The 246,193-nt window shown below is 45.5% G+C and overlaps 2 protein-coding genes and 1 long non-coding RNA gene across 16 annotated transcripts; 2 read left to right on the forward strand and 1 right to left on the reverse strand.

The window, feature by feature from the left end:
* Window positions 1-4,410: 4,410 nt before the first annotated feature.
* PEAK1 (pseudopodium enriched atypical kinase 1) lies at window positions 4,411-99,742 on the reverse strand. 10 transcript variants are annotated; one of them, XM_048956543.1, is made up of 9 exons: window positions 99,659-99,684; window positions 97,302-97,387; window positions 87,821-87,975; window positions 65,194-65,313; window positions 35,466-38,724; window positions 28,720-28,836; window positions 26,643-26,839; window positions 19,000-19,748; window positions 4,411-11,623 (listed from the first exon to the last, which is right to left on the reverse strand). In XM_048956543.1, exons 5-9 carry the CDS (start codon window positions 38,612-38,614, stop codon window positions 10,472-10,474), a joined length of 5,364 nt encoding a protein of 1,787 aa, XP_048812500.1. In that variant the 5' UTR covers window positions 38,615-38,724; window positions 65,194-65,313; window positions 87,821-87,975; window positions 97,302-97,387; window positions 99,659-99,684; the 3' UTR covers window positions 4,411-10,471. The 10 variants fall into 10 exon arrangements, with proteins under 10 accessions (XP_048812500.1, XP_048812499.1, XP_048812494.1 ...); XM_048956542.1 differs by lacking the exon at window positions 65,194-65,313 and adding an exon at window positions 82,982-83,315; XM_048956537.1 differs by lacking the exon at window positions 65,194-65,313.
* Window positions 99,743-99,910: 168 nt separating this feature from the next.
* HMG20A (high mobility group 20A) lies at window positions 99,911-137,725 on the forward strand. 4 transcript variants are annotated; one of them, XM_048956556.1, is made up of 11 exons: window positions 99,911-100,013; window positions 100,856-100,966; window positions 120,443-120,535; window positions 122,415-122,562; window positions 123,896-124,111; window positions 127,186-127,318; window positions 127,655-127,686; window positions 130,186-130,261; window positions 131,071-131,286; window positions 131,920-132,063; window positions 134,974-137,725. In XM_048956556.1, exons 3-10 carry the CDS (start codon window positions 120,447-120,449, stop codon window positions 132,054-132,056), a joined length of 1,047 nt encoding a protein of 348 aa, XP_048812513.1. In that variant the 5' UTR covers window positions 99,911-100,013; window positions 100,856-100,966; window positions 120,443-120,446; the 3' UTR covers window positions 132,057-132,063; window positions 134,974-137,725. The 4 variants fall into 4 exon arrangements, with proteins under 4 accessions (XP_048812513.1, XP_048812514.1, XP_048812511.1 ...); XM_048956557.1 differs by lacking the exon at window positions 99,911-100,013 and adding an exon at window positions 100,046-100,179 and having other exon boundaries at window positions 100,856-101,023; XM_048956554.1 differs by lacking the exon at window positions 99,911-100,013 and adding an exon at window positions 100,047-100,179.
* Window positions 137,726-226,360: 88,635 nt separating this feature from the next.
* On the forward strand, window positions 226,361-232,038 carry LOC125698346 (uncharacterized). Of its 2 annotated transcripts, none has more exons than XR_007379162.1 (5): window positions 226,361-226,437; window positions 226,769-226,850; window positions 227,415-227,508; window positions 228,306-228,480; window positions 229,321-232,038. It is a non-coding gene; the product is annotated as an uncharacterized LOC125698346 (long non-coding RNA). The 2 variants fall into 2 exon arrangements; XR_007379161.1 differs by having other exon boundaries at window positions 226,373-226,443.
* The last annotated feature ends 14,155 nt before the right edge of the window (window positions 232,039-246,193 follow it).

A 246,193-nucleotide genomic window follows, 5' to 3' on the forward strand; every position in this document is an offset into this window, starting at 1 on the left:
CAAGTACAAATCCTTTAGAGAAGACAGACAACTGTGTCCAAAACTAGTCTAAGTAAAATGTTTCCAATTCTGTTTTGCAGGAAGAAGTGATTAATCACAAAGTGAGATATTTCCAAGACAAGCACAAATAGCAGGAGATTGTAAAAGACTCCAGATGGACTTGAATTATTTGGGAAAATGGACAGAAACAGCAAAGGAGATGTTGAGTTGAATAAACACAGACTAATCCCTAAAAAATAAATTACACTGTCTAATGTGAACATCTAGAGTTTTCAAAAGCCAAGGCTGTAGGCTTAGAAATGTCTACCCAGGGCAAGCAAATAGGGTGCTGATGTACTAGAGGTAAGACGTGTTCTGATGGTAGTACAGAATGCCCACATCCTTACTCCTGTTCCCTCATTTTGTGCCACATCAGCTGAAAAACACACAGACCAAAACCATCTCACAGCTGTGAGGAGGGTAGGACTGAATGCTGAGGTTTTTGTGGAGAGAGATGAGAAAAGTCTTCAAAGTGATCTGCATGGAGGGAAGTGCTTCACACCACAGGGAAATGATTGGAATGATTCATCACTGCAAAAACGGCAGGAATGGTGAAGCTCTGGGTTTTATGGACCAGTGGATTATAACATCTATAACTACTACAATAGAAAAACTGTCATGTGGTATCCCAGAACACCATCTGATACCTTGTTCCTTTTCTCAAGCCTAAGCAAACCTTTGTGATAGCCGCGTCAGCAATAGCATCCGCACAAACACAAATGTGTGACCTTGAGTCATGCAGTGCATAAACCTCATTTCAGTAATAAAATGGAGAAAGCCTGGTAGGAAACTTGCTCTCCTGGACAGCAGAAGCTGCATAACTAGCTCCACAGGTTACAGGGCGTTCTGCAGATGGCTGAGGTAGTGGCTGTATGTGGGCAGACTACTGGCCCATCTCCAGATATAAATTTAGTGCCTGTGTAGGAACTCAGATGGTTTTATTATCTTGATGTAATTCGCCATTTTCTTTAGAAGAACTCTGATGTCCTTTTGCATTTTGGTTTACATTTTGCAAAGCTAATAGTTTGCTTCTTATAGATAAACTACTGGGAAAAAAAAAACTTTATTTTTTTTTTAAGTTAATCTTCTGCTGTTCATTGCAGTTAATCTAGATCATTAAGAGTCCAATGAAACCACAAAAAAAATAACAAACAGGATCTGATATTAATACCTATAACTAGGTTGCCCCTGGGGCATTTGTCTTTAAATGGCAGCATGCTGCTAAGCAGAGGAGTATGGGCTCTCCCCAGCCCCAAGGTGGCAAGTCAAGTGCCTCAGAATACAGCAGAACAGATCACAGTACAGTAGAACAGAATAATAATTCAGTTGTAATGGACCTTCAGAGATCACCCAGTCCCACTGACAGACCAATTCAAGGCAAACCAAAAGTTAAAGCATATTATTAAGGGCATTATCCAAATGCTTCTTGAACACTCTCCACCACGGAGAATCAACCACTTTGCTAGGAAGCCAGTTCCAGTGTTCAATCACCTTTATGGTACATTTTTTTCTGACCCCTTCTGTAAAGCTCCCCTGGCCCAGCTCTGCTCCATTCCCACAAGTCCTCTCCTTGGTTACCAGGAAGAATAGACTGCTGCCCTCTCCGCTCCCCCTCCTCAGGAAGCTGTAGAGAACAAAGCTCTTGGCCTCCTTTTCTCTACACTAAGGCAATCCAAGTGCCCTCAGCCTCTCCTCACAGAACATCCCTTGCTACCATCTTTGTTGTCTCCCTCTGGACACTTTCAGGACCTCTTTGTATTGTGGAGCCCAGATCTGCCCACAGTAGTGAAGGTGAGGCCACACCAATGTGGGAAATCACCTTTTTTGACTGGCTGTGCTGTCTGATGCACCCCAATATGGTTTGTCTTCTCGGCTGCCAGGGAACTCTGCTGGCTCATACTGAGCCTGCTGTCGACCAGCCCCAGATTCCTCTCTGCTGAGCTGCTCTGCAGTCTCTCATCTCCCAGTCTGTACCTGTGCCTGGCATTACTCCATTCCAGGTGCAGAACCTGGCACTTACCTTTGTTGAACTTCATGCCGCTGATGATTGTGCAGTGCTCAGATCTATCTGGATCCCTCTGCCTCAGGTGATGCCAGTGGCATGGCACATCTATAAAACACCATGCACTGCTTAAGACAGCAGCTTCACATTTGTTGAACAAGGACTATGGTTAAGTCTGGCTAGTACTGGAAAAACAACGAGACAGTGGTACATACCTTTGCAACGAGCTCCTCGTTCCCATTCCTCACCTTTTTGGAGTATAAAATCTAGTAAAGGGTTGTGTGGCTTAACCTTAAATAACTGTCAGTTTCTTCCAGTAACTGTATGTCCTGATTCTGCCTGCTGCAGTGTGACAAAGTAACACCCTGATGACAGTAAAACAAACAGGTCCTGTGTGTGTGATGCAACAGTTAAGATGCTGACAGATAACGTTCAATGGCCATGATTTTGTTCCCTGATTTAATACTCCTAAATCTGCTCCATAGCCCTCCAGCTGCTCTCCCAGTGGCTCACCAATGTCTTGTTTTCCAGACAACAAACACCACTCCTCACTTTGCTTGTGTTCTCATCTGAAAAAGATGAACTGATAGCAAGAATCCCACCTCCAAGCAAACCTGGCTCCAAGCAGCCAGGCTAAGCAGCAGGCTGTAGCATTGCCTTCTGAGATGCCAACTAAAGGTCAGTAGGTTTGAGGGCCCAACTTGGTGATTTAATGCACATCTTCATCCACAGAACTGTAAGTCTTGGCTCACAATTGAATCGAAACCACATCCTTTCTCTGCAGTATGGATTGCAACAAGTATTTAACTTTGCTAGCGTGCCTCGTGAGCTGGCTGTGCCTTTGTAATACCAGTTAAAACTGCTGGTAACGAGGAGGTTGGCATGATTCACATGTAGCAGCACAGATGCTTACAAAGTTGGGCAAAAAAGGAACCCTGCAGAGCATGAAGATTTTCTGGAACACAAAGACAAGTTTGCTGTACATGGAAACTAAGTCCTTAGTGACTTAGTCTACCATTAAAGTGAATTTCCGAGCTGGTGAAAAAACAGAAAGAAATATTCTTGCATCAGCCTAAACCAAGTGTCTGTTAGCTTCCCTTCTGTGCGTGCCTGGAACAAGCTGAAACGAGAATGCCAGTCTGTGACCACTTACAGACATCTACCAGAGCTTGGATTGATTTAAGTTCAAATGGATCTTGACAAGTAACTTTTTAAGTATCTTTTCCCTCCAGAGTGGTGATCGCCACTGCAAATAGTATAATCTGTTTGGCTGAGTCCATGGCACTTGGTTCAGGTGAATGGGGATTACTCTGGCAAAGCCAAAATCGGTCGGGCTGTTAAACAGGTTGCGTATTTACTCACATCTCTGGAATCTGTCAGCTTTGTATTTTTAAAAAGCATAAGGACTCTAGCTTCTGCTGGTTTGGAAAGGCTTTGGAACAGTGTCTGAGGAATGGTTGTGAAAGGCACGTAGCAGTTACAGAAGACTGATTCTGATCCCACCAAAATCGATGACATTACCTGTACAAAGCCACTGGAGCTCCAGCAAGAATTGAGCCCTCAGGATGTTGGTTTTTTTTAATACTTATGAGCAGTGCAATTGTCATGCAGAACCACAGCATTGCTCCAATGTATACGGTGTCATCTGTGCTATGCTAATAAATTAGCATCTGCAGCTACCATTGCTGCTATCAGGTCCGGGTACCAAATTGAGCTGTTTCATCTCACTGCTGCTGATGTGTGTCTGCATGAGCATGGAAGATGCATACGATCCCATCTGTTTTTCACAGACCCTCCATCAGGCTGTATGCTTCAAGGTAACAGATCAGACACAAAATGAATTCCACTGCAGACAAGTGCCTTGAAGGCATCCCACACGGTCACAGCATACAAAAATTTCCTTGAGAGCCATTTTACTCCTCATCAGATCAGCTGAGCCCTGTCCACACCGGGGAAACTGCTAACTTTGGCTCAGTGTCCCCTGTCATTAACGTGCCAGGTCACCTCCCTCCAGGAGGGCCTTCCAAGTGGTTTGATCAGCAGCAGCTGCTGGCAGGGCTTTCTTGTGAGCTGCTGCTGCTGCCACTTGTCCGGATGGAGCTGCGCTCAGGCTGCTGGGGCACAGAGCAGCACAGGCTGCAAGCAGCATGGTGGCTGTGCTGGGAGCAGGGACCCCAGCCCCACTGCAGCACAGCCCAAGGCACCGGGCGTTGCTCATCAGTTGAAGCTGCACCACCAGCACTCACACCCATCTGCTGCTGCCCACCAGACAGCTTTGCTTGGAGCACAATCTTTTCCTCAACTTGCCATGTGCATTTTCCTCAGAGATGTGAATTCTAAGCTAACTACCTAGAAGAAAAATGAGAGAAGGTGATGTTTGCTGGAGTGTAATAAAACTAGTTTATTTACACAGTAACATGAATGCCACAGAGTACACAGCAAAGTACCACAGCAAACCAGAGTGTAACTGCCCCTGATCACAAAGGAAGGCTTGAAGTTTATATGCTTATATAAAAATGTGTACATGTTGATATGAAGCACCAGATAAAGCAATGCAACCAGGAATTCCAAATACAAATTACCCACAAGAATGGAGTTCAAATTCAAGAAAAACAAATCCCTCAGTCAAGGGATTTTAAAGAAATCTCGCTTATAAAAGATCATCCGTTTTGTAACCCCTAATTTAAAAATAATTTCTCCCCTTCTATTAAAGACAAGAACATATTGTTAGATGCTCAGCATAATTAAGTTTTAAAAGAAAAAAACCCAAGGATTTCAACTGCAAAACTTTCCAATACCAACAAGCCAAATGATAAATAGAGGCCCGAGCCATTTTTGAAGAGGTGTTCCTTATGAAATGACTGTATTCAAACTTACACAATCTTAAATATATATTACATATACGATATATAATATATATATTTTCAGATTAAAGGGGTCAAAGAATACTTTTGGGATACAAAAATTCATATACATACATAGGTACATATAAATGTGCCTGCACACACTCGTATGTATTTATGTATATATGTGAACATACATTTCTTCCACATTAAAAAATAAACAAATTCCAGCATCTCGTAAATCCCTGAAATTTTCCCCTTGGGTTTATGGAAAAGGAAATCTTCATAATCTGAAGTACAATCCAAATCCTCACATTCTATTGAGTGGGAATATGCTTCTGTACAGGTATGCTGAGTGTTTCATTTCTGACTGGCCACTCTGCTTGATCTGAAAGCATTCTGTGGTTTCCAACTAAATGCTGAGTGGAGCACCAATAAGGAGGCTTACAGGGAATTATTTAAATTACATTCTACGTCTGTTCAAAACCACCATCCTTCAAATACTGCATCCAGGTGAATAGTAAAATCCATAGGAACGTCTGCCAGAATTTCTTCTGAAAAGCATTTTCTTTGTATTCCTTTAGTATGTTTGGAATCCAGATGATAGTCCACAGAATATCTCCACAGGCCTATTATTACAGGCATTAAAAACTCTAACTCTGCCCTTCTTTGATGTTACGTTACCACGTCACCACATCACCATCTCACCTCTGTGCCGTGCACTGAAGGCTCTCTGTGCTGTAGGTTTTACAGGAGCTGTAGCAGAACCAAGGCCATCTTTGCAAAACCACAGCTGAGCACACGCTCACGCACTGAGAAATGGTCGTGCACTGCTTGCACAGAGGAGCATGCTTTAGCTCTTGTTTGGAGTAAAGAGGAAAGGAGATTGCATTAAACAGTTTGATTCAGTTACCATCGTATCCCTTAGAAAAGTTGCAACTGATTTAAATAAAACCAGAACTATTTAATTTATATTTCCACATGAATTTGTTATTACAAACAAAATATATTAACTTAAGTGGGGCTTCTCAGCACCAGAGAAACAGATACATCTTACTTCAGCAGCAAATACTACTTTTATATGCTAAAGTTACGGCCCTACGGTGCAAAGCTGCTGAATCAATTCTCTAAGTGGCCGATCACTAACACACATCTGATTTATTTAAATAATATCTTTTCCTAAAATGTTGGAACTCCTCTGTGTTGAAATGTCAAAATGATTCATTCATACCTTGTGGGGGCTGCCGGGATGCGCGGAGCACACCAGATTTAAGGTGGAATGTTTGAGTAAATGCTGTGTGTTCCTGTCTGCGGGCCAGCAGCAAAGCATCCTAGCTTGTGCTGTTGGTTTCATAATGTCTGAATACTGAAGAGAGATCAGGCCTCTGCACTGAACCTTGCTGAGGCTCCGAAATCAGATTCTGGATACTCTCATTCCTGAACATTTCTAGGTAAGGTTTTGCTGATAGATTCTCTTCATATTCACCTGGTTATGCATATTGACCGTATCGGATCTGAGGAATAAGTAAGAAAGACAGAACAAACCCATCCTCCATAACATCTCAAGGGGTTGGTTATTCAGAACCTCTCTTTTACCAGAGGCATACATTCCATCCACAGAGCACGGTGTGCAGCACATCCACTACTGCCCTTGGGATCAGCACACCTTACCTTCACTGCTCCTTCCAAACTAAAGCAGCTCCTCGTCTCCTAGAGCTGAGATTGTCAATGCATTAGGCTTGTTTTGATGCGGCCGTCAGTCTAACCAATTGACTCGTCCTGTTCTCCCTGTGCAGATGCAGTTCCAGACCTGAAAGCCCACAGTTTTGGTTGTTAATCAGGTTTAATGCTGTACAACAAGCAACTGAGAAGAACCTGTTCACCTAACTGCAACTTCAGAAACAGATCTTATAGGATAGGTCAACTCAGTATCGTACAAAATACAGCATTTACTTTATTAATTTATTTTGTCTGCATCTTAACGTGGGCAGTATTATTTATAGGGCTACTACAAGAAGAATAAGATTTCCACCAACTGACCGGCTTCGTTTGAGTTTCTGGACAAGGCACTACATGTTGTGAATCCAATCACTGTGTCCTCTCTGTAACATCAGAGAGGGTTTTAATGGCTCTAATGAGATCAGAAACCACTCATGATAGTTCTTCAAGCAAGCACGTGATTTCCCAGAAGTTAGTTCCACTGGAAAACTCTTTAGAGTTCATGATAAAAATATCTGAATGACAGCTTTTATTAATAGAAAAATATATATTTACAATCAATACTGCTATCTTAGATTTGCAGCTCTTCCTATTTCTTGAGCTCAACTGAAAGTGCGACTGCTAAAAAATTCAAGGTCTGTGCACGTATCCATGTGAGTTCAAACATGCACAGCTGGGGGTTTTGTTCCTGCTGTACTCAGGATCTCAGCTGCAAACAGAAGGGGATTTTTTCCTTTTGCTTCGCAATTATGCTGTAGCATTCTTAGGATCTGTTTACAATCAATTTAATGCATACATTCTCGGATATTTACGTGGCAATATCTGTTGCCAGGATGAAGGACCATCACAAACATTACCATCACCAGCATCAGAGTTATGGGCACACCTGCAAAGTCAGCCTCAAGCTCCCCGAAGGAATACCTCAGGCCAGGATGTGTTTGACTTCTCTAAAGAAAAACACACACAACATTACAAATTGCTAAAGTTTACCCAGTGCTGCACAAGAAGGGATGGGTAGTGAACATCTATCCATGCTTGCTTATACTGCAGAGTTAAAATGAGTATTGGTTCATCATAAAAAATACAAACAGAAATTAGATAGCTAGAGATACAAAGGCTTCGGACCCGCTGCATTAAATACATATGGTTGTAAAACGTTCAAAATTCCACTTTGCATGTGTGTGTTGACATGCAAGTGAATCTGAAAACACGGAAGCCCACTGGCTTCAAGGAACGAGCCCCCTGCAATGACAAGTGGTCCAAGAACTGCTCCAACAGCCTACATGAGTTGGGTGAGAAGTTATGTGCACGCAGGCACTATGAAACAAACACAAACCAGACCACAGAGAACACGAAGCCCTACTCTCAGCTCAGCACTGCGACTAACAGCTAGCAGATAGGATGCATGTGGCTTGTCATGCTCGGTGTATGTAAGCCGTGAGGGCACTGCCCTCCTGTCTCCAGGTAAAGCAGGGCTGCACCCAACGTGTGTGTGATTCTTTGTCAAGGTTCTACAAGCTGCTCGGCAGTAGTATAGAAACTTTCTTTCCTGATGCAGCGAAGCATCTCAACTACATACATTGCACTTGGGCTTTTAAAGCACAGTCTTTTTTTTCCCCCGTCAATGCTGCCATCCTTGCCTTCTTGCCAAGAAAAGAAAGAAAAAATCTCATGTGAAAATATATTACCCTTATCCTTGCCTGATCCTTCACTGATACAGGTGAATCAAACACAAGAATAATAATCAGAAGTTTCAGAAAGTCTTGAGAAAGGTCACAGAGACTGTCTACATACTACAGCACAATCTACGTAGGCTTACACAGTACTCAGCTTAGCTCTGAGAGATGCCAGAGAAGAATAACACAGAAATTTCAACCCCTCCAAATGAATGGTGTGGATCCAGAGCTAGTTTTGCTGACCTTAAGCCTGCAGGACTGTTTGTTCTGTTTCCATGCATCTGGTCCAAGCATGCATACGCTGTATAAAGTGGCTATTTGTTTCAAGGCTGAAGTGAATTGATTCCTCACAGTTTTAACAATTAGAATGAAACATCCATCCATAAAAGGAACACATGGATAGCTGCATTTATGTGCCAGGAAAGTAAAGGAAGGGGCTGCAGATCTAGCATCCGGTAAAGGCTGGTGTGTAAAGTGAACATTGTAACATACAGCTTTAAAAAATACATACAAGAATTGCACATAGATCCATAGAAGAGAAGCACAGGCTCATAACTAGGGCTGTCTGCTTTCCATCACCTGGGTTAGAATATTCAGCATCACTTGCTCCTCTACATCCGAATGAGTTCTTCAGAGCGACTCAGAGAGCAATTCAGAGCCTAGCAATACTGAGCAAACACACCGTCTGTTCAACTGCAGAGGTTCTGGAGGAAACAGCCACTGGGTCAGGGAAGGAAGTCAGCAGATGTCTCTAAAAATGCAAAGCTCCTTCAGGTTGAATTTTTTCAAATTTTGCTTCTTATTCTCAGTAATTCCCGCTCTCGTCCCAAACCCCGTCTGCAATCTTTGATCTTTGAGCTATTCTGACAACGTGCCATTTTCAGGGTGTTGTCTACAGCAACATGAGCATGCACTGGTTACAGCAGACAAGAGAAGTGCAGCCAAACACCGCTGTGGGAAAAACGGATCACGATGCTGTTAGTTGTGGCTGCCAAACTTAACAGCTCCCTTGATAATTAAACAACTCTGTTTTTGCCCCTTGTTTTTACCCTTCAGAGAACTGTGTCTGCAGTAAAAGTGTCTCCATTTGGCCTGTTAGCTACATGCAGACGAGCTCCAAACACTCCTATCTCCTGCCAACATGCCAGCAGAGCCAATTTCAGTCCCACTTTGCAATATGGCACAAGTGACAAGAGCAAACCAAAATAAAACAGAAGAGGTGGCTGTTATTTTCGACCCCAATTCATAGCAGTGATTGTCAGAGAAGATTATACATGGCCTGTCCGTTTCAAGTCAGGCTTTAGTGCCTTTTACGATGGAAGGGGAATTTCAATTGCCCACCATGTGTTGTATTTTTATGGTATAAATGTGGTTATAGCTACAGTACATCAGCTGTCCAGACTGGTGAGCGTCAAGTAGGGGAAACAGGATAGACTAAGTGTGCATATTCTGCTTTTTAATGCAGAGGTCTCAAGCCAAGGATAACAGTCCAATTAAGGCAACATTGCTGAAATCAAGGATGAGATTAGAAAGGATGTGGGTAGGCAGTGTGTCAGACGGAGAGGAGGGAAGAGAACAAAGCACAAATGCTTATTGCCTGCTGACAGGGGTGCAATCAGCAGGACAACCACATCTGCAAGGAAAAAAGAAGGCATAAAATGTAAGAGAGAGAGGAGAATCCACTTGGTTGAGCCCAAAGGAAAGAAGAGTCCAGCCCAGCTGTGGGGGACCAAGAAATTTCGCATGGGATGTGGAATGAAAGCAGTGGGGCAATGTGGGTCATCCATCTCCCATTTACAACTAATTCATCTCTGCTATTCACTACCAATGCTACATACAGAATTGGCAGAAACTACCCAGAAGAGGAGGGCAATTTGTTTACTGTAGTTATAGAAATAGTGGTATCGAAGTTTGCTCTCCTTTTCATCCAGATATTTATCTAGCTACAAAGTGTCTGATCCAAATGCAGTCATATGTATAAAACGAATCCCTAAGAGGCCTGGCAAAAAAGCAAAGTTCTGTCATACTGGGTACAGGAGGCAATCTCTCCAATTAGAACCTATTTGCTCAGAGTTGCTGGCTTTGACATCTAGGCCTTTTTTTTAAACACTTGTTCAAAGTGTGAGCCCTAGGGCAGGCTGGAGCGAGGGCTGGGCTGGAGGTGCTTCATAAAAAGCAGCAGGCCTTATAAACTAGTGCCGCTGCATGATTCTCACAATGCGATGAAGGGAGTCTACAGTCGCAAAAGCCAGATATTGACAACACAGCCAGTCTTCCAGAATCACTCCGCAGTCCCTGTCAAAGGACTTCTCCGCAAACTTTATCATCAGCAGCGTCCTTTTGATGTCCAGCCAGTTCTGAAGTACAGCATCTTTCCGGGCTGGGTTGGAAGATGTTCTTAGAGCGTGGAACAAGTCCTCACGTGGACCCCAAAGCAAACACTGAAGGATTCCCTTGGCTTCTGATATCAGGATCCTCTCAGAGGGGTTGGGATTCAGCAAGCAGCTGGCAAGTTGTTGAAGCCCTTGAGAGTAGAGGGAGCGGCAAGGGATCTTGGGGAGATCAGCATGAGTGTATTCCTTCTCCTTGAGCTCTGGATTCTCATCAAAGGGATTGGGTAAGTGCAGCATTTCGTAGATAAGGATGCCAGTCTGAAATTCATCACACTTTTTGTACTGCGTCGCAGTGATGATTTCTGGAGCCAGGCGGGACTGATCCCGTAGGACCTCAGGATCTACCATATGACTCTTCTGCTTGGCCTGTGAGAAATTGCTCACTATTAACCTGGCTGGGCACGCAGTGTTGGGACTGGGCTCCACGGACTCAGAGCTCAGAGGGCTGCCTCCTGGTCTGGAATGAACCAGCAGCAGGTTCTCTAGCCGCAGATCACAGTGGGTGATGTGATAGGGTTTCAGGTGCTCCAGGCCCAAACACAGCTGTAAAAGGAGAAGACAGACCTGCCTCTCATATAAATCCGGGCTTTTGGCATGGCGAGGAGCAGACTCTCGCACAAAATCTGCCACTGTTAAGTACGGCACCTCTCGTGTGATGACCACAACACGGCTGCGTGGCTTGCTGATGGTCCCCTGGTTACCTGAGCTGTCCTTCTGCGAAGCCTCTGTGTTGGAAGGAGCGCCTCCGTTCTTGTGCTCAGGTTCTTGCTCTTCTTCTTGCTCTTCTTCCACCTCCGGTGCATCAGTATCTTCCCATGGAAGGAGGCGAACTGGCACTTCAGCAAGGAAATGGCCACAGTCCTGCTGGATGTTAAAGTTGATCGCCAGACTCTGCCGGATAGACAGGCTGTGATAATACTGCTGGGACTCCTTAGCTTTGCTCTTACAAATCTGGGGGAAGAAAATAAACACAACAGATATAACATAATGATTCATTTGTAAATTCTATATCCTTTTTGTAATGCGTCTACAGTCTAGCACTATAATAATACCAGCACTGAAACACTTTGTGCTGAACTGACCTTGGCACATGAATGTGTTGCATTGGATCTGTAGCTGCAGATCAGTATGTGCAAGCAGCACCCCGTGCCTGTACATTACATACCCCGTGCATGTAATACTGCCTGGAAAATACAATTCAGGCACGTTGTGCTTCCAGTCAGAATAGCAGCTGATACACGGTAACTTTGCAGTGAAACCTACAATACAGTCACTTGTTTATCCATACAATTTTATTTCCTGTTTTTCCCTCAGGTTTGTATGAAGCTTGAGCAACAACAACAAAATAATAGCAATATTTATAAATAAATATGCACAGAATATCTGAACATCAGACGATTGCATGACTCAGAGTGGCATAACAAGTTACCACCTATCAGCTGAGCTAAATAACTGGATACATGCTCCTTGCCCACTGTAATTGAAAACTGAAATCCTACACACTAACACATCATTTCTTCAGTCAGGTGTGTGTGTGGGGATGGAGAGATTTGCTCTGGCTCAGCAAACTCATTAGAAAATGGTACCTTAACTGCTTTCAATCATTAGTCAGCATCCTAAGCACACACTGACATTTTCCTCTATTAAGCCATATCTCATTGCTGCCCAGAAAGATCTTGATATGTACATGATCACCATAATTATCCTTATTAATTGCGTGCACTGTCATAACAACTTGAAGCCCCAATCTCCTTATGACAGCCACTGGACCACCTCTGTTGGGTCTCTGTTCTAAGGCATTTACTCATCAAAACTGCAGTCCCACAGAGACTCATCTGTGTTGACTGCTGCATGTTAACCACACTTCTGCTAACTTCACCGAGACCATTCAGAGCCTCTAAGTGCATGTTTTAACCTTTCCAAGGTTAGAGCTGTATGTTGCCAGCTGGATCATCCCTATGAAATGCCTTCCCAGCCTACTTACGGCACCCTGGAAGGGAGGTGTCCTCTATCTCCTCTCATTTTTTTCCCCTGCTTTTCAGTTCTATTTTACTTTCAATCAATCTGATTCTCCTATCCCAACTGATACTAAAAATGATTGATTTCCACCGTTTAACATTGCACTTTCACACTCAGGAAAATGTAACTGTTCTGCATTTGGAAAACAGCCAGCCCTCATTACTCTTAGCATTACTCCTAACCCTGTGCTTCTTGTTGCTCTTTTCTGGGTTCTCTTTCATTTAAGACTTCTCCAGCACCAAGGAGAACAGAACCTTATATATAATAATCACTGTTATCCCTCCCAGGGTGAAAAACTCACTGATTCCACTGTTACTGTTGTGCAAAAATCCTTCACATCACTGTCAATTATACAGTCAGAATCCACAGCACAGCCAAATGTCCCCCAGCACCAGCTCTTAAATAAGAGATTTTGTTTCAGACTCCATCAAAAATGGAGATGCTAATTCCATTCCTACTGCAGGGACTTTTAGAGGTCATCTTTGTATCAACAGAACAGCAATTAGAAGACCAAATGGTATCTTGATTAAAATCAATACTGAAGTGACTGCTTTTATGAAAACAGTTTTCCCATCCTTATCCTGTTGTTAAAGAAGATAATAAAAACAAACTGTAATCACACAAATGCCCTACAACGACAGCTTATGGACACTTCTCTCATTTCCCTTGTTTAATACATGCAAGTATATGGGCACACGAACAAGCACACCGTATCTACTGAAACAAGAAAGCTGAAATCTGATTAGAGATGTATTTCCTGCCTCTTGCTTTTTGTTTACAAACAACACGATGTGAGAAGTGGAAAAGGCAGCTGCTTTATTTAAGGCTGATTAAATTGGTGACTCCACAAACACTGAAGTTTGTACACTAAATGTTCTGTAATTGACAAACAGGAATGGAAAGCTAAACTGCCTGGAAACAGCAGCTACAGACTGTGGTATGAATCAGACACCTGTCTGAATTCATAAAACAGTGAATGAAAGAAGGACCAGCAGCAATGTGATGAGCTTTTAAGTGTCTGATTACTCTTCATTCTCCTGCTGAAATACAGATGCAGTCCAGGTAAGCACTGGGCCTTCAGACTGCAGAATTCAGACTCTCACTGTATTAATACCTTACTAGAATGGGGGAAATGTGCTGCAAGCACTGGAGACACACAATTATTTTCCTACTGATCGGTTCTAAGCTGATAGAATGAAATTTCTTTCACTGACTTTCACTAGATAAATGGAATCAGAAAAAATAAGGGCTGAGAAACTTTTTGTGCTACTTTGTTATTTTCTGTGTTGCACTCCATACTCTGAACTTCAGCTTCTGAATTTGAAACAGAGCAGCGAATGCTGGCCTTTAATACCATTAATGTTTAATAACACAAGGCTTTGCATTTTGTATTGGAACAACCCCACCATCATCTACAACTATAATCTGAATGACTGAGATTCAAAATTTGCAAAGTAAATTAAGCAAAGTAAGTTAGTAAGCAAAGTCTATATTTACCTTTGAAAACATTTAGGGGCCAGGTTGTGAAATCTGATGGACTCATTAACAAGTATTAACAACTCATTAACAAGACTGTGATGAATTGCAAAAGAAGCTGATGCAGAGCTTTTCTGTTGGGGATGGTTAATGCTATCTCAAAAGTGTGAGTTAATATCCAACCCAGTTTCCTTTGTGTGATTTGTCTGTTCCAGTCACCTATTGTTAAAAAAATGTATGCAGAAATCCTGTTGCTTTTTCTAAGCTATGAAGAAAGAGGCTGACCTGAGTTTGGCAAGCCTTCTTTCTAATGCTGATAATGGGCTGGTTGTTCAAAAGGTGAAGCAATGTCAGTAAAAAGCCCTTCCTTGTGATGCAAGAAGGCAGTGAGATGAAAGAAGAGAGATATGAGTATGAAGGAATGGGAATTTTCCACCTCCCTTTTTGCTGGTACCAAGGAATCACAGAATGGCTTCGGTTGGAAGGGACCTCAAGGATCTTCAAGTTCCGATCCTCCCTGCTGCAGCCTGGGCTACCAACAGCTAGATCAAGTATTAGATACATCAGGTTGCCCAGAGGGCCCCATCCAACCTGGCCTTGAACATCTCCAGGCATGGGTCATGCACAGCCCCTCTGGGCAGCCTGTTCCTGCACCTCACCACTCTGTCAGTGAAAACCTTACCCTGACATCTAATCTAAATCTTCCCAACTGGACGTCGAGCCATTGACCACAACCCTCTGGCTGCGACCTTCCAACCAACTTCTTATCCACTGAATGATCTTCCCTTCAAATCCACCTTCCCCCAGTTCAGAGATAAGGATGTGGTGGGAAACCATGACAAAGGCCTTGCAGAAGTCCACACCAGTTGCTTTCCCTGTGTCCTCCGATGGTGTCACTCCTTCACAGAAGGCCATCAGATTGGTCAGGCACGATCTGCCCTGGGTAAAGCCATGCTGGCGTCTCAGATCACCCGCTCATCCCTCACGTGCCTTGATATGTCTTCCAGGTGAATCTGTTCCACCATCTTTCCAAGTACAGACATGAGGCTCACCAGTCTGTAGTTGCCCAGCTCCTCATCTCTCCCTTTCTTATAAATGGCAGTGATGGTTCCCCTTTTTCAGTCATGGGGGATTTCACCTGACAGCTTCAGCTTTTCAAATATGATGGAAAGCAGCTCAGTAACCACATAAGGCAGCTCCCTTAGGAGCCAGGGATGTACGTGGTCTGGCCCTACAGACTTGTCTCACAAGGTGATCTCAGACTTGGTATGTGTTGGTCTTCTCTTCAGTACATCCACAGCAACCAAACTTTGGTCATGTTTATTTGGACAGGACAAAATTCTCTATATCCTGCCAGTTCAATATTCTTCTTGTTTTTGGTTTTTCTCCTTCACAAAGAAGCAACATTTTAATGTTTCAGAGTTTTTAAAACTTGTTCTGCATTAGCTTTTATTTTTCCATTACGGATCCTGTAGCCTACTGCGCCATAGGCTGGCTTCCATTTCACCAGCAGGGAATCTCATTTCCACTCTGTCCTGTGCATTTTACAGGGCATCGGTGAATTTAAAGTAAGATGAATATTGTGGGAAATGAATTTACAAGTGCTGAAAATGAGAAACACAGAAGATCACAAAGGCTGCACCATCTGTGCTGCTCTGTTGTATTACACACAGGGACAACTGCAAATGAAATTCTGTGTAGAATGAAAGCTCGCTAATCCCAAATTGATAGCTTGTTCTTGGCACAGTGTTTTCTTTCCGAGGAGGCCAGTTTGATCTCTGATTGACCTCATTTTCTTGATCTGGCTTCGAAACAGAGCTTTGACTTTTTAATGATGTGCCAGAACGCAGAATTCTGCACTATTAGAACTGATCTTGGAAGGGGCTGAAGTTTAATGTGGGTGGCTTTATTTTGATCTGCAGCATGATGTTCTGGGGTGACATTTGAGAAAAGTTCTGCAGGCTCCGCTAGGAAACCGCCTCGACAAAAAAACCCACCAAATCTCAGCACACCAAGTGACAAACTAAATATAACTGGAATATAATTGCCAGTGCAACTAGGAAGCTGTCAGCCAATACTATTTATTTCTGCACTGCTCCACTTTACACATGGAACGAGAACCTTAGCAGAAATGTTTCACTCACAGAGAAATTCTGCCACCCTGAAGCAATCAGAACAATATATATTTAATTGCTTGTTTGGAGCTGTTTGTACCTTTGCAAGTCCTGTTATCCTACCTGACCCGCACTGCAGCACATGCCAGACCACGTGTGGTGAAGGCCATAAGCTCAGCTCTTTGATTTCCTTACATTTACATGGACTCTGAACCATAATTACTATGTGTGCCTATTATATTGCACTATCATTTCCTTGAGAGTTTGATATCGAAAGTAGAAGTTGTTTCCTTCCACTGCACTGGCACAGTAATTCACGTTGTCTAACCATTATTCATTCACGTAATTGCATTATTACTGTTTTTTTAAGGTCCCTGGGACATTGCTGCCATATTAAGTCTGCTTAGGGACTGTAAGAACTGGACTTGTCCAGTGCACTTTGTAGAGGAAACTGGTTCTCAATCCTGCCTTTATTTCTGTTTTGGGGCAAGAGGGTTAAAATGACAGAAACATGCATTTATTTGAGGCAGATGATGACATCATTTGACTCATACCAAAAATACTCATGATAGTAAATCTGGAACATCTGTTGAAACTGAATTCAAACAATCCCTGTGATACAGGAGCAACCTGTTAGGAGATTTTATAAAAAATCAAAGCTGAACTCAGCAACAAATGTTAAAACAATGTTGAAATGTACTGAAGCTCATCATAAGGGGAGAAATCCACTAGCTGTAGTTTAAAGTTGGCAATGCAATTCAGTGTATTAGCACAGAGAATGCAATAATAAAAACAACTACCAAAGAAGTGTAGAACTAAAGAGAGCCTGATCTGAAAGAGAAAATGAAAATACAACAGTAATCCTGTATGTGGGCCTTGCTTGGCTTGTGGAGAAATCAGAGGGTGTCTGTAGTGAGACTATCTTCCAATAGCACATCAACTGCAGGGCAGGGCAATTCCCAGAATAACTTCTCATCTTCACATGACAGCAAACGGCTCTCTGTGACCTCCAGCTGAATGATGCTGTGATGGATACGTCACTCATGCTTGTCACATCTAGGATGCTATGACACAATTTTGTAGTCCAAGAACTACAAAAAGTGTGGAAAAAATATAGCACTTATAATATATGGTATTTGAGTGCATGACATTGCCATGCTCTGGTCTTACTGGCTTTGTACAAGGTGCCTGTCCTCTGCCTAAACGTTTAAAGTAAAAGCACAGGTCCTGCCTGTCAGGCTGTACTTTCAAGGCACACACACACTGTGCGAAGAGGAATTGTAGTGGAGCTAACCCAAATCTGCCCATGTAGAAAATTACAACTTTGGGTCCCAGAAGCAATGTTGTTTGTATCACTGTGCTGAAAGCAGACTGACAAGAACCTGAGTAACACCAAACTCGATTCTGCAACCAGACCAGATTGGCAGATAAATTCACCATCTTATTCATGATCTTTTCTCGGCTGCTTTGCACCACTGGGCATGGCATCCACACAGCATCCATATCTAACTTCAAATCTTTCCCAGAAGAGAGCCTTGGTTACTAAAGAAATGCAAACGACTGTGCCCACAAATTTGCCTTGAAAAAATGCCCTTTCAGATGAAGGTGTCAACTGCAACAACCTTACCTTTCTGTTATTCACTTATCTTTCCTGTAAGCAGTCATGCAGGAGTGAAAGCAATGTTTTGCTCCTTTAAAACAGCACCTTTCCGAGAATGCCAACGTGCTCTATGAGGAATAATGACTTATGTCTCACACCTGTGCTGGGTAATAACTGCTTTATCTCAGTTTCAACGAGGAGGAGGCAGGAGTTCAGTGATTTGCTCAAGGACATGCAGGAAGTCTGACAGACCCATGACTCTCAGCTGCCTTTCTCACTGTCCTCCTACCCCATAAACACTGAGAACTGGAGAGAGGCAGAGCTCAGAAAAAATAACCAATATAAAACCTGTGAAGTATCAACACCTAGCGAGACAGCTGCCAACTATTCATTAATACAGAGCAGTAAGTCCAGTAAATCTCACTTCTTTTATGGACTTGCTGAACAACCACCTCATCATAAATCAATTGTTTCTTTAGCAAAAGGCAACAAAGTCAAAACGGACAAGCTCAGCTTTCTTATCATTTTCATGCTATAGTTCATAGGGCAACACTGATGGCCAGACAGATTTTGAAAGGCTGGTCATGACATGGTGACAATTTAAGAACCAGTATGGCAACAGAAAAACATACAGCTCTGGAGTTTACATTTAAAACTACACGGCTCTAAAAGTGGAAAAAATTTTAGGTCTTCTATAATTAAGAGTGCTGATTTATTATCATCTGATTTAGTATTTCAACACAGGTTAATCTGCGTGCAGGTGAATTTTTAGTACTACAAGTTCCCAGAAAAGTGCTGACCAGTCTTAAAATAATACAGCTTTCTCTTCAATATTTCACTGAACAACGATCATGCCAAAGACTGAATTGCACTGATCTTCTTTTAATAATTTTGGAGTTGCAATAAAAAGAGACGAAACTTCAACAGCAGGTACAAATTCCACGGCTCTTGACAGAAGGAAAAGCCTTTGTCCCTTTGTCTTGGGATTCTTTTTTTTCATGCACCACTACAAGTAATACTGTAGGACCAACCACACCTGGGGGCAGTGCAATTATGGCTACTGTCGCTACAATCTGTCGCTGATGTCTAAGGTCACCACTATTCAAAACCCCTCTTACCTTGACTGCATAATTGTTGAGAGGATCTTTTGCATAAGAAGCCGGGTAGTAAACTGCATCACCTGCCTCACAACACGGCTTGTCACTGGTGAGCCTGAAATCCGACCAGCTGTCTACTCCAAATCGCAGCTGGTCTTTTTGTCCGGCCATGAACAAGTCTTCACATTTAAGTGCCAGCTTCTTCAGCGAATCGGTGTGAAGGTTTCGGATTTTACCTACCACTTCTTCTCGATTTTCAATTCCCCGATAAAGTGCTTGCCTCTGTGGCTTCTGGACACCTCTGCTCTGCTTAGACTGCGAGACACGTCTCCCCGTCAGAGACTCCATGCTATTGGAACAGCGGTCCTTAATACTGATAGTGGTTAGGCTGGAAACACTGTTAGTTGCTGAGGTGGTTGTCCTTAACTTTTCTGTAGGCCTGTCCAAGGAATCTCCCGACTCGTTGTCCAGTGCCTTGAGCTCCAAGCTGACCGAGGAGCAGGCGCTGCTCGCTTCCCAGTTGGTGTCAATGTCATAGGTGGGGTTGGCCACAATGCACAGATTGTTCTCAAGAGCTTGCTTCTGGAGATCTCTGGGACTGGGCTCTGTGTTAGCTCTCAAAATTGTCTTTTTCGGCAGTGGAGGCGGTGTTGGCTGTAAGTTGTTCAATGTCTCCTGCTCTACTATTCCTCCAAAGGCAATGGCATCGTCCAAAGCTCCCTTCGGCTGCCTCGGCTGTTTCGGAGGTATCATGGCTGCTCTGGACTGTCCTGTAGGGTAAGAAAACAACAGTAACTCAAGATTAAAGTACTTCGCATCTGCTGCTCATATTTGCACTTTGCAAACAAATTTAAGAAGGGAAAAGAAAGAAGCTGACTAGAACCCCCTCCTCCCATTTGGAGAATAGGTGAATACATACCTGAAATGATGAACTAATGAGAAAGCAAAATGACTAAGTCAGCACCGTGCATCTATTATCACACAGAGCCAGTCTTTATTTGACCTTGGTACAGGTATTAAAATCAGTTCCAGTGCTGACAGTGCTTGCATTTTATATCACATAGCACTAATTACAAAATGTGCAAGCAAAACCCAAAAATGAGTTTTGGCACTCCGGTCAATTTCAGTTTCAGTAATTATGCTCAGCCTCCCTTGGTTCCGTCTGCAGCCAAACATCTGTAATGGGATCCTTTACTTCCTATTCCGATGGACTGAAGCGCTGGGTGGGTGCTGCTAAGTGGCTTTGTGTACTATTTCTGTGAAGGTACATCTCTCTAGAAAGTGAAGTCATCTTTTTTATGTATCCTCATAACAGTTTCTAAGGAATTCGATCGCTTTGATTTGAAATGTGCTAAAGGGGCTGAAAGCATTGTTTCACAAGGTAGAACAGAACAATTCCCAGGCAAACACTGTAATTTAACAGCTTCAGCAGATGCGTCAGAAAGGTAAGATTGCTCTAGCAGATGCATTAGTTGAAAACAAGGAAGTTGCACCTACTTTCACAGAGGTTGACTAGCATGCTGCTACTGGCTTCAGAGAGAGTAGGATCATAGTTTGATATTACAAAAACATCAATATCTTCTACCCACCAATTTTTTACACCCATCCCCACCCGTAGCGTTCTCAAAGAGTTCCTTTCCTGACTGGCCACAGGCACCCTTGCTGGCAATACTGAGTTCACAGACACCCTGACAGAGATTCAGTTGAGAGATTCCACACAGCAGGTTTCATGTACAAACGCATGGGATTTCCTCAGAGACCAGTTAGCTTTCAAGGTGTGTGCTTCTAGAGAAGATACACTGCTGCTGATGTGTTTTGGATGCATTTTGGAGTGGATGATTATGTTTAATAACTGCCAGAGTTCTTGGAAATAAAGAATAACTGACACCAATGTAAGAGAAGTAAAAACAAAACCTACCAACCAACCAACAACCCAACAAACAGACCAATAAATGGCCAGCTTGCTGCTGTTTGGGACAATTAAACAGTTGTCACTCAGACCAGAACGAGACTTTTCCCCTCTTCATACTCAACTGTTGTTTTCAGAAGAATTATTCCGTCCATTTTCTCCTGCTGCTATAAGGATCACTGGCAATCACAGTAAGGTGGGGAGCTGATACCGACAGCTGTAGCACAGCAGCCACGAAACACAATTATGCACTGCAGAATCTCAGCTGAGCATCTTTACCAAGAAGGGAACAGCCCATGGAAACATGCCACAGCCGTCTGACTGTCCTGGTAAGATGTGGTACGTGCTGAATCCTTAAAGAGAGAACCATACCCACAAACAGAACAGTCCTGAGCCTTCAATTTCTAACAATCATTCTCTTTTCAGTCATTCCAAGGAGACATCAGAAGCGACAGTCATATCTCTATCTTTTGTTTAAGCTCAAGAATCCCCCAGAAAAGCCAGATGGATTTTGTGATAAGCCTGGATATTCCAATGTTTACAAACTGCATCTTGAGCAGGAAATTCTGTTAACTTGGTATTTGCATTGGCTGTGGATCTTTTCAGCCTGACTGTCAGGTAAAATTGCACAGGGCTGCTCCCATGGGTCACCGCTTTTTAGCTCACATATAATAAAAATGCTTAAAGGTTGGAAAGACTGGAGAATCCCTGTGTATGTCTCTCAAACCATCATGAAGGTCACTTAAATAAACAAGTAACCCTGGGGATCCTCTGCTGCTCCTTTCTGACCTTTATTCTGCAGTGAGTGTGCTCTACAGAGCTTCCCTCACCCTCCTCAGCTCCTAACACTGCAGCCAGCTGAGCAGGAATGAAACTGCATCAGATTGCAGGTGTGAGGAGTGCCACGATTCACAGGCAGAAGCAGAGCCGATATCTGCGTGCCAGAATCACACATCCAAACGCACAACATGAGACAAGTTCACTTCTACTTCGGATGCATTTTTCTTGCTGATCCAAACACGCCGTCTCATCCAGCAGTTCTCTGCTCTTACAGAATCCCTGCCCTCTGTCCTCCTCCCAGCGACATTCTGTATCACAGATCACTTCTCTGTTTTATCACCGTTACCCTCTACCCCACTATGCCAAAATAGACTAGTGGGTGGGTTTGGACAAAGGCTATTCTTTCAGGAGGCAGCTTCCTAATTTGCCTTGTCCGCGTGACTCCTAAGCTTGCACCAGTGAGAAAACAAATCAGAGTGGCAGCAGCTGAAACCCTCTCCAAGAAAGGTAAGATTTATAAGTGTTTCTTCCTGACTCTGTATTTCCTGCCTGCTTTAATGGCCCTGTCCTCCAAAAGCCATTCATACAGAGGAGTGCTGCTACTGCAACCACTGACTTTCACTGCTTGTAGCTTTTGTATAGCTTTTGGAGCTGACATAAAAACATAACCAGAGGAGCTTTTATAACCAGAAATAAGCCTTTCAGATGTCTGGTAGGGTATCAGGATCCAGAGAACTGCAAGAACAAGTCATTATGTAGTTTCTTTTTCAAGTATTCCCAACTCAGGCAAATGAGCTTGTAAAGCTGCCGTGTTTCACTGCAGCTCCTCACCACAAGAACCAGTTTTCCATACCAAAAGCTATCCATGCAGGTTAAGTGCTTGACAAACACTATCTGGCCTGCTTTTATGCTGACTTCTTAATACAGGGCATTACTTTCATGCCCAGATGACCAGGCCTTCCAGCTCAGCCTTTCCCAAGCATGGCATGGATACAGCATGCACATTCTTTACATCATTGCCTGGGAAGAAAAAGTTTGTCTTCAGTTTTGTTCCTGCTTGAAGGCACAAGAACATTCTTTTGCACACAAGTACTGGCAAAGCATTTGCTGTTTTTCTTGCCTACCACTTCGTTCTCCCTTGAACACTCAGCTTCCTCAACTACTGCACAGACTCTCCAACCTTACAACCCTGCAAGATGAAAGGAGGAACAGGCACAATATCAAGCTACCACTTAAAGATCTTTCAAGTGGCTTCTAGATTGTTCAGAGACTGAAAAAAAATTAACTCTATAAAGACAGCAGCTTTATGGAGAGCTTTAAGTAATTCTACAGAACAAAATCTTCCACTGTAGAATCTTACTACACAATTAATGCAAATTCATAAGTTACAAATTCAATATTAATTAATAGTCTCTGGACACCATGCAGAGATATGAAATTCTAAATCAGCCCTAAAACAGATTTTATTTTATTTCTCTGGGTAACTGATTTATCATTTTTACACAATTTTCACATGTTGCATGGCCAAGAAAAGCCAACGTGAATAATCATACACATACAACGTGGGTAACCAACCTTCCAAGACAGCATGTAGCAAAATCCCAGCAGAACTAAAGTGAGATCCATGGATTCTGTACTCTAGAGACCAGAGAGGGAGAGGAATTTTTGCGTGGCTCCTTATGTGCCTGCAGGGAAGCTGAGATAGGGCTGGGCAGACCACATGGCTGTATCCTAACATCAGTAGTTTGAGACAGTAGTTTGCACAGAACAATTCTGCAGTGAGAAGGGCTTGGCTACTGTCATGGCAGCTGAGGGTTAAAAATGAGACACACATAACCTCTCTACTCCTATTGATAGACCCAGCAACACCCTGAGCTCTTTTATACCATCACTATGGTGGGATCTTTTATTTCCTAAAAAATCCCAAGTCTGTTATGTTGTATCCAATTCCCAGAAGAGAATCCCTTATCTTGCAAGGCTTTCCTGCATTGTTTTAATTCCTAGATGTATGCATTTACACGTCAGATGAAGTAACAGCTACAACTTGCATTTTATTTTGCTTTTATGGCTTGTATAGCTCTGGCTTGTATTTTATAAATGAGCTTTCTCAAGCTTTGCATCTGCAGTTTGGTACCTGGCAGATAATTGCTTGCAGGCAGGACTGCAAACTGCTGATGGGACAACTGCTGTGAGAGAAGTGGAGGGCCAGAACCATTACTGTAAACTACGACCCCACTTAATCTTACTGTTATTTCTGTTCCTAACATTTCATGTAATGTGTCACAACAGAAGACGAGACACTTATCAAAGTAAGGATGTGATATTGTTTGCTTTTCCATAAAAAAAGAAAGAGCGTGTATTAGAATAGTATTTAAAAGGGCAACCTTGTGCATTATGCTGCAAATTGCCATGTTCATTGCTATAGCAAATTGCTGTATGTTTTCCAAACTCCGTCACAGACTGCAGTACGTAACCATAAAAAGGTAACTGTAGATACAACTGCAGCTGAAACAAAAGCAAGCATAGTTTAACTCAATTATCTTACCTATTTCCTTATTATCCTATCTCTCATTTCCACACGTTGGTATTTGTTAACTCCACAAAATATATGATTTTGCTGCTGGGGTGGTGGAAGAGTGCAAATAAGTAGGAGTTGCTCTGTGCCCTCACTACTCATCTCATGACAGCCATCTGAATTCTGGTGAAGCTGCTCAAATAAACCAGGAAGAAGTTTGAACTGCAGCCAGAGAACGCAGTGCCATTTAGGGTAGCATTGCTTTTAACAACTAGCAGAAAGCTTGCCAAGCCAGGCTAAGTCAAGCCTACAAGTTACTTTAACTCCTTCATATCTAAAATGTACCCTGATGACTGTGAAGCTGGATGTGAGCTGAGGGTGAGGATAAGATTTGGAACGAAATGCTCGTCTCCTTCCTTCTCAGACACCCCCTGAACCTGGTGGGTTTTGTGTATGTCCACAGATGAATGTTCCACAGTTTCTCTGGGTAACCTGTTCCAGAGTTTCACGATGCTTTATGATTACATTTGACATGAGTTTACTGCTCTCACTTTGTGGGAAGAAAAGAGGTCTACAAACAAAAGCACTTCTAGCTGCCACCAGGCCTAACAGCTTGCAGAAGTGAACTCAACTGAGTAAAGATTTAAATACAAGAATCACAATGACACTGCTTTGGATGTGAAATGCAAGCAATCTTTTGACTGTAGGAACACTATGGCTACAAAACAGTGACTCCTCATGAGCAGTGATATGTCATGCATTAAATGTTACAGTAGGCTTCATCCTTTTTACGTTAGTCTGGTTAGGATTATGGGCTAACCAGACATCAGCAGTTTTATGTAGCTAGATTTATTGTCTGGATCATATCTATAATGTATTTATGTCCTAAATATGGAAGACATATTGATGCTGACCTATCCGTATATCTCAATGAATGGAAAATAATTAATTAGGTCTTTGGATAATTCCACCATAAAAATCTACATTTTAGTTGTTCCTGAATTGCAGTTTCTTGGTAGATATTGATATCATTCTTTGGCAAGGTATTTTCCTCTTTACATTTCATAAACAGTAAATCTGAATTTAATTATGCTTTATTATAAGAACAGGCAATCTCAGCCCCAAATTCACATTTCAGCAAAAAATATGCAACAGTATTGGTAAATATTTAAGAAATGTATGCACCTGATGGTTCAAAACTTTGGTCCCCAGTCCCTCAAACGTGTATGGACATGCCAAAGTCTTATATGTCTGAGCCACCTCAATGCAGTCAGTTTATTCTTGTATTTACATATTCCTAAAAATGAACAAATGAGGGATTTTTGCTCTTCTACAAAGCTGGCTGCGGGTCCTCCCAAATTAACAGCACTCCAAACCAAAACACTTTGGAAAACAAGGTGCATCACATTGTTAGTGTGCTTTGGAGGATGCTTATTTGCCTTCCACAGAAGCCCTGTGTACATGCAGTTTTTCATATGACTCAGGAACTCAGTGGTAGCTGAGCCAACGGTGCAGTCTGTTCAGGATATTCCTACTTTACATTTATACAAAAGAAGAGAGGTAAACTCTCAAACTAGGATAAGAAAGGCTTCAGGCAACAAAAGATGACTGCAGATGTTTCAGCAGTTAGCGATACTGTAAAATAAAGGGCCCTCTCTTCTGCTAAAGCTTGGAAATACACTGAAACCTAATTATTGTTTTCAAAACATTGATAATTTAAGCTGTATATTAAGGCTCTCTGATAAAATTCCTCCAAATAGATCATAGGATCATAGAATGGCCTGGGTTGAAAAGGAGCACAGTGCTCATCCAGTTCCAACCCCCTGCTGTGTGCAGGTCACCAACCAGCAGCCCAGGCTGCCCAGAGCCACATCCAGCCTGGCCTTGAATGCCTGCAGGGATGGGGCATCCACAGCCTCCTTGGGCAGCCTGTTCCAGTGCCTCACCACCCTCTGTGTGAAAAACTTCCTCCTCATATCCAACCTAAACCTCCCCTGTCTCAGTTTAAGACCATTCCCCCTTGTCCCATCACCATCCACCCTCACAAACAGCCATTCCCCCCTCCTGTTTATACACTCCCTTCAAATATTGGAAGGCCACAGTCAGGTCTCCCAGAAGCCTTCTCTTCTCCAAGCCAAAACAATGTGTCTTTGAAAAGCATCTCTGAGGCATTCTTAGAGCCTCTCTGACACCTTTGCCCCCCCTCCAGCCCCCCCCACAACACCCCATAGATCCCTCCCGCCCCCCCTACACCCCAAGCCTTTGTGCTTGTTCCATCTTTACTTTCCCGGTTGTATCCCTCAGAACGAGGCAAGATAATTTATCCTTCTGTAAATAGAAATTACAAGCATATCTTTAGGAACCAGCTTTATGAAAGCGCAGTAAGTAGCTTGAAAGACAAGGTTCTTCACAAACACGCTCGGATCTAACTCTTATTCTCCTCTGTAAGTATGCATTTACCTAAATTGCTGTACGTAGCACTGCAAGGATTCAAGTCAGAGGGATGTGGAGCTTCTTCTTTGTCTTCCTCCCCCTGAGGGGTGCGGACAGCAGACACTGGTATGACCGAGGCACTGCCACCATTGTCCTGCTTCACAAACACGGCTCTTGGGACGCGGGGGGACAAGTCCTCCAGCGTGGTATCATCGGGCACTTGACTGAAAGAAACAGCACAAAATCATTTGGAGACCAGGGCTGGACCCTAACGGCAAAACACCAGAACGTGCACGACATACAGAGGGAAGGAAATTAAGAAATAAGCTCCTTTTGCCCACCTCTTCTTTGAAGAATAACCTTCTAAAACACTTATTGTTTTCCTACTAAGGTGAAACAACTTTTGACTCAAACAGTAAAAATAATTCCTACCTTTCACACAAAAGAGATAATGAAATGTTTTACAGCTGACTACAATCAGCACGTGTATGCAGGAATGACTCTGCATAAAAGATGTGGACTCATACAACAGCAGCAGAGGTTAAAGTGCCTTTTACCAGTTAGAATAATTTTACCTAAATCAAAAATACTGGGGTACAGCGAGGGGACTGTAAGTGTTAATAAATGCATACAACTTTAATAATGCATTTTCATATACTGGTAGGATTTTGGGAACAGACTTTGGGAAACCTCGCTGTCAATTTCCCATTGACATTCTCCAGGATTAGCATCCATCTTCTTGTGTATCAGGTCAGTCACAAAGGCCAGGAAAACATTCCTCTGCTCTTAGCTATGAGCTTCTAATCAAACTATGATTACTTATGGCACAGAACTACAAACTGATGGCTTCAATCAGCTTTCATGGATACGTTTGCAGCAATAGGACTTAAAAATTAGACATAATATATCAAAAAAGCACTGTGTTCAGGTTTATTAAACGAACAAACAGTGCTGCTGAAAATGTAGCAGCAGGTATCAATAACGTGCCAGATAAAACACTCTGGAGATGGACCAAAATACTTCTGTATTTTATGCTCCCTCACTCACAGAAACAGATACTGATGATAGCCAACTCTTCAGAGCGTCTGTCCTACCCATCAGTTCTCATTATTCCATCCTGATCAAATCAAACAGGAGGAATTTTAAATACTCGTGCCCTCCATAAGGGTGAGGGGTGAGCACCTCCTCCAAAAGACGATCACCACATCATGTAAAAAGGTGTTTAATTTTTATGCCAAAGACTTAAAACAATGCAACTTCTGATGAGCAGCAACAAAAAATCTGCTTTTTGAAACAGGCAGAGCAGCTGAGTTTCCACGGCACAAATCCTTACAGTGGGAAGGCAGGCCGAACCCTCAAAGAGTTAACATAAGTGATAAGCACAGGTCTTTCCATTCTAATCCCAAGCCAAAATACTGAACATCATGATACACAACCTTCTAGCAATCCCAACCCGGCTGCAAAGATTAAAACATGCCAACAGTTTGCACAACACAAGGCCCCACGTATGGCGCAGCACACACATGCTGTTCTGCCCTCAGCCTCACGAGCTGTATCTGCAGGCGGTTGCAAACAAAACTCATTAGAACTTGTTAGTAAAGAAGGAAATGGCACCACTTCAAATAGCTGCAGCCTTTAATCAGCATTAAAAATTCTGTTCATTTTTAGTACCGTGCATAGCAATGGTGTGAAGAACATTCCACGTGCCCTGAACAGATCCACATGAAAGAGTTAACCTACGGTAACACCCGAGTAGAGCGCATATGAGATTAAAGCAGTGAAAAGGCTCTTCAGACGATGAGAATTAAACTAAAGACCTGCTCAGGTCGCTGCTGTGAATTACAGACATACCCGCATTGCTCAGTAAGGAAGTTTTCTTTCAGAAGGAAGAGTTTCTAACAGCTCTGCAGCTCTGCCATGGCCGTCCAGCAAGACTAGCATGGCTCCAAGCCATGGCTTAGTATTGACTGGTGTGCTACAGAGCAGACTCATCCTCCATACCAGACACATGCAAGCACATACGCTAAACCTAAGCTCAAAAGCATTCTGCCAAACAACGTAAACCAACAGCGCCAAGGAAGAAAGAAAAAAAAAACCAACTCACCCACTGTACTCACTCACACAATTCCCCATTAAAGGAAATTCTTTCAGGGCCTTCTTGAGTCTTTTAATCATGTCTTGAAACTCTGGCGAGCCATTGATTCCACAGTGTTCTGATGCGCTACAAGTTGTGCAAGCTGTGAGCAACAGGCTGAACTCTGCACAGAGTGATACACCTACTGCACCTTCATGTTTACCTTCGGGGGTTGGCCCAGGGACTTGCCAGAGCGCCCCAGGAGAGCACTGAGTTACAGCCCTGCCTTCTTAACTCTTCCACTGCTTCCGTGCATGGAAAACAGGTCACAAGCTACTGCATCAGGGTTTTGGTATGACAGCAATGGTCTTAGTCATGTTAATTAGCTAAGGAAAAGCAGGTTCAGATTTCACTGCTAAAAGTAAGCGAATCTTGAGCTGGTATTCCAACCCATTTTAGTGTCCGAACCTAATACAGACTGAATTGCAGCAAGATGTCAAGCCATGAAATGTTAGGAAATGGTTCCCTGTAACTTAACAGTGATGAGAGAGAGATCCTGAGAGATGAAGCATACGTACGCTGACTCAATGAGCAAAAAGCCAGCCTGTAATCATCTCTGTCATCACACAGGGGGAACAAAAGGGGAAAACCTCCTCGCTCATTAAACTACAAGAACCAAAGGCACGATTGCTTTTGCTTCGTGCAGTCGTCTAAACAGTTAAAAATATGTTAGTGTCCAAGAAAAGTAGAGCAGAGTGTCTGATAAACAAACTGTTCTTTAAGATCAGAACCATTAAAGCCTGATAAATTCATATATTCTTGTTGACTGCAAGTGATACTGAAAGCTATCCCCTTATTTGGGGATATTTATAGATATTTTGCCAGGATGGATTCTTTGATGCCTTGCGTAAGAGCACATATTTAGCTTCTGCCATAGAGGGTGCAGCCTCCCCTGTCCGAGCCTTTTACTGCTCCCTGCTTTATTTCAGAAACAAACTTCACAGGAAATGAATTACTTCCCTTAAGGAGCTCTGCTCCTCAGGCACACAGGGCACAAACCACACCATTCTGCTCATGGAGGGAGGAGCCCTCCATACACAGCCAGCACGTGTTTCCTCAACAAGCTGAAATTACGCATGGCAAAAAAGCTTGACATAGCAATGACTGTCCTTCAGACATTACTGAAAGCACACACCTGAGATTTGCACGTGTACAAGCTCAAAATTGTTCTGAAAGCAGCTTCCTGCAAGGTCAAATGCCTCCGCTTCTTCCCTCAGCTTATCCTGCTCTACAGTTTCTGTAAGATGATGTGGTTCGACCTGCCTCAATCTCCTGAGAACAGGAAATGTGTTATGTTTTTTTGTAAGGACGGTGGCACCGCAGCTACTGTGTGACCCACATTTTGCTCTGCTCAGTGCATGCCTTCTCCATCAGTGATTAATAAACAGCAATGAATGCGAGGCAGAAAAAGAAGCGAGTGGTTCTGGAAGTGTCCTCATGGGCCTGGGTCAGATCTAGAGGTCAAGCTGAGGGACAGCAGTCCTTGTGGCAGGCCTTGTGTCCAAGAAGCAGAAATCAGTGACAGAAGCACAGCAAAGACTTGACATGGCCCTACGCTCAGCTGAGACTCCAATTATTTTGATGTCCACTCCTCGCCAGTGGATATTAGCAGGGCAATAATCAACAGTACTCACACAGGTTGAGATGAGAAGCCTGACAAAAAAGATGACTTAATTTTACACAAAAAGCCTGAGAACTTGTAGATACATTTAGTTTCAAGGAGATCCTTGGGAGACTCCCTCAGACCTTAGCAGTTTTCAGCTAACTAAGCTAAACCAAATCCTAAATGCACTGATTAATGCTTGAGGAAAAATGCAGAGAGGTTCATGGTTTGGGGGTGGTCAAAGGCCAACCCAAACCTCCATCCTGAGCACATACCACTTCATCTCTGCAGATCACAGTACTCTGTGGGTACAGAAAATCCCTTCCAATGCCTCGTGCACTTCAGTTTTCATCACTGCCACGTGGCAGCCACAGTCACTTCAGAGGAAGGCGAAAGAAGCTTTACAACTGGCAATCCGCGATAGCTGAGCCATAAAGTTTATTCCCAGTTGCTGTTATTTACAAGTTAGCTTATTCCTGAAGCATGAGAATTGGTACTTCTTTATTATTGTTTTTAAAAGTCTTTGTAATGCAATGTTTGCATGGATAATGGGAATGCATTTCCTAATCCAGCAGAGACGTCCTGCTAAGCTCTTTAGTGTCAGTGAAACTCAATGGCAATGAGTTCCAGATTAACTATGCATTATGAAAATCACTTTTCTTTGGCCATTCTTACGTCTTCAGTCTTTCCATTTTACAGACTGCATTAGAGGAGTTCAGAATTTTCCATTTATTAATCAAAATTTGCAAAATAATGAATGGTAATCATAGAGTGGGACCTTAAAGATCACCCAGCAGCACCCCCCTTGCCATTGGCAGGGTTGCCAACTACTAGACCAGGCTGCCCAGGATCCCACCCAACCTGGCTCCAGAGATGGGGCACCCAGAGCACTCTTGGCAACCTGATCCAGTGCCTCACCGTCGTCTGAATAAAATATTTCTTCCTAACATCTAACCTAAATCTATCCTCTTTTAGCTCAAAGCAATCCCCTCTTATCCTATCACCATCAGACCATGTAAAAAGTTGGTCTCCTTGCTGCTTGTAAGCTCCCTTGAAGTACTGGAAGGCCTCAATGAGGTCTCCCTGGAGCCTTCTCTTTTCCAATCTGTTACATTTCCTGGCTCCTGATCCACTAAATCAAGTGAGTCTATGTGTAAGCTCTATTCCTATGCTGTTCAGCTTCACAAAGTCCAGGCCACGGGTGATACATGCTATGGCACAGCCTACCACCCCAGTTACTGCTATTTTTTTCCTTACTTAACAGTGATGTAACAAAAGCAGCTAAAAATCTATGGAAGAGCAAACCCATACAGTGCCCTTTAAGTCCTGGTGATCTACATCACCTCATCAGAGTGTCTTTCTCAACTACCTAAATGTGGAAATTTGATTCCTAATTCAGGTTGTTGGTGTAACTTTGGCTTACTGTAATTTACAATAAACAGTTTGAACAGAATTCAGCAACTTCAAGACAATCAACACATCAAAAAGCATCTAAGGATCATTCATTGTCCTCTGATACCTATAGAACTCATTAAAATGCCCAGTAAAATTCCCACAGGCTATTTTTTTGACAAAAATAGCCTTAAAGAAACCCAAATTGTTGACGTAGAATTATGCTTTTTAAGGGAAACGTTGAAAACAAATCTTCAAAACATACACAACCATGGACACAATGGGCATTTCACTCATTTCGAAAGGTGTAACAACAGCAGGGCTCTTCTGTAGCTGTGGGCCAAGAAAATTCATGTCTGTTGATCGTTAACCTAGTTCCAAATCCTTTTGACCATCATCTTAGGGGTGAGGTTAGTAATCCCAGCTTTAGCTATGAAGAAATGCTTTCTTACCTAAACCAGAATGGAAAGAATACACAGACCTCCCTGCTTGAAATATTCCACTAAACATACAGTTCTATCTTCAGTTTATCCAACTCTGGCCCATACAGACCATAAAAGAAAGTCAGGAGTGACTTGTGGCTGTAGAAGGAAACTACTCAGCTTAACACAGAACTGGAATGGAAATGGCTGCACACAATTCACCTGCACCTTGATTTACAAGATGCTGCGATCTACAAACAGGGCTGAACGATTTTAGTTCAGTTCTGATGTGGTTTATGAAGATGGGAAAGGAAGAATCAGAAGGCAGAGCTGCAGTTTTCTTTCAGGAAATGGCTCAATCCATAAAGCTGCTACTGGGGTGTAAGCAATGATCTCTCAATGAGAGAAGAAACTTTATCTTGGGAAACCCCCACAGCAAGGTGCTGATCCATTAGATAACCAAGCCTTTGAAGAAGCAGAAAGATGACTTTGTTTCGCTTTTTAAACTTCTGTGTGGATTCCACCTCCGTCGCTTACGATGGCTTAGGCCACAGACGTTGTCCTGTTCTCCTTTTCGAGGTCAGCATTAGCTTTTGCCTGAGAGCATCTGCTGCACACACACACAAAAGCCCTGCAAGAGGTCTGAGAACACCTGGTTTCCATCCCATTACAATGTGGCTGATGTGATTGCTGATTTCCAGCAAAATCTAATCCACCTATAATTTTTTGGCATAAGCATTACATTAGCATTTGCCTTCTCCTTTGGAACCACCCTGAATGCAGCCTGGCTTGAAACAGAAAAACCACCACAAGGATAAAATCATACCAAGCTCTTTCATATAGCTTTCCCAAACAACTGTGTATTTTGCCAATGCTGTTCAAAGGATGAAATGACTTCTTGGTGATAACTTTAAGTACCTCCAGACAGCCCTGCTTTGTGGTTATCTTATCAATCTCTACCAGCTTTGTAATCCATTGAAAAGTAAGGAAACATTGTGCATTTATTTAATTTAATAAATTAACTTATTATTAAATTGGCAGTATTAGGTTTCTCTGTCTGTAACAGTATTAAAAATGCATGCAGCTAACAAAAAAATGACTGAAAATAAAGACATCCACTGTTCTAACCATTGCAGCATTTCAGTGCATTTCCCTTTTGAAACCACAGAACAGAATCATTAGAAAGAAGACATTTCAATTCTAATGTTAGGAAAATTCTGACTGCCACCAGGGAAAATTGCTTTTTGCCTGTATCATCATGGCTTGCAGGAAAACGAAAAGCAATAATACTACTGGAATAAGATATGGATGGAACGACCACCTGCCTTCAGTAGTATGGGTCCAAGGGACTCCAGTGAGTGCAAAAGCACAAAACAAGAGAACAGCACCATCTCTAGGGTAGTCTAAGAACAAGTGCCAGCAGTGCGTGCAGCCTGCAGTCTTTCAGGGCAGGTTACCCCCACATAAGCAGTGTTCTCCTTGGATCATCTCCCCTGTCTGCTCACCAGAAGCGACAAGCAAACTGTTTTGGTGGCACATGGAAGGCAGTGAAGCTCCTGATGGCAACGTATTTGGCAATGCTGCTGACGTGATACTGACACACAGCCACTTCCTCCAGAAGACAAAGGAAAATATGGGTTCCTCTACAGGGAACAAACCTCTCTGATGCCACGGGTTCTCTAAAGCTGCTTATTTCTCCCTATTTAATTGAAAGTAGATTAGACTCCCATGAAGAGTTATTCAGCCTGGGTACGTTCCCCACTGTCTTCAGCCTTAGGCTACAGCATGCACTGCATTTGGGGCAACTGCTTCAAATTTAAATCTACCAAATCCAGCCCTGTATCACACTATGCTAAACTTTATCATCACCTTACATTACAGACCCCAAAGCTTTCCAGGTCTGACAAAAGGCAAGCAACCTGAAAAGCAGTGCTGCCTTCCATGAGAACACCATACAGCTCTTCCCAACTGTGATCTAAAAAGATTTAACTCCGCTTGATGCGATGGTCACTCCTGGTCAGTGAAGACTTATTTCACTTCAAGGCAGACAACAAACAGCTTACAGCAAGCTGTATGCTCACACAGGGACTTCTGTTAGCTTAAGTCAATTCACAAACCATCTTAAATCTAAAATGACTGTAATTTTCTTTAACGGATAAGGCAGTAAAGGAGGAAAAACCACAAAAAGGCGCTGCCATTACGCAGCTATTTTGTGAGGCTCACACGTGTAAGTCACCAAGTTTACAGAACGACCCATTTCCTACCATCAGGTTATTGCTTCAATGAATAATGCAAACGTGAAGTTATTTTGGAACTGATTTGTATAATCAGTAACTTTGGAAGGCTTGGTCTGATACATCCATGGCTGCGTTCTGCACTCAGTGAAATGCAAACTACATCCCCACGATGGACTGCAGCAAACATGTCAAGCGTGGCAAAGAAATCTGTGATGTGTTGAAAACAATGAGTATCTGGAAATGTTCTGACCTGTGTCTGTTCTGATCATGTTCTGACACAGCCAAAGCAGCATGTGTGTCCTTGATAGGGGAATAAACCACAGCCTGAGCCATTCGAGTACCAGGAATTTATAGGAGTAAAATACATAACCTGGTCAAATATGCTCAAACAAAACAAAACAGGATTTTAGTAAATAATGATTAAGAAAAATTCAAGAAGAGATCATTCAACAATATTGCTGGGCAAAATGAAGCAGCGGGCTCTGCTGAATGCAACACAGCTTGGGGGCAAAGTATATTACCTGCTGAAGGCCTTGTGGAAGGTAGATTGCTTATTTATAGATAATTTCCTTCTATGATTACTTTTCACATGGCTTATTTCTGGAGCATGGCAGAGATGCTGCAATGTCGTATCAAGTTAATTAGCACCTCTTGTTATCGCGTCTATGTGAGATAAAGTTAGCACACCACCTTTTATGTCTCACAGAGCTTTTATCTCTGATTTTCAATTGCTGTCATCTATTTCTGCAGAGGAATTCTTTACCTTTTCTACAACGTAAGAACTATTTCTTCAACTAGAAATTCAGGGAAATGTATCAGATCCAATGTAACATGGCAATTACAATGTATTAGCAGACCTGCAAACACACACCCCAAACAGGTACCTGGTAATTTTTTTCTTACTGATAACTGATATCATGAAAACATTTTTAGAATACGCTTTAAGATCCTTAAAATGAATATGTGTTGAGAAATGTACACATGTAATAAAACCCCTCATTTCTTCCCTTTTTGCTAGCATACACAGTGCAGTTTACACTGCAAAAAAGTAAGGAAGGTTACCTGGGGATTTTCTTCAGGATCTGAGGTGGTGATGGATGGCTCGTTATTTTCTGCTCAGAGCTCTCTGGAGACTTCTCCTGTGTCTCCCCTTTGTCTTTTGCAAGCACATCTGCGATAGCAGACTCCACTCCACTCTTGTACTGATGGTCAACCTGTGGTTCGGTTTGTGTCGGTTCACATCTATACATGAAAACAATCGATGGCTTCTCACTGGAGTCTGACTTTGCCTCGCTGAACCAGTGATGCCGTTGGACCGGAGGAGGGGGGAGCATGTGAATCACAGTTCCATCCAGACCCACCAGTTTCCCTTTCTCTCTTTCTTTCTCTCTGTCTTCCTCGTCATCGGTTTTTCTGCGGCGGAAGAAGCTCTTAAACGATATCCAGCGTTTGGGTTTAGCATCAGCAGCTCGCCGGACCTCGGAGTGCAGGATGGACTCCGCCTCTGTCGACCTGGTGGGACTATTGGGTTTGGCCCAGTTGCTAAAATGCCTTTGCAGCAGATTACTCGCGTGGTAGGGTGAAGATGTGGATCGAGGAGGAGGGAATGGTGGTGCTTGTTCTGTCTTGGGACTTGCGGTATTCGGGGTGCCTCTCACTGGCTTTGGGGAATTGGTGGCAACTGGCTGTGAAGCTGTGTCTTTCTGCATTTTAACGGCAGTGCTTTCCGTGGTCTTGGATGACTCTACTTCAGACTGTGATGTAAACAGGGATTTAGGTCGTACGAGGGTGTTCTTAGCAGCATCGGCGTCAGGAGGTAAGGAATACAGCTCTTCTGCACTGCAAGACTTGGGCCCAGCCTGCGGAGTTTCTGGAGGAGACTGCGGAGGCTGGATGGAAGCCACAATCTGTGAAAGCACCGTGCTTGCATTCTCTCTGCTGCTGCTGCCGGTAGGAGCAGAAGCCTCTGGGGTCACATCTGCAGGTTCTTGTGCTGCCTTCTGAATTCTCGGTGGGGAGCTGTGGTCAGAGCTATGACTTCTCTGTGGTGATATCTGACTTTTACCGAGACAGCTGTTAAACTCTTGCACCTTCTGAGCCACAGAACCGAGTCTACATTCAGTGCTATTCGTCACCCCCTTTGCTTCAGTGGGTTTGCCTCCTATGGCTTCAGTCATTTTGCTTTCTGTCTCTATTTCTTCGTAAGTGTGACTAATTACACTGGTAGTTTTATCTTTCACAGACAGCTCTCCGCTGGTCCCTAGAAAACTTTTGTAGATAGCCAGGTTATCATACGCGTTTGGATTGATGACAATTGGAACTTTAATGGCATTTTTGGAACTCTTAGCATAAGTGGGCTCGTCATGAATGATAATGGGAAAAGGTGGCATGCCAGCATTATTATAGCTGTTGAATTTTATCTCAGATAAATTGGGAGACTTAACTGGGATGGTTTTAGAAGAAAGGTTTGTAGCTGTAGGCGAAGTAGGAGCTGACTTGTGGCTTGTCTTCCTGGGAGGAACAGAAGGTCCAGAGCTGTTAGCAACTAACTCCACCTTCGGTATCTTCTGTCTTGGACTAGTGCTAGAAGTCCACACTTCCTGATACCTGATTGCACTGGATTTTTTCAGATTGGCATTGACTCGTGCAGGCGATGCTGCAGAGGATTTAATAGGTGTGCCTGGGGTTACTGGCGAACTTGGGTTAGATGATGTATTTTTGGCTTCTGAGGTTTCAGTCTGACTCTCCTTACATTCATTCGTCATGGCTGCTGATACATCCACTACGGTATATGGCTTGCAAACTGGCTGTTCCATATTCACCACTCTGTAAGGTTTAGCTTGCTCTTCCACAGGCACCAAATTTATAGTTACTGCCTGACCGCTAACATCCGAAGAACTTTTATTCTCTTGTTTATCAGTCTGCACAGCAATTTTGCCATCCTTCTCTTCCAGCCGAAGAGCAAGGACGGCCTTGTGGGTTTCGAGACTCTTTGGAACGTTCCTGGAAGCTTTTGACACATCCTTCACTTGTAAACTATCACAGAGACTCTCATATTCTGGTTCAATCAATTTGATGTCCTGGGGAGTACTAGGAGATAATCCTCCATTACAGAGCTTCTGTGAAGAGCTGCTGGCTGTTCCAGAACGAGACTCTTCTGTCAAAGAAGAATCGGGAGATGTAGAATCAGAAGATACCATGCTCTGCATGCTCTCTTGCCCATACAGAATCACAGTCTCTTCCCCATAACCGTTTAAAATTTCGTCGTAACTGTCGTCGTAATCTACAGCACAGATCCGCTGCAGAGACTTGTTTCTCAGAGGCACGGTATTCCATTTTTTGTCAACACAGAACTGAACAGGAGACAGAGTGTTAGCTCTAAAATTAGCAAAGCGAGGTTGGCCCCTCATCCGAATTTCCATTGCTAGCAATTCTTCATCACTTTCATCCCAGCTTTCATGCTCTTCCTGCATGCTGCCAAAAAACGCGTCATCCTCACTCTCATCTCCGCTGGAGAATTCTGGGTAACAGAAACGTCCGCCTTCATTACTTATGACCTCCGTGCTTCCACTCAGAATAACGTGCTTGCCGTGAGAATCCTTCATCCCACCCATCATGCAGCTTGGAGGAATCTTTCTTTCTAACGATCGTTTATAACAATTATTTATCCTTCCCAAGAAGGTTTCTCTCGAGTTCATTTCACTTCCAGTCAGCTGAGGTGCGGTATCCAAACCTGCGATCTCCTTCAAGACTTCTGTCAGTCCATTATTATTATTATTTGGTATCTTCCCTACCCCATCACTGTTGCCGTAAGGCCTAGGAACGTGGCTGTAGCCCTCAATTTCATCTTCATTATTATTGTTCAGTGGTTTTTTGTGCAAGACAGCTTTGTTTCGGTTCCAACCCGCGGGCACCGATTTATTCTCACAATGATCCGGAGCGCCGATTTCGCCACACACGCCCTGCCCATCTGCTACCATCATGGTGGGCTTCACAGCTATCGTGGGTTTCTTTGCCACAGGCGGTCGGAAACTCCCCGTGTTCCTGCCACGCTGGCTGTTGCTTTGGTTTGCATTGGTTTTCAGATTGTCATGCGAGAGGGTTTTTTTTTCAGACACCGGGGGCAACTGATGCAAGCTTTTTGGCTTAAAGCAGTTCTTACATTCACCAGGTTTCCAGACGTGCTCAGTGAAGGTGTTGCAAGCAGACATTTTCCCAGCACTCTGCGCGTGACGCCGTGCTGTTCAGTGCATGGTAAGAACCTCGTCTGTGTGCTTCCTCTCTTCACCTGGTACGGCTACTGTTGTGAGCAGCGACCATTCTGAAACACCAAAGAGAACGGGGACAAGAATGGGTAAAACGGGTCAGTGAGCAACAACTCAGAATAACCCACTGACCTTTCCACAGAATCATAAGGTTGGAAAGGACCTACAAGGTCATCCAGTCCAACTGTCCTCCCATCACCCTGGTTATCACAAAACCATATCTCGTAACTCCTCATCCAGAGGCCATTTTGCTGATCTCAGCTCTTTTTACTTAAATTTACAAACCTGCTAAATGAAATGCAAAAAAACCCAAATAGTTGCAATTATCATTCTTCTCAGACATGAAGAATTAAAACTTTGGCAGCTAAGATCAGCATTACACAGAGCAGAGAAAGGGAGAAATGGCAATGACTGAGACACGGAGTAATTCTCTTGACAAGTTCGGGACCATTGACCTTTATTTTTCACACAATAAATCAAATGCTGGGAAGAGGATATAAAATCAAGGATTAGTGCAAATTGCCTCCAACATAACCGTTTAAATATGGCACAAGAAAGTAATAGTATGCTTTACACTCAAATGCAATTTAGATTGTTTTAGCTTCAAATGTGAATGAGCTCAACTTAAGTGGCAAAATATGTCTGAGCAATTCCAAACTCAGCCATTTTAGCACTTTTTCTCAGCAGAGTTGAATTATAACTGGACAGATGCTTTGTTTGACAAGACAGGCTGGAGTGCTGGGCTGGAAAATCAGATAAAAAAAATGCTAGGGCAATCTTTGTGGAAAGTCACTGCTTATTCTCCTTTAGCTTGCAACGCTGGCAATAAGATATTCCTACATCCTGCAAACAAAGCTGTGGATTTTCAGTCTCCAACTTGTTTTGCATGTCGCTTCTCCACCTAACGCCCATCCCTGCCCTCTCCGAAGTAACAACTGAAATACAATTATACACTCATTTCCAAGTGAGTTCTCCTCTTTCTCTGATTTCCTGACACCATTTCCTGACACTCGGCCTTGGGGGAAAACTGAACACAACTGTTCTATTTTACAGCCACTGGAGCATCCTGGCTGTGAGAGTTTATGAATTAATGCCTGAAGACTTGAAGCCAAAGCCAAAGCCACAAGTCTGGTCCCCCCCTCATTGTAGCATGACTCAAACACGATCGGAGACATTTTACTGAGGTGAAAGAACGCAGCTCTCTCCACAGCTGGTGGCTTTTCAGCAGGCAGCAGGACAGCCGTGCTGCACCCTCCATGGCCACAACTGGTTTCCATCAGTGCAGCAAACAATCAGAGCCATGTGTCACACTGACACCGGCACGACTTTGTCAGTCTCCTCACGTCACACTGTGATTTGGCACAGGGCTGCCCTGCGCTGCGGAGCTGCAGGAGCAGTGCTGTTCCAACGGCAGATGGGGCTGCAGTCTAACTGTATTCCAGCACAGTGCCCTCAGACACATGCTACCACAGCCATCCTTTCTCATACGTCGACTAAATATGTTTCCAGACACAGTTTTTGCCCGGAAAGTCAGTGCCAAAAGCTTCCTCTGCATGACCTAACACAGAAAGCCCGCCAGACAGAGCTCTGCCCAGCCTTCAGCCCCTGTTTTATCTATGTGCTGACTCTGTACTGCTCTGCTTCTTGGTTCAACACCTTGCAAGCCTGCGCCCCACAACCAGAAAAACTGCATTAGGAAGTAATTCTGCTACAACACGAGAGAGTACTGGAATTTCATACCCTAGTTAACTCCTTCCTTTTGTGTGTTTAACAAATATAAGGAGAAAAGTTGCACTAATTGGAACATTTTCTTGGAAAATGTACTTCTCCATTACAGAAAATCTCCAAGCAGACCATTTACACAAAAAGATTAGTGCGGGTGAGGATGGTTTTTTTTACCATTTAACTGGGTAATATTATTTCTCAGAAATGGCACGAATTGCACTCGCTCTGCAATCCTATCACAACACAGGCAGTTTTATGGCCTGCTAGGCAATGCTTTTCCTGCTAATAACACTGGGTAAAATGAGAAAGCACTGTAGTATTGCACACCCTCATGGACATTTGTCTCATGTTTTCCTGCTGGCCGCACTCACTCCCCTTTGCTCAGATGCACTGATATGGATCAGCTTTCCTGTCATGTGCTGTGTAGGTGTGCATGTGAACTACATGTGTGTCAGTGCAGACATGTCACGAGCACACAGCAGTTACATAAGCCACGTTAGAACTTTCAGATCTCTTGCCCTTCAGCACCAAATGGGAATGGACTGAACACAGCCACATGCTCTAATGGGACTCCTGACACAGGCAGGAGCTGCTGCCTGCTCCACGAGGGCTTCCAGGATGAGCGGTTCCTGTGAGCTGCTCTGCCACTGCCTGCAGCTGTAGCAAAGAGGAAATGTGTGCCTTCAGACAAGAGGAAATGTCTGCTAAGCAAAAAAACCCAACCAAATAGCCAACAAACAAAAGAATTCCAACACTGAGCTCTTTCCATACTTTGAAACCAGAAGTGCTCCTATGCTATTACAGATGATGTTCACATTGACCTTTATAGGTGTAAAGTGGTATTGTGCTCTCAAAAAAATTCAGACAGCTTCTTCACTGACGTACAACTGCAGTCATCTTTTTCTGGTGCTTTCCTTCCCCTTTAAAGACAGCCAATGCATTTCTATTCCAACTACAGAACCACTACCATGAGTGATAATGACGATGCGAGTGATGATGAGTGAAATGAATGAGATCTTCTTTCAGCACAAATAAAACCTGTAACATTCTTCACACGTCCAGGATATGGATCCCATGGCTGCTAACAGCTGCAGCTGGACAGGGGGCAGCAGAGCCTGCTGAAGGTAATGAGAACACACACAAAATGCATGAGAAACATTGCTCTGCTGTGACAACCCGACATGGTTCGTCTCTGCCCTACTCCTCAGAACTAAGAAGGCCACGAGGAGAACCAGGCAGTCCCTCGTGAGATCTCCTGAGCTCCATGGTGCTCCTGGTATCTCTGCTGTTGCAATGACAGCCCTTCCCATGGCTGAGGGATGGGAATGTGCACATTGCAGAGCTGCAGGCTGTTCTGAAACGTGTTGTCTGGGGGACAGAACTCACAAGGAGACGCTCAGTCTCAGGAAAACGAAAGCAAAAAAAGCCCTCAGATGTTCAATACGAAACAGCATTAGGTTTCTAAAGTGTTCACAGGACATATGCAGTACTGCTGCACATGTCATCCTGCACACCGAAGCTTTTTATGTAAGCTGATAAATACAGATACTTGCAACTTTTACCCAGAAACAGCAGCACGATGACGTTCAGCAGCAAACATTCACCAAGCCACAGTGCCAGGAACGAGCACAGACAGACAGACAGTTCAGCTGTAGTATCATGGCACTTCCTTCATCAGGTGCTTGGGTCAGCACTGAGAGGCTTAAAGGCTAAATCACTGTGTGTATGAATGAGAAACAACACCGCTTGTTTCGGTGGCTGCACACAGGAGAGCTCAGCGTGGCCCTGTTCAGTTGATATAAAACAAAGAGCAGTGCCGAAGCGTATTTCACTTTCACATCAGGTTCAGGTTTGGAGCTGCAGTGCAGAAATGGAGCAGCCCCAGCTCAGGTGTCCTCCCATCAGGAATGGAACCTTGCACACAAATGCAGTGGTATTTCTGTGGCTCTCATCTGTTGACATCACCTTTGCTGAGTGCACATAGCTAGCAATAAACATGCATTTCCAGCATTTTCCCTTTGTTCTACGTAATTTCAGGCTAGCAGCTCTCCCTTAGATGCGTGCCGGCTGAATCACGATGAAGGCCTTCTCCAGTAATACTTTACACTAACATAATCCAATTAAAAGGAACTTAATTGGTGTGCAACATTCCCTACAATTTCAACATTTTAAAAATGAATAGTCTCAGTAAGTACCAGATGGTGACATGCACTAATTAATCAGGCCTGCTCCATGAATGAGCGTATTAAAATGAAGGCACCTATTAGACATGTGTTTTCAATGCTGTATGCTGCAAAACCTCCCCTTAAATGAATGCCTACCACATTACTGAGCGATACGTACACACGTGCATTTCATCATTTGGTCTCCAATCAGGGGATATCTGATCTAGCTTTCCTTTCTTGCTGTTTCTTTAACTTCAGGCCACTCATGAGAACGGGCCCAGGGTTTTTTTTGCCACACAATAAATCACACTGACAAACCTCTGTAAGAGGCAGCAGCCCATTGTACTGCTGGCAAACGACCCACTAAGCTCTCACCACTGACAGGCATGTCCTCAATCTGAAAAATAAGTGAGGGAATCCTGCCTGGGCTTCCTCTGCATGAGTGCACCACGAAACCACCACGGCTTTGTGGTTGTGCCTGAAGTGCTTGCAGGGATCTGGACGGCCACTGATCATCACACACAGCCCTGTATGTTAAACTTAAGACTGAAATCATTGTTGTTCTTCTCAGAGTCTGAGATACGTATCTATACATCCACATGCAATAAAAAACATTTTAAGGAACTTCAGGGAAAAGCCCCAAATGTTCCAACTTCGTGCCCCATCTCCGGCCTGGTGGCTGCAGGCTTGGGCAGCCAGCACAGATAACTGGCACTGCAGCCATCTGCATGCTTTCTCCATGCCGACAAAACAAAGCACACCAAAAAAATCAACCCCAAACCAAAGAACTTTCTCTAATTTTACATCCTTTGTTCAACTTCAAAGGAAAACAGATTCCAAGTGAAGCTAACGGCAACATCTGTTCTGTGCTGGGATTGCAGCACGGAGAGCCTGGCAGACAGAAGTCAGGGTCCCCAGCTTACAGGCAGTGCCCAGAAGCACTGCGCTCTGAATGACCTTGCAGCACTTATTAATGGAATTCAGATTAAGCAAAAACTATATAATAAGATGCTGTACAGCATCGCAGTGGAGTTTGGATATAAAGGCTAACATATCAGCACTTAAAGACATGAGAAGTGCACAGGACCTGACAAAAATGAACGAGAATTGAACACTGTAGACTTTATAGCCAGGAACAGTGACTCAAAGTCTTATTCAAAGTCTGGTAGCATATAAAAAAATAAGATCCAAATGTTGTGACTCTGATGTGTGACACCACGTTCAGCCACAGCACACAGTTTGCAGCAGGGACACCGGGAAAGCATGTGAATGAAGCAACGACATGAGGGACTATCATAGTTTTATCCCCAACAGTGGGCTAATAATTCAGTGACTATCTGATCACTGGTGTAGGAAGCCAGAAGTGAGCTCTGGCAGGTTCTACAGGATGCAGATTCCAAGGAATGCTATGTGTGGTCATCAGTTCTGGTAAGAAAGTTTGTTTCAGGTAATATTTTCTTTTGGTCAGAACTGGTATCTGCTCAAGGCTATAAAATGACAGATCTGCAGAAAACAACGGATCTCTCTGGATATTAAAGAGGTGATGACCTTAATTTTAGGCCAACATAAACCTCGAGGGATACTCCAGAAGTGATGCCTCCTGTTTTCATTATTTTGTCCTGCAGTGTCAGAGCTGGATGTTGCTGGTGTGGCAGTGGAGGTTGATATGCACAGCTAATGGTGGTGACTGTGCTGAAAAATCGTGTGTCCCAGCTGAGAATTTGTTCTATCAGGTAGTGCTATTTGTATTCCATGGAAACAAAACAGGCAGCGTTTCTTTTGGAGCAGCCTATGTGTAAAACTGCCAACTTACTTCAGATCAATAGCAGCACGGAGGGCATGCCATGGAGGGAGAGTAAAACAGAGTCAATGCTGAACAAAGTTCTGTAAAAGAATAGTTGCAAAATTGCTGTGAGAATAGTATGAAACAATCAGGAAAACCACTGGGAGCTTTTCTTTTCTAAGCTCCCATTCTGTACTATCTCTCAGTTAAGAAGAGCTTAAATGACATTAATATTTCACAAAAGCAAGTGAGTGAAGGAAACCCTTGAATGTTTTTTTCCACCTAAAACCTGTAAGAAAAGAAACATGATAGAAATAACCAACGAACTGCAGCAGAAACCTGCCCTTGGCTACACAATCTGCGATGCTTCAGAAGAGAACAGGCATTTCTTCACAATTTACCTAACCCAAAGAGATAATGCCACAGAGCAGCGAAGAGGCAAGAAATATCCTCAGGATCTGCGCAGGTAATGTGATTAGATTCTGCATCATCACATTTACAACAGAAAAAAACAGCAAGGACAAGCTCTCACAGTTGGTTTTCAGGCCCAGGAGACCAGCCAAGGCATGTATCTGAATGCAATCTTCTAAATTCTGACAGGAACAGATTTTTACCTTGTAAAAACTGTTAATAAAATATTTTTCCTTTCGGAAAAATCATCTTTTTTCATTAATATACCCTAAGTTTCTAATGACCAGCTATCATTCAGACAGCACTGCTGAGCATATTCTTTTGGGACACTTCCCACCTGCACAGGAAATTAGCTTTCCTTTTCCTTCCTCCCCACGCCCCAATAAGCCAACCCTATAAACACTGTTTACTGGGATGCCTAAAGGTGGCTGCGTACAACATTCCGAGATCTAGCAGCAAATGAAGGGCAAGCACAGAAGCACATCTGCTGAGATGAACTAGCAAAACAATACTTGAAAAATGCATCCTCAAGTTCAAGGCATTTAAGTCTGCCTCAAATCTGTTCAAGAAAAGCTGTGAGGATTAAGTGTAGCATTCAGAGAGTGCACTGTATGACTACACCTTCACCAGCTTACTTCATACTCTGCTACTATGCTACTATTTCTACTTACTGATCCACGTCCTCTTCCCAGGCTCGCTTGAAATCCTGCCCATCGCCTATTTCTCCAGCTGCACATGAAAACAGCTGCCACAGTAAACTTTACAGAACTGTTAAACTTCTTGTGTTCCCAATAAACAGCGATGAACTACCCAAAAAACACTGCACTGCTTCTGTAGCTACAAAAGCAGGTAATGGTTGTGGTTAACCTTCTGCTGAGCACTGCTTGAAAACAAACCCGTCTGCGTTATTCCTGTGTTATTGAATCCATCCATTCTGCAACTCCAATTTACCTGAAAATCTCTTTCATGTACTGCTGCAACTTACGGCTCCAAACTTCCCCGCAAAACCCCTGATGCAGCAAAACATGAAATGCTATTGCCAAGCATGCATCAGAGTAAATGCGGGGCAGCAAAATACAAAACAGGACTGAAAACAACATTCAGGGTCTCAGAAAGAAGTAGCCGAAGACAAAACACTGTAATATCAGAAGCAGATAAATAACATTGTTATTGGTGGACCGCAGCCATACTGTAAGAGGTTGGCTGGAATAAATGAGATAAAATGCACTGCAGAAAAGCCACATGGTTACTTGCCATCAGTCACAACCCCCTACCCAAGAGGCTTTTGATTTAACAAATACTTGAGAGAATTGTTTAGAAATAAAACCCTATCAAGTATTATTAAAACAAAAACAATGGAGATATTGAAAGGATTTGATAAATTAAGGGCAACAGCTCAGTGGGGCAGGACAGTGTGAAGCCAGCAAGTAGAGAAAGCTGAGAACCCAGGGGCTGAACTACAAAAGGGCTACATGGCCCCTTACCAGAGCTGTGCATCAGTGCAGCAATGGGCAAACCCAGCATGAGAGGGGCCAATGGGCAAAAACAGTATGAGAGGGACTTCTCAATTTAAGACTTCCATGATGAAACCTTGCTCTTCTTCCTACCTGACCATGGGATAATGGGCAAAAGAGAAACAATTCTTTTAATAAGCTCTTAAAAACCACTTGACTGCAGGACGTGCCAATGGTGCCACAGAATGCACGCAGCAAGCAGCTTTCACAGATTACATGCTTTCAGTGCAAGAAAATCAATGACATGATCCTCTGAATACTTTGCTCAATTCTATTTATCACATCTCAGGAAGAAATACAGCACTGAAATAAACACATGAAGATGTTTTTCAGAGAAGAGAGGCCCTTCCTATTAAGTGAAACAAAAAGATTGGGATAGTTCAGAATTGAGACAAAAAAATAACAGTTGATCAGTGATCATCAGGTAAGGAAGGCAGACTGGCTGTTCTCATTTGGTCTTTCAGGGAACAAGGGCAACAAGCCCAGGAGGCTGTGCATTGCATCTGCAGAAAGACAACTACTCTACATAAAATGCTTCCTGAAACAAGATGGCACTGAGATCAAGAGGTCAGCTGGACTCAGAAAAGGATCAGATCATAGAATCACCAAGGTTGGAAAAGACCTCCAAGATCATCCAGTCCAACCATTGGATGCTTATAAATACGAGATGTTCATACAGACATTGAGATACCGACACCATATTGGGGGGGAAATTCAGTTTCTGTGTACAAGTTGCCCGCCCCATGAAATCTCACAGCGACTGTCAGTCTATTCACACTCATACATCCAGTTCTCCCACTTCTTTGCAGCAGATCTGATGCACAGAACCACAGGATACCAGATGTCATATGAAAAATTCCTGTGCTGCTCATCGTGTCTGTTCTACATATGTTTCCATCTTTGTATGGCATGTTCCTTTTGTTTGGGACTTCACCTATGAAAGCTTTCTTTTGGCAGGCTGTTCTCAAAATCAGCCTCTTCGGTAGCAGCATCATTCTGTCTTTTCTTTTTATCAAATCCCACTGTTTATTTTGCTATATTAAACTGTTTTGAGAATACCAATATCCCATTGGTAAGATCTTTTACAAGCATTATAAGATTTTAAGTATCCCAGCGGTAAGATCTCTTCCTTCAGGCTGGATATGAGGAGAAATTTCTGCTCATAAAGAGCAGTTGGACACAGGCTGCCCAGGGAGGGGTGCAGTCACCAACCCTGGAGGAGCCCAAGGAAAGGGTGGACGCAGCACTGAGGGACATGGCTGGTGGGCACAGTGGGATGGTTTGGGGTTGGACTTGATGATTCTAGAGGTCTTTTCCAGCATCAATGATTCTATGATTTCCCCCTCCTTGTTTTGTAACTCATAATTCAGGCTTGTATCTGGAAACAGTTTTTCATTCATTTTTTTCTGACAGCATTCTCACATTTGACCATGGAAAACAGAGGCCTCAGTCTATACGACTTGGGTCAGATAACTTTATGCTACTCCAGCATACCTTTTGCAGATCCACGGCAGCAGTAATTGCAAGGGTAAGGAAAACAGATGAAAGTCTTAAAAAAGATGAGTGCTCTTTGAATGCTGCCATACTGCAGGACAGAAATGATATGAAAGGGATTTCTCTCCACAACTAATCTAAGCAATTTAATTTTTGAAACAAAATATGCATTACTTGGAAATGCAGATAAATATAAAGCACATACTGATATACCTCATTCACTGCTCGGTGCAGCAGGTGGCTACAAAGGCCTTGCATCTTCATAAAAATTCCTTCAGTTTTCCATCCCAGAGCAACCACCTCCTCCATTGCCTTCTACTTGCTGCACTCATTTTGTTTTGTTCTTTGCATCTATGATCAAAGAGAAACACTCTAATTTGAGTATTTCTTTGATAATCTTGAGAACCTAGCTACAGGTAATTTTCTGGTCATCAAAGATAGTTCAAGCAGCTCATTCTCACTTAGACTACTGCTCTAATCAGTGTGTCATTTATTCATACCAATAAACTATTTTACCAGACATGAAGAGTGCAATAAATTGTCATCTGCAGCCATAAGCCACAGCAGTGAGATGAGTGATGAGCTCTAAGTGAGAAGATCAAACATCACTGCTAATGTTGGTGTTAAAAAGAACAACAGTGGCACTCTAAGATGGATTTTCCTTTCCATCCATAGATATCCTTTGCCTAGAATCCATCCCTCTAAAATGGGAAGCAACTGTTGATGAGAATGTTACTAGGGATAAAAGCACCATCGCAGGTGAAATTTTATTCAGAAAAAGAACTGGCAGATACCAAGATGGTGTGCTCTTTAGCATCTGTAATAAACAAGAACCAGTTTTTTAATATCTGATTAAACGTTGTGTCCAAATGTACTACAGTACTTCTCCTCCTTCCCAGCACAGCACTGCAGGGCAGCAATACCAGCATTCAGTTTGCTGCAGTTTCTCTGTGCATCACTCTTGCCAGCTTCCCCCATGCAGTCCAAGCAGTGTCAGAGGTGAGAAGAGATGCTGCTCCCTAACTGCATTCGCAATGGTATCACCAGCCCCTGGAAAATCTGAAGTCCACACTGCACAAGTGTTCTAGGCATTGCAGGAGGGGCTCTGCCATGCAGCTGTATCCCTTTAGAGTGAGGGAATTCTAACACTGACAGACCAGAGCTGAAAGCCACAGAGATAAGTGCACCCTCAGATCAGCATGCTATGCTCCTCTCTGTCCCTGCCACAGCTCCCCCCAGGCTCCGCTACCCCTGCACTGTCCCTTCCATGGATGGGCAGGATTGCTGGCAGAGCTCTCTGATCCTAATTAAGGGGCTGCTGACCGTGCTTGAAAACCACAGGCTTGAAGCCGAGCCAGTGTTCGCTCCTTGGGTTGAGCCACGTCTGAAACAACAGAACCAAAGCATTGCAAACAAGTGTTATCAAAGGAAAAAGAAAGAAAACCAACAGCAATGACTTTGGAATTCTCTCTTTAGTTCTTTTTTAAACATATAAAAGTTTCCTAAAGGAGCTGTTAGCCAAATGTTCATTTTGCCATTTGTGCTTGACAGAGTTTTTAGAATTCAAAGCTTTTTCTGTCCAGAAAAACCACAGTGTGGATTTTCCAGCCTTGCACTACTAAGATGACTCAATGCTAACCTACAGGGGCCTGAAGATAAAAGCTGAATGACATTCACCCGCGCTCTTTACCTTTCAAACAAGGCTTCCTGACAGCATTCTTCACTCCCACACAAGACCGCTGCGATCCACCGCAGTGCAGGGATGGCTGTCCCAGCAAATACGCCGAGCCCTGGGCATTACCTTCCATCATCACTACCAACCCAGTGGAAGGCTGCTGCTCCCAGCTCTCAGAGGGAGCTCCTATTCCTGCAGCACTATGCTATTTGTACTCACCTGTTAACAATAAGGACTGATCTAACGTGGACTGGGAGATGCAGAGATTGACACCAATGCCTCTGTGCAGGAAAGAGGCACAAAGTCTTTCCACTGCTCTCTACAGAGATCCTGGGCTCAGGCCGTGCAGCAGCACACGAGTCAACATCAGGACTCCATCAGATCACAGAAATCCAAGTCACACTGCCCTGTTAGCACTTCAGAGCCATTACACACAAGAGGGTGATGTGTGCCAGCTCCAAAATGCAATGCACGGAAGAGACAACATGCTCTCTGTAGTCCTTAGCCCTGCCATTTGTTCAGAGAAATCTCTACTGCACTCTTTAAGGTTGTGAGCTCCAATTTGCCTTAATAACACATGTTGGCAGTGGGAAATTAATGACATAAACAGTGCACGGGATCCCAACTGTTAGGTGAATTGCGATGGTAATTGCCACAACTATGCAGACAGTGTTACTCGTTTCTTTTGCTCCTATACTTAAGAAGTGCTATTGGTTTCTACCTTTTTACATTAAAAAAAAAAACAAAACAAAACAAAAAGCAAATTGAGCACTTGAGCCCTCTCAGTAAAACATGCTGTTCCAGCCTTTAATCCCTAATGACTTTGTGCTTTGTTATTAACACTCCTAGCCTGCTGCTCGCCAGAAGACGATGAGGCGTTCCTGGAGCTTCACAGCGGTGGTGAGCAGAGTGCAAGGGAGCCCTTCCAGCCCTGCAAACGGATTCCTCTGCACACCAAGACAAGGAGCTGCCCTTTTAGGCCCAGACTCCTGAAAGTGCTCAAAAACCCTGCTCAATTTTAGCATGAGGATCAGTAACACACCGTTACATAGCAAGCTGAACACAGCCTCGTGCTTCAGCCCTACCAGCTGGCCAGGCCTCGCTCGCACAACATACACCACACTTCTATCATTTCACTTCCTTATGAACAACACATTTGGAATGTAAGTTTTGCCTTCTGCATAGTTGCTAACAGAATACATCCATTCACAGCTCACTAATCATACTCAGTGTCAGGGAAGATGATGTACGGAGGAAGAAAGATGCTTGGTTTTGCCAAGCCAAGGAACCAGGCTTTGACTTTCAAAACTGTTTTAAAAGAAACAAACTTCTTGTTGCTAACTTGGCAGCTCTTTCACAACAATATCAGGCAGTTATTCAGCAGAAAAAACAGCAATTTGCATAAAGATTCAGAAATTTCTGAGGTTTCTTCATAGATCTGCAGGAAGATGTTATCATTTTTTGTTTTATTTATTCTTTACATACCCCGAGAGTTAACCCTTACAACCATCACTGTCTTTGGCTGTGTTAATTACCCTGTCTTCAAATCATCACTCACATCACCACTACTCAAGAAAGCTCTAAGAAGCCTGTATGTTCACAGTGCTTCCAATGCCTGCATTTTGATAGAAATTGCAATATGTGCTTTTGTTCCAGCAGAGAATTCCTCCAAGCCTGATATAATTCAACGTGATTAACAAAAGGACAGTTTCATAACGCTAATTAGCATTGTGTAGTCAGAAGATAGACTGTGGGCCTGTATCTCTAACGCCCCATGTTAAATTTGTTCTCTAGACATAAAAAGATTGGTACATCAAGCATATCTTCTTTTCACAATCCGCCTTTCAAAGCAGCCCAGATGAATCGTAATGCACACAGATAGACTGAAATGCTCAGCAGATGATTTTGCTTGAATCTCAAGTGCGACAAATTAAACGAGATCTTCACTCACTGCCTTGGGAGGAGATGGCAATGTATTACATTTTACAAGCAACAGCAGTTGGAAATCCAGTTTTGGCTGATGTACATTTCTAATTGCATGCTAAAACTTGAAGACCCAAGAACTGGAAAGGAAAAGAGCAGGAGAGAGACTTCAGCAAGACAACGAGAGGGCTGCTTACTGAAACTAGGGAACATCACCATTAAGGCCTGCAGGGTTGAGCTAAAGAGGGAAAAAAGCAGATTACTTGTTCTGCACAATGCACTGCCTGAGAGAAATGGAGTTCTGTATGAACTTATTTTAATTCCCGAAGCCGTAGCAACATGACAACTTGAGTGAGAGTTTGCATTTTACACAGCATGATGGAAGAATTGCATCAAATCTAAGTAATGAGATAAATCCTGCCTCCAAACTCCATGAGCCCTTAGTAAGCCCCGATCCACAGACAAGACAAATGAAATTCTCAGGCCCTTCCCAGAATCCCACTGCTTGATAGAGCTGTTCATCTCCTGGTGCACACTTCATTTTCACACTTAAAAAATGAAGCTTAAAAAGAGAAATCAGTAAGAAATCTCAAACATCTTTTGAAAGTCAGATTTCAAACTTAGGAAAATGCAATTCAAACACTCAGTCCACTGGCTGCATTTTTTTAAAAGCTGTTTTGATAAATTTGATGTGTTATTCCACAATAATGTAGACAAATCCTCTGTTTTCTTGCATGTACATCACTATTACTCTACCTATACTGAAACAGACCCTACAGCAGTATGATTGTTACAGATCAATGTCCGGGTAGAGGATGGTGGTGAGTGGTGCCCCATGGGGGACCTTCATGAACATAGACAGCAGGGACAGGGAGGTGATTGTCCCCCTATGCTCTGCCCTTTTAAGGCCCCATCTGGAGTTCTGTGTCCAGGTCTGGGACCACAGTGCAGGAGGGATGTGGAGCTGTTGGAGCAGGTCCAGAGGAGGGCTACAGAGATGATCAGGGGGCTGGAGCACCTCTCCTGTGAGGAAGGGTTGAGGGAGCTGAGCTTGTTTAGCTTGAAAAAGAGAAGGCTCCAGAGATACCAGTACTTGAAGGGAGAAAGGCTGACTTTTTACATCATCTTACAGTGATAGGACAAGGAGGAATGGCTTCAAATTAAACAAGGGGAGATTTAGGTGAGATGTGAGGAGATTCTTTACGCAGAGGGCAGTGAGGTGCTGGCACTGCTGCCCAGAGCTGTGGGTGCCCCATCCTTGGAGCTGCCCAAGGCCACGGATGGGCTCTGGGCAGCCTGAGCTGGGGGGCACCCAACCTGCAGCAGTGTTAGAGCTGGATGATCTTAAAGATCACCTCCAACCTGAGCCATTCTATGATTTAAAACTTATCTTGACAGAAACAAGTCACAGAAACAATACGGCTAGCAATGGTACACTAAAACCTAGCCAGATTTTCCAGATACCTATTGTAGCCAACTTCACGAGATTACATGGCTTTGCCAACAGTCAGTTTTAGGGATGCTTCTCAGTGTTGCCTTAGCAGTAGGAGCGCTGTACCAAGCTGTTCCAAGCAGAGTTTTAGCACGTGGTGAATGTAAGCAGTGACGACTGTCTACTGCAGCACTCTGGCCACTAAGGGCAGCCAAAGGGCTTCTTTCATGCAATAGCATTTATCAGAACACACGCACTCACCAACAGTGTCACCACCAGTGAAGTTCCAAAAAGTAACATCCAGGTGCAGAAAATGCAGTCCAGCTTTAAAATAAACTCTGTAAATACTCATGTTACACATTCTGTGGGCCCGTTATATTTCGAGGCCCAGTAGGCACTATGAGGCATTCACAGAATGCAGGGAAAGAACTGAGACTAAAACTTCCTTTGTATTAACAGGGAGATCCCTCAACTGGTTGGCAGTGTTCTACAGTGTTAATGCTTCAGGCAGATGACATTTAACTGTTTCTTCTACGACGCAAATACAAACACAGCAAATCAACTATTTATCCAGTGCAGATAACAGATTTCTACCCAGTAATTTTCTACTTCTTAAATGTAAATGTCACATGAAAAATTTATTCTTGCTAAATGTTGAACACAAATGTTAACTGAGAAGTAGGAAACGTGGCAATGATCTTTGCGTTTTGTCATCACCAACTACTGCAGCCCATCCGCCCCGAAGCGCCTACAGTTCCAATCAATCTGCCTTCAGATTTGAAAGGAGCAAGCGTAGCTTCAGAGAAATGATGGGTACTTTGTTATGTGCATTCAGAAAAAACCTGCCACGAAGCATTGCCCCGCTGAATGTTATCAAAGTTCTCATAAATATTCATGTGCAGCATTTGTACTCTAAGCATTTAATCATCGCTTTAAAAAAGAAAGGAATGGGGGAAGAGAAAGGAAGAAATTACTGCTTCCCTCTGTTCCAACCCAAGGAGTTCAAGGCAACAAAAAATATGCACTTGTGCACAAATGTTCTCAAAATTAAACAGTACTCAAACCAGAAACTTAGAGAAAAGGGACAACAAAGCAAAGGAGCTTGAAAAATAAAATTATAAACCTAACATAAAGGTTGAAGATTTAAAGTAATGTGAATTTGTCAGAAATCACATAAGCAATGGAGATAGCAGCTAGGAAAAGAGCTTGGACTACCAGCAATTGTGATTTTGCCATTTAGCCACACCAAGACAACGCTCTGCTTTTTGCATTCTTTTATCCACTGCTGTGTACCAGAATCATCATTTTTTTAAGAAATAAATGTAGTCACACTGCAGTTCATGGTATGCATCTTTTTGGATACTGCACTCTCGACATACCTCGCCATTCAAGATAGTTGCAGGACAAGATGTCATACAGTGAACTCCGCTGCACACAGTACTACAAGCGTGCCTACTGTTGGCTGAACAGAATGTAAGCAATAATGCTGTAAGAGGAGAAAGTGAGGCTTACTGCTGCGGAATTTGGGTTCCCTTGCCTGCCAGTTCTGTCGGATCGCTGCCATACGTGCCAGTCTGCTCTCAGGTGTATTCAACAAACCTTAAGGGAGATATTTTGGACATACACCAGCTTAGAAATGGAAAACAAAACAAAGCACATTGATGTCTTCTACATTCCTCACGAAAACAGTCTCTTGTGAATGGTTTTTGTCATTTTCATTGTATCTTGCTTGATTTGCTTTACCATCTTGACTGGAACAATAGCTAAGACATGAAAACAGAACCTTTTCCACCGCCTGATTCTAATTGCATTAAATCTCAGCTGAGATAGGCCATTTAAATAAGAAACAACTGCAGAAGAGCCTGAGATAACAGCACTCCGAGCTAGTATAGGACGATGCATTAAACATTAGCATGCTCCCATCACATGCCAGCACAAGAGCCATTCCTCCTGTGGCACGGCACGGCAGGAAGGCCAGCAGGTACTGCAGCCAGCACAGAGCTCTGAGTCTGAAATGTTAGTGCTCACGCTGAGGTGCCAGGGCTTTCTGTGCCAAGAGCAGCAGGATGCACAGTTCAGCTTCTCAGCAATGGGAGGCAGGCAGCAATGTGAGCTCACTACGGGATTCATTTCTTCATGGACCACAAGGTAATGCCAAGGGAGTTTTTTAAGAGTTTCTGGATTTGGTAGAAAGTTGTATCTTTAACATTCTGTCACGATAACTGAGTTCTCTTTTAGTGCTCTTGGAAAACATACCATCTTTGGGTTGCTGAGAGCACCAATATAAACATGCAGAATGGAGCCTGCAAATACGTGGTCTATAAAAACAGTAAAAGCTGTTGAAACTCCACAGCTTGTGTGTTTGATGTTACAAACCACAGCTCAGCTGCACCTCCAGGGCCTGTGCAAATAGGAGTCCACACCCAGCTCCCCTGCAGGGAACCAAAAGGGAGGAAAGAGGAAGAGGCTGAGAGGAGGGAAGGAACTGCATCACCTCCCTGAACCCCACCTTTTCCCTGGGCTGGGCAGAGGCACAGCTGCAGGGAAGCAGAAAGGCTGGCCTATGGAAAGAGGGGAGGAGGGCAGTTATCATCTCCCTTTGATCACAGCCAGTTACCAGGCTGACTCAACCAGCCCCAAACCACACGTAGGCAATTCTACAGCGTGATTTACCAGTGTATGGCTAGAGCTGAACCAGCTATGCACGTACAGAGCCGCGGATCAGCTCCAGAAACCTGTCAGCTCTTTGTCCAAAGTCATCACAGTACAATTTCAAGGGAACTGTCTAGATACCCCGAGGATTAACAGACTTATTTTCAGTCAATAAACAGGATCCGTGATTATAAATTCTGTGCTTAGAGAATATAAACTTTCACAACAGTTCAGTAAATAAAACATTCTTGTCTAAATACCAAAACATACATTGATGCCCTATTAGAAAGGTAATCAAGTACACACAAGGAAATTGGAAAAGTTAATTGCCAAGCACAAAATAAAATTTACCTTCTCGTGTGTACATTCTGCACCTATGATTTGCAACACTGTTAGTGCACTTATGCACTAATTAGCTATGTTTGTCTAGCAAACAGTGCCACAGCACCAAGGAATGCCTCCATGCAGAAAGTTGAGCAGTAACAGTTAAGAGACCACACTGCAAGAACATTTTCTAAGTGGAGCTCAGAGGTACCTGCACAGCCACTGCTGGAGATGCCTGTCTGAATTAAATCTGAAAAGAAAATGCATGAAGGTAATCAGAATAAGATGGGCAAATATGAAAATATTTCGCATGTAATAAGCAAAGAAGAAGGAATCTAACTTGTACCTCTTTATCAACCCTTGAGTTTGTCTAGCAGTAAGTTTCTTGAGGCTCTTATGCTTATCAGACATTTGTGAGCTACAATTAGATGGAAATGCTCACCTCCTTCTACCCTTATCACACTACTCATACTGGCTCTGCTCTTCTCCTGACATCTCCAAAACAACTCAGCTTTGGAACATCAGCACAGTAACCTGTGGATGGGGAGGAACAGCAGTTTTCTCCCAGTCTAGCAAGTTGAACAGGCTTGTGAAGATAAGAAATAACCATTCAGCCACAGAGAGATGACACTGCATGGCTCAGCACAGCAGTGAAGCTGTTACAGCTCTGCTGCCCTCTGCACCCGAGAAGCAAGCAGTGCCCAGGAGAGAACTTCCAGCAGCAAGTTTTATGCAGGCATTATCATAGAGTCATAGAATGGCCTGAGTCGAAAAGGACCACAGTGATCATCTAACTTCAATCATCTTGCCATACACAACGTTGCCAACCACCAGACCAGGCTGCCCAGAGCCATATCCAGCCTGGCCTTGAATGCCTCCAGGCATTATGGTAGGACAGAGACCATTCTGAAGCTCTAGGCCTCGCTCAAGTTGCATTAAAACTTCCAGTCCTTCTCAAGCATCTGTTACAGAGAAGCCCTCAGTCACTCACAATGACTGGGACAGTCTGTCCTAAGCTCTGCAGCCAGGGACCAGCAGACTCCCCAGGGCCAAACACTGCTCACACCATGAGCAGCTCAGGGACATTGCCAACAACACACCTTGTTCTACCAACTCTCAAAAAACAGGCTAATGTGGCTATGGGCTGGCATTACCTACTTACAGATGGTAATTACCTTTATCATATTAATTACCTTTAGTTTTACAAGAAAATTAAACAAGGAGCTATTTCTTCCCCAAAGAGAGGAATAATTTGAAAACCTGCTCTTCTTGATCATGAGTTGCAATAAAGGCTGAAAACACCAGGGGCTGCACAGAGCACAGGTCATGATGACCTGAGTCGCAAAGAGAAAGCACGCTAAGCAGTGCCTCCTGAAAAGCAGGGCATCCATAAAAGCACATGCCCGTATCACAGTTGCAGTAATACAGCAGCAAAAACAGAGGGAGGCTCATTTCACCAAAGCAGGTCTAACAGATCACCCCTGGCCCCGCTGTAACTGAGTTACCTGCCTGCATTGACTGCTCCAGGTGACGTGCACTCCTGGTTTGCTATCCAAGTTTTGTCATACACAGGTGGTGGTCTCTAATACCAAGCTTTACAGAGCAGTGACCTCAGATATTAGAGAACCCACCGTGCTTTCTACAGATCCACATGGTCTCCCAATCAGCTGAAATAATGTTTTTTAGCTAAAAGTCCTCCTTTTGTTTGAGACTTGAATTGCTTATTGCCCGGGTAGATACCTAAGGATGCTGGTAAGAATTAGGTGCACAGTGTCACCCGTTCCTTGCCCTTCCTTGAGATACAAGTACTCCTACGTTGCAGGAAACGAGGGCAGCAGAAAGCTGTGGATCCCGTGAATATAAAAATCATCTTCAAGTCATGGAACAACCCAGCCTGAATTACAGCCAGCTGGAGACTGATCTCTTTGCAGCAATACTAAGGCAATTAACCCAGCACTGACTGATGCCAGACTCGAGGACGCCGCTGCCGTTCAAGCAGCCAAGGTAAGCGCCGGTATCCATCCCTGAAACCAACCTCACTGGGTACCAAAGTCTTTAGAATTGCTCAGGGACACACAGTTGGGGAAATATTACTTCCTCTTGGTTTGGTGCTCTCTTTCTTTAGATGCAGAAAAAATGCCTTGTCCATTTAAAAGACAAATTCATACATGTTGATTAATTTAACGTCTCTCTCGTAACACCAATTTTTAGACAAGTTCAGTTCCTCTGGCTTCCAGTTTTTGTTCTGTAGCCAATTAGACTTACACTGAGCAGGAGAAAACACTTCTGTTGCTTTTTGTTACAGAGCAGTACCTGCCAAAGCTTTTATTTCTAGTCACTAATGCAAGAAATAAGAAATCTGCAATAGTTTAATTTGGGGAAACAAAAATGGTGCGAGACTTAGAACAGAAAGACACCACAGAAACCAATGATAAAAACACAGTGCAATAAGAAAAAGTAAAAACACAGGCAGTCAGCCATCGTTAGACCCCACATGGGTTTACAAAGAAGAACAACCTTGTGCATCCATCCCAGTAGCACACTTGGAGTGTTTTTAAAAATCCGGGTGGGGAGGTAAGAATGTGAAGAATTCCAGAGAGGGACTCTTTCATTCTGCATTTTGTTTTTCCCTCATCTTCCTATCAAGCGCTGAACAAACACAGCACTCCAGCTGTGTGTGAGCACAGCCCCTCCACAGGACAGTGAAGAAGAAAGGAGGAAGGGCTGTGTGCCCCTGGGTGCCTCTTGCTGCCTCTCAGGTGCATTTCAGACACGCTGCTTTCTGTTCTCATCCCCTCACTCTGCTCTCAGACAGACCAGAAGTATTTACATAGCTGCCTATATGCCATTTCCTAATTGGGAGAATATAGAGCTAATGGAACTGCTTTGATTTACAGTTGCAAAAAATAGCACCGATACCATAGGCTGCAACTCTTCAACATCTGAACAGCACACTAAAAAATTATTTTTCTATTGGCAGCTACCTAAGAAATCTATTCTTAATCACACGTGATTGTTTGCAGGAGATTTACATGTGGAGATTATCTGAAGCTGATCCTTCTGTTAATTAGCAGAATCTGAAATGTGTTCAGTGCTTTTTCTTCCTCGTAAGAAGAATGGGAATGCATTTCTTGCCAATGCTGTGTCATACAATATGAAACTAGATAAGAATAAAAGGACCCAGTATGAAAAACACAATCTAATAATCACCAGCTCAACAGCTCATGAATCAAAATCACAAAATGCAGAACACTAGCTTCACATGATGGAAACTAACAGGGGCTGAATTGGTTACAAATATTGAGGAAATGAAGATGGGAGGCTTTGCTGTAAAGAAAAGGCTCCTTATCTGCCAGCCTCTGGAAATGCACAGCTCCCACAGCCAGCAATCCCATCGCCTACAGAGCTAAAAGCCGGCAGCTGAGTCGATTCATGTGAAACACAGGAGCTTGTTGAAAATGATGAGCTGTATTGGTTTGGAGCTCCACAAAGTCTATGAGATGATTTTTCCATTTTGCCTGACCTGCTCAGTAAAGTTTCCAGGGACAACCACCGCAGCACACAGCCATCAGTCTCCTTTTGTCAGACAAACCATCAAGGGCGACCATTCGAACAGAGCTGCCATGGCACTGATCTCACAGGTGTCAGTGAAAATGACGACTAAAGCAAGCTGGTGAAAAAAATCACAATTGCTCTTTGGAAAGAATTGCATATAGGGACATTAAACAAATACTTTTATGTTGCCGTTGCTTCCTGTGTTGATGTTTCCATCCTGAATCATTATATTCAGTCATTTAAACGTCAGCTGAAAAAGTATGGTTGAGCCTAAAAAGTAGCATGCCAGGACTCAGGGAAGGACAGTCTATTCTTAACCCCCCAAGCCAAGCACATCTTGAGTTTCCTATCTCTACCTGAGCCCCAAGCCTTCACTGTGAACCCTGCCTTGATTGTTTGGCAACCCTTTCCACAGAGGCTGGAAATAGAAGAACGCTGAGGTCCCTTCCAACTCAAGCAATTCTGTCATTCCATGGTTTACACCTGGGCAAAGCTTAATGTCTATTGTGTAGCAAGGTAATCCTGTGGCTCCTCACGCCAGCAGAAAGGCGGCCAGCCGGAAACACAGCTCTGCCCAGAATGCCTTTCCAATCATAAGTAGAGGGCAATTGATATAGCAGGTGAAGTTAGGCAAATGGTTCAGGAATGCACAAAGGAAATGCTAATGTAAAAGCATTAAAGGAGTCTTTTCATGGTTATCTTCTTAAAAGCACATTTAAGCCAATAACCCTACCTCCCCTTATGTAGGTACTTAGTTATATCTATAGCACACACCAGCATGCCAGGCTGCCTCGGTGCCAGTACCTTATCCTCCTTCCTTGCACTATGTGCCAAATCAAAGAGAAGGAACAAAAGCTGGTGTTATTTCTGGGAAGAAGTGTGTTCCATAGGAAGGAGCGAGCTGTTCCCTTTCATGCACACAACCTATGTGAAGGAGCAGCCTAGGGGCATCTGTCTGCAGACCACACCAGAGGCAGTACAGGGCTCACTCCCTTGGAAGGCAGAAGGCAGCTGGTGGCTGTGGGGCAGCAGTGAGCTCTCTGCCTGCCATGGACAGGGTGGTGATTTCCTCTGCACTGCATCTTCCCCCTTAGTTTGCTCTTCCCTTCCTGATGATAAATGTGCTTTTTATTATTCTAACTGATTCAACAGTAATTTTAGAAATTTTATCGCTTACTGAGATTTCACTCAGTGAGTCAAGTGGAAAAAATGCGTTCCAGAGCCGGGATTGAACCCTCCCAGCTGAATTCCCTGAGCCAAGAGCTCCTCCCATGCAACGCCCTCCAGCTGCTCTGGGAGACAGAAGGAATCCGTCGGTGTGGCACCCTCAGGGCTGAATTCTGCACTGACGATGGGAAACTGCCATGGGCTGGAGCCCTGAGCCTGACAGATTTACAGCTGGTGCTATTTCGGTATTTCGGTGCTCTGCTAGGCAGCAGCATATAAAGGAACAAACAAAACACGTCCTTCCAGTTCTCTAAGAAACTTCCCCTTAAAAGAAGGTGGTTGTAAGCAACCTGTAGCTACTGAATAAGACATACCAAGGTGGAACAAGCTCCCTCCCTACCAAGAACAAATGAGAGTTTGCATTGCTTCTCAATTTGTCCTGTCAATATTTCTAGGCCCATAAGTGTCTTCTAGAAATCCAAGATCTCCAGTGCCCCAGTTCACAGCTTTGCACACTGTCTTGTCATCTCGTTCTCATCAGGCATCCAGCAAAGCAGAGACCTGTGAGCACACGTACACGTTCATAGAGGGAGGGCCACAGAGAGAGGGAGAGAGAGGAACAGAGAAGGAATGCTGTAAGAACACAGTAAACTTATAAACCTGAAAAAACAAAAGCATCTCTTATCATTCCCCTGAGTTTCGTTCGTCACCGCTGCAGATGGACAGAATCTGCAAGCCCTACTCTTCTCCCATACACCAGCTAGGAGAAATAAATACAACACTCAAGCAGCTGTCAGGGAACTCCAAGATGGGAAACCAGTTGGGGAGAACTCCCACCGGTCTACTGACCCACGGATGGGCCAAAGCAGTCTGCTTAGGGCTGGGAGCCTGCTAAGTACCAGCCTGTACTTGCATAGCAGACTTCGGGTACCTGAATGTGGCTTTCAGATCTGCCTTTGACCTTGAGAGAAGCTCTGCCATCCCAGGGCACTAACTGGTCTCCCACCCAAGTGCTCACTCAGCACAACGTACACGGGTGGGCTAGGTGAGGGAAACAGCTAACCTTGCAGGGTTGAGAAACGTAGAACACGTTTTTCTACCAAAAATTACATATTAGGCAATGACAGACCTGTTCTTTTGCCTTCTCGACAACAAAGAGGGGGTGAAGGTCTTGTAGGTCCTTTCCAACCTTGTGATTCTTATGATTCTATGAAAGAAGGAACCATAGAGTTTGAAGCTCTAGGTAACAAGAACACATACATACAGACATACAGATACAGATATCCTATGAAGCCTACAGTGTGTTTATCATCGATACAAGGCACTCTAAACATCATCATCCTGCACGAAGCAGAGACAGGAATCCCAGTGTTGCTGCACTGTGCTCATATTGCTGGTTTGTGCCCTCAGGATCACTTCAGCTCTGTTTCTACATCTTACATTGCTGAGATGAACAGCCAAACAGCCATGAAAAGCTAAGACATACGACAGTAAGAAGCCCAACACTGTATGCCTTAAATCACAGTAAAAGGAGGTTTTAAATATTAGAAGTTCTAATTTTTTGTATTGTAACTGGTAACTTAGAGAAGATGGAGTATGCCTGTTCCCACTTTAAAAAAGCATGGCATTTCTATATTCCACATCCTTTCTGGCACACAGATGTGGGAAGGATACAATACAGCCCTGCAATACAAGTTAATGTATTCTGAGTGGTTTGTACCCAATTACGAGTAGATGGAGGGCAGAGAATAAGAAAAGCAAGTGAAAACAGCAGAAAAGAAAAAGGAAATGCTATGGAAATGTTGTTCATCATTAGCAGAAACCGACCTACACAGTGCACTGTGTCAATGTGTATACTTTGGAGTCTGCAGGAGTCAGCTGCCAGATGAATGGCAATCATTACAGAGATGGTTCCACAATGCCTCCTGAAGTGCAGTTTTGCTGGACCTGGGGAAGGGAGAGTCAATGACACAGCAAAAACCAAACCTGCTGTTGCTTTTCAGCAATGGAGATGAGATGAACCCTGGGGAACAGATTCCTCTAAATTACCAAGCAATCCATCAGACAAAAATATTCCAATTTCTCACTAATAAATGAAACTCACAACATTTAAGGCTCACCCATTGTTAGACTTGGAATATTACTCAGTTTGACATATAGCAGTAAGAAACAGTAACCTCTATAATCCGTCCAAACGATCTTACAAAGCTGTAATAAGGAAATAAGAAATCTTATTACCACTCAAGTTGGAGGTGCTTCACACATCCTAGTACCCACGATCCGTGTCGCAAGGCCTCCAGCAGGCAATGAGCTCGCTGCACATCTCAGCACCCGCTGCTTCAGCCCTTCTCCCACGGCCCCAGGTCAGGGCAGCACCACATTCCGAAAGCTGCATCTATTTGTTGATAGGTTTTCCAGTGTCTGGATCATCAAAGGCCACAGGAACCAGATGCATGCCTCTACTTAAGCCCATTTGTCTGGGACACGGTGCTCAGCAGGCCAGAAGGCGCAAGCAGCTTGGGGCCACCTGTGCCATCTGCCCGAGCCCCAGCCTGGGGTGGAAGGGCACAGTAACAGTGAGCCCATCTTTCTAAATGCCACCATAACAATTATGACAGGCAACCTAAAGAGGCAAAACAGAAGCAACATATACAAAAGCCATGATCTAGGGGATGATTTTCCTTCTGCTGGCTACAAGTACACCCTCCAAGGGCCATGCAAGGCTGCTTAGACCGTATCTTTCTGCACATCGCTGCCTTTTGTGCTCTGAGAGCTGCTCCTTGATTTCAAGTGACCGTCAGACAGTGAGAATCCAACACCACCAGTGCTAATCCACATATCAGCAGGTGGGTATCTTGGGTACAAAAACCTGTGAAAACACATCACCCTAAGCATGCGTGTTATCACTTCTGCATCAAAGCGTAAAGCCGGGGGAAAGCAGCACTTCCAAACTGCCCATCCCAGGAGCACAGCACAGCAGCACAGCTCAGTAGACCCCCCACTAGCACTTCACAGCCCACAAGCTCGTGTCCGTGCCAGCCCTGACCAAGGGGCTGCAGGAGCTGTGCAGACCCCAGGGCTAGGACGTGGTTGGCACCTACAGGCTCTCCTGAAAATTACCTGCCTCCTACACTCAGAAATGATGGCATTTTGAAGGGGCATCACCCCACTGCCGATCAGGTGGTAAAGGAAAGAGATGCACCCTGCTTTCAGAGGGCTGTAATGATTTTGCTTCAGAATGGTCTCCTTGTGCTGTAGACAGAGCGCACACACTGGTTGAAAGGAAAGGAATGAACCTGTGCAGGGAGTGTGCCTTCTTTCCTGCATATATTTATGTTGTTAATATACACTCACAGATGTGCCGGAGATTTGGAGAACGAGAGTTTATAAGTCAAAACGTTTTTTCTGTTTGCTTTTAAAAATACAAAGTTCGGAATGAATACACTGTTTAAAATAGAACAGACACACGCAGAGAAAGGCAGCAGTTAGTGGCTGCCTCACACTTAAGGGCTCTCAAAAGCAAGTATCTGCTATTCGTGCATTGAAGGACTTGCTCCTCCTGAGCTACTGTTTTGAAAAGCTTCTGCCTCTGCAAGATGAAGACATCCCAAGGGCTGCTGCGTAGGCTGAAATTCCATGTACTATCAGAACACTACTCCTTCACTTGAAGAAAAGAAAGATCAGCCAGGGCAGCGTGTTTCTGCGTTAGCTGCTCTGGTACTAATAACAAGGTCAAAATAAGTCTGCCTAGAGAAGAAGCGAGCTGGCCACGTAGCCAGATGATACAAACCAAGCCCCAAACACATACCTGCCCACTGTGCTGATCTCCCCAGCAACACAACGTGCCCCATCTAACAGCTGTGGCAGCCATCCTGAAAGGTTACAAAACCTTGACCTGTCAATTGCACGTGGAGGTGATAACATTGCCAGCTTCAGCAGTGTGCAGCTCTGAGAGGAAGGAGCAGCACCTGTCAGTACACCCACAGAAGTCACTATATCTTTCTTACTGTTGTTTTCTACAACAGACAGTCTCTCTTACGTCAACAGCTACTGAAAATGTATGCTTTTGGTACTATTCCACACTGACAAAAGCTTCCTGAGTATCCAAACATAGCCTGATACAGGAAGCCTGTTGGCAAAGCAAGGGAAGGCCCAGGTGGCAATAAATATGGATATGAGGACAGAGGGAGAAAGAGGAATCATCAGTACTGCAGCAGCAGGGAAAATCAAAAGCAACAATGCAAAAACCCACTCAACCCAAAACCTCAGATGGCTGTTTGTGCAACTCTGCCACAGCCTAAACCCAGGACTTGCTCTGGGATTATGGTCTGAGTTCCAATCCATTCCCCACCCACCACCACACTCCTTCACTACTCGCAGAGCTGCACTGGAGCCATCTGTGTAACCCTCCCCTTCCCCACATCTGTTCTTCTGGCAGCTGCACTCCATCATCCCCTTAAAAACCTCTTTTCAAAGTTCTTGAGGCAGAAGGCCTTTTGCAGGCTAAGAGTTATCTCTAAAGTCAACAAGGAAACCACAGTGTGTGCTGTGCTTTACAGATTAAAGAGGAAGGACTGAAGTTGGAGAATATTTATTTCTAATGGGAAAATAATTGAAGGTTTTAGGGATCAAGAGGTTTTGTTTTTTGTTGTTTTTTTTTTTTTTTTTAACCAAAACCATGTATCTGACAATAAACAGGACTTACTGAAATACTGCATGTTGCTGCTGGAGGAGAGTTTCAAGATCACAGGTCAGCAGAAGCAAAAGAAATGCAGAGTGTTTCCTGACAGCACCGCTGGTTGGCAAGGTGAAGGCCAGGGGAGCACTGTGGGAAAGAGGTACTAATGTCTATGAAGTCCAGTAGCAGAGTTCAAGTGCTTGCCGTTATACGAGATAAAATTATTGCAGATTTTTGAGCACAGAAGTCATGGACTTTCTTCATCTTTTATTTAATGAATGTCTGAAAGTAGTTGTCGTCACAGTATCCTGTCCTCATCTAGCCACAAGTCCCAGATGACTTACTCAGTTTGTGCATGGTTGTGTTCACACACACTGTGCACACGGAGCCGTCTTTCTCCAGGGCTCTTCACAGTGGATAAATGCAGAGGTGCTGTTAGCACACCTAGCAGACACCTCAGGCAAGTGGCCTCCATCAGGAAGAACAGGAGTAGAGAATCATAGAACCACCAAGGTTGGAAAAGACCTCCGAGATCATCCAGTCCAACCATCCACCTACCACCAATATTTTCCCACTAAACCTCATTAAACATCTCAACGTTTCTTGAACACCTCCAGGGATGGTGACTCCACCACCTCCCTGGGCAGCCTGTGCCACTGCCTGACCACTCTTCTGGAGAAGAAACTTTTCCTGATGTCCAACTTGTCCGTCCCCTGGCACAGCTTGAGGCCATCACCTCTCATCCTATCGCTGTTACCTGGAGCAGAGGCCGACCCCCACCTCACCACAACCTCCTGTCAGGGAGTTGGAGAGGGCAGTCAGGTTTGCGCTGAGCCTCCTCTTCTCCACACTGACCCATTCCAGCTCCCTCAGCAGCTCCCCATAACACTTGTGCTCCAGACCCCTTACAGCTCTGCTGCCCATCTCTGGACACGCTGCAGGGCCCCAGTGTCTTTCTGGCAGTGAGGGGCCCAGCTCTGAACACAGCACTCCAGGTGCAGCCTCACCAGAGCTGAGCACAGAGGGATGATCGCTTCCCTGCTCCTGCTGGCTGCACCATTGCTGGCACAAGCCAGGATGCCACTGGCCTTCTTGGCCACCTGAGCACACTGCTGGCTCGTGTTCAGCCAGCATTAACCAATATTCCCAGGTCCATTTCCTCTACACAAACTTCCAGCCATTCTGCCCCAAGCCTGTAGCTCTGCCTGGGTTGCTGTGGCCAAAGTGCAGGACCTGGCCCTTGGTCTTGTTTAATTTCATCCCACTGGCCTCAGTGCAGTGCTCCCAGCACTGGGTGCTCCTCCTCTGAATAATCTTAAAACTCTATTTGCCTTCCCTGATCAAATTTTTAATTCCTCATTTAAATGAACATCATTTAAAGTTGCCCAAGCACTCACATTTAGTACTTCTACAGCTTCATACACAGGGATTTGCCATTTTACCTCCAATCTTCCTTTTCTGTCACAACATAGTTTTTTAAATTTTGAAATAAGTGCATTAGGTGGCATTCCAAAGTTGCAGTGAGCAACGAGATGTCTTATTTTCTCCCTTGAACGTCACCAGAAGGCAGCAGACAAAGCAGAGATCTTCTCTTTGCACGGGCTTTACAAAATGATGGGGTCAGCCTCCAGCGACACTGGCTTGTGCTTACAGCTGACATCCCACGTGGATCATCCATGCAGAGATGGGATGACATCCCGTCTCTGATGATCCCATATGGGCCTCCGACTCGACCACAGGCAAGCAGGAGCATCAGCTGTGATATATTTTGACTGACCCTTAGAACAGGCGTAAGCAGAACATTCGCTTATTAATTATAATTGCCGTACAAAAACTGGCAGATGGCAACACGAGAACGAGCAACAATTTGCACAGTAGTAAAAAAAACAACAAAGAGAAGAAAGGAAAAGCTTTTGTAGATATTGGACTGCAAGTAATGTGCGATTTGTGGCAGACTGAGAAAGTGGAAAAGGAACAACACTAGGAGAGAAATATTTTTAGGAACGGCCTTGATAGCTGTGGCAGAAGGGATTTTGGGTGTTCAGGTAGAAGGCCCCAGCGACTGCCCCAGAAGCAGTGCACCCACAGCAGGCCGGAGGGCATACACCAGGTGCAGGAGTTCTGCTGGCAGTGGGAACTACGTTGGGCAACTCTGCACCCTGCTCTGCCCACAGCTACCAGAGGCACCACATCCCAGAAGGAAGCAGCAGGGGAACAGCTTCGCTCCTCCTTCCCACCATAACCAGAAACTCAATCTTTACTCAAATGTTAAGCCACATACGTGGGCCATTAGTCAAAACTGCTTTTCTTTTAAATAGCCTTACCAGCTATGACATTTCATGATATTATTTTTACCCTGCTCTGTTCCAGAATTCACACTGATCTTTAGAAAAATTATTTCCAAAATAAATCCTAAAGCATCTTCTATATATTGCTGTTATATGTCATCATTTTACATAAAAGCAGATAGTAAGATAAATGGAAATGATCAGAAAGTGGAGTACTTCCAAGAAAATAACTGATGCTTAAGCTCTGCCAGCTACCAACCATCACCTTTTGACATCTCGGTGTGGTACCACTCAACCTTGAGTGAGAAAGGCAAGAATAAAATACTACGTTTATCTCAAGCAAGAAAGTGCAATAGAAGCCAACTTGCAGTGGTCAGAAGAGCCAGAATGCAAATAAATGCAACACAACGCTGCTAGCACTGCATCAGGCAGCTCTGCCAGCCCAGAAGCAGCATCAGGAGCACGGCTAACCAGGCTCAGTCCCCACAACAGCAAGGCAAAAAGTTGGGTCAGGGCTTGCAGTGCTCGGTGACTGGGAAACCACGCTGAGTGCTGCAGCACAAGAGCTATTACTGGAGTGATGCCTTTAGAGAAGAGAGCACTTGAGTGGGAGCATGGCACTCCAGCAGTGGTCTGCAGGCATCATCGAGGGCTGTGCTCCTTCTCCCTGCTCACAAGTTGCTGTATTAACACAGATGTGCAACTATCAGAATTAAGCATGATGCTGAGCTTCAGTATCACTCTTAGCTAATGGCAAGCTGGAGGAGAGCCCTGCTGGCTGCATATTGTCTGCTGCCCTTGGCTGCTTCCGTACTGCACAGTACGCTTTGTTTCCAGCTTGCAGCTGGTTTGCACAGCTCCAATTGTATGGCTGCCAAAAACACTTAAACTCCAACCTGCGTTTAGTGAGAGAGAGCTTTAAGAGATCATTTTTTCTTTCTGCATTTTTGTTTTTGAGAGATGGAGGTGAGGCAGGTTACAGACTTTCCTCTCGTGTTCAATTCACATGCTGTGGAGTACTGGCCAAGTGGATGCTTTTAGCCACGGCAGCGCTACACTGCAAAGACATAAGAAGACAGGGCAGGTCAATGTCAGATAATTCTGGGGAAAAAGCTGTGGAATGCTTTCTGAATTTTTATGTCATTTAAATACTCCTCTAGAAAATGGTTTTATGAGATGTTGGGTCAGAATGCAACTCCAAACCACAAAGTCAGGGACAGAGTAGGTGATTGCCATGGAAGAGTGATTCATCTGTGCAGAATAAAGTATTAACTTCAAGTATTAACTAAATATAACAGACTTCATCTAAGAAGGGATGATGCGGTTCAGCTGATGAGATTCAAAATAACAGCTGCCAATCAAGCAAAACTGCCAGCTACCAAAGATGGTGCACAAAAGATCAGAAGGATTATAAATACAAGGAAAGCCTCAGAGGGGACAAAAATGGTGTAAAACACAACAGCAACCCAGCAGAGCGGACCAGAAATCCCATGCATCCTTCACGTGCTTCTGGCAGCATCCCAGACACCGAGGGCACATCCAGCACTTTCTCCAGACCCTCAAGCCCAGCACCGTGCAGCTCAGAGACTTCCTGAAAAGGCAACGGCGTCTTTGTACTCGACAGCCTTGTATGGAATTTTCCTTCATCCATTTACCCAGTTACCTTTTGAACTCATGTAAAATTTAGTATCCACAACATCCTGGGGAAGGACATTCCGTAGCTGAAGTACCTTGCTGTGTGTCTGAGCTGCCAGGCGCTGGTGCAGAAGGAAAGAAAACAGATGAGAAGCTAACTCTTGCATATCACCTCCATTCACTGTTCCCTAAGCCATTCTGACTCTGATTTCTATTACACAGTCATCCAACCATCCACCTTCATGACGGCCAGACTCTCAAAAATGACTTAAAATTTAAAACCCCCTTCAGATTTGCAGTTGAAATCAAATGATTCTGTTCTGCCTCTGTCAAGGTTTACAGAGCCCAACTGATCTGGGGGCTTCCCTCTGTCCATCCAATTGCATTTGCCTGCGCTCTGTACCTTTCTGCTCTATCCACACAGACAAAGAACCGTGCTGCAGGCAGAATACTAATGAGAGATTTCATGTTATAATTGCATTTATATTCAAGAATAAAGAAATCACAGCAGTAAAACAAACAGCAAGTAGATGGGCAGAGGGAGGTGGCACAGGAGGATGAAGAATGACTGTGTGATCTTACAGATAAAGAGCATAAGTACTGACTGTGAACTGCAGCGTAGTGAGGGGAGGTCACGAGAAGTGCAACCCCCTTCGAGTAAACATCTGATGTCAAAAAATGCTTCAAAACAGACCCACAGTGGGCTCTGCACGCACACATTCGGAATCTTCCTCTTTTGTAAGCTGCTGTGCAAGGTCAAGTGTGAGTGCAAGAGCTGCGGTGTTCCTAGAGACTGCTAATGCTCATTTGCTGCTACAAAACGAATCCTGTTAAGCTTTTAGAGAAACGACTCTCTTCTAGCCTCCAGTATCTCAAACACCAAAGAACCTATTAGAAAATGAGGGAACAAGACACAGGACACACATGCACGCAAGGTATTCTATGTGATAGCATAGCTTATATTTCTTCAGATCGAAAATGCGATTATAAATTCTCTATGTTGAATTAAAAATGATACCTTGCATTATTCAGTATTAACTACTGCAAGTGCCATTCATTAGAATATTTAGATTCCTGTAGCCTGCCCAACACTTGTTACAAGCTCCTATTTTCACTCACTCCCACTGCTGCCCAGATGCAGCTATTCAACCTGAGGGCCCCCCCCGCCCAATAAACTGCAGCAAATATACCTCACGTGTTCCCCAGGGTAAGACAGGGGAGGTTAAAATAAATACATCAATAAAAATCCCAGTGGTGCCGTGTCACAGCCGAGCTCTCTGGCTTAGCAATTCAGTTATAATTGAATTTTGGTGGCTGCAAGTTTTTTGCTGCGCTGATAAAATCCCTGCAAGTAGGTAAAATTATGATGTTCTTAAAAAAAAAATAATCTCTATTTCTACAGCCTTATAGGACTGCACAAGGCACTGATAAAATGCAGTATTTATCCATCATGTTTCAGGACTCTTGGAACCGGGCAGAGGTAGTAGACCTCCAATAAAGCAGAACAAAGCCAGAAGGAAATACCTGCACTTGAAAATAGGCACATAAATGGGAGAAAACACTCATATTTACACACTGTGTAACACACTTCTCGTAGGCAGACATAAAAGTTTCCAACGTGAGGCTTCCTAACGTAACACTGCCATAAGCAGCCGCAGTGCATTAGCAGTTAGTGGGAATAAAATGAGTGCCTTACACCGGGGCCCTGCTAAGTTTGCTGTGGGGAATTCTTCATCTCTCTCTGCTGCCCACTCTGCATAAATGCATCCAAAGCAGAGCTGCTGCTCTGGCACGATTTTCCTGTAATCTGATGGCTATTATTCTCTCAAATCCCATTTGCAGGTCATTTCTGTATGAACTGAGCTGCTTGAAACCCTTCCTGCTTTTCTCTTTTAAATCAAGGGGAAATTCGAACAGCCCAGCACCAACTGACGGGAATTCACTCGAACCATTTATTTAAATACTAATGTTTTCATGTTGCTGCAGCTTAACAGCTCGGGTTGGTTTCATGCCGACTTCCTTCGCCCCCTCTCCTTGAGATAAATGCATTAGTTTGCTCAGTGCTGAGAAGTGTGGCTGAAAGAATAATGCCCATTATTCTCTTTTATGCTCAGACTCGTTTCCACGTAGAATTTGGAGCATTACACAGAATTTATACAGGCAGGAAAGCGCACACCATTGTGAAAATAACTACTTCAGGTTTGTAAACGTTTTTGCTTGTTTACTAAGGTAACCGTAAATCCTCTCTCCCCGTGTAATTGAACAAATTTGGATGCGATTTCCCTTATGCCAAGGAAGCAAAGTGATTTTTCACCCACCTTTGAGGAAGGCAGTTAAAAATCTGTCTATGCAGATCAGGCTGAAGTTCTTTTATCTCTCTATGTACCAGACAGCACTGTGAATCAAAGCATCACACTTGTCAGCATCTTCTTCTGTGCCAGAGGGCTGAGAGGGAACTTGACCTGAATAGGAGAGTTTCCTCAACTTTTTGTTTTGAAAACTGTGACAGACCACTTTGGTGCAGACAGCCTCGCTTACTCAAACTTGACGTCTCAAAAGCAGCTTAATGCCATTTTCACTGATTACTGCTGGAGAACTCCCTTGTAGCAAACCAACGGACTAAAAACCAACAGGAAATTTGTTGGCTGTAGCAGGGCTTGCGAGTAATGAAGTTTAATACAGCTTGGATCTCTGTCCAAGAAAGGCAGAAATCATGATAGCTGATGCTACCACAGCAGTCCTCCATAAACGTGCAGGAGCAGAGACAAAGCCTCCTGCCCAAATGCATCCTCCTCGTCTTCGCTGCCCATTGCAAATTCTGACTTTGAGAAGGTAAGCCTCAACTAATGGCTTCTGCTTCATAGTCAAAACTGCCAAAAGCATCAAGGATGGTGCATTAGTCCTTCCCCCTTTCAGCAAAAAGTCCCTGAGCTCTTGCTTTGTACACTGCTAATGCCTGGAGACCACTGCAGCACATAACAGTCCAAGCTGCAAATACAATGGAGAAAGATGTGCCATGAATATTCAGAGTTTCGCTTTGTTTGAATGGAGATTTAAAGCCCAAAGCAGTTCTAGCATCTGGAAGCTCTCAGCCACCAGAGCCCTGAGCCCCAAGCAGCCCCCCGAGCTGAGGAAAAGGGCACAGCACCCAGCTGCTGCCTGCCAGCGGCACCCCTGCAGCTCCGCAGCATCCTGCTCTCCTCTCACAGCACAGGACAGTTCCCAGAAGGTTTCTTCTTCTCTCAAGCTAAAGCAGCTTGTTTAAACAGTAGGTTGCATTACCTGGCACACAGAACGATGGCAAAAGAAATATTCTGTAAGAATCACTGCGGCTGCTTCTACCCTGTTACTTAAAAGGAATTCAAATGGAGCATCTTCATTTTTGGACTCGCTGGGTATGTGAAGCCTGGGGAGTTCTCTGACACAGAAGTACCTATCTCAGCCTGCCTTCTTGCTTCACTGACTGCAACACTCATGGGATTCCTCTTTAGCATAACATGCATTTTCCCTAATTCTTACCATTAGTTATAATACAAAAATCACCTAATTACAGTAATTTTAGGGCTCTAATGGAGACTTAGCTTTGATTGAGTGTTACAGGTGACACAATGAGAAGGCAACCTTTGCAACAGAAGGTCTATGGTTACATACCTTACACATACACAGTGTTAATGGTATAAGCAATGCTACCTTTATTGAAAGTGACATTGCTCAACACAGTTACAGATGAAAGATGGATCAAAGAAGATTCACTCACTTCCTTGCCTTTGCTGTCAGCCTCGTGGTTCTGCTTCCTCTTCTGTGCTCAGCACCCCGCTAGCACAGCAGGCAGCTCTTTGCTTCTGCCAGGTTCATTTTCTGCCTAGTTAGTGAGTTAAATCAGCTGACAAAGCTCAGAGGTGCTAGCACCAACCCAGCTGGGGAAGGAAGGGAAGGGCAGAGCAGAGCATGCAGAACTTCCTCAGCAACGGCAAGTTGCTAGGTTGGATTACACCCTCATAGATAACTTCACATTGAGAGTAATTCTCAGGTTGTCACATCAATCTTAACCCTATCGCTATTATCTGCAAGGCACACACTACCTCACTGTGGGGTTGCAGTTTGTCTCCAGCATTAGAGAAAAATCCAATAGAACTGGAAAGGCTGATGGTAAATATTTCAAGTGTAAGCAACCCTTGTCCTCTTCCTCATCTGCCCCGGTTGACCCAAAGCTGTGTCACTGCTCAAAAATACGAGCACTGAAAACCTGGTGGAACACTTCAGCCGAGCAACCACAGCATGCATGAAGTTCAGCATCATTCAGCACTGGTATTTCACATTGACTTCCACAGTGCTCCTGAAAAAGGAGCTGCACATCTACTGGCTTTCAGGAACTGCATCTGAAAACCTTGTTTCACTGAGGGAAGCCTGAGCAAGCAAAAAGGCTGCCTACACCTCATCAGCATCCCTGCCATGAGCATGCTTTGTTTACTCAATACTTTATTGCTTTAATTTAACTAAGTAAGCAACTGACCTGGGCTAAATCAACACATAGATTTCAAATAAACTCAAGAAAATGAACTAGGAAGTAGCAAATACTTTTAATTCAACTTGTTCATGTACCTCTTCCTCAAATTTCCCATCTCTCTCACTTTCAGGCAAAGCCTCAGTTTCTAGACCTTGGCTCCATTATTTCTTGTTCAGCAGAAGAAAAAACTTCAGCACTCCTACCCCTCTTCTGCCAGCCCTTTGCTCCTATGCCAGCCTAGCCAAGCCAACAGCAGGCAGCTGGTCATTTTTGGCAGGGCTGTCCTCCTCCTGCTGCATCACTTCCCGACTCGGTTCACCACGAGGCTGCACAAACACACGGGTCAGCACTGAAGTGGAAATGAGTGACCAGCAGGGCCAGGAAGGTGAGCCGTACCCAACTGCACTGCCACCATCCATACAGTCCTAGCTGTGACCTGCTTTGCTCTTACACAAGATAATCTACAGAAACATTAAGAGATGGGAAAGCGAGGACAAATTAAAAATGAGGGAGGTGTGGAGCAGACTGAGCATGGAAGTATTTAAGCAACCAAATATCAAAGTGATTGCTTTCATGCACCCCTTAAATCACACAAGTCCTAAGTTCTGGAGGAAATTTTAACACGTATTAAATAGCATATTTGCATTGCCTAAATGAAATCAAAACCTACAGAACGGGGCCACATAAAGTCACCCAAACCTCTTAGCACTGCTCACAGAGCAGCTTTCCCAGACAGTCTGTTAAATTCCAAGTCCACAGCGTTACCTCAATCAAGAGCAAAGTCCTTTTTGTGAGTAATGCCACTGCCCAACCTCTAAAGAAACAGCAACAAAGTTAAATGCAAGAGGTTTAAGAAAATGCCTCAGTGTAGAACTGCAAGCGTTTTTGGAAGAGGAAGACGGATGCAGTTCAGCATTTCACTCCTGCTTTGGTTTCTAATTACGTTTTCAAAGATGCCCAAGTGCCTGCTTGATGAGTTACAGGAGAACTAAGCAACATTCTGGCAGCTGCTGCAGGAACTGCAGAATTTGTCCCTTGATGCCAGTGGGTGTCAAGTTCTATGAATGGAAGGGTCTTCCAAGTTTCCAGCAGTCCACCAGGCCCAGCAGGGACAGCTAGGTAGTAGAAGCCAAGCCAAGAAAACCCTTTTTGATCCCTGAAAACAAGTTCTGAGCATTCAGTTGGCTTGGAAGGCTGAAATTTCCAAAGAACCCTTCTGAGATGGTCCACATGGGGCTAACTGCCATGGAGCTCTGCATGCTGACTGATGGCAGCACGAGGCAGGGGAGGCTTCCATACACTGCTAACTTCTACACTAATATGCAGGGCTATTCTTTTTTTGCATTTTTTTTAATGCCTCGCACATTTGTTTATGTAGCAAAACATCTAAGCAGCGTGGTTAGAAACACTGGTTATAAACTACCAATTTTTGCCCTAACAGTAGGATTCGATGACCGCACTGTTTCTTTTACCCAATAAACAAACTACAATGGACACAGGAGCACACTGGGAACTACAGTTTTTCTTTTACCTAATCCCCAGGATTTCAGCAGTCAGCGGTGGAAGTTTCCATGCTTATGACTCACGCTACAGTTTTTCCTCTCTCCTATTGTTTTGCAAATACTTGGCTTAATTTAAAATCCATTTCAACCAGAAGCTTCCAGTCGCAGCGGAAACTTAACAATCATATACTGCAGATGAGTAATGCTTCACGGGTGTGCCTCTGCAACATCTTCAAATGGTCTTCCTCCATTTGGGCTGCCACGGCTCTACCCTCATCACTGCTCCTGAGCTCCTGGCCCTGGCTGATTGTGTGCCCAGGTGCTGGCATGAGCCCAGAGGGGCAGCTGAGAGCTGGTGGGGCTGATGCAGGGAGCTGGAGGGACAGGACCTGCCTGTAAGAACCGTGTGAAGGCAGCAAGGCAAGACTCAAGCTGCTTCTATCAGTAATGACACACAGGGTAACAAACACCCCAAAAAATAAATGCACAGCATGCACAACATTCTAACATCACGTCTCCATGCAAACTACTTCCATCAGCTACCATCCTTCCTCAGACAGGGAAATTCCCGCTAAGGCATCAATAATAAATGCATTCAGCTATCAGTTTACCTGCTAATGAGTAGCTTTTAGCTCAAAGAGCCCACTCAGGTCTGGTCTGGAACACGAGAGCATGCTCAATAATTCAGAAGACTCAATTTTATCCCAAAAGATAAGCAAACAATTTGATGTCTGCTCAGATTTCCAGACCAAACGGAGGTACGGCATTACAGAAGACATTAGTCAATAAACTATTCTCAACATGTTCTTCTGGGGAATGGGTTATCCACCTTTAAAAGACTATCTTATTAGAAACTAAGCATCAGGGACCTTAGGAAACTTGTTGTCTTGAAGATTATAACAAAAGATTTGAAAATTGTTCAGTACTGCAGATGCTGAAGATCTTTTCAACTTGACATACTACATGGACAACGCGTAGGTCTGTTCTGGTTGCACACAGTATGAAATATAAACATCCTACACATGTTAAGGCAAAATTCACACTGAGCACAGAATGCTCTGACAGTACAATGCAGAGTGATAGGAAATAACGGGTGATAGGAAATAACAGCACATAGACTTTCACTGGGACTAAACACACACCAGACCAAACAGACTGCCTCCAATTCTGTGCCTGGCCACAGGGGTGATCCCTGAGCCAACCACAACCAGCAACACAGCAAATGGTGAGAGTATTTGGGCAAGTTATTGTGCCACACATGGGTATAACCCCCCACCTACCCCAGCTATGGCCAGAACTGGGGCCCAAAAAAACCAAGGGCCCCCAGCCACTGCTCATACAACCTGTCCTCCAGACCACTGGCCATCCACATCGCCTTCCTTTGGATGTTAACAGTGCTTTCCTTCATTAGCTACCCATCTCTCATTACTTTAACATGAAGGATAAAAATACTTTGAACACAGATGTGCTTCAGAGCCCACGCCTGCTCCACTGCTACAAAAATCACCATTTTGGTGTAGATTGCTCTGAAACAACAGCAACTAAAGAGCATACAATTTCCTTAACTACAATTCCCTTTTTATGAAAGGCCCCCTTTAAACAAATCCCTTCATATTACACACAGTGAAATGTAGAACAATGCTGCCTTTCTGGAGACAAATGGAGCTGACATTTGTTCTGTCCTCTTACCATTCTAATATTTGCCTTCTACAGAAGCCTTACAAACAGCACAAGCAGAATCTGACTGCTATGGTTATCTGAAACCATTTGGGGGCTGCAAGTGTGTGTGTGTGGGGGGGGGGGGGGGGATGGCACTTAATGATCATGAAACAGAAAAGGCATCAAATAAAACAAGAAGGGATAATTAGAAATCCCTTACCACAGTTCATGCTCACTCTTCAAGACCACCAAAAGAACGGTGATCACAGAGGGGTTTCAGTGTGTTTTGTTTGCTTGTTTTTGTTTGACCTTTTTTTTTAATTATTTTTTTTGCCACCATTCCATTGCTAAAACAACCTTTTAAAGCCTCCACTGATTGAAATGTTGGTCAGCAAAATGGCAGAATAAAGCCCTGGGGACCCAGGCAGCTTTCTGTTCTCTGCCACAGGCAGCACATAGCATCAGAGAGGAAGAACAACTTGCATAGCATGGTTTTGTGGAAAGGTGTGAGTTTAAAGCAAGATAATTACTATATAGAAACAGTGCAGTCTGGTAGCTTATCTCCAGTCTTTCTCATTTTGAACTCCTAGAAGAAAAGGATCTCATCTGGAATGGCTACACAGCTTTGTAAAGCCCCTACTAGAATACAGCAGCACAGCCAAAAAATAGGAGCTCCAGAACACACGTTGCTCCTTAACACAGCAAAAAATCAGATGCTTTAGTGCCAAAGTACATCACAGCATGTATGTACAGAAATATTTTAATCCTTGTATGCACTGTATCAAAAATTCAATACAGCTAGCCCAAGAAACTCACAGTACAATTGCAGCACCTCTACATTATACGAGTAGTGCATGGGGCACGAGTAGTGTAGCGTGTAACTGCATTTTTGCACTGCATACTGTCTTCCAGCAGGACAGGAGGAATCAGCAATAGGCTGCATCTTCTCACATCTTCTTTTTTAACCAAAAAGTATCCACTTTAACCTACCTGAATCAGGCCAACTAACAGCAAGCACCCCAGAGTCAGGATTTGCCAGGGTCAAAGCCAGCCCTCTATCACATCATTTATCTGAACAAGCACTCAGCTCACAGCACACTTCTGCCTCAACACACAAATGCTTTTTCCACACAGAAACACTTTTTCTAGCTGTCAGAAGTAATATGATTTTTGAAAGCTGTTCCATCTCCAACGAGAGCATTACGATCAGCTGTTCTAACAGAAATCCCCATCTTCTCTAGCAGCTCCAGCTCCTGCAAAGCAACCAAACCATCCAGAGTTTCTACCGACCCCACCTGCCAAAGGAAACATACACACACTTCTAAATGGGAACAGTAGAAAATGAAGTATTATTTAGTAACAATGAAGCTCAAGTGGGTGAAAAATATTCTTGCTCTTCTTGGAGTGCCAGTTCCCAAATGCCCTTATTAGTTAGCTTCCTTACCCAAGCAGTATTTACCTGGTTGGTTTTATTCCCACAGATTTTTATCTTCAAATATCTGTTATGTAGATTCCAGCAAGTTACAGATGATCTACAGTAACACTTCAAAGGCTCATACTTGAGTAAAAAATACTTGATGTAAAAATTACATCACGAGTATGTTATTCTGAATTTCCCAGAGCAGTATTTCCTACACTTTTACTGACCTCAAAATTACACATGCACACTGGTTTGTTTTTGCACACTGGTTTGTTTTTGCACACTGGTTTGACAAAACTTCCCATGTAAAATCTTACAATGTGGACCTATTGGGCACTTCCTAGCACAAAGTAATGGGCTGCATATGCTAACCCTTTTGTGCCATATGCAAGCAGTGAATAAACACACCAGATACACTTAAACAGAGGAGCACACAGGCACACAGCAGGGCACTCAATGTGTCACCTTCCTGGCTTGCACTGATCAGAATGCATGTCTGCAAAGTGGCTTGGAGCGTTCTGCCATACAAGTTTTCAGGTGGTTTAAATGCTACATTTCATCAGCTAGCTCCTTTATTCAGTCTCCAACAACCCTCATCTGGATCTTTTACACTGAGACTTCATGTGGTATTTTGCAATGCAGTTTGTGGCTCCAAGCATACAAAACCTCAATGTTTTCTACTTTTTCTGATGCTAAGTTACTGTACACAGCACTAGAAGTCATTAAATACGTATTATCTTTTAAGTTCTGTGATTTTAACTTAAAACATAATGTAAACTGCAGACGTCAGAGCCTTTCCATCTGTACAGAAACACTTGGTGCTGCTTCCGCTTCTGAAGGCAGAGCTGGAATCAGGTAGGAACTGCTGAGGCACAACTGCTGAGGTGCTCCCAAGGGACAGCTACAGTTTCATTGCTTAATCACTGCATCTTTCCATTTTGTTAATCATGTAGCTGAATAAGAATGATCTGATAGTACTTGTGCATTCATTGTAATGAGTCCCTGGAAAGAAATGTCAGGAGTCAAGCATGCCCAGATCTCCTGAACGAGCGGAAGAAACTTCTGCACAAAGAATAAAAGCATCTTCAGTCTACATACACCAACGCTTTCCTTCTGATCCCGAATCCCTGTTCTGTTCCTAAGGAAGAAATGAAAAACTTTCGCAGCAAGTTGCTCAACAGAGTACAACGAGCAGTGCCTGAGCTAACAGACCTCCCAGCCCAGCTTCCCTTCCAGGCCATCGCATATCCATCTCCTTTCTTCCAGCTGCTCCAAGCCTTGCGTAACAATGCCATTTCCTGAATTCAGACCTCTACAAATAAACCTTGAGGCTGACTAATACTTTCTTCCCTTCAGCAAGGCATCCTTATAAAACTGAGGTCTTCACGTTAACCCCAGTGAAAAACACCCAATGAGAGAGATCTCATCAAGAGAACAAGATAGTGTTTTCATAGAACCATCATAGAATCACAGAACCATGGAATGGCCTGGGTCGCAAAGGCCCACAGTGCTCATCCAGTTCCAATCCCCTGCTATGTGCAGGTCACCAACCAGCAGACCAGGCTGCCCAGAGCCACATCCAGCCTGGCCTCGAATGCCTGCAGGGATGGGGCATCCACAATGGTTTTGCACACCACAGCTGTATAAGGTTAATTTTGCAGAGAACAGTAAGGACTTGAACAAGGAACAAAAGGATACAATCTTTAATGTCCCTATCTGTTTCAGTAGCAACTTTTTATGAGCACACAGCAAAATGCATATTAGTCTGTCCCCAAAACATCCTGCTTAGTCACTGGAGCAAGTGCTCAGTGCACACACAGTCTGAATTATTTAGTGCAGCAAAAGAATGCTGGGACCTCAGTAGCCCACGGCAAGATGAAATGCCAATTAGCACAGACAGAAGAGCCAAAAGCACACTGTGCCAATCCAGCCAAAGCAGCACTTCCATAAGGAATGAGGGACAGAAGGCAAAGCAACGTGAGAACACTTCTTTAAGGTGTAGATTTGCCACCTACGTAAGAAGCTTGAAACCAGTCCTTTTGGTGGAAGGGAGCATCCCTCTGAGTCTTCACCTCTTGTGGGGAAAAGTAGCTCAGGAAATGAATGCTTCCTAATGAATCATTTTGGTCACAGAACCAACATTTAGCACTGCAAAAGCTTCTGTCCACCTTTTCCAAATACAAACAGACAGACTTGTATCCCCACCCAATTCTTATCTTTCCAACCCAACATTTAACATTTCCCAGTGGCCTAAGCACCTCCATTTCCCCACAAGTCCATAAACAAAACTCTACATCATGAAAGTTTTACCTAAGTAGACACCAGATCCATTTCTGTGTCATCTATTGGATAACTGGTCTGATTTTATGGAAGATTATTTACATTTGTGTGTGGATATCAAACACAATCAGTTATGCTGTTGGTCTAAGCACACATTCCTGTGAGCGCTGCTCTAAGCTAAGGAAGATGGGTATGCTTTGAATCATCCCAGCTTATTTACCATGTAATGCACCTGAAGAACATTTGTTCCATTCACAGACCACATACCCGACAGCAGGTTGTCCCTTGTACACACATTAAGAAGTTGTCTCTCCTTTCCTTTCTTTCCCTGGTACCCCTGATCTGTTTAACTAGAACGACTGGAGTGTGAGTTTGCAATGAGTCAAGAGGAAAACAAATTCACCAAGTCCATCTCTGCTCAGCTGGACTGGCGTGCAAATGGAAAACAGCTGGATGTAAATTGGACAACCCCTTCTTATTGCACACATGTACAACAACCCAGGAAGGAAACAAGAAAAATGCAAAGTTACCAACACACTGTTGTTGCAGTGCATTGCATCAAGACATATTTGTCATCCGAGCCTAATTTGCTTGGTTAACATGATATTGGGCATATCAAAATAAAGCACCTTGGCAAGGTTATTTAGCTGTTTCACAGACAAAACCTGTGAGAATCTGAGGGTAAGCAGACAGGCTTTTATTCTGATTCTCCTTGCTAATGCAAAACCTGAGAGACGATCCATCCACTGCAACAAGTCACTACTTCCCTTGTGGAAAAGGAACCTCTCCAAATACCACAAAGGTGATTAAAATCTGAAAGACAGGGCAGCTAGGAGAGAGACAGCTTTTGCAGACAGATGACAACCAGTTTATTTGACAAGATTTGGGTTTCTTTTGTACAGTGGATAAATAGAAAAGAGCAAAAAAGGTACAGCACCAAGTGTTTTGCCAACGCTTCGCCCTACTGCTGCACAAAGTTCCCAACATTCTGAATAGCACAGATCACTGTTTCAATCCTCCAAAACCCACACCAAAACGAGTTTCCCAAAGCTGGGGCACCACCTGCAATACACACAGATAACAAACTCTGCCTGTGTTTTTTTCCAGCATTAAAAAGCAGATGTTTTTCCTCGCATTAACACCGTGTGGATGAGAAATGATCAATGCAACCTCTGTGCAAAGAAGGGAGAGAACATAACGCCTCCCTAAAGGCACAGCCTCAAGGCAGGAGTATCAGCTCAATTTCTTTCCCAAAATGCTGCAGAGAAAGACGAGAACAACCCAGCTTCCAGTTGTCGTGCTCCTCATCTGCCTCGTCTACACATGGCTTCCCTCCAGGCTCCTCTGATGTGCTCTCACAGCACAGCCCTCTGCTGTCCTTCCGACACGCAGCTGCAATCTGTGTGGTCTGCTTGGGCGAGTGCAGGGGAAGCTTGTTGGGTTTCAAATTATTTTTTCTTTACAAGCCAGGATAGCAAAAGAAGGTCATTTCTCTTAAAGAGCCCACAGGAATCTCATAGCATTTCAAATATTTGCATTTGCGTGTGAAGATGGACATTTGTGCGGGATGTGGTGGGGAAGCTTGGGGTTGTATATTGGTTTATTTTGGGCAAGGGAAGATTGCTCGCTTCCTACCGGTGTTTTTGCTAGACTATTTTGCAAAACTGCCTACAGGATTGATTGCCTGCTACAATTTGAAAAGATTTAACTTGTGGAGTTCGTGGAGCAGAAATAAGTCGTGACTTTAATTAGTCAACAGTAAAAATTACCTAAGGGGGAAACAAATCCGAGTCATCTGGAGGTGGGAGGAAAAACAAATGAGTACCAGTGAAATATTTCAATGGAAGAGAGGCAAATAGACTGCATTCAAGTACATTGGGAATGAGGGGGAAAACAGGAAGAGGTGTAAATAAGGGGCAGAGGAATGAACAGAATGAAGAGCGATTGGGAAACAGTGCTGAGGCAAAGTGGGCCATCTCAGGGAGATCTGATCTTGCATGCTACGAATTCTTAGCACAGGACAGACAACAGCAGCACACAGCTTCACATTCAAAGCACGCCGTTTCACTGAGCATCACTGCTGGAAATAACTCTGCTTTAACCACATCCTACTTTTGTCACAAAAGCCACAGTAAGCCTACAAATGTTTAGTTGTCCTTTTAAACAACAGATTACTGACTTCATGTCTCCAACGTTTTGCTGACCTGCATAAAAGCAGAGACACACCAGCACAGCCCAACAGGTAAATAATGCTTTCTTTCGTGACACACTTAATTAGACTGCTGCTGTCTCTCCACCCAACCCTCCAAATGCTCTGCAGGTTTGCTCCCCAGGGTCTGATGACAGGATGAGCAGTGAAACCAGCCCTTACAGCCCCACACCCCAAGCACACAACATTCAATGTCTGCTCTCCTCTGTAGCCCCATGAATTCATTTCTGCACAAATGAGGGGGCAAGGAATCGTGTGACCCTGATGAGAACATAGAGCTGATGGCTCAGGAGACAAAGGCAACATACTGCTTACCTTTCTCACCGCCTCTTGGCCACCTCGGTGATGCTGACAGTCCTCTGCATGGTTAAGTTCACTAGGGCAAGCAGTCACTCAGCTAACAAAGCACCACCAACACATTCCCAGCTTTCCTGAGGTCCATTTCTTGACAGCTGTATGTATGCTGTGTCCCTCCTTTGTGCTGGTATCGATGCTTGTGAGCAGGACTCCTCAACAAGCCAGTCAGGACTGCACACTTACTGCCAAAATCTTTGTCCTTCCCTGGGTTTAATTCTTGCTGCTCAAGCACACTGAGTTTAGAGGAGGGCCCACAGGTGCTGGTGAGAAGGGAAGCAGCAGAAGCACACAGCTGGAGAGAGGAGGGAAGATGGAAGGATGAAGGAGGCTTCTATTTTGGGATTAATTTAGGTGCTGTCTCATGACACAGCTGAGAAGAGGAAAGGAAATAGGATCTATGAAGAGAAAAGTACTCCTGCAGGGTAATTAAGACCTAGGAGTAAACATGCCAAATGGTGTTTGCCACACGACAACAAACAAATGTGAATCAGAACATGAATCAGTGCTTGAGCAGAGGAAGGAATGTTTTTTCTGCTATTCAGGAAGCACTTCAATTGTTTGGAAAAGGTGTGAGTCATTAACTCCAGCATGTACAAGTGAGACATCCAAAGCTATAAATACCTGACATACTTGAAGGGCTCTTTGGAATGGAACAATGGAAATCTATATGTACTTTTTCAAAACTGTAGAAGCATGAAGCCACAAATCGCTTCACAGGCTTTGATTTGTTGTGTGTAGGCTCTTCTGAATTGCATTACCCGAGCAGGAAGAGCTATAACCTTGAAAGGTCCAGTTTTTTTGCTTCTGACATTTAGGATAGCTAAACAGCTATTTAGGGGATAGAAGTTGTGAGACACAAAGGCATGTTGGCAGTATGCTAATTCAATGCAACACTTTCCATCTCACAATCTGTAGCTTAGCACAGCCATCAAGGAAAATTACCTTTCTGATGGCAACCATGAATCCCACGTGCAGCAATGTGTCATGAATTAAAAAAGTCCTCCTCCGCATTGATTTCATACCTGCTTGCTGGAGCTCAGCACCAAGGCACTAAGGAAGCTTCACTGCAATCTCACAACATCCATTTTTATGACAACTACAGGATTATTTGGGCTATAATATACTCAAGCTTTTCTTGATCTGTTTGTAACTCCTACTAGATTTTATTCCTTTTTAATGCTGGTAAAACGTTGGTCTGACTTTAACATCAGTTGTTTTCATTCCCAGCTTAAAGCCACAGCCATACCACACAGTATCAGTGCATTATGGTTATCACAACCTGCAAAGGACTTGGTTGCAGGCCCACATGCAGCCAGTCTGGCTGCTTAGAGCCAAATACATCATAAAGTATAGACCTAACTCCTTCAGATATTCAGCTTTAACATTTTCCTCTAAGAAAGTCATCTAGTTCAGATTCTATAGGACTCCTATGCAATCTTTCTAGAAAAAAATATGTTCTCTCCACATAGTTTTTCAAATTAATTGGGTGGTCAGCAGGGACAGGGAGGTGATTGTCCCTCTCTACTCTGCCCTTGTGAGGCCCCATCTGCAGTGCTGTGTCCAGGTCTGGAGCCCCCAGTACAAGAAAGGCAGAGAGCTGTTGGAGAGGGTCAGAGGAGCCACAAAGATGATCAGGGGACTGAGCACCTCCCCTATGAAGACAGGCTGAGGAGCTGGGCTTGTTCAGCCTGGAGAAAAGAAGGCTGCAGGTGACCACAGGAGGGGAGTCAACTCTTTGGAAGGGTAGATAACAGCAGGACAAGGAGAAATAGTTTTAAGTTGAGGGAGGGAAGATTTAGGTTGGCTGTCAGGGAGAAGTTCTTTACTACGAGAGTGGGAGGTGCTGGAACAGCTGCCCAGAGAGGCTGTGATGCCCCGTCCATCCCTGGAGGTGTTCAAGGCCAGGTTGGATGGGGCCATGAGCATCCCGGACTGGTATTAAATGGGGAGGTTGGCAGCCCTGCATGTGGCAGGGGGTTGGAGATTCGTGGTCCTTGAGGTCCCTTCCAAACCGGGTCATTCTGTGATTCTGTAATCGCTGTGATGACTTCTATCTTGTATTAGGACTGCAAAGAACTACATATGATGATGCCACAGGCATCTTGCAGAGAGGGATAAATAACATCTCACCAGACTGATGTTGCTTTTAAAACACCGTAGTCAGCACACACAACTTCATTAGCCAGGAAAGCAGTAGAATACAAGGAAATATCCCTTCCTTTGCTAACAAGTTGCATTAAATGCTGTCACCGCTGATGGCAGGCTGTGAGCTGCTGCACGCTGCCCTACAGTGTTCTCAGAAACTGAGCAGCTCTCTACATGCCTGATACAGAACCAAAGCTGCTTTAAAAGCCTAGCAACCTGAAAAAAAAATATTCAGACGTATTGCTTCAGAGCAAATAAATCAAGCCACACTACAAAGCTCATCACTGAAAGTTTCTGCATGCCTGAGCTGCTCAGACTGCTCTGTGATAACAGAACACACTGCAACTACAGCTGGGTTATCCAGTAATATCTGTACACAGTCGCCAGGCTAAAGCTAACAATTTGTTCAAGTAAAAAATGCTTGGAGAGCATTTAACTGGCATGATCTCTGTCATTTATACATCTGATCCCACTCACCACCCCTGGAAGCAGAAGCAAACTGCTGCTGTGCTGAGAACTGATACAGTTGTCTTTGTGAAGCATCTGAAGGACAGTGAGGCTTAAATAACTGCTGCAAAGTCACACGCTGAACCTGTGGCACATCTCACACAGCAGCTCTCTACGTGGCAGCAATAAGAAGAGTGTTAAGTTTGCTTCACTTGCAAGCAATCCAGGGTAACAGCAGAGCTCCTCGCACTGGAATCACAAATCACTTAACACTGTGCAATTTAGAAAGAAGTGAGAGGACATGGGATTTCCTCAGCAGGGCCCCATCAGGCTGCTGGGCCACTGAGCCATCTCCTGTCATCTCCCAGAGCACACAGAGTCTTGAGCTAAAATGCATGAACTGCAGAAGTTAAATAGGCAACAACACACATAAACAAAGCAACTCAGCCATACGTCTATGAGAAACGCCCCTGAAGAAGCCTCATTCCAATGATGTCCCCTTAACTCCAGGAATGCTCAGAACAACTCCAGATACCTATCACAGTGCATCCCACCTGCCTCCCTCCGTGGGGCTGAATTCAGCAAGGCATCTGCCAACTTCTACAGACAGAAGAGAATCTGTTTACCAGCTCAGAAGCATGAATGAGACACACATCCAACTCAAGTAAACGCATTTGGCAAATGCTGCAGGTTTCCCTGCCACCTCTTGTATTTTATTAAGTCAGCTTCACATTTTCTTACAATTAAGAAATGGCCTACCTTACTCCAACACGTCTCCACATCTCCAAGCACATTTTCCTGTTTTTCAAGTATTTTTGAAAGATCCCTTCAACCAGAACAAGTTTAATCCTTACGCAGTGCATGCTTGTTAATCCAGTCTGTTGTTTCACAAGAAAATACTGAAGTCTTTGAAGCTCACCGGACAAATCATTCCAAACCAGTATTATGTTATAATCACAAATGTTAAAGAAATCACAGAATGGCCAGGGTTGGAAGGGACCTCAAGGATCATGAATCTCCAACCCCCCTGCCACATGCAGGGCCACCAAACTCCACAGGTGGATAAAAACAGTAAATTAAAACTTACGTAGATCAAGAACATGTCTACTGAATCTCAATGCATGAGCATTCCACTGGAGAGAAAATAAATTTGAAATTAATTCCACATTTATGTACTTGATTTTGCTACCAATGGTGCTTTAACTGGCTTCAGTGTATTTGAGATACAGGTGCCACCACCTCCAGGGCCCATGTTCCAACATCCAACCATCTTCACAGCCAAGAATTTCCCCTTCACAGCTCATAAAAACTTCTTGTTTGCAGTGTGTTCTTCTCATCCTCTCACTCCTGAGATGTTACACTTCACCTTCTCCACAGCCCCTCAAAAGAACAGCTGTGACATCTCCCCCCTCCCCTTCCCAAGCCTCCCGAAGCATCTCATGGACACCACGTGCCCTCAGACACTTTGCTAGGCAGCCTGTGCTGAGCTCTGGCAGCTCCCACCCTGCTGAGAACCTGCTGGATTGCAGGTGTGCCCACGATCCCACAGCCAAGTGCCAAACAGGAGGCCAAACATGCTGTTAAACTGCTGGCTCCCTACTGCTACCAGAGAACAGCCATAAATGCAGTCTCCTCGAGCGTAGCTGTACTGAAGATGGTTATTCAGAGCAATTTATAGCTCTGTGGTTGAAGTACTAGAAACACAAACTGTAGGGCCAGTCAGCCATGCCTTTCAAACCTAGCTTTGCACCCTAGAGGTGGCTGGGTATACACTGTGGGTACTACCACAAGACTCTATCCAATATTTTTCACTCAGAGGGTGGTGAGGCACTGGAACAGGTTGCCCAAGGAGGCTGTGGATGCCCCATCCCTGCAGGCATTCAAGGCCAGGCTGGATGTGGCTCTGGGCAGCCTGGGCTGCTGGTTGGTGATCTGCACACAGCAGGGGGTTGGAACTAGATGAGCATTGTGGTCCTTTTCAACCCAGGCCATTGTATGATACTGTGATCTAGCTCAGCCCAGACAGCTGCAGTTTCCATATAAACAAATCCAGACAATCATTCCATAGGTTCTGATGTACTTTATATATCCCAGTTATGCTCCCATTTGCGTGGCACTGCTCTTGGCAGCACTGACACTGCTGTCCGGGCTGGCAGCACGGAAGCAAGTGCCTGGGACAGCCCAAAGCAAGAGGCAGCAATGTACCTGGCAGCTGGGTGTGTGCAGGACGGGCACGGTGCTGAGCGGTGGTGGCACAGCCGGCTGCTCTTTGCTCAGTGCTGCAGCTCCTGCCTTCAAGAAGCGGGTTCATAGATTTTCCCAGTGCACCCACGATGCGTGTTGTCTCACATCGCAGTCACCTGAAGAACGGGAAGCACACAGCATTCAGGAGCTGGCGGAATGCACTGTGCAAGAAGTGAAAACGTGCTCATGTCAAGTTGAGCATTTAACTGAGCTGCTGTGTTAAGGTTGGACATCAGGAAAGACTTCTCTGAAACAGCAGTGATGCACTGGCATGGGCTGCACAGAGCAGTGGTGGGGTCACCACCCCAGGAGGTGCTCAGGAACCACAGGGACGTGGCACGGAGGGACATGGTCAGTGCACACACAGTGCTGGTGGGTTGGATGAGATGATCTTGAAGGTTTTACCAACCTCAATGGCTCCATAAGCCTTGACAAATCTTATTTTCAGGTTGTAAACGGCCTCATTTTCAGTAATAGAAGCAGTAACAACAGACACTACGGTCAGCAAGAGTCACCACAGACAAGACAGACTGTTGGGAACACATCAGTGCCTCAGGCTCATAGCTTTGCCCCGTTCCATTTTTCTTTCATCTTGGTAAATTATTCATCTTATTAGTTCAAGTTTTATCTTTTGATCAAGCTTTTGTAATAGAGAATTTGGAAACAAGTTTCTTAGAGGGACAAGAGCTGTCAGATGGTAACCCGTATCAGATCAAACCCAACAAAGTGGTTTTTAGGACAAGTCGGAGCCAAAGCTGGAACTTCAGAGTGTACGTGCAAAGTATTATTCTCTAAAAACCACAGTGTTGACATTACAAGGGAAGAAAACTGAGGAGAGATCGTATCTTCAGAGCCCTCGATCAAATTACTTTGTAATTCACCCACTAACCCATCCTCTGCTTCCCCGAAGAGACAGCAGTCTGGGACAGCAGCAGCTTGTGGATTTCAGAGCACTAAGGGAGAAACGGGAAGTAAAGACAGCACTGCAACCACATCCCCAGGGGACACAGAAACATTCCGAGGTATTTTAAATAACGCAGTAACTTCACAGATTTTTTTCAGATATAAAATAGGGGTCAGTGTGGAATTATCTGCAATCTGTACCAAACACTTGGAGCACAGAGCTATGCAGTGCTGGCAGTACCCCGTGCTTTCCCTCAGCAAACTTTTCTCAAAGTAATTGTCAGATATTAGATTCCAGTATTTCCGAGATGGTATCTGGTAGTTCTTAATTTACCCCAGCTTCTCGTCTTTGAAGCAATCCAGTTACTATCCCGGTGCCTAATTTCCATTTTACACATCCTATAATTGCATTTGTCCTTCTGTCCTTGCAAGCCGACTTTTGAAAGATTCCCATCATTAACACATCTACAAAGAACAAACCAAATCGCTCCCTTTCCAGGTCCTTCAGCTGAGAGAAAATTATTAAGATAATCATTTTCCTTACATGCTTTGGAAAGTTGGAAGTTGCCTTTGCTGGCTCTTGTTGGAGAAGCCAAGGGCTTGGGCACATGTGCTGGGAGGGAGGGATGCTCAGCAGAGGCTTCAGACCCTCCACCTGCAAGTCCTCGCTTGTGTGACTTGCTGTTCTCTTCACCAGCTGTCTGTTCTTGGCCGTATTTTAATTGCTAGAATCTCCCTTTACGTATTTGGGAACTATTCCCAAAGAAATCCTGCCGAGCTGAGCCGTGCCTATTTCATCATGCAGACTCTCCTGTCCACAGAGGTATAAATAGTGCCCACAGCTGTGCACTGTCCTCGGCCATTCACCGCCTCGCCAGTCTCACAGCCACCACCACCAAGATGCAGGCTGTGCTGACAGCACACACACTAAGTGAAACTGAAAAGAGAGCCGTGCATTGCGTCTTATCTCCATTTTTACAATTAGCAACTTTCCCAACCCCTCCGTCTCTCCGTTTCCAAGGTTACAAGTGAGGCACGACAAAGGCAGGAAGAAAACCCAGGCATTTTTTGGCTCCCAACTTTGCTCCTTTTGCTGTTCAGCCATCTTCCCTTCCTACACTGCCGGCTTCATTCTCACAGCAATTCACTTCAACAACTCCGTGCAGCCTGTTGTTTTTTTTGCCGATTCCTATCAGTTTTGCCAACCTGGGTTTGTTCACTCCTTGCTACTGGGAAATCAGGAGGGAAAACATACCCTGACCGGTTCTAGCTGAGGAAAGGACACACACCTATAAAAGAAAGTTAACTAGTCCTAAATGTATGGTGAGAGGAGACAGGAAACCACATGTGAAGCGCAAACCAAACCCATTGTTTTGGGCTCCTTTCTGAAAAAATCACTGGAAAACGCCTCCCCACCCCCTGACCCTCTTTGTTCCCCACAGAAGGAACCAGGCAGAGCCCAGTGCTGTCTCCCTTCTGCAGAGCAGCGCTGACGTCTCCCTGCCCTCCTCCTTCCAGCAGGATCGCAGCTTGCCAGCCTTGGCAGCCAGAGCCATATTGGAAATAGAACTGAATCCCAAAATGTGATTTGGCAGCAGCTGCTGAGGCGCTCAGTAAGTCTGCTTCTCCTCTTTTCCACTTCCTTTCTCCCATTCTAATCTCGGGCAGAAAAGCTCTCGGACCTCTTGCAGCAGACAAAGAGCCCCGAGCGTGCCAGCTTGCACTCACCATGGCAGATGAGGGCACGAACCCGGCACCGCTGGCAGCTGCTCTCACCCTCACGTGCTGCAGGGCCTGAAGGCAGCACCCTGCATGCTTCCCAGCCCTGGGGGATGCTCCAAGGAGACCTCGCTGCGGCCTTCCAGCACTCGGGGGGCTTACGAGCAGGAGCCCCCCAAGTGGACAGGAGAGCCTGCATGATGACTTTTTATGTGGTCTAATAGTAATAGGACAAGGGGGAACAGCTTCTAACTAAACGAGGGGAGACTGAGGTAAGATATGAGGAGGAAATCATTTACCCAGAAGGCAATGAGGTGCTGGCACTGCTGCCCAGAGCTGCGGGTGTCCCATCCCCGGAGGTGACAAGGGCACTGATGGGCAGCCTGAGCTGCTGGGGGGCACCCAGCCTGCAGCAGGGGGTGGAACTCAGTGAGCTTTAAGGTCTGTTCCGACCCAATCCCCTCCATGATTCCATATTTTACAGATATTTACAGAGACAACACAGCGCTGTGCAGAAGGAAGCTCAAGCTTTTAACAAGTGCTTCCACATCAGGTGAGATGAGTGGACACGTGGGATCTCTGCATCTCTGACAGCCCCAACTTCTCGCTAGGAAGCACCGTGCACAAATTAAACCACCCGAAACACTCACCACGTGAAAGCGGAGATGGAAATATTCCCCTTGTTCAGAGAGCAGAGGGACTTTCCAAGCACTTGTAGCTCACACCTCCTCCCTCCTCCCCTCTGCATTAAGCTCCAGAGTTTCTATAGGGCAGCCTTGGCCGTCAGCACCAGGAGGCCCATCTCACAGACCCACAGTGCCCATAAGCCACTCAGCCCAAACCAAGAGAGCGGCTGGCGGCTCCTGCTCAGGGAAAAGCCCTATGATCAGGGAGCCGAGGCCTGTCAGCTTTTCCTGAAAGACCTTTAAAGCCCTCAGTGAGTCACATTGGCCCACGCAGCAATCCGGCACGTTGCTCCCATCTGCCCTCCTCAAAGTGTTTGGTGCTCAGTACAATACCACTGTACAAACAGCTATGGACAGGCCAAAAGTCTGTGAGCAAATTGCAGCACTACTTCTCTGCATGCTTTTCAACCCAACGAGACCTAAATCAGGCTGCTACGAGACAGCCAGGACTGCAAAATCCGCTTCCCTGCTGCAGGATAAGCTGACAGTTTGTGGGGCCTGGATGGGAACTGCTGCACTGAAGTTACAAAAGCATCCACTGATAGCACCGAGCTCTTTTAACGCAGATCACTGCTGCTGACAACACTTTGCCTTTTTTGCTGTTATTCGCATCTCATTCAGCTCCACAAGCGAGAATGCGTGCATTGTCCAAGCATTTGTCACAGTCAGCATTCTGTTTGGTATGAGAACATCATGCCCTACTTTATACGTTCAGTACGTTTTACAGAAGGCTTCAGAAAGCCTATGCTTTGAGGAGGACTGTTTTCTGTCACTCGTTCTCATCTTCTCTGTAGCCGTGAACACCAGAAGACCTGAGAGCATCTCTGCAGTCTGCCTCATCCCCTATCAAAACAATGAAAACGTGATCTTGAGGCCTGTGATGAAACTTTGCACGGTGAGGCTTCCTTACCCAAAAACTATGACTTGGAAACAAGGCAAAGAAAAAAGCCACATTTACTCTAGGCATTCTCCTCCTATCTTAAAATGGAAACTCCTGATCAAATCTGAAAAATAAGCACCAAACTAAGCATTGCCTCTGCTTCCAGGACTTCCCTGTTGCTGAACAATACAGAATTTAATGCCAAACATGACTCCCAACTCACATGCTAGCTTTAAGCACTCAGACATGAGCAAAGTAAATACTAATCAGCAGGTCTGGCTGCAAGCTTCTGCAGCTCTTCCAGCCAAGGCAGAAATATGTAACCAGCAAAACCCATTGCAGCTCAGAGCAGAGCCCACCACATGACCAGCACGTGTTTTAACAGCAAGTAAAACAAAAAAGATGATGATACCAAAACCACAAAGGCCAAACCTAGCAGGCCAGGATATGTCTCTAGAAATACTTTACATAAGAGCATAAAGCTTCACTATTGGAACTAAAGACTCAAACCTCTCACAACAGGAGTAGTAGCAGCCCAGCTGCTGGGATCAAAATACATTTCCCACTCTGTATTATGGCAACTAAAACAACACTGCAGTCTGCTGCCGGGCAGCAAAGTGAACAAGACCATGGCAGTGTTTTGGGTCTAATTTTAAACTGAATACCTGACTCCAGGCCAGCTTTTCATTCTCTTCTTTGTTAATTCAGGGACTGATGGAGTAGTTGTTTGATTGGAGATGTCTTCAGCTGATTTCTAAAGCCATTTCCTCCAGTTGTCCATCTGCTTGCAGACAGCTGGGATGCTCATGGGGTGGCTCCTAAACCAGGAGAACATCTTTGAGCAGACCCACCTCAGGGTTTCTCTTCTCCTTTCATAGAATGGCTTGGGTTGGAAAGGACCCCTGCTGCAGTCAGGGCTGCCAACCTCCACATTTCATAGCAGCCCAGGCTGCCCAGGGCTCCATCCAACCTGGCCTTGAACACCTCCAGGGATGGACGGGGCATCACAGCCTCTCTGGGCAGCTGTTCCAGCACCTCCCACTCTCATAGTAAAGAACTTCCCTCTGATATCCAACCTAAAATCTTCTCTCCTTCAATTCAAAACCATTTCCCCTTCCAAATCCAGAGACTCCTTCACCCCACGCTCGCTCCGTCCACCAGCCTCTCCTCCTTTGAAGAGGAGGAAGAAATAAAGCAGAGAGTAATTTGAAGAGAAGCTCCAAAAACTAACAGCCTCCACCATCGGTGCCAATATTTTTTCAGGAAGTCGTAACTTTACACAGAGAAAATTCCAAAGATTTAGAAACCTGGAAATACTACAGAAGGCAGTTTGCTACTCAGACTCCATCCAAGCTGCAGGGACTGCAGGCCTGCAGAGCTGGAGACAGGAGAACTGCGGGGTCTGACAGGGCTACAGGCAACAAATACTTCACTAAAACCCAAATAAAAGCTGAGGTCACGCTCCGAACTTTAAAAACAAAGATTAGGTAATAAAGAGCACAAAGCTCAAGAAAGCTGCTCATCTGAAAAATATGCAAAACAACTACATAAAAGTGATTAATTCCAACATTTTAAAGAGGCAGAAGAGAAAAAAGCTGCCTCTGTTGCTGCTGAGTACAGCTTTCCCAGGAGGAGCCACCCATGGCCTGCAGCTGCGCTCAGTCAGAGCGCTCCCATTGGGGCTGCACCAAGCAGCAGGGCTGGGCAACACCAAAGCCTCACCTCTGCCTCCTATACAGACATATCTCAATCTATTTCTTACAACAAAAGCTGGGCTGTAAAATTGAGTGATACCTGAAATATCAATCGTATCCCTTTGGCTCCCCTCTTCTGGAATGGCATCCAAGGACACCAAAGCTAACGTGCGCTCCTCATCAGCCTGCAAGAGGCACCTTGTGAAAGAGGACTGCCTCTTCTCCTCGTGCTTCTTTAAGCCCTCAGAATACAAATGGAGGTTTGGCTCATCCCGCAAACCCACGAGCACAGTTTCCTTTCTGTGGTGTGATGGCTCTCCTTTCTTAACTTGCTCAGAAAACTACTGCCAAGAACAAACCAGCACCTCCAAGAACTGTCAGAGTTCTGAGATAAAAGCTTGGCAGGCTGATGAGTGCACACACATCTCTCAGCCCTGCACTGGTTGGCCCCAGCAGGATATGGGAGCTGCTGGGGCTTGTGATGGCATGCACAAAGGGCTGCTGCCTCACTGTGCATCATCCAACCAACAGAAATGTCACAGGAACATCTTCCATCTTCTTGGCAGAACACTGACATTGCTGGGAGAGCTCATGGAAAAACAGGGACAGAAAAGAAACCTTGAAGCACTGAGCAAAATCATCCAAGCTGCAGGTGTCAGGTACCTAAATTACAGATACATTTGCAGGAGAGAACCAAATAAGCATTACAGTAAATTACAGCTATTGCCTCACGTGCACCACAAGGTAAAAAAATGAGTTGTTAGATGACAGGATAACTGCTCCCATTTCATTGAGATGCAAGTTGGAATGGATAAACACCTCCCTCATGAAACCCAATGGGGACAAACCCAAGAAGTCTGCATTATTATGCAGAGAGAACTACTTCGGTATGAGGCTGTGCTGATGAATGCTCCTCTCTAATATATACACCAAAAACATGGGAAAAGAACAGCTCTCGAGGCCAGCACCACCTACAAACATGCAGCATACAACCCATATAACACAACATGAAGGACTACTGGCTGACACAATAAGCACTGCCCAGGAAGCAGCACCCGCCACTGAAGAGAACACTGCATTACATGGATTCACACTTCATTCTCCATTCTACATGCTGCATTTTGTTTGGATGCTGATAATGTCCACACAAAGGCCTCCAAGTCAGCTTTGCATGGAGGTGATACAGGCTGGGATGACAGACAGACATAACACACAGAGGATTGCTAGTCATCTCTAGAAAACAACAGCAACTTAAGTAATATCTGAAAGCTTAAGAAATCTCAAGTCCCTTCCACAGAGAGCCCTGGCAGTTGCTCTGGAACCTTTTAGAAAGCAGTAACACAGCCCTTTTCCATCATCTCATCCACAGGGGCTGAGCAGAGCCCTCCCCGATAACCCACGCAGGTTATCTTTCCCAACATGTTTCTGTACAACGCAGTTTCTCAGGCAGAGTGTAGCTTCAGAAGGAATGTCACTGCTATCTCCATTGCTCAGGAACAGCGCTGTTGATTTACATTGATAAACAAAGATAACACACAGCCATGAGCAATGAAGTCTGTCTGCAAAGGACAAGAAAAGCCTGCAGTGTTAATGCTGTTCTGTGCTACAAAGAGAAACAGCAAGCCTATCAAGAACTAAGGGTGAGCAGCAGACTTTTTTTTGTTTGTTTGCTTTTTAAATGCAGCACTTCTTGCTATTTATACGATGCAACTTACAATGACTTGCAATACTGAGTGTAAGAGCATTACTTACTGAACGCCGATACCAATCAGAGAGGAACCTGCAGCTGCTCTCTGAAAACAACTGCACAGCCAGGCGAAGCAATCCAACACCTCTCCCATTCCAGCAGGCAGAGCCACGGTGCTAACGGCCCAGACACAGGAGAACACACTGCGACTGAGGCTCCAGCACTGCTGTGGGATCTCGCACAGCCCCACTGCCTCACCTTGTACCTGCTGAGCTGCTGCTGGAGGCTTCTCATGGCAACTGTTACTAACAGTGTACAGCTCCTGCTGCAAGGGGGTCCCTCCTATCCCCAGCATTCCTGATGCACAGCACTGCAGGAGGCCGCTTGGGAAGAGCTTTGCTCCCACTCACGGAAGTGCTGCAGCAGAGCAGCACTATGGGGTGGCTCAGAGGGCAGGGTGAGCAGCCCCACAGTGGATACAGCTGCAGGTCTGCCTGCCTTGGTGGTAGAAAAAACTCTGAATGGGTGAACCCGTGGGCATAAGAGCACTTCAGGTCATGGCAAGCCTTGTCCTAACATGCCTCTGCTTTCCAAGCTGCCCAAGCAACCTTCCCAAGCCAGAGGTGGTGACCTTGAAACACCCTTTTGCTCATTCCAAGAAGGCCTGCCCTACCACCAGTACAATTATTGCAATCAAAAGACGTGTCACCGAGAGCACCTTCAACAGCCCAGCAAGTCTGAGGCTTTCTTGCAAACAACCTGATACTGCACCCCTTGAAACCAATAACAACAACAATCACAAACAGCCACAATATAAAAACACAGTGTTACAGAAGAGAAGCTCTAAGATGGTCAAACTTGATGCCTTGGACGTGCACTCAGTTCTCAGCACAGCGAGCTGCCCCTGCTGACCTGCAAGGCCAGCACGCAGCTCCAGCCAGCTGCACAGACAGTGCCTGTGCCCCCTGCATGCTGTGCATCTTTGCTCCCCATCAGCTCTCTCCCTGCCTCTGAAAACAGAACTTCTACAGTTTACAGTACAAAAGTCATGGAAATAAACTACCTCCTCCAAGCATCATTCCAAACAGCACGACTCACGCTCCTTAACCGTATAGTTACAGACCGACTGACACCGGAGAGCATTGTGCAATCTGTTTTTAAGTAAAAATACCCAGTTCAGCGTAGGGAAGCACAGAGCAAACGGAAAACCAATTACACATGAATTATTCCTCTGCAGAAAAACTTCTGCGCTAGTATTTATTCTGAGATTCGCGTTAAACTTTGAAGTATCTTAAAGGAAGAGCCTTCACAGAGAGGAGCGGTGATTTGCTGGGCATCCCCACCAGCCCAAAGGTTTCTCTGCAGCCAACAGGAGGAAGAGAGAAAGGACAAATCTGCCCAGGGAAAAAAAAGCAGCCAGAAAACCAATAACCACACCAGGACGCTTCCAGCTCCAGAGCTGTAAGATGCTCAAGTGTTTCCATTATTTCAGAAGGGCCTGTTTTGGAATTTACTGGCTGGTAATGAGGATTATATATTTCCCCTTTTTTAAGCTGCTCTTCTTGCTGTGTTGAAAACCACAGCCATGAAAACCACCAGAAAGAGCACTGATGGACCAAGAAGCAAAGTGACAACTCTGCTTGACAGCCTGTTTGGCAGCTGAGGAGACAGCAAGAGCATCAGTGATGCGTGCAGAAACTTCTCTCAGGAGCCAACAGCTCTGAAGTCAACACAGAAGGATGTCTGAATTTGATCACACTAACAGCAAAACAGTGCCTTCTAAATGAATACGAAGGTTTTTTGACAGGAAGAGCCTTGGAGCTGGATGACTGCACCTCAATCTGCACACACAGCATTCCATGCCATGTCCCACCTGGCTCCTGGGATGGGCTCGGTACGGCGGTCGGATAAATACAGGCATCCACTCAGGAAAGGACTCGCTAAGGCTCAGAACCACACCTGTTAAAAGGATTTATGGAAACATTTAAAGTGCAACCACGAATCTCTCACTGAGGTGCGCTTCTATACAGCCTCTGTCAAGCACTGCAGCAACCCAGATCTGCCCCAGCATCGAGGAATTGGCCTTTATCTGCCGAATGCTGTGCTTGTCACTGCTCTTCCTATAATAGCAGCAGCTTTATAAAGGAAGGATGTCACCCTTTAGCACCATGCTGACCTGCTGCCTCACACAAGGTGTTACCAAAACAAGCACTGCAGAAGCCCACAGTGTGAGGCCTGGCATCACTTTTATCTGTCTGTTTGCTGTGATTCCAAGAGCCTCACTACGTGCACCTCCTGAAATCAACAGTGAGGGCAGCAGGATGGCTTTTCTTACACTGCTACTGCTACTGGAACTGCTGCAAAAGCACTGCTGTTAAGGCCCACACATGATGGGCACAGTGCATTTCTACGTATCTGTGTACCTGGCACCACAATCTGCCATCCCAGTACCACTGCTCACAGAATGGTTTGGGTTGGAAGGGACCTTTAAGATCACCCAGTTCAACCCCCTGCTCTAGGCAGAGCCCAGGTTGCTCACAGCCCCATCCAGCCTGGCCTTAAGTGCTTCCAGGGAGCAGCATCCACAGCCTCACTGGGCAACCTGTTCCAGTGTCTCACTGCCCTCACAGCAAAGAATTTCTTCCTAATATCTACTCTAAATCTACCCTCTTCCAGTTTAAACACCCACAGCGCAGTCGCCTGTATCCACACCTCTCAGCCATCGGGCAATCTCAAATCCGCTCAGTCCACTTGCAGAGATACGGGGAAAGAGATTGCTTCAGTGACTCAGCCACTAATCTTCGGCAAAAGGAAGACTGACATTTTTCTCACACGGTCCATAATATCTGCTTATGACATGCAGAAACCAAAAGGAAACACGCAGGCTACCACGCTAAACCACAGTTTATTGGAACAGCAGCTTGAGGTGTCGGACAACTGATTGGCACTGCTAGCACGTAAAACCAAGCACTTCGTCCTTGTCACCGACCCTTCACAAACAGCAGAGCTCTCGCCTCCTTCTCCACTGTAACAGCCAACGAGCAAAGCCTGGTTCTGCTTCGCAGCCTCTATTTTTCCACTCTAAACTTCAAATGATGGTAACAGCAACCCCACATTGTTGTGCTGCTACCGTATGAAATAGCAGAATGTAGATCTCAGTGCTGTGCCAGGCACGTGGGGACACGCATCTCTCCTTCCCACGTTACCTGATGGGGCTGGGAGTCAATGTGGCCGCACTCACAGTTCATGGCTGCTGCTGTCAGCCATGGGATGCCACATGTGGCTTGCAGTCAACTCAACATTATTTCTTTGAACTTCATTTCAACTAATAAACCAGCTCTTGGTTTACTGATTACCAGTGTTGTATCATAAGGAGGTTAAAAACACCCGGATCTATCTGGGTATTCCATCTACACCGACAGCAGCACGGTACCAGTCTTGTTTCCAGTTTCCCTGGTCAAGCATTCTTTTTGCCATCTCCTTCCACACCGCACATCTTCAGGATGTCCATGGCAGCACAGCAGCTCACACCTCTATACCGCACATGGGGCTGTGACCTGGCTGCAGTGCCGGGATGCAGGGATGGAAAGGCAGGTGGCAACAGCCAGAGGGAACCTCTGGGCCATCCCTGCAGCCCCGGGCTGCCGATCCCAGGCCTGGGGAGAGGCAGGTCTGACAGGCACACGCTGTAAAAGGGAAACGACTGCTGGGGCGAAGCCACCCCAAAGCCGGGTTCGTGTCAGACGTCAGTAGGAGCAAGAAAGCAACGACCACGAGGAGGAAAACCGTCGTTTTGTTCTGACTGTAGGGAAAAGGGACACTCAACAGGAAAAAGGAAAAGGAAAGGAGAAAGCCAGGAGCGTTAACCCAGGAACGAGGCAGGGGAGGCACGCTCCAACTCGTTCGTCCGCCAGACAGGACCGCCCCGGGACGGCCGCAGAGCAGCGCCCGCCGGTGCGTGGTCCCGGCGCAGAGGAGCGCAGCCGGGCGCCGTCCGCACACAGCCCACCGCAGCCGAACAAAGGCGCCGCCCGGACGCAACTTCGCTCCGAGCGCGGGGCGCACGGCCGGCCGCCGCCTCCCGGCCCGCGCCGCTCTCCGCCCGCGGACGGAGCGCCTCTGCCGGCGCCGCTCGCCCGCACCTCCCGCCTCCCCCCGCGCGGCCGCGCTCGGGGCCCCGCCGAGGAAACCCGACCCCGCGGCGCCCGAGGGTCGGCCCCCGCGCCTCACCTGACGGGGACTCCCGGCCCCGCGGCGCGCTCCCGGGTGCGGCGGCTGCGCGGAGGCTCGCTGAGGGCGGCCGGCCGCCGGGCCGCGCTGCGCCGAGTCCCGGGACGGGCTGCGAGCGCCGCGCCCGCGCGCACCACCAACTCCGGCCGCCGCCGGCCGCGGCACGGCCTCGCCCCCCTCGCGCACGGAGGGGCGGGGCGTTCCCGCCCGCCGCGGCAGCCCATTGGCCAGGGAGAGGCGATGGGGCGGGGCGCGGCCGCGGGCGCGCTCCGGTCCCGCTGCAGGGGAATACTACACGTCCCAGCATGCACCGCGCGCGGCCCCAGCTTCAAAGCAGAGAATCTCCGTGCGAAAGGTAACGGTATTCTTCCGCCCGCGCGAAAAAAGTAGTCCCGGCGTGTAGTTTGGCCTCCCGCCCGAGGCAGTGGAAAGGGGAAAGGAAAGGCAAGAAAGCGCTGCTGGGGTCGGCCCGCGCGCTTCCAGCCCGGGTTCTCTTTGGGGCTTCTCCTGACGGCGCTATGGTGAGGGGCGGAGAGATCCGCGCGGGTGGAGGCGCGGTGATGCGGCTCTGTGAGGGACGCGGCGGCGGCGGCGCGGGGCGGAGGGGACGCGCAGTGCCGGGCCGAGCCCCGCAGGTCAGTGCGGCGGGCCGTGGGGCTGCTCGGCTCTCTCACCGCCTAGGGCGGCCCGGAGAGCAGCGCAGTGCCGAGCTGGGGGCGGCGTGCTGGGACCGGCCCGCCCGGCCTGCCAGGGGCTTCGGGCCTGCGGAGCGGAGCGTGGGGCTGAGCGCACGGCGCGTGTCCGCTGCGTCCTCATCGCCTTCGCGTCCCGTCGGCAATAAAAGACGGCGGTTCCCCGTTCTCCTTAGCCGTTACGTTATTACGTCCCCTCAGTAGTCCTTTAAGGAGCCTTCCTGCCCTTCAGCTCGGTCAAAATAGAGAACCTGCGGTGTGCGACTGAGTCCCGCTGTTCCCTGTGTTAATTTAATCTTTTCGTTCTTCCTGCTTATGGTGATGGTGCGTAGAGAGCAGCCCGGCAGGTGCCCGTTCCGTGAGAATAGAGTGAGCCCCGTTCCCAGAGCAATGCTTTAGCAACAGAGCGGGGTTCAGCCGTGTTTGTGTCACTGTCAGAAGGTGACTAAACGCAAGCTGCTGTGCTTCGCAGTTCCTAAACGTCTTCCATCTTCTGTTTCTGCAGGCCACGTTCCCTCAGCAGGCATGGGCCGTGTCTGATGGCGAAGGCTGCCCAGATTGCTGAGGTGTGCTGAGCTGCCCTGTGCTCAAGGACTGCTGGGTGGAAGCAGTGAGGGTGAGCTGAGCTGTTGCTCCGTACACACCTGGCGGAGTTATTCCTTCTTGTCCCACTGTAAGCTGATGCAAGTTGCTGAACTTTCCCTGCCCGTTCCCAGGCTGTGGCAGGAGGAGCTTTACTCCCCCCACCTGAAGTATGCGTGGAACCGTGCTGGTTTTTGTAGCATTGAGACATGTGTTATGGGGCACACACCAGTGCTGAAACAGCACGGGTGGAAGAAGCTGTGCTTAACAGCCATGGAGGTGCTCCTGTGATCATCACAGATCCACAGAATGGCCAGGCTTGGAAGGGACCTCAAAGACCACGAATCTCCAACCCCCTGCCACATGCAGGGCCACCAACCTCCCCGTTTAATACCAGACCAGGCTGCCCAGGGTCCCATCCAACCCAGCCTTGAACACCTCCAGCATCTCTGGGCAGCTGTTCCAGCAGCTCACCACTCTCGTAGTAAAGAACTTCCCTCTGACATCCAACCTCAATCTCCCTTCTCTGAACTCAAAACCATTTCCCCTTGTCCTGCAGTTATCTCCCCTTTCAAAGAGTTGATTCCCCTCCTACTTGTAGGCTCCCTCTGCATCACCTCTGAGGGGAAGGGTAACACAGGTGAACACCCATGTGCGTGCTTGAGGAGAGTAGGTGAATTAAGCTTTTTCTGTTGGGTTAGTTCTTGTATCCTAATGAAATGCCCTTTCAACTTCCAATTGGATTGGCTTTGGAGATCTTCCAGAACTAGTTCCTTTAAGCTTTTTTTGTTGTACTTCCATGATTTCCTCTAGAAACAGAAGGGTATTATTTCCTGTGTTGATGGAAACCATTGAACTTTTTAAGAGCTGACTGGTGGCTGATAAAAGCACTGTGGCTCTAAGTGCTTGCTTGGTATGAATTTCCTAAGAACAATTTGTTTTCAGAAATGTTTTTTTTTCTTTAATTTTTAAAGCCAGTGGAATTGTGGAAACAGTGAAGGCTGTCTGATAACTTGGTCCTGGTTTTTGAGGGCAAAGCATCTGGAACTTATTTATACATTGTCATGGATTGTCAGTGTTGCTACCTGTGAGATAAGTTTGGTGGTGAAAAACTGCAAGCAGACCAGCCCTGTACCAATCTCTTCTGTAATGATGTGATTGGGGGGGTGTGCCTGTCTGTTAATGGCCTTTTTTAAGGATTAATGTGCATATCCGAAAAGAGTTGCAGAGTTAATACCTGACTTGTAGGGACAACCCTGAGGTTGGATGTTCTGCTTCTGAAGGCTGCTTATGAAATGTTTGATGCCAACAGCCTTTGGGTAACTGCAGTTGCAGCTGGACTGGCATGGCTTTGTGTGAAGCCTTCACTCAGACTATGAGATGGGAGCAGTTGGGGGTTAGGAGAGGGCAAATGGAGTTGAATGACTGAATGCTGGGTTCTGGATGTTATTAGGAAATCTTCGTTATTCCTTGACCTTACTTCCCCGAATGCTGATGCACTTTAAACAGAGCTTGTCTTTTACAAATGATGGTAAGAATGTTCCCATTAAAGAAACTTAATCAGTGGAAATGTTAAATGGAAGCAGTGTTATCTTCAAAAAGGCTTATTAAAGGTTTTCATCACAGAAGGAGATGATTCTGCTCTCCTTTGCAGGAGGCCATGGCAGTAGCTGACTTTGGCTGAGCAATTTCAGGTTTTTGAGCCCGGCAGACTGCGTGGCTTAAAATAAAAACCAAAAAGAAATGCTGTTATACTTCACTGTTTCTGAGATTCTTGTGGGTTGTTTTTCAGTACATGGGAACCTGAGGCGTGGGGATGTTCTGTTCTGAAGGCTGTGGTGAGCGATGAGGTGGACAGCTGACACCCTTAACCTGCAGTTTACCAATTGCCATTGCATGAAAATCAGAGGAGCTGCTCCAGTGGAAAGGCTGAGTGACGTGAAGTTGTGTTACCATTGGCAACAATGTGTGAAGTTCATCCTCGAGAGAACGAGGATAGTGAAAGTGTCAGTTATTAACTGGATTCAAGTGGTGTAGAACTGATGGAATTTGTTTCTGACTTGTTCTGTTTTTTGTCCCTCTGGTGTTGAATACAGAAGAGTTGTTGGCAGTTTAGTGTGTTCCTGGGTAAAGGTCTGCTCTCGTTGCATTGATGTGTTTAACTCTGAAAAGTTCATGTCTTTAATTATTCTGTGGTATCTGAAGGATTGTTTGTGGCCAAAAGAGACTTGTGACAAAGTATTATTAATCACCTTCGAAATAAGTGATCTACAATATTTGCTAGGACTGGAAATAGGTGTTGGTGTCTGGTTTGGGCTTTGTGATGTTCCGTAGGAGCCGGAGCCAGCGAGTCTTAGCTGCTGGTAATCTCTAGTGCCAGTGCTCCTGACAAGCTACTTCAAACAGCTGATGAGATGAAAGTGTTGTTATGTGGGTGCTGAACTAGTTAAGGGATTTGTTCAAGCTGGAAACCAAACATTTGCACGAACACAGAGCTGAGTGCAGCTAGGAGTGAGGTGGAGCAGTAAGGCAGGGCTTGGTAAGGCCCGAGGTGTAACTGGCATCAAGCTGCTGGAGGTACTGGGTGGGAGGGAGTACTGCACCTCAGGTCAATACTGATAGGATAAACAGTTACTAAAAGTCCAGCTGAGTTATCCTGATGTTTATCTGACTGTGCAGCAGATGGGGGGATTTCACTGTCAGGAAAGAATTCATCCACTTAATGGCATTGAGTTGCTGTCTCTTTGGCTCCTTCAAGCAGCACGCTGCACATCGTGCACCACTTCTGGTTGGAGAGATACAGGACAGTCCTCCTTGGTGCTGCTAGCTGTGATGTGAAGTTGAACTGCATGGGGATAATTGGCTACTGAATGAATCAGTTTCCCAGCTTGTCCCCTGCACGTGGTAGCTGTCCCAGCACGTGCTGGGTGTGAGGGATATGTATGTATAGACACAAGGTTAAGGATGATCAGTGAGTATCTCTTAATTTTATGGTGAGATCTAAATATGTATGTAAACTTGCAGTGTAGTTACTTGCTGTAGTTGGATGGGTTCTCAGTGTGAAGTAGATGGTGGTCACTAGAGAAGAATTAGCTGAATTCAGATCCGTCCCATGGGATTAACTAGTGTTTTTGTGGGTTTTTGTTTGTTGCTCAGAAAAGAAATGTTATTGTTTAGCTTGGAATTTCCTTGGTTACTGTTTCAAAGCTGTGGGGATGAGATGGCATGATGATTCTTCATCCTGGTGCAGTGTTTGACGAAAACAAGGCATGTCAGTGGATGTTCTGTGAGAATCTGGTTGTTCCATTTGTGTCAGAAGAGGTGAAGTAACCATCTCACGGCTGTGACTCTGGGGCCGTCGTTGTTTGTCGATCCAAAGTGAATTTCTGATGAAGTGAAATCAAGGCATCCCACGCTGGTGCTCAGAAGACGTGGTGTCTGGCATCGTGATTGGGAAACTCAAGTGTCAGTCTCCATTGCTGGAACAGCAGGGGAGAGTGCTGTGACAAAACAAGCTCTGGTAATACTATGAGAATATACAACAGAAAAACAGATCAGCATCAAGCCAAGTATTGGAAACTGTAAACTGTGAATCTTCTTTCACACTTTAACTCTGGAGTTTGCTAACATTGCATTTCTGCTGTGAAGGCGGGTGGGGGAAGTGTTCCCAGTATGGGATAAATGGTGCACCGGGGTAGGAGGAAGTCTGTGTGTTAAGTATGCTTTAGTGGTGTGTTTTAATAATACTGCGCACCTTTTTCCTTGGTACAGTGGTTCTTTTCTACTTCTCCACAGCTTACTTTTCTTTAAGAACACACATCATCTTCCTTGGATTTGTCTGCACATATCCAGGGCGTTGACAAAGACACCTTCTACCTAAAGGATGAAAATTCAGAATTCAGGAGTTAATGTAGGAAGATATTTCAAGTAAAGCTACCACTGCATCGAATACACAAGTGTCTTCCTAGAGTATCTCAAGTCACACTATATAGGATTTCTAGATGTGGATGAACACATCTTTGGAGTCTTGAGCTAAGCAGGCATTTTTAAATGCTCTTCAGTTCTCCTTTAGGGTGTGTGTTGTAATGAGCGAGTTCTGCATTGGTGCTTGCTGCTTGGATCTCAGTGTTTGTCATCACTGCAGCAAAGGAGGGCTCTTACACAGGATCTGAAGGTTTGTGATTCCAAACAGTTCACCTAGGAATAACTTGGCAGGCTTAGTGGAGGTGGTGGAGCACAGCATGGAACCATGTGCTCGCACTTTCTGTTGGAGTTCAAACTTTGCCAGGGCAAGATCAAATAATAGTAATAATAATAGAAATGAGGATGTTGACCTGTGCCTGGCCAGCAGTATAGTTATCTGACAGTGTGACACAGTGGGCTCTCGTCAGCCCTGGCATCCAGTTTCTTTCTGTGGCAGGTAACCATATGAAAGGCTTTAGGAGCAGACTGCTGGCTCAGGCTGTGTTACTGCAGTGCTGCAGCTGGAATTGTGCATCTTCTGCTACGGCTGAAATGGAGTGGAGACAACCAGCGTTTGCCTTAGTCCTCACTGTGTCACTGCTTGGGAATGAATTTGTCTTTAACTGTTCTTCTGCTCAGTTTAATTGAGGTAGAGAGGTAAATAATCTGCAATTCATATAAGATATGAAGAAGCAATGTCATAAATATCCCTTGTTAGAAAAATAATCAGAATCTGTGGATTTAGAGTTCTGTTTCCAGAGTCATGGGAAAGAATCTCATCTTTCATTAACAGAATAAATGTTTAGCTTTACATTGGATGGAAAAAAACCTGAAGATGTCAAGTCAGCTTATGAGATAATCCTAATTTTTTTCTGGTATTCATATTTCCTCCCACTTATGACTATTTTAGCTCTCAGTTACTGGAATCTTTTCCAGTGTTCTTCATTTTTGACATCACTTGAGTTGTAGGGGGATAAAAGCTGAATCTCAGGCCGTGGAGCTACAGAAATGTAGGTCAGTATTGGCTGTGCTACTTGCATCCTGCTTTCCCCTGCCAGCTGCTGCGCTCACTTCATGCTTTGCTGAACCATTTCACCTGGTGTCAACTAAAAACACATCAATGCAATGCCATTGTTTCTTCAGCATGCTCATGCACAGACCTTGTCTCGTGAGCAGAGCTCTGCAGGCCGGAAGGTGCTGTGATTGAAGTAGCTGGTAGTTAAATAGGTTTAGGCTGATCTCACCTGTGGCAATGGAGGACTGTTGTTTGTTCCTTCTAGGCTTGGTTGTCTTGGGCAGGTGATTTCAAAGCTCTGAATGGCAGGCTGCTAGCAGAAAGAGTCCAGCTAGCAAGAACTGTTGGTGTCTGGGGGTGGGTCATGTAAGTTTGTATGAGTGTTCACCGTCGGTAGAAGTGGGAAATTCCATATGCATTCTTTCCTTTTTATTTTTGTAAGCTGTGGTGTTTGAGCTCTGTCTTTTCAAGTACGTAGCTGAGATGGTGGGAGACACCCAGCTTCTGTTCTTTCCTGTTAGAAAAACTCAATCAAAAGCCCAGGCATGGCCACAGGCAGGTGAGAAAGGAGCAAGCCTCTGCAGTTCAGCAGTCTTGTAGCCTGCCCTTAGGTCTCGTTTGTATCCAAATACATGAAGGTTCAGAACGAGACCTGACATTTTTGTGTTCTGCTGAAACTAAATGTGGAAGAAAAATCATATATTTTAAGCTCAGAATATGGGAAAAATGAAAGGGAAAAGAAAAGCTTCTTTCATTTGTTTGTGATTCCTGAATTTTTAATGCTAGTTTGGAGTCCCACATAGATCCTGATTTATTCTGCTTTCTGAAATGCAATGCTTTTGGACAAAATGGTACCAATTTGAAGCTTGTTGATTACTCTGACTTCCTGTCACTGTTTTCTGAGAACTTAGCTGAAGGTCTGTGTTCAGTCTGGAAGGGATTGCAGGAGCTGCATTGTTTAATGTCTCAAAAAGATAAGTTTATCACATCGCAGCCTGATCAGCATTTATTGATAAGCATTCTTAGAGCGTGGGTTGTAGCACACAAAAGCAGAACAAAACCCAGCTGGCTGTGCAATGGGAAGCTGTAAAGGTCGCAGTGTTACAGTCAGTCCTTACAGCAGGTCTCAGTAACCATTATGTAACTTTTCTTTTAAGGTAAGTTACTTGGTGATCTCGTTCCCAGTTAAGAGCAACTTGCTTTCTGTCCCAAAGCCATTCCTCAGGAAGATTACTGAAAAGACCTGTATCAGAAGTGTGTGGGAAACAGCTGCTTACAAGAAACTTCCCAGCGTTTTCCTGAGGGTTGGTCCTATTCTGTTGTTATTTGGATGAGTATTGTGTGCATTGATATGCAAATAGTGCACAGAAAGGGGTTACATCTTCATACTGATAAGTGGGAAGACAGAAGAGATTGGAAATTTCTTGCATTGTCTATGCATTCCAAAAGACAACATTTCAGCTTTTATCACAGCGCCTTTTTATAGTCTTCTGAGAACTCTGCATGCAGAACCTTTTTCTCTTCATGGATGTGAAAGCGGCTCATCTCTGCTCTGAGGTCAGTAACGTTAGTCAGATAACTGTCTGTAATTGAGTTCTCATAGAGACATTTAATTAATGCCTTTTAAAATGTAGCCATGCAGCACTCCATGGCTGCGTCGCATTGTTCTTTCCTCCCAGCTCCTGTGGCTGCTGAGAGAGCACAGCACAGCGCAGAGCTGAGCAGCAGGACTGTAGCACAGCCTTGCAGCAGCGCGTTGCCTGAGGCTGCTGTGGGAAAGGTACACAGCTTCTTGCAGGCACAGAGGTCCTACTTAGCGAGCTGGGATTTATAGTAGGAAATGAATCAGTCATACCTATGGTTTTGACACTTGGGATTTAAGTGGCTGCTTCTCAACTTGCTTAGAAGCATCTCAGTAGCTCAGCTGCATTTGTATAACGTTATAATTGAAAATATAGAAATGTGAGGAATTAAAGGCTTTTGCAAATCACAATAATGAGTTTTCTGGCATTTACTTGTGTTTCTACTGCTAAATAGCTTGGTGTTTAAAAGATAAATGAAGCACCGAGTAATCATCCCAAATAAACCAGACAGTACATCAGCAAAAGCTGACAAGAAATTAGGCAATTGATCTTTGAGGAAGCAAAGAGGGAATGATAGATCAGATCAGCAAAACAGTTGACAGATCAGTTGCTTTTTGGACGGTGAGTGTAGAGGAGTGTTGCCACTGTTGTGTTCAGTGCAGTGGCAAACCATGATTTGTAACTAGTTTTGGCCAGGAATTCAGAGATGATGGGAGGTTTGTGGAAGCCCACAAGGAGGTGATGCCACGTGGAACAGAGGTGGTAGAGCTGAAAAGTTGTATAGAAGAGAGGAAGCAGAATGGCTAACAGGGTCTGATTTTATTTATTTTTTTTAAAGCCATAGGGAGAAATTAAGGCATCAGGTGGTGGTTCTTGTTGCAAAAATGAGTTTATCTGATTGTTGCTGTCTCTCAGTCACTGGCTGAAGCATTTCATTATTAAATTACCTCTTTGAGGCTATGGTGTGGCCAGGCTGGTCATTCCTGAAAGAACTGAGAAAGATGAAGATTCCATGGGTTCTTTCTCCCAATGAGTTCTCACTGCCCTCCGTCTCTGGTCTGTGCAGTGTTTCCTTGGTGCAGGTAGGCATACCTCAAGCACGCAAGCCCACTTCACTCATGTCAGCAGCTGCTCTTGGTCTGCACACTGCGTTTGTTCAGAGGAAATAGCAGTTATTCACACAGGGCCTGCACCCTGCTCTGAAGGTGGTTGCGTGCTGCCGGTGGCATGAGCTTTAGTTTGTGAGCTTGATTCAGCTTTGGCCCAGAATGTCCCTTTAATTCTTGATCCAGCAGAGACTCACAGAATTGCAGGGGTTGGAAGGGCCCTCAAGAGATCGTTGAGTCCAACCCCCTGCTAAAGCAGCTCCCTGCAATGGGTCACACAGATCGGCGTCCAGCTGGCTCTTGAGTATCAACGTAGAAGGAGATTCCACCACCTCTCTGGGCAGCCCATTCCAGTGCTCCGTCACCCTTACCATGAAGAAGTTCTTCTGTATGCCAGTACAGCACTTCCTGCGTTCAAGCTCTGGGCCGTTGCTCCTTGTTCTATCACAGCACACTGAGAAGAGCCTGGCCTCACCCATTTGCCTCTCTTTTCAGATTTAAGTTCCTATTGTCATACACAGAACCCTCTTGTAAGGCTAGAAATGAAGACTTACATGCATTCAAGAACTTGATGTATCTTGTTCTTGGTCCCTCAGTTGTCATCTCTATAATTTTGTAGAATTATATGCAGTTTGCTATGCCTTGTCCTCCACTTGAAGGACAGTGAGTGCTGAACAAGTGGGCTAATTAGCAAAGTAGCAAGCACAGCAACCCTGAGCTAATCTTTTCAGTTGTCAGAAGAAAATTACTTAAAACTGCTGCTGAATTAAGCCTACTTAACACCTCTGAAATGTGGATTCAGTATAGTGAGCTTAACATGTAAGTCCTGTCTGAAGTGGCAGCTTGCCATTTTTTTCTACAGTGCATTGAAATGGTTTAAGTTGGGGTAAGTACCACTTTCACTCAGAATAGAGGCCAAGTCTGAGCTGGATGTGGTGGGGGAGGGAGGCAGCCTTTGTGTGGGATGCTGTGATGGTCCAAGTCCAACTGTAGCTCCCCTTATTGGAGGCAAGGTCCTGCTTTCCTCATTGAGGTTCTCTCCAGATTGTTCTTGTTAATAGATGAATTAAGTGAGCACTTGCTGTAGGTGTGTGCTTTCCATCTGTGGCACGCTACTGGAAGAACTGTTTTGCCAAGGCTGGCAGAGGTGTTCCAGCATAGAATGTCCCAAGTTGGAAGGGACCCATAAGGATCATGGAGTCTGGCTCCTGGCTCCATATATTGCTCTTCTCTATCCTTGTGGCCATTGGAAGGAATGTTTTCAGCTGCTTCTACCTGCTGTTTTCTACTCATCACAGTGTCTCTCGTAAGAACAAGCAGTGTTTATTTCTGCAGTGGCACAAAGGCCGTCAGTGAGGATGGCAAATTTGCTGGTATGCTCCTGTGTTGACCAGAAACTGAGCTGGACAGTCTGCCCTGGTGGGCTGCAGGCTCAGTGCTCTTTTTGTAGAGCAATGCTTTGTTCTAAGGATCAGAATATTATCCACATGAAGTCTTAACTCTGAGCGATAGCAAGTTTGAAAAGAAGTGATATTTGAGATCTTAAAAGCAAAACCAGGAAATACAGCAGAAGGACATATTACTTACTGTGTGAGTGGAAAACTCGCCGCGGTGGACAGAAATTGGATTAGAACATGCTGTCATCCGTAAAATATTTCTGGAGGTACTTTAGTTTGGGCTTTTCTCATGCTGCTCCCTCTCTGTTCCTGTGGAACTGGGTGGGGATGGCCAACGAAGAAGTGTGGTGAGTGACACGTGGCCTTGCTCATCAGTGTTTGCTGGGTGGGTCTTAGCAAAATGACCTGGAATCTGCCGAATTTTCTTCTGTGGCTGAGAGATGTACATTTGTGTACACAAAGTGGGATTAGGAGGTGGAACTGGGAAGCGCTGCCAGAAGCATTTTAAAGAGGAGTGTGAACAAGATGATGGTGAGCGAGACATGGGTACTAGAACAGAGCACAGTTTCAATGGAAGTGATTTCCTTACTAAGCAAGTCTGCTTCTTGCTTAGTAACTGTAGCACTCCTACTGTCCAGAAATCCCATTTTCACAGGCTGAAGTTTGGAAAAGCTTGGTTTCTTGGTATAGTTTGAAGCAATGAGCTTTTCCTTTAGGTATCATTTACATTCTGAAGCACAAGACCTACGTATGTTATGCTGTGGGTTGGAGATGAGTGGCATTGCTGCTGTCTCCCAGGACTCACTCTGCACATCGCGGCTTGGTTCTGAAGGTTTGCCCCCTGCTGCAGTTATTGGAGCTGTGGCAGAGGTGGCCAGCCTGCTGGGAGAGCTGTGTGCTTGTTGGGGGAGGGCTGGGGTGCAGATTTGTGAGCTTTGTTAAAAAAAACCAAGCTCACTTTAGATGCAGACTGAACCTGCAGGATTCTTCTTGGCAGGATTGCCATGGAATGTCAGAATGCCATGTGTGTGTTTTTTTCTATGGTTATACATAGATGACCCTTCCTAGAGGTCAGGAAGCAGTTCCAGGGTGGGAATTAGCCTTTCTGGACAACTGCTAAAGACCAGGGAAGGCAAATTTCCATTACAGCAACAAATGTGTAATTTCAGGAAGTCTGTGAGCTCAAACGTGATTGTTAAAGCGTTCATAAAAGTGTAATGTTTTTTACTTTTACAATTGTAACATTGAAAATGCAGTGTCATGCTTTTTTGGGATGTGCAGGGAGGAGTAAAAGTACAGCTGAGAATGCTTTTTGGGAGTAGCCCTTCCTAAATGAGATGGGAGTGCTGGTGGCTGGAGGGACAGTTTTCTAACTGAACTGCAAAGCCCCTGAGCTAAGGTGCAGGGTTAAATGTGGTGACAGATCTTCAGGTAATTGCTGTGCTCACTTCTACCAGGCTGCAAAAGACGAGCAAGGGGAGGAAGTTTCTGGAGTCAGCAGTACTGTGCCTGCATTTACATTGGAAAATGTTTCAGTTCCACAAATCCAAAAATACAAGAATATTGCCTAATCTCGTGTTTTCTACCAGCTTCCCTTGTCTCTGTTTCTGTTCGAGGCAATGAATTCCCAATTCATGTTGTATGGAGGTGAGATCATATGTTGTAGCCCTCTCCTTTCTCACTTATAACTCACAAATTTCTCACTCACGAATAAAGCAATGTGTTATTGACCTTCCAACATGGATCTTGGGGTTCAGCTCTCACTTCCCCTTGCAGGAAGAGCTGCATATCATATGTTGCAGTCAGGCTGTCACAGTTACCTCTGTGGGTCTGGAATGGGGTGGTGTCGGGCAGTGAGGGGTAACCACAAGGAGAAATAGTGCTCCAAGTGGTTTTTGTGGTGTCCACAATAAAAGGGTTAAGGTTAGTAGCATTTTCAAGACTGTTTGTGAAGTTTGGTTGTATTCTTAGCTCTTACAGATTTTGTATATGACCACCTTCAAAACAGCTGTGCTTCTTTAGCCATATATGGAGATGTTGGATAATATTTGTTTTGTCTCAGAGAAACCATATTTACTTAAATATATATAGAAACAAACTCATCAAAAGGAAATGTAAAAGCGGTATAGATCTTTGCTCGTTGTTAAATATGGAAAATACTCAAACCTGAATGCCAAATACCTTTCAGAACGTTTAAAAGTAAATGTGAATTGGGAACCATTTAAGTTGTGTTTGAGACTTTGGCTGTGACACAGGCGAACTGTGCCCTCCTGTCTGTTCAGTCTTGAGCTGATTTGAAAAGATTTACATTCTCTTTTAGGACTACAGGTATTGTGAGCATAGATCAGCTCTACCTTTCAGGGTTTGTGTATGTTTCCTGCCTCTGCAATTCCTTGTTTATAGCACCCGAGGAGCAGCAATGGAAGAGGCAAGTTGGAGGCAGTTTAAACTTATAGGTCTTAATCGCATTTGTCCTGGATTCTTGTTTGCTCTTTGGCTCTGAGCTCTGCTCTGTTCTTAATCATTATTTTCCCTTGCCTCGTTTTGGCTTCTTGCATGTGATAAAAGAACAAAAATGATAGGCACAAAGAAGGGATTGTGGCATCAGTAAGGAAGGCAGTGGGGAGAAGTGAGCGACTGTCTTCTGAGCAATTCATCCAGTCTACTGGAGATGGCCTGGGAGTCAAAGGAAGCATTGCCACTGTTTGCGTGCTGTTTTAAGCACTCAGCCTAGGCCGTTCTGGTGTGTTGCTGACATGGCTTCTTTCTTTTTAATCCTACTTCAGCAGCAGGACAAGGTATTTTTGGTTTGTATGCTGCAGATGCACCAGAGACGTGCGCTGTGCCTGCCTCTCTGCCTCCCAGGCGTCTCTCATGCCTGCTTTGTTGCTTAGAACTGGGAAGCGGTCAGCCTGCTCCAGTAGGTCTGTGCCATGGTGGATATCTCCCTTGTTCTGCAGTCGTGATACAACATGGCATCATTTCCTCTTGCCTTCAGAGGATGCAGAAGAAGATAAGTAAGGCTTTCTCTAACTTATCTGTCTTCTCTTGTTGATCACTTCATAGGGCCACAGAAGTACGTGGGTTCTCACATGATGTGAAAAACAGTGCTTTCTCCCTTGGTGAGAGGGGAACCCCAGTGTGTGCTCAGTGGGAGAATGCAGTTAGCAGTCCTTGAGTTTCCCTAAAGCCTTCTGTTGGTGTTGTGGCTGCAGTCTTTCCCTGTATAAGTCCTTTACACATTTCATCTTGTTAGGAAATCGTTAGGAATGGTCACGGGAACAAAGTGCACTTCCAGGAGAGAGGATGCTTTGTGGAGATGCTTTCTAAGGATGGTACTGTCCTTTCTATTGCTGTTCCTTTCATGAATCCAGGCAGGGCTCTCTGAGTGCTGTCTTCTGACTTTTTCATAGTTGCTTGAACCTTGTATCTGCTCATTTGTGTGAGTTTTCCTTTTTCTGTCCTAATCTGAGGTTCATACCATTTCTGTGTCCTGTGATGCCAATGGTGTGCTGTGTGGGAACCAGCCCAAATTATGGCCTCTTTAGAACCGCTGTGGCTGAAAAGGGGCTTCGGTGCACTTCCCATATTGTACACCCAAACTTTCATTTCTGATGCATGTTTGTCTGTTTCTAGAGAGCTTTAAGAAGAGATGAGAATCCAGGCTCCTCAAGCAGTCTATTTCTAATCTGCCTCGTTCTTGCTATTAGAGAAGAAATGGCTGTTATCAGTTCTCTTGGCCTTTTAAAGGAAAAGAAGTAGCAGATCAGTGTGTGGGTATCTTTCTGTTCTGCACAGCAAAGGCTAGCTAAGAAAAATTATTTACTTTAAATCATATTTTAAAACTTTTTTTGTTTTATGTTAAAATAGTTCAAGGCAGAAGCACACATAAGAAAAATGAGAACAGAAGCATGTGGAAATGGAGTCATTTTTCTCTGAAGATGAGTCCTGTCTCGAAAGGAGCAGAATTGGTTGTCTGTTCTGTGTGAGAATCATTTATTCTTCCCACACTTCATTTCCTCTAACCTTTGTCCCTGTGCCATATCAGCGCATGTAAAACATCCAATTCCATGCCGTCGTTGTTGCTCTTGGGGTCAGAGCAGATGCTTTTGTGCTGGGTCACGGAGCCTGTGGTGAGTCACTCTTGTAAGTATGTACCCCAATCTCTTATTTGGTGTATTCTCACAGCTGAAGTATTCAACCCCCTGTTCTGTAAGACGGGCAGTGATGGCTTGTTGTGAGGCATTCCAATCTGCGTTCCTCTGCGGCGGCAGCGAGTTTCCACTCAGAGCATAAGTGAGCAACGAGTATTTGCTGTAATTTCCTGCCAGCTTTCGTGGTGAGAAGTGCTTTGAGAGGGCCAAAGTGGTAAAATTGCTTTTAAACAACTTCTCAGTCTCAGCAGGTATATCCTGAATTCTTTTGTTTTCAATTGTGTAACTTACACCTTTGCTGGTCAGTCACAGCCGTGCTCTTTGGCGTTCGGAGTTGTCATTTCATAGCACTCAATTGATATTTTAAATTGCCATGGCCGTATCCAAGCATTAAATTACACTGTTTCTTGCTTCACTTGTGTGATGCTGGTAAATACTAAGAGCTGAGCAAACACCGTGAAAAACTTCAGACTCCATTCATTTACATCTTTTAATAAACTGCTTTGCTCGTGGCACTTTTCACATTCCACATAGCAAAGTGATTAAGTCTTGCTGACATAAATGATCAGAGGAATTGAATGTAAATTTTCAAGAGAAGTAACTGTTTCCTCACTGAATGGCAAAACTAGCCTGGGAAAACGAGCAGGCTGTGCATGGTGGATGGCCAGTGTGGGTTCAGAGAAGCATCAGTGCTTAAGATGTGTTTTATGTGTCTGTTCTGTCTCTGTTCTTTTTAATGGGGCATCTGTTCTGCCTTGTTGATATAAAAATAGGTATTGGCAGACATCATGTCAAGTGGAATATAACATCATCAGACTCTGAACATCAGAGAAACGTTCAGAGAAAGGCAGAGCAGGACTAAGAAGTGGTGGAGACTCAGTGGACGCTCTTACAGATGGAACTGCAAAACCTGGGGTGTCCTTGGGGCTGAAGGACTGGTCTTGTTGGGGTAATGATTAATTAGCTGTAAAAAAAAAAATAAAAATCTCAAGTTTCATTCTGGATATTGTTGAGGCAAAATGTACTCGTTTGAAGGGAGAGAACCAAGCATTGCTCTGCATTTCTTTGCTTTTGTGTGCGGAATCTCTCGGTGGAATTGTCAGCTATGAATAGGGGCCTGGCTTCCAGAAAATGGGATGTTATGTAGTGAGATTTCTTACACGTTCCCTGTCTTCATGTGTTTTTGTGAAGAAGGGGAGAACATAGAACCAAACACTTGTGCTTTATAAAATTATATTTTTGCAGGTGTTTAGCAGCTGATACCAAGCTTTTAGTGTTAATAGCTCTTACTGCTTGCCACGGAGATACAAGTAATTAAGTGTAAAACTAATCTTTGCGTCTTGCCCTTCGTTTCTTAAACTGCTTGGAAATGCATTGGAACTCTGAATTTTTTTCCTGAAATCTCTATTTTGGTTGCCTGTGTTTCTTGTCCATTTTTACTGTGGTATTGGAAAAGAGCAATAAGGTCTGGGGAAGAGGAGGCTGAGGGGAGACCAAACAGCCCTAATTCCTTCAGTCTCTCCTCATAGGGCACATTCTCCAAGCCCTGCACAGCCTTGTTGCCCTTCTTTGGACCTGGTCCAGCTCCTCCATGCCCTTTCTGTATTGAGGTGCCCAAAACTGAACACAGTACTCAAGGTGAGGCCTCACAAGTGCCGAGTCCAGGGGCAGGATGACTTCCCTGGTCCTGCTCACCACACCATTCCTGGTACAAGCTGGAATGCCATGGGCCTTCTTGGCCACCTGGGCACACTGCTGGCTTATATTCAGCTGGCTGCCCATCAGCACACCAAGATCCCTTTCCATCAGGCAGCTTTCCAGCCACTCCTCCACAAGCCTGTAGGGTTGCCTGAGGTTCTTGTGACCAAAATGCAGGGCCTGACACTTGGCCCTATTGAAACTCATACCCAGTTTACCTCAGCCCATCGGGGCCTGTCCCTCTGCGGTGCCTTTCTCCCCTCCAGCAGATCAGCGCTCCCTCCAACTCGGTGTGGTCTGCAAACTTACAGAGGGTGCACTTAATCCCCTCATCAGGATGGTTAATAAAGATGCTAAATAGGAGTGGTCCCAGTACCGAGCCCTGGGGGCTGTCGCTTGTGACTGGCAGCCAACTGGATTTAACTCCACTGACCACAGCTCTTTGGGCCCAGCCATCCAGCCAGTGTTTCTCCCAGCAGAGCTTACGCACATCCAAACTGTGGGCAGCCAGCTTCTCCATGAGGATGCTGTGGGGACAGTGTCAGAGGCTTTAGAAGTCCAGGTAGATCGCATTGACAGCCCTACCTTCATGCACTAAGTGGGTCACTTTGTCATACAATGAAATCAAGTTTGTCAAGCAAGGTATCTCAGTAAAACATCTGAGTTTAAATAAGCTGTTACAAAATGCTTGAGTTGCAATGCTTGGTTAAGGAGTGCTGTGGTGGTTCTGTGATAAAACAGTTGCAATTTTTTACTTGCTGTCCTGTGAAAGAAAAACTGTGGAACTACTTGTTTTGACAGAGGATGAGACAGCTGAGGAAAAGGATGTAGGAGAGGAGAAGCCCCCGCTCAGATGTAATGCTTCCATTGGAGCTCATGTCGTGAAATGACCTGATTCTCAGAAGAGAAAGTTGATTGTGACAGATGTCACTACGTACTGTATGTGTAGAAGGCATTTAAAGACAAGGTTGGCCTTAGGTTTTAGGTTTGGGGTCACCCATGTGTTTAGGTCTGATTCCCTCTAATAGCGTTGTTAACCATGCAGCCATAGTAATGGTGCTCCTGAGGAGTTCCTCTCCAGCCCCAGCCACAGGTTGTTCTTACTGGTGATGCAACTACTTTTAACTTTTCCTTTCTACTCTAGAGATGTGACTAGAGATTAGATCCCATGGCAGCTTTCAGTCCACTCAAAGTGCAACTCAACCTGTTACTTCATATTTTTGTGCTGGAAAAACACTACAGTTATATGGCATAGCCTGCAAAAGTGGGCATGAGAAGAGATTAAGAACAAACTTGTTTTTTAAGGTATTTGATTCCCCTCTGCATGTGGTAGCACTTCAGTTTTCATGCTGTGTAAGTTTTTTCCTTTCCCTGGTGATGCTCATGTTTCTACACTGAGTAGAGTTGAGCAGGAATTGAAAAGTTCACCTAGAAAACTGTGTTCAACAAATAGTTGAGAGATTTGTGTTGGTTCCCATCAGTCCTCAGTCAGCGTCTGGGGACCTGCCTTGTTTTCTTGCTTACTGGAATAGATCAGAAATCATTGTAAAGTCACTGCTGTTAATTTGTCTTTAGATACGAACACTTCCAGTATTCATATCTAAAGCATATGGGTTGAAGAAAAAAAAAGAATGAGGTGTGTGCTCCCAGTTTCCTGTGTTTGTGTTGTGTTTTTACATGCAGTCAGGGTTGATGTCCGGTTGGTAAGCGAGCGTAACTTCACTGCTGCTGCCTAGAGCCAGGTGTGAGCGCACACAGGGACCTGGGGAGAAGGTCCAGTGGGCAGCAGGACCTGAGCTGGTGGTAACCAGTGGTTCAGGTGCAGAGCTGCTGGGTTCTGCTTGGGAAAGTGAGGGAGCACGGAGTGCCACCGGGTTGGTGTGAGGGTGAGAAGAGGCCCTTGCTTGCTGAAAGACTGCTGGAGGCACCCGGACGACTAAGAAAGCTATTTTATTATCTGCAGACGTGCATAATACTGTTCATAAATAACGAGGTTTGAGTCTAATTACTTAAGCTTCCTTTTTTTTTGAAGAGATTAATTCAGGACTGTGAAAACTGGAGGAGATTGTGTAACCTAAAGCAAAACTTGATTACTTTCACTCCAACATCTTCAGAGAGCTAATCTCTCCCCCTTTCCTGGAAGCACTGTATTTGAGAGCTTTCAGTTGGTTTTTGTTACTTTTTTATAGCTGAGCTGCTGGTAGTTGAAAGTGAGTGTAATGTGGAGTTCCAGTTTAGAGAACTGCAGATGTGTCTTAGTAAGGACATCTGGGGGTTATTTTAGTTCAGCCTCCCACTCAAAGCAGGACTATTGCCAACAGTAGTTCAGGTCAGCTTTGTGTAACCGAGCATTTCAGCTCTGCAACAGCACACTCTGCCACCATCTCTCTGCTAGTAGAGAGGCTTTTTTCCCCAGTGTCCAGTCTGAACTTGCAGACTGGCCTGCGAGTTCAACTTACTGCCTGTGCCATTTCTTTTTGTCACCTCGGGTACTTCCAGCAGCTGTGGGCACCTATTAGATCTGCCCCATGCCTCCTCTGCTACACTGTGCAGCCCCCATTTTCTGTAGCATGCCCTGTCAGGTCAGGTGCTGTAGGCCCTTCACCTTCATCTCGCTGGCCCTCTGCTGGATAGTGTCCAGCTCCAGCACATCTCTTTTGACCCGAGGTCCCTCTTCTTTCTTGCACTTTCCTTCTTCCTGTACGGTAGGGATAATTTTGTTTGGAAGGTTATGAGTGCTTTCTGGAGAAGCTAGATTGGCATAATGTGTATTTTACAGAGACTGTCGATGATCTCCTGCTGTAAACATTAACTGAGCATTTGCTTAAGTGAACAAATTGGAGGCATACCAGAGGTTCATTTATCAGCTAACATCTGTAGTAGCTATGATGGTGCAGAGCTGTTGCTAAAGGAAGTAGATATTCCTATGTTTTCATTGAGGCATGAAATGAATAGAGCAGAGCTCACATTCGTGAAACGGAATGCCAGATTTATTATTGGTGAAGGAAATTGTCTTCTCAGCAATTCAAACAGTCTGATTTTTCTTGAAGTTGGCTGCTTTGTTGGTACTCAAGGCCAATATTACACCCCACTTCTCTGATAGTGTATCACGCCACATTTTGAGATATCTTTATTATTTCCAAGCCATCACTTGGGATGAAATGAGCTTAAAAAGTGTGTCTTGATCCTAGGATTAATTTAGGCAAGCACCGTATCTCTTGCAGGAAGGAGGATGGCAGGGCTCCAGCTGAGGTTCAGTAGGAGTTAAAGGTACTTAGTTGGGCAGGAGGTGGGCTTGCACTGTCAGCCGTGCAAGGAGATGCTCAGCTCCGATACCAGCTTCATCTTGGCTGGTTACCAAGTAGGCTTGGCTGGATCCCCAGCATTCACAAAGTAATGTTATATCCATGTTGCTGTAATCACAGAACTAATCCTGGGCGTTCCTTAGCGTTCCACAAAGCTGAGCTGTTCTTTGCCCTTCAGAGACAGGACTAATGATTAGCTCCTGAGAGCAGCCTTTGGAGTTCTTGACCAATTTTAACCAAATAGAGCGGAAGAATAAGTGTCTCATGTCTGAAGTCCTTTTGGGTAGGAGTGCTGTTTGGGTGGCCTGCTGCATTCACTGTTTGTCAGCACAGATTTTGCTCTTAGTCAGCTGTAGTACTTCTGTTATGGAGAGTAAGACTTTTGCTTTTGGATCACTTTGCTTTCCACTCAGTACTGAAATCGTACCAATCCAGGAGAAAACAGCACGATGTAATTCACCTTTGTCTCTGCAAGCTTTGAAGCACAAGTGTACCAGCTGGAAGTGACAGCAGTGCTCAGGTTGAGTGACTGCTTTCTCACCAAAGGTGACTTCTGAACTGCAGGAGCAGGTTTGCTAGAGTGGCCCTGTCATTTGGGGCAGAACTGCGACTGATAATTGGTCGTAGGGTGAGGTCGTGTTTAAGGCTTTTTGGTATAGGATTTGTTTCTACAAGACTGTGCTGTGCTTAGTAAGAAAGGGGATGACTCAATTTTTTGAAACGATTTGTATTGGTTTGGATGTACATTGTGCCTGTACTGCTTGTTTCTGCAACTGTCTTGGGAGTTGCAACTTCAAGTAACGTGGCTGCCCTTTTTTCTGTGTACTCTTAGCAGTAGCACTCAACTACAGGCATAGGTATTTGGGGAGTATGTGGACAAGTAATTAGTAAATGTCATCTTGATCTGAGTGTTAAGAGAGTCACAGTAATACAGCTTTCTTTTGGGATCAGTGCAGGAGGATCAGTTTCTGACACGTGGTATAGATTGAACAGGAAGGTGGATTGGAAGAGTGGGATCTGTGTGCTGACTGTGATTTCCAGTGACAGCGTGGCATCGATACAGGGCTCAGTTAATGGTAAACACTGAAGCATCACTTAGGATCTTTTTTCTGTCTTTGAACACGGCTGCTTGTAGGGTCTGTCCTGAAGCCAACTGGCTATGAGTGGCCATTGGGTTTATGGGTACAAGCCAATCTGTCACATTTAAACAGAAATGCTGCTGAAGGGAAACAATAAGATAATTAACTTCATTTCTTTGGTTTTTTGTTTTTTTTTTTTGTTTTTCCCAGAGGTATGGAGAACTTGGTGGCTGGCTCCACCCTCCCTCCGCTTTTTGTAGATGAAGATGGATCTAAGGAAGGCAGTGATGCTGCTGCATCTGGGTAAGTGACTGCTTTCTTAACCATCTCTTCTCTCTTGAAAAGTTTTTTATTTGCAGAGATGTTGGTTTTAGAAAGAACTATACAGCATGTTGGAGATGGGCTGTATCAAGTGACTGTAGCGGCGCTTGCTGAGGAAATGATTTCTGGTAATGATAACTCATCACTGATCTCAGTCAGTCACTGAGAAACTGATGTTTTTCATTTTTGTCAGACTAACACTGCTTTTACAGATTGAAACAATGGCTTCTTTTAAAATCACAATGACAAAGTTAATAGTCTTTTAGGATTGTAGAATCATTAAGGTTGGAAAAGACTTCTAAGATCACCTTGTCTAACCATCAACACATCCACACTAAACCACGTCCCTCAATGCCACATCTAGCAGGTGCAGTGACTGCAAGGCACCAAGCAATAATGTTCAGACTTTGTAGACAGATAAAGCCCTGTAAAAATAGATATGGAGACATCTGCTTCAAATCTGAATTCACTTGTCTGGGACTTCAGACTTGCTGGTCCCAAAGGGAGGCACGTGTTCCAAGTAGGTTTGTACTAAGGAGGTGTTAAGAGTTGTGAATGAGTTTTCATCAACTTCCTCTGCAGTGGCTACATCCCATTGAAATCTGTCTTATGAATATGGTTTAGAAAGCTTCCCTGGTAAGGAGGAACAGATAGAAAATCTGAAATGTTTTTCAAGCCATGCCAATGATTCTGAGAAACTGTATTGTTCCATTTTCTTTTTGATGTGTACGGGACATCATTATAGGAGCATGGATGATTTTTCCCTTCTTGTCTCTCTAATTGTTAGTAATATGAACTCAATCTGATATCTGAAAGTCAGGCACGGGTCTCTAGCTCTTATTTCTTCACTGGTAATTATGCTTTGATTGCTGATAAGAGTGGGTAATGAAAATATGCTATTTAAAGGCAAATTTTCCCATAGGCATTCAGTTAACAACTCTGTTAATATCTTGGTTTTCAAGAGCTGTATTCTGTATTAGCTGGAACCCCCTTTTTAATATTTAACACGTTTGATGTGTTTGTAATTAGCTGTAGAGCTGGGTAAATGGCCAAGGTAGACTTGTAGCATATACTATTGTAGTAATTTTTGTGAATGCAGCAGCACAAGGCAAAGTAACACGTAGCCTGGCTAAGTAAGGAATTAGAAGCTGAGAGGAGCCCCAAAATTGTACGTTAATTTGCCCACTGAGAACAGGGAGAACATCTCAGTGTTGCCCCCAAAATATGTACTTATCCTTACATGCTCACCTCCAGAACCTGTTCTTTGTGTTGGCTTCTGTACAGCTTGCCCTTTCTTAAAAATGGTTGATAGACACAGCTGTTGCAGCAAAATGAAATAGTGCCCATTCAGGAGCCTCTTGGGACCTAGGTTTGTTTGTGCTTTAAGTGCTCACGTGCATCAACAGGAGATTATGCTGAATGAAATTTAATCCAAAATCATACACAACCACTACACTTTAAGTGTAGTTGTAGAGAAATACATTAAATGTATCTAGGAAGGTGCATATTAGAGAAGATTAGACTTTTTATTTCAAATTTCTTACTGTTTTTTTGTGTAGATTCATGCTTTTTGATTCAAACGCTGATTTGCTTGACAGCTTGTGTAATCAAAAGCTTCAGAAAAAGTGAGACAAAATAACACTTCAAAAATCAAGCTGGCTTTCATAGTAACTGTGGTAACTGCAGCAGTTGTTTGGATGGAACAGCCAGTTCCTCAAAAGTGACTTTTTTGAAATCTTTTTCATGATGACATCGGAACAGAATATATTTGCAATGTTTTTGCATGTTTTAAAAGATTAGGAAGGAAGTGATTTAGCAATGCAATGATTATTTTTTTCTTTTCCATTCTGTGCTTTTTCAGATTAGCTCATTCTGAGGGTTCGTTCACTGGCGGAGCTTCGCAGCCTGTGAACAACCCGGATTTGGTGGAGGATTTGTCACAGGTTCAGCAGCTGCAAAATGAGTCTACTAACACTGCTGAAAACACTGAGCAGAAACCTGAGGAGGAGGTGAGGTGAAATAATGGTGACTTGGAGCTCTGTCATTGTTCTGTCTCCCCTAATGAGATTATTTTTTTGATAGGATCACAAATTGTCAGCTGTGTGCCATTTTCATCTTGTGGTTCTCCCTGGTTATTTCTCTGCTGTTGCATAATGGCACGTAGCCGATGACAGCTGACAGTTGTACTGCACAGAGGGCATCTCAAGTGTCTGTCATTGCTAGGATGGGCCTCAGAACTGGTTCTGCCTCTGCTGTTTGGGAAGACTGTATGTTCCACTGCCACCATTTATTTCTTCTGTTGCGGGGCAGAAAATTGAGACTGCTGCACTCATCTGGGAGTAATGGATGTCTTGGAAAGCATTATGCTCACTTCTTGAGGCTGCCGTGTGTGTACTGCCCCACACTGAGACTTGATGAGTAAATCATGAAGGAACTGACACTTGACGTGAAAGTGGTTGTGGTATTTTGATAGATGCACTGATATTTCTCCTTGTAGTGTCTTCAGCCGCGAGCTCCTCTTGTTTAAGGAAGTGCTAAAATTCCAGAAAGGGAACTGAAACTGACATGACAGCAGGAGCATTGATTTGGGGAGAGATTAGAAGGATTGAAATAGTTTTTTGTACACAGTATAAAAAAAATAGTGCTGTCCAGAGATTACTACATGGTGATATGAAGCCAGGAGAATGAGTGATAATTATGTGATTCCTTTGAACTGTGCACCACAGGAAAATTGTAGTGTTCCTTCCTTTGAGTTTGTTGGTCTCTTTATTGGAGATGGTTGCTGGAAAAGAAAGCCTAAAGAGCAGGCTGGAATACAAAACCTACATACTGTTCTGTCACCCACATTTTGGGCACACAGTGCACAAAGGCAAAAGCTTGGGAAGGTGCAAAACAGCTACGTAGTTTACAGTAATCAAATAATGCAGATTCTTCTAACATGATGCAGAGGCAAAAGCTTTGGGACAGCCGGGGGGAAAGAACTGTGAGCTGGAACAAAAAAATAAAGATAAAATACTTGCAGTTGCATCAGAGAGTGATAGTTTCATGAGTTATTGCTCCTTTTAGTTTTGTAGCAAAAACTGATGCAGTTATTACTGTGTTGTCCCATTGAACCAGGAGTGATGCACAACTCCTCATAGTCAGACTTCTTGTCTGGCTTTGCTTAGAGGAAAGTCAGAATTGCTCTAAGGTAAGACTTGAAGAACATCCATGGCAATGGCAAGGATGTATTGCAGCAATATCCTCCTGATAAAAATGCTTGAGAAATGAATATTTATTCTTTTCTTTGTTGGTAATTCTTTTTTCTTGCAACCTGAATTTCCTTTCATTTCCATTTTGCAGCAGCAAAGAACTAAACGAGGAGGCTGGGCCAAAGGGAGAAAGAGAAAGAAACCTCTTAGGGACAGCAATGCCCCCAAGTCCCCCCTCACAGGGTACGTGCGCTTCATGAACGAGCGCAGGGAGCAGCTCCGAGCAAAGAGGCCCGAAGTCCCTTTCCCTGAGATCACCAGGATGCTGGGCAACGAGTGGAGCAAACTGCCTCCTGAGGAGAAACGGGTACCGTTCCACTGCCTTTCCCTTGTTGGAATGTGATGGTTGCTAAATGAAAATGTTGTTGTTTAGTGAGGAGGTTGACACTGCCTTTTGATTAAGCTTGAGTTTAGGAATGTTCTTCACAATAAGGGCTGCAGGTCCTACAGAGTTTACATAACAAACCCTGCTAAGGCCATAACGTGTCATCCCAGTGTGGCTTGAGGAGAACTCACTCTTCTAGATAATGCAAGAATATATTCAGAACAGTGGCAAGTGCTCTACTGAGACATTCCATTGCTGATGCAGTTCATCTAAATAAACTTGTGTTGTACCTAACTCAGATACACCTGGGGCCTGCCAGCTTCCAAAGCTGTCGGAAAGATGGGGCTGATGTTTTTTCTCTGTGACTGAGGAGAATTTGACAGGTTTTCAGAACTGCTGGAAGGATTTATTTTTTTTAAACTTATCAATGCATGTGGGTCGCTCTGAAAGTAATGCCTCCTGTGTATCCCTTTGGTAACTACAACAGATACAAAGAGCACAATGACACTTGTTGATAGAGCAAATTCTCAGCTACAAAAGTCTTTTTCAACATTGTCACAACCACTGGCTGTGTGTTTTCAGCAGTGATGAACAAGAGCCTGCATGCTGCACTTGAACAACTCTGCACCAGTGGAGGTGATGCACTGTTTCAAAGCTGCTGTAACAGTGTTGCTACCGAAACAAAACACACCACCTGCTGCATCACTCTCCTCTGCACTGTTTGGTCTTCATTATGTTCAACAAGCACTGATGAATTGTCAGTTGGTGGCACTTCTTCCACGTGGAGGAATTCAATTCCATACCTTTGTTTCATCTGCACTTTCATGTCAGAGGCCGTTTTCGCAGACTTCTGCTCTGCTGCCATCCATTGCACTGTAACAAAATGGAACAGAATATTGGTAGAGATGTTCAACCTCTGCTATGATACCAACATCACAGATCACAGAATCACAGAATCACAGAATCACCCGGGTTGGAAGGGACCCCAAGGATCATGTAGTTCCAACCCCCCTGCCTAGCAGGGCCACCAAACATACACATTCAGATCAGGTTGCCCAGGACCCCGTCCAGCCTGGCCTTAAACACATCCAAGGACGGGGCATCCACAACCTCCCTGGGCAGCCCGTTCCAGGGCCTAACCACTCTCCTAGTAAAGAACTTCCCCCTAACATCCAACCTAAATCTTCCCTCCTTCAACTTAAAACCATTTCCCCTAGTCCTGCTGTTGTCAGCCCTTTTGAAGAGTTGACTCCCCTCCTGGCTGTAGGTTCCCTTCAGGTATTGATAGGCTGCAATGAGGTCACCCCGCAGCCTTCTCTTCTCCAGGCTGAACAAGCCCAACTCCCTCAGCCTGTCCTCATAGGGGAGGTGCTCCAGCCCCCTGATCATCTTAGTAACATATCTGCCTCTGATGTCGTGGGCCAACATAATAAAGCAGGTGTTACTTTTGGAGCAGCCCTTATTTATAAACACTTGGTGTCTTGGATTAAGACCAACAGACCTCACAGGATAGCTTAGTAAAGAAAACAGTTCAAGTGAGTAAAGTTTTGCACAGTATTTTAGTACTGTTTGCCTTGGAAAAAAAATGAAGTCAGTATGACAGATGGGATGTTAGAAGCTACATATTCCAGTTTCTGTACGTATTACCTTAGAAAAAGTGTGTTTTTCACCCTTCAGTCAGTGGTCTTCTGCACTGTCTCATATGTGAATGAAGACCAAGTCAGTGCTGGGGCTGTACTTCATTCTGGAGTGGGCCCTGTTTTTGCTAATGGATGTTTTACCATCTACACACGGTTTCCATTTGGAGATTACAGCAGCATCAGGTTATACTGGGAATGAGCTATGAATTAATATGTTTAAGCTTTGTTTTTTTTTAATTAAGACAGCAAAGATTAATTAAAGGCTGCTGCTTCAGAAACCCTGAACTCTTGTTGAAACAGAGCAACCTTATTTTTGTTGTCCTACATGGTGAAATATGTTATGAGGTGTACGAACCTGTACTAGAAAACTGTGATGTCCATCTAGCAGACAGTATAGCAGAACGTGCTGTTCTAAAATGCAAGAGGAGAAATTTAACTCAGTTACTGTGCTCTTTCAGCAGTCACAGTGCTGGAGATGGAAAAAAGGGATTAATGTCATATGGAAGAATTCAATGCCCAAAAGCAATGCAGCCCAGCATCAGCACTCTAATCTAGGACATGAACTGTCGCCTCAGCAGGGTCAATATTCCAAATGCATGGAATATATAATGGTTAGGTAAATTGCCACGATGATTTCATGAAAATGCAAGTCATAGCACGTGACTGAGTTTGACTCTGATTCAGTGCTTCCGTTGAATTTTAAGCTCCTGTAGAGGGGAGGGTTCGGAAGCAGCTATTTCTTGAAAAGATCTCACTAACTAAGAATTGTGACTACTCCTTAAATGGTATTCTGCTCACTTCTTCCCCTAAACAATCCTCTAGTTAAGCTCCTTCCGTTACACAGATATGTGAAACATCTGCAGGCCACAAAAGAATTAATTTTCTTAGCCTAAATACAGGTGGCTTAAATTGATAAATCCTTGCAGGCTTGTGCTTTGCTGATAACCACGTTGCTTTATTCACTTCTCAGATGAGGGGTGAGGTGTGAGGTTGTAGAATGGTGCTGCTTTTGTCTATTGAGAGCATGAAAACAGGTGTATTGGAACCTCAGTGTTACGCTTCTGAACCTTAAATCATGATCTGTTAAGAATGCATTCTAATTGATTGCATTTAATCCTGACCACTGTCAGGCAGTTCTTAAGCTTGTATTTTATAACGTGTAGGTGTGTAATTCTGTTGAACTGAGTGGCCTAGCAGCAGGTCATCTCAACAACACAACACAAAAAAGGGGATGGCAGAGGACAGTAATTTTATCCAGGAACTTTAACCCTTTGCATCTTCCACATTCTCGTTTCTGCACTCCTTCCCTGTTCGAGTCAGTGAGATGGATCAGCACTTCCTCGGACAAGTTGTTTTCCTTCCCTTCCTCCAGAAGGGGAGGGAACTCCCTGAACCTCTCGGACTTTTCTGTTTCAGCGATACCTCGATGAAGCAGACAGAGACAAGGAGCGTTACATGCGAGAACTGGAGCAGTATCAGAAGACTGAAGCCTACAAAGTCTTTAGCAGGAAAGCACAGGACAGACAAAAAGGCAAATCACACCGGCAAGGTATTGATCGAGACAAAAATGTACTCCTAGCTAGAAGAGAAGATTCCCAGTTGGACATGTAGCCAGACATTTGCTTAAAGCTTGTCAGTGATAAAGTGTTCTTTCTATGGCATTGGTCTCTACTGTGTCTGAAGTGATTAGATTCATGTGGAATTAACTGTGTCTAGATTTTATGGGAGGATGTGCATTAAAAGCATCCACAATTAGACACAGGTTCTGTATGACTTGTTAGGAAAGTTGCACGAGTTTCCTCTCTACCTGTTGTGCAACTGCTATAATTTTTGGTAATTTTCTCAAATCTTAGGTATTCTGAAGGATTACTTTTTTCTTTTTCAGATGGAGCAAGGCAGCCAGTCCACGATCATGAGGTAAACCTCTTCATTCTGTACTTTAGTTTCTGCTGTGTTACAGGCTGAATGTGCAGAATTGTTACTATGGAATTTTTCAAAGCAGAAAAATCTGTAACTTCCCCCATATTTTCTTAAATTGGAAACTCTGGGGTAAAATAGACACAAAGCTTGTGACCTTGATAGACCTTCCAGCGTTACCCCTGTAGGCTGTTGTTTTGAGGTACTGATTTTTCTGCAGCAACGTGAATGCTGTGACTTCCTTGAGAGGAAAATAACGTAGCCAAATCACTGGGAGAACTCTCACAAAACTCCTGCCCCCACCCCCTCCCACACACTCTTTGCATATGTAAATACTGGAAGAGAGTAATGAATGTCTGGAGATGAGGTGCCTGTAGATGGTGAGAACTATCGCAAACCTCCTGGGTCTTGGCTGACTGTTGTCTCTCTTCTCATGCAGTGTTTGAGCTTTCTCTCTCCAGTTGTTTTTCTAGGGCAACAGAACTTCTCTCCTCCTTTTCAGTAAATGCAAACAAAAACAATGAAAAATCCTGTTTATGCACAGCCTCTTCATTTCATTTCTAAGCAGTAGGCTGTACTGAAAGATCTGTTTTCCTTTGAGGGTTTGTTTTTTTTTTTGCCATGGGAAAGCAATCAAGTTGTTTCTTACTACATTAATTACAATAGTGACAAGGATGTGCACCGCTGAGAGGCAACTACTGCTCTCATCTACTTTAAGGAAAAGAAGTTTCATTTCCAGGAAAATGCTTTGCTAGCATGTTTGTGGTGGTTTTCATTAACTCTTAAAGGCAGTGCTTGCGTTAATATCTACAAGTGCACAATCCCCAGCTTTTCTGATCTGCCTTTTTTTGCATTTTTTATGCAGGTCGTTAAATAGTACAACCTTCCATGTGCAAAGAATGAGTCAAAAAAAATTTAGACTGCTTTTAGAAGTATATGTTCACTCAAATCATTACTGGAAGCAAGACTATAGCTTCATGTCTTGCTACTTTATTAGCATTAACTATTATCTTTGTGATTAGTAGCTAGGATTTGATGAAATTGTATCTTGAGACTGCATAGCAACCTTAAAGTTGTGGAAACCTTTCTTTTTCTCCTTGCTCCACTCAGATGATCATGATTTATTTTCTGGAAATCTGTTGAGCTCATTGTAAATATTATATATGGAGGTGGCCTCCAAAAAGAGTTGCAGTGAACAATTCAAATAAGTAATATTAACTACAATAAGAGCAACAAGAGGATGAGGCTTAGGAAGTAAGAATCAACTTCTAAAATGCAGATGGAACCACAAAAAGCACGAAGAAACCTTCTCAGAATGCTCACCTGTTGGTTTGGGATGGAACATCTGTCTTCCTTCGAATCCTAGATTCATGAACATGGCATACAGCAGTATATAAAACAGCTATGAATTCACATCAGCAGGGACAGAACCATTGTTACTGTTCTCCATTGTTGTGCTATTGCTGCTTTTCTCGGGCTGTCTGCCTTGGGCTGTGTAGATCTAACTTCATGCTGTCAGTTAGAGCGTCGTACTAGCAAGATCTCAAAGATTTCTTCTCAATTCTTGTCCATTAGACCAGCTAGAATCTACAGACTTTGAAGATAGGCAGATGGTTATCTGGCTGTATTGCCACTATGAGCACACAAGCAGAAGACATTACTCTGATGAGAACATTTATTATGTAGCACATCTATGATATCTGTACCTTTGCACCTGACTAAGAGAGGATGGATTTAAACCCTGTCAAATCTCATCTTTCCCTTTACCATACTTCACCATTTCTCTCAAATTTTCACTTTGTTGAAGATCAACCTCAGTTTTAATAACGAGGTGAGAACAGCATTACTAGTTGATATTCTTATTTAAGACAAAAGATTGAAACAGTTTTGATTCTCTTTTTAATTTGGGGGGTGGCAAAATGATATGCAGCCTAAGCAGGTTGTGTGTTTTAGTATGAGGTAATCAGAACTTTGATTTTAATCTTGAGTGAACCTTAGAGAGGCTTAAGTGTTTCTGAGCTCTCAAGAGGATCTTCATGTTGGGTAATGTGTTCTGTAATGGAAAAGCACTGATGACTTTCATTCTTGCTCTTTTGTTCAGTAGAAATTATTGTTGCCTTTCAGAAGCTAGGGGAGTTTTATCTATTTATTTATTTACTTATTTATTAAGGAAGCTTTATCTTATCCTGCAGCACTGCAGGCAGAATACCCGGTCTTTTTCACAGTGCCCTCTCTTCTTCTTTCTATCTTCCAGGAGCCAGTGCTGAGCGAGGCAGCACATCTTTGCATATGGGTAGCAATAATAGAGATAAATAATCTCAAACGGATATCTCACAAGTGTTTTCTCCAAGTTTCAAAGCTGTCAATGTTACTTAGTGGACGTAATTTCCCTAATTGTTTCTCTGCCTCTGGTTTTGGTCTCCCTTCTCTTTCTGTTTTCTTGATTAAAACTGTTTCATTAGTTCCTGAACATGAGCAGTATTACTCTCTTCTCTGTAGAAAGAAGCAGACACAAAAGAGAGATCTGTTTTTGATATCCCAATATTCACAGAAGAATTTCTGAATCACAGTAAAGGTAAGTTAAGCTTCTGCAAGGTGCCTCTTCACGTTTTCCAGAGTTCTTGCTGTGTGCTGTCCCACCTCAGCTAAATGATGACTTGGGTGTAGGTGGTTAATGTTTCTGATATTACTTTACCTCTGTATAAACACAGTGGCTGCAACAGAAGTTGTTCTTGGCTTTGTCTTTTGAAACTGCCCTTTCTGGAGAATGGTGCTGATGTTTGAATTCTGTTTGTCGTTATTCCAACTGTTCCAAGCTGGAGCTGCTGTTCTGTAGGATAAAGAAACACCCAAGACATGGCATGATGATAATTCAGGCTGGTTAGCAGTATTTTGTTTTCCTTGACACATGGAAGACTCCACTGGCTCATTTTCTGCTACCGTATTTGGTTTTGGCAGTTGCATGTAGTGAGAGCTGAAGATGTTTTTGCCAGAGTTCCTGGAGGCTTTTTCTTAACTGAACAGACTTCAAATTGAGATATTCTTGCTGATGATCAATAGAATTGTATTCTTGTAACTGTTATCTTGTCTGTAGGCCTTAGTGCTGCTGCTAGGATACATCACACTGAATGCATTTGATCAGTTGCACTGTTCACTTGTGCTCCTGTGCTTTGCATGTCTTTTAATTTTTGGCGACAGATAAAATCGGTGCTACTTTAATACTTGGGTGTTATTTTGGCACTTCTTTGCACTCCTTGGTATTTTGCTTTTTCTGTCTGCAACCTAAAACCATGCAGTCTTTAATCATCAGTTGGACACTTCAGAACATCCTACTTTTGCCTGCCAGTCACAGTTGTTTTCTTGACAATGGCTTGATATCGACAGCACGTGAAGCCGAGCTGCGACAGCTGCGTAAATCCAACATGGAGTTCGAGGAGAGGAATGCTGCTCTGCAGAAACACGTTGAGAGCATGCGTACAGCAGTGGAGAAACTGGAGGTGGATGTAATCCAAGAGCGTAGCCGCAACACGGTGCTGCAGCAGCATTTGGAGACCTTACGGCAAGCGCTCACAACCAGCTTTGCCGGAGTCCCGCTGCCAGGTAACACTTAGTTTTTCTTAGGACTCTCTGCTCAAGTTAAAATGTAATTTCTAATGTTTACGTATTTACAGAATTTACAGCAAGTGGCCAACTGTTGTAATTCTGTGGTATTGGCTATTCCAGAGTTTTTCTTTTATAAAGTTCTAGAATCATCAAATGCATACAGCGGAAGGTTTATCAGCCGTGCTTAATTTCAGTGTATTTTTTTTCTTACTACTCTTATTCTTTTATTCCTAACAAAGTCAGGCATTCAGTCTTTGCTCTCTTTCACTTGTCTGTGGAAAAAGTTACTAGATAGAAAAGATAGGACCTACAAATTGCTTGATTTAAAAGAGGGGCTGTACCTGTCGTGTCAGATGCCAGGGAATTGCTTAGATGCCCAACTGAAGGAGTGTTGTAATTAGCTCTGAGACACAAACCAAGGAAAGCCCAGCTTTGTTAGTCCTGATATCCTTGGAACTGCTCGCTTTGGAGTTAAGGCATACATACTACTTCATTGAATCTGTCACTGGAAGAGGTGCGTGGCATAAGCAGCCCTATAGCAGTTGACACGTTGCCCTTAAGAGTTCTAATTTTTGGAATTGCTTCAGTCATGCAAGTGTTCAGTGGCTCGTTTTGCTATGTTAACAATAGGTAGTGGGGAAACACCCACGATGGAAACTATTGACTCCTACATGAATAGGCTGCACGGCATCATTATGGCGAACCCACAGGAGAACGAGAACCTCATAGCCACAGTCCGGGATGTGGTGAACAGACTTGAACGCTAGTGACCAGGTAAGTGCTTGCTTACTCCTAGGCTGCTTTTGCTTGGCTTCTCCTCTGTACCTCTGGCATTTGTTCTTGTGCTGATTCTGGTGCTGATAACTGCACTGAACAGTCTTTTTTTATTTTTACTCAGTGCTGTAAGAGCAGGTTAACTTAATGAAAGTCAAATGGAGCTGAAAGTATTCAACAGCACTAAAGGGCTCTTAAATTCAATTCTCCAAGAGCATTCTATAATGGCATAATTAGCTCTTTTGTCCTGTTATTCAGTGTATCTCTGTAAGGTGAATAAGGACTTTGACAGAATGCTGTAAAAAAAAAAAAAAAAAAAAAAAAAAAAAAAAGGGAAAATTATTATTTAAATTTTAGTGATAGGGTATTACATTTAGAAGAAGATGAGCTTTTTGAATAAGGTAAATTTGAAGAATTCTGTTTCGTTGTATCATCTGCTGATCACATAGGAATCTTATCTGCCTCAGAGGGTACAGGTGAACTGATGTCTATTGTAAACTGAAAGTGCACTACAGCTACCAAGTTGGCAGCACCTGCAGTCAAACTCTTCTGGCTAGGAAGGTTTGTATCTTCATGAAGCGCTGATGGCACTCAGGCTTGATGTAGCATTTGCTGAGATGAATGACCATATGGTTTATGCGTAGATTATTCCTGAGCTCATGATTTTTCACTTTTGCTTCTGTTCAACAGCTTAGGAAATTGTAACGAGGAGCAGAGTAAAAAAACAAATCCACAAAGAAAAATCAGCCTTTCTGAATTGCCATGCTTCCTTGCATTTCCCACACTTGCTTCCCTCCACCCCCATGTTGTGGTCATTAGCTGCCTGCCCGGTTAAACCACACGGTTGTTTGCTCACTCTCCCCATGCTTTCCCAGCGGGATGGGAAGAGAATCGGGGGGGGAAGTAGAATTCATGTGTTGAGGTAAAACTATTGCCAAGATAAAGAAAAGGGAAAAAAAAGATAATAGCTATGACTGCATCTATATATGAATGTACATAACAAGTGATGCACAGGCAGTTGCTCGCTACTCCTGACCACTGCCCAGCTAGCCTCCCAGCAGTAGAAGAGTGAGATGAAATCCCACCCCTTCAGAACTCCTGCATGATGTCAGGTGGTACAGAACATCCCTGTGGCCAGATTGAGTCAGCTGTCCTAATTCTGTTCCCTCCCAGCTCCTTGGGCCCTTTGCTGTGAAGGGCCTTGGCTCTGCACAGTGCTGCTTAGCAGCAACTATCAACACTGTTGTGTTCTCTTAGAACCAAAACATAGCATCACACCAGTCACTCTGAAGAAAACAGTTCCATCCCAGCTAAAACTACGACACCCTGTAATGCACAGCACCAGACAGCCGTTAGGAATTTGCCTATTTCTATTTTACCTGCATACATACCTGGATTCTTTGTCAGATCAACTGCTGTGTTCAGAAATGCAATTAAAATGAGTTTAGACCATCTGCAAATACAGAGAGAGAAATTTTCATCCATTCTGATTCTGACCTTTTGTGATACTGTGTAGAACAGCTAATTACACATTCCTCATTATAGGATGCCTTAAGCTAAAAGATCTTGTCCTTCCAGAGGGTAGCCAGATGGAAAGGACTGTAGTTGTAAGGGATGATCGAGTTCCCAGCAGAATAAAGAGGTTTTACTGCTGCTGTTTGTGAAGGGGAACAGCGTGTTGACCCATCTCTGGGATTTTTTGGTAGCTCATCAACCTCCTCATTTTTGTATACTGTTTTCTAACTGCATTCTGAGCTCAGAAAGAGATGTAGAGGATGGGGGGAGGCTTTACAGAGGGTATAAAAGGGAAAGTAGTTTCTCATTAGTGAGTTATTAGAAGGGTGTGCCAGACCCTGAATCAATGTTTGTCCTTTAAGCACCTTGCCAGAAGAAGTATATCTCAAGGCTACTGAATCTAGACTTAGGTTTTCATGTCATGGGGATTCTTATTTCCTAAATAATGGATGTTTTCTGGTTTCCTAAAAATGCAAGTGTTTTCCTCTTGGTTATGCTGGATTTAGCTTTAATTGGTTTGAGGAAAAAAAATTACTGCTTTGGAGTCCTTCTTTTGACTCTATAATTAAAAAGTAAAACTGCATCCCTCTTTCCCCCTCCCCGATACTTTCCCTACTTTCAGCAGCAAAACACTGAGGCAATTAAAACTGTGATTAATAATCATCTAGTTTCATTATACAAATCCGTGCATGTAACTGGTTTTAAGGTGGTCTACTAAATTCATGGGGCTATCACACCGATGCTGACTTGGCAGTTATTTTGTGACAAATCTTAGAAGGGAAGAGGTTGGCCATTAGGGGTGCAAAGCCAGAAGAAAAGTAGGGCTTCCACACAAGAGAAGAGAAGCTGTGAAAGATTCAGCTGCCATCTGATAGATTGTAACAGCAGACTGTCATAATTATCCCTTCGCATATAATTTATGTTAATTCTTCTAAATGTCATCTCTATCAACCAAATGGCTCTGATGGAGGTTGAGACACGTTACAAATCAATTTCATGGAAAAAAATGCCTTCATGATGATAGTCTTTGAAAAACTATGCTTTACAGAATGGAGATGGCTTTTTTTTGGTGGCTCAGGTGCTTTTCTTAGTGACTGTTTGACTGTGCTGTTGTTGGTGACTGTTGTTGCTTTTCTGTACTATGTGGTGAAGATACGTTTTTTGTGCAGGCAGTTTATGGGAGGGGAAGAGGAAGCTTTTCTTATTCAGCCCTGTTCTTTGAGTGGAAGTTACAAAAACAGGAGGAATTCTGGTATTGTTCTCTCTGTTGGCTTCTGTGCAGTACTTCTCAATATTGTGCTTTCAGATGCATTATCCAAAAATAATGCCATGGTGTCCTGTTCAATCCAGGCAGCTTGTAGCCTTCTAACACTTATTTTTGTGTTCCATCTGCAGGTCTCGTGGTCCGGGGATACTTGACAAAACTTCTTTGGCCAGTGTGGAATATGAAGCCATGAGGGAGAGACTAGGGGTGGGAGGCAGAACTGCAGGTTTGTCCTGGTCCCTGCCTTTGTGGTTTGTCAGTGGGACAAACAGATGCATTAAAAGGTCTTAAGAAGCCACGGATATCACCCACTAAACATTTTGGAACTGTCCTCTATGTAAACCCTTAAATGCATGCAACTTCTGTGCAATCTTCAGTTTTGTATTAATTCTGCTAGATGTGAGGGTGCATATGTTCTGTGGACTTGCTGACTATGGAGATGAAACCTCTGTGAAATGAAGTCAGCTTGCATGTTGTAGTAACAACTTGTGTTACACTGCTTATGTCTTCTAGTGTCTTTCAGTTTGTTTTCATGTTTATCTTGTGAAATTACCTTCCTCCATTTTAGTTTTCTTTTCACCTTTTTGTCTGATCCTTTCATACCGGATAGCAGTGCTTGTGTTCTTCGCTGCAGTGGGCAGTCTTCCTTGGTGCACTGTCTTGTCCTCCCCTGCCTGTCATGTTTACATAAGCTAATCTTCAGCAGAGCTCTGTTTTCTGTGTTAGCCTGCAACTTCAACAGTATGAGTTTGCTTGAGACTGGCTGCAATTGGAATTTTGTGACTTGATTCTACCAGGAGAGGGACTTCTTCCTTTTCTACAGCACCTGCCTTGCACACAGCAACCTGCCCTTCTGTGCAGCCCCGCTGTAATCGCTTGAAAACATTTGGGAGGAATGTTTTACTGCAACATAGATCTGAGATAGTCAAGGTAAAGAGTGAAATACTAGCTTTTCACAATTGGCTGGGAAAATAGAAATCTCCATTTTAAGCTGCCACAGAACACAGTTTGCCTTTCCTCTGATGCGTTGCTGGCTCTAATTTAGTTGTCTGCTTACTTTCGAAGAGAATGATCTCACAGTGAGAGTAGTATTCTATATAGAGATAAATGGGCAGGGAATTCTGTTTTCTTCTACCCTTTTGAAATTGGTGCTGGAAAGCAGTGTGCCTGGAAGCAGCACATGTATTTTTGAATGAATTATTATTGCAGAGAAGGTTACTGGCAGCTGGGCCCACGTAGCAGCCCATGGTATTCTACGTTACGGCACATAAGTGCTCTTTGACTTTTGTACAGGTAAAGTGCAGTCTGTGAAGCCCATATCATTCAGAATATCATGTTCCTGTGTGACCTAAACGACCTTTTATTTGCATAAGGTAGAACTTGGCACACTAGAGACCGATTTTTCTGAGCTACGGCTGCACCTCTTGTCCAAGATGGCGCCTACTGTCTGCACTGTCTGCAAATCGTTTGCTGTCCTTTGATTCCTGTCATATTTTGAATTCAGGCTGTGGTTGAGCACCTGTTGGACATCTGTGAGCTTAATGGTAATGATGGAAATGTGCTTTTTCCACGTGACAATCTTGCTCCTCCTTCAGAAATCTTTCAGGTTTTCTGTGTTATGAATTAGAGGTTGCTTTTGTTACTTGAGTGCATTGCAGTTGGGATTGCTTTCGTGTGTGTATAAGGCAAGTATTTGAAGATTAAACAGCGGTTTCTTTTTTCCCACACAACGTACACAGACTTCATGCTTGCCTGAAGCCATCTCCAGGTCATCATCTTGTATGTCAGGTCTCTGCTTTCTCATGGACTTCCTGCTGTAGCCAAGCAGCAAGGATTTTCGTGTATATTCAAGTCTTCCTTTACGGAGGAAACTCCTTTCTCTTGTCTTCAAGCTCACTATCAAGACTGTATAAAAAAGAACCTTGATTTGCTGAATTGACCTCCGTTATTTTCCGTAATGTGGATGAGACCAACTGATGTTGACATGAAATTTTTAGTGGACTCTATGACAAATGTATGGGGAAGAAATCCTATGGATTGATGTCTTCAGAAGACACTCATACCTTCCTCTCATTTGCATGTCTGGATTTGTAGCATTAGTGATGTTCTGCTTGGATTTAATTGTGGCCAAAATGGACCGCATAGCAAAAAGTTGATTCATGAAATTCTAAAGCTGTCTGTGGCATCTGGCCTGCTATATCCCATCAAGATTCCCGAAATTATTCTGTAGGGTGACAGAAGGATGCACTTCCAGCCTATGACATCACATCCCATAAATAAGGTACGGGTGGCTGCAGGCTGCCCTGCTTACATGAGTTCAGAACAACCATCAGCTTGTGGCATACTGCGAATACATCGTTCTGTTGAGTAGCATGTAAGCATTCCAGGATGGAAAATGGAAGATTAGATTTTTTACTGGAGGTTGACAAACCTTTTGATTTTCCCATGAGGAAGGAGGGGCAGTGTTAAACCCATCTGTGGAAAAAGTAATTTCTTGCTTACCACTGATACACCAATTAATGTTTTGTCTCATTAAGAGGCATCTTATTGACCCCGATCAACCCTATAAAAATGGATTTTGTCTTTCCAGTGTTTCTGAGTGTCACTTCAGTTTACATTTTTCAGTGTTTGCTGATGTGGAAACAAATGAAAGTGTTGGTGTCAAGGACAGGAGCAGGATAAAATGTTTTCATCACTTGAAGAAATGTTAAGAGAAATATGTGAAAACAGAATTCAATTACTTGGATTAATGTGTTTGGAATTGTTGAGATGCCAATTTTTTCTGTAAAACGCTTTTGTAATTAAATTTTTGGAGTCCTGTTGTTTTTAAGAAGTTGATGTGCTTGTTTGACACTTGCCTCATTAAAATCCATTCTGATTCAATTTTAAATGCTTTTCTGTGAAAGAACTATTAGGATTGCTTTTTTGTGTGTGAGAAACTGTTGGCTCTGTGTTAATCTTTGAGAGGAAGTAATGATAGAGATGTTCCTTCTCTCTTTTCTTCCCAAATGTATCCCCCTCTGAAACAAGGAAAGGAGCTGGTTGTTTGTAGTGATGGGAACTTTGGTGATTGTGTGCTAATAAACAGCAGGGTGCTTCCTGTCAGCTTTGGCCCCCAACCTGAGCAGCTTATCGACTGTCATCCCTTTTTTGACATCCTCTTCCTCCTTCCATCTCCCTAATTTTTCACCACTGGATTTGTTTTCTCCACCTTTAAGAACCTTCTGCATCATACATGTCGCCTCCCAGCTGATTTTCTTTTCCCCTGGTAGATTCTGTCACAGAGCCAAACTGTAGCCTTGTGCAAGCAACTGTGAGAACAGCCCTGAGTGCACATCCTTGTGGGTGGAGTTCAGATGATTTCTGCCTGCACTGCTGCCCCTTCTGAGGTTGCAGTAGTGTAAGCAACCACGTCTTTGTGCTGCTTCTGTGGTCACATCGTGTTATTTCTACTGACCAATGGATGCCTGGGATGTCTGCATGCCAGCATGCTTGATTTGAGTGAAACTTCTGCTTTGTTAGAACTGACAAACAGCACATTTAGGTTTACTTTTTTGGAGACGTTGTAAAACACCAATTCTGAGATTATAAACACAGCACAAATTGAAAAAAGATCCAGTTCCTTTCTAAGCTTTGCTGCTGTATGTGGCACTGGGAGCAGATGGTGGCCAACCATGCTCAATTTATGACAAGATGGTCCTCATATAGCCTTAATTTAAGACAAGACAACATTCCTACTGTTTTTCTTCTGTTTGTAATTCCTCTTTACTCTGCTGTCTTTCAAGTGACTTGTAGTTAATAATCATGTAAGGGATGATGTGGATTTGAGAGTTTTGAGTTCTTTTAAGAGGAAAAAATAACTCCCCTCTCCTCAGGCATATTCCTGCTAATGATGGATTTTGAGGTTGAAATGAGTTGGTTGCTTGTTTTGGTTGGTTGGGTGTTTTGGGGTGGGTTTTTTGTGTGTGTTTTTCAGTTGCTCCAATTCAGCTGCATCCTTCAGACCCATCCTTCACTTCTCCCATTGGGAATTCTGCTCATTAACAAGAAATTGTTTTTGCTTGTTCTTCCTCATTGCTTCTATGATTGACATTTTTCTAGTGTTTAGAAAGCCTTGGTTATATGCAAGATCTGTCATCCTAATTGCAATATCAGCGACTCTATTGTACCATTTTGATGTGTGAGAATCTGCCCACATCCATTGTGCAATGCAAGGACCAGTGTTTCTAAATCCGACGTTTGGGTTGTGGTAATAAACCTACCATTCTTATGCTGTGGGGTTTTGATTTTTATCATTTGATGGGTAGGTGCTGATGGTTCGTGTGTCTGAAGATAAGAAACTGGCGTTTGGGAGATTGAGGCAAGTGAAGGCTTGAAGCTTATGGCTAGCTGAGTAGCTGGCCTCTTACTGCTGTGAACTGATAGATGGAGACCAGCACAGCGCAAGTTTTTGAATGGATGCCATGCTTTTGAATAACTGCACCAAAGTAATGACAAGCTAATGCAGCTAGTATGTTTTTAAACACATTTTTGGGTGGAAGCAGGAAAGAAAGGTGACTGTACAAATCAGACTAGATATATAAAACCCCATAGCTTCAAACTCTAACCTGCAACTGAGTGGAAAAAAAGTGTGATTCTGATGGCTTCTGTCACTGAACTATGGCTAGTTTGCAGTCTTTGTTTCAAAGCTGTGCTGGCAGGGGTATGGGCTGAATAGGCTATTCTGTCATTTTTCAGCTTGGGCTTATGTTTCGCCGTGGTATAAAGACAAATGCAGCATGGGTTTATCATGTTTGAGTCTATTTGTAGCTACAGGACAGCATCAGGCAACTCCAGCTATAAAGATCAGCATTCAGTTTAGGCAGTGTAAACTTCATTTGCATGTGTATCATACAAAGTTAAACTTAATGCTGAATTGTAGTAATTTCTGTTAATTACTTAATGAAGTTGTGAAGTAATATCTGAAAATATTTTAAGTAATAATCACAGAGTAGTAGAGGAACACTGTAGAAAGGACTGTTTATTCTATTTGAGTAGGGTTTTAGGTCCTGATCCTGAAGTGCTTAGGCATGAGGACAACTTTCTGCTTGTGCACAGTTCCACTGAGTTGACTGGGCTTACCCTCCTGAAAACAGTGAGATGTTCTCAGATGTTTCCAAATTGCTTGGTATGTCAAACTTATAGACTGGAACAGAAAGAAAATTGAAAGCCTCTCAAAATTTCTGTAAAAACTTATTCAATGAGAGAAAGTCTAAAAAAATACTGAAAATAGTGTTAATTTGAAGTTGTTGTACATTGCTAACCAGGTATGTTGTTGTATTTAGAGTCTTCCTTTGTAGAATCATAGAATCCTAGAGTGGCCTGGGTTGCAAAGGAGCACAGTGCTCATCTGGTTCCAACCCCCTGCTATGTGCAGGGTTGCCAACCATCAGACCAGGCTGCCCAGAGCCACATCCAGCCTGGCCTTGAATGCCTGCAGGGATGGGGCACCTTCATCTCCTTCATGCTGTGTCTTTATATCCTGGTTTGTCATCAGACACACAAGTGTATGTAAGTAATTCACTGCTATCAGAAACTGTTCCACATAGCAAAACTTCTGCCCTAGCTTGTGTATTCTTGGGGGACAGAAGATGAATAGCACAGAGGTTTATGACTAGGCCTGCTGGAGGTGACAGCCATTCCGTTGGTGATGTGGGACAAGTTAATCTTGCAACAGAGTTGTTTCAGAGATAATGAAAAAACAAGGTTCTGTGAGAAGTGTGGCTGGCTGTATGTGTTCTCCAGTTTGCATGGCAGGTTGCTGCCCAACGAAAGAATCTGCCACTGGATTTTCTTAACCCATGTAGAAAGCTTTTATTAAAAGTTGAGAAGCTCTGTGATTATAATAAACAGGAAACCTCGATTCTCCTGCTGATACGTGGAGAAGATTCCAGCTGATCACAAGCACTACAGTATAAGCTGTTGGAAAAGGAAGTGAAAGCAATCATAAAAGACATAAGCGTGGTGCTCTTCCAGGCTTACTAACATGCATATGTTTAATTTGAATGTCACACGAGCAAATATTGTAACGGTTTGTTAGAATTCCTTCCCAATGTGCATATTGGGTTAGGTCTGGTAAAAGAATTGTTACTGATTTTTAAATTCATTTTGAATACTTGCATACAAGGAGTTCTGCCTGCCAGAATTCCTGTTTACTACACATTGCTTTGACTTCCTTGAGCTGAGTAGAAGAATTATACATGCGTAAGCTGAATAGCTGGCTGTCTGGGAATTGGTAAGAGGTATAGTTTTCGGTCTGGAGTAATAGTACCATGGGATTCCTCTATCTCACATGGGCAGTTTTAGTTTTATTAAATCTGCTCTAGTGTTAGTCACTAGAAAGAATTCCCTCATCTAATTTACTTGAAATAATATTGCTTAAGCCCAGGACGCTTGCAGAGAAATCCCAAGCTGAAATTCTAGGCCTATAAACACACCGTTTCAACCCCTCACCTTTCAAAACAAATGTTAACAACTGTATTAGTGTTGTAAGGCTTCTCAGAGGAAGTTTCTTTTTTTCCTGCATGGCGCTTCAAATTCCTACCTCGCTTGTTTCTGTTTTTTCAGTACTAGAGAATGAGAGGTAAACGTCGTTTGGATTGGGGCAAGAGATGCAGGAAGTGTATCAGAAAGTGCAAGCCCAGCAGGATGGCTGAGTCCTGGGAAGTGAAAACCTCCAGAAAATTCATCTAATGTCAAAAGATTTTAGTTATTTTACAACTCTTCTACGGAAACGTTCTACTGAAGAGCATCTGTTCACGTGGATGAAATGTAGCTGTATGCATGCATGTGGGTTTGAGCTTAACAACAGAAGGAAAGGGTATCATGTGTCTTCACAAAGAGTGAGTAGGAATTCTTTTCCCCCTCACCCCCTCAACAGTCTGTTGCTGTTAAAGGGGTTTTTGTAGGATAAGTGGGCATAAGAGGATAAAATAATATAATTTGTGTTCATTCTTGTGGTCGTTTACCTACTGATGTGCAGAAGAGGTTCAGCCTTTAGCCTTGGTAAGTTGGATTTGGACATGCAGATTCCACACATTCTTGAAGTGGTTTTGAAAGAAAAAAGTAGGAAATGTGAAAACAGAATTCTAGCTGCAGCCTAGTTTCAGAATTTCAGTTATCTGGAAATGCACATTTACCACATGTCTGAAAGAGCCATCCACGTAAGGAAAAGAACCCATTTTCTACTGGGGGAAGCAGTGCCCTCTAATGATAATTCTCGGTATCTTAAAATGAGTGAACAAAACGGCTTACAGAATCCAAAGCCAGAGAGCTTCTGAGTGGCAATTCCCTGCTTTTGTTCTGATGAACGGTAGTTTCCTTATTGTTTGTTGTATGGGGTTACATAGTCCTTTTCCTGCTATGCTTTAAGGGCTGGTCAGGGTAGCAGGACAGAGAGCATTCACGTGTGACAAGGAAATTCTGGAATGGCAAATAAAACATTACAGGTCTTTGAAATTGTCGTTCTTACAGCAAGGAAGGATTGTGATAAAGGTTTCAGTTGGCTAAAGCTGATGCTGTGTGTTGGCTGATATGTTAAATATGCACACTTGAGTCCTCCTGCTGCCTAGCCAGCAGGAGCTGTGAATACATAAATCCATGTACTGGAAGCTTTGCAACTGCTGATATTTACATAGTTTTGTCTCTGCAGAGCTGGCTTTTGGTGGGGGAGCCTGCAGTAGCCTCATGCTTGAAGAGCACTGCCAGAACTCAGGAGCTAGAGCATATACAACATGGTGATAGCTGCTTCATGAAGATCTTACTGCAGCTGAGAACACCTGTGCACTTGTGAGCTTCACTGGCTCATCAAAGTAGTAGAAAACTACCCAAACTTTTTCTTGCTGAATGTTTGCTGGTCTTTCATGAATTAGATGAGCTCATTTAGAGGTCTGACAAGCACTGGAGTTCATGCAAGATCAGAGAAGAAAGAAGGATTCAGGAACTCCAGGGCGGTGCCTTGCTTTCACTCTGTACAGTTTCATGAAACTGTACACTGAAATAAAGCAGGAGCACCAACTGTAGAGAACCATCTCCTTTTTAAAATCCCAAGTTGTCATTAAGTGTATGACTACATAAGTCAATCCAACTCCTGATTTCTGTGCTGGTGCTCTTATCTGTGTTTTCTTCTCCTTTCTTGGTGTTGAACTGTTCCCACTTAGAACAAGTTAAAACTGACTCAGCTTTTTCCATGAACATCTCTAGAGAACTACTGAATTTGGAAGGGACCCACAACTAAAAATGAGTGTATATACTGTAGTCAAGAAAATGTTTAGAAAAGGCAAGACTATGGAAATAAACATTTTAAGTTATCTTGTTTTCTGTGAAATGAAGCAACCAACCCAACGACAGTGCTGTACTCTCTGGTGCCAGTTCTGAAGCTGAGCTGAGATACTGACAAAATTAACAGCAGGTATGAAATCAAAATTGCTTTGGGGCATGGGTGGATGGGTTTGGAAGCAAGATCATGTTACTGATAAGAGGAAATAACAGATTCCTGGCTTTCTCCATTGGGGTTCTTTCTGTGTGTTCAAATGTAGGAAGAATGTTTATAGCAGAATGTTGTTCTGATTAAGCATAATTCAATGAATGTGAACTTTCTTACCTTGTAGAAATTTTTCTTAATGGAATTCAGTCCCATGCAAGTCAGTTTTTGCCTCTTCCCTTGCCTCAGTAGAACTGGTATATATTATTCATTGGCTAGTTTGTATAGGGGTAGCTTAATGTGGGTACATCCCTATCCTGAATTGCAAGTCTGTTGTATTTAATCATGTGTTAACTCAGTTTATTCTTCGAGATTTGTGCAGTAACTCTGTTGCTGCAGAAGGAGCAGTCTGCAGCTGGGTGAAGTGTATGTGTACTCTGTAACATACTTGCTGAGTTTTGCAATGATGCCTGGCCATACTTGCCTCGTTCTGGTGTTCTTATATTCTCATCACAGCTCTTCCATCTTGTTTTCAGGTAGTCTTAATTGGGTTTGAAGACATCTTCCTTTTTTAGGAAGCAGATCTGTGTCTGTTTGGTCTGGCCTGTTTCCAGTCCAGTATCCCATCCTGGACTACAACCCTTTCATGTCTGCAGGTACCGCAGGCAGGATTTGGTCTCTGCACTTTCCAAGTCTGATTTAATCTCTGTCCATTCTCAGCCCTCTGTCCTGGACTCCCTGTGACTCTTTGCTGCTGGAATTTGCTCTTTTATGCACATGGTGTCCTTAATTTGGTGCTTTCTTTGTCTCTCTGAATCACTTTGACATTGTGTAAACTTCTCATACAACTCAGAAATGACTGCAGAAGAAATTCTGAGGTCCTTCTTAGGAAGTAACTGTTACATAGGGAGCTTTGGTTCAGTACCCACCAGCAGTACTAACTGAAAGGATCACACTGCAGTTCTTCAACAATTGATACCCGTGCGTTTGGTTATCACTTAAACTGTGGACTGCAGTTCACCAGCTTACCACTGACAGTTCTTGGTTTGTCCCATCAGCCATGCCTCACCATATTCAGTTAGCTCACGTTCAAACAAGGGTCATGATGTTCCTGTGTGTAAAAATTCAGTCCTATACAAAAAAAAAAAAATGTGTTAAATGCTTTTGGTAGTAGAGACAAGCATAAGAACAAAGGGGTTTCTGAAATCTGTTTTACTAGTAAGTCTCTTTGGTAGCTGAGTTCAACAGAGTTGTAGCAGAAGTGAGCTCTAATAATGTTATGAAAACGTGAATCACAGCTCTGGACAATGACAGCATTAAAGAAGTGCTAAAACAACAGTGGAATGGGGGGAAAGAGAAGACAAAGAACAAAATTTAGCTTATAACTGACCATGTGTGCAGTGTGACAGACTGTGCTTAGATGGAGATACTCTATGAGGGGAAAAAGGTATAGGTCAGCATCAGGAGAGTGAGTTTTGTCTTCTTGCACAGGTGGTCTTACAACTTCCTTGTGGTTAAAAACTCAGACAGTAGTTTCTTACCAGCCAGTGTGTGTTTAATGTGGATTTGGTGCGCAGCATCATTTCTGCTGAACTTGCCCAAATTAATTTTGTTGTTTTTTTTTTAAATTCTGATTATAGAATACACACAGTACTGACTTCACCAAGAGCTCTTCTGGGATGTACTTATGTCCTGAACTAATATGAAGTGTGAGATCTATTTGTTTATGCTGTTATGTAGTTTTGCCATTCTTGATCCACTAGTAGACACTTCATAACCAGATTGACTGTTTTGTAGATCCAAAGCTTCAGAGAAAAGTTCTGGCTCTCTTGAAATTAATGGTAATTTAGACTATGAATCTGTGGGAGCTGGGATTTCATTTGGAGTCTTCGTCTCTGTGCATGGTTGTTGATTATCAGCCTGTAGGAAAGTTGCAGTTGGCACTGCAGCTCTTTCTAGATCCTTCCAGCATTCCCAGTCCTGTAGTATAGCTTCACAGAGGAATTTCTGCTATGAAAAACATAAGACCAATTTCTGCAATGCAATACAAGATTGAAAAATCATATGTTTGTTCAGCTAAAACAGCAGTGCTCATTCCCATTTAATGGAATCACAGTATCTGAGGTTTTTCATATCGCTGATACTTACTAGCTGGGTTTCAATTTGATGATAAACTATGAGCATTGTCTCTTTACAATCCTGAGGGAGCTTCAAATCACAGAAAAGTCCGTCCTATCACTTAAACAAAAACCTTTCTTGTTATTGTCATTCACTGCTGCTACTTTTTTTTTTTTAATGGAAGAATTTCAGTTCAACTCTGAAGTTCTCTAGTAGTGAATTCCCTGAACTCATTGCAGGAAGTCTGCTGGGAGGAAGGAACCATCCTCGGGTGAGGTGGGAGGACTGAGCCTGGATCTAGGTAACAAAGGTGCAAAAGTGCTCTGAGCACTTTCATACAGAAAGTGTATGTGATGGATACTAATGCTGTCACCTGGCCTGGTCAGTGTATTTGTGGGAGGTACTCAGATATTTCAGTGATGAGGATGATACAGAGTGATGCAGAACAGACGAGAGTTCTTACTTGATCAAGGCACTTGCTTTTTTCTTCTTTGGTTCTTCATCATGCAAATGAAGAGAGTTAACACCATACATTTAGACTGGGAGCTGTCTGAAAAAGAGACTGTCTTAGCCCAAGTGGCAGCAGCATCTAGGAAATATCACCAGGTAAACCAAGTGAGGATCTGTAAGCATTACTCTGTTCAACCAACCGCCTCCAATGAGAGTCTTGCATGTGTTTTAGAGGGTTAGGCATTGGCAATAGTCATTTCTTGTTGGCCTTTTTATTAATTTGCTTAAGATATGTGGTATTTTTTTTTCTGCTGGAAGTGTGCTACCTAATATTGTTAAATATTGCAATTGAATCTTATTTTCATTATTCTTTCTCAAGGTCTGGCCTTTAAGAATGTAAGCAGAAATGACACCCGTGCAAGGAGGTGGCAGAAGTCTTGTGAGGTCTTCTGAAAACAGTCATTTTTTATTTGCATGGAAGAGTAGTCAAAGTATATCAGGAAGATCAAGCGAATAAAAAATGAATGACGTGAGTTGAGTGCAGGAGCCAGGAATAACCTTGTGACTGCACTTCTTCACCTACCCAGAAATTATCAATACAATGAAAATGTAGTTTTTAATCATTTTGAAGCATAAAGGTAGTGTGCCTGGATATGTATTTATACCAGAACACTTGATTTCTGTGTGGGTGCACTAATGAAAAACCATAGACTGTAAGTATCAGTGTGCACGCAGTTTTTCAGTTTAAAAAATGACTTTTAGCATACTAATGGGCCCTATCTTAGCTTGCTGTCTACAGAGGCTCCATAAGTAAATGCCATACAGGAAAAACTGTTTACCTGGTTCTTAAATTCACCATTTTCAACATCTATATCTTCTATTCATTGGACTGTGTCGTCTCTTCTGAATTTCAGTCTTGCTGCTCCTTATTTGGGTCAGCGTAAAGTGCATTTCCACTGCTTTTTTGGAGATGTAGCATCACATCATTCATTCTCCAGGAGATTTACCGAAGGGGACATGGTTACTCAGTGCTGTTTCAGTTGTGGAAGCAGTGGTACAGCTAGGAAACTTGTGTTAGAGTTAGGAGCTGGTCATCACTGGGGAGGATGGAGCTGTGTACAAAAAAACCCGAGGCAATGAAGATGGCATTTTCCCATCTTTTACTTCTGTACGTGGGGGAAATCACAGGTAAGAAAGCTTGTTTCAACTCAGTATGAAGTTGGGAGGAGAGGACAGGCTAAAACAGATGAGATTTGGGCCACTGGTAGTCACAGAGTTGGTTTAGCTGCTGCCTAGGAAGGAAAGATTCCCATCAGCTCCAGATCTCTCAGGACACGTTGTATGCTGAGCTCCTGTGATGAGAAGGTTCCGAGCTGGTGTCAGTCTGGGTGGTTCACTAGTCTGAATGTCTGGTTTGGGGAGGTATGTTCTCAAGCAAAGGCTTCTAAATATAAAACAGCCTTGTGAAGTTTTCATCTTATGAATATTCACTTGTTGAATTTACATTTTGTTTTTCGTCTCTGAGCTTCTAGAACAGATCCTTACACAGAGGACAGCCTTCCCATCTGTCTGAATAAACTCGGATGGGAAGCATTTTGTGAAAACAGTACCTTGTTGTTTTGTGTGTCCATAGTCTTCGGTTGGTTTCTTTTGGAACACTTTGCAGGTCCAGCCTTTGTCACATGCAAGCTCTAATAATCTAGGACTCCAGTGGAATTCTGATCTTCTGTTCATCCTTGAGCGTGTTTACAGTGATGGAGATGAAAGCGTAACTGATAATGCAGCTTGACCTTGGGAGCCTGAGGTTATTTGAGTAGCTGTTCTCTATACAGTGAGTTCTTGATAGACCTGGGAGAGAGCAAATGCATTTAATGTATGCTTGTCAGGTGTCTGGAGTGGATGGTCTGGAACTGCAGGGAGGATCATCCTTCAGAATGGAGTGTTATCACTGGAGCTGATGTGGGCACCCCCTTCTCTGTGCCGACATTTCAACCGCAGATGTCATGCTTCATGATCTTGTTGAGAGCGTTAGCAATTGCAGTTGGTCCCCTGCTTTCATATTACACTGAACTCATTTTCAAAAGAATGAAAGATATAAATAAGGGTTTGCATTCTTTACAACCGCCCTTTCCCCGAACCCCTGGAATGCTTGATTGCTTCTAGACAGAGGATTTGTTGAGTTGTGTTATTCTGTTCTCATTTACTTTTCCAGTTATGTATCAAGTTATTTCCTAATATGGCTTCATATAGATGGCCAGTGGTACAGATTGATGCAATTGCTCCAAAAAAGGCTTTTAGCCAGTAGATTCTAATTAAAGCAACTTTTTTTTTTTTTTTTCCAGAGGAGGAAAAAAAAGTCCTTCCAAGAGCCCGGTTTCTTTGTATCAGATGATTATATATGCAATAATTTGCCAGCTTGTTGGAGACAGAAGCTGAAATATGCTCGGAGCAGTTATATTCAACCATATGTGTGTACTGGCACTACCTGGAGCTTATTTTTCCTGCAAGGTGATATTTCTACCGTGTAATCTTGCTGCTCCCTTCCCTAGGCACTATTAGGGAGAATGTTTCAGAGAATTTGTCAAAATGGCTTCCTGTCAGAAGACTCCATTTGCATCGTGCCCATGGGAAAATGCATAGATTTAGTTGAAAATTCACGGTTCTGGGTTTTGACTGGCTTAAGTTTTCAGGGCAAGTCCATATGCCCAATGACAGAAGCACTTGCATTTACAAATCCTGCCCTCAGGTTCTCTAGGGAGAATGTTTCTTTGATCTTGCTTGTGTCTTCCATGTGCTTAGTTACTTAAGCAGAGGTGGAGGAGAGGAGCTTGTCCTAGTACAGCTGTGCTTCAGGGATGGGGAGGGCAAAACAAACAAAAATCCACTATAAAAATTGTTATTAAAACTAAATAGTAAAATCTTACATGTATGGTAGTTTTTCAATGAGCAAAGTCAGATGCAGCCGTGAAGATGATGGGAAGGGGGCTAGGTGGTAATCAAGGATCTGTACTGCCCTGATGTGACATCGACTGCTTGTTTTACTGGGAGTCTATGTGGTGGGGAGGGAATCACCTTGTCTCTAAACCTCATCTCCCATCCAAATCTGCGTCATCATGTCAGGTTGTGAAGGCGATGCTTAGGAAAACAAAGAGCTGTTGCAAATGCACATCTCTGTTCCAGGTGTCAGGAGCATTTCCTTCAAATATTTTCTTCTGTGTTAGAGAGAATCTGCCTAAAAAGCTAACCCAGCTAACTCATTGCCTGAACCATCCTCAGCAGGAGGGGGAGATGGAATGAATGATTTGTTATTACCTACTAGCCTCAAGACTTGATGGAAAGATATGATGGGTACTTGCCCAGCAGGGTTCAGTGCCTGAGAATCTCTGATTTTCTTCCCTCTATCACTGCCCCAAAACAGTCCTCCACAATTCCTTGCCCTTAATGTCCTAAATATCAATCAGCCTGTTACTCCTCATTTGGAGCATTTGGGTTCTCTTCATGGGGCGTTACTCCTTATTGTTCCCTATATAGCATGAGAAGTTATGTCCCTGAAAATCCTTCCTTTCTGACATTCTCTGGTTCAGATTAAAAAAAAAACAGCCAATACCCAGGCTTTCCCTGTTTTCCCTGTCCTCTCAGCCCCTTGCACCTAAGCTGGCTTTATCTGTGAGGCTCCAAAACCTGTAAGTGATGCTGTTTGCCTCTCTGTCACAGGAGCTTTTAAATCTGAGTGTAAAATAAGACTCCTACAGCAGTAAACAGAGTGATCAAACCACCTCCTTTGAAGTTACCATTTAAATAACCTCCAGGGCTTCACTAATGCAGGAAGCGAGCAAGAGGAAATAATTCCCCCCTCCTCCCCTCCCTCCCTCGTGCTCCCATCTCTGAAGCAGGGAAATGGAAATGAATTCTTTGGCAGAGGAGGAACACTGGTGTTCTGGCTATTGCAGAAGAGATGAACAGTTCTAACTTGTAGCTTGGCTAATGAGTCAGCACATTCATTCATGGATGCAATTTATTAACCCGTAAACACTGCAGATGATGGCGTTATCACTGTGATAAATTAGTTTTAATTTACTTTATAATTTATAAGGTAGTTGCGACATCCGAGGGAAGCCTGTGTTTGTTCATGTGTCCTGGCTTGGTCCTAGGGAAGGAAGAGAAGATCTAGGAAACGAAAGGGAGGGGTGCCAGCAGGACTGTAGGAACAGAGCTGATTGCAGCACTTTCTACTGATCCCCTAACCTCACCAGTTCTGGCTGGTGCTGCTAATTCATGAAAGAGTGGGTGTGTGTTCCCAGGCCTCTAGTTCTGCGTCTGAACTGATGCATGGAATTTCCTGAAATCAGACAAACACATAGCAAGAATGTAAATGAGCACACATGACAGCACTGGAGGGTGTTCAGTGATGTGCTGCACAGATCCTGAGTAGGATGCTGCTGCTGGAATGTGGATGGCAGCAGGCTTGTGCAGTGCTGGAGGGGTCGGGACAAGGAGGTGCTGAGGATCCTGGAGAAGTAGGATATTGTGGATATTAGTGTTTGTCAGGTAGCTTAAGTAGTCAGTGCTTAAATGAGTTCAGTTCTTTAAGTGATTTATTAGATAGTAAGGTTTGTTCAAACAATTATCATTGTAGTCTCAGAAGTCTGAGTCTTACCAAGCTGCCCGAGGTCAGCTTCTGGGATCAAAGGACACGGTGCTCACAATTCCTGCATTTTCAGTCTGTGAGGGGCTTATCTCTTATAAGGAAAACTATGTGCATGCCTGAACGTGTTACTACTTCAGCCTGACTGAAATGTGGGGAGTTTTCAAAGCAATTATGCCTGTGCTAATCATAATTTGCTCCGTCGTCTAGGAGTACCTGTCCTTATGTCTGTGTTGATGTTAAATTGCTGAACAATTTGATTAGGTCATTTAATAAGCTGTGTAATTGTGCTACAGATATTCCTGATGCATACGTTATTTTAATTATCTGAGTTATCAGCACCCATTGTTACTATTGTAATGCAGTAACACTTAGAGGCTGCTATTAGAATTGAAGCTCCATTGTGCTAGGTATTGCACAGATGTTCAGTAAGCTGCAATCTCTGCTCTGGAGAGACTACACCTCTACTGGTATACAACACCCCATTATGGCACCCTCTAGGCTTCAGTTAGTTATTTTTCCTAACGTTGCTATGGGGCTGAGAAGCTGTGATGGCAAAGGAGCAGATGACTCTGTGCCCAGAAGGGAAGCTGTGGTGGTGCTACTGGTACAGAGCACCTGGCTGCTGCTGTCATCTTATCACAGGGCTCTGTTTCCTTCCTCTGTAGTGCTCAGTCAGCTTCCATCTGCCTGTAGGGTGAGAGCAGGTCCCGTAGCACCGGAAAGTGGGAGCAGTTGCCCTACAGTCACCGTCTGTTCTGAAGGTACCCTAATCTCTAATTGATCTACCAGGCCTCACCAACTGTATTTTATATCTTGGGTATCTGGCTTGGGTTTGTGGGGTTTTTTGGTCAGCTTGTTTTTTGAGACAAGTTATCCTTCCAGCTAAGGAGATGTCTTTATACCAGCCAGCAGCGGGAAGCATCGGTTCCCAACTGCACCAACCTTGTTGGTCTCAGCATCTGATAAGTCCCCTGCTGCCTGTCTTCCAGTTTACTCTCCTCTCAGCATTGCCCTTTCCTCTACTATAAGTTCTGCCTGATCCCTTTCAGAGGTTCTCTTGTCTTGTCTGCCTTTGCCTTCCTGTTTTAGTGATATTTGCATTTGGATTCTTCTAAGATCACTGTTCAAATAAGGCCTTATAGCTTGAGGTGTGAGGTGTAGGGAAAGAGCAGAAGATTGGGTCCCCTCCTTGATCCTTGGTTTTATGAAGTGCTCATGGCACAAAACTATATTGTGAAAGGGTTCTCGGTAACTACAAGAACTTTCCCACTGATAATTCCCAAAAAGAGAAAAAATGGGCTGCCCAAAATAGTTCTATGGTTTCCACAGTGGAAAGGGCCTTGCAGAGCCTTTAGTCTGTGGAGACAGCAGTGTTCCTGCATCCGCATTTGTCTGTCCGTGGTCTTTGAGTGTTAGCGGTGCTGAGTTTTGTTAGCAGCATTTAGGAACCTGTACTTTCAAGTGTACTTCAAATGCCACATCTGCTTTTTCCATGAGCCCTCCTGAGGGTGGAACATTACAGCCAGACCATCCTCTTTCATATCCACAGCATCAGTTTCTGTTTTATCAAATGTATTTTATTGCAAGCTGAATTCTTTCCCAGCTTTTTGTACTTTGCCAGATTCCCTTGACCTTGTGTCAGTCAGTGATGAATTGTACGAGTCCCTGCTGAAAACACTGCAGGAGCCGGAGGAATGCCAGCCTTGCAGCGTAGTACAGTGAGACAAAATATTTTAAGCCCAAGACCGATGGGGATGACTTCTCTATTTCAGTCTGCTCCTTCAGATTAAAAAGCTATTAAAAACTTCTCTTTGTCTCGACGCATCTGCTGCTTCATGACCAATGAATGGCGTGACTAGGACTGGAGGCTGCGGGTAGGAGGTGATATTTGCGATAAATGTATCTGGCGGTGTTTTATTTTCAGGAAAAGTAATTAAAAACATGCTACAGCAAATGATTGGTTTGTTACAGAGACTACAGAAATAGCATCTAATGCTTCTGGCTGAGGGCCAAGCAGTGTCTGAACAGACACAGTCCACAGACCTCTAACATGCACAAAGTTACTCTCTCCTGATGCCTTTTAGCTGTCCTTCCCTCCGCTGTGCTGTGACTGTTAGCTTGTCTGTAACTGTGAAATATCTCTCTGTAATATGTATTAGATCTCTAATTAATTCTGTAACTCTTTCATACAGTTTTGTAGCTGTATGATTAAATCTGCAGAGCGTTTCTATGTAAAACTATAAAGTAACCAATCAGTGCTATTTTTCACATGCCCTGCATTCAGTTCTCAGTGTCAAAGGCTCACTGAGCCAGATTCTGTGCTGATGGGAATCAATGGTGTTAGAGTTGGTTGATTTGATTTGAAATTAATGGTATGAGAATATGAGGATTTACGGAGTAAACTGGGAGGCTGGAAACTTGCTCCAAGACAAAGCTGGTAGGACGAGTCTGTAAAATCTTTGAAATGATAAAAAGGCATAAATATCAGGCTGCTTCCTGCCGGGCTGCTGTCATCTGCCATGGCACCAGTGCTAGAAGGAGGAGAGGTGCAATGGCTGCAAATAGCAGATACTATTTCTAGAAACAGTTGGTGGGATTTGGATCTGGCTTAGCAAGCATTACATTTTGGGACTGAGGCCAGCTGCTATTCCCAGCGTTTGGGGTTGACCCATGACTTGGATTAGGGGCTCGAATTTGATTTAGTTTAAGTCAGAGGCTGAACTTAGTTGGCATCTACTGGTTGGGTTTCTAGGAAATCCAGCCCCAGTAAGTTTGCTGAAGCTTTGTTGACTGAACTAAAGTTCAGTTTTCAAATACTGGTGAGAAATCCAATGCACTTGAGCTGTGTACCGACAACAAAAAGAGAACCCAAACTGATGCCATTTAGGCCTGACCTCAGCACCCTTATTTCTCCTGCATTTTGGAATGAGGGAGAAGGTACAGAGTCAAGAAAAAGATGTCTGCAAATAGGAATTCAATTGGTTTAATGTACAGACTATTTTGTTGCAGCCTAACTGGAGCCTCTTATTAAGAATCTGATGGCATTTCTAAACAGGGAGAGCTGCTCCCTTGGTGGGGGCAATCTCCAATCATACTCCAACATTGCTTTTGACATATTTATGACTCCAATAAAATCTCCCATCTGGTATATTTTAAAATAAAATTGAAAATTTATCACTTTAGCTGGTTTGTCGTTCTCCCCGAGAGAAGATAGCCAGGCTGAGATTATTGCATCGGCAGCCTGTCAGCTGAGGTTAGGCTGAGGTGTGATTTAAATTTCAATACTTTCCACATTACAGCTGTCTGGGGTGGGGAAATTACAAGAAGAAAAGCAGAGAGTCTGTTATTTCTGTTCATTAGTCTCTCCCGATTTGCTTTGTTTTTCTTTTCCTTAGCTGGGGAACCTGGGGGAGGAAGGTGCTCCCCATTTTTCTGAATTTCCACAGCCCCAGCTTGCTCAGAGAGACTGTGCAGGGCATGAGGCAGAACCTCTACTATTGGGCTGGGCTGCGGGAGCAGGAAGAGATCCTTTTCTGTATGAGGTACAGTGCAAGTGACGGCATTTGTATAGCTGCTAGGGCCAGCCTGAAAGAGGCTGTGACCTTTGGGAGAGCAGAGCTGAGGGAGCGGCACCAAATGTGATTTCTCCAGCTTCCTCTGGCGTTGCCCACTGGTGCATTTGGCTAGGTGCATTTGTTTGTGACATCAGCTGCGTGTAAATTACCACAGATCTTGACTCCCTTGATCCCCTCCAATTGCTTCCTCACTCGGGCTGTGACTCGAGCTACTGTGAACTTGGGGCTGATATCTTCCACTGCAGTCACAAAGGCAGGAGGGGAGGGTGCTGATGCAGATGCCCAAGCGAGGGCTGCAGTCATTTGCCCCTGCTGCAAGCCCTATAGGGAAAACAGAACCCAGTGCATTAGGCCTATTAAACTAAACCTTCATTTGAGACGTATGAATTTCCTTTGCAGTGTGCATGAACCTTTTATGCACGATCTGTGGATTTGTGTAGCACGTTTTCCATGAGCACTTTTCCAGTGTTCATTTCGGGCTCGTTACGTGCAGTGAGCTCACTGTTCTTCTGCAGCTCATTTGTGTGAATGAACGTATGCTTACAGGGTCTGGTCACGTGCACTGAGCACAGCATTAGTGTGTGTATGGCATTGTGCTTCTGCCAGCAGCCCTACTGCACATGCACAGTGCATGGGTGTCATTTCATTTGATTGCTCTATTTTCCTGTTCTCCAGATTGAACCATTGGGGTCATTTTATGACTGCATCAGGTGTTTTATTTCCTCGCACAGCAAACGTAAATTTGCTAATGTCAGATTTATTCTGAATCAATACACTGGTGCAATTCTCGATAGGGGAAAACATCAGCCTTTGTTGCACTTCATGGATGGGCATTTTTGCATAGCTAGCATGTGTGTCCTCGCACAGCACACGTGCTTTTGTTGCCCATAGAAACGAGGTACGTTGCACTGAAAATAACCTGTGCTGTAATGTTTGCTCATGATGGTGTGGTTACAGCTTGTGCACTCGGGGGCCGTAGTAAAAGTGTCCTTTATCTCTAAAACTCAGTATGCTGAGTGCTATACTTGTGCAGTGTAAGCACATATTTTCTTGCACTTGCTGGCAGAGTTGTGGAAGTGTTGAGTCTTCATCTTGTTACAATAACAGAATGGTTGTCCATATATTTTCTAATTTCCTAAAACATCCTCTGGCTTTCATGGTTTAAATTTTTGTCTGTCCAAATGATCCATGTCAAAACATCAGGAAGGATATTTAGGCAGTTATGGAAGTGGAATGGAGCAAAGTTGTGAGTTAATGCTTTTCTGATGCTATATAAAAGGGAAAATGGTGAAAAAGAGCCACAAATAAAATACAAAATGAACAAGATCAGCCAAGGTAACGTCGAGGTTTGTACTTAAATCGGAAACGTTTACAGCGAAAGAATTCAGATGACAGCATTCCTGTCTTATTCCATCCTGTGCTCATGCCATCCTGCCCCACATCTCACAGCCCCTGGGGTCAGCCCCCGGGAAGCAGGAAGGATGATGTAGCACTTCCAGCCTTGTTCCTTCCTTTGGCTGGCCTGCCTTGTACTTAGCTGCTTTGAAAATGAGTTAGGCCTTCATTATCCCTTCATTTCTTTTCAATGGCATTTTAAAAGACCTGACACAGAGTAGGCATGATTGAAGCACCTGCTGCTTTTCTCTGTAATTACCCAGTTTCCTTGTTGGGACTGAAATTATTGCCCTGCAAGTGTGCAACGTCCCTATTAGCACGTATGAGCTAGCCAAACACCAACCTGCCTGGCTGCAGCTGGCACCTCTCCATGTATTGAGACACAAAAACCATTTTCCTTGCCTGCTGGGCTGATCTGTGGTATACCTGAGCCCAGCCCAGCGGTGGAACTGCAGCAGAGGTGATCTGTGACACTGACAGAACAGTGGAAAAGGGAGAAGGAGCAGTGCCAACGACTGGGACAGTGTGCTGACAGGGACAGCATGCCTTTTGGGGGCTGGAAGCTGTGAAGGGCTTGGGAGTCCCACACACCCGGGTGCTGGTCAGATCGTGGTCTGCACAATCAGAGGTAGTGAAGCTCTGTGCAGAGCCAGGGAAGGTGCCTGCATGCTGAGAGTTTCTAGGAGCTGGTTGAGAGTTACAGCATCTTTTGTCCATCTGTTTCTCTATTAATGGGAACTAGAGCTAGGGAAAAATATTCCTGAGCTGTAACCAGTGCAACGACTGAGGCCTTGTCTGTAGCCTGGGGAGGGAGAACGCAGCCAGGAGGTAGAAGAGGCAAATCTGAGAAAAATGAATAACGAGTCTTTGTTATGGAGAGCGTTCTGCAGCATTTGCTTCTTAAAAGGTGTTCAAGGAGCATCTGCGGCCTTTGTCAAGGGAACTCAGTCCAGAGAAATTGGAAAACATGGAAGTTAGGAACAGTTAAGATTTCTCAGCCCTTTTGCAAAAGGCAGGAGTATGCTGGGGGGTCGTGTGTGACACCAGAGGGAACTGACAGTGATTCCTGCAGGTATTTGTTGCCCAGCTGCTATTTTTGACTTCAAATCCCAGAGAATCATCAAATATCTAGTCCTGGAGCTTGAGTGCTGTCCCTCTGCTGAGCCCCCTGTCCTTTCCTGGGCTCTGAATTGAGCTCCCAAGAAGCATGCGAGAGTGTTAGTCAGTGGATGTGCAGTGAGAGGAGAGAAAGAAAGGATTATGCTGAAGGATCAGTGCAGTAAATGACTTCCACGCTCAGGGAGCTCACAAGCTCCCTGTAATAAAGGAAGAGGCAAAACCAGATCCCGTGTAGCCTCTGTGATGCACAGCTAAACCTTATCTCAGCCTGTTGGGTTTCCATGGGGCTCAGCTCGCACCCCAGCCCCTCACTTCTCCCTCCCCACAGCAACGCCTGCTGCCTGCCTTCCCCCCTGGCCTCCCTCTGGGTCCTTGTGACAGGCTTAGGGATCCTGGGACCCTGATGCTGGAATGGCATTTTGGCCTAGCTGGAATTGTTTATAATCACAGAGCTTTGATGCTGTCTCCAAGGCCTCTGGAGAGCTGAGAAGGGCTATTTTTCATGTGATGCTTTTGGAGTATGCTATGGGAAAAGGTCAAGGGACGCAGTGGGAATGAGTGGGTCACATACTCAATGGTTTAGGGCACAACGGCAGCATCGGTTCTTTAAGATCTCCAAGCCTGCTTTGTAAAAATAAGCACCTCTTACTGAGCTGCCTGGGAAAGGAGAGGGGCATGCCTCCTGCGAGCGGATGTTCACAGCACTCCTCTGGGTTTGCTCTCTTGCCTTGGCAATTGCTGCATCTCGGCATCCTTGTGAACCACACAGATCCCTCAAACAGTGCACAGCATTTTAAAAAGCCTCCTTGCTTACCGCTCTGACCTTTGTAATACAAGGAGAAATTCTGTAAGAGCAGAAGCTCCCCTCCTGCACCTGGCACACGGCTGTCTTCCAGCAGGCCGGAGAGCAGCACTGCAGGGCTCCTCAGCCCATCCCAGTGTCCACCACATCATGCTGGGCCTCTGGGCAAAACGAGCTCTAGGCCCAACAGATATTTGACTTTTTTTTGCATGCGCTGCCTTTGCTCGTTTAAATCTGGGAGGGGGAGCAGTCTAGCAAGGGTTGTCCTTTTTTCCTCCCTGATGCATAAGTACTGCAGATAAGAGCCAGGAACAGGAAGCGGAGGGGTGAGGTGGCAAGTAATTTACATTGGAAATAGAAGCTGAATGTGCATTTCCCTACTCTGTTGCCATCAATCACTCAGACTTCCCGTATGCTGTGAAATAAAGGAGTGGAGTTTGCTTGCTCCCCACTTCCCCCAGGAATGGAAGCATTCATTTGTTTCGCTGTTGAGAAATGCTGATCGCTCAGAGCATTTTGTTTTCTTAGATGTGCTCCACTCAGAAGCTGAACTTTTTGGCTTCCTCCTGTTTGGACTGCAGAAATGTCTTTGTATGCCCTGCAGATGTGGGGAGTCACTGCTGGTGCTGTAGCTCTGAAAGGGAAGGAAAGGTGCTGCTGAAATACAGAAGGGCCCCCAGCCAGTTGAGCAGATACTTTATTGCAGAGCACTGGCAAATACTCTCTATTCTCTAGCTGTTTTAACTTGTTTATGTGATCTCGCACCTGACAGGAGTGCAGCTAGGGCCACGTCCTCCTTGCCATTGGAAACCTGTGAGTATTTTATGGGACTAACAAATTTGTTGAGAGAAAATTATAGCAGGGAATTATGTGGAATAGATAGACCAGCATGTGCTCACTGTTATTTACAATTTAGCTCTGCTGGAAGGCATGGGGACAGTAGCAGAGACATAGAGTGGAGGACTGGGAAAGGAATAGAAGGAGAAAAAGAGGAAAAACAGAAAGATGTAGGACAAACAAGCAAGTGAATGAAAATTACCTGTCTCATAGCAAATAGCATAAATGAAATAAATATGAAAGAATTCGGATAGCCCCACCCTGGAGAGACTCAATAGAAAATGACCAGCTGTGTATTTTTTTTCACTCTGTCATCACGTGTATGGCATATATCTGTGGCTTTTAGATGGTGTCTGGTCCCTGGTTAAGCAATGTCTTCCTATTACTTACCACTCTCTAATTAGCCAAAATCTTATCCTGCACAGGAGGGGCTGACTTAATTCCTTTGTGGAGGCACTCAGGCAATGGACAGTTCTGGTCTTGGGAGATAACTGAAGTAATGGGGCGTTAAAAAGCTCCTGTGTGACTTCAGCATCCTTTGACAACTCTGGGAAACTTGGTTACAGCATGGTGTTTCCAAGCTTCCATGAGATGGCTGGGAGCGCAGGGATGATACTATTCAGTTCAATGGCTGTAACAAAGAAGCTGAGAGGAGCTGTGGCCTGGAAATTTCTATTGGCTACGGGGGACTGAAGCCCCACTCCCTGGGGTTGTGAGCTCAGCAGCTTTTATGAGCTCAGCCGTTGTGGGTCAGGGCAGAACACACAAGGGAGGCCTGTTGGGAAAACCCAAGGGCTGGAAGGAAATGCTGTTGGTGACTCAAAAGGCAGAGCTCTTCCTTTTGTTGATGTTGGAGTTGAGCCACACAGACACGTCCTTCCATAATTATCTACTCGTTGCTTGTAGCTCATGCTTTTTAACCACTGGCGTTATCATGTGTTGCCTGCACACCCCACCACGTGAGGCTGGAACCCACAGCCGGAGCTCAGGTATCACACTGATGTCTGATAAGCACGGATGTGTTTGCTGCTGAGATGAGATGCGTTCAGCCCAACGCGTATGTGAGTCCTGAGAACGTGCAGATGTTGTGACAATGGAGGCAGGCCATGGGCAGCATTCGTTGTGCTGCTGTCCTGCTTGCCCACGGGGGATTGCTTGCACATAAACACCCAGGAAGATGTGTCACTAACGGCTTGGCTTGAGACTGCTGAGGGGAGATGTTCGGAGTGTGGGCTGGTTAGGAAGTGTGGCTGGGGGAAGGGATGAATGGATGTCAAAACATCCTGACAGAGGGAGAAAAATCAGCGCCGAGTCCCGCGTTAAGCAACAGAGACCCTTAGCGGTCACCTGGAGCAAAACACGGGTGCTGAGCTCAGTGCTGTGTGACTGATTGCTTTTTTTCCACCTGCCGATTTCAGACCCGAATTTAAGTAGTAACTTTAGAAAAAATAATTGAAAAAAAAAAAAAAAATCAGTTTCAGTTGTTTTAACTACAGTGCATTGTTTCACTGTTGTTGTTTTTCCTTTAGTTTCCTAACAGCCTATTCTGAAATGGGAAGGTGCTTTGTTTTCCGTCCTTATTGACTGCCATTTGATATTGCTGTATTCCAAGGATAGTCACAATTACTGCCTTCTCTTGAGAAGTTATTACTTCTGCTGGTTATGTCAAGTTCATCTGTTTTTATGCTTCCACCCAGCTGTACCACCACCTCTTCTCCCTTCCTTCCAGCCAGCCCAGTGTCTGCTGTACCCAAATAGAGTGAACGTGTTAGCTCACCAGATTCTGTGATGCTCTCTCTCACTCTGCTAGCCAATGCACAGATAATTTGAGAAATATTGTTTGCTCCTATAGGAGTTATTTCCATCTGATCAGCCTGACTCTTTGCTGTGAGTCCAGTCCACCCCTGCACACATTTGCTCTTCAGCAGCACTGCCTTCCTGCCCCAGGAGGACTCCTGAGATCCATGGGCTTCCAAGAGCTTTTTCTGAGAATATCTTCTCTAGAATTACTCAGGTAACAACCAGCACTAGGCACGTCATCCCAGCTCCAGTGCTCTTTGTGGGGTTTGCTTGCTGTCCTCCTAGTGGTAGGGGCTGCTACCTTCAAGGGGATTTGTTGTAGCTTGATGAGTGGCAAGGCAGGGATCAGAAAGGATGGGCTGCTTGTCTTAAGGGGTAACTCATTTTGGGTAAGTCACTCCGGGTAAATCTCATGGGGGCATGCAGAACAAAGAACAAAGTCTGACTCACCTTTACAAAGAGCTTAGAGAACTCAGCTGAGAAGTGTTTTGAAAGAGCTATGCTCTGTTACAGTGATGCTACCTTTGTCTGCCATCCCCAAACCTCTGCTACGGCTTTTCCAGCAGGATTTCCACTGGTCTGGTGTAGAGCAGAGCAATACACTGCAGAGCTCTTCCTTATTTTGCTATCTTTTCCAATGACGTTCAGCCACAATGTATATTACAAAACCATTATGGCTACTGCTAGGCTGCTGTGTGTTGTCATCACTCAGCAACAGCCATTTCCTGGATTCCATGGGAACCTGCTTAAATTTCATCGCAGTGACAATTCAAAATTAAAACGATCCTACAAAATAAATCCAGAAAGCTGAGATTTCTTCTCATCCTAAGTTCCCTTCTGCATTGTGTTACTGGCATTTATTACCTATTGGTGCTGTAAGTAGTAAATTTTCACAGTCATGAGCTGTTGCTGCATTAAGAGAAGCTGCAAAGGAGGCAGCGTGCCAAAAGGTGGATGGATGGATTTAGAAGAACCGTGTGATTCTGAACAAACCTCTCTGTAGCTGGAGAAAAGTCTCCAGTAGAGATCAGACCTTGAGGTTAGCATCTTCATCACTCTTAGACCTCTTCATACAGCTTTCAACTCTTGGTCCACTCTCAGAAGAGTCTTCCTGAGTAAATAGTCTCCCGCTGAGCGGTTTGCTCCCTTGCTGCAGGGGCCTCTGCTAGAGATCTGCCTTATGCTGACGCCCAGCATGGGCACTGACAGCTGTGGTTTGCTTACTGCTTCATAGAAAGTCTGTGTCTGTAGCAGATGATGTGTGCAACGTGAGTGGTGATTGTTTCTTTAAGGCCCCCCTCTACTCTCCTTCCCTCTCCACTGCTGCTCTCTTGGTATTACTGCTGATACAGATTTTTTCTCTTGTTCAATTTCAGTGCACCTGCTCATATAAACAAGACTGCAGTGGGGTTGCTCAAACTGAGCTTATATATGACAACAGAAGCAGCACCCTAAAGCACATTCCTATGCACAGAGGAGTCATTAATACAGAGAATGAAGCCTGGCTTTGGCAGTTCAGATGCATGGCTTAGGTGACCCACAGAAGCTAGTCGCTAAATTAGGATATTCTCTCAGTAAAAGGTCAGATCAACTTATGGGAAGCTGCAGGAATGTTTTAGAGAGCTTGAAGTCAAACAGGAGGCTTTCCTGTCATCCTTTCAGTTCTAGATATTCAGCCTATCTATACGTCTTCATTACTGCATTACACACTCAGTGTGAACCTAACTACCTAGATATGCTAAAGGCAAAGCATTCAGATTCAATTTTACAAAAGACAAGCTGACTTAAAACATGAATTACTGTATTATGCCGTCCTTGAGCCTTCAAGACAGGCTTGTACTCGAGCAGCTATGTGTTTTTTCATTTCATAGAATCATAGAATGTGTTGTCTTCATTCCTGCTTCAATCTGAGTTAGATATCTTGGGTTAGAAAGAACATCTTCTTACAATTGTTTTTTTTCCTTCACATTTCTATGTAACCAGAAGACTTAAAAATGGATAGGAAGGCCTTTGTGGCCAACTTTCATGAGGCTGTGCCATGCAGGAACTGGGTAGTAGAAGCTGTTTGGGAGGCTGGCAAATGGATGAAGAAGCCTGAGAACCTTGAGGCAGCAAAGGGTGGTTAAGATAACCCAGAATTTATGCAAGAGAATAGATTTTAGGAAAGTTGTAATGACTAGAGGGCATGATTTAAACTCACTGTGGGCTGGAGAACCAATGAAAAGGACAAAATGAGCAGTTACCTCTCAACACCTTCACTGCATCTGCCTACTGGTGGAGTAGCTGTGGAAACATTATCATGTGAAGTGTTTGTGAAGCCACGCTGTGTGCCTGGAGAAGGAGATACTTGATCAAAGGAGTGGATAGAAGTGAATCTACAGCTAACTTCTGAAACAGAGATGTGATCCCTGACAGGACCTTCTCCCTCCCAGCTCTGTGTGGTGGACAAAGTGCAATGCCTGGCACACTGCTGACTCTGTTCTGTGTTCCTGACTGTTCCCCATGGCTTAGGGGTTCAAGCACCTTTCTTCCTCTTCCCCAGCATATGTGGGAAAGCAGGGCTAAGAGTTCTGGACCAGGCCAAGGCAGTGACTCAAGAAGAAGCTGAAGTGCTCCCCAGGCCTTGTGAACTGAACAAAACAACTGGTGAGGTTCAAAGTTTTATTTCAGGGAAGGCAGGGTTACCTCGAGCCTGGGTGGGGGTTAATCAATGTACATTCATCATTAATTTATGCATGTAAGGGGCTTTTGGAGTACAGTTGTCATGCTGGTTTTGATAATGCTAACTCTATCCACCCTGCCAGCTGCTGCGATGTCGTGGTAGTCTGTGTTGCTGCATGCAGAATTATGGTGCTTTTGTGGGAATATTATGTTCCCTGAATAGAGCCCCACAGAGCAATTTGCTTCATCCTTACAAACCCATCCAAATAACTGGCAGTGCCTTACAAATACAAAACAATCGAGAAAATAAATGTATTATACTGTACATCTGTGACAAAACAATGCTTTCATGTGCAAAGAGAAATGTGTTTGTTTAACTTATGGTTTCCCATTTGAAAATAAATGCATTCATTTAAATTAAAATGGGACGTTCTTCACTATTACAGGATTTTGCATGCCAGATGTAAGAAATATGCTGCTTGAAGAGCAGACTCAAAATTTGGAGTGGTTGGTGTTACCAAAAGCGTGCATCTGCTGGCTTATCCTGGATGCTGTCTCTTCCTGCAGGGTGTTCTTCACCTGAGTAGGACATTCCTGCCTTTGCATGAGCAGTGTGGTCTCTAGGAGAGGTTTGGGAGTGAGATTCTCCCTTGTGTAGCAGTCTTGTGTCTTAGTGCATGCTGGAAAGCCTGCTTTTCACATGGGTTGTGCTAAAGAGAGAGGGCTAAAACTGACCAACCTGCTTCAGAACTTTGCACTACTGTGACCGTGAGACAGATTGACTTCCTACAAGAACCATGGCACTCCACAGATATTTTATTGGTTCTGGTTTTTGTGTTAGAGGAATGTTAGTCTCATTTATATGCAGCAGTGAAAATGATAGAGAGATGGGGGGGGGAAACACTCAGTGAACAAGTTGGATGTTCCAATATTTGTTTTTTAAGATGTGCCACATTAAATGTGCCTTTTAAATGTTTGAGTTCTTGTAATGAAAGTCTGCTGCATTTCAGTTTACAGATAAGCTTAACATCATCAAGCCAAGTTTGTTCTGGGAGTTAACATTTGCATTTTTGAAAGCAGCAGCCTAATCCAGAGTAAGACCAGATGAAATGACTTTAATACAGCACGGTATGAGCTGTGGGCTGGTGGGTGTGAGCATCCTCAGAAAGGTGCTGAAATTCACTTGGATAGCTTTCCAAGAATCCACAAACTTCTTAGACCAAAACTGAAGATCACTGCTACCAGTGTTAGGAGTTGTCAACTGGAATTTCACCCTGATGTAGTTACTAAAAGGAGAAATAGCCAAGAAATAATAAATACACCTCAGTTTTTTAACCTGAACTTTTGGTATCAGTGCTCAGACCATCTTCTAGATTCATTGTTTTCCTTAATTGAAGTTTTTTTTCCCAATTATAGATGGGAATGATGGAGTTAGCAGTTCCAGCCCTCTGCCCATGCAGTCTGACCAGCACAGTAGTGCAGTGGTATTTTTCAGGCGCAATCAAATCAGTGCAAGCATGTGATTGTATTGTCTTTAGTTGCCTGGGGGCCACAAGAGATGAAAATCACAGTTCAGCAAGCCCTTCCTTTCACTTTGGAAACATCATAGTTTGCATCTACCCCATCTGAAGTACAAGTATCTTGTATCCAGCCAGCCAGGGAATGCATTATGTTACAGCTGGCAGGAAATGCACTGCATTTCTGAAAGCCAACACCGGCGCATTGACTGAGACCAGCAGGGCTGTGCAGCAAGGGTAGTTGGGCCCAGCTCAGTTTCTCCTCTGGACTGATGAGTCACATACTTGAATTAATTGCTGCAGGTGTGATTAATGTCAACTGCATAGCTAATTGCCCGAAGATTAAAATAACTCTTTCTTTTTTTTTTTGTTTTTTAATCTGTAAAGATGTTAATTATTTAGTCTGCTCACCTCTCTAATCTTGTTCTGCTTGTAAATGAATGGAAATATTGATCCCAGAATGGTTTTGGGTGCTACCTGTCTTGCGTCAGTCTAATTAACTTTGACCCTGTTTGCTCTTTCTAACCACACTTTCTGCTTTGCTTTTGAAGATATCTTGAAGGTGGGGCTGGGAGGGATCATTAGGGTATAACTGACCTCCAGGATCTGTGTAGGTAGCAAAATCCTCCAGGATTTTGCTGTGTAAGCCCCATTACTGCTCTACTTAAGCCATATTGGTTCTTTGCAGCAGTGTCTTCTTGACCACATCTCTTGGTAGCAGACTCTACCACCCAGTGGTTGTAACTGTTAAAACAATCTTCTGTTTCCTCAGTGTACTGTTCCCTTCCCTAAGCTTCAAGCTCCATCTTATTCTTCAGTGTTGTCAGTCTGTGAATGCACTGTCCCTCACACACATACAAACTACGTTTTAATTAAACTAGTTGCTGTAACGCATTTCTCCACCATGACAGAGCAATGTTAGAAGGCTGCAGATTTGCTGACGGAGACGTTTGATGCATTTACCACCATGGGACAGAGACCTGAATGTGAAAACCCATGCGAAAAGCAGGCTTTCCAGCATGCACTAAGACACAAGACTGCTACACAAGGGAGAATCTCACTCCCAAACCTCAGCTTGGTTTAGCTAAGAGTTTTACCCAATCACTTCTCCACCTCCAAACAGCAAAGCTTCATGAGTTGCTAGCAGAATGTGGGCCTCCTTGCCACACTGACAAAAGAGTGCCAATGTTATGAACAGTATAAAAGATGTACCACTTCCTGAATGGACAGAAGCCCAGGAAGCTCCTCTGTTCTTATGTTAGTACAGATAAAAATAAAGGAAGTTTGAAGAGACCAACATCTCTTTGAACATCTCGTGTCATCTCCCTTCAATCAGCTCTCTGTGCTGTCATGTCCTTGCAATTAGGTCTCCAGAAAAGGTGACCCCACATAACCTGGAAAGGCTGCTTTAGAAATGTCTGCATTGCCAGGCTCTGGTCTTTCTCCAGTTCTAAGACTCCCTCCCATGCATGCTTTGATGGAGCCATCTCCTCCTTGCTGAAAGACATTAACTTCCCTTCCTTAGCTTAGCTAGAAGGCTGCTGCTGTTTTCTTTGCTTCACTACAGCGTAATGCAGAGGAGACAGCCACTGAGCTGCCTCTGTCAGGAAGCCTTCTTGTAGCACACTGGTCTGGGCCTTACGCTCTGCCTCCTTTTTCAGTCCAGAGTGGATGCAAGTCCGATGTGTCCCTCAGCTCTGGAGCTCTATTATTTGTATTAGAATGCAGACTCATGTTTGCCTTGGAGAGCTCTCATGCAGCTCATGGAGACTTGAAATGGCAGCTGTTGCACTTCCTTTGATTCCTTTTTCCTATGCTGAAACTCCAGTTACTCTTTGTTAAAGGAAAACACGACGATGTGGTCAGCAAATAGCATCTGTGCATCATGGGTTTTGTCTCAACTCCTCTCTAATGCAAGCTGACTGTCAGAAACAGAAACTCCTCTCTAATGCAAGCTGACTGTCAGAAACAGAAACAGATTTGAGGTAACATGCAGTACCTCAAATCCTAAACCATCTGTCATGGTCAAATTAATGTAACCTTCTCCCTGCTGCCGGTGAGAGCTGGGAAGTGTAACAGCAGTGAGTGCTTGGTCCAGTAGGATCAGGCTGGACACATGGCTTTCTCACATGCTTGGGCCTGTTCCACTGGGTGCTTTGTAGCTGGTTCAGTTCATGCCTCAGGATGGAAATGGTCCAAGTTAGTGCTCAGATATCCAAATTCTCCTGTTGTTTTTCAGCAGGAGACTCAGTGATGGCAGCCTTGGGGCTATATGGACTTAGCACAGGCATGGCTGGTTGTCATGTACTCTACAAAGATCCAGTGCAGGACACACTTCTGCTGCTGGGTTTGGTGACTGGTTGTGCTCAGTAAGTAATGTCCTCAGTGCCAGACGGGTGCAAGCAAAGCCTGTGCTGCTGATGGACGTGGCTGGTATTGGGATGGGTGTGCAAGACTTGATGCTGGGAGGGCAAGTGGTTGTGCTTCGTGCTCTGACAACTTAGTTCTGAAGCAGTCATTGACAGATGCATCATGGCAACCTGGCTGCAGCTCAGCTGCTCGAAAGCTGATAGGTTTCCTTGTAGCTTTGAATGTAGTTATATTTTCTGGCAGCTGGAGAAAATGGCTTTGAAAAATAATAGCAGCTTTTAAGTCAAATTGGTGTCAACATTCACTCCAGGCTACTTGAAGCTAATCAGTTTAAGTTCCTACTTGGCAAATGGAATTCCTGTCTTACTGCCCTCCCTCTCCTTAGCCCAATTCTTGTAACTGGTGATTGTTTCTCACTATCTCCTTCTAGTGTGTGTAGTCAGAGAGACGTTTTGTTGCCAAGATGTAGGTTCTGGTATATTATTGAAGGTGCCTGCACAGTCTGTGTGAGCTTGGGCTTCTATTTTTTTCTTTTTCTTACAGCTTTTCTCTAGTTAGGAGCAGAAGAGATAAAAATCAAAAGCTGGTGAAGCTTTAGCACCTGCCTCAAGCACAGTTCAGCTGATGATAACCACCAGTCACTGCTCTCAGCAAGAGACCTGATTCCACCCATCATGCTTGGACTGAGACAGGTGGGTAGTGAGGATCCGTGGGGGAGCCATTACAGGCTTTTCCAAGTGAACTGAAAAGGGAAAGAAGCAAAGCAGCTGCTGAATAGGGAGAATCAGGAGAGTAAATGGTAGATGGGCTGATGAAATAATGCTGTCTATAACCATGAATAAGTAACAGCATCACAGGAGGCATTCAGGGCAACAATTTGGGAGTGTTAAAATGGAGGTTAAGGATTACATTTAGGATTAGAAAAATCAGGATCCCTAAGGCATGCTCGGTGAATGCAAATGGCATAGGCAAAATCAGGTGTGTCAGGAGTAACGCCCAGTAATTAGATAGTATGATATAGACATGTATGTGACTTGTTTCTTTCTCCTAACAACACCAGTGTGTATGATATCTATTACACCAGCACCTTACAAAAGTACATGAGATGTTACAGTATATGCAGGCTAACTTCTTGGATTTATGGAAGTGTTAGAATTTGCTGTGCTATGAGAAGGTTTCTTCTGGCATCTCTTTACAGCTCCTCCTTTATTTCAGCTCCTGTATGAGTGCAGTTTGCACATGAGGCTTTCTGGTCACATGGAGTGATTAGCTGTGAATGCTGAGAGTTTAGGTTTGACTGAAGCTCCCTTTCCTTGAATGTTCATGGAGAGTGCCGACTGTATTAGTAGACAGTACAGCTGCTGGTGAATGAACGCAGTGGAAAAGGAAGAATGAGCAAGTTTTTCTTTGTCATCCTTTTCAGAAAGCGGAAGAATGCATTAAAAACCTCCAGAGGGAGTTTCTCTTCTCAGCTGTTCCTAGGCATAGTGAACTGCCATGGTGAATGATGCCCCAGGGAATCTCTTGACACGTGAACCATTTTTACTTGATTCTGTCATGATCCCACGTAGAACATTTGCTTCCTGTTTGGTTTTAAAAGATTGGGCTTGCTTAATGCTAGTTTTCTATGAGGATGTCAAACACTGCAGAAGAACTGGTGCAGTGCACCAGAGCAAACTGAGCTTGGCTCTGCAGCTTGAAGCTCAAGTGATGAACCTCCCAGTTGGGTTTGAGACTTCTGAGCCGTGACTGCTGAGCCACGTGTGTGATGTGGAGGCCAAGTAACACAGTCGTTCCTTCTCTCTTCTGGAGCCTTATCGCGTCTGCTGTGTAAAGGCTGACTGAGTTGTTTTGTAAATCTCAGCAATAAAACGTGTCCACAATCTTCTCAATAAAGAGAGAAAGAGATGAGGGCATAAAATGATTATGCTGGTAAAAGAAAGGAAGACTAGTGGAGTCTGAAAGAGATGTGGGCAGATGAGCAATGGGCCTTCTGAAGCAGAACAAAATGCATTATTATTTTTAATGGAAATGCAAAAAAGGCTTTGTAGAAGCTCTGGGCAGAGCATGAGTAGAGAAAATGTTAATTCTGTTTTGTAAAGTTGGTGGCAATGAAGTTGGCTTCGTTCCACTGCTCAGGCAAATGGATATGGCAGCTGGAAAGGACTGGCTGACGAGGGATGGTAGGAACCTCACATGGGGACTGCGCTTCACACCTGCCAGTCTGTGTTCCCATTTGTGCCACAGAAGCCTGCTGTGCCATTCTGAAGCTCCAAGTTCCTTGTGGAGGGAAGGTATCTCAGCAGTTTTAGTGAAATGCTAATGCTAGGCTTCTTGCTGGCCCTCTGGCTTGAGTTTCAAACCTGACCAAACAACACGTTTTCTCTGGCTCATTCGGCCCCTAAGCCACCTTTCTGGCCTCCATCTAGCATTCTTACAGCATGCTTGAGGCTTTCTGCCTTTAGGAAACTTCTTGAATGCGAGGTTTGCAACAAACTGGTAGGATCTCTGGAAACCATGAGCTGAAACATGAGTAACGTTTTGCTCTGAGAGCCTTAGGGGAGAAGTTGCTGTGTCCTGTTTTCACCACCAGACCCAAATGCAAATGGAGGAGTTCACCTACATTGCTTGACTGTTCCAAATCACAGGAAGAAGACACGGCTCCACTTGCCATCATGTTTGTTGATGAGATTCTGATGCCGCCATGAGGGAGAAAATGCCCTGAAATTTTCATTCTTCCTTTCTTCTGGTCTGGGTGGTTAAAGCTCAGTTGGCAAACGTGGCAGTAAGCTAGCTAGGCTAGGTGACAGTGGTGTCAATCAGGACATTCCAGTAGTGCTTGGCACTGCTTATAAAATGGTCCCTGCTTTCTATTTCAGAGGCTGTTAGAGAATGTGACACAGATAAAATAAATTAGCAACAAAGTCAGTGTCCATGGGGAGAGCATTCCCAAGAAAAGCATTTGCTGAGAAAGAGCGTTTACTCTGCTTCAGGCAAAGTCAGAAGTAATTAAACATCTTAGTGAAGCAGTACAAGTGGGCACACTTTGTAAAAGAGGTTAATCTATCAGGCAGGAAGAATCTCAAACCTGAGAATAAACAGCTCCAAGAAAGCAAGTGGTGAAGGTCTGAGGCACAGAAGGTAGCTTTGTTGTCTTAGTGGCTTGAGGCAGGGGAGAAGTGGAGCTGGTGGAGTGGGTTCTTCCTGCCTAACCAAAGTGCTTCTATAAAGGTGTCAAGGATTTTCTGCTGAAATAGAGAAATAGAGATAACTCAGCCTCTAACTTGTCTGCCAAGTTGGCCCCTATGTAGGAGTGGGCTGTCTGGGCCTTTGGGAGGCATGTTGTGGAAGGCTGAAGCACCCAGTAGGAAGTCCTTTTGAGTGAGAGCTCCTTCACCTTGATCAGTCATGATGGTATGTGAAGGAGTGAAAGCTGTTCCTTTACAGTACGGACAGAAAGATACCATTGTTTGGAAATTACTTGAGTGTGTATGGAGAGAACTCTTTAGAGTGCCCCTTTGAGGGGGGAGAAATGATGAACTGGGCTGGAGGTGCAGATGGTCATGTAGACGAGGGGCCTGGGCTACCTGGAACGCTTTAATTGCCAGGTGGTGAACTGGAGTTTGTTGTGATACATTGCAGCAATGACCTGTGACTAGTATGGGATGATTTCAACCCCTCCTGGGTTTGCAGAGAAGAAAGCTTGAGTATGCTGTCTTCAAGGCAGTGATTTATTTAGATGATCAACAGTGAGCGAGAAAAGCAGCCATGGCTCACAAAGCTGGATAGTGTCCAAAAAGTACCAGACATCTGGGAAGATGGTGGTACAGTCAGGATGTAGCTGTCCCAGCCTGGATCTGTGCCCTAGTTTGAACAGCAGTCTGGCTGATCAGTGCCATGGAGAGGAATGGGGGGAAGAAGACCTTCTCTATGGCCAGGGACAGGAGCAGGAATCCAGAGCTTGGCTGTGGGTTTTGAGCCTAGAAGTGTCCAGAGCTTTAACAGAAGGTGTAGAGAGCTGAAGGTAGAGACCTAGAGGATTAGAAGGACCGTAGTTGGACTGAGCCTGTCATTCTGTGCATAGGATCTGGGGTAAAATGAAGTGCCAAGGTATGATCCATTTCAAGAGCTAATGGGCAACTGTGAGAATGCAAGTGAATGCAAATAAGGATTTGAAATAAAAATCTAACCTCAATTTGCTCTTGTGCTGCAGTTTCTCTCTGATCAGATACTAGTTTACAGAGAAGGATGCATGCCTTTCTCCTGGCTTTGTGAGGGCCTCAGTTTTGGCAGTGGGGAGTTGGAAAGTGGGATTTTGAAGCGTGAATGTCATGTAACAGCAAAAGACAGACTCCTCAGGGACAGGCAGAGCACTTCCCCAAGGCAGCATCTGAGGTTGGTAGTTGACTAAGTGGGTAATGTGGAGAGACTTAGTTTATAATAATGGTCTGTGATAATGTTCAATAGAAAGCAGTGGTGAGGTGTTTGTTTCCTGGGAATTTAACTCCCCTGGATGCATGACCTTGCAGAGTGCAAGCTTTCCTAGCATGAAGTTATACTCTACACAGAGATGCTGGGGATTCTGGGTTGTTGCATAACTTTCCTGGGCACAGCTGCCTGCTGTGGCACAGGTGTAATGTAGGACTGTTTTCACCTGATGGGAAATAGGTAACAAATGGTGCATCCCAAGGTGCATCTCATTCTTTGTGCCAAGTCCTTTTTTCCCCAAGATGTACCTGTGCCAGGATGGGTTGGATAGTCTCTCAGGCTGTGTGCTCTGGTTCTGGCTCAGATAAATGTTCCCCATTTATGCCTGTGTGCAGTATAGATACTGGGCATTCAGTATGACCTCCGTCTGGCGTTTCAGGTGGCAGTGTGAACAGTGCCAGCGGCTTCGTGAGCGATGTTCCATGTGTCCTGGTATGAAAAGGGAGTGTTTACTTTTCACAAAAGGCTCTGGCTGCATCCTGAGGTGACACGGGGCACGTTTGCTTCCCCTACAGCCCACCAACACTAAGCATTCACTCTGCAATAGCCAGTGTCAAAGGCCTGATTTCTATGCAGGGTCTGCAGCGAGAACATAAAGAAAAGGAGGTTTTAGGATTTGCTTTTGGAACGGCAGTTCATTCTGATCCCTTGTATGTGCTGGCAGAGTGCAGGAATGGAGGGGATGCCACTGCTTCGTTCAGTGCTGCAGACGACTAATGGACCTTGACAACTGCAGCACAACATGCAAACTATTAAAAAGGGAGGACTGATTAAAGCCCCAGCCATCCCGGCATTCCCCTGGGCTCTTAACCCCGTGTTGGAGCTGAGCAGCCTAGCAATGCCTCCTCCCTGGCTACACAATTAACATCTCTTGTCACTAATTGATTCCTGTGGTGCTCACAGGACAATTAGAATTTAAATTGCCTTTTACAAAGGTCATGAAAACATGATAAAAGACGAATCTATTAGGAAGGATCATTGAGGAGTCTCTCTCCTTTTCCACAACACTGGCTGCTGGTTATTGCACAGACACGAGTGAGGGGAGCTAGAAAAGTGGATCAGGTCTTGGGTTCGTTCCTTGCTGAGTGTAGTTCATGGCAGAGGATCAGTTCTCTGTGACTTGTGAGTATTCTTGCACTGAAGATGTCACTTAATTTTTTTTCTGCCACTTCTTTTAGGAGTGTCTATGTCTATAAATGCTATCTCTTGCTTTTCTCTTTTGATAAATTTTGAAATAGCTATTTTTCCAATTAACTCTTGAATTTTCTGCAGGGGAATTCACAAGAGGGAACAAGTCTCTTTGCAATGGAAGGCGAAGGGTTTGGCTTCACAGGGAGAGGCTGTCCTAGGACCAGCCCATCTTCACACTCATAGGGAAATAGTTAAAGCCTGGCATGACTCCCTGGAAAGCAAAGGCTGCAAGGGAAGGGGCAGCTGGAGCTGTATCTGCAAAGGATGCGTGTGAAGGTCTGAGTACAAGGCTGAGAAGTGCTGTCATTCCAGCTTTCTTGAAAGTAGTCCCTGGTAAAAAGGTCCTAGAAGAGAATGCACAAATACAAGCAGGTGAAAACCTCACTTATGAACCCATGCTAGCTGCTTTCTCTGTCTGCAGCTGATATTTCATGGAGTAGCATTATGACTTTAGAAACCAACGGAGCTCATGTCACCGCATCCGAGCTGGGGGCAAACCCTCAATACAGCTGCCCATGGCATCGTGGCCTGGCAAGCTGTTTGAGTTTTGCCACCAAAGTACTATATGGTAGTTTGGAGTTAGATGAGTAGCTGGTATTTTGCTGACAAATGGGAATATCCAAAGCTGTAACAGCCATGGAAACACTTGCCTCTGTCACCTCAGGCCTCAGTGGTGAGAAGAGATTTAAAATCTCACGCGTCGAGTTTAAGGCAGTATTTTGTATTTGCTGTAAATTCAGCTGAAATGAATCTTGAAAAGTTACCTAATTCACCTGCCCTCACCAAGGCAGGATCAGCTCTATCTGTACCTCTCCTTTGTTAACCAGAAAGCCACTCACAAAGGCTCCTTTGCCACAGTGGAGGTTGGGATGGGGCAGATTACCCCCTGCAGGATTTAGGGCATCTTGTTCTGAAGCACCCACTCCTGCCTCAGAGATAGCATTCAAGACTCTAGGCTCTCAGGTCTGGATGCAGTGAAAAGCAGGCTTAAGACCTGCAGTTTGGTGCTTTCTCTTCTGATTTGTATATCCTTCCTGCATGTGTTGTCAAGGAAGACGAAGTCTGAGAGACACCAGTGGGATCCAGAACCAGCTTTGTGCTGCTACAGGCGTAGTTCATGCTGAGAGAAGCCAGCCAGAATGTCCAGCTGCCCATCCCATCCTATCCCAGAGGCACCCCCATTATAAAAGACACTGGCTGGCTATTTGAGATACTCATGTCCTTTCCAAGTCCTGCCTTTGACTTCTTGCTATTCTGCTTATTGAAATTGATTTTGCATTCTAGGCACAGGATTTTCCATTGCCAAGTTTCGTGTTGGAGATAATAGAAATTATGTTTCCACTCGCACGTAAATCTCAGGGATGTTTGTGCTTAGATGACTGGACAGTAAGTACAGGTGAAATTGCTCCTGTGATTGTTTCAGTAAAAATATTATATTGTTGCAAGGTTTTATAAAGTGTGTTTAACTGGTTTGCACATATTTTTAACAGTCGCCAGGTAGGTAGTTATTATTATTTTTTAAAGAATAAATATAAACCTGTAAGTGAGGCATCTAATTTCTCTCCCTGACAGTGTGGTAGATGAGCTGGTTTTGGAAGCAGTCCAGAGAGTGAGCGGTGAGACCACCCAGCAGCTGTGCAGCACCCCTGTGCTGTGCTCACTCTGCACGTTTGTGCTCAGGTTCACCTCCCCATGCGGGGTGAGCACCAGGCTTTGGACTGCCTGTGGGATGGCCTTGCCTCTGCTAAACCTTCCTATCGCAAGTCAGCGCACACAGGACTCGGCTTTGAGAAGATTGTGGAAGAATAAGCAAAGGTGAATCTTTTGAGCTGTAAGGGCAGAATGGCCTGAGAAGGCCTCTTCAGCTCCCAGGGGCTGAGGGAGATGACAGTGGTGGTGTCAGGGCCACAGGGATCAGCTGCTGGATCGTGGCCTGAAGGCACTGTAGCCTTTAGGATCTCCATGTCTTAACCTGGCAGCTTTGTCTGCTCCCAGGAGGAGGAAGGGCTTGCTGTTCCTTTTGAGAGCAAGTAAGATAATCTCTCATACTCTGAAAGGATAAAGGAGCAGGGAGGGAGGACAGTGCAGTGGAGCGGGGGGCTGGAGCCTACGTCCACCTCAGCTACAGGCTGCTCTGGCTAGATGCGAATGTGCTCCGCCCTGCAGTCCTCACCTGGGCAGCATTCCCATGATCTGAAGGCCTTGATTAGCTTCCCAAACAGCTCTGTGTAGCGTGGCCAGCTGGCTGCCAACCAGCCCTCTGCCATCTGCTACCCCGTGCTGCTGCTGTGCCTGGGCCCTGGGTGCCAAGATGCTGCCGTAGTGCTTTCCTGAGGGAAGCCCAGGCCCCGAGAAGTCAGATTTTCTTCGGACTGTATTCTTCACACAGTAATGTGCCAGCCTAAAACAGCCAGGGTATGCTGTGTGGTGATCAGAGCACTGCAATAAGGACAAGTATGCAAGGCGGCATTTTTCATGCAGCCTCCTACCTGCCCTGACCCTCCTTTCTTTTATGCTTCACACGTCTCGTGTCCTCGGCTCAAGGAATATCATTACTGCATGTCAGGCAGTGCACAGAGTGCTGAAACCTCAGCTTGAGTTGGTGTTTCAGGTATTGTCCAGCACTGATGTTGTTTCTCTCCCAGAGAGAGCCTTCCTCTGGCTGAGAGGGAGGTGCTCCACTTACCTCCTCCTTACCTTGCAGGGGCTTGGGGAGCTCAGCCAGCAAAAACTTGTAAATTGCTTGGAGATCATTAGAGGAAAAGTGCTGTAGAAGAGCAAAGTATTATTTATTAATGTGCCTCTGTCTTACAGTGCCATAAATATCAAGGTTTTAATTGCTCGGACTTGTAATCTGAGTAACTTCCTGGATTTTTTTATTGCCTTGGTAAATAATTTCTTGGAGGAGCTGCTGCACAAAGCAGTGCAGGAGAGGTGCTCAAAAGTCAGGTCTGTTTGCTAGAAGACACGGTACCACTTCCAGCTTTCCTTTGGCTGCTTAAATCCCTCCTGGCTCACTCCTGTCCTCAGCATCTGAACTTGCTTTGTCTCTGTCCTTGTTTAAAATCCTGCTTCTGCTTGTCAGAGGAGAGTGAGAATCTGTATTACAGCGATGGGCAGAGATCCTGCATTACAAGGGTTCCTGGTTCACTTCACCAGCACTATGCTGCTTCTTATGAACACCAGCCATGCCTGAGAATGGCATCATGGCCACTTTGGGGCATGGCATACACAGCATGCCCAGCAGAAGGGCAGAGGAGGTGCCCGCCCAGGATGAGTTTGACAGGTCAGGATGCAGTTAAATATCTCTGTGCTTGTTGAAATTGTTGAGATCAGGGTTTTTCTCTGCTTATGAGAGCAGTTTAAAGATAGGTGGTATTAGGGGCATATCAGCTGCCATTATGGCCTTCCTGCCTGGAACTGGGCCAAGATCTTTCAGATACTTATCTCTAAGCTGTGAGAAAGGAGGCAGGGCTGGTGTTGCAACAGGCTAAAGCCTTCTGTGTGCCTGAGCTGCAGAGGATAATGTCAAAAGCTGTGCCTGGTGGCATCGTGTCAAGTGATGCACCGAGAGCAACATTAAAAGCTGCGGTGTGTGGACTAGGAAGTGAGCCTTTTGTGCAGTGTTTCTAATATACGAGGGAATTCCTTCACTCCCTCTCAGTCTGCCTATTTTTTGTTTTAATTGCCTCAAACATGGCAGAGCTCAGCCTGCTCCTGTTTTCCCAGGTGAATGGGCAGCCAGCTGCTTGCTCATGCATTTCTAAGCTCTGGGATAGGCTGCTCTAATACATTGTTCATAGGCCTCTGAGATTACCCCGTTTCATACAGAATGCAGCAGAAGCAGCGCCAATTGTCTGTGTTGTTTTTACTCTTCCGAGCTTTGGTAGATCAGCACCAGCTTTAAAATGCTCTCGTTGTCTGTCAGTGAAATATAGAGCTGATCTGAAGACCTGCCTTTCTTCTGTGGTTTGAATAGCACAGCTCCCTCTCCCCTCCATGCTTCTTAGTTCATACTCTGCTACTTCCCAAGCTTGCTGCAGGATTTTTTGTTTCCAACACAGCTGTCTCTCATCAAACCCAAGGGGATAAAACTGCATCTCCATCCGCATCACAAAGAAATCTTTAGGTAGGGTGATGAGCGTGTATTCAGACAGGACTCAAGATATGGCAATCAGACAGTTTCTCTGTGGTCTTTGTAATAACATGGAGAAGGAGAGAATAACCAATATCGTGACCTTCACACTGGGACCTTGAATCCACCACCACAGGATGTAATCTGTATGGGTTGGGCTTTTAGTTGGCAGCAGAACTTAAAGCTGCATCTGACATCTCTCACTTGTAAGCATCCACTTTTTTTGCTGTCTCAATCTCACTCCCTGTTTAATTACCAGCATTCCCCAAGGGACTCAATTATGCCACCTGAGGCAGAAGAAGGAGAACAAATGGTCCATGCTTCAAAGAAGAGAAAAGGAGCATCAAGTCTGAATTTAAGCACAGTGGCAGCCTGGCCCTTGTCAGGTAACACTTTCAAGAGTGGAGGCTACTAACATCTGCTGCTGCTAAGCCAAGTGTGACATCCAGAGGCTCCTTAAGTACATGTGAATGCATCTTCATGTGCTGAGGGGCTTGAAATGTGAAAATGTGTTACCTCCAGTAACGATCTCCCATTGCATGGGCAGTATCAGTCAGAGCAAGTCCTGATCCCTTCAGCTATGCCAACGATCTTTATTGTCAGCTGTTCATGCACCTTCTATTTTGTTTCAGATATGTGGTTGATATTGAAAGAATGCATTTTAAACATGTATAGAGCTTTAAAGAGCTGTGCTTATGCTTACAGAGAGGGGAGCCACAGCACAAAGCAGTAGATGAAATGACATCTAAATGGAGAAGGAAGCAAACAACACATTTCTTGATGCGGTGTAGGCTTGAAGTATTTTGAAACCTGGTGAAACTATTTACAAAGGGAAATGTGTTTTCCTCATGCATTCTGGCTGAGATTTACGAAGATTGTTGCAGCATGACCACAAGCTGGAGGTGAGGAGATATTGGTGGACTGTGTAGGAACAACAGCAACTGTAGCATTGCTGATTTCACTAGGCAAGTTTTGGTGTTGCCTTTAGCATGCAGGTTATGGAGGAGGTCTGTTCACAAGGATGCCTTCAGAAGTGTGTCTGCAAGGGTAGGAACAGTGGCTGGTCTTGGCCTGGCTTTTATGGGGATGTGCTTAAAATCCAAGAATTGGCTCTAAAAAATGCTGTAATAATTGCAGAACTATTTGGTTATGCAGAACAGACTCGCTGTAGAGAGGCTGAGGTCATTGTTGTCTCAAGTTTCTTACATACAAACATTATAGCCACCTGAATTCAAGGGTGCCTTCCACCTTCTTCTAAGAGGCAGTACGCTTAGGTTCCCTTAGCAGTGTCCTGCTCCTCAGCTCTGTCTTGCTAGCAGACAACAAAGTGTCTTTTCAAACAACAAAGTGGGAATGCATCTGGATTTTTATTGCTCTTTTATAGCCCCTTAGTCTTGGTATTACACCTGAGGCCTGCTTTATCCACAAAAACATCACTGGGTGACATTGCTCTCTCAAATCAACAGTGTTGAGAGGTGCTGAAGAAGAGCACAGTCCCACTAAGCAGGGCACTATGTAAGCACACAGCACAAGGTGGTACTTGCAGTTTTAGGGAAATTAACAGCTATCGTTATTTTTCTATTAGGCTTCTGCACATGTAAGAGAGTTTGGCAAAATGGAAGAGGTGCCTGTGTGTAGGCTCTGTCTTTGCTGACCTGTCACTCCTGATGCTATCAAATCAGTATCATCCCCTGAATCTAATCTATTAATTAAATGAACCCTGATTAATCCTGTAATTCTGTCAGTTTAGGATCCCTGGCCAAAGGGGTTACTGCATGTTTTGGTTCCTAGGCTTGTGTTTGAGCCTACTGCCAAACGAATGGGAATGGAGGTTGGTTCTGCTACCTGCTGTGACCTTGCTCATACAAGACTTGCTGAAGTCACAGAGGTCTTGCCTACTTGGAGATCTGCTGCATTCTGGCCAGTGGTGATAGCATCCTGCCCCACACAGACTGGCTCTCAGCAGGCCTGTGGGCTCAGAAATGTCTACGTGGTCAAGCAGTGGTAGCTGAAAACTCCTGCTTGCTTCACTTCTTGTCCCTGCCCTTCAGCTGGGTGGTAACTTTTCCCTTTTGTGAGTGGAATTAAGTTGTTGGTTGAACCATGGGAAGTCTGCTATGTGTACCCACATGCCCTTCTCTGTTTGTGGCAGGTGCAGAGAATCCAAGAAGCAGTAAATTCATGTAAGTTCTTGGTAATGATGCTGGCACCCATCTGCATGTTGTTGCACTTGGCTATTGCTGTTGCTGGCAAAGAGGTCCCTGGGCAGAACGGGGGCAGACGACCTGCAGGCAGGCCCTGGAGCCCGGTGGCAGAAGTGTGCTGTCTGGTCTGAGGAGTCTACCAGCACTCAGGTGGTGGGCAAACTCAGCTCCAGACCCTCAAGAGTGGTTCCAGGGGAGACTCCAGCCAGCTCAGTGCTGCAAGCGTGCGCATACTTATTACTAAAATTAATTGCTCTAATGCCAAAGAACAGATGGAATAAGGCATGAGGGAGAAAGAGGAGGGATTATGTGTGTAGATTTGGTTCAGGTTTGCATGCTGGTTCTCTCAGCTTGAAGAGCTCTGCAAGCCCATGTGGCTGCTGTCCGTGTTTAGCCAAATGCATGCTGTGTTGGATGGTGGCAGTGAAATGGTTAAGATGCCGTGGCTGAGCTGCTTTGGATATGCAGTGTAGGATGTAATGGGGACCCTTCAAACTGGGACTGATCGTAGCGGCCGGCTTACGTGGACAAAGTCAGTGGGGAGACTTTAATTTCACCCGTGCTCAGGAATGGAAAAGAAATGAAAGCTGGCACATGATTCTGTTTCCACTTATGAAGCACCCATCTGCCTTTTTAAAATTCAATTGATGGGAATGGTGAGTAAGGCTGGACCAGTTCGCAGCTATTAGATCCATGCCATTAACATCCCAGCCGCTTCATTTTATCAATAGCGTGCACTGAGCGAGGAACATCTCTCATGCAGGATTGGCAGAAATTGATATTAATAAGTGGATCTAATATTCTTAAATTTGTATTCCTTTCCAAGACTCGCAGCGACCCCAGAGGGCAGAGGAAATAATAAGTAAAGGCCTAATTCATTATTTATAACCAGGCAAACCGGGGAAGTAACTCGGGGAGATTACCTGGATAATCCAGCATTAGCATCTTGTTTCAGAGATCTTTATTAGGACTCAGGAGGGGCTCCTGGGAGAGCGGAGGCAGTACAGTAAATTCATATGCTAGCCTTTGACCCTGTCTAGTGCCCTGGCCTTATAATTTACTTTGGGATGCGCGTGACTCTTAACAGCAAGATAAACACAGTTGGCTGAAGAGAGAGCGAAGGAAGCTGGAGAGGCAGTACCATCTTAAGGGACTTGGAATGGATTTCAGAGCAGTTAGGAATGCTGCCTTGGGTACAGCCATGTACCACGGTTGTCCAGCTGCTGTCTCCTCTCTTTCCTTGTTTATGGGGCCAACATGCATTTGTGAAGACACCACATAGTCTTTTAGACTCATTTTTTTTTTAGAATGGAAATAATAACAGCACCTCCCAGAGATTGGGCTCGTGAGGTTAATGAGGTGTGATGCTTTGAGGTGAAAACAGGTTAGGTCCTGCAGACCACTCCTGCATCTTTCTCGGCGCAGGGACAATGTAGGCCTATTGAGAAGCAACTACTGTACTGTCCTGTGCACTGCTTGCTTTTTGCATGCTGTGTGGATGGTGTTGCAGAAGGAGGGAAGGTAAGGGGATGTTTCATGACCAACTGCTGAGCCTCAGGTTGAGAAATATTGTCCTCATTAGTTTTTGATTTCTTGAAGAGGTTTTGAATGGTCTCAGGTTGCAGGAATAAAACCAGCCAGGAGGTCAAAACTGAGGTTGTGCAGGAAGATATACAAGTGTACTGTGGGACAGAGGTGGAGATGCTCTGTCTGAGATTCTCTGCCCAGTTTTGCAGATGTGAAATGTTTGAATAAGTTATAGTGCAAGAACTTCATGCATATTTGGTCTGGATATTGCCTTCAACTCATTCTGCTTTGCTGAGCAGTCCTTTATTGCATAATGGAGCTTGCTTCTGTGTGCTAATGGTAAGGAGGAGGGCGATACACTTCTTGAAAGATTCATGGGGACTCCCTTGGATGGCTTTTTGGTTAGGACTGTTATTCATCCTAACCCTTTGCAAAGATAAGTGGCCTGGGCTTGGTTCAGGTACATGAGCAGACAGTTCACGTGAGATCAGAGCAGGCTGCCAGCAGTTCATTGAGCAGCAGTGCAACTGCTTTGCATTTATATTGTACCTTCCCTCTGAGGATCTTGGCATTTCCAAATATGAACTGATGCCCATTAGGCATTTTCCAGATAGGCACAGTCAACAATCAGCCCATTTCAGGTGAGGAAGGCTGGGATGGAGAGGTTTAACAGTTCTGTAACAGTTCAGTGGCAGTGCTGGCAATGAAGCCTCCAGATGCCAGTCCCTGGTTCTCATACAGCCTTCTCTGTTTCTTTTCCATCTGATTCATCCATCCCTAATACAAAGCAGATCAGATCACCTGCCATGTCTGCATCTACAAATCTCCTTTAAACAATAGCTGTCGGTGGGCCTTTTTGTACGTGTGGAAGAAAGAGAGTGCTACCATCTGGGATCTCATATCACTGCTTCTGGAGATATGTGGTACAGGATGTTTCCAATTATAAGCGAGCTGGAGGCCTGCAGCCTAACAAAAGCAGGTGGAACCTGATCAGCAGCAATGAACAGTTTAAGAAAGGAGACTTTGCAGGATTATTAACCCCCCTGAAATATTCTGCCTTCCGAAAGGGAAAATAATCATGTCCATAACTGAAATAATTAACAGAAAAACAATTTGCAACACTTAATTAAATGAAAAAGAATATGCTAATGCAAAGTTAAGGCTGCACGAAGGCTTCTGCTCCAGTGCATGCTCAGTATGCAATTTTAACTCTGTTAAATCAAAGCCAACTTTCTTCCAATTTAGGACAGCGCAGACTCCTCATTGACAGCCCATGTGCCAGGTTTCAAGCACCAGCCATGCTTTCTGGCTAGAGGATTCTTTCATTGTTGTTCCCCCCTGCCCCAAAATATGTTTTCCATCATCTGTAACTCACGAGCAGCTGAAATGCTGTTTTTGAGATGATTCAGAACAGCCTTTAGCTCTGGCAAAGCATTAGCTTGGGAGGCAGTTTTTCAAAAGGATATTGCAGTGGGCTGGGAAGGAGAAGCGTGCCCTAGCCATGCCTGCTGAGGGTGCTGGCAGCTCCTCATGCGCTGAGTTGATCGTCACATGAACTGCATTATTGCTACACATCGTGCCTGAAATCTGTGGGCGCTCAGCTGCTGCCAGAGCAGCACTGTGATTCCAGATATACCTGCACCAAGCAGTGCCTAAATTGGTGGGTGTTGATATTGCTGTGCACCAGCTCTGTGCCACTACCTCTGGCCCAGCTGGCCCACATGCTACGGTAGCACTGCTCATTGCAGCTGAGGCTGAAGTCCAAGAAGAACTCAGCCCTTCCCCTGAAAGGCTGACATGTGCTAAAAGGTAGGGGATGAAGCCTAACACCTTTCCTGGGGCTTCAAAATGCTGCATTGTCTGTGAGCTGGCTCTCTGCTCGGACATGCTGAGATGTGCATGGGCCAGCTCTGTGATAGTGGAGGGCAAATGAGGCAGGCAGGTGTAGGGATGTCCTGTAACACATCCATAGGTCCATATCTGGTTATTAAAATTAGGCCAAATTTAATTTTAAAGGTGATAATGAGGTCATGCACGCAAAGAGCAGGAAGAGGTGCTGCTTGCCACTCAAGCTGAAGTCACAAGCTCCACAAGCTGACAGAAGGAAAAGACAGGAGAACTTTTTAGAGCTGTTTTTCATATCTGCTCTTCTGGGCTTCCTTTCCAGGGCACTTTTCTGAGCAGTGGATTGGCTGTGTGTGTTTTTTTGTCACTGACCTACAAATGTCACTTAGTGACATGGAAAATGTCTTAATGATCCTTATTGGGCAGGGAGCATCTTTCGAGGACTTGCTTGCCTTGGGATAAAAACTCAGTGGGGTTCAGATTTGCTTGCGCAGCAGTGAGGAGATGCCATTCGGCACAGGAGCATTTCTATGCAAACAGATCTCTGTTGCCAAAGTGTGCCCTGTTGTGAGTTAATAATATTTTAATCTGGATACACCTCCCTACGTTTGCAGTGGGTGACAGCTCACACAATAGCTACATTTTCCTGGAAAATGCTATTCAGTACAGCCAGAAAACCATGCTCTGGACCTGTCACTGTTTGCTTTGAGAGGTGGTTCAGGCCTTTAAACTGGTTCCTGGTGTTGCAGATCTCTGTTCATAGTCGCAGCAGCATTCCTTATGTCTGCTACCCTTTAATGCCTGGAATTAGCTGCCAAACAACTTGATTTAGGGTTGGGATGTGGGAGTACGGGTGTTTGGTGAGGAAGGGCTGAAGAGACAGTGTGAGTGGAGGGCTGGGCATCTTCCAGAATAAGCACAAACCACTCCTCTGCTGTTCACAACACCCGTACTGCCTTCACAAGTGGGGACCGTGGGAGAAAAGTCACACCAGTGTGGGAAGAGGAGTGTGAGGTTCTCATGAAGCTCTGTGTGTTCTTCTTCGAGAAGGTTGGGAGAGAAATCCCCACTGTGGTCTTAGATGGAGAGATTTTCAAGGGAGAGTGCAGCGACAGGGGGAAGAGAACACATGAGACTGCGAGGGAGTTTTTTTTGTTTGTTTGTTTGTAACAGCTCATTTGAGTCAATGTGACCCAAAACAGAAGGCTCTGGCTCTAACACAAAATGGCTTATTCCCATGCTGCCAAAATGCATCCTTTTGCTGATGCTATCTACTGCTTCATGGCTCTTTTAAAGGCTGAAATGACAGAGAATTCTCTCCCACTGTATATGATTGCTAGGATGGCAGGCTGTTTGGTAGGCCTGAGCACCATAAGCACAGGTGCTTAGGTAAATATTGCCTCTTCCTTGTCTCAATCAATACCCATGCTGATCGCTTTGCAAATTGGTGTGCCTTGATGAGAGGAGAGGGTGCAGTTAGCTGTTTCGCAGTCATTCTGGAATATCATTGTTTTTCTGATTGTTTTGTTTTTATGGGACTCTGGCCCGTATTCTGCTAATAACCCTGAAATTTTAAATTGTTAAATATAGTTGGCCAAATTCTTCCTTGGAGATGCCCATGTAGTTCCCATGGCATTGCTGAGAAACAAGAATGCGTTTCTGAGGACAAGCTTAAACCCGACAGAGCCATTTCACTCCAGGCATAACACTGTTCAAAGTCAATAGAAGCATGATGTGAGCACATTGTCTTTATATTTTTACAAGTGCTTTTCTATATTCCTTTATTTCCAGGCTAGAATCCAAAAATGCAAATGCCAAAACTGCTGTTTTCTTCTTAACCCTTCTTATCAGCTTGGGGAGTAAAGCCTGGTGACAGCGGTTGTCACACTGGCAAGATGGGTTTGTGTTCAGGACAGAGCAAGTTGAAGAAAGCAAAAGGTAAGAAAACTGGCTTGGATTTGTAGAGATGCCTTAATGCACTCCTCCTGAAGTTGGCTTATTTGCTTGACTTCATAACAGCAGAGTGAAGCCAGAGTGGAGTGCTTAGCAGAATCTCTCTGTGCTCTGTTTTTGAGCGGTTAAAACCAGTTCCCTCCCAGGTTAGCTGTCAGAGTTAAGCTGTAAGTACTGGTATCCCCATTCACTTGGCTAAAAACAAAATGTGCCTGCTTTTCACAGTGTTTAACACAAGATTAGCAAGATTGGGCTGGTATAAATAAGAAGTTCTGCAAGTAGAGACACAAAGTAGTGCTTGTCTGCTCCAGTTAGCCTGGGAGATAGCTAGGCTGAGTCGCAGTGACTGTGCTGACAGTTCCACCCTCCAAACACTGTCTGCATTGCTGAGTTCTCACTGGTCTCTCTTGTCTGGGTGTACTCAGGGCTTTTTGCATAGTTCTTCGTGCTGAGATGTTGTGAGAGGTTTCTGTGGCCACTTGTAAGACAATTTCTGCGTCTCTTAGGGAAGCTATAAAAAGGCTTTGGAAGGCTACCAGGATGGAAGCAACTGGGATGGGAGGAAGCAGGGTATGGCTTCTCACACCCACGATAAAAATATGTCCAGACTTGGGCTGAGAGCTGTCTGCGTAGATGATAGGGGCATTTTATGCTGACTCCCAGATCAGGCAGAATCCTGCATACATGCATGTGTGGGTTTTTTTTCTTTCTTTTGATTCCACTGAGGTATATTGGGAGCTATACTGGGAAAGCATTCTGGTGCCTGTGTGGTTCTGCTGTAAGAGCTGCGTAAGACCAGCGAGCCTGAGATAAGCTGGTGCACTTGGGGATGTACAAAGTGTCTGGGCCTGTGCAGCAAGCCCTATTCTTGGCCATTAAAAAGTACTCTTGGCATATTCAGCTGTCTCCCCAGCTACTGGCAAGGTGACAGGAAAATTGGCCAGGCAGATTGCCAACTGGCTTGGTGGCAACATTTATTTAAGACTAATATTCCCTGTCAGGTTTACGTAGAAGCTAGAAATATCTACTTCCTGGGCTCTCCTCATCCACTTCTGGCTGTTTTGCTGCCTCTCTATGTCCTATTTTCTGTCCATTTAAGGCAACCTTTGGCTATGGTGATTGTAACCTGCAGTTCCAAAAGGCACGTGAAAGCACCTTACTCAGCATTCAGACTGATTCACACAGCACAGGCCTTGCCCAAGGGGTGTCCCAGTCCCCCTGTGCTGAGGGGCTGCCCATACTTGGACGCCAACAAGAGAGAAACATGAAGCTGAGTTCTGTAGTTCAGCTTTTGAATGTGCAGCTTACAGGGCCGTGTGGCTGTGTAGGTCCACTGTGCCTCCAGAAAGCTTTGGACAGAGAGCTCACAGCCTGTGTTAATTGTAGGACCGACGCAGCAGGAGGATGCACTGAGGCTCTCTTTCTGTAAAATCACCAACTTTTTGTTTTCCCTACCTTGAGAGGTTTCCTAGGTGAGGGGTGCATTCCCACAGGGAAGCGTGTCAGGCTTCTGACAATGGGCTGCTGAGAGTAGTCAGGATTAGTGCCTGGGCCCTCAGGGACATGGGGACTCTGGGCTGAACCCCTCCTCTGTGAGCTGTCCTGGGGCAGGCGGTGTCCTACTGAAGCTGTGGTGCTGCTGTGCTTGTCCCATGCAATTTCCATATTATTCAGCCTAAAGGCCTTCACAAAAATGCCAGAGCTGCTCCTGCAACCTCTTTGCAGCGCATCCCAGAGCTCCACAATCTGATATTAATTACATCGAGGCTCTATATTAAAGCAGAGATTTGCCAAGTTACCATAGGGGTTTCAGTGCTGGATTCATATTAATTTAAAGAGGAACTGAATATTCCCTCAAGCAGCATTGGAAATCTTAACCTCATAAAAACAGAAAGATAGGAGTTTTGCTGAATATGCCCTGCCCTGCTGGGAAGCCGTCCTCTACTCGGCTGTGTGAAGTGTGAACCACTAAGAAGGGCTGTCCACATTGCTTACTGTTTACTTAGTCCTTTTTCCTCTCTCTTGCCCTCTCCACATTTAGACTCATCTTCTTTGCCTTTCTGCAGAAACCCTAAAGAGTTTTGGCACCTCCATATGCAGAGCCTGATTCTCTCACCTGACTTAGCCCAGTGGTTTGTGCTGCTGCCAGTGGTCCTCTTGCACCCTGGTCTCTCATATCACCTCTTGGCCTTTGCAGCTTGGGAGGACCTGGCTGTCAGTCTCATATCTAAGCAGTGAGGTGGCTTTTTTAGGGCTTTCCCCAGGCCCTGCTCTTGCCCCTGGGCCGAGTGCTGCAGGGATAGGACCTGGAGATTTGGTCATTACTCAGCTTGGGACTCCAGTAGTGTTTACCCGTAGGGGAAAGCTGGTCCTTGCTGCTCCATAGCTCTCCTTAGAGAGCTTCAGATTGGAGAAGTCTGTTTCTCAAGTTAAATACAGAATAAAGCCACTTAAAGCTTAGTTTCACCCTTAGACTGGGGTCTTCTTCGTGTTGGTGTGCAGCTGGCCTGGTGAGCATGCAAATGGCCCAGAAGGCAGTGGCCACTGCCTGTATTCCTGAGCTGCACAGTGTTGGTGGCAATTCCAAGCTGCACTAAATTCCATTTCACTTATATCTACAAAAGCTGATGCAGTCAAATAAAGCTGTTCTGACAGCAACATTTAATAACCCTGCTGCTTGCAAAACCACAGACTCGCTGACAATGGATGTTTTTTTAGAAAGCTGAATTTTTACTGTCTTAGAACTAGATTTACAACCCAACCATCATTGAGTACCTGTGTACACAGCCGACTACAAAAGGCAGCGAGGGAGAGCAGGGAGGGGAGAACTGTTGCCCGTTCCAGAAGACCAGCAGGAAAAGGCAGCAGCTTTTGTACATCTTGGCACACTGAGGTCCGCATGTCGTTAACTCTGTGCTGGGCGTGAGGAGGGGAGCGGTGAGGGGAAGCTGCTGCTGCAGGACATCTCTCACAGCCCTTCTGTTTCCTCTGCTGTGGGAAGAAGGACAGGATACATGTTGCAGCACGTGGAGCTGTGCAAAGTCCAACAGGCTCTTCACAGCGCCTTGCTCTGTCCCTACAGCAGCCTCAACCCCTGCCTCGTGGACTTCAGTGAGGAGGGTGGAAATGGCCAGTAGAGGGGCTATTTTTATGATGGGATCTAAGTCCCTAAGGTGCCTTAGGCATCGGAGTCACTTGAGAGGATCACAGCGCATCAGGGCCCATTGCTGGGCTAATAGAGATCTGCATCTCATTCCTCCCCTGTGATTTTAGGAAACTAGTAGCAGGGGGGAATTTTGGTGCTCATTGCCTTGTTTCTCTTCTCTCTTCTGTTTTAGGCTGGGTATAGCCACCCTCATTCCTGCCTGAACAGATTAGGTGCTGTCACCACACAGTTGCATCCCTCCCTCGAGGTGGCTGTTTCAGTGATTCACGCCAGCCCAGAGGACTGCCTGCTTCTCATCTCATCAATTTGATGGAAGGAGGCAGTTGAACTCGTTGTTCATAGGATTACGAGGATGCCTGTCACAGCCTGCGTGGCAGAAAGCTGTATTTGTAATTAATACCTGCACCAATGGCCTACCAGTTAGTCATCTCTCATTATCGTACAGGGATTCTCTTCTGCAGATTCGATGGCTGTGGTGGCCAACAGCCACTCAATGGGCAGCAGCTGTCCTTCCAGCTCCTGGGCTCAGCAGTGTGCTAGGTGAGCTGCACTCCAAGGAAGCGTTCCTCCTGTGCTGAATGAGCGACCACTGCTCCTTAGCCCCCACTGCATTGCAGTCATGGTTCTCCTGTGTGTGACTGCAGCCTAGGGCTCAGGAGCTTCATGCCATTCTAACAGGAGGCTGTGGTTGGGGGGGTAGGCTCTCCTCAGTGGATTTTTTCAGGCCTTGTAAGCAATGTGTCATCACAGCAGTTCAGTACACACCTCGGCCTGCTTGGCAGCCTCTTGCTTTGAGAGGGCTTCTCTTCTCCCAGTCACTTCTATGGCTCCTCCTTATGTTGGGCTTTGGCTTAAACTGAGGGAAGCACTTTCTGTGGGCTTATGAAAAGCGTTTGCTGCTCTGGGATTTCAGGGGAGCTCAGCAATGTGGAGATGGGATGTGAGGCCTAACATGGAGTTCTAGGGCAAATCTTCCACAGGAATAGCCTTGAGGAAAGCATTTGCCTGTTAGTCCAGTCAGAATCACTCCAAAAGCTGAAGGCTCTAGTCATGACAGACGAGTGAGGGACAGCATTTACGTTGCATGGGGACTAGGGAGAGGAGGAAAAGCACAGCCAAACTTCCTGCAGGGCAGGGTGGCAGCTTGACAACAGGTTTACAACAAGGTTCTTGTCGCAGTCTCAGACATGTCACCATTCTCAACCAACCCCTCTGTGCTTGTTTTCCCATCTCCCTCTCCTCTCCATTTAGACTGAGTACTTGAGGACAGCAGTCTTGTCTTTCTATTTTGAAAACACTTAATACATTCTTGGTGCTGAGTAAATTACTGCTATTGTTGCGTTAATTAGCTCAGGGCCCCCTTGCATGCGCAAGACCAGATCATTATAACAGTTGGTTGATAGAGCAGTAGCACATTAATTTGGGCTCTCCAGCAAAGCTGTGGGCCTGCTGTGCCAGAGGCTGCGGGCAGGCAGGAGGGGTATGGTTGGAGGTGACTGTCAGGGAAAGGGCTGATGGCAGCAAGAGCTCCTTCCCCCTTGCCTGGGGTCGATTGGCCAGTGTGAGGGAGCTCCAGACCCACATCTGTGTGCCCAGAGAGGTGGTGGGCTCACTTCCCCTGGAGCTACTCAAAAAACACATAGATGTGGTACTTAGGGATGCGGTTCAGTGAGCGGTACTGGTGGTAGGTGCAGGGTTGTACAAGATGGTCTTACAGGTCTTTTCTAACCTTAGTGATTCTCTGAGTGCACAGTTCGGTCTGAAGGATTGATATGACTTGCCTGAGATGGCAAGGGAGCAAGCCCAAAGGATTTTGTTGCCCAGGCTTGTGTTTTAACCACACAGTCTCACTCCCCAGGACGCTTGGATCCAGTAGGAAGCACGGCAGATGGAGCCAGGCAGCAGGTCCAGCTCCAGCTGGCAGGCAGGGAAAGGGCGAAGCGGCAGCACCAGTGACCTTGCTGATTTATTCATTAGACAGCGCTTAGAAGAAGGGGAGGATTGATTTGTCTGTCAAATGCAACACCAAACCATGCGGCCTGCGAGGGGAGGACTAATTGTGCTGCTGACACTGAGGCCAGTACTGACTTGCGCAGTCAAGCACCTTTTTATTACGTTTTGCTGCTAGTCAGCCCTTCTTCTTTTCATCTGTCCTATTATCTTGGCAATTTATTGATGTGAAACTGGATTTAAGTGGTTATTCTGCCTGTGAAAATGAGGAGGAAAACAGTTGATATTGAATGCGGTGAAATGTTGGATTAGCCTCTGCGTTACTATTATTTGGAGCCAGTTTGAAGCCACCTGGCTGTGCAAGCCACAGCAGCACCTCTCTGGCAGCAAAATGCCTCCAGGAGGCTGAGTCCCTTGTTTAAAAGCACTCTGTGAACTCTTACAGAAAGTGTCCCAAAGTTCTCGTGATGATGTAGGCTCTTGATTCTTAATTTCAAAGGATTCTTGAATGCACCAAACTTCCTGCCTGCTGTTGAAATCACTGTTGGAACAGCTATGCAGTTTTATTTCATTAAAAAAAAACAACCACCTTTCTGTAAATGCATTGTGATCACTCTGAGGCTGCCATTCTTGAAGACAAGCAAGGGACAAATTCAAATTGCCTATTTTCTGAGCTGCGCAGGCATTGGCAAGTCCCCATAGCATGGTGCTGAGCAGACACGTTCCTGGCTGGGCTGCAGCACGGGGCAGACGTGAGCTCATGGCCCGTGACACATCACACTGACATGCCGTGAGTTCACATCCTTGGCATGAAGCGCTGGGTGCTCTCCCAGAGCTCTGGCTGCAGCCCTTGCTGGTTGGCAGGAGGGCCCTGCTGGGGCTGCCTGCAGTCCTGTGCCTGGCCGTGGAGCAGCCCTGCTGCCATGGTGGTCTGCACTGAGTCTTCCCACCCAAGGCACACGAGGGCACCTGCCTCTGCCTACGCTGCCCTTAACCAAATGCACAGCAAGCTGCACATGTTGGCATGGGTGGTGTCATGGTGTTATTCTTCTTGCAGACACATGACGAGTCATGTAATTGATGAAGCCAGCTTTCTTTTTTCAAACTGCATTGTATCTTGCCTGGCAGCTTCACCTGCACTCCCGCAGAAGGCTTTGCCCTGTTCCCCACTGAGCTGGAGAGGTTTCAGTTCATGCGGGATACTTTTGTAAAGTTCGTCTTTTGTTCAGTCCTGGATGGCTCCTAATGGTTCTTAATCCAAGCCTGGCTGGCAATCTTTAAGGGTCATTACAGTCATTTGAAAGATTTCCAATGCCTGCAATGGGTGCTGAGTCAAGCCTGCACCGAGGGCACAGAGGAATTCATTGTCCTTACTAATTTGGTTCTTGGATTCTCCCCCACTGCTCTGCTAAATGGACCTCAGCCCTGATCTTGAAGCAAGCACTTTGCAGAAATTTACACCCCTGCAGGCATAGAATAGCTCCTCCATTCACTTGCAGCATCTCCTTCCTTTGCAATTTCTGTTCCTCCTCCACAGTTTTTGCAGGCTGTTCATCCTCTAGTTGTGATGTGTGTCTCTCCTCCCCTGCTCTGGCTCCATCAGGCAGTAAACGTGATTCCATCTTGTGTTGCGAAAATAATCAGCTTTTAATTATCTAAAGGAAAGGGGTTTGTAAAAGCCCTTCAAAGCCCAGTGTCTTTGAGTCGTGTTGCAAAAGAAAGGCAACGTGAGCCTGGCGGTTTGTGTGTTCACAGCAAGCTGTTCCTTTAAGCCACGTATTACACCCTCCACCAGCATTTAGCCATGAACGAAAATGCAGCTGAGTGATTCCTGGGCTGTTCTGAAAGCAAAGAGGGATTAATTTCAGCACAAACTGAATGCCTTCCTCCCAGTTCCTTTCATCCCCACGGAGATAAATTGGGGATACTCTCAGCATGAGGGCAACGCAGTAGGAAAGCCAACTGTTCTGCAGCGAGATTTCAGAAAATCTCGTGGATTTGGTGCAGAGTACATCAGTGAAAGTAGTCAACTGCCTCCCAAAGGGTAAACCCCACCCCGGATCAGAGAGATGCTGCTTGCAGTTTGATTTGCTGCTTTCTGTCTGGCTGTACTGCTTTGGGGATTTTATAGGGACTAATGAATCAAGGACTCAACTTACCGTCCTCAAGGCTTCCTTTTCGCCCCTGTGAAACAGTAACAGCAAGGGCTGTGAGAGATCTCTTGATGTCTCATCCATAGTGCCTTCAATTTACAGTCACTTAATAAGATACTTGCTAATAGATGTTTTTGCTTGTGTCTTTTTCTTTTAGTTGTTTCCTTCTCCTTCATATTTCCTACCCAAAGCATCTATAAGAGAAACTTCTGCATTTGTGTAGCACCTAGCAGTACAGAGGGGCTCTGGGAGAGCAGTGTATGCTGTCATGCAACCCTGTCCCTCTCCTGTGTCCCAGCATGAGCGTTCAGTGGGTTGTGTTGTTGAATTAGTATAGAGGGCTATTTTTTGTCCTAAAAATTCCACTTCTACCTGCGTGCCTCAGATATGACCCCTGTGGGTGTGCTGTAATCTAAGTAACAGATGAACATTTAAGGGGTGATTGCTACCTACTTCTTACAGATGAGAAAACCTTGTCACCCAAACCAGGCAGATAATTCAGAGGAAGACAATGACAGATCCAGGATCTCTAGTTGCCAGGTCGTGTGTGTTTGACTAGGTCACTCTTTCTATTGGGGTGGCCGTAAAGGAGAAACTCGGCTTGAGTAGTTGGGTACAATTTCTGGGTGGACTGCTCACATGGGAAATCCTGAACGACTGAATGTCTTCCAAATTCTCTGTACGTGAGATGTGGAGAAGCTGAAAAAACTAAAGAAATAAAACTTTCCTACTAGCATCTTAAAAAGCCTGGCAATGAGTAAGCCTGAATAACAGGCCTGGCAAAATATCATAGAATCATAGACCAGCTGGAGCTGGGAGGTGCCCACAAGGATTGAATCCAACCCCTAGATCCACATAGAACAGCCCAAAAAAGAGATCATTGTCCAAGCACTTCTCAGGCTCTGACAGGCTTGGTGCCATGACACCTTCCCTGGGGGGCCTGCTCCATGCCCAGCCACCCCTCACTGAAGAACCTTTTCCTAACACCCAGCCTCAGCCTCCCCCCTTTCTTGGGGCTCCAAGAAGAAGGCACATCACTTTTTCTCGAGGTCTGGGAGGTGGGAAAGAAGGGCATACACAACCATCAGCAATCAAAAGCTCATTGCTGGGTTGATGTGCTCCTTTAGGATGTCCGTTCTGTTTATCATGTCCAAGTTGATGGTGGGGGCAGAGACTGTGATGCATACAGGGAGCTGGCTTTGTGCTCCTGCAATTTTGTTGCCCTGACTGACATCAGGAAGCCTCTGCGATGGTCGCTGTGATGGTGGGATGCTTCTACCCCGAAGGGCGAACTTCGGAAAGTGTTTGCAGCCTGCCTTGCCTCATTTTCCTCTTTGTGAGGTAAGAGGAGTGATTCTGAGCTGCCATATGGCTGCAGCGGTATCTGGAAGAGCAGATAACTGCACAGAGTGTTGTGAAGGGCAAAGCTCCTTTTATTTATTGATACTGATTGTACCAGTCAGTACACAGCTGTGTTCAACTGTGAAAGTCTTCCTACCTCTAGAGAGGCCCATTACTAAATCCTTGTCCACCATTCTGAGGACAAGAGGACCCTGGGGGTTAGGCAGTATCTCTCCCTGGTGGAGCTGTGTGCCGTCCACCTCTGTTAGCAGCTCATTGACATACTGCACACTGCTGCAGGCCTTACTGCGAGCCTGAGACTCGGGGAGAGCAGTGATGCGTTCAGCTGTCACGCTGGGACTCAGAGCCTTTACAAGTCAGTTCATCTCTTGATCTTGAAAAGACAAAAGTAACGAACCTCTTGAAAGAAGGTTGCTGTTTGTCCTGTTGCACTGCACGTTGTTTGGACACCGGTTAGAGGAGGCTGGAGTGAAAGCACAAACCTGTTGAATGAATAAATCGGCTTAGAGAGCTTTGTAGCGATTTATTCCGCTCTTCGGTCCTTTGGGCTTGTGTGCAGCTCATAAACGGGCTTATTATTCTATCATGATTCATAGCTTTGTGGCAGGAGCAGTGGGGATATGTGCCACCAGGGAAGGGAGAGGGGCTGCAGGCGGAGCATTTCAAGCGGAGATCAGGCAGAGGTCACACTGGAATGCGGGAGAAGAGGGAGAAGCGGGGGCTGTCCCCTCAGCCAGCAAGCGAACAGCAGGGCTGATGGATGGCTGCAGACGCGATGCAGCCAGTGCAGGAGGTGACCCTTCCCAATCAAGGCTTAATGTTGTCACTGCTCTTTGGCATTCATTCTGCAGAATTTAGAGATCTCCTAGTGGTGGGAAAACGCTTTATAAATCTCCACCTGATAGGAAGCTTTGTGATGAGTTACATATAGGCCATCTTGAGGGAGGCTTCAGCTCTCCCTTCCCCACCCTGGGGCTTCTCTATTCTACTTTGAACTTTCTGTGAGCAATTTCAGCCTTTCCCACAACAGTGGCAGAGTTTCTTACTGGGATATTTTGCCCTAGCATACACTAAGGCATCTTAGAAGCCCTTCCTGCTCCCTTAGCACATATGACACGTTGTCCTACTGGCAGTGCAGCACAGCTGGTTTATGCATATTGGGGGGCCTTCTGTCACTGGGGATTAATGCTGCAAACAGCAGTGGCAGGCGGCCTGAAATGGAGCTTCAAGATGTCCCAGCCCATCATTGGTGTGTCTGATCTAATCTGTCAATCAGTCTCCTTGGCAAGCGATGAACAGCCCAAGCCAGGCTGCCCAGCCAGATGCTGAGGTATGGTTGGTGTTTCAGAGCTGTTGAGGAAAAAAGAAGCTTTGGCCTTGAGCACCTGTCTTTGTTTTTGCAGCACGAGGCCGAGCTTCGTCTGAAGGGGGCGGTGTGCTGTTCTGCATGCAGAGATAGAGCAGATGTGCTGCTCAGTACATAGGTCAGAGGAGCTCAGTGCGTGCTGCCCATATGCAGTCCCTATGCTCGGTCATTCCCTTTCTTTTCCTGGAGACCTCCTCAGCAAAGGCTTTGTGGCAGAGCCTGACAGCTGCTGGGGCAGCTGTGGATGTTCTCTCTACTGTGACCTTAGGAGGCCTCCTCCTGCACGCTTCTCTCTGCCATTGCAGTGAGACTCCGGTCATCTGTGGACGAATGCAGGAGCTGCTCTGAGAGGATGTATCCACAGTGACAGGGGACACAGGAAAGTGATAGAACACATGTTCTCACAGTGCTCACAGAGACACCGTCTTCTGATTCTTCCATATGTTTTCCAGGCAAGACTTAGGCTCGGAAAGTGCATTCATCTTGTGCTGAGCAGTGAGGTGCAGATTGTTCTCTGCATGTGCACATGCTGAAGTTTGGGTTGATCCTGTCCACGCTGAGGAATACAAATAAGCTGTGAGCAGAGCTGTGTGTGCTGGTGATGGGGTCATGGTCGATCAGCACATAGTGACTGCACTGGGGGAAAACAAGAGCTGGGGCCCTTTTATGGCCAACCACCTTCTGGCCAGGCCCTCTCTCACTGGTTCATAAAGGAGTTTGAGACGGCTGTCCTCCTGTACTCTCTTGGGTATTTAAGGAAATGGAGGTGAATGAAGGACTCCATGCCTAGATAGGAGCCCTTTTTGATATGTGCTAAGAGTCAAATGATTCACTGTGACCTCATGGCTTTTGGCTGCAGCTCCTGGTGCGGTGCGATGGCTGGCAGATGCAGCAGGCAGTAGTGTGAGTAGTTTAGAGATGCAGGTGAATTTGTGCCTTGTTTGAGTTAGCTGTGTAAGAGCAGCTGTGCTGTGTGAGATCAAGTGTATGTGTGGCCAAGTATTCTTTCTCCCTCAGTGACAAATGGTGGATGCCTAAGGAAGAAGGCAGATGCGAGGCAAGCATGTTGTGGCACCTCCTCCGTGTGTGCTCTCCACCTTCAGAGGTTTTTCACTTCCTTAGCCAAGAATAATTTCATTATATTCCATAGCTTTGGAGTTTCCTTCCTTGAATTTGTGCAGTCACTTCTTTGGCTTAGGAGAATTGATAGCATCCAGCACCCTGAAGCAAAGAGTTCCACTGCTCTCGTCTCGCTGGTGTCTAAATCACAAGGTTTCACTCTTAAAGCAAACCCATTAAATCAAAGAGCTGGGGGTCACTGGGCAGATTCCATTGATGCATTGGAAAACTGGGTCTCAGTGGAAGTGTGTGTCAGCACAATATTGCCTGTAGCTTAGAAACGTTTTCAATACTCCTGGCACAAATCTTTCTTTATAAAAAGGCTCCAGTTTGCATCTGCCCGTGCTCCAGGACTTGGAGAGTGTGCTGAGGTTGGATCTGCAGATGGGCATTTCTGCAAAGGGCCCGGGAAAAGTAAGGCTAAGAAAGAGAGCTGGTTTCTTTTTCGCCTTCACATAGGGCTGAAGTTACGTGCAATAGTGTGATCATAGATGCTCTCTACTTATGCCAGGTGCAGGTAGCCTTCACCACCTGTGTGGTGCTACAGCAGCATTGGTGCTACAGCAGCATCAGTGCAGGAAGGCCAGACGCTGGTTGTATGTTTGACAGGCTCTGTCACCATGTTTAATGCTTTCTTTTTTTTTTTCTTTGCTGAAGGGAACTCTGAACGGGAGAGCCTTGCAATGGGACAACAGCCAAGAGAGCACCTGAACAGCAGAGCACTTTGGTAGCAGTGAGAAAAGTCAATACAGGTTCTGATAGCACAGCAGCACTCAGCAGGCTCATTGCTTTCTCTGACCTACAGTGCTGACATCCAAACTGAAAGGACTACATTTAAGTGTCAAAGAGGTAGGAGAAATGTAGGATGAGGTGTCTTATGCATCAGGTGATTCTAGGAGTGCATTAGAGAGGCAAGAGCTGACTCCATTTCTCCTGTGTTGGTCACATGTGCAAGCCATGAGACTGTACTTTTGGAAATAGTTGGGAGCAAGCAGCCTCTGTCAGAGAGACGAGTCCAATTCAGGGTGCACACAGACTGATGCCATTTTGTCAGAGCTGCACCTGCTCGTGCCAGCTTGGAGGGTGGCCGAGGGCCAGACAGCACTTTGCTAATCAAATAGGAGACATGGAAGTGAGTTTGATTAAAGCTGAGAGACAACATGTGGGGGAACGGTGGGAGGAACCACTCTGAGCCAGTGGAAAAGAGATCTGCTGGAAAAAAATGATGGAGAAGGATTTCTGCTGTTTGAATGGGTGAAAGTAATAAGAAAAGAAAAGCTCAGAGAAGGCTGCGGGTCTTTGGGAGATGTGATGGTTAGGGACAGCAGCAGGAGAGCAGCCAAATCTTCTTGTCGTAACATTTCAGACCTGCTGTGGGCAAGCATTGCTGCAACTTTTGTTAAGCATGATAATGCTAAATCCCAAAGACTTTGCCCAGCAGCTTAGGGGGGCACAGAGAATAAATGAGGTCTGATTCTGGGATGTGCAGGCTGCTGCCTCTTGTGTGCCGAAGATCCTCCTGAACCAGGAGTTGGGGATTTGGCCCTATGCTGTGCAATGCTCTCTGTGAACAGCTTATGCTGAATTATCACCGTGCTCAGGGCTCTGTTCCCAGGGGAACAGGGAGCTGGCAGCCAGGAGACTCAAAGGGGACAGGGACCTCGTGTGGGTGGTGGGGCCAGAGCTGACTGGGTGGCAGTACAGCTCGTCAGGCTCTGTGATCACTGAGTCCCTAAACCCAAGGATGTGCTGCAGGAATCCTGCCTTATGCCCTTTCAGGACATGGGGAGAGGTGGAGCTGCTGTGGTTTCTGGCAGCTGCCTTCCAGCAGCTCCAGCACTGCATGTGCAGTTTGTGTGATGTGAGCAGAGGAGCTGATGGAGCCAGCATAGCCTGGTGGGCTTTGCTGCCGTGTCCTAAAAGGAAAATGTTTTTTCTTTAGGGGACCCTTGGCTGTGGCATCGACCCTCAAAACAGTTTTGCATGTCCTTTTAGTGAGACATATTCCCTCCGCTTGCTGAGATGGTTACAAGATGGCAGATGAGCAGTAGGGAAGGGAAGATACTCTGAATGGACTGAGAGAACAGCCACCTAACCTTCCTCTTCTTCTCAGGATGTGCGTCGTTAAAGCCATTAGACTTAGACTAGGGAAAATATAGTTGGGGAGGGGGAACACAAACTGCATCAGAGGTTTGGGCAAACCATTTGAGACCCGATATGATTGAGTCACACTGAAGGGAGGTAAGATTCTGTCACGCGTGCCCGCTGTAGTGAGTATGAACAAACCCAGAACAGCTGGCTGTAGCATATGGAGCATCCAGAAGGGAACAAAGCTGAAATAATTCCCTTTCCTCTGCTCTTTGCTTATCCTGGCCCTGATTCAGGAGAGCGTTGGGGATCGTTCTCAACTTTAGGCCTGCACAGATTTCCATGATATTGAGTTTCAGTTTTACAATTGACTTAATGAATTTTCTGTACAGATGCTTGTGCCTGAGTACCATTGGGGTACAGCATTCCTGAATCACAGAGCCCAGAAAGGCACTGAAAGAGCACTGTCACCTCTGTGAAGCTCAGAAGGAATTCCAACCTGCAGGTGTTCACCTCGGTTCTGGGCAGGAGCTGGTCTGCAGAAAGATCTTTATGAAGAAGGCAGGAAGAAATGTGAGATGGATCAATTCTGTCACACAGCTGGCAACTGGGCCACTTCTGGGCTGGTGGTATTTTTACTTTCCCTTAGAGCTGATCAGGTTTTAGGCTTCGAAAGGAAGCAGCTTCCCTCATCTGCATGCTCTGCACATGGAAATGGCTGCTCAGGAAACTCCAAGGTGGCAGGTTTGCCTGAGCCTTCAGAATCAGGTAGAAATGATTTACTATTTCATACTTATTTCCCATCACCATGACAAGGTTTAGGGGCTGAAGGACACAAGTGGTAATGGAGTCCCATTGCCAGCACTGCTGTAGCAGTGTGGTGACAACGGAAAAGAGTTGTGGCATAAGCAACAAACATACATGTGTGTCTGTGTATAAATAGGTGAATGTGGCATAAGTGATCTCAGTCATCATTTCTGGCTTCAGTACCTAAGAGGCTGGTTATCAGCTGCTCTTAGCCAGCGATGCAGTGTTGGAATCAGGTGCTGTCTGTCCAAAACCAGTATAAAGAACAGAGGAATTCACAGGAAAGCTGCTTGCTTCTTGTAAAAACCATTCTGTGTGTGCATGTAAGTGTGTGTATGGGTTTTGCACTTGTCTCAGCATTTTTAGGTGGGCTGTGAAGCAAATTTTCTAAGCGTTCGGCACCTCCTGCTATGCAAAGGCTGGCCTGAACATTTGTTAGGTTAGAATTCATCTTTGTGGTACCCTTTTAGCAAATGCCTCTTTTTAGATAAAAAGGTTTATTTGTGATTTGCAGAACTCTTTCAATCTATTGGCTCCTCTGATATCCTAAACCTATTAGTTCACCATCCATCCACAGAATTTTCCAGGAGAAAGCAGGCGAGACAAGAACTGAATTTCTAATAGAAGAAACAAAACAAAGAAAAACCACCACCAACAAGCAACAAAACCACACCAACAAGCAGGAGCCAAAATGAAATCAGCAAAGCAAAATCCTGCCCAAAGGTCTCAGGTTCCATTTTGAACTCAATAAGGAAGGGTATAAAAATACAGCCGTGCTTCTCCCTCCCCCCTGCACCTCCCTTTTAAGCAGAGCATACCTAATCACTGTCAGGCTCCCAGTGCCTGTACTGGGGCTGTACCCTTTAAGCAGCTTCTGAGCCCACAGGCAGAGCTCACTGGAGAAGCAGCCTGAAATGAGCTGGAGCAGCTGTATTACATGGTCATTTATAGCTGGTAAGTGCTGCTGCTTGGGACCCTGTGACCATGGCCCCTAGGTCTCTTTGTGCTGTTGTTCAAAAGGCCAAAAGATGGGAGAAGAAACAGAGAACCAGGAACAGGAAAGATTTTTTCAGCAAACCTCAGCATTGGCATTACAGCATCTTTCTCAGCTCACAGGCAGAAGCAAAGCAAAACTATTCTCAAAGGTGCATTTCAGCTCTGTTAAAATAGTCATTCTACACCAGGTTTTTTTAATACAGTCTCCATAAGTCTTTAACATTAAAAGATAACGAGAACAGGCAAACAGACAAATCACAATGCCTAGCGCCCTGCTAAAACGTGGGAGCAGCCCCCCTGCAAGAGTTTGACTTTCCTCACTGCTGGTCATTTACATTTTCATTTATGAAAAGGAGGAAAAATGAGCTGCCACCGCAGCACCTAAGTATAATGGAAAGGAAAAGCCTTGGTGCATTCCGCATGAGGCTGTGCTGTCAGGCTGTGCAAGCAGGTCATAATGTGATTCCTTTCGTTCCGGCCCTAAGCCTGCCTTCCAGTTTGATCACAGAGCTCAAAAATATTTTTTACGTTTGATAATATCCCTGTTCTGCTCGACCACAACTTTCTGCTCTCTATTATTTTCCTTTTGCAGTGTTTTTGGAGACAGAGCAACTCTGTCCCTGCCAGTGCTGCTCGCATTGTTCCTGTTAATAATTACCTTCATCACAGTAGTTATTAGGGGCCCCAACTGCTGCAGACTCGATGCATGTACGAGGCAGCCTCTGCCTGAGGAGCTTAAGGTCTAAATAGGCAAGGCAGATAGTGGAAGTGTTATCAGTCTTATTTTTACAGAGAGCTTAAATGACCTGCCGAAGGTCACACAGAGAGTCTGTGGTGAAATCATGACTGGAATACAGATCTTCTATGTTTTATTCAAGCATCTAACCCAGGTTCCTGGCTGAGGAGGGCATTTTGAGGAGGCTGCCTGTGCACACATGGGTCTGGGGGCAGTTCTGGGCCGCATACTGGATTTGCATGTGCCCTCCTGTTTGAAGCACGTCTGTGAGGAGCTTCAGGTGCTGAAGCAAATGCATGGGTGGCAACAGCAGCTACATGTGCACGAGATGCGTGCTCACCTGGGATGCACGTCTCGGTGCAGTTCAAGGACAGAGCTCTCAACAAGGTGGCAGGAACTGTTGGTGTTCTTATGGAAGTGTTCACTATTCCTCGACTGTGCTGCAGGAACAGAATCACGCAATCATTAAGGTTGGAAGAGACCACTAAGGATCATCTAGTCCAAATCTCCAGCTGTCCCCACCGTGCCCCCAGCCACGTCCCTCAGTTCCACATCTGCACGTTTCTTGAACACCTCCAGGGTTGGTGACTGCAGGGTAAAACTTGCACATTCAAGAGATGGTGGTCGAGCTGCTGTTGGGTTGATGAAGAGTGCAGTCCCATGATGGCTGTGCCTAGCTGTGTGGGTCTTGATGCTCAGAAGCAGGTAAGCTAAGAACCTCAAGCTGTACAAAAGCAAACATTTTAAAGTGTTGTTACAAAATACACATTTAAAATAATAAGAAAAAGACTGTGATGTAGTATCCACCAGGAGAAGTAACTATCCTACAGAGCTCCCTTCTGTCAGAATGACCCTTGGAGGACTGGAGAAAGATGAAGATCCTTCCTCTAAGACCCTTTTGCAAGGTCAGGGAGGTTGCATGGGCTGCATCTCTGCCACACCTGAGGGCAAGGAAATGGCTTCTCTTGTGCAGGGACAACCTGTGCTGTGGAGTGGTCCCCTACCTTTGTGTTTGGCTGCAGGAATGCCTTACATTAGTTTCCATCATCATTTCCTGGAATCAAGGTACTGATCTTCGAGAATTAGCACAACCACCTCATTAGCTGATTGCTTTAGAGGCCATTTTAAAGAACTGCTCTTTTCCTTAGCATTTCCAGTCTGCTCTTCCGTTGCTTGCAAATACAAAATTCCATTTCCCTAAGAGTCAATTTATGTCTAAACTATAATAATTATTAGCTGTTTCAATGCATTCCAATGTGTCTGTGTTTTTTAGAATAATTTCATAAAACACTTTGCATGTATAATTGAAATTGACTTTAACTTGAAACTCAGAGTTGGTATTTCTGCAACTTTTCTTGAGGAAAATATTAATTCCTATGTCTGTGAAAGGAAGGAAGGTGATGTGTGCCACAAGGTAGAAGGATTGAGACTCAGAATTTTAACAGTTTTGGCCAGTTTTGACTGTAGGACTGCTGAATTCTGCACTCAACGTGCCCATTATTGAGCCTCTCAGTTCATGCTGCAGTCAGGGTCCAGCTCCACACGGCTTTTTGACAAATTGTAGCCTTTGAGTAATTGTCATGGTTTCCTGAGAAGTCAACAGTGTTGTTTTTTTTCAGCGGCTGGATTGGATTAAGGCAGTTTAGTTAATTGCGATGTGAAGGGAGACATTTGAGAGCTAATGCATACTGCTGAATACAATTCCTTTTCATTTTTCATTTTTTTTTTCTGGACACAATGTTTTCTTAGTTTAAAGTTGCATTTATGGCCAAATAATTTGTCTTCAGCTCCCCTTTGTAACTTACCTTTCAATTAATGTCTTTTGCCATTGTTTTAATTTTAAAGCCGTGCCATTAAAAAGCTTTTAGCACGCTGTGGCAGGCCCATAAGTGGCGTGGAGTTCTCAAAGTGCCTCCTAGTGCTGATTTTCCTGAAAGAGCTTAAAAATTGCTGCAGAACGACCCCGTCCTCTTTCCCTGCGCCAAACTCACACCACAATTCTATGAACATGAAGAAAAATCTTTTCAGACGTAGTCTATAGAAATGCTCTGTGGGAATGCTGGAAAGATTAGGCCAAAAGGTTTAGAGCTCAGGAATGCAGCCTTCTTGATGAAGGGATGGTGCATCCAGAAGCGTACTTGCCATATGAGTTATTCTTGTGTTCCATCAGCCTAGGGGAATATAACTCCCCATACAAATGCTTATAAACATTACCAATTACAAGTGGAGACACTTTGCCAATGTTTAAATAATTTCATTACAGTAAATCTTTAACTTTTGAAAATAGTCCGAATGAAATTTTCAGTGCTGCTTTCCAGGTAATGAAGAAGACGACGGGCTGTTTCCTTTTCAACGTTGTAGCTGAAAATGATTATTGAATATTTTGATACTTCCAAAATTTGTAGCATCGGAGACAACAAATAAAATTGTCCTTCTCCAGAACGTCTTTGTTTCCTGTACTGAAAAAGAAGTTAATATATTTTTGTCAATAAGCAAAGATTTTGCCTTATGAAGATGCAGTGTTTTAGCTATGGGTTGATCTCGTAGCAGCAGCGTTATTTAATTTGCCACTGATTCAAGAGATCTGTGCAGACAACTCTGAGCAGCGCTGTTCTGTGCCGCTGCGGTTTCACAGGAGCCACTTTGTTACCTTCTGCATTTCCATCCAATAACCATTTTCAGAAATGTTCTTCGAAGCCGTTCTGTAGCGGTCCTCCAGTGCCTGTTTGCATGCTGCCTTGCTCATGGCAGACTGTCACGTCCCACTGAGAAACATTTTCTGCACACCCTGTTGTGAGTTTGCTTACAATTACAGCTCCCTTCAATGCAAAATCATATCCAGCCATCTTGCAAAATACTGAATCTCCTGCATTGTCTCCTGCACCTTGAGCTATTGCTAAGAAGCTGCCACTGACACTGGGGTTCTTACCAGAGCAGGAGAACACAAGGAAATAGCTGCTGGTGTTGGTTTTGATTTCAGATCTCATCCTGGTCGGTGGGTCTGCAACCCGCAGACACTGGGACTTGCATAGTCAGAAACTAGGCCACGATGAGTATAGGGAGGCGTCATCTGCAGAGATCAGCAGGCTCAGAAAATCCAATATTCTAGGTGAGCTTCTCTTGTACAAGTGGCTGTAGCCTGTCTGCTTGTCTTTTGGATCCTAGCGGCAGTTGAGACCCTTTCCATCTAAAATTTCTAAAGACTCTTAGGGTCCATTGCTCTTGAAGATGCTGCAGAAGTGTGAAGTGCTGCTGCTTGAAATCACTTATCAGCACTTATCCACCTCGAATAAGAAGTCAGTCTGGGGAGGTGAAGCAGTCTTTCCACAGCTGCCCGGAGTCGCTACAGCCTGCCTCAGGGAAGTGGGTATCTGAAGTGCCTTTCTCAGTCACTTCCAGTCCTCCAGCTCTCACTCAGTGATATCCTCCATTCTCAAGCTGTCACCTCACTGCAGGCCTGGAAAGAGAGCACTTGCTTTCTCTGAAGGAAACCTTCCAGCTCCTCTCTCCCCCACACCCAGCCCAGGTGAGCTCGGAGGAGCTGCAGGGCAATGGGGCTAGAAAGCAAGAACAGAGCTCTGGGGTGAAGTCGCACCAAACTGCCCTCACTGCTTTCCTCTCCAGCCTGTGGGCTGCTGTGGGATTAGCACAAGATCAAGAAAATGTTTCTCCCTTTCTCATTAGACACGCGTGGGTAATTTTTTATTACAAGTTCAGATTTGTTCAGTTTGAACTCTTGACTAACCCCCCACTTTTTTTCCTGTATTTACTTTGATTCAACCTTCTCTTTACTGTAGTTATAAACGAATGAAAAAAGGCCATTTTCAAGAAGCAGGGATGCTGAGCTACCCGCTGCTTTGGAATTAGTTGGAGGGAGTGAAAGTATGCCTAGTACTGCGTGTGCTTCTGCAGCATTGGAAAATGGATCAAACATGCACCAGGGCTGATTCCAAAGTGCTTGTGATGCAGGCAAAGCTTCTATACGCCCATATGTGCCATCATTAGCACCAAACAAATCCAACGGTAGGCAAAGAACTTTAGAAATCCCCCACAGGAAGTGGTTTACACCCTGGTTTTTGGAGTCCACAGCAAACAGGGACTACTGGTAAAATTCAGAATTGCTTATTACAAAGTCAGACAGCTCAAACAATGCTCTGAGGTGGAATCAGTCACTCCAACAAACGTGAGTACAAAATGCCCAGGCATGTACTGGTACTTCAGCTCCCGTGGGCTTTGCTCGGCTGTGTTGTGGAGGTGCTGCAAACATGCAGCATCCCCTGAGCTCTGCGGCTCCTGCAGGAGGTCCCTGGTGAACAGGCAGAAGTGGACAAGGATGTTTGAAACCTTTTCCACCCAGCCTTGCCTAAGGCACTGTTTCTGAAGCATGTAGATGTCAGTTGGATTTCTGTGCTGTTGGCAGCATTTAAAATGGAGGCCCAGGCCCAGAGCAGCTGCTGCTTCTGCAAGTCAGGAGTCAGGAAGGGCACAATTCATCTCCACAGCGATATTGTGCCTGGCTCTGCTCCCTCCCACCCACAGGTATGAAAAGTGAACCAAACTCTTCTCACCACAGTAGGAGGTTGCACAGCTGAGACCTCCCCTGAATTCTCCACTGGTTGCAATGAAAAGCAGATGTGCAAACCCTTCCCGGAGCAGGGGGCTGCAGTGGGCATCTACTGGAATGTTAAGAAGGAAAGACAGGATGGTTTTCTTGCTGACGGAATGTTGCTTTGCTCAGGGGACCATATTATTGCTGTTATTTATTATTTATGCTCTGCCGAAGGTGTGCTTTATAGGCACAGTTTGAAAAACAGCAGTGTCCAGTCCCACTGGATGCTGGGCTGCTGCTGGCAGATGCAGAGGGGCAGGCTGGAGGGGAAGGGCAGGCTGGAGGGGCCACTTCTCCCTGCACTGCACTACAGGAGTCTCTTAGTGGTGCCAAGGTGTTCTCTGGGCACGAGGTGAGCTTGGTTGGGGAGCTTGGCGTGGCTTTGTCACCACTTTGCACAGTTGTCTGCTGGTAGTGTTTGCAAGGGCATGTACCCTGTTTGATATGCATTCTGAGTCTGGCAGCAGTGGGAATGAGTGAACAATAAAAATGCTGCTGTCACAGCCCCAGTTTTTTCTCTTTTTTTTTTTTTTTACAGATTCCCAGCCATCTGCTGCCTCACCAGCTGCTCTCAGTGCAGGATGAAACTTATCTCAATTCAGGAACCCGGGCCTCAGGCAGAGGGGTGGAAGGAGCATCGCTGACCTCACAAGTGCTGTCTGCAGGATGCGCGCCCAGACTGGGTAAAAGCTCTAGAGGGATGGGGAGCAAAAAGGGGGAATAGGTGAAAGAAGTGAAGATAAAACTCACAGGCAGCCTCTTGTTGACCCCTTAGAAAATGTTAGAAAATGTTGACCATAGAGAAATGCTGACCTGGGGCAGTGTGAGGGGGCCTGGATCAGATGGAGGTCCGCCACCTCCTTTAGCCAGCATTAGGTTGACAGAAGAGAAGACATTCACCCAAGGCTGCAGAGGATGTGTGAGATCCTTGCTGTGGTGCTGCAACCAGCCCTGTTTGCTTTGAGGCCATTTCTACTGGGGAAGGGGAGCGGAGCCTGGTGGCAACGGAACTGGCAGAGGTGGAGGGAAAGAAGGGAAGTCTGCCTTAGAGCAGCTGAGCAGCTACCTGCAGACAGGGAATGGAGAGACAGCTGTTGGAAATGTGTGGGGTGAGAGGCCCCAAGGAGTCTGACTGCCAAGGAAAGGAGCATACATTACTTGCTGTCTTTGAGGCATCTAGTTGAGCATTTCCTGATTTCATTAAGTCTGATTTTATAATCCCCTTGGGGTTCAAGCAGCTAACTGGAACGCTCTTCACTCCTGTCCCTTGATCCCTCCAGTGCCTGTCTCCAGAAACAGTAGTGATGCTGGACCAGGTGAGGAGGAAGCAGTAGGTTGGCCACGTGAGCCGACAGGGAGTGACCAGGTTCCATCCTTCATTTCCAGAGAGCTCCTCTGCTTTGCCTGTGCCACTTCAGGCTGCTCAGAGCACCCTCCTCCCGCTTTTATGCGTTTTCCAATTAAATTTCCTCCATGAGGAGGAGAGAGGCACTCTGAATCCATTAGCATTAGTAATTATGCAGACGCTTCGGGGAGTTGACTGCCCATCATTACATATAATTAATGTTTCTGGTTATGAATGGAGGGTTTGTTACTTTTTTCTCCTTTTTGTGCTGGAATAGGGCGGGGTAGAGGTGCAAGGGGGTGATGTTACTGTATTTAATTTGCATAATCAGAAGACCTGATTGGGTATGCATGAGGGTAGGGGCCGGGGGGAACTTTCTCCGGTGCACACTCTATTAAGCTGGTGGGAAAACTCAGGAGGGAGATGCAGAATGCAAAGCAAGGGTGAGCACAGCACAGTGACTGCAGACAGCAAGAGGCTCAGGTTTATGCAATGCCACCATCACAAACAGGGAGGGAGGGAGCTTTGGGCTCACATGGCTATGTGCAGTGCCCTATGCTTAGCCCATCGTTTTACTTCACTTGATTGTTTGAAATGACCTAGGGGTTCTTTAGCCAGATTATATTCCTGGTTTTTATTTGAGTATACACACTGAAGCCACAATATGCAGACTCCAGACGTGTGTGTACACCAGGTGACACAGAGCTGGACTCCAGATTCTCCAGATTGCTCCACTCTACCTCAAATTTATCCCTAGTCTTTCTCCCCCAGCCCCTGGATATAGGCAGCCTATCACTGGATTCAAGGCTTCCTTGTTTTAAGTGACAGCTGTCACGCTCTCTCACTGCTCCACAGAAAGTATATATAAACCATGGCTTGGCCTACTGGAGGATTTATGGAAACATACCTGGTGAAGGGACCTGCAGGAGTGGGGAGAAGGTCCTGGAGTCAGTATTTAGTTATTGAGACAATGCCACGGGAGGGCAGAAAGTTTCTCAAAACAGGGAGGGATGAAGCAGTTGTCTGTGCAGCGTAGATCAGGTTGGCCAGAGAATGTCTCAGTCAAAAAAGAATGTGGGACAGCAGTTGTTCAGACAGTCTGATGCTTGAAGTCCCACGCTGTTTGAAGTACTGTGTCCTACCTTATGGCTGTCCTTATTTTCTGACTGATTACAATCTACTGCTTGCAGTGCAGACGTTGGAAATTGGATGGATCTCTTGTGGTATCTCCCTCTTTGGTCAGCACAAGCAGAGCGTTTCCCCAGCGGTGCAGTGGAGAAAGACTTGGATCATCCCTGTTTGTCCCACGCACTGGCTCATCAGATGTTTCTACAGAAGGAAGGGAGAAAATTGGCTTTGTTTCCCAGCATGTTACCCAGAGCTTGTAGAAACGTGAGTCAGATTCCCAACACTTTTCAGTAACCTTTGGAAGAAGTGGAGGATACACAGGAAATAAACCATGCAAGACAAAACCAGAGGGAAAAAAAAAGCCACACTGCTATTTCTGTGTAAATGTTTATCGGTATGTATTTGCACATGTGGTTTTAAAACAAAAGATCAGTGGGGAAAACCTGAAGTTCATTGCATGCCTTGCAAAAAGAAGAAAATCAGTCTCTTTATAGCGGGCCAGTATGAGAGGACACCAGCTTTATTCTGAAGAATGACTTCTGGCAGAGGAAACTTGAGGCACAACTGGATTCTGTTTTTGTTGAGGTTTTGTTCTCTCTAACTGAGAGTTGCTTTAGAGATTTGTAGTTCTGAGGTTCATGATGTTCATTATTTTGTAAAGTGTTTATACATTTGGTCTGCTGCTTGAGGAAACCACTGGGGAAGACTCTCTGTAAGTAGAAGCACCTGTAAAATCTCCAGTGTACACAAAACCAAAAGATCTGATTTGCTTAGACCACAAACTTTTCTGAAGGATGAGAAAGGTCTCAGTACTGATTGGGAAGGTGAAATCCCAGAAGGCACTTACTAGAAAAGGAGTGGAGGTCTTGGGGAATTGCTTGATAAATAACCACAGTAAAATCATAGCATAGCAGCACTCTGTGCTTCTCTTACGTGGTAGGGAGGAAACTTTCTGGCTGTGAAACAGGAAGATGTCAATAGCTCTGCTTTGTTCTCAGCTTCTGCGATGTCCTTCCTTCAACAAACCATGCACTGGGGCACCCAGACTGCAATGGGCAGCAGCCCGTGCTGATGGAAAGAAGATGCTGTCTGGATCCATGGAGAGCAAGGTGAGCTCAACCTTTTAAGGGAGTCCATTGGCTCAAGCCTCAGTTTGTGTTCCCTGTGATCAAAGCTCATCCTGGTGCGGTACCAGACAAAGCTGTGCTGTACCTCAGAGTGGAGTAACAAGATAAAGACCTTGTTATTCTCCAGAGCCAGTACTGAGGTCAGGAATGCTAAAGGAAAGGAAGACAGAAACAGTTGTCAAAGCAGGAGAGTACGATGAGAATAGGGACAGCCTACAGTCAAATAACTGCAGTTGCATACTGTGTCTCAGCACACAGGGGGATGCTGGATGTGAACACATTCTGTAGCCATTGTCCAGAAGGACCTCAGACAGTAAGAACAGGGTCCAGCACATACCTACCCCTCTATAGGGTGTCAGTCTCTTGTAACAGGCTGCTCTGTGTTTGCTGAAGTTAACAGCTGATGGAAGGGCTTGAAGATGTCACTGAAAAATTCTGTGGGAAAAGGCTTAGAACAAGGATCCCTCTGAACTGTGCTCAACAGCATCTCCGCAGGGATCACATCACTGCCACGTGTAGTCATGGCATTTTCTGTCTTTCCCTTCCCTTCCTCTTTTTTGGGGCTGGGTTAGGATGTGTATGTGCAGCAGTGACACGTACAGAAGCACACATGGGTACACGTATACACACAGCACATGCATACACAGGCACTTGAGATTGCTGAAGGCAGAAGTTAAATCCCACATCAAAGCAGAGAGCTATTGGAGCAGCACTGTTCAAAGGCACCAGCTTCCTTCCTGGCAAAGACAGATTGTCACTTTGATTAAGAGATTTTAACAAGAGAGAAAAAAGAGAGGGAATGAAAGAAGGGAGGAGAGAAAAGTGAGAGTTTTCATTTATACTTTTTCTCCCCTTTGGCCATCCAAATAAAGTTTTGGTTTGATGAAAAAAAGACCCCAATTTAAAATAAGTTTAATGTAACAATGAATTATTTAAAGCAGAAGAAAATACAAGCTGCTGCCTAAAAAAAAAAAAAAAAAAAAAAATAGAAAAAGCTATTATTGAAATGTCAGAACAAATACCCAGCTTGATCTGCATTAATATGATAAATACTAATATATTCATTTCCCCTGGTGCTTCTGGGCTTGCAGAGGTACATCTGCAGTGCCTTGCTTATGGTAATCAGGTCGCAGCTTCAAAGGGAGGCACGCAAGGTATTCTGGGTGATGTTGTGCAAGCTGCAGTGAGAGACCTTGTGGTTCATCATGTAGAGTTGAGGAGAACTGAGCAGGAGTCTGCTGAAGATCTCTTGATTGCTGCAGGAAAATGAAAGTCTTGTGTTTGCTGGTGGACCACCAGTCACAGGACAAAACTGGATGTTGTCATTTTGCTGTAATGAGAGTGAGGTGGAGAAAGCAATGAGCTTTGTGTCTTGTATCTCCACATCCTAATTCCTGGTGTCTCCTACGGCTGGGAATAGGTGCCATGGGTGAGCTGCAGAGCACAGCTGCAAGCCAACCAGCATCTCATTTTCTTCTTCTACAGTCTCACAGTGAATAATTCAGGAATGATTTAGTGAAGCTGATAGTTTAAAGCTTCAAGAACCTTCATGTGGTTTTGGAGTCTAGTAATCTGGGAACTGCACGTAGAATGTCTCCAGCAGGGACCAGTGTTGCCTTCTCCTAGGCATCATCTCTACTCACCCTGTTCTTGTCTTTTGGATGAGAGGCAGGGAGAGGAGGGAAACATGTTTGGAGAGAGGAGGTGTGATACAGTTACCATACGTGAACCTATCGAAGAGTCAGGGTGTTTTGACGTTGTCAGGAGATGTTTGGTTAGGTTTTTACCTTCTTGATCAAGTCTTCTTACAGAAGATCATCTCAGATATACTTGGTTAATACACTGCTAACCTACTCTGCATTCCTTTCCTGGTAAAACTCTGGTTGTGTGCCACAGTGAAGCTGTTATCTCATGAGACAATGAGCTCTTCCTGACAGCAAACATCTAGATTGCAAGCTGAAGTGTGGCTTTGTAAGCTGGTCCTGCTCCTGCCTCAAGGGAGGAGCATTGCACCCAGAGGTGTTCAGCTGATTGTGTTGCCTGAGCTTCCAGGTGGATGAAAGAGGTGCATCTAAAGCCTGGCTAAAGTTAGTTAGAGACCTGCAGAAGCTGTGCCTGCCAGTCTGTTGGAGTAATCTGGACTCACTTGAGAAGCTCCTCTTCTGTGTGTGTGTTCCTCTATGAAATGCTCTAGTTCCCAAGGAACGCTAATGTGCTTTTCCAGTAGATTTTACTCACAAATGCAATAGAGTTTGAGTCCATCTGCTTCTGGCCCTCTTTCCCTCCATTGCCTAAATTCGAATGTTTAATGCTGGCTTTTGGGCACATGCCGTGCCCCAGCTACAGACCAGTTTCTCAATTAAAAGATGCATATGCTTTATTATTTATACTTTTTTTTTTTTTCCTGGAGATGCTCCACAGTGTTTGCAGTTTGCTGGAAACCCCCAGCGACAGCCCCAGGCCTTGAACTTCAGAAGGCAAACTCTCCCAGTGGCCATTTTCAATCCATTCACTGGGAAAATGTGATTACTTCTTATTTATTGAAGTTAAGTATTCCTGCTTGTAGCCACCGTGGCATTAAAGTAAAATGCTCGGCATTTAAGGCGATGAATGCAGAGACACAAGGCTAAACGCAGTGCATAAAATCTTTATGGCACTGTAAAACAGACGCCGGGAATATTTTCAACTGCTGTGTTGTGAGTCAAGCTGGGTCCCCCTCTGTCAGGCAGCCTGCCCCGGGTGCCCTTGAGGCTGTGCCCACAGCGTGTTGGCCTGCAGAGGGGAAGGGACCTGGGGAACAGGAAGCTCTCTGCTTCCTGGCATGCGCTGCTCTTGCCAAGGCTGGCCTTGGCAGTGCTTGGTGGCTGTTGCTGCATCAGTGCAGGTCTGGGGGGTAAACAGACGTGGCTGCTATCAGCTCTGATTGCTTCCGAGCAGCTTTCCTCAGTGTCAGCCTCAGATAAATAGAGCTCCAGAGGAAATCAGTTCAGAGTGAGTTTTGTCAGCTTCAAAAGAGATTCATTCCTAGAGTTGTCAGTCACAGGAAAGTGATGGCTGAGATTGCTGAGGGAAGCAAGGCCTGTAGGCATTAAAACAGATACTGTTGCTCGAACTCAGGGTTCAAAGACAAGATTTAATCTGGGCTGTGGGTTTGTGCAAACTCACTCCCCCTTTTGCTTTCTCACATGTAAGGTCTGATTCCCACAGGCACACTCAGCTTCCTATGCTCCATAAGCATTTGTTGCCGTTTTGATCAGCCCTAGAATCTGCTTCCTCCCTCCCATCTGAGCCTGACACCAAGCACTGTGCTAAGCATAAGAGTTGGGCTCCTGACCTTTTCTCTGTGGTGTCCTGGCCAGGCTGTGTCCTCACCCATGAATGGGTGCAGAAAAGCTGTCAGCAATGTGAGCACCTCCTTCCCTGGGGAGTGTGGCTGGGGACCCTGAGAACCAGAGTCACAATCTGCTCAGCTCAGCCTGTCTGCATGGCGACCCAGCTCATGTCTTGGGGCAGCGTGGCACAGTCCAGACTGGCTGTGCCACCTCCCTGAGTCCTCTCCCACCATGCTGGGCTCAATGACAGACCTGAGAGCTTCTCCCAGGGGCTGATCTTATTTCTGGTTGCTCCAAAACTGCATCAAATATGGAGTGGCATTTTGCAAGCTTTGCTCTTGGTAGAAACTACCGTGTGCCTGTTGGGAATGCCCCTACCCATCTGCAGTAAAGTTATGAGGACTGCTTTACATCTTTGCCCTTCCTTGATTGCTTTGGATGCTTCATTGCTGCAAAGGTTCCTGTCCCACATCCAGGCCTCCTCCCTCCTCCCCTGCCGCCGCCTCTTCCATCCATTCGGTGAGCATCTCTTGCCTCTAACATATGGTCAGAGCATATTCTCAGCAATGCACACACTTCTGCTTCTTCACTTCAGCAGCAGCAGTAACTGTTGAACGGGAAATCTGTCGTTTAACTCGGCCGTTTGCAGTCGCTGAAGAGAAGTAATTACAATAGCCTTAATTGGCTGACTGCAGAGCCGCTGCCCGAGTAGCAATAAATAGTGCATGCTTAGGAGCTGGATGAGGTGTAACCATCCAGGGTTTCTCCTCTTCTTCTTCCAGTGGACCCGAATCCTATTCACACAAGAGGCTAACAGGGGTGTTGGGCTGCTGCTTTAAAGAGCCAGCCCTTCATACAAGGGAGATGCTGGTCAGCAGAGACTCGGAGATGTTTCCTGAAGCTCTCTCGCAGGATCCTGGCAGGACAAGCTCTTGGCAGCTCTACTGCTGCCTGCCTCTGCCTGGGTCCCCTGCCTTCCCCTTCTCCTGCTGCTGCCAGGCTATAGCAGGGCGTTTTTTCATTAGCAGTGATGCAGGCAGAGCAGGGCCAATTACTCACTGCTTTATGCTTGCTGGAAAACCCACCCAGGACTGGTAATAGCCATTAAGTGAGGGTGCAGCTTTAACTACGTGCCATTACATTAAGTTTCAAGTTGATATATGGCCAGAGCAAATTGAATTCCTGCTGCTATCCTGTCTGACATTTGTTACATTACAATGCCTGCTCTTTTGTTTTTGAGTCAATAGCTGCTGCTTTCGAGAAATATGGATTATTAGAATTTATAGCCCGTCCTACGCGTCTTTTCAAACACTCATATCCTTTTATCATTTCGTTTTGTTGTTATTCTGCCCAGCACAGTTTGTATTTCTTCAGGTTTTAGCACCTGGGACTCTTGATACTTGTGCTAAATCAATACCCTTTGTCCTCATTGCTTTAATGTACACAACCATTTGCGTGATGCATGAATTGCGTTGGGTTTTCTGCCTGCGATAGTCATTTACTCCTCCTGCTCAGGCATTCCTTCCACTGCTGCACACAGGTCGTGCTTTGCAGTAAATACTATACACCTGCATTTGAGTTCATTTAGTGTGGATTTGCAGGCAGCTGGCTGCACTGGGAAGGTGCTTTGCAGGCTCCTTAGCAGGCGGGTGTTACAGGTGTGACAGTATGCCAGTGCCTCGTGGAAAGTGCTGAGTTTAAAGAATTGGCCTTTTGCTTTTAGAAAAGCTATGCTTTATTATTACAGCCACACCTTTTCATAAAGATAGCAAAAACAGGCTAAAGAAAACCTCTGTGCTTTCATTCACTGCCTCCTGGTCAGTAGCAGCTGATGCTGCTCAAACTTCTGTGCGTTTCGGTGTGCCGGTATGTGGCGCTGGGGCCGGATGGCTCAGAGCTCAGCTGTGGCCCAGTGCCGTGTGGCAGGGCAGCTGGAGGCACCCCGTGGCTGCAGCACAGCCTGCCCTGTGCCCGTGGTGCCGCCCGGCCCCGCATCCTCCTCAGCGCCTGCGAGGTGACAATTTAGCGAAGCGCCATTTCCAAGAATGATGAGTGCGATTTGGAATGTCTCATTGAAACACAGGGCAAATCCTTCATCCCCAGAGGGAGATGCGTTAAACGCTGCCTTGGAATTAATCTGAGGAGCATGAATCTCCCGCACCGTGCTGGGGGGGCACCGCCAGCCCTCCTTTGTCTCCGCGTTCTCTTCTGAACTCTTCTGGTTCACCTCTGCCACCGCTGCTCTTTGGGGCTCTCTCTCACTGTCCTACCCGTGAAAAATGGGATGTTGGCCCTCTCCAGAGTCAGGGCACCCCCGGTATTGATATTCTCCATAAGCAAGGGGAGAGATTTCCTGCTGGGCTGCATGAGCCCAAGGCAGGGCTAGCAGGCTGGGCAGGCCCTGCTGCTTCAAAGCAATGATGCCAGCACCCGGCAACACTGGGAGTGGGACCTGCTCCCGGCTTCAGGGCAGAGGTGAGGCAGCCCAGCATCCAACCTTGGCTGAAGGTTTTTCCATGAGTCTTAATCCTCCCCTAATTCCCTTTATCTTCCCAGTGGGGCCTTTGCCATCAAACACCATTGTGGTCCCACCAGTGTCAGGAGGTCCTTCAGGATGCTGCCGGTGCAGGAGGCACGTTCCTGCCTGCTCCTTGGAACGTAAATGCTCTCAAATATAAAGATTATTTACATTCCCAAACAAAGCTGCCAAACACTTTTTAAATGCGCTAACGGTGCCTCTCTCTTTCCGCTGTGCTTGCTGATAAAGGGCCATAAACAAGCCTGACACATTTATAATAACCTTTTTCTCCTCCCTCTCCCCTGCTCTCTCCTCTTCCTCTCTTGCCTCTCTTGCAAGCTGCATCGGGTAATTTTTTATTCTCTTGCCATTAGCTGGGATATATTGTTTGATAGGGGGAAATAAAATGTTGAATCTCTTTTTATTTTTGCTTTTATTTTTATTTTTATTTTCTTGTTCTAGCAGCAGCTGTTTCAAATGCCAACAGTGGATGCTTAGTTTTAAAATTTTGTTTCCCCAGCTTTTCTTATTTCCTCTTCATCTCCTTCCCTTTTCCTGTGTCTCCCTTCTAAAAGGTCATCTTAAATGATGCAAGGATACGTGCTTTTGCAGGTTGTTTTTATCACTTACCGGCCTATTCCAAAGGCCATTTAGTCTTCTAGGCAAAGGTTGTAGCTTTCAGTCTCCCCTTCCCATTTACAAAGGAAAAGCGGATGTTTTATCTCTAGATATATAAATTAGGTATAGATATAGATATAAACCAAAATGCTAACCCATCTAGAATAAAAGATCCTTGTAATTTCTTTGTCTCCAGGCTGAAGAGGTCTCAGGTTCACCTTTTGTCATGTCGTCTGTTCCTTTTAGAGATATTGATGGAAGTGCCACATCTAACGATTCCTTCTCCATCCTGTATTGATGGTGCTGTAGAAAGGCCGGCTTGCTGGAGATGAAAGGCAGCACTGAGCAGTGTGGGTATGCACTGTTCCTTCGGGGCTGCTCGTGCAGCTCGGTCTGCAGCCCATGGCTGTGGGAGAGGCTTGGCATGCATGGGCTGCGGGGCACAAGGAAGGCATCCCAGGGCCTGTGCTGGTGGAGGTGCGTGTTTCTGGAGCAGTTGGGCTGGCCCTGGGTTTGCAGTCCTGAATTTTGTGATAGTACAGCATGTATTTGCTTTGTGTTCTCTTGAAACAGTGGCTAGAAGGAGAGAGGGCGTGTGGTAGGCCTGGTTTGGAATTGCTCGTATCCTGGAAGAGCAGTGAAGCCCTGGTGAGCTTTGACACCACTGCTGATGTGGGGTTAGCCTTGCTGCAGGGGCACCGTGACCAGGAAACCTGGCAAAGCTGTGGCAACTGAGTGACTGTTCCTGAAAGTGTTGTTTGAGACATCACTAGGATAGGCTGAAAATCTCCCTCACCTCACCCCACTTTGCCTTGCTTATGTGGGGTGCATTTGAAGCAAGGGTTTCTCTGTGCATGTGAATGTCCAGTGAGAGCCAGAGACTGCTGGCACTGCCAGGGAGAAACGATGGCATGTGGGCCTTGGATGGAACCACCTGCAGTGCTGAGTCTTTTGGATCAGAGTGAAGGAGAGGGCTTTTTTTTTTGGATGAACTGATCCCACAACCCAGTGACCTTTGCTTTTGTCAGAGATTGAAGAAAGTGAAAGCAGGGGCGTTAACGGTCACGAGGTATTTGCAGTGCAGGGAAAGCCAGCACCATTTCCACTTAGATACCACCCCAGCCCTCTAAATCTGACCTGCCGATGGGGCTGAGATCCTGGGAAGAGTTACTTGCTCTTTGCAAGAAAGGTGGAACTTAAATGGACAGGGCCATAAATATCCACAAATGCAGAGCACAAATTTGATGAGCAGATAAAAACTCAAATTCTTTCTTTTCCTGAACACATTAAGGCTTCACAACCAGCCCAGAGAGTAAACCATAGCTGGCAGTATCTAATTTTCCAGATTTATCCGAGCCAGTTCTGGGCAGCACAAGCTCACTTGGTGCAATCCTCCTAGAAATGTTGTGATGAAATGAAGCTGTCAGATCCTGCTGCTTGGATGCTCCCCTGTAACTGGGGTGTCCTGGGTGCCAACAAGCCGGGGACAGAGCCTTCTGGCAGGCTTAGCTCACGGTCACTTATAATCCTGTGCTTCTGATCAGGAATGATGGACTGGGGTGGCAGGAGCAGCGAGGGGCCATGCAGATAGCTGAGTTAGTTCTACCAGTGGCTCTCTTAGCTCTGCCACTCCAGCCATGTGCCCAAAAGAGGCTGAAGTGCTTCCTGATCAGTTCCACGGCACAGCCCAGCTTGCTGCCACCCAGTGATTCCATTTCTATTGCTGCAGCAGGCTCAGCAGTGTGCCACATTGCTCTCCATGGCCTGGCTGGAGCTGTGCTGAGCAGGCCTGTGCTAGACATCCTGAGGCTTACATCAGGAGCAGGGCTCACTCCGGCTGAAAAATGAGGAAGGGATGAAGTGTCCTCTCCAGTATGACACAAAGCCCTCATCACCTGAGCCATTTTCCAGTGTATTAATATTCATTTTTCACTAATGCGAGATGAATACATTTAAATGTTTGGCCAGAGCACATTCGTCACTTTTATGTCATACTCACAGAATGCATCAGTGTGATATATTGTGTATTTTACCATAATAGTAGACAATACAGCTCAGTATTTCATTAGGACAAGTAGCAAGAATGAGGCAAGGAGACAGCGCTGCTGGACAAGGGGTGAGCTCAGGAAAACAGAAATAAATTAGAACATATTAATCTGGAGCGAGGAGTCATTTCACAGCTAAATTAAAAGCAGCAGCCGTCGCCTCTTGTTGAGTTGCCCTATTAGGCTTCCTGGGAAAGGCCTGGCCAGCAGCTTCTTGTGGCTGTAGCCTCAGATGCAATAAGTGCAGCCATGTCAGCCGTGCTGGTGGCAACATCTTTGCCAAGGGCGTGATGGTGCCTGGGGCTGCACAGGACTGCAAGAGCAAGGATGGTGCAGGCAGCTCTGTGCCATGGGACCACCAATGTGACTGGTGACTGGTGAAGCTGGGGTTACTGAACAGGCTTTTCCCTGTTGCTTTCTTTGGTCCCGTGTTTTGCCCCAGCGCTGATTGGTAATTTAGACCGGAGGGATCTGCAGAGTGGCTGCAAAAGAGAGTTCAAAAATCAATGGACGTTAGAAAGGGTCAAATGATGCCATAAAGAGATTAACAGCAGCACAGAGAGATAATATTCCCCTGACTGCAGAGCTGGCCCTGGGAGCTTTATGACAGGGAAAGAAAAGGGCAGGGGCAGCCCCACACCTCTGTCGCTGCCTGACTTCTCACCCTTCTAAAAGCTCAAGGCTGTCTGGGGAGAAAAGGGCCAGGACAGCTGGGGCAGCGAGAAGGCTTGGCTACGTGGACGGCAATGAGAGGAGACAGGCAGGTGGGTCGTGCCATGCCTGATGAATTCTTCTAATCCAGACAAACTGCAGCTTCCTCAACAGTCCCTGCTAAATCACCCAGGTGGAAGTGGCTTGCTCAGCAATCAGCCGCAGGTTTATAGCACAGAGGGCAAGTTTTAGGAGGGTACCTTGGCTGAGCAGGGGGAAGGGGCTCAGCATGTGAGGCAGGCAGGAGCCCAGGGCTGGGGGCTCTGCTGTGGGCTTCCTGGTGACCTGGCAAGGGACTCTGTGATGGGGAAAGAGGGACTGGGTTTGGTGCTGCACCTCACTGCCTGGAGGAGTTGTGTTAATGGTCCAGAAAGGAAAAGGAGGTGGCTAACTGTTGGGAAAAGTTGACCTTGATCCATTGCCCTTTAAAGCTATGAAGGCATCTGTTTGCTTGAAGAGACAGCTGCCATTCTGTATGGGAGCATTTGAGTCAATGTGTGATAAGAGGAGTGCACGTGCTGAGCTTTCTGCTGTCGTTTTGGGGTGGCTCCTGGCCAGCAGCAGCTCGCAGCCTGTTTTTCCTCAGGAGGATCCTGCTGTGACTCTCTTGCCCTGGCCCGGAAGGATGCTTTTCTGTCCTGCCTCCCTGCCAAATGTAGCAGAGACCCCGGTGGCCATAGGGAGGCCTGGCCACACCTAGGGGAGCACTGGGACACAACAGGGAATCCAAATTGCTCCAGCTGTTCCTGCTGCCAGGGCAGAGCAGCCAGGAGACCCAAGCAGGTCTTAAAGATTCAGGAGACCAGCAGTGGCACCTCTGGCTCTCATTTATCTTCTCCTTGTCCGCAATGAAAGCAGCATTTTGCTGACAGGCTTTAAATTTCCTGATGCATATGCTGGCTTTGCTTTTTGCCGTATTGTTTCTTCCCTCTCTCTCTCTGTTTCTCGTTACTGCTGTGCCACTTTACGTCTCTTCCTCTCTCTGCACCTCTGCAGAGGTGCTTTCCTCTGGCTCTGCCCCCTCCCATTTCTTCCTGGCCCTGCTGCTGCCGACCCCGCTCCCTCACAGTGCCATGCTGGGCTAGCTGCTGGTCTGGCCTCGCTCCCACTTTGTTGTCTGGCCTCACACCCAGGTGACAGCAGATGAGAGCGGGGTGCTGCCACTGGATTTCTGTGCTTGCTTCCATCAGTGCTTCCTGCAGAGCCTGGGCGATTATTATCTCTGTAAACGACTGAAAGAAGTACAGTGATAAAAGGATTAAGCCAGACATATTTTATTTTATTTATTTATATCTTGCTGTTCCTCCTCCCATCCCCCTTAGCAAGCTGTGGAGCATATTGTGCTGCAGCTGCTGCTGCTGATCCAGGGAAGAGTGGTGATGTGGGACTGGAGGAAGGAACAGGGTGGGCTGGGAGCAGAGGCACGTGCTTGGGCAGGGGGTGCTTATGAGCCCTGGTTCATAGTGTGTGGGGCTGAAGCAGGAGAGACAGATCCCATAGCAAGAGGGCTGCACTTGCAGCCAAGGTAACTTGCCCTTTTCCTTGGTAAGACGTCTCCTTTTGATTTATCATCTTCAAGAAAGTGACTGGGAGCCCACAGAAATGGGGTCTGAACCCAGAGCTGCTCAGAGACAGTGCCTGAATAGGTTACAGACCTGAAGGGCGGCTCAAGTGTCTCCAGACAGCAGCTGTTGCATAGAGGCCCCATATGCAGTCCTCGCTTGCCTGTGGTGCACAGGCACGCTGCAGCGGCACAGCACTGTTTCCTGGAGCAGATCCCATCAGGCTGTTCTCTGCAGCAGATCCCTGCAGATGCTCCTGGAAACAGCCTATTCCCAGCTGAAGTTTATTTCAGGTCTCTTTGTGTGTCTGTTAAATAAGCGACAGCCCACAGACGCGTACAGACAACCCAGTCCTGTCTGGGAACTCACAAAGCCCTGCCTGCATCTGTGGCCTCCAGATTTTCATCATAAGGGCTGCTGCTGTGGGTGGCTGGTGAGACTTTCAGCCCTCCTGATGGCATCAGAGTTGGATGAGGAATAAAGCAAGATAGAGGCTCAGAGTTGCACAAGGCAATTTACCCGGAATGTTTGGTTTTTGATATTGCAGCTTTCTCCCAGCTCCTTGGCATGGAGGGTACAGTGCCTGATTGCAAACTCTTACTGGATTGAGCCCTGGAGGAACAAAACTAGAGATTACATTCCTGGCAAGGAGTCCTCTCCAACACTCATTTGTACCGAGGTTGTATCTGTTCTAGTAAATATAACAAGCCAGCATCCATCCTCTGGTCCTGATGGGGAGTGGTGTGGTGTGGTTTGTGCTGATACAACTAAACTTTGGCATCTCTCATGCAGTTCACTGCTGACAGCCCCTGGCTTATGCCATCCCCTGAACTGTGTCCAGGGCTGTCTGGGAGAGTGGTGGCTGGTGTGGGCCAGGGAGCATGTGGACAGTTAAATGTCTTGGATGACCATGACACGGTGCCTGAAGCCAGCGCCTTGGTCCTGTTTTAGTTACCAGTATAGATCTCTCCTGTGATGCTCTCAGAATAAAAGGAGACTCAGAGCCTGGCAAGCAGGTGTCCTCTGGAGTGCTGGTCACTAGCAGTGTGGGGCCGTGGCAACAGGGAGCAGGAAAGGAATGAAGTTGGAAGGGAGTGAGGGAATTTGGATGGAGAGGGAGGAGTGGTTTGTGTCAGGCTGGGAAGCCTCAGTAAGCAGGAGCAGAGTCAGGAGGACCCTCTCAGTCTTTTTTTTCCTCTATAGCTTCTGTGCTGGAATGATTGCACAGCCTATATCAGCAGGAGGAACTTGGCACCCTCCATCTCGCTGAGTGCTGTGTGGAGACAAATCAGCTGCTATATTTGTATGACTAAAGAGACCCAGGAGCACAATCGTTCAGGAAGTGAAACAAAACGATGGCAGCATTTGGGCCAATACCTTCAGCAGTCCTAGGAATATCAGAGCTCTTCAGGCACATGAAGTAGCAGCTAAAGCTACCCAACGTGATGTTGTGTTCCTCTGCCCCCTGGGACCATGAACTAGCCCTGAAGGGATGGCAGCTGTGCATCAATACTCCTGCAGGAAGCTCTGTCCCCCGAGGCGGCATTGCAGATATTTGCCTGAGAGGAATATGGTGGCAGGAGGCTCTTTCCTTAAATCCTGCAGTTTGTTCTGCCCTGTGTTGCAGCTACAAAGCAGTTTATGTTTGCTGGGTTGTTGTGCTTTCTGACCTCTGCCTTCATCACTAAACCTGGATTACTAAACCTAGAAAGGACATTTCTTTGGGTTATTATCAGCAACACAAGCCATAGATATGATGTAACCCACCAGCATGTCTTCTGTTACAGACAGTGATGTGTTTTCTCCTGTCATCACCCCCTCTAGTAGCCCAGGAGCTCAAGATGCAGAGGTACACTGCCTTCACAGCCAGTCCCACAGGTAGGCAGAAGCAACAATTTTATATTTCAAGCAAGGTATTTGGGAGATGAAGTTACATCAGAAGGGTCCTTCATGGCATCCCATCTGTCCCTGGGGAATATAAGCCAGGTGAGAATGCTGTTCCTCACTGGAAGGGCACCTGAGAGATGGGCGCTATCTCACAGCCTGATACAGCTCCACTTGAAGTCAGTGATGCCCCCAGGCAGGCTCCTGCTATTGTGGCTCTTTCCCACAAACCCTGTCCACGTCTTTTTTTGTCTGTCATTGTCTGCTCCTCCATTTCTACCTTCCCTTCCACCTGTGCCCACAACAAACAGAGCAATCCAGCATGGCCCAGTTTAATATTCCACAGATCCTCCTGGGCTGATAAATGAGAACAAGAGAGGGAAAAAGGGGTGGGAGCCTGGTGCATGGGGGGGATATAAAGCCCTGAGCCTGTATTCAGAGCAGCAGAGATAACAATAAGCGAGAATAATAGTCTAACAAGTCGGAAATGTCACACGCGATCTGGTGCCATTAACACAACATGGATCTGAAATATCACATAATTAGTTTTGTGCCTGTTGTTCTGGCTTGGAGAGAAAAAAAATATTAAAGGGAAGAGATCTGGGGGGGCAGGCAGGGAAGTGCCAGCAAAGTGAACTCATAAAAGGGCAAAGCCTACAGCATCTAATGTTTTTGGAATAATATAATGAAGCTCTATCTCCTTACCCATGTTTGAGGCAGAGATTTTATCTGGCGGTATGGGATAAAAAGAAATGAGAACTTGAAAAGGGTAGATAAAATTGTGATTGATCTCTCTAGGACTGCCTTGCCTCCTTTCAGGCAAGCTTGTGGGCCTTATGAATTGCTCTACCACCGAGACACATGATCCCACCCCTTCCCACACCACCTTGGTAAAAGATGAAAAACTCAATATTTTCAAGGCTTTTTTTCTGCATCTCTTCATTACTCAGTGCCCAAAACCCACGTTTAAAAGCTATGAGGTGACTCAGAAGCTGCTTGTCCCCTGAGAGTATGCCTAACGTCCATGCATTCCAGTGACCTCTGCTGCTGCTGAGCTGTGAGTCCCCATGCCTTCACATGTGCTGCTCAGAGGGGAGGCTTGGTCTGAGCACAGAGCTCCCAGCAGAAGGGCACTAAGCAGAATTTCTCTTGTATATTCCATTTTAAGTGCTCCCTTTCCCACATGTGTTTCTTTCTTTGCAAAAAGCCCATTCACTCTGGTGATCAGTGGGACAGGAACAGCAAACCCTTTGCTCCTTCCTCCAAGTTGGAATGGCTTACATTGAATCAAGGTGGATTTCTTCACCTGCTCTGGCAGAGATTTCCCTTCTCCAGCCCATGGCCCTTAGGAGGCCTCGGTCCTGCTTGTGCAGACGGGCCCTAATCACCCTTTGGTTCTTTTCCAGCAGTGTTAGGGGAGAAGCCAAAGGACCCAGCATGCAGACACAGGCCCTGGATCTGTGAGGTTGTCCCAGGGCTGGTTTGGGAGGGCAGGTGGCCCACGGTGCTCCTTTCCTTGGTCTCTCCCAGTCCTGGTGAATACAGAACGGAGGAGATGTGCTACCCATAGATTTGGGTGCAGGTAACAAAGCCTCCTGTCAGTTTGTTATGTGCCAATTGCTAATCACTTTTAAACATATTCTGGGAAAGAGGTACTGTAAAGCAAAAGCTACGCTCCTGTGCCAAAGACACGAATTGCTCTGTCCAACTTCTGTCTCTGGAGAGTGCCTGTAGAATGGGGATTCAATTAATTCAGTCCCGGCGGATCCATCACTTTGCCCGCTAACGGCCGGGAAGTGACAGCGAGTGCGACAGGAATGTTGATCTATTGCTCGCTGCTCTGGCCAGCCGTGGCAGGAGGCTGCTGTCACCGTGCTGCTGTCAGCTCGAGAGCCAGAGCCCTTTGCACATGAAATAGAGGGTTTGCAGAGGGCTGGGACGCAGCTGCCTCTGGGGTGGAGCGCAGCAGCGATTAAACAGCAATCCGCACTCCGCCTTCACGTGGGAAGCGAACAGTATTTCTGCATGTTGTTAAGGCTGAACAGAAGCGATAAACATTAGGGCTGGGAGAGAAGCGCGCTTCCCTCTTGTCAAGAAGGTCTGCAGCATGGGTTCTTCCTTCAGCTCTGAAGTGAACGTTACAAATTCTGATGAAGCATATGTTCTTCCAAAATTAAACATTTCATTTCTGTTTCAGCCTTTGCAGCTTGCCAGTAATTTCGAAACACAAAAACAATGATTTTGTTTGGAAAAGTCATTTTGAACAAGGCATTTTAGAATGCTTTGTTTCCTTTTAAAAAATGGAATGACGATTGAACAGTCTACACAATATTAGTATTTTCTGAAATGTCTTGATTTAGATGAAAATTGATTTTTCTTGGTGAAAGCAGTGCTTTGATGAAAGTTTTTTTTCTCTGTACTAGTAAGATAGGCAAGGTCTGTATTATGTATTGGCCTCTATGCAGAGAGTGAGACATCTGCTACTGCAGGGGGCAGAGGGAAGCCTGAAGGAACAATGCTATCAAAAAGGCCTTAAGTGCAACTCTGTCATTTGTCTGTGTAAATAATTAAATTTCTTCAAGCAGTTTGCAGGGAATTTTATCAGAATGATGCAAGTTGAGTTAGTGCTGAGGCCTTTCCTTCCTTTCTATGACGCTCTTTGCAGGGCTGCCACACCTCCAGAAGGACGTGCCCCACATTGGGAGCAACCCTTGGAGCTGTTCTTCCTTTTGGGGTTTTCAGGTTCTCCAGCACTAGATATAGGCTGCAAGATGTGCTTGCCAGTATCTCAGGTGATGCGTCTCAAAGAATTAAAGAAAAGGAAGTGTGAAGTTATCCATCTGGCTGGCAGCCCTTCGAGGAGCGGCTCTTTCCTCCTGCAGCTGTGAGGATTAGAAGCAGCCCATCTTCTTCAGCAGATCCAGACAGGCAGGTTAAGTGCTGTGCCTGAGACTCCAGGACCTGAGGGCAGGCAATTCCCTGAACTCACAAAATCATGACTTGGCCAAACCGTGTTAGCTGCAGAGCCGTTCATGCTCTTAACCTATTTCTCCTAGGCCAATTATGCTGAGCTTCTACTGAGGGCAGTAATGGCTGGGTACACTCCCTTGAACCAACGATGTAGGTGGATGGAGAAGACGAGCGGCCTGCTAATGAGGAAACGGCTGCTTAGTAGTGATGCATAGCTAATGACCCCTGTCTCCAGCAGTCCACAACCAGGCGGAACAAAAAATCTATTTCCACCAAGTGCTTCATTACCGTTCAGCTACACTCCGATGAACAGCTTGGTTTGGTGGAGAGAGAAGGAAGAGTGATGTGACTGGGATGTAGCTGTTGGAAGGAGAAGTAGCATGGCTTTCCTGCTTCAGCCTGGCCCAGCCCTTCTGCCTCTCTGGGCATTTGTGGGAAACAAGGGAATGCCAAAATGGAGAGGGTTCAGAGGTGGGTGCCTGTCACCTCTTCCGCCTCCTGTAGGCTAACACCCTTCAGGGCTTGGGAAAGGAATGGGAGCTCTGAGAAGCAGGTAAACCCCAGGATAAAAGGTTTGTAGTCACTGTTGGTCCTTGGCTGTTGAAACCACTGCCAGATGCCGGCAGGCCTGGGCTGTACACAGGGCTCTGCTGCATCTCTGAGAGTGGTGAGGAGCTGCTGAAGTGCTGGGCAGGCAGCTGGGGGCACTGATAGGAGCACAGTGGAGGCACCAGGTTGAGTCTCTGTGTGCCAAAGCTCAGGTGTGCGAGGCTGCATTGGGTTCTCTAAAAGGATTGGGTTTGTTCTGTGTTTCTCAGTTTCCTGGGGTGTGAAGCTGGGGAGAGCATAGGTGGGCAGGGTAGAAAAAAACTGCTGAAGGATTTCTTCCTATCAGCAGGTTAAACTCTTGTCGTGCAGCTCCTGCACCTCTCCCCTCCCGCTTGGAATTAAAAATACATTTCTTAACACGTTAGTGAGCAATTCAGGCTTTCTGCACTAAAGAGCCCATCTTCTGACCAGGTCCTGTGACATCTGCCCATGTCACTTGATTTAGCCTCACCAGGCTGCTGTGGTTGGTAAAACGTATTGAGATGCCTCCAAGATGCTAAAGAAATAGGAATGGTTGCTGTTAGGCTAATTTATTACTATTTAGCAGAGAACAAATACATTTTAAAAGGATAATGGCAAATTAAAAATCCTGTTAAGCAAATTTGCTTACCTAGTACTTAGTAACAACTTGGGCTTAGATCCCACAGTCATTTAAATGCATGCAAAACTTTACACAAATATGCGGGCCCAGAGAAATCTTGAATCTCAGTGGGATCAAGAACATGGATATTAAGTATGAAATAATTATTAACCTTGCTGCCAAATTAGTCTTTCACTCTTGGCACCACTAGTCTCCAGACTCTCTGCTTTTGCTTGGAAAATGAAAATCGATGGGGTCAGGTTTACTTCTGTTTCTAGTCAGCGTCAATTCAGTAACCTCAATGCAGAGCTGGTTTTGCAGGAGAGTGTGGTATCGATCCTGTTTCTGATCTGCAGCTCTTGACATCACAGAGAAACCCGTGCTAGCCTGGGAGGCTGCTCTTGTCTGTACCACTGGGTTGGGAGAGCTGTGCTCACTTTCTGACTAGGGTCTGTGAGATGAGCTGCTTTGCCCCAAGGCACAGTGCAGGGAGCTGTCTGGCTGCTGTTGGCCAGTGTGAAGGGCTGTGCTGCCACGAGCTGGCTAGCCAGGGGCAGCCCAAAGCTGGATTTGCTATGGAAAGGTCAGCCTGAAACTTCGCTGTCTTTGGCTGTCCCTCAGGTGTGTCACCACACCACACAGCTTGGTGTCATCTGCAAACTGCTGAGGTGCCCTCCATGCCAGAGTCACTGATGAAGAAATTAAAGAGCACCGGTGCCAGGGCTGACCCCCGAGGGACACCACTCATCACTGCTCTCCACCCGGACACCGAGCCATTGACCACCACCCTCTGGGTACAATCTCACAGCCAGATCCTCATCCATTGAACGGTCCACACATCAAATCCACCTTTCAACTTCTGAGAGAGGGGTGCTGTGGGGGACTGTGTCAAAGGCCTTACTGAAATCCAGGTAGATGACATCAGTGGCTGCTGTTATGCCATCACAGAAGGCACTGTGTTGGTAGGACCTGCCCTTGATAGCTGCCTCATAGCAGCTCCCTCCCTTTCACGTGCCATAGCAGAGCTTCCAGGAGGATCTGCTCCAAGATATTGCCCAGCACGGAGGTGAGGCTGACATGTCAGTAGTCCCTGGGTTGTCCTTTCTACCCTTCTTAAAAACAGGTGTCAGATTCTGTATTCCAGCGTACCTTTCGGGTCTGCCCAGCAGCAGCTCAGCTGTGTACGATTCCCTTGTTTTTGAATGAAGGGCAAACAAATTTAAAACTCCATGAATGATTAGAAATCAGTCTAGCTTTTCTTCACTTTCTAGTTTGTATTGTAAATCAAAGCAGTAATCTTTCCATGCTTCTGGGTCAGAGATTGGCATTTCGTTATCATCAGCTGCAGCTTTCATGTGTTTCTGGTGCAGATAGGAGCTGCCCTTTTACCAAAGTGTTTTGCTGATCCGGTTGTGTGTGGGTTTGCTCTTGGCATGGGGTAAGCATCACAGAGATGGCCAGGCTGCAGAGAGCTGCCACACCGAGACCCAGCACTTCGGTGGACGCACAAGAGTTGTCCCTCTGCATCTGGCAGCACAGGTGACAGGGCAGCCAGCTCTGCCTGCCCACGCAGCCGTGGGCCTGTCCCCCAGGAGTGCTCATTACCGGCTCTTCATTAGCAGCTGCTGTGCTGAGGAAGGCCTGCAGGGAGGCTGGAGGCAGTGCAAGCTCCAGGCGCTGCTGGGGAGTGCCTGTGCTGTCCGTGTTCCCAACTTGAGGTGCTGGTGAGCCCTGTGTGTGTTCTTGTTGGAAATGACGTGTGCTATAATTCCTCTGGCAAAAAATATACTGTGAGTTTGCTTCTCAGGAGCAGTGGGGAGTTCAGGTGGTGGCTTTTGGAAATCCTTCCTCACTATTTGTGCAATCATTTCTATTTCTGTGAAAATGCAGTTTCTGTGAGCACCCTAAATTTGAGCTGAATTTGAGAGTTTGTTTCAGCTGAGGTGTAATTCTAATAGTCAAAGCTTCATTCTGGACCGACCACATTTCCCTGGAATTAATCCTTTCTTTCGAAGTTCTTGAGACTGATGTTTTGATGCTTTGATATAGGAGCAGTGCTTTGCAGTTGGGGCCCACCTGAAGCCTGTGTGGAAGGGAATTGGGCTCATTCAGCAGTGAAGGATTCATCCAGGTGTGCCTGTGTATTTCCTATACAGAATCATCACAGAATGGCTTGGCTTGGAAGGGACCTCAAGGATCTCCAAGCTCCAACCCCCCTGCCACCATGCTGGGCTGCCAACCTCCATATCTAATACTGCCCAGGGCCCCGTCCAACCTGGCCTTGAACAGCCCCAGGGATGGGGCATGCACAGCCTCTCTGGGCAGCCTGTTGACGTGCTGGTGGTCACTGCCTTCCGATTAAACAGCAATGACCATCCAGTCAACAAGAAGAAGGGTCCCATTGCAGAGCAGGAGTAACTAGTGACAAGTGTGCATCAGCACTCCTTTCCACAATGCAATTCTTATCTAAATGCAAGGCTGCTGGGTTGCTCTAATGGCAACAGCGTGTCTGACTCGAGTTGTGATTGAATTTGGTACAAATCAGCGCATACAAAGGAGGCATTTTGATGCATAAGTAACATCTTTCTACGAGAAGGAGGCTCCTCTTCTATTTTTATTTTGCCACAAGCATCTTTGTGAATTGTAACATGCTTTTATTGTGATAAATCTGTTGGGCAAATATTCTTCCAAACAGGCTTTTCATCTTCCCTGACAGCGGGAGGTCCTACCCTCAGTGTGTGGGGAAGTGGGAGCTGCTGGTGCCTGGGTGTCCTCGGCCTGGTGCTGCTGTGAGTCATGCCTTGCCCTTGTCATTCCCCTGCTTCCTGAGCTGCTCGCTCATCTTTCTGAGCGCAGGATGTGGCTGGCTTTATTTGGAATGTTACAAGCAACCCTGCCTGAGTTAATTGACCAAGACAAATTTTGTTAAAAAACCTTGACATTAATAATGAGAAATAAGAGCTGGGAGGTAAAACACATGCTCTTTAGGCAGGCATTAGCAGTGCTCCCACCCTTCCAGTCTCCTCCTGAGGTAGTATGGCAGAGAGCTTAGGTCAGTTAGTTTTAAAATTAACTTCTAGTCCTCAAGGCAGCCTTTAAATAGTGCTTGAGCTGTGACTGTTGCTAGTCTTTTCAGGCAGTCCGAGGATGTGAGCTAAGGAAGGATGGAAGAGCAGAGTGGTGCAGGAGATCCATAGCCATGAGGGTGTGAGCCAAGCAGGGATGAAAGAACAGAGAGGTTCAGGACACCCAGGGAAATCCGTAACCACTGGTGGCTGCTCTCACAACTGACCCAGGGCAGATCCTTCATCTCAATATTCCTCCCCCGGGCCATACAAACTGGGCTGGGATGTGGAGCTCCAGGTAGCACCAGGAGTGGGGACGTCCCCTCTTAACCAAGAGATGGTCTCCCTGTGCAGCCCTACCCTTTGCAGCCCCAACCTGTCTGCTTCTCGCCTGGGTGATGTGATGCAAAGGGATGTTGTTCCTGCTCCTCTCTCCTTGAACGCTGCCATGCTGCTGTAGCCATGCTCAAAAAACAAAAAAAGCCCTTTGAGGAAATGTTATCCCACTTTTCTGCTTCTAGCCCCGAACACATTAGTGATGAAAACGTGCACATGAAACAGCAACAAAAGGAGTATCTTAATTTGCTTCTGGGAACAGAAGTCTGCACCTGAGGATGGCTCCAAAGTCACGGTGCTGCCCTGCTCCCTGAGGACGCTGTGCTCCCGTGCCTTTCTGTGAGGATGTGGGCCTTGCAGGTGATCCATCAGCTCGTATCTTTTCTGAAGTGGCAGGGCTGCAGCCGTACATCTCTGATCGATACCGCCCAACCTTGACATGGAATCAGTCACTCGTAGCCTGCTCATTACTGCTGGCTAACCGTTCGCCTGCAGCAGCCCCTTAATAGCCTTCCCTGACTGCTGCCGAGTCACAACAAGAGTGTTTAGCAGCCTTATTTACATGCAGCATTTCACCAGTCTCTGCTTCCTTGTGCTCACAGCCCACCATCTGCTCCGGAGCCTCAGAGGAGATGGGGAGTGTGGAGCAGTGTGGAGCGTGGTGCCAGCCTTGTCCCCGTGGTGATGGGGGGCCTTTCCTGCTGGGGGCTCCTCGAGGCTCAGCCACAGCCTCTGTTTGTCCAGGAGACTTTGGCATTGTGCTTTGGCTTTTATTCTCGAGCTGAAGTAATTTTAATCGCAGTGATTTTAATCCGCTGTGTGTTTCAGCCTTCTCTATGTTTACAGTCTCCAAGGGTGGGAAAGGGTTCAGGAAGTTCTTCCTAGAGAGCAGCTTTAAAATGGCAATTTATTATTTATAAGCTGGGGGGTGGATGAGGTCTGGGAATGGAGTTCCTGCGAGTCTATTAGCCAGGCAGGTTGTGCTCTGTGTCACTGCAAAGGCTCTCCTTGATATCCGCAGCAAGGTCTTAGACTTGACTCCTGACCTTGGTCATGAGCCATTAATGATCTCTGTAGAAAGAAATACACTGACACATGCACTTTGGGGGATATATGGTACATCTGCTAGCATGCCATTGATTTACATGAACAAACTCAGAGTACAGCTTTTTTTTAACTTTTTTTTTTTTTTTTTTAAAGTGACTATTACTTAAACTGAAGAGTAAATTTCAGCCTTGGCCTCTGTTTCATGGGAAGAAACAATTGCACCCTTAGGAGCAAGGATGTGGATGATGGCAGGAAGTGATGTGCAGTGTGGGCAGTGTGGTGGAGAAGAACCTGACCTGGTGAGGAGGGCAGGGTAGCCTGTGCATGCCTGCTGCTTGCTGGTGGCATGGGAACCCCATGCTCTGGCACTGCAAATGCCCAGAGCCCAGTTGCAGCCCTGCCTCACGTTTCTGGCATTATTACTTGGGGTTAAGCTGATGTCACTGAAGTATGAAGCATGATGTGAGGAGATCAGCACTGTGCATCAGCGTGGAACTGCTCCTTTCTGGGACCCCCATCCCCAGTGCTGCGGACTGATCCAAGGAAGGAGCTTGAAAATGTAACCTTTAGCTTCAGAACCTTGCAGATGATCTTTAATGCATCAAAATGGGATTTGGGAAGAATGTAAAACAATTTTGGAGGTTGAGGTCGGCATTACTGTGAACTGATTTAGGAACATCCTTCTCTCCATGAATCTCCTCCTGTCTTTCCTTGACTATCAGGCACCACATACTGAACGGGCATGCAGCTGCTTTGCCCAGCCAGAGCTGGCATCTTCACCTTCTGCCCCAGATAAGAGTTAGCTTCTGCCTCTGGACCTCTTTTTTGCCATTTACCTGCCTCAGTCCCCATCTGATTTGTGTCTGCATAGTGCTTTCAGGAATGTGGCTCCTCCAGTTCATCTGGGGCTCTCTTCCCACATCAGTTGCTAATGAAGGAGAGTGTTGTGTTTCAGGGTAAGATTTGTTTCCCCTCTTGGCTGCAAGAGATGAATATACAGTTCACAAGAGTGGACTTTGTGTTATGTTCTCTCCATGTTCTCTTGCATACGAATGTGGCTCCAGAGACAGACGACAAGGGCAGCCTGAAATGGCTTTGCAAACTGCCTTCTGCAGCTCAGCTGAAGTTATTTATCCCACTTTCTTCTTTAAAACTAAAAATTTAAAAAAGAGAGAGAGAAAATCCCTCTCTCCTCTAAGCTAGAATTAGCAGTTGAATTTTCTTTTGTGGGCATCCTGATGGAGCTGTAGGTGTCCCTGTTCACTGCAGGGAGTTGCACTGGATGGCCTTTTGTGTCCCTTCCAACTCGAACCACTCTGAGTCTGTGATTCTAAAAAGTGGGAGTTTCCCTGTGGGGTGAAGTATCTTGAATGCATCTTGACTTGTTGGATCTTGCACATTTCTCTGGATTTTGTTTTCCTTAAAAAACAAGGTTTTTTTTTTTCTTCTTCTTCTCCCCCCTTGCTCCCACCCCACTAATCATGCTGACCTTGCTGATGAGGCTTGAGACTTGAGAGGGAAATCAAATGCACCCAAATTCTACTGGTTGGTTTTGTATTCTGACTCCAGAGTCAGAAACTGAGCCATCAAGTTCTTAGGCTTCCGGTCTCCTTCACAGTCCTAGCAGCTGGAATCGTGCTCCTACCTGCAGGCTGGGTGCACTGAGATCGGTAGAGATGCACCAGTATAGGTAACATAGTTCTGGGATATAGTTGTCATCTTTCATCTGAGGCCAAGGTCTGTGCAGTCCTGGTGGTGCAGGGAGATGCATGACATCAAGGTCTGAGAAGCTGTCTAGTCCATCTCCTTCTCAGCCTGACCTCAGCCCCTCCTGCTGCAGTAATCCAGATGCAATCAGTCTGGCACTTTCAAATATTTATGAATCCTTGATGGATATTTTTTTGAGGTTTGAAGTTGTAGCTTTCATGGAATCTGGTTTGATTAGCTAGAAAGTCAATATTTTCATTGTGCTGTGTCTGAGGTGCATTAATTCTGGCGCAGACAGCAGCAATATCAGTGCTGCAGTACTAATGGCTCTCTGCCTTCACCGACTGGTGCTTATGTAGTCTGGGATGAGCTTGGAGCGTGTGGAGATGCCTTGACGAGAAGCTAATAAGGCAGTCCAGCTCATGGTGGAAATTGGCCAAGGCAGGCAAGGAAAAGGCCCACAGTGATGTTTGGGAATCTGCAAGATGAGGCACTGAGACTGCCTTTCTTTCCAAGTCATGTCTTCCAGCACATCCAAACAAAGTAGATTGCTCTTTACCAGAACTCCCATTAACTTGTCTTAAAAGAATGTGACACCTTCAGCAGAGTGAATCAGAACCTCGTGGGACCAGACCTTTATTCTTCCCAGCTGATGCAAATACCAGATTGATAGGTGAGCAGAGTTATCCTTGTCTTTACAGATGAGGAAACTAAGCCATAGGGGAATTGTATGATCTCAGCAGAAGCACAAACAGAATCTCTTTGTTACTTTATGCCACGACAGTCATTGCCAGAATTGGAGAGCCCACTTCTCCTTTTCACGTGTCTCACATTTGTCCTGAACCAAGCAGCTGCCATGCTGATGTGAAACGGATGAACAGGCTGACCAAGGGCATGCCAGCTCTCTGCTGTTAGTGCTGTCAGTGGCCAGAGCTTCCTGTGCTCTCAGGGTGCGTATCTGGGCACCTTGAGTTGCACATTACAGTGAATGTGTCAGGGGCTGGGTGCTTCAGTATCCTTCCAGGGTTAAAAGCCTGCAGCACAGCACTGTGTTCCGAGGAATTTCCATTACATCCACATGCCGTGGTGTATTTCTGTCAGATTAGGTAGCCCAAAGACGCCCAGCTGTTTGCAGCAGGTAATGTTTATGATGACTTGTGTTCACCAGAGGGGCTGGGCTGGCTGCTGTGTGTGGATGAGAGCCCTTGTGTGAGGCACAGTGGTGCTCTGTGATGATTGAGCGCACCGTGGCCAGCGCTGCATCCTGGAAGGCAGCCTTACATCTGCCAGGGGGTCCGTGGGGAAATGAAGGCCGAGGCTGTGAGTCTGATTTCTCCTAGATCTCTGTAGGCAGGACACCAGCCTGCTGTGGTGGTGCTAACAGGATTACTCGGCAGTTAGGGATGCAGAGCGTGTTGCAGCTGAGCTCCCTGCACGCTGCGGGCTTCAAGGTAAGGCCTGTCACACTGCTGCAGTCTGGCTGAGAGGTGAGGGAAGGTGTGAATAACTGAGGTGCTGGCACTGTTTGCAGGCTGGGGTGATCTGAGATCCCGGTGTTAATAGAAAGCGTTGATCACAGGTTCTCTGACATGGTAGCTTAAAGGCAACAAGGGATGCAAGGAGGTGTAAGCTAAGAACTGAACTGACTGTGCCAATAGCATCACTAACCGCTGGCTTTCAGCACTCAAAGTACAATTTTTGTGGTGAATTTACATATTTTCTATCTTACATTCAGCTTCCATTGTGGCCTGCTAGCTGCAGGCTCATCTTGGCAATGATCTAGGCAGCCCTTGTGGTACTGGCATCCATGTGAGTGACAGGAGTGATGACAGTCCAATTACAAACTTCATAGGCTTTCTGGTCATGTTAAGTGTGCAGCAGTAATAACCAAGCTCTCCTGAAGGAGGAAATGCAGTGGCAGGCTGCAGGGCCTCACTTGGCTGATACAAGGGTGTCAGATGCTGTGTTTCTCCTTAGCCTGGAGGGATGTCCAGATGGGCACATACAGCCCATGGTACGTACCAGTAAGGTGGCAGATCCTCATAGTTTCATGCTGACCACAGAGATGCTAATGCCTTCGATGGCTTGATCTTGCTCCTGTCTTTGTGGTGTCTGATAAATAATAGCCAGTTCATCTTATGCTCTGTCTCTTCCCATGACCTTTCTTAAATTTAGTCAAGTTCCCTATACACAGATCGTGTTGCCCTTCGTAATGAAGAGAGCTGCCCTGGAATGACCCCAGCTCACACTGATTTCTGCCTCAATACTTTATTCCTGACTTTATCATGGAATAAGACAGCGTTCAATCATGCTCCACAGGGTACTAGGAGCCCGTGGTCTGGGTGATGTTCTGTGTAATCTGCCTTGTCAATACCCATTGCTCATGTCCACGGCAGTGAAAAGGGTTTTGCCTGCTGACTGGATGCTTCTGAACCTGAAGTGCAACACCGACTCCTTCCACATCCTGCTTGTCCTGCTTTCCTTTCAAGCGTCTGCTTTCCATTCAGGGTTCTTGGAGCACGTGGCAAACAAGTATTGTACCCCAGGAGATGTACAGACAAGGAGTGCGGTGAAGGATTCCCTCATGACAGGTGAAGGAAGTGCCATTCTACAAAAGCAGCTGTGGGGGGCACTGCCATCTATTCCTCTGCCTTAGCTGTTGGATCATGTTCCCATCAGTCACCTCTATAGGAGCCAAATCAATCCATTGCTACTTTACAATCTTTTATGCAATTGGCTGCCGAAAGCAACTCTTTTGGGGAAAATAAATGTCACTTATATGGAAGCTCTGCTTTCTTACTCAGGCAGTGAATGAACTTACCTGGAACATAAGGGTTCCCAGGGCTGCATGGTCTTCTTCCTAAGCAGCTTGTGCCAAGATAACCAAATGCAGGTTTGGAAGTCAGAGAGGAAAGACCAGAGGTTACAATGGATGCAAATGGATTTCTAGCCCCAAAGGCTAGCAATATAGCATATTGCAAGGGCTTGGCTTTCCAGAAAGTGCCATGTCTGGGTCATTATTTTTGCAAGGGATGTGTGCTTTGATTGCTTCCAGTGGCAAGCTTGGTCTTGCAGTGATTGTAGGTTAAGGTGGCAAGCAGGGGAGAGGAAGAACACCTGACAGCAGAATCAGGTGCAGCTGGTGATGGAAAGGCCTTCAGGCAGTTGGGACAACATTATGAAACATGTGTGGCATGCACAGCGGTCAGATCTAGTATGTGCTCAGCTGTCATCATTAGCATGATGTGCTGCTGGTGTAGGAACACCTTCCCTGCTGTTCTCGGAGGGGATGGTGAATATGCCAGTTACGACGAGGTGACAGTGATGCAGTAGATAAAGAGCAGTCTGGGTTGGGAATTCATGTTTTCTGATCCTTCACAGTGCCCTTTGAGCTTGATATTGATTCTGTTTGCAGGCAGCTTGGGAAGGGATGCCCTGGATACTTGCCAGCCTGATGTAATGTGCAAAGTTTTGTGTGGACCTTGGGCACTGCTGTCATGGGGTCAAGAACAAGAGGTGCCAGACCCCTTGCAGCATTGATAGCTTCTGATATGCAAGACTAGTGAAGCAGTAGTCCCTGAAAACTTGTTTTCTTGTTCTTAGACAGGCTGATAATTCCTGCCTGAGAAAAAAAAATAAATCATGGCCCTGTATCTGCCTGAAGAGAGGATGAAGTTCAGGCTGTCTCAAGCTACCAAAATGTCATCAGTCTAATCCTGTCTTCTGAAAGTACCTGAACTTCTTCCCACCTTCATGTCGCTTGCACATTTAATAAGTTTGGGTTTTGCTCCATCATCCAGGTCAGTAGCAAAAGCCTTCAACAGAGCAGAGATATGACAGACCCCTGCAAAATCCTTAAATCAGCAAGTCCTTCCTTTGTGGCAGATGAGGCTGCTGATGCCTGCCCTCTTCACGTGGTTATCTGAGCAGTTTCATACCTGTCCTGTCACAGCTTCTCCTAAGACCATATTTCCCTAGCTTATGGGAACAGCAGGCAGGACAGTGTCAAAAGCCTTTCTGAAGCTGAGATGTTTGACAGGTAGTGCTGTCTGTGCCGAAAGCCTGTTTCCCTGTTATAGGAGGAAGGTAGATTGGCTTGATGTGACTTGCTCTTGACAAATCCATATTGGCTGCAACTCATCTCCTTGTTATCTCATTGATTTTTTTGGAGGGCTTGGAGTTGGTTCCTTGGGAACAGAGCAGCGTGCAAAGGAACACGAGCTCCCTGTCTGCAGATACACGAGGTGTGTGTTGACCATTGCCACTGAAGCCTTTCTCACTCCTGGTTCCCAAATTGCTTGTTGCTTCTTAGCACCAAAATGGTAACGGTGTGGTTATCTGTGTACCCTTGATATGGTTTTGTCACACCCTAGTGGCCAGATAGCACAGTGGTTGTGGATACAGTGCTGCTGCAGCTTCAGGGTTTTTTGCTTTTGCTGTTGCCTTTTGCTCTTCCATGGGAAGGTTTGGTCCAGCCATGTGGAAGCCTGGGTTTCAGTCCCCCCTTGCTCACAACATGCCTGGCTATCTCCTTGTGGGCTCCCAAGTCTTCCCACCTCTGTTCAGAGCTGTTGGCTGTTGAACAAGTGGATGGTGAGCCTCTCTCTGCTCCTGTAGCACAAGTTATTTTCTCCTGTCTTAGAAAGGCTGGTGCTTTTTTTCTCCCATTAAGGGGCTTGGGTAGGAAGACAGGATGAGATGCAATTTCCACGGTCTCTGTCCTGTGAGCTCCCACTGAATACATGAGCTGCTTTCTGGCGCTGTAACAACGATGCCAGCAAAAATAGCCTTATGGAATCAGCACCAGTTCCTCCCCAACTTGGAGGAGACTTGGCTAAGACTGTTTGCTTATTGGGCTCCTGTGGCTGCGTTGGGATCACCAGTGTTTAGCATCTTCAGTGAGGAGTCTTAGGCTAGTAGTGCAGCATGCAGACTCCAAACCTGGGGCAGAGGGAACTCTCCTCACACCTCAAGCTGGGGGCTTGAGGCCAGGAGGGTTTGATGCTTGGGCAGTTGCCTCCTGCCTTAAGGAAAATGAGAGGAGGGAGGTTACCCCATCCTGAAAAAGGCACATCATGCTGTTGTGTGTGAACAGAGCTGCTCTGACTTGCTGGTGAACACAGTCACTGTCACAAGCTCCTTAGTGGCTGTTTCTTTTTTAGAGCTTCCTGAGCAACAGGGATGATGAAAAATGTTCTTTATGGTCTTTGGGTTACGAGCACCTAAGGAGGCTCTGGTGTCTCAGTTGTTAGACCTCTTTTGCATTCTCAGTAATTGAGTCTGAAATCTTAGGGCTGCTAACATGTCCGTGCCGGCATTGAGCTGCCCCAGTGGGATTGCTGTGCAGATGGAAGCCTTCTCTCCTTGTACAGCAAACCATGCTCAGGTCTGCTGGCTACTTGTCCTACTCCCTTCCTGCTACAGGGTGTTCTGCTGTACTGAGAGCAGGCTGCTCCCCAGGCAGGTGTCTGAGTGGTTGTATTTGAGCTGGGAAAGAGCAGAAGCTGTCCTAGGACCTTTAACATCTGGAAATAACTGGAGATATGGGGAGGCTGCTTCAAATTCCCATCAACCTATCAGAAGAAAACTGCTGAATTGGTGCCCTTTCTTTTATGGAAACCATGAACGTGTTTTCTCCTTACACATGTTTAGGAAGTCAATGTTCTTGTGATCCCATGTTGCTTTCCTTGCAGAGCTTTTATCTCACCTTTGTCTTATGTAAGGAATATAGCTGAATTCTGATTTCCCATTAATGGAACTCTTGTGCTCTTGCCCTCCTCCTCACTTTGATCGTGATATCTTTGAATATTTGTTTCTAAAGTGTCTGAGTAGAGTGGATGGAAGAGAAGATATCCGAACCAGAAAGTTAAGCACAGGTTTTTCTCAACAGCTTATCTGCCTGTTCACAACATGCATCTGTCAGTTCTCACACAGTTCTAGGTGAGATTTCCATGTAGGAGATCTGCTGAAGGTCTGAGTGTTTCACCTGCTGCCTATGCTGGCTCCAAGCTATTGCAAGGAGAGGCTGGGGGGCATGGGAGTACTGTCAGATAGCACTGGTGAGTGATAGCTGGTGGTGGCTGTGCAGCCAGACACCCAGCATCAGAGCTGCCACGCTCATCGGGCTGTGCGTGCCCAACCTGGGCTCCTCATGGTTCCAAACAGCCCAGAGGTGTGCACAACCACCTTTGTTGTAAGGGTTTTTGATAGCAGATGATGTGCTGAGAAGCAGGCTGGCCATTTTCCCAGAGCTGGAAGTGGCTGAAGCTGGGGTGTGGTGGGCAGCGGGGCAGGAGGAAGGCGATTCTGTTCTTTAGAGACTCAGAAATATAACCAAGCCTGGGGCTGAGCAGGGTGTGCTCTTTCCTACCCAGATCTCTAATCAGAAACAAATCCTGCAATTGTATCAGCTGGAAACTCTGAAGCTTCCTGCTGTCCACTGAATGGTAAAAGAAGGCTCGGTTCCTGGCCCTGCTCTGCTGACACTCTCTTGGTTTTCCTCTCCTCCTTAGCCACCGGAGGGCAGGCAGGATTCCTGTAATTACCAACTACTGCGGAAGAAAAGCACCGGAATAATTAAAAAGCAATTAATGTTTGCACTGCTGGATCTGCTGTGGCATTGCTCTTTCCAGTTGCATGCTCTGCCTCTGGTTCCCTCGCCACCTACTTCACTTTGTAGATTTTCCTTTATCAGTTGCTTTTCATTTTCATTCGAGCTAGCTGTGAGAGCTGAAGTTCAAGTTCAGATTAAGTTACTGCTGAGACGTGCTTTGCTTGGGGGGATCATGGAGTTGGCTGTGATGTGTTGGCTGCCAGGTAAGGCAAGAGAAGGCAAAGCCTTTTAGCAGGCTGCGATCAGACAGAAGCCTCTGTGTCCCAGGGCTGGAAATACTGCTGCAGGGTCAAACGCTCCTAGGCTCAGCACTACACTGGTGTAACCATTACAGCTTCATTATGGAACTGGTTGATCCTTGGTGAACTGGAGCTTCTGGATCAGCACTGTAGAGCTGTCAACACTGGTGAAGATTCAAGCAGCAAGTGGAGAAGAGCAAAGACTGTTGCCAGTGGTGCATTTCAGTCTGATGCAGGTCCTGAGCGTAGCAGAGAGAAAAATTGGAGCTCTGAGATACCAGCTTTTTCAATTGCTTGGGTGAGCTCAATTTCTGTAATTACTTCCTCCAGGAAGCTCCCTGGCTGTGGCTGTTGGGCATGTTGAGGAGATGCATCACTGAAGGATTAAAATACAACTGCTGTGAGCTGGGAAGCAAAGCAGGCAAGGACTAGAAGCTGCCATGGAAGGAGAGGTAGGACATTAATGGATGCTGTACATGCAATGGGAGTGGTTAGGATGCACAGCCTCTGTACTGAGTTTGAATAACTGATGCTGAATGGCCGTTTCTTTCAGTATGTTAAAAATACTCCAGTTTCTCCATAAAGTCAAGAAATGCAGCTGCAGTTGCCTAGCACAGATGTGGATGACTGTCCCCACTCAGAGCCCTGGTAGGAGCTGTAGTGCTGGCACTGAGCTGGTATTTTAAGGGCCCTGTAAGAGAAAATGGCATTTTGTATTTAGTTGGGTAGCTGGGCCCAGCTGGGAGTTCAATCAGTGGTTTAGGGCAACCTTCTCCTTCCAGCAGCTGAGCGCAAGCTACCCTCAGGCAGCTGCATTGCTCTTTCCAGGCAAAAGGCCCAGCCCATGAAGTTGTGTGTGACTGAGACAAAGCTTTGAGCTGCAGAGTTTCACAAAATGTGCTGTCAGAGTTGAGAGCCTCCCCTGTTCCAGCACAGAAGGACCTTTGTGCTTGGCTTGAGAGAAGGTTTCCAGTATCCCCATCTCTGGTGGCTGTTGGGTCACATTGCTGTCGGACTGTATCCCTTACCCACATGCTCCCTTCTTTCTGTGTCTCAGTGAAGCAGAGCACTCTGAAAAACCACCCCAGCTTGGAGGGATTCACTGTGCGATACCTTTGTTCCTACTACTCCTAGAGCAGAGGGAATTGGGATCTTCTGTCTGTCCAAAATGGTCACAGTGGGGCTGGAGCATAGAGGGGAAGGTATGCAGCAGCCAGAGCAAGCAGCATTTGTGTGCAGAGGAGATGGTTGCTGTAGCAGCTGAGAACTATGCATCCACCTTTGAATGCACCAGAGCTGCAAAAGATCATTCTGCCAGACCTGTCTCTTACCCCGAACTTCCTGCACTTTGCCCTGCTCTTGACTGGACCCACTGCTCTATCTTATGGCTGCAGTATCCCCTGCCATCACACCACAGCACTGGAATTGTGCTGTGGCTGCAGTGTAACAGGCACATATGGTAGCACGGTGATGCTGCCATGTCCATCCCACACCCTCCAGGACTTTCCTCCTTGCTCTCATTTCTCTTGGTTACTCCAGGAGAATTTCAGCTGGGTTTGAGGTTGCTGGAAGGGCTGCTGTTCTCTGAGCTGTGGTCATCCCACCCCGCCTGCTCCCTGTGTCACAGGCCATGCCTTGCTTGCCGTGTGTTTCCAGCTCTGGGACGTGCACACAGCAGAAGTGCTGCACAGCATAACAGGGTCCAAGGAGATCTCTGAAGGCATCTGTGTGGTTGAGACAGTGCTATTTGCTGGGAGGGAGGGAAGGAAGGACTGACAGGCCTGCCTGACCTCCAGAGCACGAAGAGACTAAAACCTCACGCTTGATTCTCTCATCTGATCTATCAGATCTCCCTCCACCTGCAGAAACCTGAAGAAAAAAGAATCGATAATTATGGTAGCGTGGTGCTGGAAGATGCTTGGAAAACAAGTGATTGTACTAATGGAGAGCAGTAAGAGGGTAGCGTGGTACTCACAGCCCTCGAGGATGCTATAAATTGGGTCCTGCGTGATGCTGAGCCACTGCCACACCATATGGCAGCCGGTGTGGGCTGTAAGTCTAAGCCCTCGGCGGTGCCTACTGCCACCCAAAATGGCTCAGAGCCATCTGCTGTGACTACCCCTCCTCCCACCCCCTGCAGCAGCCATGGCCAGAGCATGTATTTCCTGCAGAGCCATCCCATCTTTCTCTTAGGGTGCAGAAGAATTTGGAAAGCTGTAAAACCAAATGTTTCATGTAAACCTTTGTGTCAGCAGCATGTTAATGTGCTGGGAATGTTAGGGATGCTTCCTGCTCCCTTAATTTGTTTGTTCTCTTCTGAAAGGCGTCAAGGGTGTTGGAAAAGCAGCAGTCTGGAGAGCCTGTGGCCAGGCCGAAATTCCTCAAACAACAGACAGTTGAATGTTTGTTTAAAATTCTCTTCCACCTAATCTCCACAGATGCTACCAAGATAACAACATTTTTGCAGGGTTACTCAGCAACGAAAAAAATATTTGGGTCAAGTTGAGCTGTTTACATTCATCTCGGTTTATCCATCTTGTGGGGAATGAAACAAGTTTCTTCAGATTTTCCCCATCCTTTTATTTTTATCTCGGTGCTTTGTATAAAAAAAGTCTTCCCTGTGAATCATGGATATTATGATTCCAGTCATGATGGAGGCCTTGTGACATCTCCTTGCTGGGGTGGTACATGAGGATGAGTAAGCTGGTTTGGTGCAGTGAAGCCCAGCTCGTCATCTCTCTCCTGCACTTCCCCAACCTTCTGGTGCTGAGCAGAATGGCCCCAGTTTGTGAACTGCTGATGGTAACAGACATAAGTGGGAGCTCTGTCTTTTAATGAGATGCCCGGCAGCCCTGGGTTTCACACGTGGTTCCCAGCCTGTGTATGAAGAGGCTCTCCAGAGAACAAACCTGTTCTTTTCACACACATTATGTTTTCATGAGCTGCTTTACTTTTGGATTCTAAGTGAAGGTGCAAATAACAAAATGACTTTCAAAAGTCAGGTTCAGCATTTGGTGTGATCACGAAGCCCTGGAAAGTCTCTGAAAGGTTTCTCGTTCTGCTCTTGTGGAAAGTTCAGATTGCCATCATGTCTGTGGGGACATTTCAGGACATTAATAAGTCCTGAAAAGGCACAGGTTGACTGAGGATTGTCCTACAGCTTTAGAGGAGCACCCCACACCTATTGCACTGCATTGGGCTTTGATTTGTGATCCGTGCACTGGGGATCCTGTTGGCCAAGGTGAATCAAAATGGCGGGCGGTGGTAAGCTGCAGTGGATGGGCTGTGGCAGGAGGAGGCTGTGCTGTCTGCAACTGCTGTCAAACGAAAACAAAGAGGAAAGCCTTGAGGGAAACAGACTGGAGATGCTGCCATATCAATTCCAAGGGCTGGCTGAGTAACCAGGGGCCTCCTCCGTTGCTGAAGCCAGTGGGTGTTACCTTAGGACCCAGGGACCTGACCATGGGGGTGGCACCCGGTGCTGCTGCGGGGCTTTGGGCACGGCGGGGATGGCTGCTCTGAGCAGCAGGGCTGCTGGGGAAGACAAGAAGTGCGTTGCAGGCACACGGATGGAAAGTAGGTCAGCAGTGAGGAGCAGGTCTCTGTGGGCATTAGCATGCTGGCGTGTGGCTGGCAAACTGAGGGAATGAAGAAAGCTGTTTTTATCCTTTCCTTTTGCATGCGTACTGTGGAGGGAAGGAGAGTCTTCAGAGAGAGCAGGCCAGATTCTTCTCCACAGCAAATCTTTGTAACTCTGTTGATTTAGTTTGGCACCTCACTGATTCATACTAGTGGAGAAAGTGGGCTGGAGTGTTTTGTGTGCTTGTAAATAATTGAAGACCATGTGAATACAATGGTGCTAAGGAGGATGGGAATAAAGCAGAGACTCCACAAAAATGTAGGATTTTTGCCATGAAGCTTTTATTTGGAAACACATCGGTATCTTGGCTGCAAGGTGCCGTGGTTGACTGTGAGGTTTTTCATTGTAATTATAAGGACTGGAGCTGCAGAGCTGTTGAAACCACAAAAAATGGTGAGCACATGTCTGATGGGAAGAGGGAGGCTGTGCCAGATGTTCCCCCTCCCTGCTGCCAGGCTGGGTTTGATAAACACGAGTCCTTGCTCTGGCAAGGTGCTGGGTTGACAAACTGGAGATTAAAGCCCTCATTACCCAGGGCAAGGTGGTGACAGCACCAGCATCCCTTGTGCTGAGGTCCCAGTTAGTGCCACGCTGCTTGGTGAATGCTGGCACGTGCCTTGTGGTGAGGGCACGCGGTGCAACTGCAGCCTCCTGCTTCCTGCCAAAAGCCTCCTTGTGAGAGATGGCTGATGGCAGCAGGGCTGGTGGGAACTGGCATCCTGGCTGGGCACAGGTCATCAGTTCTTAACATCCCTGCGGAGACGCTCACACGTGAGAAGCGGGGCTGGGAGTTCCAGGAAGATGCAGGCTTTGTTAGAGCCTGTCGGTTGTTTTATTGCCCATCACGGTGAGAAATAAATGTGCCTAATTTCTTGTCCACCTCCCGAGATGCTGAGTGGGATGGAGATGGGGATGGAGGCAGCTGTGCAGCCACAGGAGCTGCTGCCTCTTTGTGCGCAGAGCTGGCATTGCTGGCTGTGGCAGCAGCTGCCATGTTGTGCTGAGCTCCAGTTTTGGCGGCGCAGTGAATTGCTGTGCTTAGCCTCTTGGGGAGGCCTTGTATTCACTCTGCTCTTCTTTATTGCTGTCTTAAGTGTAGAAATAACACTCAAAGAAATGCCCATTTTGCTCTGAGTGTGGGACAATGTAGCTGGCTGCAGGTGCCTTCCATTTCTTGGGCTGTGGGCACAACTTAATGCTGTAAGTCATTTCTATCAAGAACTTGGGCTTTTACTGCTGTAGCATTCGTTAGCTGCTTGCTACACTGCAGATCCCTTCCTGTTGCAAGACTCTTTGTGTGCTCCAGATCCCTGCTCTGGTTTGGGAGCAGCCTGCACAGGACAGAGCATGGAAAGGTGAGGTGAAGGTGTGATGAATGGTGCATTAAGCTTGAAATCCCAGGGAAGGATGCCTGAGTACTGCAGAGGGAGGTGGAAGGAGGAGGAAGGATGGGCCAGAGCATCCCAAAGTCTCAACTGTGGGATGGTAGGGTTCTGTGTTTTGGGGGACAACGCTGCCACTTCTGAATTCATTCTGTAACAAAGGAGTCCTGTGGAGAATGCCACATAAAACAGCAGTGCTGTCCCAGTGGGCAAGCAGGAGAAATGCACAATCTGGGGAACCTGTGGGGGGGCTGCAGGCCCCTCCCAGAGCAGCAGCTCTGATCTGGAGCCCATCGGAATGCCTGCCTTAGGAAGAAAAGGAGAACCTGTGGAGAAATGTCAAACAGCAATCGTTAGAGAACACAGTGCTGGCAAGCTGTCAGCCCTCACCCCCCAGACTCATTCCAAAACACATATTGAAGGTTACCCAGACAACCTTAATACTTCTAGTAGTGTGACCTTGAGAATGACCTCTGGAGCACACAGCTTACAGGTAATCTCAGCTGCTAGCCATGAGTGGTGCCCACGGAGAGATGTCCCTTATTTCTCACCTTGGTTTCACCTGTTCCCACCTGCTCCCACCCGAAATTCAGCCGGCACCAGGTTTGGTTTGCAGACTTACTGCCCCTGTGAGATGGGGAGGTGATCTGCTGAGGCATCTGCACAGCACTAAAATGTATTTCATAAACATCCACCGGGGAAACTACGTTTCAAAACAAGCCAGCCCTGTGGGGGTGCTCTGGAAAGGACATCTGAAGCAAATGCTGAGCTCCATGAAAGGTTATTTGTTGTTGTGCTGTGGACTGGGGTATAAAGCTGCCCGTCTCAGGTGGTAGTGTCTCATGGGAAAGGAAGCAGTTAGTCCATGGGCCAAAGGGTTGTCATCTGATTTAAATACATGAAAATGGTATTGGGTAACTAAATCGTGCCCGCACCATTCCTCACACTGCCCAAGACCTGACTCCTTTCTAGGGAGCAGAACAAAGCAGCAGAGGGCTTTTTATGCTTGCAACATAGGCATTGGGACTTTTCCTATAGGTAGCAAGGAAAGCAGCTGAAAAATGCCAAAATCACAAAGCAATCACAACTTCCAAGCCCTTTGTCACATGTTTTTATTTGCCTCAAACATCCCTGAGGCTCAGGCTGGTCTGTGAGCAATCCCATGGCATGCTGGGCTCATCCTGCTGCTCACAGCTAGGACAGGGACGGCAGGCTGGGGCTGCGGTGCGTGGCTGCCCATCTCAGCCTGCTGGCCGTGCCTGCCTTCAGCTGAAGGAGGCCCCAAATGCTCAAGTGGTGACTTTTTCATGCCTGCATGTTTCAGGGGCACTTGTAAGAGTGCTGTTTAAAGAAGAGAGCTCTCTAATCTATTATTCATCCAGGAAAAATCATTTCAGAGTAAAATAAAATATTTTCCTTCTCCACCTCATTCTTAATATACTCTCTTCTCCTTTTCTCTCTTCCCAACCTTCTTTCCACCCTGCAGGGCTCCAGGGAACAGTATGTATGAAATTATTTTGTAGAATCCAATAAAAATTTTAATCAGGTCAACATCATTACAGGGGAGGAAAGTGATGGAGCTTTCCTGATGCGGGGGAAAAAGGTGAAGGAAAAAGCTAAGTAAGCACATCGTGGTAGAAAAGAGACAGAGCTCCACGCCTGGGTGCCACACAGTCCCTCCCCATCCCATCTCCAAGCAGCACTGTTGCTTTCAGACACGCAGGGCTGTTCACTGCTGGCAGCATGCACACGTGCCTTGTGCACAGCCACAGCCTATGGCACATACACCAGCACAAGGATGGAGGTGCACCTTTGGAGATGCAGGCGAAGCTCTGACACCTTTAGGAGAACACCCTCCTCTGCTCGTACTTTTTTCTTCTGCTGTGTCAAAACCTTCCTCTGACCCTGAAGGTTTCTCTGTTACAGAGCCCTGGGGCCGTATGTTCAGATACAGTCTCCACACGGTGATGGTAAAGCAGAGGGACCAGCAGTTATGTGGCTGCTCTACTCTTTAATCCTTGTCTGTTTGATTACCATGGAGGGGAATAAAGAGCCCTGGCAACACATGGTCACCCTCTGAGGATTTGCATAGCATATTACGGTTTGCTAAGATCTCATTCCTGTCCTGACATTTGCAGGAGCTGGTGAGGCTCCTCTCCATTTTCCCTCTTCCAGAATAAATGTCAACATCCAAACCTGCAGGAGGAGTGAGGGGAGGGCCAGGACAGGTAGCTGCCTCTCATCGACCTCGGCTCATTACCTCTATCAGGAGTGTGGAGCGGGGCCAACCGATAGAAGTGATGGATGTCCGTGCAGGCCAGAGCCCTGAGGGAGGTGAGCGGACATGCCAGGCCTTCAAAGTGATTTACTGCTGACTCCAAGGGATTCGCAGAAGCCTCCAGGAGCAAGGCAGTTGGTGCCTGGAATAACGTGTTGTCACCCTGTTTGTAGAGAGGTGGGGAGGTGGGGGTGGCTGCCTTCACCCCCTTCCCACCAAGGTCAGGGCAGTGATGGGGAGAGCAGCACCAGCTTGGAGATGAGCACTGTGCTCTGAGGAGCCACTCCATACAATGGGAAAAGGAACTCCTGAGACCTGTACAGCCGCAGGTGGAGATGCTTCTGTGTGCACTTCCTGAGGGTTTGCTGCATCCCTCTGGGAGCAGAGACCCATGGAATAGCTGTGGTTCCTCGTGCTTTTCTGATCAGACTGGGTCACAGTGTTGTCCCAGACACGGTACCCTGTTGGAGCCGGTGCTCTTGGCATGGTGGTGATCCTGAGGCTCACGTGGGATAGGCTGGACCATGTGCTGCAGCCTCCCCTCCCTGCTGCCACACAGGCTAAAATAGGAGTCAAAATGTTCCCTGCTCCTGGAAAGAAAAACAAACTCCCAAGCTGGTGCCAAGCACAGCAACCATTTTGGCACGAGTGCCATCCTGCAGGGGTGCGGAACAGCGGTCTGTGCCAATGGGGCACCCATCATCCACAGCCCCACGTGGTGCTGTGCCCCATGGCAGTGGGTACTGGCTGAGGGGGCACTGCCCATGGCAGCCCCTCTTCTCCTGCCATGTCCCTGCTGCCCCCAGGCTGTCAGCGAACACATCCTGAGGCTCCGGCGTTGTTCTCTGTTAATTAATGGGAGGGACTGAAAAATGCCCATTTTAGGGGTTTTATATTTTGGGACCCAGACTGAAAAGCTCTTCACGGTCAGTGACAAGCAGCTTCTGGGAAACAGATGAACAGTGCTGCTAGGAATTCATCTCATTGCTGCCTGTGTTTAAAATCTAAAGTTAGAATGAGAAGAGAGGAAAAAATGAAGTTTTGTAGGCTGAATTCCAGTGAAGTGCCACGAGATGGTCTGCACAGCTCTCCCTGTATGGCTGCAGAGCTCAGTGCACTGAAGCGGGCACGGAGGGCTCTGCTGATGCAGGAGTGGCTTGCAGCAAA

This window comes from Lagopus muta, chromosome 10 (genome assembly GCF_023343835.1).
Source record: "Lagopus muta isolate bLagMut1 chromosome 10, bLagMut1 primary, whole genome shotgun sequence".
Taxonomy (NCBI): Eukaryota; Metazoa; Chordata; class Aves; order Galliformes; family Phasianidae; genus Lagopus; species Lagopus muta.

Bases quoted from the DNA above. Each gene is read 5' to 3' on its own strand.
- HMG20A (XM_048956556.1), top strand. From the start codon at position 120,447: ATGGAGAACTTGGTGGCTGGCTCCACCCTCCCTCCGCTTTTTGTAGAT. The intron at 127,687-130,185 runs GTAAACCTCTTC...TCTTCTCTGTAG, and splicing joins AGCCAGTCCACGATCATGAG to AAAGAAGCAGACACAAAAGA. The intron at 131,287-131,919 runs GTAACACTTAGT...TGTTAACAATAG, and splicing joins TGCCGGAGTCCCGCTGCCAG to GTAGTGGGGAAACACCCACG.
- PEAK1 (XM_048956545.1), bottom strand. From the start codon at position 38,614: ATGTCTGCTTGCAACACCTTCACTGAGCACGTCTGGAAACCTGGTGAA. The intron at 26,840-28,719 runs GTGAGTTGGTTT...TGTTTCTTTCAG, and splicing joins TGTGTGAGTGAGTACAGTGG to TCAAGTGCCCGATGATACCA. The intron at 19,749-26,642 runs GTAAATGCATAC...CTTACCCTACAG, and splicing joins TGCTACGTACAGCAATTTAG to GACAGTCCAGAGCAGCCATG.